This window comes from Somniosus microcephalus, chromosome 2 (genome assembly GCF_052327205.1).
Source record: "Somniosus microcephalus isolate GS21.2 chromosome 2, FLI_Smic_1.0, whole genome shotgun sequence".
Taxonomy (NCBI): Eukaryota; Metazoa; Chordata; class Chondrichthyes; order Squaliformes; family Somniosidae; genus Somniosus; species Somniosus microcephalus.
The window spans coordinates 172,236,119-172,454,203 of NC_140988.1; the positions used below are offsets into that span (position 1 = coordinate 172,236,119).

Genomic DNA, 218,085 nt, shown 5'->3' on the forward strand with positions numbered 1-218,085 from the left:
GACTGGTGGGGGGGGGGGGGGGGGTAAGGTGGCCCGATGGACCCCTGCGAAGGAAGAAGGTAAGCTCTCCCTCCCTGTCCCACCCCCTCACTCTTTCCCTCCCTGTCCCACCCCCTTCACTCTTACCCTCCCTCACCCTCTCTCTCCCTCCCCGTCTCTCCCTGCTTTACTCTCTCCCTCCCTCCCCCCCCTCCCTCCCCTCCTCGCTCCCCTCCCCCCCCACCCTCTCTCTGCCCACCCCCCACCCTCTCTCTGCCCTCCCCCACCCTCTCTCTCCCCACCCCCCCCACCCTCCCTTCCCTCCCCCTCCCCTCCCTCCCCCTCCCCCCACCCTCTCTCCCCTCCCCCCACCCTCCCTTCCCTCCCCCTCCCTCTCTCTCTCCCCTCCCCCCACCCCTCTCTCTCTCTCTCTCTCCCCTCCCCCCACCCTCTCTCTCTCTCCCCTCCCCCACCCTCTCTCTCTCTCTCCCCTCCCCCACCCTCTCTCTCTCTCCCCTCCCCCACCCTCTCCCCTCTCTCTCCCCTCCCCCACCCTCTCCCCTCCCCCCACCCTCCCTCCCCTCTCCCCTCCCCCCCCCCCACCCTCCCTCCCGCTCCCCTCCCCCCCACCCTCCCTCCCGCTCCCCTCCCCCCACCCTCCCTCCCGCTCCCCCTCCCCCCCACCCTCCCTCCCTCCCGCTCCCCTCCCCCCACCCTCCCTCTCTCGCTCCCCTCCCCCCACCCTCCCTCTCTCGCTCCCCTCCCCCCACCCTCCCTCTCTCGCTCCCCTCCCCCCACCCTCCCTCTCTCGCTCCCCTCCCCCCACCCTCCCTCTCTCGCTCCCCTCCCCCCACCCTCCCTCTCTCGCTCCCCTCCCCCACCCTCCCTCTCTCGCTCCCCTCCCCCCACCCTCCCTCTCTCGCTCCCCTCCCCCCACCCTCCCTCTCTCGCTCCCCTCCCCCCACCCTCCCTCTCTCGCTCCCCTCCCCCCACCCTCCCTCTCTCGCTCCCCTCCCCCACCCTCCCTCTCTCGCTCCCCTCCCCCCACCCTCCCTCTCTCGCTCCCCTCCCCCCACCCTCCCTCTCTCGCTCCCCTCCCCCACCCTCCCTCTCTCGCTCCCCTCCCCCCACCCTCCCTCCTCGCTCCCCTCCCCCCCACCCTCCCTCTCTCGCTCCCCTCCCCCCACCCTCCCTCTCTCGCTCCCCTCCCCCCACCCTCCCTCTCTCGCTCCCCTCCCCCCACCCTCCCTCTCTCGCTCCCCTCCCCCACCCTCCCTCTCTCGCCTCCCCTCACCCTCCCTCTCTCGCTCCCCTCCCCCTCCCTCTCTCGCTCCCCTCCCCCTCCCTCTCTCGCTCCCTCCCCCTCCCTCTCTCGCTCCCCTCCCCCTCCCTCTCTCGCTCCCCTCCCCCTCCCTCTCTCGCTCCCCTCCCCTCCCTCTCTCGCTCCCCTCCCCCTCCCTCTCTCGCTCCCCTCCCCCTCCCTCTCTCGCTCCCCTCCCCCCACCCTCCTCTCTCTCCCCTCCCCCCACTCTCCCTCTCTCTCCCCTCCCCCACCCTCCCTCTCTCTCTCCCCCCACCCTCCCTCTCTCTCTCCCCCCACCCTCCCTCTCTCTCTCCCCCCACCCTCCCTCTCTCTCTCTCCCCCCACCCTCCCTCTCTCTCCCCACCCTCCCTCTCTCTCTCCCCCCACCCTCCTCTCTCTCCCCCCACCCTCCCTCTCTCTCCCCCACCCTCCTCTCTCCCCCCACCCTCCCTCTCTCCCCCCACCCTCCCTCTCTCTCTCTCTCCCCTCCCCCCACCCTCCCTCTCTCCCCTCCCCCCACCCTCCCTCTCTCCCTCTCCCTCTCTCCCCTCCCCCACTCTCCCTCACCCTCCCTCTCTCCCTCACCCTCCCTCTCTCCCCTCCCCCCACCTCCCTCTCTCCCCTCCCCCCACCTCCCTCTCTCCCCTCCCCCCACCCTCCCCTCTCTCCCCCCCACCCTCCCTCTCTCCCCTCCCCCCCACCCTCCCTCTCTCCCCTCCCCCCACCCTCCCTCTCTCCCCTCCCCCCACCCTCCCTCTCTCTCCCCTCCCCCCCACCCTCCCTCCCTCTGTCTCCCCTCCCCCCCCACCCTCCCTCTCTCCCCTCCCCCCACACCCTCTCTCTCTCTCCCCTCCCCCACCCTCTCTCTCCCCTCCCCCACCCTCTCTCTCTCCCCTCCCCCCACCCTCTCTCTCCCCTCCCCCACCCTCTCTCTCTCCCCTCCCCCACCCTCTCTCTCTCTCCTCCTCCTCCTCTCCCCCTCTCTCTCTCCTCCTCCTCTCCCCCTCTCTCCTCCTCCTCTCCCCCTCCCTCTCACCACCTCCCTACCCCCTTCCTCCCTCTCCCTACCCCCTTCCTCCCTCTCCCTACCCCCTTCCTCCCTCTCCCCCTCCCTACCCCCTTCCTCCCTCTCCCTACCCCCTTCCTCCCTCTCCCTACCCCCCTTCCTCCCTCTCCCCCCTCCCTACCCCTTCCTCCCTCTCCCCCTCCCTACCCCCTTCCTCCCTCTCCCCTCCCTACCCCCTTCCTCCCTCTCCCCCTCCCTACCCCCTTCCTCCCTCTCCCCTCCCTACCCCCTTCCTCCCTCTCCCCCTCCCTACCCCCTTCCTCCCTCTCCCCCTCCTCCCCCCTCCCCTGCCCGAGCCCTCATCCCCCGCTCCAATCCCTCTTTCCGCCCCGGGGTCCGGGCCTCGGCACCTGGATGAACGCGTTCCCTCGGCCGTCACCCTGATGCCGTTGGCCGAGGCGAATACCCGCAAAGACATGGCCCAGCCGAGTCCAGCGCCCCGGTCAGCTCGAGATCCGCAGCCGCTGTTCGGCCGCAGGCCACAAAGCACCCGAGCCCAGCGCCGGCGATGGCTCCACGGAGCTCCATGCTGCCCCATGCACTGACATGGCCCCCGCCCTCCCGAGCTGGCTTGAAGAGCGCCGATTGCGGCTGTGAGAGACGGCCGGCGGGCCCGGTTGCCGGGGTAACCCTTCCCGCTCTCCAAGCCCCGCCCGAGATCAGCACTCCCGAGCCGAGCGGGGAACAGAGAGAGACGCCGCGTCTCAGCTGCTCCTGCTGCGCGCGCACCCTTTACTAAGGTAGCGGCGCTCGGCTGATGCCCGCCCCTCCAGCCTTCACAAAGATGGCGGCGATCGGGGGCCGCTTGTTGACTGGGGCCGGGAGGTGCCTAGCTCGGGCGTGGGTGCGGAGGAGAGGCCGAGGCTTCGAGGCCTACCTGGAAAAACGGGGAAAGGTAGGAAAATTAATGAGATCAGATAAAAGATTTAGAAAGTAATTAACTTTTTTAAAAAACACTATGTGTTTTAAAAGCAACTTTTTTTTGAAAGACGCAGAAAGCGGGAAAAAGGAAAAGTTTGGAATCAAGATTGCGGCGACTCACCTCGGTTCAGAACGATAAGGCCCGCCCACACACGCACCGATTGGTCGACCGTCAGGTCACCAAAGCGTAGGATTGGTCAATCGTCCCGTCACTCGACCGTAGGAGGGCCCGGCTGCACGCACCAGCAACCCGGCGTACGATTGGTCGGCCTCGAGGTCACTCTGTCGCTAATGAGCGGATAATGAGATGCTAATGAGCAGAATTTTGAACGTTTTTCGGATACCGCGGGCGCGATTTTCGTCCGGCCGAAACGTAAATACGCTTATGACCGTTTCGGAAAGGTCAGCTTTCTTTCGACGTAATGCACGCGTAGGTACGCTCTATAACTTTCGAGCGCATAGCCGGACAGACGCACACGTGAGGACAGACAGAAGGACAGACAGACAGAAGGACAGATAGACAGACAGAACTATCCGTTTATATATATAGATATAGATAGATGGAGACCAGAACTGTTCATAGTACTTCAAGTGTGGTCTTATCAAGGTTCGATACAAGTTTTACATAACTTCTCTCATGTCTCCAGTATAACTTACATGATCAATCTCTGCAGTTAAACTCTTTCTCAAGGTTTTTAGTACTTGCTCACTGGTATGCCATTTTGTCATAAGCCAGTGCAACAGCTACCTGATCACACAGTTGAGAGAGATTTCTGTAACATATTTGGACAACTTCAAATGCATCAGTGTAGCAGCTGGGGAAGATCAAATCCCAGGCTGATGCTTGTTCGCAAACGTTGTTAAATGGACAGAACCCATGAAACACTGACGGTCAGTGTGAAACGCTGGTGATTGGCACATTGATACAGTACTTTGAATGGAGTCTGTGCTGCTATTTATTTCAGAAGATGCATTTATAAAATTATTTTTAAAATCCAATCATTAGACACTTGTGACAATCTTTGAATGGTTGACCACTCAATAACTAAAGGACTATTACAGATCTAACAACAGCACACCGGAGCTGCTAACAATGATTATAAACTAACTGGCAAGCAGATTTCTTTGCATCACGATAGGGTTCCCCTTGTCCTCACCTTTCACCCCACCAGCCTCCACATTCAACGGATCATCCTCCGGCATTTCCGCTACCTCCAAAGTGATCCCACCACCAAACGTATCTTCCCCTCCCCTCCCCTTTCAGCATTCCGCAGGGACCGCTCTCTCCGAGACACCCTAGTCCACTCCTCTATCACCCCAAACAGCCCTTCCCCTTCGCCTGGCACCTTCCCGTGCAAGCGGAGGAGATGTAACACCTGCCCCTATACCTCCCCCCTCCCCACTGTCCAGGGCCCCAAACACCCCTTCAGGTGAAACAGCGATTTACTTGTACTTCTCGCAATCTAGTATACTGTATTCGCTGCTCACGATGCGGTCTCCTCTACATTGGGGAGACCAAACGCAGATTGGGTGACCGCTTTGCGGAACACCACCGTTCAGTCCGTAAGGGTGACCCCGAGCTTCCGGTCGCCTGTCATTTCAATTCACCGCTCCATTCCCACTCGGACCTCACCGTCCTTGGCCTCTTGTACTGTTCCACGGAAGCTCAACGTAAACTCGAGGAACAGCACCTCATCTTCCGATTAGGCAGTCTGCAGCCTTCCGGTCTCAATATCGAGTTCAACAATTTCAGATCATAACCTCGGCCCCTGTTTCATTTTCACTTATATTTTTCCACTCCTTTCCTTTCCCCCCCCCCCTTTCCTTTTGTTTCTCTCTCACACCTGGCAGCTATCTTTTGCCCTGCCAGTACACTTTACACCTAATCACAGCCTATTACCATCTCGTCTAGCTTCTAATCTCTTTTACTTCTTTTGGTTCTTTTATTCTTTTGTCCGATCGCAGCCCTGCCTTCGATCCAGTTCCTTTTCTCTCCAGTTTTGAAGAAGGGTCAAACCCGAAACGTCAACTCAAATTTCTCTCCACGGATGTTGCCTGACTTGCTGAGTTTTTCCAGCATTTTCTGTTGTTATTTCTGTCCTTATGATGAGACCACTTTAAAGCAACTCAATTGCAATCATTATTTTGGGGGAGTAAGCTAAAGTGCAGCAAACTTAACTGCCGCGGAGTTCCTTGATCATTAAGCCAGCACCAAAGTCACCTGATTTGCCCAGCCACACACACAAACATGTTGTGTGCACGTGCAGTAAGGATTTATGCTGTGTTCTGAGGCAATCTTCAAAAAGCAGCCTGCCAATGCAAAATCTGAATCCTGCACAGATTTCATCTACCAACACTGACAAGCAGACAGAACTCGAGAAACTCTGACGGTTGGCACATGCGTGAAGAATGTGTCAGATGCAAGAAGAAAAGGTTTAAAAAACCATTCCGGCAATGTGAAACCCAGACACCATCTTTTAATATGATCATTTGGGTAACAGATCACATGACCTGGAAAAATAATATAGGAAGGGGCAGGGGGCAGGGGGCAGATGAGAAAATGATGGGCACTAGAGCTGGACGTGCAGTGAGTTCGCATAGCATAGTCATCGCCAATAGCCGAGCTTGAAATCAAGCCCAGGCTTTTCTCCCTTTGTTGCCTCCCAGAGTCACATATAAAATCAGTTCCGGCAGTCGCATTCATGGCCAGAGGGACCACGGCCCCAAGCTACCAACAATTCAATGGTAATTATCAATCTCAGGCAGAATGACTACAAGGATAGCTGTGGTGGGAAACTGAAAAATTCAGGTCTTCTGAAATTGCAGGACAAATCACATTTTGAGATCGCTACTCTGAATCTGGCTGTGGTATGCCTGGTGTAACTGAAATTGTGCACCTGAAAATTAGAAAATATTCCATTTCCCAACACTGACACGCCTTAAAAATTACAATTAAGCCCACTCCCCTGCTCTATCCCCATTGCCCCGTAAATTTTTTCCCCTTCCAAGTATTTATCCAATTCTCTTTTGAATGTTACTATTGAATCCGCTTCCACCACCCTTTCAGGCAGTGCATTCCAGATCACAGCAACTCGCTGTGTAAAATAATGTTTCCTCGTATTGCCTCTGGTTGCTTTGCCAATCACCTTAAATCTGTGTCCTCTGATTACTGACACTTCTGCCTCATACAGTTTCTCTTTATTTACTCTGTTAAAACCATTCATGATTTTGAACAACTCTATCAAATCTCCTTTTAACCTTCTCTGTGCTAAGGAGAACAACGCCAGCTTCTCCACCTAACTGTCATGTATCTGCCAATTTTACCAGTCTGTCTATGTCCTCCTGAAATCTGCTACTATTCTGCTCATTGTTAACTACATTTCCGAGTTTCATATCATCCGCAAACTTTGAAATTATGCCCTGTGTGCCCAAGTCCAGGCTATTAATATATATGAAAAAGAGCAGTGGTCCTAATATCAACCCATGGGGAACACCACTGTATACTTCCCTCCAGTCTGAAAAACGACTCTCTGCTTTCTGTCCCTTAGCCAATTATGTATCCATGCTGCCACTGTCCCTTTAATCCCATGGGCTTTAGCTTTACTAACAAATCTATTATGTGGTACTTTGTCAAACACCTTTTGAAAGTCCATATACACAACAAACCCTCTTCGTTACTTCATCAAAAATCTCAATCAAGTTAGCCAAACAAAAGTTCTTAGCTTATACTTTTCCAAATGCCAATTAATTTTGTCCTGGATTATTGTCTTAAAGGTTTCCCCACCACCAACAACAGGCTGACTGGCCTGTAGTTGTTGTGTTTATCCCTCTCACCTTTTTTGAACAGGGCCACAACATTTGCAATCCTCCAGTCCTCTGGCACCATCCCCATATGCAAGGAGAATTGGAAGATTGTGGCCAGAGACTCCGCAATTTCCACCCTTACTTCCCTCAGTAACCTAGGATGCATCCCATTCAGACCGGGTGACTTTTTTACCTAGAGAACTGCCAACTTTTTAAGTACCTCCTCTTTATCTATTTTTATCCTATCAGGTATCACTTCTACCTTCTCCTTTACTGTTACATTGGCAGCATTGACACTCCTCTTTAGTGAAGACAGATGCAAAGTACTCAGTTAGCACTTCAGCCCTGCCCTCTGCCTCCACAAGAAGATCTCCTTTTTGGTCCTTAATCAGCCCTATCCTTCCTTTGACTACCCTTTTACTATTTCTGTGTTTATAAAAGACCTTTGGGTTCCCTTTTATATTAGCCATTAATCTATTCCCATACTCTCTCTTTGCCCCTCATTCCCTTTTTTATATCTCCTCTGTACTTTCTATAGTATTTTCTATAACTACATGTATTAAGCAAAAGTTATTTCTTGTCATACATGCTGTTCCTGTGACATAATACCCTCAAGGACATGTGTCTAAGAAGCCATGGTCTGTTTGTTTTCTATTGGGACTATTGTCCTTATCATTGGTGAGTTTCACAGTCCTAAATTCCAGGTGTGCTTTTGCCTCTTCCTGTACCACCTTGTTCCCTTTCCACTGCCTATTACTCTCTTTTCAAACATGGTTTTGTTCTATCTCTTCTGCTTGGGCTTGTGTTTTCAAGACAAGCTGCCTTACGTTCTGACGAAAGGTCTTCGACCCGAAACGTTAACTCTGTTTCTCTCTCCACGGATGCTGCCTGGCCTGCTGAGTTTTTCCAGCGTTTTCTGTTGTTATTTCGGATTTCCAGCATCCGCAGTATTTTGCTATTGCCTTACATTCTCAATCTGTTTGCTCATGTCCCCTCCTGGACTTGGTCTCCTTCTCCTCATCAGATTTTCTGTATCAGTGGATGTCTGCTTCTCATTATTAGATTTATTCCACATCTCATGAAAATGTATTCATGTTGTGCAATATAGTAAAGGATAAAGTAAAATTAATTAAGTAGAGAGGTTAAAAAGAAGGATTTAATGACCATCCAGTTTAGCTGAAGGCAATACAAGTCCCGACTTAGATAATGGCATGTGATGCAAGTCTTGATGTTTGTGGCTTGTTGCCATATTTTAATCATTTAAAGCAACTTTCTGCAAATGGGGAGGATTTTTTGTGATGGTTACGGCCCAGAAATTCGGGTCGGGTGCTTCCTGCGGGTGCAAGCCCCCGACCTGCACTTACCTTGCGCGCCGGCCATTGAGCTGTGAGCCCGCGTGGGATTCCAATCCTGGGCCTCCTCCAACTGCTGGCGCGCAGTGCTTGCGTATCCCAGGGGTGCAGTTAGTTCGATGCGTCCCCTGGGATCACATGGGCCATGGAGAGCCAATGGTAGCAGGGAATGCTTCATTCATAAATTTGACAGGAAGAGCTGTCAAACCTATAAATACTAAAAGTCCCAAAACATCATTAAAAAAAAATATATATTTGAAGTTTTAATCACATTTTTAAAATAACTATAAATTACATGAAATAACTATTTTAAAACAATCATTTAAATTTTTGAAAAAATTAATTACATTTTCTAACGGGGCTAAAAATAAACTTACCTTTCTTTAAAGTATTTAAAAATAATAAACCTGTGGAAAAAATGTTTTAATTTTAATTAATTCACCACTTACCTTGTTAAAAGCAGGCCTTGCGCCTGCTTTTTAAAAGTAACTGCTGGAGACTTACCCTCCCGGAGAAACCTGCAAAAAAACCTAAGTTCGATGCGCACGCGCTGCCTCTCCGGCACACGCGTTCCACCTGTCAACCCCTTCTTTCAGGGGAACGGAAGTGCCGGTTTCCCGCGCATGCGCAGTGCATGCACGAAACCGGCACTTTCGTTGGGCCTACGCGCGAGTACTCACGCGTTGGGACCCAAATTTCTGGGCCAACATCTTTTTAACATTAACGAAGAACGGCTCCAAGGTCTCCACTAATCCTGCAACAAAGCAACCACGGGAAGGTGCATGAAAATCCAGGCTTCACCAATCACCTCCCCTGAACAATGTGGTAAAGACTGGAAACTTGGGATCATGCACTCAAACCACCGCCCCATAATGCAAATGGAGTCTGCCTCAATAAATCAAGTCTCATTTGGTCAAAGCCTTCACCGTCGCTGGATCAAAATCCTGAGCTCCCTATCCAACGGCACAGTGGGAGTACTGTTAAGTCTGTGTGTTCTAGTTGTAATTAATAACACACAGACTACAAGATTAAAGTTCAACAGGTTTTTACTGGTTGGAGGTCAGGACTATACTAAATATACAATCTTACTACACAGTGCTTACCGGTATTACGTATACAGCAGCCAGAGAAAGTAGTACATCTCTTAAGGTGGAACAGACTTAAGTTCTCTTAAGGTGGAACAGGTTACATACACCACAATCCTCCCTTTTTAGCTTAATAGTCATATCCCCATTTAACATAACATCATAACATATATACATATATAACTTCAGGTATAAACAGTTCAAAGGTTCAGTCTCTCAGGAGGCCTTCTGATTCGGTCTGGATAACGCCTTTCAGTGGTCTCTGATTCTTGTTGCTGAGGTGACTCTTCTTGTTGGTTTCCTATGTATTGGACGTCATCATCAGGTACAGTCCCTGCCGAGGTAGATGCTTCAGGTTCATTAACGTCTTCCACAGTTGTCTCTGTCGCAACCATGGGTTCGACCCTTGCTCTTGATTCTACCAGTTGATCCGCATGACGCCTTATCACATTGTTACCAATATCTACTGTGTACATCAGAGGTCCTTGTCTGACCCGAATTGTTCCAGACTGCCATTTTTCGTTTCCATAGCCCCTTGCCAACACTGGTTGTCCTACTTCGAAACTTTGAGTGGACTTGTTATTAATATGCCGGAACTGTTTGTTTTCCACTTCCCTCCGCACATTTGGTTTTAACAAGTCCAACCTGGACCGCAACCTCCTGTTATAAAACATCATGGCAGGACTTTGGTTAGTCACTGCATGAGCGGCGTTTCGATACGCCATTAGGAAATTGTCCACCTTGTGCTGTAGCGGAATCTGATCATCGTTCATGGCCTTTATTGCCTTTTTGAATGTTTGGACAAATCTCTCGGCCAACCCGTTTGTCGCCGGATGATATGGGGCAGAGGTATAATGTTTCACCCCATTCTTCTTTAAGAATTTTTGGAATTCTTCCGACACGAACTGTGGTCCGTTGTCCGAACAGATCTGTTCTGGCAATCCGTTCCTTGCGAATATTGTTCTTAACACCGCAATTGTCTTTTCTGAAGTAGTGGTATTCATCTTGATCACTTCTGGCCATTTGGAATGTGCGTCCACCGCAATTAGGAACATGGAGTCCATGAATGGACCAGCAAAGTCAATATGTACGCGTTGCCATGGGGCTGAAGGCCATTCCCATGGGTGTAGTGGAGCGATCGGAGGTGCATTTTGCACTTTTTGGCACCCAGCGCAGCTTTTCGTCAACTCCTCTATCTGTTGGTCAATACCCGGCCACCATACATAAGCCCTAGCAAGACTTTTCATCTTAACTCCCCCCAGATGACCTTCATGCAGTTCTTTTAGAACTCTTTCCCTTAACTTGGGAGGAATAATCACTCTTGTCCCGTACATCAAAGTACCATGGCAGACGGACAGCTGGTCTCGCCTTGCCGAGAATGCCGGTAACAGAGGATCATCACGTGTTGGCCATCCTTTCACTGTCACCTCGTGGACTCTGGACAGTGTCGGGTCGTTCCTGGTTTCTCTTTCAATACTTGCATTGGTGACTGGTAAACACTCGATGATGGTCGAATGAAATAACTCAACAGGGTCAACTTTCGTCGTTTCTTCTTCTTCAGGTAGCGGCAGGCGCGACAGCCCATCAGCATTGCCATGCTGCTTCGTACCTTTGAATTCTATCTGATATTGATGTGCCCCTAGGAAAAGGGACCATCTCTGGAGACGCTGTGCTGTCATCACTGAAACACCCTTCTTAGGGTTAAAAATGGATACCAACGGCTGATGGTCTGTCAGAAGTGTGAATTTTTGGCCCTGCAGGTAATGATTAAACTTCTTCACTCCCCATACAAGGCTGAGAGCCTCCCTATCGATCTGCGCATAGTTGCGCTCAGCGGAGGTCAATGATCTGGATGCAAATGCGACTGGCCTTTCCGTGCCATTTGGCAACTTGTGTGAGAGTACTGCCCCAATACCATATGGAGAAGCATCACAAGCCAACCGAATAGGCAGTGTCGGGTTGAAGTGAGCCAACACTTCCTCTGAGGTGATCAATTCTTTGCTTTTGCGAAATGCCTTCTTACAGTTTTCGCTCCATTCCCATGGTACCCCCTTCTGTAAAAGAGCGTTTAGCGGGTGCAGTACCGTGGCTAGATTTTGTAGAAATTTATGGTAATAGTTAATCAATCCTAGAAACGACCTCAACTGAGAGACATTATCCGGAGCGGGAGCCTTTACAACTGCCTCTATCTTGTCAGGAGACTTATGAAGCCCCTCCCGGTCAATGACATGACCACAGTACGAGATCCGCTTCTGGAAGAACTCACATTTCTGACGATTAACTCTAAGTCCATACTCTTTCAGTCTGTTGAGCACCAGTTCCAAGTTTGCGAGGTGTTCTTCATCACCATCACCTGTAATCAGAATATCGTCCAGGTAACATTGTGTGCCTGGAATTCCCTGTAATACCTGCTCCATGGCCCTCTGCCAAATTGCTGGAGCCGATGCCACTCCAAAAACCAGCCTATTGTACCGGTACAAACCTCGATGCGTGTTGATCGTGAGGTATTGGCGTGACTCTTCTTCAACCTCCATCTGCAAGTACACCTGCGCCAGGTCTATCTTGGTGAAGTGTTTCCCGCCAGACAACGAAGCAAAAATATCCTCAATCCGCGGAAGCGGATACTGCACCGTGTGAAGCACCGGATTAACGGTGATCTTGAAATCTCCACAGATGCGAACCTTCCCTGGTTCTCCTGGCTTGTTGCTCGAAGGACGTTTCATAACGGGAACAATGGGCGTAGCCCACTCACTCCAATCTACCTTAGACAGTACACCTGAACGTTCTAGCGCTTCCAGTTCCGCTTCTACAGTAGGTCGTATTGCATAGGGTACCGGTCTGGCTTTAAAAAATTTTGGTTGTGCATGTTCATCAATCTTGATGTTTGCCGTAATTCCTCTCAGTGTTCCCAGTCCCTGCTGGAACACCTCTTTAGCATCATTCAATATTCTGGACAATCGTTTAGGTTTGACATCTGTTTCCCCGGAATCTACCGTTAGTGCCTTCAAGGAGTGCCAGTCCATATTCATTTTCCTAATCCACTCCCGTCCCAGTAGTGGTGGACCTCCTTCAGGTAGCACATATAAGTCCATTACTTGGCTTTCTTCGCCCTTGTGGACCACTTTTACCTCTATCTTTCCGATGGGGTACACTCTTTGCCCCGTGTATGTTTTCAATATAATCTCCGTATCCCGTAGGGGAATATGTTGGAATAACCTTTTGTAATCTTTCTTATTCATGACCGTCAATGCCGATCCAGTGTCCAATTCCATCTTTACTTGGACTCCTGCTATCTGAAGGGTGACCCAAATTGTCTGGAGATCTGCATCCTTACCAACGTTGTGTACTCTTAAGCTACCCAGTTCATTACTGCTAGCGTCTGAATCTGACTTCTGTTCGGTCGAACTGTTCTTTGTCACCTTGTGTACCTTTATGTATTTTCCTTGCGGTGACTTTTTGTTGCTGGTCTTCTTCCCTGACTGGCATACTTTAGCTATGTGGCCAAGCCTGCCACACGTTCTGCATTCTTGGTTTTTAAACCAACACTGGTTCTGATCGTGCGTTGTCTTTCCGCAACGATAACATTTTACAGTACTCAAACCCAATTTATTTGTACTGAGTTCCGGTGACCGTAGCTGCATTACTGCCGTGCCTCTCGCTGCGGCTTCGTGTGCTGCTGCCATAGTGACCGCTTTCTCAAGCGTCCGCTCATTCTCCTCGAGCAATCGCTTTTGTGTATCTTCTTTTAATAAACCACACACAAATTTATCTCGTAGCGCCTCTTTCAGTCTCGTTCCAAATTGACAGTACTTTGCTAGCTTACGCAATTCCATTAAATATTCAGCATTGCTTTCATCCTTCAGCTGCCTTCTGCTGTAAAATTTAAATCGTTCCGCTAGCATCAGCGGCGTGGGGTTTAGGTGATTTTTCAGGACAGTAACAATCTCCTCAAACGTCTTATCCGCCGGTTCATCTGGTGATAAAAGGTGTTTCAATTGCCCGTATGTCTTCGCACCCATTAAGTTTAATAATGTTAGTGCTTTCTCTTCATCTGGGATTTTATTTGCTTTACAATAATTTTGTATGCGTTCTACATACATAGCCCAATCTTCGATGTCGCTATCAAAGGTATTCATGTTCCCATGTTTAGGCATCGTTGCAATTTAATTTATTTTAATTTTTATCCAAGATGGCGGCTTCCGCGCTCTTGTCTTCGTCCTCCGCCTACAAAATGGCGGTTTTCCCGCGCTTGGTGGTCTTCACCCGTCCCCCGACGCTGTCTCCGCTTCACCGCGGCTCTCGCGCCTTCAGTTGCCCCCAGACGCGGCGCCTTTTTAGCCCGAATGCGGCCCGGCCCTTATCACCGGCCGCGATCGATGTCCCCGCGCTGCGCCTTTCGGCCCGAATGCGGCCCGGCCCTTATCTCCGGTCGCGATCGATCTCACCGCCCTTATTCCTCCGTCTTCCCTCCCCGTCTGTACAGCCAACGCGGCCGACTTTCTGGTCGCGTTGCTGCCCGGCTTACCCACTACCGAGGTAGAAAGAAGATAGCTGACAGCCGCTGATGGAGGCTTCGAGTTCAGGATGTCTTCTGCACTCTGGTTTCTCGATGTCTGCCGCGCGACGTGTCTTCCAGCAGGGTGATGAGGGTGGAAGCCTCTCTTCGACGTCCGTTCTGTGGACGAAGCCGCCGTGGATATAACTGCCGCAGGGTAAGAATCTGACTCGTCGCCACTGTTAAGTCTGTGTGTTCTAGTTGTAATTAATAACACACAGACTACAAGATTAAAGTTCAACAGGTTTTTACTGGTTGGAGGTCAGGACTATACTAAATACAATCTTACTACAGAGTGCTTATTTACCGGTGGTCACCACCGGTATTACGTATACAGCAGCCAGAGAAAGTAGTACATCTCTTAAGGTGGAACAGGCTTAAGTTCTCTTAAGGTGGAACAGGTTACATACACCACAAGTACCTTCACCACACGGACTGCAACGGTTCAAGAAGGCGGCTCACCACCATCTTCGCAAGGGCAACTAGGGATGGGCAATAAATGCTGGCCTTGTCAGCGATGTACATGCCCCAAGAATGATTTTTTTTTAAAACTTCCATTCCACTTAAACTCTGAGTTGTATAAAAGTATTTACAGAACTTTAGATTCAGGGATCTAATAATAATTAAAAAGAAAACACTTTTAGGCTTCATTGCTATTGGGAATGAAGCTTTGATAAAGACTAGTGGCCAGCAGAGGAAAACACACATGATTGGGAGTGATCAAAGATAGCGTGCTCGGAAAGATGAACTTGACTGGGGAAATGTGAAGAGACCCAGAGAAATGGAACTGGACCAGAAACACACGAGATCAAAGGCTACCAACAATCAAAAAGGATCTTACAGAGCAGGACTTCAATGCTGAATTTTCAGCTTCAAAATTCCATGAAAAATAATTGAAGCCACAGACCCCTCATTACACTTCTAACTATGTTCTATTGACTCATCTGTCAGTATATGTAGTCTAGCGTGTGATCACTGGACAAGCAATCCATTCATTTACTGGATCGAACAGTTAACATAATTTTGTGAAATCACATAAAACAGATGCAGACATTCATCACCAAGCCTCAGAGAATCATATTGTTCCAAAAAATGACAAGAAAATGAGCTTGTCTAAATGAATTAGAATTCCCACATTTTTGTCACGCTTCTTATTATCCTCCAACATATGTGCACAAACATAACACATACAGAACTAACAATGGTTAGAATTCAAAAGGGGAATTAACATCTGTGACCAATGTAATGTATATACCTTTAAGGGGGGAACTATGTTTTACAGCTCATGTATACTGCAGTACCGGCAGTGACCACACCTGTATATAGCACTGAGTAGTAATCTGTACAGATCAGTTGCAGTGTGAGCCACGTTGAGTAAACACCTGTTGCACCGTTCTCCGCAGTCTGTGTCTTATTATACACGGACGCAACAACCAATACTATTAAATAGGAAAAGACATATGATCATTTTCCTGTGGTACAATGTACCAAAATCAGCTGACAACTTGGACATTTTTACAAACTATTTACAGTATTTTCTTAGATGAAACCTTAGCACAATGTACTTTGACAAGATGAATACCAGAAACAGTACTGCTGAGGAGGTGTGACTGAAAGGGGGTAAAATTGGACACTAAGGGAGCTAAAGGGTTAACAACTTTGTGCTAATATGCACAAAATATGTAAGTATTGTCAGTAACACAGAACAAAGGGACTGTTGAATATAAGAGAACACGCTGTAAGACTCAACAGAAACGTGGTGATAAGAAAGTTGGCCGAAAGCCCGGAGATGTCAATCAAGGACTTGTTACACACCTGGCACAGGGGCATTGCACTCGGTACGAACTGTTTTGCACCCAAAACATAGGTTTTGCACACGGCACCACTATGCCACAGGCTGAACAAAATCTGAAGAGAAACTGTGTTCATAGAGCATTTGTCCCCGGATGAGTGTCTCCCCTGTTAACTTGTAATAAAAGCTATTTTACTCTAGTGAAACCCCGGACTCCGAGTGGTTAATTACCAGTGGGCGAACAGTTCCCCAATGACCAAATGTGCATCGAATGAGACAACATCAAATAGGTGGCTGACTGATTTTTCAGTTTAAAATGTCAAGGAGGAGATTCAGACTAAAACAGACAATCCAGAAGAACCCACTAGACAAAAAAAGGCACTATTAGATCCAAGTTCTATAAGCATGATACAAGAACAGTGAAGGGAACAAATCAAAGAACTGGACATATCTGTTCAAAGCACAATCCAACAATAACTTATATTTATATACTGTAGAGCCTTTCATGTAACGAATATCCCAAGGTACTTTACAGGGCAAAGTGGTAGATATCCAACAGAAAGTAGGGAAGAAAGATTCAGGAAGTGACCGGAGGCACAGAGGTAATTTGAGAAAGCTGTTGAAGGGAGAGAAGTGGCAAGGTGAACAGGTTTAAAAGGAGAATGAATTGGCTGTAAAGCACTTTTGAGGATGTGAAAGGCACGATATAAATGCAAGTTCTTCATTTGCTTCTTCAATTCCAGGGCGCAGGACGTAGAAGCTGAAGATTCTGCTATCATTTGAGGAGCCAATAAACTGTGGGGAAAGGGGGTAAGAGAGAAGCGAATTGACTGAAGTCAGAAAAGCAGGGGGTGTGTTCTGGGACATCAGTCCAGAGAAGATTGCAGAGATAAGGTGGAGAAAGGCCATGGAAGAATTTGAAGACAAAGATTTTTAAAGTCAATGTCCTGGGGATAGGAAGTCAGTTAAGATCGGTGAGAACAAGAGTGAAGAATGATGGGTGAATGGGGACTTTGTGAGGGATAGGATTCTGACCACAGAGCTGGTGAGAAAATGCTTGAGAAATCAATCCTTGAAGTGATGAAGGCCCTGATGAGGTTTTCAGTGACAGAGGAGGTTGAGGTAAGCAGGATAATATTCCAGAGTTGGAAGTAGGCAGTATTGATGCAAAGTTTCTAGCAGGAACCAAATAGGATGGCATTGGGGTACTGCTGATGTTGAGCTGAAGAAAATTCTGCCTCATTCAAGTCTTGATAACCAACAGGCAATTGGACAGCACAACAAGAGGTATGGAATCAAAATGAAGGCAGGAAGATAGTTTTTTGTGGCATCACCATACACATGGAAGCTGATTCCATGTTTGTAGATGATGTCACAGAGGGGCAGCATATAACTGAGGAATAGGAGAAGGCCAATGATGGAGCTTCAGTGCACTACCAATCCAGCCAGCCAACCCCCATAGAAAAATACATTTTGTTTTCAATATGGATTTAGGGTTTTAGATAATAGAGTAGTAATCAGATGCTAGGGGAGTAAAAGGAGGCAACTAGCAAATTCATAAGCACCAGATGAAACATGAGCCATCCTGGTAACTGCTGCAGAACTGGGCTCCCCAATGGCTCGGTTGGTAATGGCAACCTATAAGTAAGCCAAGTATATGAGAGTGTCCTAGCTTCTATTCCCGCTGTCTGGATTGGAGGCGACGGAGGTTGAAACGTTTCCCGTTTGTTCTGTAAATTAGCTCCACTCCAGTGGGGAGCTTACTGAGGGTGAGATGGAGCATTGCAGCAAGGAAGAGCGAGAAGAGCATTGGTGCGATGACACAGCCTTGTTTGACCCTGGTTCGTATCTGAATTGGGTGTCTGGTGGAACCGTTGGTCAGGATCACGGTTTGCATGTCGTCGTGAAGCAGGCGGAGGATGGTGACAAACTTTTGAGGGCAGCCTAATTTGAGGAGGACACTCCATAATCCCTCATGGCTGACAGTGTCGAAGGCCTTTGTGAGATCAAAGAAGTCCAGATCCAAGGTCGTGCCATCCTCTGTCGCCGAATTACAGTATGCAGACGATGCTTGCGTCTGCGCTCACTCGGAGGTCGAACTCCAAACCATCGTCAACACCATCACCGAAGCTTACGAGAGCATGGGCCTTACACTAAACATCCGTAAGACAATGGTCCTCTACCAACCTGCCCCCGCAACACAGTACTGCCCCCCGATTATCAAAATCCACGACAAGGCCTTGGACAACGTGGACCACTTTCCATACCTCGGGAGCCTACTGTCAACAAGGGCAGACGTCGACGACGAAGTCCAACACCGCCTTCAGTGTGCCAGTGCAGCCTTCGGTCGCCTGAGGAAGAGAGTGTTTTAAGACCAGGACCTCAAACCCGGCACCAAGCTCATGGTCTACAGAGCAGCAGTGAAACCCGCGCTGCTGTGTGCCTCAGAGACATGGACCATGTACAGCAGGCACCTCAAAGCACTGGAGGGGTACCACCAACGCTGCCTCCGCAAGATAGAAACATAGAAGATAGGAGCAGGAGTAGGCCATTCGGTCCTTCGAGCCTGCTCCGCCATTCAATGAGATCATGGCTGATCATTTAAATTCAGTACCCTGTCCCTGCCTTCTCCCCATATCCCTTGATCCCTTTAGCCTTAAGAAATATTTCCAACTCTTTCTTGAATATATTTAATGAACTGGCCTCCACCGCCCTCTGTGGCAGAGAATTCCACAGGTTCACCACTCTCTGGGTGAAGAAATTCCTCCTCATTTCAGTCCTAAATGTCCTACCCCTCATCCTTAGGCTATGACCCCTGTTCTGGACTCCCCAACCATCGGGAACATCCTTCCAGCATCCAGTCTGTCCAGGCCTGACAGAATTTTATACGTTTCGATGAGATCCCATCTCAATCTTCTAAACTCCAGTGAGTATAAGCCCAATCGACACAATCTCTCCTCATACGTCATTCCTGCCATCCCAGGTATCAGCCTGGTGAATCTTCGCTGCACTCCTTCCATGGCAAGAATGTCCTTCCTCAGACAAGGCGACCAAAACTGCACACAGTACTCAAGGTGCAGTCTCACCAAGGCCCTGTACAACTGTAGCAAGACATCCTTGTTCCTGTACTCGAACCCTCTTGCTACGAAGGCCAACATACCATTTGCCTTCTTAACCACCTGCTGCACCTGCATGCTTACCTTCAGCGACTGGTGCACAAGAACACCCAGGTCTCTTTGCACTTCCCCTTCTCCCAATCTATTGCCATTCAAATAATAATCTGCCTTCCTGTTTTTGCCACCAAAGTGGATAACCTCACATTTATCCACATTATAGGGCATTTGCCATGTTTCTGCCCAATCAGCTAACCTGTCCAAATCGTACTTGAGTTTCATGACATCCTCCTCACAGCATACCCTCCCACCCAGCTTTGTGTCATCTGTAAATTTGGAGATATTACATCCAATTCCCTCATCCAGATCATTAATATATATTGTGAACAGCTGGGGTCCTAGGACCGATCCTTGCGGTACCCCACTAGTCACTGCCTGCCACTCGGAAAACGACCCGTTTAGTCCAACTCTTTGCTTTCTGTCCGCCAACCAGTTCTCTATCCAAGTCAATACCTTGCCCCCAATCCCATGTGCCTTAATTTTGCACGCTAATCTCTTATGCGGGACCTTATCGAAAACCTTCTGAAAGTCCAAATACACCACATCCACTGGTTCGCCCTTATCTATTTTACCAGTTACATCCTCAAAAAATTCCAGTAGATTAGTCAAGCATGATTTACCTTTTGTAAATCCATGTTGACTTTGTCCGATCCTGTCACTGCTTTCCAAGTGCTCTGCTATTACATCTTTTATAATGGACTCCAGCATTTTTCCCACTACTGATGTCAGGCTTACCGGTCTATAATTCCCCGCTTTTTCTCTGCCACCTTTTTTGAATAGTGGGGTAACATTAGCTACCCTCCAATCCATGGGTACAGTTCCAGAGTCTATTGAGTTCTGGAAGATGAGCAGCAATGCATCTACTATTTCTAGGGCCACTTCCTTAAGTACCCTGGGATGTAGATTATCAGGCCCTGGGGATTTATCGGCCTTCAGTCCCATCAATTTTCCTAACACCATTTCCCTACAAATACTGATTTCTTTCAGTTCCACCCTTTCATCAGACCCTATGTTCCCCGGTATTTCTGGGAGGTTATTTGTGTCCTCCTTTGAGAAGGCAGAACCAAAATATGTATTTAGTTGGTCTGCCATTTCTTTGTTCCCCATTATAAATTCCCCCGATTCTGACTGCAAGGGACCTACGCTTGACTTCACCAATCTTTTTCTCTTCACATATCTATAAAAGCTTTTACAGTCAGTTTTTATGTTCCCTGCGAGCTTACTCTCATATTCTAGTTTCCCTTTCTTAATTAATCCCTTTGTCCTCCTTTGTTGAATCCTGAACTGCTCCCAATCCTCAGGATTATTGCTTTTTCTGGCCAATTTGTATGTCCTCTCCTTGGATCTTATGCTATCCCTAATTTCCCTTGTTAGCCACGGTTGAGTCACCTTTTTTGCTTTATTTTTATGCCAAGCTGGGATGAACAACTTCTGTAGTTCATCCATTCGGTCTTTGAATGTTTGCCATTGCCTATCCACCGTCAACCCTTTGAGTGCCATTCCCCACTCAATCCTACCCAACTCGCTCCTCAGACCATCGTAGTTTCCTTTATTTAAATTGAGGACCCTAGTTTCTGAGTCAACTACTTCATTCTCCATCTTAATGAAGAATTCGATCATATTATGATCGCTCCAACCCAAGGGGCCTCGTACAACAAGATTGCTAATTAATCCTTTCTCGTTACATAATACCCAGTCTAAGATGGCCTGATCTCTGGTTGGTTCCTCGACATATTGGTCCAGGAAACCATCCCGTAAACACTCCAGGAATTCCTCCTCCACAGTATTGTTACTAATTTGGTTAGCCCAATCTATATGTAGATTAAAGTCACCCATGATGACTGCTGTGCCCTTATTGCACGCTTCTTTAATTTCCCTTTTAATGCCATCCCCAACCTCCGCCTTACTGTTTGGAGGTCTATATACCACTCCCACGAATGTTTTTTTCCCCTTAGTATTTCTCAATTCTACCCATACAGATTCCACATCATCAGAGCTAATATCCTTCATTACCATTGTGTTAATCCCTTCTTTAACCAGTAATGCTACCCCCACCTCCCTTTCCTTTTTGCCTATCTTTCCTGAATATCGAATACCCCTGGATGTTGAGTTCCCAGTCTTGGCCATCCTTGAGTCACGTTTCCGTAATCCCAACCAAATCATATTCGTTTACCTCTATTTGCGCAGCCAATTCATCCACCTTATTACAAATGCTCCTCGCATTAAGACACAAAGCCTTCAGGCTTGTTTTTTTAACGCTCTTAGACCTATTAGAATTATTATTTACTGTGGCCACGTTTGATTTAAACCCTTGATTTCTCTGACTGCCACTTTTGTTTTTCTCCTTCCTATCTTTTGCTTTTATCCTCGTTTCCCTTTCCTCCGTCTCCCTGCTCAGGTTCCCAACCCCCTTCCATTTTAGTTTAAACCCTCCCCCACAGCACTGGCAAACAAACCCCCTAGGACATCGGTTCCAGCACTGCCCAGGTGCAAACCGTCCGGTTTGAACTGGTCCCACCTCCCCCAGAACCGGTTCCAATGTCCCAGGAACTTGAATCCCTCCCCCTGGCACCATTCCTCTAGCCAGGTATTCATCTGAAGTATCCTTCTATTTCTGCTCTGACTAGCAGGTGGCACTGGTAGCAATCCTGAGATTACTACCTTTGAGGTCGTGTTTTTTAATTTACCTCCTAACTCCCTATATTCCGCTTTTAGGACCTCATCCCGCTTTTTACCTACATCGTTGGTGCCGAAATGCACCACGACAACTGGCTGTTCACCCTCCCCTTCCAAGATGTTCTGCAGCCGCTCGGAGACATCCTTGACCCTTGCACAGGGAGGCAACACACCATCCTGGAGTCTCGTTTGCGGCCGCAGAAACGCCTATCTATTCCCCTTACAATTGAATCCCCTATTACTATAGCTCTACCACTCTTTTTCCTCCCATTCTGTGCAGCAGAGCCACCCCTGGTGCCAGGAAGTTGGCTGCTGCTGCCTTCCTCTGATAAGCCATCCCCCCCAACAGCACTCAAAAGTGGTGTATCTGTTGGAGAGGGGGATGGCCACAGGGGACCCCTGCACTACCTGCCTGCGCCTAGTACTCTGCCTGTTGGTCACCCATTCCCTTTCTTCCTGTCCAACCTCTACCTGTGGTGTGTCCAACTCCCTAAACGTGCTATTCACGATGTCCCGAGCATCCTGAGCACTCCAGTATGCATCCAATCACAGCTCCAGCGCCGCAATGCGGTCTGTCAGTAGCTGCAGCTGGTTCCCACATATCGCAGGAGGAGCAGATCACAGGGCCGGGCTGTCCTGCCATGATTTACCCTTTAATTAACTGAATTTAAATTAAATCAATCAATCCCACTAATTACACTACAGTTAAATAGTTTACCAACAGTGCCCGCTACACCAGAGAGACTTTAGAAACTATAAACCAGAGTTAAAGTTTAAAAAAGAGAGAAATACTCACCAACCAATCACTTACCTGCTTCCTGCTGACGTCACACTTTGATTACTTTTTACCTCTCTCCCCTGCTGCTGAATTGGTATGCCTCGCTCCTCGCTGCCGGTTTTATGTTTTATGCAAATCCATTGGCAAGATAGGCGCACCAACGTCAGTGTTCTTGCTCAGGCCAACATCCCCAGCATCGAAGCTCTGGCCACGCTCGATCAGCTCCGATGGACGGGTCACATTGTCCGCATGCCCGATACGAGACTCCCAAAACAAGCGCTCTACTCGGAGCTCCGGCACGGCAAGAGAGCCCCAGGTGGGCAGAGGAAACGCTTCAAGGATACCCTCAAAGCCTCCTTGAAAAAGTGTAACATCCCCATCGACACCTGGGAATCCCTGGCCCAAGACCGCACAAAGTGGAGGAGAAGCATCCGGGAAGGCGCCGAACACCTCGAGTCTCTTCGCCAGGAGCAAGCGGAAGCCAAGCGCAGGCAGCGCACGTCAACCCAAGTACCCCACCCACCCGCCCCTTCAACCACCGTCTGCCCCACCTGTAACAGAGACTGTAGGTCCCGCATTGGACTCATCAGTCACCTGCGAACTCATTTTTAATGTGGAAGCAAGTCATCCTCGGTTCCGAGGGACTGCCCAAGAGAGAAGAGATTCCCACTGTGTGCTGTCCAGGTGACAGTCGAGTCTCACTGTCTAGACTCACACATGAAGAATGGCTATCATTTGCTTTCTTAATAAGGAACCATAAAACACTGATCACTTTCCTCTTCCCGCCTCCCTCTTTCACTCCGTTCACCACATTATCTTTTTTCCCTCTTTTAAGGACAAAGATGATCTCATGCATGAAATACAGAAGCCAATGTGAAAATATATTTTAAAATTCAATAGCCTTTAAATCATACCGTAAGAGATTAGCATTTAACACAATCATATCAAATTCCTTGCTTCATTATTTTAATTATCGGATTTAAAATAAACAAGTAATTTCAAGGCCAGAGTTGAGAGAGTGTCACTATTGTTCCCTACACAGATTAGAGCAGAGGTCAACAGTACGTCTGTACAACAAAAGAACAGTATTCAAAGCCTTTTTTAAATATCTTTATTAATGCTGAAACATGCAAGGAAAAAAAACATTGTTAAAGCATTAAATTTAGAAAAGCCGAATACAGCTTTGAAAAATCCAGAGTGCTCAGTAAATTGAATCGCTGCTGTAGGAACTTGCTGATCATTTGCTTCACAAATTTTGAACATAAAATTCAATTTAAAATACAAAGGAATTTGAATAATTTTATTGCACAGATTTTTTGTCCTCAAGAAATAAAGCTTTTTTTTAAAAATGTAATGTTTAAAGTTAAAATTGTTAAAAAGAACAAAAGTTCCCTGCAGCATTTTTGCAATCCCAGCGAGCAATCATTAAACCTGATTTTAAAGCTGTGTTCTCACTTTGTGCAAAGTAATGATCAGAAAAGAACGTACAGCAGCATTCTGTTTTCATTTTCATATAAGTATGGTACGCAGTATACGCTGGAGCCTTTTAGCAATCAACATGCATCTCTTCAAATTGTCTCTTGGTTAAACCTTTTTTTTAAAATGGGTATTAAGGAGGTCATCATGGATTGGAAACGGCACTAGGTCACATTTCGCCACCGAGATGGAAGTCCTTTCATTTCATCAGTCTCTTAAACAGCCCATTAAATTAAGTGAATATTTGTTTCCAGCCCATGGCTTTCTGGAAAACTTTCAAAAATATCAAGTTCCATTTTCTATTAGACTAAATTAAACCTTCCCATTCCTTGTAAATTTAAGATATTTTTAAAGGTGCTACAGGCACAGAATATATTTGGGACAAATGAGGGGCTGGAAGTATATACATAATGCAAAGAATCATCAACAGATGATCAAAATGTATTAGCACCCAAAAATCAGACGTATGGAGTGCAGGTACAAAATAAAACAGGCCAAAATACAAATGAATAAAAACTGTTCTTCACATAAAACAAATTATTTAAGTTTTTGCGTCTTTATGCAGCTAAAGACTGCCTTTAAACTGCGGCTGCTGGTAACCAGAGAGTGCGATGCTCAGACAACTGGATCGCTGAGGATTACATTGTGGTCAGTCAGGAGCTCTTTGCGCATGCTCGGCAAATGCAGAGCGCTCTGGGCCCTGGGCAGCTGATTTTTAATATTAGGAGAAAGTTGGGAGGAATGTCCACTTTCACATAACATTAAAGACATTGGCCCGGAATTTGCGATTAGCGGCAAATTGATGGCACTCGTCACTGACCTCGAAGAAAGCGCTGGCGCTGTGTGTGGAGTGAATTTCAGCTCTCCCGACCTTTGTTTTAATCTGGCGCCAAATCAAGCGAATCTCCAGCGTCCAGCAACAAAGATGTCATCAAGCAGGTTAAGCAGCCAATCAAATTGAAGAATTCTCACAGACAGCAAACCAGGAAGTAAAATGCAGATTCTAATTTACTTTTTATAAATTTTACAGAGAGCGAAATAAAGATTTGGACTTACACATAAGATTAAGGCAGAAGCTGAAATATCAAAAACAAACTTTAGAAAAAAAAATATTTTAAAGCCATGTAATTCTTAAACATATTATTGTGACATTCCACAAATATAGAATTTGTTTTTCAGGGCCAGAACGGTTTTTCAGCAGTGAATATGCCACTAAAAACGCAGTTACACCTCATTCAGCAAGGCTCAACTGTTTCGGGGGTGTGAGGTGGTGTTTACAGCGATATTCCAGCGTAATAGGGGAAGTTTTCGTCCTTCAGTGTGATTTGAATTGATTGCCAGCTCTGGGGAGTTCCACAGCGCAACCTGTGGCGGAGCAGGAAATGACTGACCGCAACTTTAGGATTTCCGTGTTTATCTGCGCATGCGCTAAATCCTGAAGTTGCTGTCAGCTTCAGAGGGGTAATGACAGTGAACGCTGACAGTTTCGTCGTCATTACCACTGTGAAATCCAGGCCAATATAAAAAATCAGTTCTCAAAGTCCCCAGGAGGTACACCAGACTGCTTGAACTTTTTCCAAATACAACTTCTCACCAGGATGGAGTTATACCACACAGAGTGTGAAGTCAAACGAGCAGGAGACAGCCTTCTGGAAAGGGGATGCACGTAGCTTTAGTTTAGTATACTTAGGAATCAAATCAGGGCCCGACTCCCAAGTTATACTGCCACTTTTGGATCAATGCGCATTCAAACCACTGTTCATCAACATTAAAACAGCCATGTAATTGCACCCTTAATCACAAGTTTACAATAGCTCTTTATAACTCCAAGAGAGTAGGACCAGCAGTGAACAGAAATCATTAAATGTGACGACAGATCAAACAACAAATTGACAACTTGCATTTATGTAGCACCTTTAATATAGAAAGACATCCTAAGATGCTTAGAACAAATAAAAAGAAATGGACAGATGCACAGCTGTTGGTGAAAAGTTAGGAGCATCCCTAAGTTCTGGAATTCCCTCCCTAAACCTCTCCACCTCTCTCCTCCTTTAAGAGAGTTCTTAAAACCTATCTCTTCGACCAAACTTTTGGTCACCTGTCCCAATATCTCTTTATGTGGCTTGGTGTCAAATTTTTGTTTGATAACACACCTGTGAAGCGCCTTGTAACGTTTTACTACGTTAAAAGCGCATATAAATGCAAGTTGTTGTGACAAAAACTAGGTTGAAAAGATGAGTTTTAAGAAGGGTTTTAAAGGCTGGAGGGAGGTGAAGTTTAGGGAGGGAGTTCCAGGGAGTGGGGCTGATCCAGCTGAAGGTTATGTGATCAAGGGTAAGGCAAAGGGAGTGATAGGGATTCACAGGAGGCCAAAGAACTGAAGGGTGTGACAGGTTGCAAAGGTTAGGGTAGGATGAGGAAGTTGAAGATTTAAGGGGAGGACAAGGAATTTAAGTTCAATGAGTTGGGGGACGTGGAGCCAATGTAGATCATCAAGGAAAGGGATGAGAAGTGAAAGGGAGTTGGTGTGGGAAAGATATGGCTGGCTGAGTATAGAACTCATTGGAATTTATAGAGGGAGGAAGTTGGAAGGCTGGCAAGGAGGTCATTGGAGAACTCAAGCCTAGAAGTGACAAAGCGTGGATAAGGGTTTTGATGGCACTGGGTGGGCGAGGTAGAGGCAACAGACAATGTTTCAGAGGTAGATGTACGCAGTCTTGGTAATGGATAGAATCCAAAGTCTAAAACTTAATCCGGAACGGAACAGGATGCCAAAGTTTCACGTTGCCTGATTCAGCCTTAGCGAGTGGCTAGAGAGGAAAAGGAATCAGTGGCAAGGGAGTGGAGGTTATGGCAGGGGTCAAAAATGATTTATCTCAAGGAAATGTTCTGCTTTAACATAACATCAGCCAAGCAGTGTGACAGCACAGATATAGAGGCATGTGGTGCCGTGCTAGTGCTGGGTGTTATCGGGAGTCATGAAACTTGAACTATGCCTGCAAATAACGTCATCAAGAGGCCGCATGTCTAAGTCTAGAACCTTCATGGTAGAGGGAAAACTCTGCAGCTCTTTCTTAAATTAAAAATCAACAGTTCTTAACCACTGCCCAAAAATCAGTATCAGACCTTCTCATCGGTATTCTCCTCAAATGTTCACTTCAAAAAACATGAATTATTTGAGACCAAACCATTTGATAAATACATAATTTGACCTTTTTTCTAAAACACAATTTTTCTCTTAAGTTTACTGAACAATATTTATTAAACTAAAAGCTCATTGTAGATAAATGACAAAGGACAGGCATGTATTTTAATATTCTCTTGTCTTTAGCAGTTGTAGAGTTGCTAACACTGCAATGTTATCATCAATAGTACCCGTGCAAAAATATACTACAGAGGAAACAGATTTGTTACACTTTCTTCAGCCTTTTGTTCAAAACTTATTCGTTGCTGAACACAAGAATCTTTAAACTGTAATAGAACAAGCTGACTAGTACACCAAGGGAAAAAAATATTAGCTTCATATCGCCCGTGATCGTAGGTACTCATCTCCACAGCTGCTGGACATTTGAACATGCCTCTGGCAGTCGTGATGAATTTTATCTGTTTCCAGCTGTGGCCACTAGCTGGAGCAACACAGTCGATCAAGAGGCCTCATCGCTAATGCTCATACAAAAGTCTGTAGTCGACACAATCCTTAAGATTAAAGCATGGAGAGGATAGGCAATGGAAAATAAAATTTGCTGTACCTACTTCAGGGAGAAGGGAAGGGAAGGATAGTTATGATGAAAGGTTATCGACCTGAAACGTTAACTCTGTTTCTCTCTTCACAGATGTTGCCTGACCAGCTGAGTGTTTTCCAGCATTTTCTGTTTTTATTTTGTGAAAGGATTTCTGATGTTTTTAAACAGAATGGAATGCCAAGAACAGAATCAAAATTTCTCCTTCAGTAAAACTTATGACTGTATTTTTGGCTGGGCAAGTTTGTTCTTAACCTCCAGGATTATGGGGACAGTCTATTATAATGCATGTCAAACCTAATACAACAATCAGCCACTTGCTTAATCTCACTTGTGTTGGTTCAATCTATCCTTCTTACAATGCAACTGTAATACACAAACCATTCACAGAAAGCAACAGACTTCATCTTACCCCATATCTGGTTCACTGAAGGATGAAGGATATGCAGGGCTGAGGGACAAAGAGAGAAAAAAATTGTAACTTGATCAGAATTGATCTAATTCTAAATTTATAAGAATAAATATGCATATCTTTGTATTCTGGACATAACATAGCATGTCACTATCAGCTACTTAAAAATTAATAAAACTCTTACACATTTCTCTATGATTTGCAAATTTGCACCATTCTGATTCACAAAATTTGAATCATCAATAGCTGTTCTGCCAAAATCATTTTTCAATATTTAACTTAATGGCCCGGAATTTGCGGTCAGCAGCGATGCGAAGACATTCACCGCTGGCCCCGAAGTACGCTTCGCACAAGGATCTCGCGATCCCGCCGTCGAGAACTTCAGGTTTTCCGACCTTCAATTCAAATCAACGGAGTTTAGTGGGGAACCCCTTGTGAAAACTGCTGTGACGTCAACAGGCTGTCTAAGCAGCCAATCAAAACACAGCATTCTCACAGACCTGGAACCAGGAAGTGAGCAAGCTCTTAAAATTCTAACTTTTTTTTAAATGTTAGAGAGAGCAAAACAAACACTGTGGCTCTCACATGGGGGAAAGGCAAACCTGAAATAAAGATGGACAAACTTTTAAAAAAAGTTTTAAAATATTTTTGAAAAGTTTGTTAAAAATGTAAATTTTTGTTAAAATGGACAAATTTCACACTACAAACAATTAAAATTTGTTTTCCAGGCCCTTAACATTTGTTTAGCAGTAAAAACGCTGTCAAAACCCGTTACACCCAATCCCTTTGGGTCTAACTTTTAGTGGGAAATTGAACAGCGTACTTACTGCGGAAGAGCTGAAGTTTTCGTCAGTTTCCATGATTTACACAGATTGCTGGCTCTGTGTGGGGGGGGGGGGGGGGGGGGGGCACAGCGCAGCCTGTTTCAGAGCTGTCACTGACAGACCACAACTTCAAGATTTCCACATGTGCCAAATCCCAGAGTTGCGGTCAGTTTCAAAGGCGGAATGACGGCAAACGCTGCCAGTTCACCGTCATTCCGACCGCAAATTCCGGGCCAATATGTTACAAGAGATACATTGCCAAAAAATCTGCGTAGAGATATCTTAAGCAGGAAGTTAATCTGAGGTAAGTACAAACCATCCAGGCAGTGGATCTTTATAAATATATAATAGCGGCTCTACTATCTCTTCCCTAGCTACTTTTAGTATGCGTGATGTAATCCATCTGGACATGGGGTTTTATCCTCTCTAAGTTTAACTAGTTTATCAATTATCGCCCCCTTTTCTGTCTAATAACCATCAACATGCATTCACAAATCATTAAAAGTAGCAATGCAAGTTAACAAGGCCATAAAAAATGGAAACAAAGCACGGTGGTTCATTTCTAGAGGAATAGAATTCAAAGCAGGGAAGTTATTTTAAACTTATATAGCACCTTGGGTAGACCACACTTATAGTGCTGTGCAGTTCTGGTCTCCATATTACGAAAAGTATAAAGAGGCATTGGAGAAGGTGCAACAAGATTTACAAGGATGATACCAGAACGGAGAGGTTATAACTATCAGGAAAGACTGAACAGGCTGGGGCTCTTTTCTCTAGAAAAAAGGCTGACCTAATAGAGGTCTTTAAAATTATTAAATTATAATGGGGTTTGATAATGTAGATGGAGAGAAGATGTTTTCACTTGTGGGGGAGACCAAAGCAGGAGCCTAGGGGAAGCGAGATAAATAGATGAGGGAGAAAGGGATAGAGAGATATGCAGATAGGGTTAGATGAAGTAGGCTGGGAGGAGGCTTGTGTGGCACATAAACACCGGCATAGACCAGATGGGCCAACTGGCCTGTTACTGTGATGTTAATTCTATGTAATTGTAGTTTCATAGTGTTCTTGTATCTTATACTGTACTGAGATAGCCTTTAATATGATCATATTGCTGTAGCTATGAAAAGCTACAAAAAATAAATCACTATACTTGTTCAAAATTCAGATTTCATCAAACCAAACCCAACACAGCAAAAAGTGAAATCAAAATTCACTTTCAAAGAGTCAGTTTCTAAATTAGATAATAAATAGATAGGAAGAATGAAATGGATAGAGAGAGAAAGAAATCAAAAGATGACCCATGCTTCATATTTTCCTCCAATTCTATTCCTACAGTACAGCCATGGTTCAGTTGGTAACACTCTTGTCTCTGAGTCATGAGGCTCTGGGTTCAAGTCCCACTCCAGAGTCATAAGCACAATCCATGTTAACACTTCAGTGCAGTATTGAGGGAGTGTAGCAATATCAGAGGCACTGTCTTTTGGATGAGACGTTAAACCGAGATCCCATCTTCCTTCTCAGACGGATGGAAAAGATCCCATGGCACTATCTGAAGAAGAGCGGCAGAATTCTCCCCTTGTCCTGGCCAACATTTATCCCTCAACCAACTTCACTCAATGGCCCAGAGTTTGCTGTAGCAGAGCATCTAATAGCATCTGCCGTTAGTTAGACTTGCCCCTGCATGTTTAGGGGTTTACATTTTTTGCACAGCAAGTTGCTGAAAGTGCGAGCTGATAACATCACAGCGAGGGAAACTGGGCATCTGGGACTTGAGTGAACAGGGTAACCAACTGTGTATCTCCTTAACCAGTAAGATTGAAAGATTGAGAAATTAACAGTGCAATGACTGAGAAGGAAGTGGAAATTAGAGTGGGTGAATTCAATGTCAAATCAGGTACAGAAAGTGAAATAGAGAGGGAAAGAAAGATTGGATTAAGAGAGAGTGAAACAAAGAGACAGAAAGGAAAAGTTAAAAAATATATATATGATGTTTTTAAAATCTCCCACAATTAATACCTGAAGGAATGAGGCTCCACACTTGTAATAGTTAATTTTCAGTCCCAGAGAAATTGATTAGCAGTAATTAATAATTATTACATCATTAAATGGGTACTTGCTCTTGTAATGATGAGACCTCACTTTCTGCGGTGAGTTGAGTTTATATCTATCACGTAAAAATAGCAACTTCATTGCATTTCAATGGTGAGCCAAACAGCAAAAATGCCATTTTCACAAAGTTAACAGCAGAGCGGCACAACTCGGACAGCAACTTTTAGATATTTAAGTTTAACCGTGTATCTGGCATCCATTTCCCTTCCCTCTGAGAAAGTGCCTTGCTTCTACTCAACACTTCTGTAGTACAGTTCAAGTGAGTCAGCATCTAACCATATAAAGAAAATCTGGGTCATATTATTACATGGTGCACTGCCCAAGTACACCAATGGCATCCTCCAAATAAATGCAGATCATCACTTGATGACACGAAAGAAGGTTTAATATTACATCTTTACACCTGTGTTTAATCATAAAGCACCACTTCCAGAATAGTCTTTGTCCCAGAAATTACTGGAGCCTTTAAAGCAAACCAAACCAAGACTAAACAGCATATTACAAAAATATCACACTTACCCCATATCTCGATCCAACATAGTTCTGGAGCTGAATGAAAAAGGAATTGGGACAGTAGGTGGAAGTTCTTGTGGCGAGTACAGTTTGGAAGATTTCAAAGAATAGCAGCCTACAAAAACAAGACGACAGCATTGACAATTTTAAAGTGTTTGCAAACCTAGATGTCTGATCCAGCTTCACCAAGAGGCTCCCATTTAATATAAATCATAAGCTTTTGCATTCACTTCAATGCTAAGTAGCAGCAACCATTTTTCCACAGGAACAAATGAAACAGAACATGAATGACTTTAAGAGATGCAGAACTTATTGTAAATCTCTGTGACGAGGTCAAAATCCCACTGGCCTCGGCAGCTTATTTAGCATGGCCAATTCAAATCAAAAGTGCTAAGTTTAAAATGATAATCTTTTTGATACTGATGGAAAATAAACCACCTTTTAAAATGAAACTTCACAAATGGATCAGTTCCTTTTGTAAAGCAGCAAATTTATGTATTTGAAGCTAAAAGAGTGAATATTAAACTCTTGAATTATTGTTCTCTATTATTCTGCACAGGTTCTAACCATAGGTCAAAAGGGTGATGATTGCCGAGTTGATTGGGTAGAGATGTGAAAGGAAATCTTTGATTGCTGAAATAAATCCATGACTCAGTGCACAATGGGGCTTTTGACGCTAAATGGGAATTCGGTTTCATCTGTTCCCAAGACAGAAACAAGTTCAAATCAATTTGTGCTGAACCGACTGCACTTTGGAGGTGTGCATCACTGTACAACCCAATTTAAATGCATTACATGCTTCTGTATGTTAAAAGAAGTAAATCAATCAGGAAATACTTCAAAATCTTTAATGCCAATTTTTATGTCCCCAGACCACTGCCGCTTCAATTAAATGGCTAGTTTACAGGAGGGGCGATTCTGCGGTTTATGGTAAAGGAAGCAAAGGAACACAGGTTAATTCTTTTCACACTAATGCAACAGTGATATTTCACTTACAATCTCCAAGCTCTCAGTACTAAATATTCACAATTAGTTTTTATTAGAAATAATAATTTTAAAAAGCGCTGACCTCAGGACCTGTTAATACGAAGTGTTGCTCAGTCATTGGACTGTGCTGAACCCATTTGAAATGGACTTATTTATAAAGCGGTTTCACCCATTACATTTCTTGTCTGGCTGCATCCAATTTAGTTTGTGGTCAATGACTATGTGCACTCCTTGAAGACCAACCAAATACTGTTTCCAGTAGGACCTTTCAGGAGTAGAACAGTCATAAAAATGTAACACTACAGGGTTGACGCCGCCTAATTACTATTTCCTGATTAACTTGTTTTTTTTATTCTTTTGTTCAAACTTGGGCCATGGCCATTCACCTTGGCATCCTAGTTAAAAATATATTAAAAAGGTGATGAAACTGACTGGAAAAGGTTGTAGAGGCGATGCAGACCCGAGAACTTGAAGATAATCTGCTCAATCTTCTTCTTAGGCAGTCCCTCGGCACCGAGGATGACTTACTTCCACATTAAAAATGAGTTCTCAGGTGACTGATGAGTCCAATGCGGGACCTACAGTCTCTGTCACATGTGGGGTAGACGTTGGTTGAAGGGGCGGCTGGGTGGGGTGCTTGGGTTGACGTGCGCGGCTTGCGCTTGGCTTCCGCTTGCTCCCGGCAAAGAGACTCGAGGTGTTCGGCGCCTTCCCGGATGCTGCTCAATACCAGAAACTAGTGCCACCTTAAAGGTCGTGCAAGAAGAGGGGGTGTTTGTGCACAAATCTTTGAAGGTGGCAGGAGAGTTTAACAAAGCAGTTAATAAAGACTGACTGTTTGGAACACCAAAGTTCTGATTGGTCCCCTTGGAGGACAAGACACCGCCAGCAGTTTGTCTGGAATGTGTAATTAGATTCTGTCTCCCTGAGTAATCAAGTACTTTGCAATTTGTAATTTGATCCATTCATTCTGACTGCCAGGCTCCAGACACAGTACAGCTTTCAGAAAACAGGCTCATCCTCGCAGGATCGGGCCTTCTCCACCCACCTCCCAACAAGTTCCTGACCTTCCCCCCCACCCCCCGCCACAAGTTCCTGACCTTTTCCCTCCACGAGTTGCTGACATTCTCTTGCCCCCCACCCCCACCACAGAGTTCCTCACCTTCTCCCCCCCACCCCAACAACTTCCTGATCTTCTCCCTGCCCCATCCCATAGATGGGCCATTGTGTGTGGATCATGGATTGTTAGCAGGTTTATTGGGTATGAAGTAAATAGTGACAGTGTCATGACTTCCAGATTTTGTCCAGTCCAATGATGTCACTTGCCACACACGTGCCAGGCTTTCCGAGAAATCAACCAGGTCAAGGGGGAGGAGGGAGAGAACGTGGTGCGGGTGTAAAGGGGATGCAAGTGGGGTTGGAAAAACGTGATCCATCTTCCCATCCCACGCTCTCATTTCCGACCCCCCCACCCAGTTTTAGACCTGGATCACATTCTTCCCCCTTCCCCACTTTGCTCGCCATGCTCTTCCCCACCCCCAACCAAGTTCTTAACCTTCTCTTCGCGCCCCCCCCCCCCGAGCTCCTGATATCCTCTCCCCCCTCCGAGCTCCTCTCTCTTCTCTCCTTCGATCCTCTCACCCCCATCCCCCAGCCACAAATGGATCACGACCTTCTCCACACCGAGTGAAGCATGGCGGTGTAGGCCACTGCTGCCCGCACCGGTGGGCACTGCGCATGTGCGACGGGACCACGTGAACATGCGCAGTACCAAACGGGCGTGCACGCACACAGAGAGCCAAAAATGCAGTGCATATAACTCCGGTTAATAAGGTATATGGGATCTCGGGCTTTATAAATAGAGACATAGGATTCGAATTTCATCGGGCCGTTGAGGCGGGATTGGAGGCGTGTGGGGGGTTAAAATCGTGAAATCGGGGGGGGCACAAACCCATCCCGCCCCCCAACCCGCCTCCATGCCCGTTTCACAGGAGGCGGGTACCCGACCTGTGCTGGGAGCCGCCTCCTTGAGGTGGGAAGGGGATTAGTGCCAATTAACTGCCTGTTAACAGGTAGTTAACAGGCAGTTTTTTAATCCCTATTTTTATCCCTGAAGCGTGGGCTTCCCGACAGCTCCAAACCACGGCAAGTTAGCGAGGCGGACTGTCGGGTTGAAGGACTTGGAGGGTTCGAGATGTCCGGTGTTCATGTGAGTGATGGGTGCATGAGTGCAGAGGTAAGTGTGTTTGGTGTGTGTAAAGTGTTTAAATATGTTTCACTTACCTTTGCAGCCTTCCTTCCTTCAGGTCTCGGGAGTCCCTCATCTCACCGGCACAGAAAGCAGAATGGCCGCGAGCTGTCAAAATCTGCAGCATTCTGCTTTCTGTTCTGGAGAGATCTCTAAATCAGCCTGAGAGGAAGGAATTAACTTAAGAGTATAGATTGTCAGTGTTTGACAGCTTCAAAGAGCTGACATCGCCCGCGGCAGCCTCGCAGGGCGCAGCCGAATTTAAATAGAAACACAGAATGGTTACAGCACAGAAGGCGGCCATTCGGCCAATAGAGCCTGTGCCGACTCTCAGCTAGTCCCACTCCCCTGCCCTTTCCCCGTAGCCCTGCAAATTTTTTTCCTTCAGATATCTTTCAAAAGGGAGTTGGATAAGTAAGATTGAGTCTGCCTCCACCACCCTTTCAGGCAGTGCATTCCAGATCTTAACCACTCGCTGCGCAAAAAAGTTATTTCTTACGTCGCCTTTGGTTCTTTTGCCAATCACCTTAAATCTGTGTCCTCTGGTTCTCGACCCTTCTGCCAATGGGAACAATTTCTCTCTATCTGCTCTGTCCAGACCTCTCATGATTTTGAACACCTCTATCAAATCTCCTCTCAATCTTCTCTGCTCCAAGGAAAACAACCTCAGCTTCTCCAGTCATTCATTCCTGGAATCATTCTCGTAAATCTTTTCTGCAACCTCTCTAAGGCCTTCACATCATTCCTAAAGTGTAGTGCCCAGGATTGGACACAGTATTCCAGTTAGGACCGAACCAGGTTCATCATAATTTCCACACTTTTGTACTCTATACCTCTATTTATTAAGCCTAGGATCCCGTAAGCCTTTTTAACTGCTTTCTCAACCTGCCCTGCCATCTTCAATGATTTGTCCACATATACCCTCAGATCTCTCTGTTCATGCACCCCCTTTAGAATTGTACCTTTAGTTTATATTGCCTCTCCTCATTCATTCTACCAAAATGCATCACTTCACACTTTCCATCTGCCCATTTCACCAGTCTGTCTATGTCTTCCTGAAGTCTATCACTCTCCTCCTCATTGTTCACTATACTTCCAAGTTGTGTGCCATCTGCAAATTTTGAAATTGTGCCCTGTACACCCACGTCCAAGTTATTAATATACTAGCTGGAGTGCCCGGCGGTGCCGAGGGTTTTTTTGAGGGCATGTTGTTATGAAAAAAGTAGAAATAATTTTTATATATATATATATATATATATATATATATATATAAATAAATGAGTTTGTCTGCCTGTCTGTCTGTGTGGGAAGGAGAGAGAGAGAGGGAGAAGGCGAGAGAGAGAGAAAGGGGGAAGGAGAGTGAGAGGGGGAGAGAGAGAGAGAGAGAGAGCGAGAGGGGGAAGGAGAGAGAGACTGGGGAGAAGAGACAGACGGGGGGGAGAGAGAGGGAGAGAGAGAGAGAGAGAGAGAGAGAGAGAGAGAGAGAGAGAGAGAGAGAGAGACTGGGGGGAAGAGAGAGAGAGAGAGACTGGGGGAAGGAGCGCCTCAGGCCCGGCCGGATGGACCCCTGCCGCTCCGGTGAACCGGAGCCCCCGCGTGCAGCGTATCGTCTCAGGCCCGGCCCGAGTGAGCCCTGATGAGCTCCCGCTGCGAGCCTCCGACGCCACTCTGCTGCTGGACTTATTTCGGGATTAGCCTGGAGAGAGAGGGGGGGGAAGGAGCGCCTCGGGCACGGCCCTATGGACCCCTGCCACTCCGGTGAACCGGAGCCCCCGCGCGCAGCATATCGCCTCAGGCCCGGCCCGAGTGAGCCCTGATGAGCTCCCGCTGTGGGCCTCCGACGCCGCTCCGCTGCTGGATTTATTTCAGGATTAGCCTGGGGGGGGGGGGAAGGAGCGCCTCAGGCCCGGCCAGATGGACCCCTGATGAGCTCCCGCTGCGGGCCTCCGACGCCACTCCGCTGCTGGATTTATTTCGGTCGATGTTTTTCTGGCTGTTGTATGGTCGCAGTTTATCGCCGCATGGTTGTCTGTGGTTTTTTGCGCTCCCGCACAAATGGCAGTTTGAAAGATTAGGCCCCACCCACACACGCCATGAAATGCCCCCCGTCACGCAGCACGCTCCCCCCGTAGGATTGGTCAACCTTCACGTCACTCAATGCTAATGAGCGGATTCCCCCGTATGATTGGCCAACCGCTAATGAGCGGATTTTTGAACGTTTTTTGTATACTGCCCGAACAATTTTTGTCTGACCAAAAAGTAAATATGCCTATGACACTCCCCTAATCATAAGCTTTCTTTTGATATAATATGTGTAGGTACGCTCTATAACTTTTGAGTTAAGTCCGGACATACACACAGACAGACACCACGATCCTTTTAATAGATATCAAGAAATGCAGTGGTCCGAGAACCGACCCCTGGGGAACACCACTGTTTCCCTTCCTCCGGTCTGAAAAACAACCGTTCACCACTACCTCTGTTTCCGATCACTTAGCCAATTTCGTATCCATGCTGCCACTGTCCCTTTTATTCCATGGGCTTCAACTTTGCTGGCAAGCCTATTATGTGGCACTTTGTCGAACGCCTTTTGGAAATCCATGTACACTATGTCAACCGCATTACCCTCATCAACCCTCTCTGTTACCTCGTCAAAAAACTCGATCAAGTTGGTTAAACACGATTTGCCTTTAACAAATCCGTGCTGACTTTCCTTAATGAATCCACCCCTATCCAAGTGACTGTTAATTTTGTCCCTGATTACTGTTTCTAAAAGCTTCCTCACTACAAAGGTTAAACTGACTGGCCTATAGTTGCTGGGTTTATCTTTACACCCTTTTTTGATAAAATGATGTAACATTTGCAATTCTCCAGTCTTCTGGCACCATCCCCATATCTATGGAGGATTGGAATATTATGACCAATACCTCCACGATTTCCGCCCACAATTCCCTCAGCAACCTAGGATGCATCCCATCCGCTCCTGGTGATTTATCTACTTTAAGTGCAGCCAGCCTTTCTTATACCTCTTTATAATATTTTATACTATCAAGTGTCTCCGCTACCACCTCCTTCACTATGTCTCTTCACCTAGGCAGCATCCTCTTCCTTGGTGAAGACAAATGCAAAGTACTCATTTAGTACTTCAGCCATTCCCTCTGCCTCCATGCAAAGGTCTTCTTTTTGGTCCCTAATCGGCCCCATCCCTCCTCTTACTATCCTTTTACTATTTATATGCCTATAGAAGACTTTTGGATTATCTTTTATGTTGGCTGCCATTCTATTCTCATACCCTCTCTTTGCCCATCTTATTTTCTTTTTCACTTCTCCTCTGACCTTTCTATATATAGCCTGATTCTCAGATGTATTTGCAACCTGACATCTATCCTACGCGCTCTTATTCTGCTTAATCATATTGGCTATCTATTTCGTCATCCAGGGAGCACTGATTTTAGTTGCCCTACCTTTCCCCCTCGTGGAATGTACTCGACTGTACTCAAACTATTTCCTCTTCAAAGGCAGCCCACTGTTCCACTACTACAGTTTTGCATGCCAATCTTTGATTCCAGTTTACCGGGGCCAGATCCGTTCTCATCCCACTGAAATTGGCCTTACCCCAGCTAAACATTCTTACTCGAGATTGCTCCCTGTCCTTTTCCACAGCTAATCTAAACCTTTTAATACTAGGATCACTGTTCCCCAAAAGTTCACCTACTGACACTTGCTCCACTTGACCTACCTCATTCCCCAGAACCAGATCCAGCAATGCCTCCTCAGTCATCGGGCCGGAAACATACTGATCAAGTTCTCCTGAACACACACTTCAGAAATTCTTCCCCTTCTCTGCCCTTTACACTATTACTATCCCAGTCTATATTAGGATAGTTGAAGTCCCCCATTATTACTACTCTATAATTCTTGCGAGGCACAAGGCACAAATAAGGAGTGTGATGGAATACTCTCCACTTGCCTGGATGAGTGCAGCTCCAACAACACTCAAGAAGCTCAACACCATCCAAGACAAAGCAGCCCGCTTGATTTGCACCCCATCCACCACCTTAAACATTCACTCCCTCCACCACCGGCGTATCGCGGCTGCAGTGTGTACCATCTACAAGATGCACTGCAGCAACTCGCCAAGGCTTCTTCGGCAGCACCTCCCAAACCCACGACTTTGTCCACCTAGAAGGACAAGGGCAGCAGGCGCATGGGAACACCACCACCTCCAAGTTACACACCTTCCTGACTTGGAAGTATATCACCGTTCCTTCATCGTCGCTGGGTCAAAATCCTAGAATTCCCTCCCTAACAGCACTGTGGGAGTACCTTCACCACACAGACTCCAGCGGTTCAAGAAAGCGGCTCACCACCACCTTCTCGAGGGCAACTAGGGATGGGTAATAAATGCTGGCCTTGCCAGCGACGCTCACATCCCATGAACGAATATAAAAAAACCTCTGTAATTTCTCTGCAAATTTGCTCCTCCATATCTTTCCCACTATTTGGTGGCCTATAGAATACACCTAGTTGTGTAATGGCACCGCTATTATTTCTTAACTCTAGCCATACAGATTCTGTCCTTGACCCCTCCCAGACATCTTCCCTCTCCAGCAGTGTAACATTCTCCTTAACCAATACTGCCACACCACTTCCGACCTTTCCTTTCCTATCTTTCCTGAACACCTTATAACCAGGAATATTTAATACCCAAGCCTGCCCTTTTTTGAGCCAGGTCTCAGTTATTGCCACAACATCATATTCCCATGTGACTATTTCCGCCTGCAGCTCACTTACCTTGTTTACTACGCTTCGTGCATTCACATACATAAACTGTAAACCCATCTTAGACCATCTGTTTTCTCTCTTAGTTGGACCCCACCTAATTCCTTCATTTCTGCTGTGGGGCGGTAAGGGGCAAGTGGAGCACTAAAGGATGATGTCATCACTGGCGACACAGCGGTCTGGGCGCTACCGGTGGCTGCGCGGCACTATCGGGTAGCGCCTCAGCAACGCTCCACCAAATTTATCGGGAGGCGCTTTTTTTGGCTCCTGGGCGATAAGCCCTTTGAGCTCAGTTAGCACCGCCCCCCTACCCCCTGCCCCAGCCCCGCCCCCCTGCACCCCATAACCATTATCTTGCAAAAATCTGTCTACCTCCACCTTAAATGTATTTAATGACCCAGCCTCCACAGCTCTCTGGGGCAGAGAATTCCACAGATTTACGACCCTCTGAGAGAAGAAATTCCTCCTCATCTCAGTTCTAAAAGGGTGACTCTTTATTCTAAAACTGTGCCCCCGAGTTCTAGATTTCCCCACGATGGGAAACATCCTCTCTGCATCTACCTTGTCGAGCCCCCTCAGTATCTAATATGTTTCAATAAGATCACCTCTCATTCTTCTAAATTCCAATGAGTATAGGCCCAACCTGCTCAACCTTTCCTCATAAGTCACCCCCTCATCTCTGGAATTAACCTAGTGAATCGTCTCTGAACTGCCTCCAATGCAAGTATATCCTTCCTTAAATAAGGAGACCAAAACTGTACGCAGTACTCAAGGTGTGGTCTCACCAATGCCCTGTACAGTTGTAGCAGGACTTCCCTGCTTTTATACTCCAACCCCTTTGAAATAAAGGCCAACATTCCATTTGCCTTTTTGATTACTTGCTGTACCTGCATGCTAACTTTTTGTGTTTCATGCACAAGGACCCCCAGGTCCCTCTGAACTGTAGCATTTGGTAATCTCTCTCCATTTAAATAATAATTTGCTTTTCTATTTTTCCTGCCAAAGTGTATAACCTTGCACTTTCCCATGTTATACTCCATCTGCCAAATGTTTGCCCACTCACTTAGCCTATCTATGTCCCTTTGCAGATTCTTTGAGTCCTCTGCACAACTTGCTTTCCCACCCACCTTTGTATCATCCGCAAACTTGGCTACATTACACTCGGTCCCTTCATCCAAGTCATTAATGTAGATTGTAAATAGTTGAGGCACCAGCACCGACCGATCCCTCTGGCACCCCACTAGTTACCGCTTGCCAACCGGAAAATTACCCATTTATCCCAACTCTCTGCTTTCTGTTAATTAGCCAATTCTCTATCCATGCTAATATATTACCCCCAATTCTGTGAGCTCTTATCTTATGCAGTAACCTTTTATGTGGCACCTTATTGAATGCCTTCTGGAAATCCAAATACACCACATCCACTGGTCCACCTTTGTCCAACCTGCTCGCTACCTCCTCAAAGAACTCCAGCAAATTTGTTAAACATGATTTCCCTTTCATAAAACCATGCTGACTCTGCTTGACTGCATGAACAAGAAAAACTTTTTCATGCAACAAGTGGTTTCAATTTGGAATGCACTGCCTGATAGGGTGGTGGATGCAGATTCAACAGCAGCTTTCAAAAGGGTATTGGATAAATACTTAAAGAAAAAAATTGCAGGGATATGGGGAGATAATAGGGGAGTGGGACTAACTGAACTGCTCTTCGAAAGAGCCGGCACAGAATGGATGAGCCGAATGGCCTCCTTCCGTGCTGAACTATTCTATGATTCTATGGCCCCGATTTCCCCCACCTCGGCGGGTCCAGTGAGGCTGAGGTCGGTAGCGGGGTGCGACCCCACTGCTGGCTCCAGCCCGCTGTCCAAAGTGATCTTACGCTGATTGGGCTCGTTAAGCTTGCCCAGCGTGTTTCCCAGCCAATTGAAGGAAGCGGGTCTGATGACGTCACTTGATGACTTGCTGACCCCCCCCGAAAAACTCCCCCCTGTGATTCTACCTCAGAGATAAGCCCAAGCCATTACTCCTCCACAAGACTGTGACTGGAGCAGCACCACACAAGTTGCTGATACTTTAGCCAGACTTCCATGCACAAGCCATGAACACAAGAGCTGCTACAGCTACAACTCAACATTATCAATCACTCAGAACACCAGCAGTAAAGCGTTACACACTGCTGATCCTGCTTGCAAGACTCTTCCAGTGCTATCACCTGGAGTTCTGTCCCCATGTGCAGAAGGTTAAACACAGAGTTAATTATTATCAAGGCTGCTGCATTAAGCTGTGGGAAATCTGTTGCTCAACAGTACCCCAGAACAATCTCCCCAGGTCCTTCCCAGCAATCCATTATCTGAGACATCTTCACTTGTTGCAACAGCACATTTTTCTTTTGCAACCTAAAAGACACTGGCCCAGATATTCCAATCCCTACGGGTGAGTACGCGCTGTGTACCCACTCGTAGGGACATCGGGAATGCCAGTTTCAGGCATGCACAGCGCTTGTGCTGAAAACCGGCATTTCCGATCTGTCTAGAATGCTCTTGACAGATCCTCCGGCTGCCTTGGAGAAGGGCCTCTGCGGGCGGAGAGTTCCGCTTTTTGGAGACCCTCCGCCCGCAGAAAACACTTACAATTCTTACTCCTGGTAAAAGCAGGCATTACACTCTGGAGAAGAGTTGAAAAAAAGTTTTTTTTTAAATTTCACTCATTTATCATTTAAAAAAAGTTAAGTTTATTTTAGCCTCGTAAAAAACTTCAATTATTTTTTTCAAAAATTTAAAATTTTTGCTAAAAATATTTAATTTATTGTAACTTCAAGTCATTTTAAAAATGTCATTTTTTTAAAATGTATTTAAAGTTTTACTATGTTTTTGGGGTGATCTCCATTCATATATTTGACAGGTCTTCCTGTCAAATGTATGAAGGGAGATTCCCTTCTTTCATTGGCTCCCCATGGCCCACGTGATCCCAGGGACGCTGCAAACTACCTGCACCTCTGGAATACATGGGTCCTGCGCACTTGCAGTTTGGAGAGGCCCAGGATCGGAAGTGTGCGCGTCCCGGGAGCCCTCGGGTAAGGGCGTAGATTTTTCCAGATCGCAGGCCTCCGCACGCAGGAGGCCTGCAATCGGAAAATACGGGCCATTATTTTTTTAATCTATTTATCAAAGGACAAGTTATCAATAGAGTATTTCTAGGCTTACCTGTAAAATTGTACTGAAACATTATATCAGAGGTAGCAATCTGTTATTTTGCCTGAAAGTTTGATTTCCTGTGGCCTAGTAAAGAGATCTGGTTCCATTACCAGAGTTACCTTCTCCAATCCCATCAGCCTGTTCTTTTTCGGTTTCCCTTAATAATTTTATTCTTTCCATGTGTATCTAATTGTTTCATAAATACTGCATCTGGAGACACTGTTAACTGTCCCAGACGCAAGAGCCTATTTTTTTCCACTGGGCTATACCATTGACACAAAGACAGGCCCTTCACCTTGGCTGAATGTCTGAGGTCAGGGTTAATAGAATAATGTTGATGAGCACCCGGCTTTTGCCTGGAGAGGCACGGAGATTGGCTGTGGCAGTGCCTCTCAGATCTGCCGCAGCAATGCTGGTATTTATTTTTAAAGTTCAACATTTTTGTAAAAAGGCATGTAGACCTATACTATCGATCGCTCTGCAAATGTCTGCAAAGGTGCTTTGCTCTTTTAAACTTTAATCACCAGTCCACCACACATCATTGCTGGATGCCAAAGTTTCCTGCACCCAGCGTTGCTAAGACACAAATGATATATGATGTTCCATTGCGTATACAATACGCCCACCCAAACATAGGTGATTGTGCAGTACAATCACTTCCAGCAGGAAATCGGGCAGCCGTAAAAATGGGCAGGGACCTTGTAGAATAGGCTCTGACCCATTTCCTGTTCTGCCCACCCCAATTCCAATATGAGAGGGAAAAAAAATCAGTGGAGTTTTGGGTGGGAAATTCAGGCTAATGCAATCAACATCACTAAAAAACAGATTATCTGGTCATTACTGTATCACATTTCTGTTTGTGGGAGCTTGCTGTGCGCAAATTGGCTGCTGTGTTTCCTACATTACAACAGTGAATACAATTCAAAAGTACTTCACTGACTGTATAGCGCTTTGGGATGCCCCTAGGTCGTGAAGAGTGCTTTTTTTATTTACCACAATTTACCTATTTATGGAAGCGAGCCTTTGGTTTAGTGGTAACATTCCCGCCTCCGAGTCAGAAGGTGTAAGGTTTGTACCCCTCTCCAGAGAGTAAGTGGAGACCGCAGCTCTGGCTCTGAATTCTGGGTTCACATCCAGTGTGATCCTCACACCTGGTGGGTGTGGGTGGAGTTTTCGCTCCCCCCGCCACATTGCATGGGTTGTGGAAGCCCATAAAACCCACCCACTATATAGGACTACCCATCATGCTGACTGATATAAAAATGGTTACGGCCATGGAAGGAGCGTTCACGTTGCAGCCCGTCAGACTGTTGAAGAGCTGGTGAACCCTTCCGCTATTTCACACTATTCTCCAAGGGAAGAGCATAAAGGTAGGATAACAACAACCTATTTATGACTTTTAAAAACTTATATGGTATATGCCTTTTAATTGTTGTTTTTCTGCTTGAAAAAAAATATGAATTATCCAACAATTCAAGTTACAGCACAAAGAGCACTTTTTTTCTTGGGAAAATTAACAAAAAATTTGATGCGCTATCAATTACTCATAAAAGACGGCAAGTTAGGAGAGTAACTAAAAGGCTTTTATTAACAAAGAACAGAGCATGCCTCTCGTGGTTGACTGGTTTCCAAGAAGGCAGGGGGCTGCAGAGCAGTCACCTTTATACCTGGGCATGTGGGTGGAGCCAGGGGCGGAGCCAGCTGAGGCATGCATAGATACAACAGTGTGCAACAACAACAACAACGGTGAACAACAATAACAGTGGTTTACCACATTCACCCCTTGTTTAAAATTGAGTCCGGCGGGGTGAAGTGTACTAAAGGTTCGTGTAAGTAAGTCTATCAGGTGGCCTTGTATGCCGTCCTGATCGTCGTGGTGGCGGCGGTGATGGTGCAGCATCCAACGTTGAATCTGGCGTCTCGAGTGGTTGGGTGGTCAATGCCGGGTCCTGGGGCTGCGGCATGCCGTCTACAGGGGTTGGGTTGTGAGTAGTGGTGGATGGCAATGGTAGTGTTTCAGGGGCACCTGAAGGTGCGAGGTCTCGTATGGAGACTGTGTCCTCCCGCCCGTCCGGGTACACCACGTCAGCATACTGGGGGTTGGCGTGGAGGAGGCTCACCCTCTCGACCAGGGGGTCCGTTTTATGGGACCTCACGTGCTTCCGCGGTAGGACGGGTCCTGGAGACGTCAGCCATGTCGGTAGCGAGGTCCCCGATGTGGACTTCCTGGGGAAAGTGAACATTTTTTCATGGGGGGTGGCATTGGTGGCCGTACAAAGCAGTGACCGAATACCTCCTGCCAGCGAGAGGTCGGAAGGCCCTTAGATTTTAAGTTTAAGAGGACGGCCTTCCAAACCGTCGCGTTCTCTCTTTCCACCTGGCCGTTCCCCCGGGGGTTGTAGCTGGTGGTTCTGCTTGTAGCAATACCTCTCGTGAGCAGTTACTGACAGAGTTCGTCGCTCATACAGGATGAGCCCCGGTCGCTATGGATATAGCTAGGGAAGCCGAACAAGGCGAAAAGGTCATTCAGACCTTTAATGACCGTGGTACTGGTCATGTCTGGGCAAGGGATGGCAAACGGGAAACGGGAGTACTCATCAATTATGTTGAGGAAGTACACGTTGCGGTCAGAGGAGGGGAGGGGCCCTTTAAAATCGACGCTCAGGCGCTCGAAGGGGCGAGTGGCCTTGATCAGGCTTGCTCTGTCTGGCCTATAAAAATGCGGTTTGCACTCGGCACAGATTTGGCAGTTCCTGGTCATGGTCCTGACCTCCTCGATGGAGTAGGGCAGGTTACGGGATTTGATGAAATGGAAGAACCTGGTGACCCCCGGGTGGCAGAGGTCATTGTGGAGGGTCTGCAGTCTATCAACCTGCGCGTTGGCGCATGTACCACGTGATAGGGCATCTGGGGGCTCATTGAGTTTCCCGGGCCGGTACAAGATATCGTAATTGTAGGTGGAGAGTTCAATTCTCCACCTCAAGATCTTGTCGTTCTTGATTTTGCCCCTCTGCTTATTGTTAAACATAAAAGCTACTGAACGCTGGTCAGTGAGCAGGGTAAATCATTTTCCAGCCAGGTAATGCCTCCAATGTCGCACCGCTTCCACAATGGCCTGGGCCTCCTTTTCGACAGAGGAGTGTCGAATCTCGGGGCCCTGGAGGGTCCTTGAGAAAAAGGCCACGGGTCTCCCCGCCTGGTTAAGGGTTGCAGCTAGGGCGAAGTCGGATGCGTCGCTCTCCACTTGGAAAGGGATGGACTCATCCACTGCGTGCATTGTGGCCTTCGCAATCTCTCTTTTTATGAGAGTGAAGGCTGCACATGCCTCTGCTGTCAGGGGGAAGGAGGTGGACTTGATGAGGGGTCTGGCTTTGTCCGCATAGTTGAGCACCCACTGAGCATAGTAAGAGAAGAACCCTAGGCATCTCTTCAGTGCTTTTTGGCAGTGGGGGAGGGGGAGCTCCATAAGGGGGCGCATTCTGTCGGGGTCAGGGCCGATGACTCCGTTCTCCACTACGCAGCCAAGAATGGCGAGGCGCGTGGTGCGAAACATACATGTGTCCTTGTTGTATGTTAGATTCGGCCGCTGGGCCGTATGGAGGAATTTCTCTAGGTTAACGTCATGGTCCTGCTGGTCGTGGCCGCAGATGGTGACGTTGTCTAGATAGGGGAAGGTGGCCTGCAGCGCGTTCTGGTCAACCATTCGGTCCATCTCCCTTTGGAAGACCGAAACCCCGTTGGTGACGCCGAAGGGGACTCGGAGGAAGTGGTAGAGACGGCCGTCAGCTTCAAAAGCTGTGTACTGGCGGTCCTCAGCCCTGATGGGGAGCTGGTGGTATGCCGACTTCAGATCAATCGTCGAGAACACCCGGTATTGTGCTATCGGATTGACCATGTCAGATATGCGGGGGAGTGGGTATGCATCTAACTGGGTGTAGCGATTGATCGTCTGGCTGTAGTCAATAACTAGGCGCTGTTTTTCGCCAGTCTTCACTACCACCACTTGTGCTCGCCATGGGCTAGTGCTACCCTCAATAATCCCTTCCTTCAGGAGTCTTGCTACATCGGATTTAATGAAGCTCCTATCCCCGGCACTGTACCGCCTGCTTTTGGTAGCGATGGGCTTACAGTCGCGGGTGAGGTTAGCGAACAAGGGGCGGGGGGGGGGGGGGGGGAGACTTTAAGCGTGGAGAGGCTGCAAATGGTACGCGGCAGGCGATTTAAAAGCTGCTGGCTGCAGACTGTGAGTGGGGGGAGGGGTCCGCCGTACGCTAATGTGACACTTTTAAGGTGGCACTGAAAATCCAACCCCAGTAGAACGGCAGCGCAGAGATGGGGCAGGACAATAAGTTTAAAATGTTCGTATTCTGTGCCCCTTACTGAAAGGGTCACTACACAGTAGCCACCGACATCTGCTGAATGGGATTTGGAAGCCATAGAGATCCGATGGCGCGTTGGCAGGACCGGGAGAGAGTAACCGCGCACCGTGTCGGGGTGGATAAAGCTCTCCGTGCTCCCACTGTCGAAAAGGCAGGTAGTGGCGCGGCCGTTTACCGTAATGTCCATCATGGACCTGGACAGTTGTTGAGGGAGAGATTGGTCCAGCGTCACGGAGGCCAGCGTATGGTCGAGCGAGTCGCTGTGGTCGTCAGACGAGGCGGTGGTTGAGTCCGGGTCACCCGCGATTGGAGTTGGAGGCGTCCAAGATGGCGGACAAAATGGCTGCGCCCATGATCCCGATCCCCACGCGGCTGGAGGTGTCCAAGATGGCAGACAAGATGGCTGCCCCCACGGTTCACACGCGGCGCTGCTGGCGTTAGCGGTTTTACCTTTGCAGGCGCTGACGTAGTGTCCTTTCTTCCCGCAGCCAGAGCAGGTAGCGTTTTTCGCCGAGCAGCGTGCTCTGGGGTGTTTTGCCTGGCCCCAAAAGTAACATTTCGGGCCCTTGGACATCGCTGCAGCAGTTGGTGCCGGGGGTGGCGGTCCCATGACCCAAGGTTGCGGCGTCCACGGTGCGGAGCGGTTAGGGGAGAATGCGTCCATATTCCGGTGGGCCGCGTCTAGCAAGAGCGCGAGGGACACTGCCTTCTTCAGGTCGATTTCGCCCTTCTCCAGCAGTCTCTGCCGGGAGTAGTCGGACTTGAGGCCCGCGACGAAAGCATCTCGGATAAGTCCCTGTGTGTGTGTCGCGGCCGATACCTCTTTACAATCGCAGGCTCGGCCGAGTATCTGTAGTGCCTGTAGGAATGCCTCCACCGATTCCCTGGACTGCTGTTTGCGGGATCTCAGGAGGTGTCTGGCATAAACCATATTTACCGGGCGTGTGTATTGTCCTTTTAGCAGATCGATAGCCGCCGCGTAGGTAGTCGCGTCCTGGATGAGCGTGTAGACTTGGTGGCCCATCTTGGAGGCCAGGATTTTTAGTTTGTTTCCATCTAGTGTCACGGCTGAGGCTTCCAGGTAGGCTTCGAAGCAACGCAGCCATTGTGTGAACTTGGTAGACGAACCCGCCTCTTGAGGGTCTAGGTCCAGGCATGTTGGTCTGAGGGCATGCAGCAGCACCTGCTGCTCAGCATTTGGTGCCGTCATTTGCTGCAGCGCCTGCTGCTCAGCGTTTGGTGCCGACATTTTGTTTTTGTTAATAAAATTGATGCGCTATCAATTACTCATAAAAGACGGAGAGTTAGGAGAGTAACTAAAAGGCTTTTATTAACAAAGAACAGAGCATGCCTCTCGTGGTTGACTGGTTTCCAAGAAGGCAGGGGGCTGCAGAGCAGTCACCTTTATACCTGGGCATGTGGGTGGAGCCAGGGGCGGAGCCAGCTGAGGCATGCATAGATACAAGTGTGCAACAACAACAACAACGGTGAACAACAATAACCGTGGTTTACCACAAAATTCAAATTAAAACAGTTTTGAATATGGAATATTTGTTTCACATTCATCCTCTTAAAATGTTACCACAAGGTGGCATTGTTGCAATACAGAGCAACTGGATTTGTAAGGGGAAAAACATCAAAAACGATGGAATATCTGCCGAATACAAACAGGCTTCTTTAGACAAAAAGTGAAAATATACATCAGTGTGTGGGGAAAAAGGTTCATCAAAACAGTACAGCTATAAAATGAGTGGATGTGGCAACAGAATAGGACAAGGTTGAAACAGACAGAACTGAGATAATAAGAATGGAAAATTATTAAATCGGTCACTGCTATAGAAGCCCAGCACAGACCAACAACAACAACTTGCATTTATATAACACCTTTAATGTAGTAAAAGGTCCCACGGCGCTTCAAAGGAGCGTAGTCAGACAAAGATTGACACCAAGCCAAAGAAGGAGACACTAGGACAGGTGACCAATAGTTTGGTCAAAGAAGTAGGTTTTATGGAGTGTCTTAAAGAAGGAGAGACAGGTGGAGAGGTTTGGGGGCGGTGGGGGGAGGAATTCCAGAGCTTCGCCAAAGCATGTTGTGGACTAGTGAGCTTGATAGGCTAAATTACCTTTCCTTGCTCGAATTTTCTAATGTTTTATACTCAAGCAATCCCTTCCCTTGCATTGCACCCTGCAGCTCACTGATTAAGGGCAGAAGACAAGAAGTTATTTCCCAAAGACATTTTTATTTAGCATTATTTTTATTTCATTAGAGAAGGATGATTTGGTAAAAAAAATATATTGCAGTATATTTTCAGGGTTGACCAATTTCGTTTTTTGGCGGAATTTCCCCTGCTAATCCAGGGGTGCTGAGGTCAAATAAAGCTCCCCTATTAACATCATCAGCCCAATGAGGTTAACGAGTGAAGAAAACAAATAGAATGCTGTGCTGCATAGCAAAGTGTATAATCATATAAATCAAAAGAAATAATTTCAAAACGATGCCTTGTAACCTTGGTGGGACCATAATTGGAATGCTGTGGTCCCCCCACCACCTGCATTTCAAAGAAAGCGTCATTGGAGAAGTTCGAAGATTATTCTTAAACAACATGCATTTATATGGTGGCTTTAATATAAAACAAACACCCAAAGAAGCTCCTTGCATAGGTGTATAGAAAACAGATGCCCTGCCAGGAAGGGAGAGATTAGGAGGTGTAACTGAAAACTGACAAAGAAAAAAAAAGAAAAACAGGAAGATAATGAGAAAGCAATAAAGAAAAAAGATAGAGAAAAACAGAAAGAGGGAAAGAAAATGGGAGAGGGAATGAGAGAAAAAAAGTAAAAAAGCACAAAAATGAAACACTGGAATTTGGACCCAGTTTGCTGAAAGCTCTGCCACCAATGGTGAGACAAAGAAATTCAGGATACAGGATGGGCCAGAGTCAGAAGGGTGTTCTGGAGAGGGGAGGGAAAGGGAAGGGTCTATTCAGGGCTGCAAGAGATTGCAGAGATAGGAAGCCAGCAGAATCCTTCTTCAAATTTGCAGATCAGGGTCCGATGACATCATTTGCGGACAATTGCTGATTGTACCTGAGGCCCGTGCAGGCCAAAGCAGCCGGGAGCTGCATCGAAGTCCAGCAGAGGACTCTAAAAATAAGTTTTTTAATTAATTTGAAGTTTCCTCGTGGCCGAGGAGGAGCAGTGCTCCTCTAGGCCTCACAAGGAAATACTTGCGCCTTCCCAGCTCGGGTTTCCTCCCCCCACCCAAGAGCGATATCCATGTCGATCCCATAAGGTTCATTCACCTTGTGCCAGGGTCCGTTCCCGCTAGTCCCCAGAGGCGACACCCGAGCAGCCTGATATTAACAACCGGGCAGCCACTTCTCGTCAACCTAACAGTTGTTTAGGTCCGCAAGGCAACGAGCGGCATTTTAATAAGGACCAGCCGTTAAAATCGTCCGAGTCTCCCTGCTAATGCCCCTGGACAGGCCAGCAGTTCACTTGGCCGCCTTCGCCCCTGGGAGCAAGAATTGACCCCAGAATGTCTATAAACTATGTGACGCCTCCGTTCACTCCGCAAAAACTCCATGGAAAAAGCGATCCAACCGTGGCTAACTAAAGAAGTTAAGGATAGCATTAAATTGAAAGAAGAAGCTTATAATGTTGCAAAGAATAATAGTAAGCCTGAGGATTGGGAGAGTTTCAGAAACCAGCAAAGGTTGACCAAAAAATTGATAAAAAGGGGAAAAAATAGATTAAGAGAAAACAAGCAAGAAATATAAAAGCAGATTGTAAGAGTTTCTACAAGTATGTAAAAAGGAAAAGAGTAGCAAAAGTAAACGTTGGTCCCTTAGGGGCTGAGACAGGGGAAATTATTATGGGGAATAAGGAAATGGCAGAAGCGTTAAACAAATATTTTGTATCTGTCTTCACAGTAGAAGATACAAAAAGCATACCAAAAACAGTGGGGAACCAAGGGTCTAATGGAGGGTGACGAACTTAACGTAATTAATATAAGTAGAGAAAAAGTACTAGCGAAATGAATGGGACTAAATGCCAACAAATCCCCTGGACCTGACGGCCTACATCCTAGGGTTCTAAAAGAGGTGGGTGAAGAGATAGTGGATGTATTGTTTTGATCTTCCAAAATTCCCTAGATTCTAGAATGGTCCTAGAGGATTGGAAGGTCGCAAATGTAACACTGCTATTCAAGAAAGGAGGGAGAGAAAAACAGGGAACTACAGGCCAGTTAGCCTGACATCAGTCGTCAGGAAAATGCTGGAATCCATTGTTAAGGAAGTGGTATCAAGTCACTTAGAAAATCATAACATGATTAGGCAGAGTCAACATTGTTTTATGAAAGGGAAATTGTGCTTAACAAATTAATTAGAGTTTTTTGAGGATGTAACTAGCAGGGTCGATAAAGGGGAACCAGTGGATGCAGTATATTTGGATTCCCAAAAGGCATTCGATAAGGTGCCACATAAAAGGTTATTACACAAGATTAGGGTTCATGGGCTTGGGGATAGGATTGGTTAACGGACAGAAAACAGAGAGTAGGGATAAACGGATCTTTTTCAGGTTGGCAGGCTATAACTAGTGGGGTGCCGCAAGGATCAGTGTTGGGGTCCAAGCTATTTACAATCTATATTAATGACCTAGATGAAGGGACCGAGTGTAATGTATCCAAGTTTGCGGATGATACAAAGCTAGGTGGGACAGTAAGCTGTGAGGAGAACACAGTCTATCTATATCCCTTTGCAGACTCTAAGTGAGTGAGCAGTAAGGTGGCAGATGGTGTATAATGTAGGGAAATGTGAGGTTATTCACTTTGGTGGGAAGAATAGAAAAACAGAACATTTTTTAAATGGTGAGAAACTTTCAAATGTTGGTGTTCAGAGAGATTTGGGTGTCCTCATGCAAGAAACACAGAAAACTAGCATGCAAGTACAGCAAATAATAAGGAAGGCAAATGGCATGTTGGCCTTTATTGCAAGGGGGTTGAAGTATAAGAGTAAGGAAGTTTTGCTACAATTGTACAGGGCCTTGGTGAGACCACACCTGGAGTACTGGGCATGGTTTTGGTCTCCTTATCTAAGGAAGGATATACTTGCCTTGGAGGCGGTGCAACAAAGGTTCCCTAGATTGATTCCTGGGATGACCTATGATGAGAGATTGTGTAGAATGGGCCTATACTCTGGAGTTTAGAAGAATGAGAGGTGATCTCATTGAAACATACAAGATTCTGAAGGGGATTGACAGGGTAGATGCTGAGAGGTTGTTTCCCCTGGCTGGAGTGTCGAGAACTAGGGCGCATAGTCTCAGGATAAGGGCTAGGCCATTTAAGACCGAGATGAGGAGGAATTTCTTCAAAGGGTTGTGACTTTTTGGAATTCTCTGCCCCAGAGGGCTATGAATGCTGAGTCTTTGAGTATATTCAAGGCTGAGATCGACAGATTTTTGGACTCTAGGGGAAATCAAAGAATATGGAGATCGGGCCGGAAAGTGGAGTTGAGGTTGATGATCAGCCATGATCTTATTGAATAGCAGAACAGGCTCGAGGGGCCGTATGGCCTACTCCTGCTCTTACTTCTTATGTTATGTTCTTATGTTCTTAAATGTGACATTGAGCTTCCATTTGCTTGCCATTTTCATTGTCCATCCCACTTCCACTCTGATCTCTCGGCCTCCAACACTGTTCCAATGAAGCTCAAAGGAAGCTCAGGTGCTGGTAATGGTGGTGTTCTTTCCTTCCCCCATCTTTTTTCCCTGGCTCTTTAATTGATTATAAACTGTTAAATTTTTAACTTCTTCCAGTCCTGACGCGTAGACTATTTCTCTCTCCACAGATGCTGCCTGACCTGCTGAGTGTTTCCAGCTTTTTCTGCCAGTATATTATGTCGTTTTAGAATAAGCCTTCACGTACTACCTATCAATAGGCTGCACAGCCCAAATGTAAATGTCCAGGAACGGGCTGCTTGCCCAGCTCGTTAGCCAGGGAACACTACGCTGTGCAGGAAAAGTGAAGAAAAATAATTGTCACCAATTCTTCTCCAGGTGGAACACATCACTAAACAACATCCCTGTAAGCAGATGTTATATCCTCTAGTCATAGAAAGTGGGCACAGCAACATTATAAACAACATTATCCTCATGTGTAAATTTGTATTTTCTGCTGCTCCAGCAAAGCTCCCTTCATCCTTCTCCCACAATCTCTCCACTCAAATTAAAAAAATTCTAGATCTCAGGCAGGTGGAATTTTTGACACTCATTCCTTGTATAAGATAAAATTATGTGGTGATACATAATGCAGAATTGCAGTTTCCAGCAACTCCATATACCCCACATATTTTGCAGTAAGTTGCAGAGCCAATATATTAAAATAGAATTTATTCTGATAAATAAAATGATTTGAACCAAGATTTTCTTTTTATACACTGCTTGCACCCAGGGTCTCTCAGGAAAAGGATTTCATTTAAAACCACATCCATTTTCATAATTGCTCTGCAATCTTGTCTGGTGAAGGTGTGCACCTGTCATTCACCAAATAAATGCAAGAATTAGCAAGAGCACAGTGCATAAAAACAATACTCTGCTGGTATTGATATATTCCACCCGTCATTCAGGATCAAAAACAATGTCAGACAATATAGCTGAAGCACTAAAACTACATTTTAAGTGCTGCAGAAGACAGCAGAGGAGGAATTAGCTCATACTAAGTGTTACCCTGAAACTGAGAAGATGAAGGTGAAAATGAATCTGAGTTACCTTAGCCTGTTCTTATTTTCAATGCAGTATTTTACCACTAAAATCACTACTATTAATGTTCTGGATATCGGCAGCTCCAATGAACTGAGCAGTGAGCAAATAACTCAAAGGAGACATTTTACAGACCCAGGCAGAAATCAGCACTTGCGAACAAGCATTCCACTTAAGTAAAATTATTTTTTTCCCAATTTTATACAATTCCACTGGAAAGATAGGTTCAATCAAAACTTACTACTGGAAACTATATTACAATATTTAGAATATAAATTTGATGTGAATATGTATTACACACAATTAAACGATTTAAATTGTTATAGACTTCAGCAACGCTCAAGTGGATTACAGTATTAAAGTAATTTGAATGCAGAGAAAATATGCACTACAGTCCCACACCACAAGCATTTATGATTTTGTATTATAAATCTTTTTCAAATATAATGAGATCTCTGGCCAGCAGATTTTAAAGTCAAATACCCCATTTTGAGGTTTGCATCAGGCAACATAAAATAAGCTGATAGATATTTTGATGGTGAAACTGAATGATGTGACAATAAACGTTAGAAATACATTCATAGTATGCTGACAGAGTATTATAGAAACATAGAAAAATATGAGTAGGCTATTCAGCCCTTCGAGCCTGCTCCGCCATTCAATATCATTGGCTGATCCTCCATCTCAATACCATATTCCTACTCTCTCCCCATACCCCTTGATGCCTTTTGTGTCTAGAAATCTATCTATCTCCTTCTTGTATTCATTACCTTGCATGTATCAAACTTGAAGTAGAAAAGTAAACTTAAACTACATCAGTCTAGACCACTGCATTACTCTGCAGTCTTGTTCACATCCGAGCAGATATTTTGGCCATCTCTCTCCCACTCGGTCGGTTTCTCGTTCTCACGTACAAACGCACACACATATGTGCCATCGGTTCATGCCCACTGGGAAATGGGTTGAGAATTCTCAAACTTATTTCACACAGGACCATTAGACAGCCAACAAACAGAGGAGACCTTTCATGGCATCAGTTAGGACTGCATTCAAACCTGGTAATTCTCATTTCCAAGCGTTCAAAATTGGATTCCAATAATCACGATTTCTTCCTTTTTCACTTAAATGAAACAAGTATTTTCTTGAACACAAAACCCCAATCTAACCTCAATGGAATAGGAGCTGTAGTAAAGAAAATTTAGCATTTTATTTACAGAAGAAGAAAATATTGTCCCTAAATCATCCCTAAATTAGAAGTAATTTCATTCTTTTCTGAGTTACTTAGTCTTCTCTCCAGCCAACACATTGATTGAGGCTCAGGGGACCAGCAGATAGACCATTCCCAAAACCACCACCAATGGCGGTCTGCAGAGTTGTCGACTGGATGCAAGAGTGTGGCCGAATTTTCTGGGTCTGGACTGGAGCTACAGAACTCCGGCCTCGGGTGACTGTCTGTGTGGAGTTTGCACATTCTCCCCGTGTTTGCGTGGGTTTCCTCCGGGTGCTCCGGTTTCCTCCCACAGTCCAAAGATGTGCGGGTTAGGATGATTGGCTATGATAAATTGACCCTTAGTGTTAGGGGGATTAAATACGTGGGGTTACGGGGATCGGGTGGGATGTGTGTTGGTGCAGGCTCGATGGGCCGAAATGGCCTCTATCTGCACTGTGGGGTTTCTGTGATTCTGTGAACTCAGAACACAGCGCAGACGTGACAGGGAATAAGCACCATCAGACAAAGAGAACAAATCAGGTCTACGGCAAGAACTTCCCAAGGATAAAATAATCAAACTGCGAATGTGTGACAGTTGAAAAGTTAATTCGAAAAAGGAATCAATTAATTAATCACAACATAAATACATATGACAAAGATCTTTCTCAACTCAAAATAAATCTTAGGCCCAACATCACATCATCCAACTGGATGAATCTAAGATTTCTGCCTCCATCATGGAATGCATTCGAGACAATTTTCTAGAACAATACGTCATGGAACCAACCAAGGAACAGGCCATTTTAGATCTTGTATTGTGCAAAGAGACAGGGTTAATTAGTAATCTCATAGTAAAGGATCCTCTGGAGAAGAGTGACCATAATATGATAACATTTCACATTGAGATTGAGGGTGAAATACTTTAGTCAGAAATGAGAGTCTAAAACTTAAAGCCAATTGCAGGAAACTCTCGTTTAAACAGCACCTAAATATCCGGAATTCTCTATTAACCGGCAAAATTCTCACTCCGAAAACAACACCTCAATAACCGGCAATGTTGCCGAGTTCGAGTCTCCCGCGGTGGCCGAGTTAGTCAGTGGGGGTAGTTCTCCAAACTGCCACTACTCGGCTTCTTGGCGCTGTCAGAAGTCGGAACACCTCAATACCCCTGTAACAGGAGTCTGACTCTCCCGCGTTGCCGGTAGTCTCTTCTGATCCGCCATTTCACAGGGGTACTGTGTGTCTCCCATCGCTGCTGGTAGTCATTGCATTGCATTACCCTCAACTGGCAGTACGGTACTTAATCAAGCATCTTCCACCATCCATTTAACACAACATTCTGTAGGTGAGTACCCAATTACTGCATACTGCACATTTCTTGATTTTTTTATTTTTCTTTGTTAAAAATAGCCTCAGTAGATAACCCTCTCCATCATCCGGAATTTTTGATCAACCGGCAACACGCCGGTCCCAGATACCAAAGAGTTTCCTGTACATAGGTATGAGGGGCGAGTTAGCTAAGGTAGATTGGGAAATTAGATTAAAAGGTATGATGGTAGATAAGCAGTGGCAAACATTTAAAGAAATATTCCAAAATTCTCAACGAATATACATTCCATTGAGAAATAAAAACTTCATGGGAAAGGTGAGCCATCCATGGCTAACTAAAGAAGTTAAGGATAGTATTAGATTAAAAGAAGAGATTTATAATGCTGTGAAGAATAGTTGTAAGCCTGAGGATTGCACGAGGGCTTTAGAAACCAGCAAAGGATGACCAAAAAGTTGATGAACAGGGAGAAAATAGAATATGAAAGTAAACTAACAAGAAATATAAAAACAAATTGTAAGAGCTTCAACAAGTATGTAAAAAGGAAGGGAGCAGCAAAAGTAAGTGTCAGTCCCTTAGAGGCTGAAACAGGTGAAATTATAATGGGGAATAAGGAAATGGCAGAAACGTTAAACAAATATTTTATATCTCTCTTCACAGTAGAAGGCACAAAAAGCAATTAATATCATTGGAGAAAAAGTACTTGAGAAACTAAAGGGACTAAAAGCCGACAAATCCACTGGACCTGATGGCCTACATCCTAGGGTTCTAAAAAAAGTCTAGACAGAGTAGATAGAGAGAACATAAGAAATAGGAGCAGGAGTAGGCCAATCGGCCCCTCGAGCCTGCTCCACCATTCAATAAGATCATGGTTGATCTGATCCTAACCTCAAATATACTATCACTCTCCATCCCACCCGAACACATGTGATCTCCCGGGACAGGCGAAAAACCAGATTAAAAAAAACCCAATGGCCAATTTGGGAGAAAAAATCTGGGAAATTCCTCTCCAACCCATCTAGGCGATCGAAACTCGTCCAGGAGATCACTCTGTCCCTATATTTTCTACAGTACTTACCTTCTGTAAAGGCGATCTCCACCCCAGCCAAGAACAGCAATAAAACCATCTCCTGAAATCTAACAGAATTAGAACACAAGAAGTAGGAGCAGAACCAGGCTACAAGGCCCCTGGGCCCGCTCCACTACCCACAGGGCCACGACCATTCCGAACCTAGACTCATGTCCAATTTCCTGCCCGCTCCCCGTAACCCTTAATTCCCTTTACTTCTAGGAAGGTATCTATTTCTGTTTTAAATTTATTTAATGATGTAGCTTCCGCAGCTTTCTGGGGCAGCAAATTCCACAAACCTACCACCCTCTGAGTGAAGAAGTTTCTCATCTCAGTTTTGAAAGAGCAGCCCCTTATTCTAAGATTATGCCCCCTAGTTCTAGTTTCACCCATCATTGGGAACATCCTCACCGCATCCACCCGATCAAGCCCCTTCACAATCTTATATGTTTCAATAAGATCGCCTCTCATTCTTCTGAACTCCAATGAGTAGAGTCCCAATCTACTCAACCTCTCATCATATGTCCACCCCCTCATCCCCGGAATTAACCGAGTGAACCTTCTTTGTACTGACTCGAGCGCAAGTATGTCTTTTCTTAAGTATGGACACCAAAACTGTATGCAGTATTCCAGGTGCGGTCTCACCAATACCTTGTACAACTGCAGCAATACCTCCCTGTTTTTATATTCTATCCCCCTAGCAATAAAAGCCAACATTCCATTGGCCTTCTTGATCACTTGCTGCACCTGCATACTAACTTCTTGAGTTTCGTGCACCAGGACCCCCAGATCCCTTTGTACTTCAGTACTTTCCAGTTTCTTGCCATTAAGATAATAACTTGTTCTATGATTTTTCCTGCCAAAGTGCATAACCTCACACTTTCCAGTATTGTATTCCATCTGCCAAATCTCTGCCCACTTACTTAGCCTGTCTATGTCCCTTTGCAGGTTTTTTATGTCCTCCTCACTCACTACTTTCCCTCCCATCTTTGGATCATCTGCAAACTTTGATATGTTACACTCGGTCCCCTCCTCCAAATCGTTAATATAGATTGTAAAGAGTTGGGGACCCAGCACTGACCCCTGCGGAACACCACTAGTTACTGATTGCCAGTCTGAGAATGAACCATTTATCCCAACTCTCTGCCTTCTGTTAGACAGCCAATCCTCTATCCATGCCAGAATATTACCCCCAATCCCGTGATTTTTTTATCTTGAGCAATAATCTTTTGTGTGGCACCTTGTCAAATGCCTTTTGGAAGTCTAAATACACCACGTCCATTGGTTCCCCTTTATCCACCCTGTATGTTACTTCCTCAAAGAACTCCAGCAAATTTGTCAAACATGACTTCCCCTTCATGAAACCATGCTGAGTTTGTCCTATTAAATTATGTTTATCCAAATGTCCCGTTACTGTCTCCTTAATAATGGACTCTAAAATTTTACCAACCACAGATGTTAGGCTAACAGGTCTATAGTTTCCAGCCTTCTGCCTACTACCCTTTTTAAATAAGGGTGTTACATTAGCAGTTTTCCAATCTGCCGGGACCTTTGCTGAGTCCAGGGAGTTTTGGAAAATTATTACCAATGCATCCACAATCCCTACCGCCACTTCCCTCAAGACCCTAGGATGTAAGCCATCAGGTCCAGGGGATTTATCCGCCTTGAGTCCCATTATTTTACCAAGTACCACTTCCTTACTGATTTTAATCGTATTTAGCTCCTCCCCTCCTAGAGCCCCCGGTTTGTCCAGTGTTGGGATATTCTTAGTGCCCTCTACCGTAAAAACTGATACAAAATATTTGTTCAGCGTTTTTGCCATCTCCATGTTTCCCACCATTAATTTCCCAGTCTCATCCTCTAAGGGACCAACATTTACTTTAAGCCACCCTTTTTCTTTTTATATAACTATAGAAACTTTTGCTGTCTGTTTTTATATTTTTTGCTAATTTACTTTCATAATCTATCTTCCCTTTCTTAATCAATCTTTTAGTTATTTTTTGCTGTCTTTTAAAGACTTCCCAATCTTCTATCCTCCCACTAGATTTGGCTACCTTATATGCCCTTGTTTTTAGTCGGATACTATCCTTAATTACTTTACTTAGCCACGGATGGCTATCTTTTCTTTTACACCCTTTTTTCCTCAGTGGAATATATTTTTTTTGGAAGTTGTAAAGTAACTTCTTAAATGTACACCACTGATCATGTACCGTCTTACCCTTTAATCTATTTTCCCAATCCACTCTACTCAATTCCGCTCTCATACCTTCATAGTCTCCTTTATTCAAGCTCAGCACACTTGTTTGAGATCCAATCTTCTCACCCTCTAATTGAATGTGGAATTCAACCATGTTATGGTCACTCATTCCAAGGGGATCCTTTACTAGGACATTTTTAATTAATCCTGTCTCATTACACAGGACCAGATCTAAGGTTGCTTGCCCCCTGGTCGGTTCAGTTACATACTGCTCAAGAAACCCATCCCTAATACACTCAATGAACTCATCCTCAAGGCTGCCCTGCCCAATTTGATTTGTCCAGTTAATATGATAGTTAAAATCCCCCATAATTATAGCTGTTCCCTTATTACAAGCCTCAACTATTTCCTGATTAATACTCCGTCCAACAGATTTGCAACTGTTCGGAGGCCTATAGACTACGCCCACTAGTGTTTTTTTCCCCTTATTATTCCTTATCTCCACCCAAACTGTTTCACTCTCCTGCTCCTTTGACCCAATATCATTTCTCTGTATTATAGTGATTCCTTCCTTTATTAACATAGCCACCCCACCTCCCCTTCCTTCCTGCCTGTCCTTCCTGATTGTTAAATAACCTGGTATGTTTAATTCCCAGTCATGGTCACCCTGCAGCCATGTTTCTGTAATGGCCACAAGATCATACCCATATGTAGTTATTTGTGCCGTTAACTCATCCATTTTGTTACGAATGCTACGTGCATTCAGATAAAGAACTTTCAAATATGTTTTGTGACACTTAGTTCCTATTTTTTCCCCTTTTACTACTTTACCTTTTACTCCATACCTTCTGTCCCTTCCTGACATGTTCTGTTTTTTAATTCCCCCACTGCTACCTAAGTCCGTGACCTTCTCCGTTGTCATTTTTATTATTTGCTCTCTAGGAACCTCCCCCCCACTAATTAGTTTAAAGCCCTCTCTACAGCCCTAGTTATATGATTCGCCAGGACTCTAGTCCCAGCACTGGCCAAGTGAAGTCCGTCCCAACGGAACAGTTCCCTCCTGTTCCAGGACTGATGCCAGTGTCCCAAGAAGCAAAACACATTTTTCCCACACCAGTCTTTGAGCCACGCATTTAACTCTCTAATTTTATTTATCCTAGCCAAATTCGCTCGTGGCTCAGGTAATAATCCAGAGATTATTACCCTTGAGGTTCTGTTTTTTAATTTGACCCCTAGCTGCTCATACTCCTTTAACAGAACCTTCTTCCTTGTCCTATCTACGTCGTTTGTACCAACATGGACCACGACAACTGGATCCTCCCCCTCCCACTCCAAGTTTCTTTCCAGCCCAGAAGAGATGTCCTTAACCCTGGCACCGGGCAGGCAACACAGCCTTTGGGACTCCCGCTCTCGACTGCAGAGAACCCTATCTATCCCCCACCACTACAACATTTCTTTTTACTCCCTCCACTTGAATGGCCCCCTGTTCCACGGTGCCGTGGCCAGGTTGCTCACCCTACCTGCAGTCCCCGCTCCCGCCCTCACAGGGAGTAAGAACCTCGAACCTGCTTGACAAGAGCAAGGGCTGCGTCTCCGTCAATACTACCTCCTGGATCCCTGTACCTGCCTCACTCGTAGTCACACTGTCCTGTCCCTGACCACGGACTACATCTGCATTAATTAATTTCATAGGTGTGACTACCTCCTGAAACAGAGTCCAGGAACTTCTCCCCCTCCCTGATGTGTCGCAGTGTCTGAAGCTCGGTCTCAAGCTCTTTAACGCGGAGCCTGAGTTCCTCTAGCAGCAAACACTTATCGCAAATGTAATCACCGTGAGCCTCAATGGGGTCCACCAGCTCCCACATTTCGCAACAGTAACACATCACCTGTTCACCCAAATCTATGTAATTAATTAAATTTCTTATTATTAGTTATGAAGGCCCTCTGCCCCGAAATAGATGATTGTGTGGAGTTTGCACATTCTCCCCGTGTTTGCGTGGGTTTCCTCCGGGTGCTCCGGTTTCCTCCCACAGTCCAAAGATGTGCGGGTTAGGTTGATTGGCTATGATAAATTGACCCTTAGTGTTAGGGGGATTAAATACGTGGGGTTACGGGGATAGGGTGGGATATGTGTTGGTGTAGGGGTTACGGGGATCGGGTGGGATATGTGTCGGTGCAGGCTCGATGGGCCGAAATGGCCTCTATCTGCACTGTGGGGTTTCTGTGATTTCTGTGATAATATTACACCACTATTTAATAGGGCTTACCAACTTAAAGGTATAGAAGAGAAGGAAAAGGACCTACCAACCAGCTGTCTGAATGCTGTCTGTGTGGCCTGTCCGGTTGAATTGTCTCGCTGCTCGCTTCCGCAATGCTGGATTAGCCTGAGAGTGGGAAGCAAAACAGAGCAAAAACTCCCCCTCACCTCCCACTTGCCCGAACTCTCCCACTTACCAAGCTCTGCTTACACTCAATGCACCGCACTCAGTGCAGCCGCACTAAGCCCGCCCCTTTTTATACCCGGATTCTACTTCCAGTTTAAACTCCCCAACAGCTTAATTTACTCTAAAAAAAAATTAAACTTACTTGAAATAATTAACTTTTTCACTCACTAAAATTTAGTAAATACACTTAAATGACTTTTTCTCCCACTTACCAAACTCTGCTTATACTCAATGCACCGCACTCAGAGAAACTGTTCCAATTGGCGGAAGGGTCAGGAACCAGAGGACACAGATTTAAGGTGATTGGCAGAAGAACCAAAGGCGACATTTTTACACAGCGAGTGCTTAGGATCTGGAATGCACTACCTGAAAGGGTGGTGGAGGCAGATTCAATTGTGGCTTTCAAAAGGGAAGTGGATAAGTACCTGAAGGAAAAAGATTTGCAGGGGTATGGAGTAACGCCGGGGGAGTGGGACTAGCTGAAGTGCTCTTGCAGAGAGCCAGCACGGGCTCAATGAGTCGAATGGCCTCCTTCTGTGCTGTAACTAGTCTATGATTCTATGAGGTGGCAGCAGAGATAGGGATGTATTGGTTATGATCTTCCAAAATTCCCTCAATTCTACAATGGTCCCAGTGGATTGGAAGGCAGCAAATGTAACTCCTCTATTCAAGAAAGATGGGAGAGAGAAAACAGGGAACTACAGGCCACTTAGCCTGACATAAGTCATCGGGAAAATGCTGGAATCCATTATTAAGGAAGAGGTAACAGAGTATTTAAAAAATCGAAGTATAATTAGGCAGAGTCAACATGGTATTATGCAAGGGAAATCGTGTTTGACAAATTTATTCAAGTTTTTTGAGGATGTAACTTGCAGGGTAGATAAAGGGGAACCAGTGGATACAGTATATTTGGATTTACAAAAGGCACGTAAAAGGTTGCTACACAAGATAAGGGCTCATGGGGTTGGGGTAATATATTAGTATGGATAGAGGATTGGTTAATGGACAGAAAACAGAGAGTAGGGATAAACGGGTCATTTTCCAGTTGGCAGGCTGTAACTAGTGGGGTGCTGCAAGGATCAGTGCTTGGGCCTCAGCTGTTTACATTAATGGCTTAGATGAAGCGACTGAGTGCAATGTATCCAAGTTTGCTGCTGATACAAAGCTAGGCGGGGGGAAAGTAAGCTGTGAGGAGGACACAAAGAGTCTGCAAAGGGATATAGACAGGTTAAGTGAGTGGGCAATAAGGTGACAGATGGAGTATAATGTGGGGAAATGTGAGGTTATTCACTTTGGTAGGAAGAATAGAAAAACAGAATTTTTTTAAATGGTGAGAAACTATTAAATGTTGGTGTTCAGAGAGATTTAGGTGTCCTCATACACGAAACACAGAAAGTTAGCATGCAGGTACAGTAAGCAATTAGGAAATCAAATGGCATATTGACATTTATTGCAAGGGGGTTGGAGTACAAGAGTAAGGAAGTCTTACTACAATTGTACAGGGCATTGGTGAGACCACACCTGGAGTACTGTGCACAGTTGTGGTCTCCTTATCTGAGAAAGGATATACATGCCTTAGAGGCGGTACAATGAAGTTTCTCTGGATTGATCCCTGGGATGAGAGGGTTGTCCTAGGAGTAGAGATTGAGTAGATTCGGCCTATATCATTCTGGAGTTTGAAACATATAAGATTCTGAGGAGGATTGACAGGATAGATGCAGAGAGGTTGTTTCCTGGCTGGAGAGTCTAGAATTGCGGGTATAGTCTCAGGATAAGGGATCAGCCACTTAAGGCTGAGATGAGGAGGAATTTCTTCACTCAGAGGGTTGTGAATCTTTGGAATTCTCTGCCCCAGAGGGCTGTGAATGGCAAGTCATTGAGTATATTCAAGACCAGGATAAATAGATTTTTGGACTCCAGGGGTATCAAGGGATATGGGGATCGGGTGGCGTTATGCTCCAAGCGATAACGAATATGAGGTGTTGTGTAATCAGAAGTGAGCATTGGTGCAGGCGTCTTCCAGCCATTAAAGGGGAGGGTCACTGGAGTCTGCACACCAGCCCCCAATGAATCGGGGAGTGCAGAATGGCGATATGCAGTGAGATGAAATGCAAAGTGCTTTGACGACCCACAACACTCTGGGGTCGAAGCAGCCTTTATTTGGCTGCAGATACATCCTGCGCTCTGTCACTCACAACTGACCTTTGGAACGGAAGTTCCTTGACAGCTGGGGCGCATCCCTTTGAGTAGTGCCCCACCAGCCAGCTGGTTCATGTCTCTGCTCCCTGGCGCTGTTGGTGCGAGGCGGTAAGGCAGGGGGCGCTACTGAAGTTTGCAGACCGGGTGCCCAGCGAGCGTTGCACACTCACTGTTGTCACGATTTGCATGACAAAAGGGACCGAGGCACTAACTGTTATCACCGGCGCTACGGGGCTGGCAAATTTGCCGTGCGGCACGGAATTCACCCTGCTACGATGCTACTGCCTGAGTGCCCCGCCAGGTACCAACTGGGGGCGCTAACCTACTGAATTTCGCCACCCTAATGTTTGGAGATAACTACCGTAAAAACAAGACTACTGAAATTATTCAGAGTACTTGCTTGATTATTTATTTATTTGCACTGTGTTCACTCAGTTAAGGTTAATTGGGCCTGATAAGGATTTACTTTTTAAATGGCTTATTAATGTGAAGCTGGGAATTTCGTATTGATTGAATCCACTTGATGTTTAATTGATGAAGTCACTGTTTATTTACATATATTTATGGAGTTAGTAAAAACATAATTTGTATGGTTTAGTTTTGTTTATATATAGTTAGTTTTGTTTATATATAGTTATTATTAAGAGCCCATAAGGAATAACGAGAATTTATCCAGAACCAATCAGCACTTAGGTATTTATCAAATCACATTACAGGAAACTTTGTGCTATCCGGAGGTGAGCTATCCGGCAATCTGGAGCCACCGGCAAAAATCAGCAGCCGTTTTTTATTCTTTTTGTTTGTTTTTTCTGCTTTGTTTGAACAGTCAAAGCAACAGCTTCAGCTACAGAGCTTTAGGGCCACACCCGAGTGTTTAGAAGCTGTTGCTAAGCAACAGTGTTTGTTGTCAAATACGGAGATAAGAATCTCCGTATCTCTCAACATTAACTCTGGAGAGTAAGGCACTTTTTAGGCAATGGCAGCAGCTCGGTCCTGTGGGTGCCGGATAGCACAAAGTTTCCTGTATATACTTTAAAAACACCACTAAAACAGATTCCTGGTCATTCATCTCTCTGCTGTTTATAGGGCCTTGCTCTGTGTAAATTAGCTGTTGTGCTTGCCTACATAACACTGACAGTGCTTTAAAAAATAATTCATTGATAGTGAAGTGCTTTGGGACATACTGGGGATATGAGAGGTACTATATAAATGCAAGTATTATTCCTGTGAGAAAGCACCTGGTCTCTCCTAGTTGCCTCCCCACAATGATTGGGAACTCAGTACTTAAGGAGGAATGGACATGAACCCTTGTTCATTGCAGATCTCTACCATCATGGTATCCCCTTTTCCACACTCCTTCCCCCCACCCTCACCCCCATGAGAAAAGGTTTTAATCTAATGGTCGTATGAAGATGTGTATTGGGATAATGAAGCTCTATGCTGTAAGTTAGCTTTGTAAACATTATGGCCCAGTGTCAAAATTTCAATCTGGTTTAAACCTATTTTCCAGCAGCAAGATCCAGCCTGAGCTTGTTAAGAACCTGAGATTTATGAGATATCCTTGCAATTTGAATTTTTATTCATTGTCAGGAATTCTTAGTGAGAGAAGATTCAAACACCACCTGGCAAATTTGTTCTGACAACTTATACATCAAGGTGTACAGATGTAAACACACACAGGCTTCGACTGGGCTTCAGCGATAGCAAATGGGCAACCCGTTTTACACCGTCCACAAGTCAATGGAAAATAAAATCAGGCGCGGTGTTAAACAGGCTCCTGATTCCCTAGTGCTCGTTTCGCGCTATCGCCAAAAAACAATTTCACCCCACAAACCCTGAAAACAGAAGTGTACCGCTACGATTGCCAAGATAGTGAGACTCCTGTGTGAACGGACAATGCCAAATGGCAGCATTTCTATTTGGTATTACCATAGCCATCTTAAAATGTTAATATCTTCAGCGGCCATCCCTGATAGTTATACAAAACAATTTTGTTTTTGCTTCTTTTTTCTGCCACTTTTCACCCCCTTACCCTTCCTGAAGGCATTATCCGGATTTTGCTCTAGAAATATGGTGAGGCTAACAGCGCTCACCATTATTGAGTAAATTGGACAACAACATCCAGCGTCCACACATGCGCAGTTAAACACGGAAATCAGGAGGTTGCTGTCCGTTTTGCCCTGCTCCTCCACAAGCTGAGCTACACCGCAACCTCGCCAAGAGACTCTGCATTGAAATATATGCAAGGGTGTGAAGTTGGGGTACTTCCCTACTAAACATGCCAGAAATATTAGGGCTGGTGCATTCAGGTGTAAGTAAATTTTTAACGGCGTGGCAAGTCTTAATTACTGCCAAACAACTTCTGTAGCAGTGAAAATGTACTTTTACAAGTGTGGAGTCTCATTCCTTCAGATTTTAATTATTGTTGGAGATTTTTTTTAATTTTTAAATTAAAATTAAAACATTTTTTATACTTTTCTTTCTGTCTCTTTTATCTCTCTCTCTCTCTTACTCACATCTTTCTTTCGCTTTCTGTACATGATTTTACATTGAATTAAATATTCTAATTTATACTTCCTGGTTTAGACTCTGCTTGTCTCAGTGAGGATTCTTCAATCTGATTGGTTGTAAAGACATGCTGTTGCTTGCTTGGCTCACACACGCCACAGATCCCCTGTACAGGGCGCCTCACTGAAAAGGATCGCAAGGAACCATTAGTTGCCGCTCAAAAGCCCATGAAAAGTCTGTGGGCAGCTGTAAGCGTAATGAACAGCGAGCACCGTTCCTTTGCCACTGACCGCAAAATCCAGGCCATTGACTTCTTACTGGAAATAACAACAGAAAATGGTGGAAAACCTCAGCAGGCCAGGCAACATCCGTGGAAAGAGAAATAGAGTCAACGTTTCGGGTCGAAACCCTTCTACAGAACTGAGAAAAAAGGCAGGAAATGAAACAAAAGGCAGTTTGGGGGCTGGGAAATGGGGGAGGGGATGAAAGAAGAGACATTAAGAGATATTCAAGTTGAGACGAGATAGTAATAGGACAGGTAAAGAAACAGACAATGGCTCTAAATGAAGTGTGAAATGCGCTGGCAGAGTGAAAGACAGCTGCCATGTGGGAGAGAGGGAGAAAAAAAAGGAAAAGTCACAAACCAAAAGTGTGGATAAAAAAATATAAAAATATAATAGGGGCCGAGGTTATGATCTGAAGTTGTTGAACTCAATAGTGAGTCCGGAAGGCTGTGAAGTGCCTAATCGGAAGATGAGGTGCTGTTCCTCGAGTTTACGGTGAGCTTCCGTGAAACAATGCAAGAGGCCGCAGACAGTGAGGTCTGAGTGGGAATGGAACGGTGAATTGAAATGACAGGCGACCGGAAGCTCGGGGGTCACCCTTACAGACTGAACGGAGGTGTTCCGCAAAGCAGTCACCCAATCTGCGTTGGTCTCCCCAATGTAGAGGAGACCACATCGTGAGCAGCGAATACAGTATACTAGATTGCAAGAAGTACAAGTAAATCGCTGTTTTACCTGGAAGGGGTGTTTGGGGCACTGGACAGTGAGAAGGGGGGAGGTATATGGGCAGGTGTTGCATCTCCTGTGCTTGCACGGGAAGGTGCCGGGTGAAGGGGAAGGGGTGCTACGGGTGATAGAGGAGTGGACTAGGGTGTCTCGGAGGGAGCGGTCCCTGCGGAATGCTGAAAGGGGAGGGGAGGGGAAGATGCGTTTGGTGGTGGGATCACGTTGGAGGTGGCGGAAATGACGGAAGATGATCCGTTGAATGTGGAGGCTGGTGGGGTGAAAGGCGAGGACAAGGGGAACCCTATCGTGGTTCCGGGAGGGAGGGGCAGGGGTGAGGGCTGAAGTGCGGGAGATAGAACGGACCCGGTCGAGGGCCGTGTCAACCACGGTAGAGGGGAATCCTCGGTTGAGGAAAAAGGAAACATGTCGGAAGCACTGGTGTGGAAGGTGGCATCGTCGGAGCAGATGCGGCGGAGGCGGAGAAACTAGGAGAATGGAATAGAGTCCTTACAGGAGGCAGGGTGGGAGGAAGTATAGTCCAGGTAGCTGTGGGAGTCAGTGGGCTTGTAGTGAATGTTGGTCAATAACCTATCCCCAGAGATGGAGACGGAGAAGTCGAGGAAGGGAAGGGAAGAGTCGGAGATGGACCATGTGAAGGTGAGGGAAGGGTGAAAATTGGAAGCAAAGTGAATGAAATTGTCTTGTTCAAGGCGATAGCAGGAAACGGCACCGATAGTCATCAATGTACCGGAAAAAGAGGTGAGGGAGGGGACCCGAGTAGGACTGGAACAAAGCATGTTCCACATATCCCACGAAAAGGCAGGCATAGCTAGGACCCATGCGGGTACCCATAGCAACACCTTTAATTTGGAGGAAATGAGTGGAGTCAAAGGAGAAGTTGTTCAATGTGAGAACAAGTTCAGCCAGGCAGAGGAGGGTGGTGGTGGATGGGGACTGGTTGGGCCTCTGTTCAAGGAAGAAGCAGAGCGCCCTCAGGCCATCCTGGTGGGGGATGGAGGTGTAGAGGGATTGTGCGTCCATGGTGAAAAGGAGGCGGTTAGGGCCAGGAAACTGGAAACTGTTAAAGTGGCGGAGGGCGTCAGAAGAGTCGCGGATGTAGGTGGGAAGAGACTCGACAAGGGGAGCAAAGATAGAGTGGAGATAGGAAGAGATAAGTTCCGTGGGGCAAGAACAGGCTGAAACGATGGGTCTACCAGGGCAGTCCTGTTTGTGGATCTTGGGAAGGAGGTAGAAGTGGGCTGTGCGGGGTTGGGGGACTATGAGGCTGGTGGCCGTGGGGGGAAGATCTCCAGAGGAGATGAGGTCAGTGACAGTCTTGGAAATGGTGGTTTGATGTTCGGTAGTGGGGTCATGGTCCAGGTGGAGATAGGAGGAGGTGTCGGAGAGTTGGCGTTCAGCTTCCGCTAGGTAAAGGTCGGTTCTCCAAACAACAGCACCACCCTTGTCAGCAGGTTTAATGACAATGTCGGGGTTGGATCTGAGAGAATGGAGTGCTGCAAGTTCAGAGGGAGGTAGGTTGGAGTGAGTGTGGGGAGCAGAGAAATGGAGACGGCTGATGTCGCGCCGGCAGTTAGCAATGTAAAGATCTAGAGAGGGTAAGAGGCCAGAGGTAGGGGTCCAGGTAGAACGAGAATTCTGAAAGCGGGAGAAAGGGTCAGCCGTGCGAGGGAAGACTCCTGGCCAAAGAAGTGGGCACGGAGACCAAGGCGGCGGAAAATTCATTGAGGTGGGGGCGTAAGGGGATGAAGCTCAGGCCTTTGCTGAGGACTGATCATTCGGGGTCAGAGAGGGGAAGGTCAGAGGGGATAGTGAAAATGCGGCAGGAGGCGAGATTGGGAGAAGGGGGGGTCACAGGAAAGTGAAGGGGAAGGAGGTTCCGGAGGGGCGTTGGTGTTCAAGAGTTGATGAAGTTTGCGATCCTTGACATCGGAAAGGAAGAAAAAAAGTTTTTTGTTGAAGCGTCGGATGAGTCGAAGGATGAAATGGAACTGTGGACCCGGACAGCTTCGAGATAGAATGCATCGGTGCTGCTGAAGAGAGAGGTCGAGAATGTTCATGTGGCGCTGCATGGCGTTGAGCGTGGATCTCAAGATGCGGCAAGAGCAGTAGTTCGAGGAACGATGAATATCTTGTACTTCTTGCAATTTAGTATACTGTATTCGTTGCTCACGATGTGGTCTCTTCTACATTGGGGAGACCAAACGCAGGTTGGGTGACCGCTTTGCGGAGCACCTCCGTTCAGTCCGTAAGGGTGACCCCGAGCTTCCGGTCGCCTGTCATTTCAATTCACCGTTCCATTCCCACTCTGACCTCACCGTCCTCGGCCTCTTGCATTGTTCCACGGAAACTCACCGTAACCTCAAGGAACAGCACCTCATCTTCCGATTAGGCACTTTACAGCCTTCCGGACTATCGAGTTCAACAACTTCAGATCTTAACCTCGGCCCCTATTATATTTTTATATTTTTTTATCCACACTTTTGGTTTGTGACTTTTCCTTTTTTTTCTCTCTCCCACATGGCAGCTGTCTTTCACTCTGCCAGCACATTTCACACTTCATTTAGAGTCATTGTCTGTTTCTTTACCTATCCTATTACTATCTCGTCTCACCTTGAATATCTCTTAATGTCTCTTCTTTCATCCCCTCCCCCATTTCCCAGCCCCCAAACTGCCTTTTGTTTCATTTCCTGCCTTTTTTCTCAGTTCTGTAGAAGGGTTTCGACCCGAAACATTGACTCAATTTCTCTCTCCACGGATGTTGCCTGGCCTGCTGAGTTTTTCCACCATTTTCTGTTGTTATTTCGGATTTCCAGCATCCACAGTATCTTGCTATTAACTTCTTACTGGTATGGTTTCACAGGCACGTGATGCTCTCTGGTACCTTACCCAAGTGGCAAAACTTCTTATGAAAGCCTAGACAGCTAGTGTTGGCAGACCATTCAATCACAGGGCATCTTCAGCATGCTCACTTTCCAACAGAGTTACTGGATAGCAATCAGGGTTGATTTTCCCCTCCTTAACCTTAAGATGCGGAGGGAAATTGTGGCTCCCTTAATGTTGTGCCAGCTGAGATCGGCAGAGACTGGTCACCGAACCTGTTCTGTATGATTCTACTACTCACTGTTTCTGTCAGTGACAAGTGGCACAGCTCTCTCTCTGCAATTCACTCCAACTTGGCATTTCTAGACAGCCCTGGTCCTATTGTCTGGACTTACCTGTAAACCAAAAGAATTTTAAATGCCCAAATTAGAATGATGGGGAAAAAGCTTTTAAGACATTCATTTTTAATTGGATGCACCATTTCAGCTAAAAGTAATTCAATCAAGGTCTACTTTCAGTTGTTGAGTGGAGATACACTTACACAAGTGCTTTGCAGTAAAACGATAAAATATTCATAACTGCTTTAAGCAAATGACATTGAAAGCTTCGCCGACATTCTTCTCTTCAGGTTATAATAACTAAATACTGTAAAGGTGCTGATGGCTGTCACCATTAGAGAAAGAGTCTTGCTGGTAAAAACATTCATATCATGTGTTGTAAATTATGGATCAGACCAAGTACATGCTGGCCATTCTATTGTTTTAAACTCATCTGTATTTCGCACAGATTACCTGATGAGACCAAGTTCATTTTTCCTTTTTTACAAAGCTATCAGCTTCATTTTTTTAAATGTACATTACATAACAGGAAAGACACACTGCCAAGAAATGTTAAATGCTCAGAGGTGGGTACCACTGTTCTTCATACTTCAAAAAATGATTACTACTAAGAAAATCTGCACTTATGTATCAAACATAAAAAGACTAAAATTAGGATGAGGGCCTCTCAGAGCCAAAGAAACAACAAATTACTTGCACAAAATCAAGAGCAAGGGTCCAAACTGAAACATATGGCCCTGAATTTGTGGTTAGTATGACAGAGTACGCCGTCATACTGCCTTTGAAACTGACCGCAAGTTCGGAATTTACGCTTGCACATTGCAAGTTCGGGATTTACGTTTGCGCTTGCACATGCGCTAAATCCCGAACTTGCAATCTGTCAAGTTCCGACTCCGTATCAGCTTCGCTGCATGTTTCGCCTACCCACTGAAATCAACGTGCTGGAGAAAAGTTGGGTTAAGTTGCTCACCTACTGCGCAGTAATTACCCAGAAAATCTTTACGGCTGGCGTAAGGTGCAGGGGGATAAGAAAATTGTATTAATTTTAAGCTAGGTTTATGCTACAGCCTATAAAAGCATTCTAATTGAGTTTTATGGTTGCTATCCAGAGGCCAAAACTATCTGCTAAAGTGCACTAAAGTATTAATAATTACTTTAATATCTATGCATTTAGGTTAAACTGTGCAAATCAAAATAACTTCAATTTACTATGTCAGGTAAAACTTCAGACTTGTTTATCTTACCAGTCCTCTTTATTTAAAATTAGTTTTTTTTAAATAGTCAGCAATTTAAAAGCAGAAGCTGAACATCAAATCGTTTATCAAAACATATGCAAATTGAAGAAAAATGCTTCAGCAATCTTTTGGAAAGTGCAGTGGAACAGTAAAAATTAAAAAAGGTCAGCTGCTTAGATGGACTTTCTGCAAAGCTTAATGCTGTCCCATCGAAGAATTCTATGTTTCCTGATTGGCTAAGAGACAGGAAGTAAAAGGAGCACAACGGTGCGCCCCTGGGAGCCGTGGGCCACGACGCTGCTCACAATTCCGCAGCGTTTCAAAGCAACTTTTCGAAAGGGGCTTCGCACAAGCTAAGTGCAGATTTCGTTTGGATGTCGGCGGAGTACTGACTAACCAAAAGTAAAATGTTGAAGCTTAAACCTAACGTTAAAGGGCTGATTATGAAAGAACTTTACACTATAATAAAAACTAATACGACTGGGCCTGACTAGAAATAAACTCCTCAAAATAAATTCACTGTTAAGGAAACTGACAAATTGTTAACCCTCGGACACTGGAAAGGTCTTGCAGTAGCTGGAAACTAAGAAAACAAATTATCCTGAAGTTACCAGTTCTAAATTTACAGGTCCAGCAATAAGTTTTGTACTGATTCTGGGTTGTTTACTGTGATTGTAAAGCATCTTGTACAATAAACATGCAGCTAAAGAGAGCAGCACCATCAGTCACTGAAGTTTACCTGATATGTTGGTCTGCGACACCCAGAGGAATGAAGGAACACCACACACACACCAACCTGCACAAGACGCAGCAATAACAGCTCACGACATTATCCACTGCAAGTTCTAGTGATTTTTGAACAATCAGCTATGAAATCTCTTTCCAGTTAGACAAAGTATTTCAATAAATGTAAATTAGTTACATAATGCAACTGTCGTCCTTTCATATTTCAGAGCACGCTACCTGAATCGGTCAGACTAAGTCCGGAGCAGCAATTCATGATCATAATGTCTTCCATCTCCAGATGCAAGTGACCTCAGAAGGACGGACCTTGACCTGTAGTGCACACAATGTTGAGTGTGTAACAGAGGACTGTACAATGTCAGGAGAGTCACTCAAGCTCCCTGAGCTGGATCATACTGTGGCACTCGTGAGGGGTTAGAATGGCAGAGAGATAAAAATCTCTTCCCATAAATGAAAGAACAAAGTGTCTCTCAAGGGGCAGCCTCCTTTACACAGCATAACCCAGAACCACAACAGTTTATCAAGCTCCACTCGACAGCCATTTATGAAGACAATGGCAGTGCATTTCCTCACTTTGTGCTCAATTAAGCCTATCTGCTGCTCTGAATTTGTGCCTAACATATTGATTTCTCCATTGTACGCGTGACCTACGAAGCCACACTGTGCACTAAAGCTGTAGAACACCAAATGGGTCCACAATACAATATGTACAATCCAAAAAACAACATGTAATAAATGTCCTCTGAATAGGTTTTAAAAAGCATACTGCAAATAACTTATTTAATGTCAATTAAACTATCTGAACACAATGCCTTGAATTACCCTTCTCTCTTTCAAACACAGAGTCTGTGAAGATGTATGGCCTGGGGCTCCACAGTGTCTATAATTACTGCTGTACAGAAAATGACAGCCAACAACCTATGATTCTCTGTGTGTAGGTGTTGGAATGATAGGATTACATTGACCTTTACTAAACTGTACATGTCAGGAGTGAATTCAGTTTTATTGTTCTCATTTGCTTCAATTAGCACATGACTCTCAAAGGACAACCAGACAACCAAAAAGTCAGAACATTTCAATCTGTTTTTGTCTCTCTGTTAAAAGGGAGATTTTGTTTCCAAGATAAGGTTTGTTAAAAAGGGGCTCAGTCGAAGCCACTGAAACACTCAAAAGTATATTGCAGACAACGGGGTCATTGTTAATGAGATCCAGGCTACCCTATGGCTTTCAAACAAATTATCTTCAATAACAACTATTATGTCCATGTATAATTGAGACACGGGCTGCAGGAGTTGGTTATAACAGGTCTTTACTGAACGGAGGCAACCTGGAACTACTTTGCAAATGTTACTACACAGGCTTATATACAGGGGTGGTCACTACTGGTACTGCAGTATACAGGGGCTGCAGAATATAGTTCCTTCTACAAAGTACATACACTACAATTCCTCCCCTTTTAGCTAAGCAGTACATAACATTCGATGAACAATGAAATAACATATTTACAATTACAGTTGCTGGATACATTAGTTGAAGTTAAGCAATTATAAGTTCAGTCTTTGAGGAGGCTTCCTGATTCTGTCTGGATAACACCTCTTTGGGGTATCAGGTTCTTCTGGCAAAGTTGAGTCGGGATCAATGTTGTTGTTTGGTTCGTCTGCTTCCAATATCACCGATTCTGAGGTAGATGCAATTGGTACTTCGGTTTCATCGCCAGGTGTATCAGATCGTGGTGTGGGGTTGACGTTTCCCAGTGACTCTAGAATCTGGTCAGCATGGCGTCTTACAATGCTCTCTCCAACGTCCACGGTATACATGAGAGGTCCTTGCCGTGTACAGATCGTTCCTGGCTGCCATTTCTCCGTGCAGTAGTCCCGGGCCAAAACTGGTTGACCTATCTTAAAACTCCTGGTCGGCCTTTCATTCATATTCTGAAACTGCCTGTTCTCCACATCTCTTCTGATGTTTGGCTTAACCAAATCCAAGCGGCATCATAGTCTTCGATTGAAGAACATCATGGCTGGAGTTTGGTTGGTCACCGCATGTGTCGCATTCCGGTAGGCAAACAAGAAGTTATCCACCTTGTGTTGTAGGGGTATGTCTTCATGACACATTGCCTTGATAGCCTTCTTGGATGTTTGAACGAACCTCTCGGCCAATCCATTAGTGGCTGGATGATATGGGGCGGATGTGTAATGCTTAACACCATTGTTCTTTAAGAACCTCCGGAACTCTTCAGACACAAACTGTGGTCCATTGTCGGAGCAAATCTGTTCAGGCAGCCCATTCCTGGCGAATATGGTTCGTAAGACTGTGATAGTTTTTTCTGTGGTGGTTGAGGACATTTTTATTACCTCTGGCCACTTTGAATGTGCATCCACTGCAATTAAAAACATCGAGTCCATAAATGGACCAGCAAAATCAATGTGCACCCTTTGCCATGGAGATGAGGGCCACTCCCATGGATGTAGAGGGGCTTGTGGTGGGGCGTTTTGGACCTTCTGGCATCCTGTACAGCTCTTGGTCATCTCTTCGATTTCTCTATCGATTCCCGGCCACCACACAAATGCTCTGGCTAAGTTCTTCATTTTTACCCCTCCCAGATGACCCTCATGAAGCTCATTGAGCACTCTATCCTTCAATTTGGGTGGATTTACTACTCTGGATCCACACATCAAGGTTCCTCTGCACACTGACAGCTGTTCTCTTCTGGGCGAGAATGCTGGCAGCAGTGGTTCGCCATGTGCTGGCCATCCCTTCACCATTAAATCATAGACCCAGGAGAGTGTCGGGTCATTTCGTGTTTCCTTTTCTACGTTTGCATTCGTCACAGGGAGACATTCAACTATGGTCGAGTGGAGTATCGCCACTGGATCCACTGCAAGTTCTTCTTCCACCGTCGGCAACGATAGGCGCGACAATCCATCAGCATTCCCATGCTGTTTAGTTCCTTTGTACTCGATGTCATATTGGTGTGCCCCTAGGAAAAGGGACCACCTCTGTAGCCGTTGTGCTGTCATTATCAGTACGCCCTTCTGAGGGTTGAAAATGGAGACAAGAGGTTGATGACCAGTAAGTAGAGCAAATTTCTGACCGTGCAGGTAGTGATTGAACTTCTTCACCCCCCACACCAGGCTGAGGGCCTCTCTGTCAATCTGGGCGTAGTTACGCTTGGCTGAAGTTAACGAGCGTGACGCAAAAGCTATCGGCCTCTCAGAACCATCAAGGAATTTATGTGACAGTACCGCCCCAATGCCGTAGGGAGACGCATCACACGCCAGTCTTATCGGTAGTGATGGGTTGTAGTGAGCCAATACTACTCTTGAAGTGATTAGGTCCTTACTCTTCTGAAAGGCCCGCTTACATTCATCGCTCCATTTCCATGCTACTCCCGTTTGTAGTAGGGCGTTCAGTGGGTGCAGAATTGTGGACAAATTCGGCAAAAACTTATGGTAGTAATTCACCAATCCGAGGAATGACCTCAGTTGCGACACTTTTTCAGGCGCTGGAGCCTTAACTACCGCTTCAATTTTGTCAGGGGACTTATGTAACCCCTCTTCATCAATCACGTGGCCACAATACGTTATCTGTTTCTTAAAAAACTCGCACTTGGGGCGATTGGCTCGTAGCCCATGTTCACGTAGTCTAGTGAGCACCTGCTCTAGGTTGGCAAGGTGTTCACTGTCATCTTCACCTGTCACTAGGATGTCGTCCAAGTAACACTGAGTCCCCGGAATTCCTTGCAGGACTTGTTCCATCGCTCTTTGCCATATCGCCGGAGCGGATGCTACTCCGAATACCAGTCGATTATACTGGTAAAGACCTTTGTGAGTGTTTATCGCAAGATACTTCCTAGAGGATTCTTCAACCTCCATCTGCAAATATGCTTGTGCTAGGTCAATTTTTGTAAAACGCTTCCCTCCAGATAGTGAGGCGAAGATATCTTCTATCCTTGAAAGAGGATATTGTACTGTGTGAAGGACTGGGTTCACCGTCACCTTGAAGTCCCCACAGATGCAAACCTTCCTTGACTCCTCAGACTTATTGTTTAACGTTTTCTTCATGACAGGAACGATGGGTGTCGCCCACTCGCTCCAGTCTACCTTAGATAACACGCCTGCATTCTCCAGATTCTCCAGCTTTGCCTCGACGGCTGGGCGAATTGCAAATGGTACCGGTCTTGCTTTGAAAAACTTGGGAATTGCATTCTCTTCTATTTTTATCGAGGTGGTTACGCCTTTAAGAGTTCCCAGTTCTTGTTGAAAAACTCTTTGGCGTTAGCTAAGATTGTTGACAATCGTCCAGGAGTGTCGTCGTCATCCTTTTTACCAGCCACCGTCAGTGCCTGAATGGAGTGCCAGTCTAAACTTATCTTTCTGATCCATTCACGTCCCAATAACAGTGGTCCACCATCTTGCAGTATGTACAGATACAATTTCTGTATTTCCTTGCCGTTGTATTCGACAGGCACCCTTATTTTTCCTCTGGGGTATACTTTATGCCCCGTATACATCTTCAAGACAATGGATGTCTCTTTCAAGGGTATGTGTGAGAATAGCCGCTCGTAGTCTCGTCGATTCATGACGGTTAGAGCTGATCCTGTATCCAATTCCATTTTGACTTAGGACCCTGCTATCGTGAGGGTGACCCAAATGGTTCGGTGATCCTCTTTTGCGATTACGTTGTGAAGTTTGAGACAGCTTAGTCTCTTGTTCCCGGATTCACTATCGCTCATCTGGTCTTCGGAACTACTGCCCGTCATCTTTTGTACTTTCCTGTACGGTTCCTTAGTAGCCTTTTTGTTGTCATTGGTCTTCTTCCCAGACCTGCAAACTCGTGCAATGTGTCCCATCTTTCCGCATTGCCTGCATATTTTGTCCTTGGACCAGCAGTCCTTCTGGTCATGGGTTGTTCTGCCGCAGCGATAACATTTTGCAAATCCCCGTGTCATTTCGTGGGTGACGTATTCTTGTGGCTTTTGCTGTATTTCCGCAGCTCCCCTTGCTGCTGCTTCGTACGAGACTGCCACGCTGAAAGCCTTATCTAGCGTCAGCTCTTTCTCTGAGAGTAACCTCTTCTGGGTTCCTTCACTCAGGAGTCCACAGACAAATTTGTCCCGTAAGGTATCTGCCAGTCCTGCTCCGAACTGGCAGTGCTTTGATAGCTTGCGTAGTTCCATAAGGTAATCAGCATTGCTCTCATCTTTATGCTGATTTCTCCTGTGGAATTTAAATCTTTCTGCTATCAGCAGCGGTGTAGGATTTAGGTGTTCCTGTAGGATAGCAACAATTTCGTTAAAACTCTTCACCTTCGGTTTGGCTGGAGTAATCAGGTCCCGCAATAGGCCGTACGTTCTTGCGCCCATTAAGTTTAGCAGTACCGATGCCTTTTTCTCATCGGCTACTTCGTTTGCCTCGCAATATACCTCGACTCTTTCCACATATGTGGTCCAGTCTTCTATTGCATTATCGAAGGCAGTGATATTGCCAGTCTTCGGCATCTTGAAAATCTAAGATGGCGCCTCCCGCGCTTTGCCTTCTTCCCCGATTTAACAAAATGGCTCCTCCCGCGCTTTGCCTTCTTCCCCGCTGGATTAAGATGGCGCCTCCCGCGCTGTCTTCTCCGCTGTTGCTAGCGCTGTTGCTGGCGTTTTATGCCTTGATGGCAACGCCCTACAGTCTTCGAGCACTTCCCCCCGCACTGCTGCTAACGCCGCTCTCCGCGGTTCCCGTGGCAACTGCAGCTCCTCACGGCTTTCTGCGCGTTTAATTTTTATTATTTCCCCGTCGTCGGAACAACCCTGCGGGACTCTTGCCTCCCTCTTCTCGGGTCTGTACACTGCCCGGCTTCGTAGCGCCGACCGCGCCCTGTGTGCTCCACCCTCTCTCTCTCTCTCTCTCTCTCCTCTTCCCGACAACGCTGCTCGGCCCCGTTGCAAAGCCACCCACTCGAGCTCTAGACCGCCGCAGCCCAGGAAGGATCAGTGTACTACCTGCCACCAGCCCGATTAGCTGAAGCACCATCGACAGGACAACCAAGCCCCGCTCTCGACAGCCTCTCCTGCAAATCTTCAACTCCGCTGACTCAGAGGCGGATGCCCACGGTCGACGCCCGTTTCTTTCTTCCTTCTGGCCTCGACCTCTGATAACTTCACTTCAGGGATGGATCCCCATGAGGTGGTGCAGACTGTAGGTAAGTTCGTATCTGCTCGTCGCCAGTATTATGTCCGTGCATAATTGAGACACGGACTGCAGGAGTTGGTTATAACAGGTCTTTACTGAACGGAGGCAACCTGGAACTACTATGCAAATGTTACTACACAGGCTTATATACAGGGGTGGTCACTACTGGTACTGCAGTATACAGGGGCTGCAGAATATAGTTCCTTCTGCAAAGTACATACACTACAACAACAGCCTGCATTTATACAACAACAGCCTGCATTTATACAACAGCCTGCATTTATACAACAACAGCCTGCATTTATACTACAGTCTGCATTTATACAACAACTTGCATTTATACGTCTTAGACGTAGCAAAATGTCCCAAGGCACTTCACAGGAGTAGAAGACAAAAATTTGACATCAAGCTACATAAGAAGAAATTATGGCAGGTGACCAAAAACTTGGTCAGAGGTAGGTTTTAAGGAGTGTCTTCAAGGAGGAAAGAGAGGTGGAGAAAGTTAAGGGAGGAAATTCCAGAGCTTAGGGCCTAGGCAGCTGAAGGCACGGCCACCGATGCGATCGGGCGATGTTACGGAGGTGGAAGTAGGCGGTCTTGGTGATGGAGTGGATATAGAAACACAGAAGATAGGAGCAGGAGTAGGCCATTCGGCCCCTCGAGGCTGCTCCGCCATTTAATGAGATCATGGCTGATCATCCAAATTCAGTACCCTGTCCCTGCTTTCTCCCCATATCATTTCATCCCTTTAGCCTTAAGAAAGATATCTAACTCCTTCTTGAATATATTTAATGAATTGACCTCAACTGCCTGCTGTGGTAGAGAATTCCACAGGTTCACCACTCTCTGGGTGAAGAAATTCCTCCTCATCTCTGTCCTAAATGGCTTACCCCTTATCCTTAGACTGTGACCTCTATGGACTCCCCTGTCATCGGGAACATCCTTCCTGCATCTCGTCTGTCTAGTCCTGTTAGAATTTTATAAATTTCAATGAGATCCCCTCTCATTCTTCTAAACTCTAGTGAATATAAGCCTAATCGACCCAATCTCTCTTCATACGTCATTCCTGCCACCCCAGGTATCAGTCTGGTGAATCTTTGCTGCACTCCCTCCATGGCAAGAACATCCTTCCTCACATAAGGCGACCAAAACTGCATACAATATTCAAGGTGTAGTCTCACCAAGGCCCTGTACAACTGCAGCAAGACATCCTTGCTCCTGTACTCGAATCCTCTCGCTATGAAGGCCAACATACCATTTGCCTTCTTAACCGCCTGCTGCACCTGCATGCTTACCTTCAGCGACTGGTGCACAAGGACACCCAGGTCTCGTTGCACTTCCCCTTTTCCCAATCTATTACCGTTCAGATAATAATCTGTCTTCCTGTTTTTGCCACCAAAGTGGATAACCTCACATTTATCCACATTATACTGCATCTGCCATGCATCTGCCCAATAACCCAACCTGTCCAAATAATACTGGAGTTTCTCTGCAGCCTCCTCACAGCACACACGCCCACCCAGCTTTGTGTCGTCTGCAAGCTTGGAGATATTACATCTAGCTCCCTCATCTAGATCATTAATATATATTGTGAATAGCTGGGGTCCTAGCACCGATCCCTGCGGTACCCCACTAGTCACTGCCTGCCACTCAGAAAAAGACCCATTTATTCCAACTCTTCGCTGCCTGTCTGCCAACCAGTTCTCTATCCAAGTCAATACCTTAACCCCAATCCCATGTGCTTTAAATTTGCATGCCAATCTCTTATGCGGGACCTTACCGAAAAGCTTCTGAAAGTCCAAATACACCACATCCACTGGTTCTCCCTTATCTATTCTACCAGTAACATCCTCAAAAAATTCCAAATTAGTCAAGCTTGATTTACCTTTTGTAAATCCATGTTGACTTTGTCCGATCCTGTCACTGTTTTCCAAGTGCTCTGCTATTACATCTTTTATAATGGACTCTAGCATTTTCCCCACTACCGATGTCAGGCTTACCAGTCTATAATTCCTCATTTTCTCTCTACCACCTTTTTTAAATAGTGGGGTTACATTAGCTATCCTCCAATCCATGGGAACTGTTCCAGAGTCTATAGAATTATGGAAGATGACCAGCAATGCATGTACTATTTCTAGGGCCACTTCCTTAAGTGTAGAATGTAGATTATCAGGCCCTGGGGATTTATCGGCCTTCAATCCCGTCAATTTCCCCAACACCATTTCCCAGAAATACTGATTTCATTTAGTTCCTCCCTCTCATTAGACCCTATGTTCCCCGACATCTCTGGTTGGTTATTTGTGTCCTCCTTTGTGAAAAGTATGTATTTAATTGGTCAGCCATTTCTTTGTTCCCCATTATAAATTCCCCTGATTCTGACTGCAAGGGACCTACGCTTCACTTCACCAATCTTTTTCTCTTCACATATCTATAGAAGCTTTTAGTCAGTTTTTATGTTCCCTGCAAGCTTACTCTCATACTCTATTTTCCCCCTCTTAATTAATCCCTTGGTCCTGCTTTACTGAATCCTAAACTGCTCCCAATCCTCAGGTTTGCTGCTTTTTCTGGCCAATTTATATGTCCTCTCCTTGGATCTTATGCTATCCCTAATTTCCCTTGTTAGCCACAGTTGAGTCACCTTTTTTGTTTTATTTTTATGCCAAACAGGGATGAACAAATTCTGTAGTTCATCCATGCGATCTTTAAATGTTTGCCATTGCCTATCCACCGTCAACCCTTTAAGTAACGCTCCCCAATCTATCCTAGCCTCATACCATCATAGTTTCCTTTATTTAAATTCAGGACCCTAGTCTCTGAGTCAACTACTTCGCTCTCCATCTTAATGAAGAATTCTGTCATATTATGATCGCTCCTCCCCAAGGGGCCTCGCACAACAAGATTGCTAATTAATCCTTTTTCATTACATAATACCCAGCCTAAGATGGCCTGATCTCTAGTTGGTTCCTCGACATATTGGTCCAGGAAACCATCTTGTATACATTCTAGGAATTCCTCCTCCACAGTATTGTTACTAACTTGGTTAGCCCAATCTATATGTAGATTAAAGTCACCCATGATAACTGCTGTGCCCTTATTGCACGCGTCTCTAATTTCCCATTTAATGCCATCCCCAATCTCAGCATTACTGTTTGGGGGTTTGTATGCAACTCCCTCTAACGTTTTCTGCCCCTTGGTATTTCTCAGCTCTACCCATACAGATTCCACATCATCAGAGCTGATACCTTCGTTACTATTGTGTTAATCTCCTCTTTAACCAGCAATGCTACCCCACCTCCTTTTCCTTTTTGCCTGTCCTTCCTGAATATTGAATACCCCTGGATGTTGAATTCCCAGCCTTGGTCACCCTGGAGCCATGTCTCCATAATCCCAATTATATCATATCCATTTACATCCATTTGTGCAGCTAATTCATTCACCTTATTACGAATGCTCCTCACAATAAGACACAAAGCCTTCAGGCTTGTTTTTTTTTAACACTCTTACTCCTTTTAGAATTATTATTTACTGTGGCCCTGTTTGATTTACACCCTTGATTTCTCTGACTGCCACTTTTGCTTTTCTCCTTCCTGTCTTGCTTCTATCCTTGCTTCCCTTTCCTCCCTGCACAGGTTCCCAACCCCTTGCCATTTTAGTTTAAACCCTCCCCAACAGCACTAGCAAACACTCCCCCTAGGACATCGGTCCCGGTCCTGCCCAGGTGCAAACCGTCCAGTTGGTACTGGTCCCACCTCCCCCAGAACCGGTTCCAATGTCCCAGGAATTGGAATCCCTCCCCCTTGCACCATTCCTCAAGCCACATATTCATCTGAAATATCCTATTTCTACTCTGACTCACACGTAGCACTGGTAGCAATCCTGAGATCCTATATTTTAATTTACCTCTTAACTCCCTATATTCAGCTTTTAGGACCTCATCCCGTTTTTTACCTATATCGTTAGTACCTATATGCACCACGACAACTGGCTGTTCACCCTCCCCCTCCAGAACCCTATAGAGTCATCTCAGGGTCTTATCTTCAATAAGGGTTTTTTTTTTTAATTCATGCTCTATTAATTTTTCCACAAAGTTTGCATCTTTCATTTCCCCCCCAGTATTTACAGTTATCAATATAATTTCACCACAAGGTATAGGCCCGTAATTTGTGGTCAATGGTGAAGTAAAGGTGTTAGCCACTGACCCCAAAAAAAGCTGCCTACAAAGACCTTGCGATTTCTGTCGTGAGATTTTTGGCTTTTTCAACGTGCAACTGAGAACAGTGTAATGTAGTGGGAATCCCATAACGCGATCTGTTGTGACGTCAACAAGCTGTCTAAGCAACCAATCACAATACAGAATTCTCAGAGAGGGAACCAGAAAGTGAAGAAGTTTCTTTTATTCAGACTTTTTAAAAATGTTGCAGAGAGCAAAACAAAGATTGGTGCTCTCACATGGGGAAAAGGTAAACCTGATAGAAATATGAACAAACTTTTAAAAAATATAATTTTTTTTAAAGTTTCTTAAAAATTGTAATTTTTATTATAATGGCGAAATCTGACACTCCACAAAAGAAAAATAGATTTTCAGGGCCATAACATTTGTTTAGCGGTCAATACAGTGTTAAAACCCCAGTTACGCCTAATCCAACAAGGTCTATCTTTTAATGGAGTATTTAACAGCAATATTATCACGGAAAAGCACAAGTTTTCATCAGTTTCACCGATTTCACTGATTGCCAGCTGTGGGATGGGGGAGGGGGCCACAGCGCAGCCAGTGTCAGAGCAGTAAATGACTGACCGCAACTTCAGGATTTCCACATTAGGATGCACATGCGCTAAATCCTGAAGTTGCGATCAGTTTCAAAGGGATAATGACGGCAAAGCCATTATTACCCACCCCAAATTCCGAGCCAATATCTTCTGGGATCAAAGGAGCGCACAAAATAATTAATTTCACAGAACTATTATGCAACTTTATATAGTAAAGCAATAAATGTTTGGAGAAGCCACATTTATTTAAAATACCAGTTTTCAAGAAACTGTTATGACTTCCCATGGTACAATACAGTAAGTGGAGTTAGCGAAAGAGGATGATACTATGGTGCTGTGGTTTTTTTAAAACCAAAAAAGGTTATTTTCTACTTTTTCCACCCATTACATAGAGTCATAGAGTCATAGAGTCATAGAGTAATACAGCACAGATAGAGGCCCTTCGGCCCATCGTGTCCATGCCGGCCATCAAGCCCTGTCTAATCTAATCCCATATTCCAGCATTTGGCCCGTAGCCTTGTATGCTATGGCATTTCAAATGCTCATCCAAATGCTTCTTAAATGTTGTGAGGGTTTCTGCCTCCACAACCCTTTCAGGCAGTGAGTTCCAGACTCCAACCACCCTCTGGGTGAAAAAGTTCTTTCTCAAATCCCCTCTAAACCTCCCTCCCTTTACCTTGAATCTATGCCCCCTAGTTATTGACCCCTCTACTAAGGGGAAAAGCTCCTCAGCATCCATCCTATCTATGCCCCTCACAATTTTGTACACCTCAATCATGTCCCCCCTCAGCCTCCTCTGCTCCAAGGAAAACAAACCCAATCTGCCCAGTCTCTCTTCATAGCTGAAGCGCTCCAGCCCTGGTAACATCCTGGTGAACCTCCTCTGCACCCTCTCTAACGCGATCACATCTTTCCTGTAGTGTGGCGACCAGAACTGCACACAGTATTCCAGCTGTGGCCTAACCAGTGTTTTATACAGCTCCATCATAACCTCCTTGCTCTTATATTCTATGCCTCGGCTAATGAAGGCAAGTATCCCATATGCCTTTTTTACCACCTTATCCACCTGTTCCGCCGCCTTCAGGGATCTGTGTACCTGCACACCCAGATCCCTCTGACCCTCCGTCTTGCCTAGGGTCTTACCATTCATTGTGTATTCCCTTGCCTTGTTAGACCCCCCAAAGTGCATCACCTCGCACTTTTCCGGGTTAAATTCCATTTGCCACTGTTCCGCCCATCTGACCAACCCATCTATATCGTTCTGCAGACTGAGGCTACCCTCCTCGCTATTTACCACCCTACCAATTTTAGTATCATCCGCGAATTTACTGATCATACCCTTTACATTCATATCCAAGTCATTAATGTAGACCACAAACAGCAAGGGACCCAGCAGCGATCCCTGTGGTACCCCACTGGCCACAGGTTTCCAGTCACAAAAACAACCTTCGACCATCACCCTCTGCCTTCTGCCACTAAGCCAGTTTTGTATCCAATGTGCCAAGGCACCCTGGATTCCATGGGCTCTTACCTTCTTGACCAGTCTCCTGTGCGGGACTTTATCGAAGGCCTTACTGAAATCCATGTATACCACATCCACTGCGTTACCCTCATCCACACACCTAGTCACCCCCTCAAAAAATTCAATCAAATTAGTCAGACATGATCTTCCCTTGACAAAGCCATGTTGACTATCCCTGATTAATCCTTGCCTCTCCAAGTGGAGACAAATTTTGTCCCTCAGGATTTTTTCCAGTAATTTTCCTACCACTGATGTTAGGCTCACTGGCCTGTAGTTCCCCGGTTTTTCCCTACTACCCTTCTTGAATAATGGTACTACATTAGCGGTTCTCCAGTCCTCTGGCACATCCCCTGTGGCCAGAGAGGTCCTGAATATATGTGTTAGAGCCCCCGCAATCTCCTCCTTTGCCTCACACAGCAGCCTGGGGTACATTTCATCGGGGCCTGGGGATTTATCCATTTTTAGGCCAGCTAAAACCGCCAATACCTCCTCCCTCTCGATGTTAATATGTTCGAGCATATCACAGTCCCCCCGCCCTATTTCTATGTCTACATCGTCCTTCTCCATAGTGAAAACAGATGCAAAAAATTCATTTAGAACCCCTCCTACATCTTCCGGCTCCACACACAGATTGCCACTTTTGTCCCTAATGGGCCCTATTTTTTCCCTAGTTATCCTTTTACCCTTAATATACTTATAAAACATCTTCGGATTTTCCTTTATTTTGCTCGCCAGTGTTATTTCATGGCCCCTCCTTGATCTCCTAATTTCTTTTTTAAGTATCCCCCTGCACTTTTTGTACTCCTCTAGGGCTTCCTCCGTCTTTAGCCTTTTGTATCTACCAAAAGCCCTCCTTTTTTTCCTAATCCATTCCCGTATATCCCCTGACATCCACGGTTCCCTGTGGTTTTTGGAACCACTCTTGACCTTTATGGGAACATGTTGCCCTTGTATGATCTCAATCTCCCTTCTGAAAGCCTCCCATTGCTCCGATGCGGATTTTCCTACAAGTAGCTGATCCCAGTCCATTTTGGCCAGATCCTGCCTTATCCTATTAAAATCGGCCTTCCCCCAATTTAGAACCTTTATTTCCGGCCCATCCCTGTCCTTTTCCATGACCACCTTAAATCTTACCATATTATGGTCACTATCACCAAAGTGCTCACCTACTAGCACTTTTTCCACTTGGCCGGCCACATTCCCTAGAATTAGGTCCAGTACCGCCCCCTCTCTTGTAGGACTTTCTACATGCTGGCTCAAAAAGCTCTCCTGGATGCACTTTAAGAATTCTACACCCTCTGAGCCTTTCACACTTTGACTATCCCAGTTAATATTGGGGAAGTTGAAATCCCCCATTATTATTACCCTATTATTTGCACATTTCTCTGAGATTTGCCTACATATCTGTTCCTCTATCTCCCCCTGACTGTTTGGAGGCCTATAGTACACTCCCAGCAAAGTGCTTGCCCCCTTTTTGTTTTTAAGCTCCACCCATATGGCCTCATTAGAGGACCCAGCTAATATATCATCCCTCCTTACTGCAGTAATTGACTCCTTAATTAATATTGCGACACCCCCTCCTCTTATACCTCCCCCTCTGTCTCGCCTGAAGATTCTGTACCCCGGAATATTGAGCTGCCAGTCTTGCCCCTCCCTCAACCATGTCTCAGTGATAGCAACAATATCATACTCCCATGTGTTTATCAACACCTTCAGTTCATCCACCTTATTTGCAAGGCTCCTTGCATTAAAATAGATGCCATCCAGCCTTGCCCTTATATATTTGCCCTGCCTACCAAGCTGACTTGTTTTTTCCTCCATAATATTGTGCATGATTGCTTCATGACCCAGTGCGTCAGGGAAGCCACAAGAGGAAATTCTCAGCTCAACTTTATATGAAAGAAAAGAAAAAAAGACTTGCATTTATATAGTGCCTTTCACGACCACCGGACATCTCAAAGCGCTTTACAGCCAATGGAACTACTTTTGGTAAGTGAACCCAGCACCATACAGAAAATAGAAGTCATAGCATCACTGGCAATAGCAAACCACAATATGATTAAAATCAGCATTGCTGAGGTACAACAACCACATACATCATTTTAAAAAGACCACTACAAAGTTATGATGGAAGCACTAAACAGGTTGACTGGGTGAAATTATTTGTTAACGCTTCAGTACAGGGCAAGTGCTATAAAGCAAACTGAGGAAAATGCAGGACAAATAAATATCCACAGTTAGAAAATGTAGCCTTTAAAAATGACTTAAATGGCTCATCAACATGATCAGAAATGAAAGAAAAAAGGAAAATGAGTTTCACAAGGCTTCCGAAAAGATTTCCCTATTCCTCTAGTCCTTTTAAAATTTTACCCTTTAGTCTATATTTCACTCCTTATTCTTCCTCCCAAAATGGATGGCCTCAAATTTCTCAACATTAAATGTCATTTGACATTTATCTGTCCAGTCTGTCCTTCTGAAGTAGCTTACAGTCCTCTTAACAGTTAACTACACTCCCTATTTTTGTGATTTACAATTATTGTGCCTCCTATACACAAGTCCAGATCATTCATAAATATTGAGAAAGGCAATAGTCTGATCACTGACCCATGGGGGATACCACAGCAGACATTTGCAGGATCTCGCAGTCGGCCTCCCACAAATGCATCACCCAGGTGACTGATGACATGTTTCACAAGTCAGCCAATTATGTGAACTTTGCCACTGATGAAGCCAGTGTGACTGAGTGAGCGCTCGCCTTTGCGGCTCTGGCTGGCTTCCCACAGGTGCAGGGCGTCATCGATTGAACACATATGGCCATCAAGGCACCCCCAGATCACCCAGGAGTGTTCATGAACCGGAAGGGCTTCCACTCCCTCAATAGGCAGCTCGTCTGCAACCATAAAAAGATGATCATGCATGTGTGTGCCAGATTCCCAGGGAGCCGTCATGACTCTCGTCCTGTGCCAGTCCACCCTCCTTCAGCTCTTCGCACCTCCGAAGAGACTGAACAGCTGGCTGCTTGGAGACAAGGGCTATCCACTGAAGACAAGCTTGGTGACACCCTTGAGGAGGCCAAGCAATGAGGTCGAGGAGTGCTATAATGAAAGCCACATGACAACCAGATGTGTGATAGAGCAAGCAATCAGCATGCTGAAGATGGACTTCAGATGCCTCGACAGATCTGGAGGAGCTCTTCAGTACACACCAGCAAGGGTCTCCAGAAAGATCATTTTATGTTCCAGGGTACTTGACCTTTTGAAAGGACAGGCAGAATGGAAAAGGAGGTGGGGCAGCCCTGATAATAAAGGATGACATAAGGACAGTAGCGAGAAAGGATCTCGGCTCAGAAGATCAGGAAGTAGAATCAGTATGGGTGGAGATAAGGAATAGCAAGTGGCAGAAATCACTGGTAGGAGTAGTATATAGGCCCCCTAACAGTAACTATACCGTTGGACAGAATATTAATCAAGAAATAGTAGAAGCTTGCAACAAAGGTATTTGAATAATCTTGGGGGACTTCAATCTTCAAATAGACTGGACAAATCAAATTGGCAAAGGTAGTCTGGAGGACGAATTCATGGAATGCATTCGGGACAGTTTCCTACAACAATATGTCATGGAACCAACCAGGGAACAGGCGATTTTAGATCTTGTATTGTGTAATGAGACAGGGTTAATTAGCAATCTCATTGTAAAGGATCCTCTGGGGCAGAGTGATCATATGATAGAATTTCACTTTAATTTTGAGAGTGACTTGCCTAAGTCTGAAGCTAGAGTCTTAAAACTTAAATAAAGCCAATTACATGGGTATGAGGGGCGAGTTGGCTAAGGTAGATTGGAAAAATAGATTAAAAGGTATGGCAGTAGATAAGCAGTGGCTAGCATTTAAAGAAATATTTCTAATTCTCAACAAAAATACATTCCATTGAGAAACAAAAATTCCACGGGAAAAGTGATCCAACCGTGGCTAACTAAAGAAGTTAAGGATAGCATTAGATTGAAAGAAGAAGCTTATAATGTTGCAAAGAATAATAGTAAGCCTGAGGATTGGGAGAGTTTCAGAAACCAGCAAAGGCTGACCAAAAAAGCATACCAAAAATGGTGGGGAACCAAGGGTCTAATGAGGGTGAGGAACTTAACATAATTAATATAAGTAGAGAAAAAGTAAGAGAGAAACTAATGGGACTAAAAGCCGACAAATAGCCTGGACCTGACGGCCTACATCCTAGGGTTCTAAAAGAGGTGACTGAAGCGATAGTGGACGCATTGGTTTTGATCTTCCAAAATTCCCTCGATTCTAGAATGGTCCCAGCGGATTGGAAGGTCGTAAACGTAACACCGTTATTCAAGAAGGGAGGGAGAGAAAAAACAGGGAACTACAGGCCAGTTAGCCTGACATCAGTCGTCGAGAAAATGCTGGAATCCATTGTTAAGGAAGTGGTATCAGGGCACTTGGAAAATTATAACATGATTAGGCAGAGTCAACATGGTTTTATGAAAGGGAAATCAGGTTTGACAAATTTATTTGAGTTTTTTGAGGATGTAACTAGCAGGGTCGATAAAGGGGAACCAGTGGATGTAGTATATTTGGATTTTCAAAAGGCATTCAATAAGGTGCCACATAAAAGGTTATTACACAAGATTATGGCTCACGGGGTTGGGAGTAATATAGTAACATGGAGAGAGGATTGGTTAACGGACAGAAAAGAGAGTAGGGATAAACGGATCTTTATCAGGTTGGCAGGCTGTAACTAGTGGGGTGCTGCAAGGATCAGTGTTGGGGCCTCAGCTATTTACAATCTATATTAGTGAACTAGATGAAGGGACCGAGTGTAATGTATCCAAATTTGCTAACGATACAAAGTTAGGTGGGACAGTAAGCTGTGAGAACACAAAGAGTCTGCAAAGGGATATAGATAGACTAAGTGAGTGGGCAGTAAGGTGGCAGATGGAATATAATGTAGGGAAATGTGAGGTTATTCACTTTGGTAGTAAGAATAAAAAAACAGAATATTTTTTAAATGGTGAGAAACTTTCAAATGTTGGTGTTCAGAGAGATTTGGGTGTCCTTGTGCAAGAAACACAGAAAGCTAGTATGCAGGTACAGCAAGCAATATGGAAGGCAAATGGCATGTTGGCCTTTATTGCAAGGGGGTTGGAGTATAAGAGTAAGGAAGTCTTGCTACAATTGGACAGGGCTTTGGTGAGACCACACCTGGAGTACTGTGCACGGTTTTAGTCTCCTTATCTAAGGAAGGATATACCTACCTTGGAGGCAGTGCAACAAAGGTTCACTAGATTGATTCCTATGATGAGAGATTTTGTAGAATGGGCCTATACTCTCTGGAGTTTAGAAGAATGAGAGGTGATCTCATTGAAACATACAAGATTCTGAAGGGGATTGACAGGGTTGATGCTAAGAGGTTTCCCCTGGCTGGAGTGTCTAGAACTCGGGGGCATAGTCTCAGGATAGGGCTAGGCCATTTAAGACTGAGATGAGGAGGAATTTCTTCACTCAGAGGGTTGCGAATCTTTGGAATTCTCTGCCCCAGAGGGCTGTGAATGCTGAGTCTTTGAGTATATTCAAGGTTGAGATCGATAGATTTTTGGGGAATCAAGGGATATGGAGATTGGGCGGTAAAGTTGTGTCGAGGTTGAAGATCAGCCATGACCTTATTGAATGGCGGAGCAGGCTCGAAGGGCCATATGGCCTACACTTGCTCCTAATTCTTATGTTCTTTACAAATCCATGTTATCGGTCCTTAATTAACCCATGTTTTTCTAGATGGAGTTTTATCTCATGTTATGGCCTCTAGAAGCTTACCCTCTACCAATGGTAGGCAAACTGGTCTTGGTTCATTCCTTTCTCCCTTATTGAACACAGATGTTGCATTGTCAATCCTCCAACCCACTGACATAAGTTCCATATCTAAGGATGTTTGCAAGACAGAGGCGAGAACATTTATTTTCATTCTGACGTCTCAACATTCCAGATGCATTTTACAATTCCACCATTTTCAGTACTACCCCATTATCAACAGTAATCCAATCTAATTGCTCCTCTTGTGCCCTTTCATTTCTACAATCACACCCTTTGTGAAAACCAATACACAGTACTCATTTAGTATCTCCACAAATCCTTCATCCTCCATAAAAATATTTATTTTTCATCTCTAATTGGCCTCAACCTTGCTTTAACTATCCAATTACTTTTTCTGTTCATAAAACCCTTTACAATTTCCCTTTGTTATCCCCGGTGTCCTGGCCAATATTTATCCCTCAACCAACAGAACAAAAACAGATTATCTGGACATTATCACATTGCTGTTTGTGGGAGTTTGTTGTGCGCAAATTAGCTGCCACATTTCCCACAATACAACAGTGACTTCATTCAAAAGTACTTCATTGGTTGTAAAGCACTTTGAGACATCCGGTGGTCGTGAAAGGCGCTATGTAAATGCAAGTCTTTCTTTCTTTTGATACTTGCTGATCTTTCTTCATACCCTCTAGTCTTTACTTTTTTTTGCTTCCCTTATACGTTTTCTATGCTCTCCTTGATTTTCTTTTGTGTTCATAGCCCTAGAATTATCATGTAACCCTTTATTAACATATACATTTAAATTTGAATTTCTTTACTCATCTAAAGGAGTCATTATGGTGCAGAAGGAGGCCATTCGGCCCATCGAGTCCATGCCGGCTCTCTGCAGATCAATCCAGTCAGTCCCATTCCCACACTCTATCTCCGTAGCCCTGCAAGTTTATACCCAATTTCCTTTTGAAATCATTGATCGTCTCTGCTTCTACACCCTTGTCAGCAGTGAGTTCCAGGTCATTACCACTCGCTGCGTAAAAAAGTTCTTCCTCACATCCCCCCTGTATCTCTTGCCCAAAACCTTAAAGCTGGTCCCCTAGTCCTTGTACCATCAGCTAATGGGAACAGCCTTTCTCTGTCTATCTTATCCAAACCCGTCATAATCTTGTACACCTCCATGCTGTCTTTATGCTTTTGTAAACAGTTTTAATGTTGTTTACAATGCTAAATAATTAAAGGTAGCTTTGATTAACATACTTTCTTTAGCTGAGTACTGTCCATGTGTCACTGGAATATCTATATCCTTACACTTCTTGATTGGTATTTTTCATTCCCACTTAGTCATTAGTACATTCTAAACCTCTTCAGTTCTGATTTATTGGTATGCTACGAAAATAATATATGAGGTGAAAATGTGATACACATTTTCAAGTCTGACAGTTTGAGGTGCGACAGATGATACATGCTGGACACAAGAGGCTTGAAATTCCTGGAAGGACCAGAAGTGCAGTGGGATAGGACTGCCCAAGCTCTGATCCTGTCCCAAATCCCAAGGAAGGAATTATTTGCAAAGAGAAAAGAGGCGAAGGCAACAGAAGAGGCAAGAAGAAAAGGCGGTGCTAGTTATTTCAGGGCATAACATAACACCCCTTTCTATGTTGCAAAATGTTAACATGTAAAATGTTTCTGAAGGATATTTAGTAAAATTAGAATGCTGAAAAAATGAAGTTGTCAAGTATTTTCCTAATGAATAACACTCTACAAAAATTCTTCAACATAAAATAAACTTTTAACTTAGTGTTATTTACTGCCTTTACTTTTTTGGAGGTACATCAGTTTTCATACTAACATTTTACTGATTAAGTACAGGTGATCTTCTTATATGCCACATATAAGCACTAGAACAACAAGAGGAAAGTAATTATTTCAACAAAGAATAAATTGGGCTTCTTAAACATAAGAACATAAGAAATGGGAGCAGGAGTAGGCCGATCGGCCCCTCGAGCCTGCTCCGCCATTCAATAAGATCATGGCTGATCTGATCCTAACCGCCAATCCACTATCACAGAACCATCTCCTGAATCTAACAGAATTAGACACATGAAATAGGAGCAGGATCAGGCTACACAGCCCCTGGGCCCGCTCCGCTACCCACAGGGCCATGACCGATCCGGACCTAGACTCATGTCCAAATTCCTGCCTGCTCCCCGTAACCCTTAATTCCCTTTACTTCTAGGAAACTGTCTATTTCTGTTTTAAATTTATGTAATGATGTAGCTTCTACAGCTTTTTGGGGCAGCATATTCCATGGACCTACCACCCTCTGAGTGAAGTAGTTCCTCCTCATCTCAGTTTTGAAAGAGCAGCCCCTTATTCTAAGACTATGCCCCCTAGTTCTAGTTTCACCCATCATCGGGAACATTTTCCCCACATCCACCCGATCCAACCCCTTCACAATCTTATATGTTTCAATAAGATTGCCTCTCATTCTTCTGAACTCCAATGAGTAGAGTCCCAATCTACTCAACCTCTCCTCATATGTCCACCCCCTCATCCCCGGGATTAACCGAGTGAACCTTCTTTGTACTGACTCGAGAGCAAGTATGTCCTTTCTTAAGTATGGACACCAAAACTGTACGCAGTATTCCAGGTGCGGTCTCACCAATACCTTGTACAACTGAAGCAATACCTCCCTATTTTTATATTCTATCCCCCTAGCAATGAAAGCCAACATTCCATTGGCCTTCTTAATCACTTGCTGCCCCTGCATACTAACCTTTTGAGTTTCGTGCACCAGGACCCACAGATCCCTTTGTACTTCAGCACTTCCCAGTTTCTTGCCATTAAGATAATAACTTGCTCTACGATTTTTCCTGCCAAAGTGCATAACCTCACACTTTCCAGTATTGTATTCCATCTGCCAAATCTCTGCCCACTTACTTAGCCTGTCTATGTCCCCTTGCAGGTTTTTTATGTCCTCCTCACTCACTACTTTCCCTCCCATCTTAGTATCATCTGCAAACTTTGATATGTTACACTCGGTCCCCTCCTCCAAATCGTTAATATAGATTGTAAAGAGTTGGGGACCCAGCACTGACCCCTGCGGAACACCACTAGTTACTGATTGCCAGTCTGAGAATGAACCATTTATCCCAACTCTCTGCCTTCTGTTAGATAGCCAATCCTCTATCCATGCCAGAATATTACCCCCAATCCCGTGATTTTTTATCTTAAGCAATAATCTTTTGTGTGGCACCTTGTCAAATGCCTTTTGGAAGTCTAAATACACTACGTCCACTGGTTCCCCTTTATCCACCCTATATGTTACTTCCTCAAAGAACTCCAGCAAATTTGTCAAACATGACTTCCCCTTCATAAAACCATGCTGACTTTGTCCTATTAAATTATGATTATCCAAATGTCCTGTTACTGTCTCCTTAATAATGGACTCCAAAATTTTACCTACCGCAGATGTTAGGCTAACCGGTCTATAGTTTCCAGCCTTCTGTCTACTGCCCTTTTTAAATAAGGGTGTTACATTAGCAGTTTTCCAGTCTGCCGGGACCATTGCCGAGTCCAGGGAGTTTTGGAAAATTATTACCAATGCATCCACAATCCCTACCGCCACTTCCCTCAAGACCCTAGGATGTAAGCCATCAGGTCCAGGTGATTTATCCACCTTGAGTCCCATTATTTTACCAAGTACCACTTCCTTAGTGATTTTGATCGTGTTTAGCTCCTCCACCCCCCCCCCCCCCCCATAGCCCCCTGTTTGTCCAGTGTTGGGATATTCTTAGTGTCTTCTACTGTGAAGACTGATACAAAATATTCATTCAGTGTTTTTGCCATCTCCATATTTCCCACCATTAATTTCCCGGTCTCATCCTCTAAGGGACCAACATTTACTTTAGCCACCCTTTTTCTTTTTATATAACTATAAAAACTCTTACTATCTGTTTTTATATTTTTTGCTAATTTACTTTCATAATCTATCTTCCCTTTCTTAATCAATCTTTTTGTTATTTTTTGCTGTCTTTTAAAGTTTTCCCAATCCTCTATCCTCCCACTAGATTTGGCTACCTTATATGCCCTTGTTTTTAGTCGAATACTATCCTTAATTTCTTTACTTAGCCACGGATGGCTGTCTTTTCTTTTACACCCTTTTCTTCTCCGTGGAATATATATTTTTTGGAAGTTGTAAAATAACTCCTTAAATGTACACCACTGATCATGTATCGTCTTACCCTTTAATCTATTTTCCCAATCCACTCTACTCAATTCCGCTCTCATACCTTCATAGTCTCCTTTATTCAAGCTTAGCACGCTTGTTTGAGATCCAACCTTCTCACCCTCTAATTGAATATGGAATTCAACCATGTTATGGTCACTCATTCCAAGGGGATCCCTTACTAGGACATTTTTAATTAATCCTGTCTCGTTACACAGGACCAGATCTAAGGTTGCTTGCCCCCTGGTCGGTTCAGTTACATACTGCTCAAGAAACCCATCCCTAATACACTCAATGAACTCATCCTCAAGGCAGCCCTGCCCAATTTGATTTGTCCAATTAATATTGGACAGATAAAGGGAGCGAGGAAAACATTACAAGGAAATTTTCAATGTGAGAAAAATAGGGGTATCCAGCATGAAAACTGAGAGATAATCATCAGTGCTCCATACCGAGTCTGATACAGTAACTTAGATTCTGATTGATCTATTTAGATGACCAAATCAAGTTTCCAGCATGTGAAAATAATGCATATTTTGCCATTTAAAAAACTGAGCTGCATTCTTGGAAAAAAAATGCTGACAATCTAATTCTTCCTGGTCTCCAGATTCAAAGATAAATATCAGTATTGCATAGATGTTAAATTCTGCAAGAGAAAGGACATCCAGATAATAACTACTCATCCTGCTGCATCAGGAACCCAGAGTCTGTGGAGAGAAAAATCTACTTAAAAACACCCAATTGCACTTTAGCTAGTGAATGCAAAACAAAGCCCCGACTCCCAGTGCCAGGAGGAATATAGAATTGTTGCGTTTCATTAAGGACAGCAATTGGAATTGGAAAATTATTAAAATTGCTCCACATTTTAAAATGTCAAACATAACCCTGGAAATTATAGGCCTGTCTGTTCGACATCTATAGTAAGGGAATCTAAGGTAATTCTAGACCATTTAACAGGAGTAAATGCAATGATTCACAGTAACATGGATTTATGAAGAACAGGTCACCAACAAATTTAGAGGGATTCTTGAATAATTGGTGAATCATGGTAATACAGTGGCTGTTACATACCTTGAATTTTAGAAAGAAATAATGAGCCGTACAGGAGAACCATATCTGAAGTCAACGCTTTGGTGATAAAGGCAACAGTAGTAAAATGGATTATAAATTAGCTAATGTGGGTCAGAGAGAAAAGTGGTCAATAGTAGCAACTGTGGACAGCTGACCCCTGTAGAGTAGCTTATAAACCAGTCCTGTGACTTCTGATACATAGTCCTATTTTTAAGTGATCGTGATTAACATTTTATAGTAGAATACCTAAGTCTGAAGATAATAAGTTGTTTGGGGAAACTTGATGCTTTGGGGAAAGTCAAAATAAAAATTTGGGCAAATGACTCAAAAATGAAATTTAGTGCATTATGAAGAAATGCAGTATATTATAAATGAGTACTAAAACAGGAAAAAAATCATTCAAAAATGAACAACATATCATTAAAAACTTGTGGTATAAAAAAGATTTAGACATAGACGTTGATCAAATATGTTCAGTGTTAGGAGACTCACAGTAATACTGACACTTTATAAAAGGATCAGTGACTGAGGCAGTGTACAGTAATGTGTTCAGCTGTTCTCAGCACACTCACTGAAGAAGAAAGGCAGTGGAAAGGAATGAAAAGGACAAGAAGGAGATTCTCAGTTTTACATCATGGACAGGCTATGGAAGCTAAACCTATGTTCTTTGGGGGGAAAAGACTGACCCCAGGACCAAAATAAGGGCGATGATGTGAACACAGAGGGTATTTTGTGCTAACCAAAACAGGGGAACAACTGAACATGATTATTATGAACTGAAAACATTACGAGCTGAAGTAAAGCTTAGCCGTCCAGCTACAGAAGAGATTACAACCAGTGCAGTGAATATTAGGCGAGTTGAAGCATTCGAAAGGGAGCTGGATCAATTCCTGATTCAGCAGAGAGTAGAAGCATATAAATTTAGACAGCTTAAAAAAAGTGGAAATAGGCAGAGCAGACACCAAATTAGGACTTGGATACTGGTGGATCTTGTTTCCCAAAGGGTGGGAAGAAAAAATCAAAGGCAGAGTCACCCTGGATTACTTTCAGATACCTCCTAGCAGTCTTTTTCAGAGAAACACAGCAAAAGTCTTTGAGCAAGCCACCTGCCTACCATCTTATATAAATGCAAGTCTTTCTTATCAACGACACTGCATAGTGTGCAAAGACTCAAAGAGGAAGTGAAGCAATAGAAACATAGAAGATAGGAGCAGGAGTAGGCCATTCGGCCCCTCGAGCCTGCTCCACCATTTAATGAGATCATGGCTGATCATTCAAACTCAGTACCCTGTCCCTGCCTTCTCCCCATATCCCTTGATCCCTTTAGCCTTAAGAAATATATCTAACTCCTTCTTGAATATATTTAATGAATTGGCCTCAACTGCCTTCTGTGGTAGAGAGTTCCACAGGTTCACCACTCTCTGGGTGAAGAAATTCCTCCTCATCCCTGTCCTAAATGGCTTACCCCTTATCTTTAGACTGTGACCCCTGGTTCTGGACTCCCCCGCCATCGGGAACATCCTTCCTGCATCTAGTCTGTCTAGTCCTGGTAGAATTTTGTAAGTTTCAATGAGATCCCCTCTCATTCTTCGAAACTCCAGCGAGTATAAGCCCAATCAACCCAATCTCTCCTCATACGTCATTCCTGCCATCCCAGGTATCAGTCTGGTGAATCTTCGCTGCACTCCCTCCATGGCAAGAACATGCTTCCTCAGATAAGGCGACCAAAACTGCACACAATACTCAAGGTGTGCTCTCACCAAGGCTCTGTACAACTGCAGCAAGACATCCTTGTTCCTGTACTCAAACCCTCTCGCTACGAAGGCCAACATACCATTTGCCTTCTTAACCACCTGCTGCACCTGCATGCTTGCCTTCAGCGACTGGTGCACAAGGACACCCAGGTCTCGTTGCACTTCCCCTTCTCCCAATCTATTGCCGTTCAGATAATAATCTGCCTTCCTGTTTTTGCCACCAAAGTGGATAACCTCGCATTTATCCACGTTATATTGCATCTGCCATACATCTGCCCAATCACCCAACCTGTCCAAATCATACTGGAGTTTCTCGGCATCCTCCTCACAGCACACACACCCACCTAGCTTTGTGTCGTCTGCAAACTTGGAGATATTACATCTAGTTCCCTCGTCTAGATCATTAATATATACTGTGAATAGCTGGAGTCCTCGCACCGATCCCTGCGGTACCCCACTCGTCACTGCCTGCCACTCAGAAAAAGACCCGTTTATTCCAACTCTTTGCTTCCTGTCTGCCAACCAGTTCTCTATCCAAGTCAGTACCTTGCCCACAATCCCATGTGCCTTAACTTTACACGCTAATCTCTCATGCGGGACCTTATCGAAAGCCTTCTGAAAGTCCAAATGCACCACATCCACTGGTTCTCCCTCATCTATTCTACCAGTTACATCCTCAAAAAGTTCCAGTAGATTAGTCAAGCACGATTTACCTTTTGTAAATCCATGTTGACTTTGTCCGATCCTGTCACTGTTTTCCAAGTGCTCTGCTATTACATCTTTTATAATGGACTCTAGCATTTTCCCCACTCCCGATGTCAGGCTTACCGGTCTATAATTCCCCATTTTCTCTCCACCACCTTTTTTGAATAGTGGGGTAACATTAGCTACCCTCCAATCCATGGGAACTGTTCCAGAATCTATAGAATTTTGGAAGATGACCAGCAATGCAACTACTATTTCTAGGGCCACTTCCTTAAGTACCCTAGGATGCAGATGTCAGCAAGCTGGTCAAATAGGTAGGAAAGTGTAGGCATGGACCACTGTCCATGGTCAGTTAAGAAGCAGTGAGGCTGCAGTGTTTGATGTACCAGGCTACACAAATCTGCCCAGGATGAGTGCGTTCCTTGCATTCCGCCCAGCAATGTCCTCGCGCACTGGTGCCGCTGGCTGGCTGGCCGGCCTCTGCAGGATACTCGTTTCCGTCCCCCTCCTCCTCCGCCTCCTCCTCAGCATCATCCTCATCCGAGGCGGCTCTGTGAGGAGCCTCTTGGTTCTGCGGAATCGGCAAGCCACAACGCTGTGCCATGTTGTGAAGCACACAGCATACCATGACGATTTTGGAGACCCTGGCTGATGAGTACTGTAGGGCTCCACCTGATCTATCGAGGCATCTGAAGCGCATCTTCAACAATCCGATGGTTTGCTCGATAATGCATCTGGTGGTGATGTGGCTGAAGTTGTAGCGCTCCTCAGCTTCGCTGGCTGGTCTCCTCAACGGCATCATTAGTCAAGAGCGCAGGGGATATCCCTTGTCTCCAAGTAGCCATCCTTGAAGTTCGCTTGGCGGACTGAATAGCAGAGGCACAGTAGACTGGTGCAGTATGAAGGAGTCATGGCAGCTACCAGGGTGCTTGGCACAAACATGCAAAATCACCTTCTTGTGGTCACACACCAGCTGAACGTTAAGGGAGTGGAAGCCCTTGCGGTTGACAAAAACTCCTGGATTGCGGTGGGGTGCCCTAAGGGCCACATGTGTGCAGTCAATGACGCCCTGCACCCTTGTAAAGTCTGCCAGCTGAGCTTATCCAAGCGCTCGCGCCGTCACACTTGCGCGATCCCTGGTGAAATGGATGTGATTGTGCGCGAGGGCAAAGAGGGCATCGGTTACCTGCGTGATGCAAGTGTGTGCGGCCGCCTGGGAGATGCCGCTGATGTCTGCTGCTGATCCCTGGAAGCAGCCCGAGGCATAAAAGTTGAGTGCGGTGGTGACTTTGATGGCCACTGGTGACTTTGATGGCCACTGGTAAGTAGTGTGGAGCTGGTGCTCTGGGCTCCAGGTCTTGCTGCAGCATTGCGCAGATGTCAGTCACAACCTCTCGCGAAAGTCGGAGCCGCCTCTGGCACTGCTGCTCAGTCATGTTGAGGTAGCTGACCCTGTGTCTGTAGACCCTGTTTGGGGGGTATCTCTTGCGCCGACGGCCTTCCATGCACTGGCCCCTTCTGGCCTGTGCTGCCGCAGGTCGCTGAGCCGCAGCCTGCCGCTCCTGCTGGTGCTGCTGTTGTTGTTGGTGATGCTGTTGCTGGAGTTGCTCCAGCCTCCTCTGCTGTTGGAGATCCTCTAATGCCAAGAAGGGAAGGAACAAAAGGCCTCCCATGCTTCTGGCAGATGCCTCCGTTGAGGAGGCGCTGAGTTAGGGTGGTGAGAGGGGCTTCCCAGGAGCTCACACTGGAGAAGTGTGTGAGGCTCCAACCTTCCACAGCTGTGCCTAAGCCTTCAAAAAGTTGCCCCAAGCCTTCAGCAACAAGGTCCTGCAGCCTGCAAATGCTGCCTGTTTAAATCTCTTCAGTCCTGATTGACCTGCAGCTGAAAGCAAGCAAGCCAACTCTGTTCACGCCAGGTTTCATCAGCGGTGTTCCCACCAGGCGTGTTTTACATGGGGAAAGCCAGAAAATTGCAAGGGCCCTTGAAAATAGGATTAAACATGCTAATAATTGATCATTAGGCTCCCGCCGACCATTCCTGCCTGCGGCGGGCGAGACTGATTCGGGTCCTGCTGAAACACGGGGGCGAAAGTCGGGCGGGGCAGGGGGGCCGCGACCCCCTATTTTTGCGATTTTCGGCCCCCGCCCGCCTGAAAACCCGCCCGACGGCTGGGAGAAAATCGGGGCCTATGTGTCTGGATTAATAAGGATTTTTAATTAAGTGATGCCAAACAGCAATTCAATTGAAATTCTTCATTAAATTAGACACATGGCTGAGAATACATATTTCAAATACTGCTATTTGAGCTGGGTGGTTTTTAAAGCTGAATTTGCTTAAGAGCTCTAATGGGCACTGCATTAAACATAAAAGAAAGTGAGGATTATCATGAAATTAAGGAGTTCATGTGGCATCCTATAAAAAAACCTAGATACAGAGGACAGGTTACAACTTTGAAAAAAACTCCCTCTATTGGTTATTAGTAGCAATTTATCCTGGTCATTTTTGTTTGTTATTAAATGCATTGGTTACAAGAAAAAGAACTTCCATTTATATAGCCCCTTTCACATTCTCATGACATCACTGTTGTATTGTTGGCAAACACGGCTGGCAATTTGCGCACATCAAGGTTCCACAAACAACAATTAAATCTAAAGGGATCAAGGGATATGGGGAGAAAGCAGGGACAGGGTACTGAATTTGGATGATCAGCCATGATCTCATTAAATGGCGGAACAGGCTCGAGTAACCGAATGGCCCACTCCTATCTTCTATGTCTATGTTTCTATGAAATAAATGGCCAGATAATCTGTTTTGGTGCTGTTGGATCAGGGATAAAAGTTGGCCTGGACCACCAAAAGAACTCCCCTGTTCTTTTTCAAATCGTGCCAAGGACACTTTTGCATCCACCCGAGAGGGCAGACAGGGTCGCAGCTCCAACAGTGCAGCACTCCCTCAGTACTGCACTATACACTGTCAAAAACAGCAAAAAAGCAATGACTCATTAAAAGTAGAGGGAGTTTTTTTTGGAAGGGGGAGGGAAGAGAAAGAAATAACATGCTTTCTAAACTACCAATTTCGATTTCTTACAGAATTTGAGATACAAAGATATGAGACAATTGACAAAGAATAATTACTTAGGAATTGTACGTCCAATATGCATCTTAAATTATGATAATTCATTGCAGATTCTGGGCTTTCCAACCATTGCAGAAATAAAAGAAATCAAGATATTTGAATTCTGGTGGATCGAACAGCACTATACAGTACTATTACAGTGCACCGCTTCTGGAGAGATCAGATTTTCTCTGCTGCCTGTAGCAGGTCTACTATATTTGTCATAAGAACATAAGAAATAGGAGCAGTAGTCGGCCATTTGGCCCTTTGAGCCTGCTCCGCCATTCAATAAGATCATGGCTGATCTTCTACCTCATCTCCACTTTCCTGCACTATCCCCATATCCCTTGATTCCCTAATATTCAAAAATCTATTGATCTCTGTCTTGAATATACTCAACGACTGAGCCTCCACAGCCCTCTGGGGTAGAGAATTCCAAAGATTCACCATCCTCTGAGTGAAGAAATTTCTCATCTCAGTCCAAAATGGCCGACCCCTTATTCTGAGACTGTGACCCCTGGTTCTAGAATCCCCAGCCAGGGGAAACATTCTCCCTGCATCTACCCTGTCAAGCCCTGTAATAATTTTGTATGTTTCAATGAGATCACCTCTCATTCTTCTAAACTCTCGAGAATACAGGCCTAGTCTACTCAATTTGTCTTCATAGGACAACACCCCCCATCCCAGGAACCAGTCTGGTGAACCTTTGTTGCACTCCCTCTATGGCAGATATAACCTTCTTGAGGTAAGGGGACCAAAACTGTACATACTACTCCAGGTGTGGTCTCACCAGGGCCCTATATAATTGCAGTAATACATCTTTACTCTTATATTCAAATTCTCTTGTAATAAAGGCCTTGTTGACTCTGCTCAATCCTATTATTATTTTCTAAGTGTCCTGTTACCACGTCCTTAATAATAGATTCGAGCATTTTCCCTACTACTGATGTCAGGCTAACTGATCTGCAGTTCCCCGTTTTCTCTCTCCCTCCTTTCTTAAATAGTGGGGTTACATTTGCCACCTTCCAATCCGCAGGAACCGTCCTAGAATCTATGGAATTTTGGAAAATGACAACCAATGCATCCATTATCTCTATAGCCACCCTTTTCAAAACCCTAGGATGCAGGCCATCAGGTCCAGGGGATTTATCGGCTTTCAGTCCCATTAATTTCTCCAGTAGTATTTTTTTACTAATACAGGAAACTTTGGTTTATCCGGAGGTTAACTGTCCGGAATGCTCAATCCACCGGCAAAATTCAGGCGTCAGTTCAGAACGTTTTTTTTCTTTTCGTTGCTTTTTTTCCCACCAGTCAGGCTCTGCAAGGTCTAGCTAAAGCTGTTGCTTAGCTACAGAGACGCTTGCAAGCTGCGGCCGACTGTTTAGAAGCTGTTGCTAAGCAACAGGGTTTGTTGCTAGATACGGAGCTCAAAAGCTCCGTATGTTTTAACATTAGCACTGGTTTGTCCGGCAGTTTTGATGGGACGGCAACAGCTCTGTCCCGGATATCACAACGTTTCCTGCACTCATTTCTTTCAGTTCCTCATTCCCAATAGAGCCTTGGTTCTCCACTATATCCGGGAAGTTTTTTGCGTCTTCTTCCGTGAAGACAGACACAAAGTATTTGTTTAATTTCTCTGCTATTTCCTTGTTCCCCATTATAATTTCTCCTGTCTCAGCCTGTAAGGGACTCTCATAATGCAGGCACTAAGACTACAATTTTCATTATATAATTTTCAAAATGAGGACAGACCACCTGTTCAGGATATGGTACCTTACTACAATGAACAGAACATAATATTTGGCGCAAAAGTACTACTGAATCTCTTAGAAATGGACAAGTTTGTGTTTGCACTGGACAACTTTACACACCATACTGTTGGGTTAAACAGATCATTACATCAACAACAATCACCTCACAATTTACCGACAAGAAACTTGCCATAATATAACTGCAGACTGAAACACTTATTTATATAAAAAATAAACTATAAAAACAAAAACATTTTTTCCCCCCAAAAAATAAAGAAATGTAGTGTGGCCGGTTTACAATAAAGCAAATGCCTTTTTGAAACCCTGTACTCTAATTTGCAGCTTTTTCTCCAATGCACTTCTGAAATGAGCCCGCAAGAATAAAATGCTAATGTACTCTGCGCTACCACCGAGAATGCATTTTGCTCAAAACTATTTATAACCATGTGTGCTGATGAAGACAGTAAATTCATCTACTTGTACCCAAAATGCAAAGAGGCCTTCAAATACTCCTTGCAGGAGGCCACACAAATCCTAATGCCCACACAGTTATTTTATTTACTTTCCTTCCAGTAGAAGAACTGTTTTCCACACAGGATTTAGAACACTGTTAATAAATAGATTGAGAACTAGAACTGAAAATAAAATGCAAAACTAGTTACTTAACAAAACTGACTAAAGAAAATTGTGTCCGCACTGTCGGAGGTGCCGTCTTTCAGATGAGACGTTAAACCGAGGCCCCGTCTGCTCTCTCAGGTGGACGTAAATGATCCCATGGGACTATTTCGAAGAAGAGCAGGGGAGTTATCCCTGGTGTCCTGGTCAATATTTATCCCTCAATTAACATAACAAAAACAGATCTGGTCATTATCACATTGCTGTTTGTGGGAGCTTGCTGTGCGCAAATTGGCTACCGCGTTTCCCACATTACAATAGTGACTACACTTCAACAAAGTACTTCATTGGCTGTAAAGCACTTTGAGACGTCCGGTGGTCGTGAAAGGCGCTATATAAATGTAAGTCTTTCTTTCTTGTAAGAATTGTAGACCGCCTTGCAGCAGTTTTGTGCCAGTGCCAATATCTTTGCCTAGGTCTTAATCAAACCATAGCGAATGGCAGAACAATTACAGAACAGTACTTTCTTTAAAACCATTAATTACATAATTAAAACTCATATGCAAATAATGTTAGTTTTGCTTGCCTTTCTCAATGTGAGCATGCATCAAGGGCAGTTCATCACTCAAAACGACTGTACTAAATACTTAAATTTCTTCCAACTAAATAATCATGTTGAAAACATAGATTATACTTTTGAAATTGAGGGTTCTTAAAGCACAATAAATCAATGAACTATTCCCATTACAAAGCACATGTTTTTCCCTTAATGTTACAACTTTGATTATGCAGCATATAATATCTTAAACATATTGCCATAGGATACTTGAAGTCAATATGACTTTTGGTCTTATGGGGCACGAGGCTATTTTTACATCTACTTGTAATTCCTCAAGAAGCATGAAATAAATATTTTTAACAGCACTTCCAGTATTTTGCAATCACCGACAACACTAAATTGCAGTCTAAATTAGATTAGCAAATCTACTTGTTCCCATATAAGCCTGGGGGGAAAATACACAGCACGCACCTTGCCTTAGTGCATGCATTTTATAGACTTGATGTGCTCCTAAACTCTGCATAGAGTGTCATAACCTATAGTCCAGAAAACTAAAAAGCATTATTGCAACAACATAAGTTTTGATATTGCTATGTTTAGAAGCGGTAGCACTCAATATTTTAAGAAATCCAAGTATTCCAAGGTTAATGAGAATTAGTCACTGCAGTTTTACAAAGAAAAGTATATATGGATCGCAAAAGTTACTGTGCACTATTTTAAACAATTAACAGAAGTACAGTATACTTGTGGCAATGAGAACTAGTCTTCTTGCAGCAGAAAAATAAAAGCTACATGTCAATTATTTTCCTAAAGAAAGCCCAGAGTTATCTTGTTTATACAAGTATTATGTACACTATCCTACATACCAGCCTTTTCCCAACAGTTACTCAGTTAAATTTGAATAGTCAGGTATATTAATTAATAACAATCTAATACTGTTCTGGTTAAGTGTGAGTTCAGTGATGTGCTAACATGAAGAACAAATGTCAGCTAACCAGGACTATTATTTTCAGTCCATGTCAATTATCCTTGTAATGAACTAAAGGCCAAAAGCAGGTTTCAGTGTTTCATTATTGATACAATCCCAGAAAAATCACTGCAGAGCTGGAAGGTCGAATCCAACAGTACTATTGTAAAAACACACAAAGTTAATTAAATTATAAATTTGTTTTTGGTTAATCAGCACAACCTCAATCTACCAGCCGCGCGCGCGCGCACGCACGCACACACACACACACACACACACAAGTTTTTCAAAAGTGATATTTATCACTCAACTTTTCCCATAGGATTTCCCTGCAAAAAAAATGGATTAAGCAGAAATTAAATTTTTCTGTATGATAATACTGCAACTTTAACATCAGGTTTTGCTTTGCACCAAGACTTAAAAGTTGTTTTTGGTTAGCTAGGTATCTGACACGTGAGGAAATCCATCATCAAGTTTAAAAGGCTCCAATTCAGGCTACTGATAGCTGGCATGGTTTTTGTTGCCCAACACTCTCTCCCTTTTACCAAAGCCCAGGGAACTTAAGTACAAGTTGGCATAGACAAGACTTGGAGATTCCAAGTGTGCACAGGGGATCTGCTGCAGTTTGATCAGTTAAAAATGTGAAGCTTATCAAAGCTGCTTCCCACTACTTGTCCAGAAAGAACCACCCTACCCATTGGAACATTGGCTTGCAGGATTATGTGGAACCAAGTGAGAAGAAACCTAGCACCCAGTGCAAGGTCTACACCTTCAGTTTCCATTCATGAGCCAGATGACTGGTCAATAATCAACAGTGCCCTAGAGTTTCTGCTGACCTGCTTGGGTCAGGTATTGGTTTGCCACCATGAGTATTTGACTTGCTTCCAAACCTCAATCCCAAAGAGATGCTACTTATCTCCCCCAAAGAAGATCGTCACTAGCTGCTTGTTAAACAATTAACAAGCATGGGTTATGTGCCCTCGCTCGCTGGGCAGCAGCATGATAAGCAGTACAATTCACCAAAAAATTCTTGACTGTGTGGCTATCATCCTCCAAACTACAGCATAGATACACACCATATTCCACTGAATGCTGGTTCCACTAGTTGGAGGTACAAAGATTAGGCAGAAGCTGCTTGCCTCTCTGTAGCCCAATCGGGATAGGTACTGAGCCCTGGATAAACGTGTGTGGGTTCTCCTACCCAGCCTCCACCTAATGTCTTCCAGCAGGCGTTGTCCCAAGTCTCAAAGTGTCCTTATCAGTTGTATGATAAGCATCTACTTTGAGCAGGCATCATGCCAGCCACCTTGCTGTTCCAGATGTCCAATTCCAATGCTGCATATTAGGCTTACTCATAGAAACATAGAAAAACAGGAGTCGATCATTCGGCCCTTCGAGCCTGCTCCGCCATTCAATATGATCATGGCTGATCCTCTATCTTAATACCATAATCCCGCTCTCTCCCCATACCCCTTGATGCATTTTGTGTCTAGAAATCTATCTATCTCCTTCTTAAATATATTCAGTGACTTGGCCTCCACAGCATTCTGTGGTAGAGAATTCCACAGGTTCACCACCCTCTGAGTGAAGACATTGCTCCTCATCTCAGTCCTAAATGTCCTACCCCATATCCAGCAGTTTAATCCAGGCCCTTATGTGAGGAGCTTCAGCAAAGAAACATGCCTGTCATAAGCTGACTCCCACCTCAAGATACTCAGTGATAGGTGGGTATATGCCACAACCCTCTCTCCCTGCAGCTGCTTCCCCTTTTTGCCACAATTGGACGTCACACCTGGATCTCATACATGGGTGAGAGGAATCACTTCCGCTGCATGTCTAGGAATTCTAAACCACAAGCTATTTAGACATATCTTATGCAAGCATTACCTGCAATAGGATCTTGCTGTTACTATTGTTGTACAGATAGTGTAGTCATTATGTTCCTGGACTAATAATCCATGGCCCTCAATCCAGAGAACAAGTTCAAATACCACCACAGCAAATGGAGAAATTGAATTTAATAAAAAGCAGGTATCAGTAAGAGTGACCATAAAGTTGTCTGATCGTCCCCAACTGGTTCACTTCTCTCCTTTAGTGAACGAAACCTGCCGTCCTTAGGCGGTGTGCCTATATTTGACTCCAGTCCCACACCAAAATAGTTGACTCTTAGCTGCCCTCTGAAGTGGCCTAGCAAGCCATAAATGGGGCCATTAACTCTGTTTCTCTCTCCACAGATGTTGTCTGACCTGCTGAGTACTTACAGCATTTCCTGTTTTTATTTCAGATTTCCAGCATCCACAGTATTATGCTTTTGTTTCAGGTTTAGAAAGTGTTCGGTGGCAGCAGCTCCCTGGTACTCTTTAAATTTTTAACATCCCAGGGGAGGAGCTCTGTGCACTGTTGCTTATCCCCATACACTGAGCTCTCTCCTGGGTAGAATTGCAGGTTCAGCCAGGCAGTGAAAGGGAGCTTTAAGTCGAGTACCTGTGAACTCATTTTTAATGTGGAAGCAAGTCATCCTCGGTTCCGAGGGACTGCCGAAAAGAGACAGTAACACTACACGTGAAAATCAAAGCACATTACAACGGTCATATTTTTATATTTTCATATAAACGAAGTGCACGTAATTATATGAAGCAGTTATAAAAAATTAATAAAAAGATATACAAAGGTTGAAATGTGCATCCAAATAATGGAAACATTTAAACTGAGCTCCAATGCTTCCAATCACTAGAGCTGCGATTAGTTCTGCACTTTGAGTCGTTAACTCTGGCATTAAATTGAAAACTTTAACTTCTCAGTATGTGGTTACACACCAGACGGTTCACCAGTAGTAGGAGGTTAATGCACCGATTTAAAAGCAAGGAACAAAATCAAATGCAGACACACACACACACACAGATAGCTGGACAGGTAGATGACATGAGCCCGGTTTCCGATAGAAATTTGGCCAGCCTCCCCCTCACTGTGCACTGGAAGTTGCTGAGGGTTTTGGAACCTTCCCCAAATCCGTCTGTCGATCACAGGGAGGCCGTGCCCGGCACCGAGCAACCTGGAGGCTGGGGGGCCGGTTCACCTCACCCCCCCACCCCCTCCCCCTGGGGCTGGGGGCCTGGCTCATTCCTCCTCCCCCTGGGGCTGGGGGCCTGGCTCATCCCTCCTCCCCCCTGGGGCTGGGCTCATCCCTCCTCCCCCCTGGGGCTGGCGGTCTGGCTCATCCCTCCTCCCCCTGGGTTGGGGGCCTGGCTCATCCCTCCTCCCCCTGGGCTGGGGGGCCCGGCTCATCCCCCCTGGGCTGGGGGGCCCGGCTCATCCCCCCCTGGGCTGGGGGGCCCGGCTCATCCCCCCCTGGGCTGGGGGGCCCGGCTCATCCCCCCCTGGGCTGGGGGGCCCGGCTCATCCCCCCCTCCCCCTGGGGCTGGGGGCCGGCTCATCCCCCCCTCCCCCTGGGGCTGGGGGCCGGCTCATCCCCCCTCCCCCTGGGGCTGGGGGCCGGCTCATCCCCCTCCCCCTGGGGCTGGGGGCCCGGCTCATCCCCCTCCCCCTGGGGCTGGGGGCCCGGCTCATCCCCCTCCCCCTGGGGCTGGGGGCCCGGCTCATCCCCCTCCCCCCTGGGGCTGGGGGCCCGGCTCATCCCCCTCCCCCTGGGGCTGGGGGCCCGGCACTTTCCCTCCCCCTCCCCCTGGGGCTGGGGGCCCGGCACTTTCCCTCCCCCTCCCCCTGGGGCTGGGGGCCCGGCACTTTCCCTCCCCCTCCCCCTGGGGCTGGGGGCCCGGCACTTTCCCTCCCCCTCCCTGGGCTGGGGGCCCGGCTCATCCCCCCTGGGCTGGGGGGCCCGGCACTTTCGCTCCCCACACCGGCTCCCGGCTCCTCCCCCGGTGGCTGCAAAGTAAACATTCATTTGTTTCTCAGAAGGCGGGCGGCGGGGAGGGGGTTGTGAATACATCGGTGCCAGGCCCGAGGATAAGCCTGGGCGTGGATTTAATCTGCTGACCGTATGAGATGCCGGGCTAACCCCCTCCCCCAAGTTGGAGCCAGTTCCCGGGCTGACCTCCGGGCCTCAGCGTCAAACCCGGAGGCGGAGAGCGCGCGTTTGCACCTTTACCCACAGCTGCAGCTTACCGAGGCCGGGCCACCAGGGCAGATCATCGGCCGCTTCTTTCTCTCTTTGCTCCTTCTCCCGGTGCCTTGCTCAGTGACAGGCTGGGATTGATCACCTGGCGCCCGGGGATCAGCCGAGTGACAGAACGGCCGGGGGCGCGCCAGAGAGGAGGAGAAGCACAAGAAGGGGCACCCAGGGCGAGCGCGCAGCCACTGCACACCAATACCACTTAATCCACAGATAAACACACAAACATACATAATGCATGTATGGGTTAATGTTCAATATATAAGCAATGTTCACACGCCGGCCCCTACTTACACACAAACTAAGGAACCCACAAAGATACAATATGCGCTCGCTCTAATAGACTAACATACAGAAACATACATAATGCATGTATATATCTACTAATAATATGTAGGAATTGCTAGATGAAAACAGACCACGGTCAATCTAATTTGCCTTCTACCATCCTGGTAGTCCCAGGATTAACACACAATCACATGATGCACAAATGCACACAGCGAGATAATCTGTATATACTAAAACATTGGTACATAATCCACTTATTCAACCACACAAAATATGTAACATACACATATATTAACATAGCTACATAAACACAGAAAGCTACATGTTGATAACCACACGTACACATACAGTATAAACATAGACTCATGCAAATGCACACTGTGCTACAGAACAGGCACACCATTAATATAAAGGACATTAAAACCATAGAGTGAACAGCATTGATTCACCGGGATAATGCTAGGGATGAGAAGATATAGTTATGCGCAGAGACTTGAGATATGAGGACTATTTCCACTGAAGCAGAGAAGACTAAGAGGAGATTTAATAAAAGTTTTTAAAATAATAAAGTGTTTTGATAGGCTGAATAGGAACAGACTATTTTCCCTGGTTGGGGAAGTCAGTGGTGAGGGTCACCAATTTACATAGGATATACGGCACAGAAACAGGCCATTCGGCCCAACCAGTCCATGCCGGCGTTTATGATCCACTCGCGCCTCCTCCCATCTTTCCTCATCTAAATCTGTCAGCATAACCCTCTATTCCCTTCTCCCTCATGCTTGTCTAGCCTCCCCTAAATGCATCTGTACTATTTGCTTCAGCCACTCCCTGTGGTAGCAAGTTCCACATTCTCACCACTCTTTGGGTAAAGAAGTTTCTTCTGAATTCCCTGTTGGATTTCTTGGTGACTATCTTATATTGATGGCCTCTAGTTATGCTCTTCCTCACAAGTGGAAACATTTTCTCTGTACCCACTCTATCAAAACCTTTCATAATTTTAAAGATCTTTATTAGGTCACCCCTCAGCCTTCTTTTTTCAAGAGAAGAGACCCAGCCTGTTCATCCTTTCCTGATATGTATACCCTCGCATTTCTCGCATAATCCTTGTAAATCTTCTCTGCACCCTCTCTATTGCCTCTATATCCTTTTCATAATATGGCGACCAGAATTGTACGCAGTACTCTAACTAAGGTTTGATACAGGTTTAGCATAACTTTCCTACTTTTCAATTATATCCCTCTAGAAATAAACCCTAGTGCGGGTGCTTGTTTTTTTATGGCCTTGCTAACCTGTGTCGCAACTTTTAGTGATTTGTGTATTTGTACTTTGAGATCCCTTTGTTCCTCTACCCCACCTAGACTCGCACCCTCCAAGTAATAAGTGACCTCCCTATTCTTCCTACCAAAATGTAATACCTCACATTTATCTGTGTTGAACTTCATTTGCCAATTTTATGCCCATTCTGCAAGTTTATTAATGCCCTTCTGTAATTTGTTGCAGTCCTCCTCAGTATTGACTATCCCCCCCAATTTGGTGTCATCCACAAATTTAGAAATTGTGTTTTTGATTCCAAAGTCTAAATCGTTAATGTAAATTGTGAACAACAGTGGTCCCAGCACTTATCCCTGTGGAACACCACTACCCACCTTCTGCCACTGTGAATAGCTACCCTTTACCCCTACTCTCTGCTTTCTGTCTTGAAGCCAGCCAGCTATCCATTCTGCTACTTGTCCCATGACTCCGCATTCTCTGACCTTGTTCATCAGTCTATTATGGGGTACCTTATCAAAGGCCTTTGAAAATCCAGATAAATTACATCTATTGCATTACCATTGTTTACTCTCTCTGTTACCTCTTCAAAAAATTCAGTGAGGTTGGTCAAGCAGGACTTTCCATTTTGAAATCCATGCTGACTATTCCTTATTATATTTTTGGTTTCTAGATGTTTTTCTATTTTCTCCTTTAGTAGGGATTCCATTATTTTTCCTACCACCAATGTTAAGCTGACTGGTCTATAATTCCCTGGACATGTTCTATCCCCCTTCTTGAATATAGGTATTCAATTTAAACTTGTCACCAGGAGAGAAGTTAGGAGAAATTTCTTAATGCAGAAAGTTGTTGGAGCATGGAATGCCTTTCCACAGAGAAAGGTTGTGGCAGAGACCATTGTATATTTTAAGGGAAGATACAAATCTATGGGAAGTGTCAGTTCATGGAATTAGTTTTGGATTGTTCTAACAAAGAGCCGGCACAGACACGATGGACCAAATGGGCTCCTTCTGTGCAATAAACTTCAATGGTTTTAATGCAAATATATAGAGTTATAAAATACACACGAATAAACACAAACCTTGCTGCGACTACAACCTGCCTATTTTATTTTTCCACCTTTAATACTCTAGTCTTCCTCAAATCAGTTTGGTGTAATCTTTTTAGTTGGGTGGTTAAACAAATAGACTGTAACTTAAAAAAACATTAAATAATGTTGGTACAAATGACGTAGATAGGACTAGGAAGCTGGTTCTGTTAAAGGAGTATGAGCAGCTAGGGGTCAAATTAAAAAACAGAACCTCAAGGGTAATAATCTCTGGATTATTACCTGAGCCACGAGCGAATTTGGCTAGGACAAATAAAATTAGAGAGTTAAATGCGTGGCTCAAAGACTGGTGTGGGAGAAATGGGTTTTGCTTCCTGGGACACTGGCACCAGTACTGGGGCAGGAGGGAGCTGTTCCGTTGGGACGGGCTTCACTTGGCCAGTGCTGGGACTAGAGTCCTGGCGGATCATATAACTAGGGCTGTAGAGAGGGCTTTAAACTAACTAGTGGGGGGGAGGTTCCTAGAGAGCAAATAATAAAAATGACAACAGAGAAGGTCATAGACATAGGTAGCAGTGGGGAAATTAAAAACCAGAGCGTGTCAGGAAGGGGCAGAAGGTATGGAGTAAAAGGTAAAGTAATAAAAAGGGGAAAAGCAGGAACTAAGTGTCACAAAACACCTTTGAAAGTTCTCTATCTGAATGCACGTAGCATTCGTAACAAAATAGACGTGTTAATGGCACAAATAACTACATATGGGTATGATCTTGTGGCCATTACAGAAACATGGCTGCAAGGTGACAATACCTGGGAATTAAACATACCAGGTTATTTACCGATCAGGAAGGACAGGCAGGAAGGAAGGGGAGGTGGGGTGGCTATGTTAATAAAGGAAGGAATCACTGTAATACAGAGAAATGATATTGGGTCAAAACATCAGGATAATGAAACAGTTTGGGTGGAGGTAAGGAATAATAAGGGGAAAAAAACACTAGTGGGCGTAGTCTATAGGCCTCCGAACAGTGGCAACTCTGTTGGATGGAGTATCAATCAGGAAATAGTTGAGGCTTGTAATAAGGGAACATCTATAATTATGGGGGATTTTAACTATCATATTAATTGGACAAATCAAATTGGGCAGGGCTGCCTTGAGGATGAGTTCATTGAGTGTATTAGGGATGGGTTTCTTGAACAGTATGTAACTGAACCGACCAGGGGGCAAGCAACCTTAGATCTGGTCCTGTGTAACGAGACAGGATTAATTAAAAATGTCCTAGTAAAGGATCCCCTTGGAATGAGTTGAATTCCATATTCAATTAGAGGGTGAGAAGGTTGGATCTCAAACAAGCGTGCTAAGCTTGAATAAAGGAGACTATGAAGGTATGAGAGCGGAATTGAGTAGAGTGGATTGGGAAAATAGATTAAAGGGTAAGACGATACATGATCAGTGGTGTACATTTAAGGAGTTATTTTACAACTTCCAAAAAATATATATTCCACTGAGAAGAAAAGGGTGTAAAAGAAAAGACAGCCATCCGTGGCTAAGTAAAGAAATTAAGGATAGTATTCGACTAAAAACAAGGGCATACAAGGTAGCCAAATCTAGTGGGAGGATAGAGGATTGGGAAAACTTTAAAAGACAGCAAAAATAACAAAAAGATTGATTAAGAAAGGGAAGATAGATTATGAAAGTAAATTAGCAAAAAATATAAAAACAGACAGTAAGAGTTTTTATAGTTATATAAAAAGAAAAAGGGTGGCTAAAGTAAATGTTGGTCCCTTAGAGGATGAGACCGGGAAATTAATGGTGGGAAATATGGAGATGGCAAGAACACTGAATGAATATTTTGTATCAGTCTTTATAGCAGAAGACACTAAGATTATCCGAACACTGGACAAACAGGGGGGCTATAGGGGGGGGAGGAGCTAAACACGATCAAAATCACTAAGGAAGTGGTACTCGGTAAAATAATGGGACTCAAGGCGGATAAATCACCTGGACCTGATGGCTTACATCCTAGGGTCTTGAGGGAAGTGGCGGTAGGGATTGTGGATGCATTGGTAATAATTTTCCAAAACTCCCTGGACTCAGCAAAGGTCCCGGCAGACTGGAAAACTGCTAATGTAACACCCTTATTTAAAAAGGGCAGTAGACAGAAGGCTGGAAACTATAGACCGGTTAGCCTAACATCTGTGGTAGGTAAAATTTTGGAGTCCATTATTAAGGAGACAGTAACAGGACATTTCGATAATCATAATTTAATAGGACAAAGTCAGCATGGTTTTATGAAAGGGAAGTCCTGTTTGACAAATTTGCTGGAGTTCTTTGAGGAAGTAACATACAGGGTGGATAAAGGGGAACCAGTGGACGTAGTGTATTTAGACTTCTAAAAGGCATTTGACAAGGTGCCACACAAAAGATTATTGCTTAAGATAAAAAATCACGGGATTGGGGGTAATATTCTGGCATGGATAGAGGATTGGCTATCTAACAGAAGGCAGAGAGTTGGGATAAATGGTTCATTCTCAGACTGGCAATCAGTAACTAGTGGTGTTCCGCAGGGGTCAGTGCTGGGTCCACAACTCTTTACAATCTATATTAACGATTTGGAGGAGGGGACCGAGTGTAACATATCAAAGTTTGCAGATGATACTAAGATGGGAGGGAAAGTAGTGAGTGAGGAGGACATAAAAAACCTGCAAGGGGACATAGACAGGCTAAGTAAGTGGGCAGAGATTTGGCAGATGGAATACAATACTGGAAAGTGTGAGGTTATGCACTTTGGCAGGAAAAATCGTAGAGCAAGTTATTATCTTAATGGCAAGAAACTGGAAAGTACTGAAGTACAAAGGGATCTGGGGGTCCTGGTGCACGAAACTCAAAAGGTTAGTATGCAGGTGCAGCAAGTGATTAAGAAGGCCAATGGAATGTTGGCTTTCATTGCTAGGGGGATAGAATATAAAAATAGGGAGGTATTGCTTCAGTTGTACAAGGTATTGGTGAGACCGCACCTGGAATGCTGCATACAGTTTTGGTGTCCATACTTAAGAAAAGACATACTTGCTCTCGAGTCAGTACAAAGAAGGTTCACTCGGTTAATCCCGGGGATGAGGGGATGGACATATGAGGAGAGGTTGAGTAGATTGGGACTCTACTCATTGGAGTTCAGAAGAATGAGAGGCGATCTTATTGAAACATATAAGATTGTGAAGGGGTTGGATCGGGTGGATGCGGGGAGGATGTTCCTGATGATGGGTGAAACTAGAACTAGGGGGCATAGTCTTAGAATAAGGGGCTGCTCTTTCAAAACTGAGATGAGGAGGAACTACTTCACTCAGAGGGTGGTAGGTCCATGGAATATGCTGCCCCAAAAAGCTGTAGAAGCTACATCATTACATCAATTTAAAACAGAAAGAGACAGTTTCCAAGAAGTAAAGGGAATTAAGGGTTACGGGGAGCGGGCAGGAATTTGGACATGCGTCTAGGTTCGGATCGGACATGGCCCTGTGGGTAGCGGAGCGGGCCCAGGGGCCGTGTAGCCTGATCCTGCTCCTATTTCGTGTGTCTAATTCTGTTAGATTCAGGAGATGGTTCTGTGATAGTAGATTGGCGATTAGGATCAGATCAGCCATGATCTTATTGAATGGCGGAGCAGGCTCGAGGGGCCGATTGGCCTACTCTTGCTCCTATTTCTTATGTTCTTATGTTCTTAAAACTTAACAAATTAAATTAAAATTTGATTGGTCAGGTTGATGATGCAGTCCAGTCCCCGCAGCGCCCACCGGTCGCGGAAGGCCTCAAGCGTGCCAGCGGACACCGCGTGCTCTATCTCCAGGGACATCCAGGCGCGAACATGACCGCGGAAGAAAGGCAGGCAATCGGGCTGAACGACCCCATCAGTTTAGTGTAACTCTCAGTCGTCAATATTTTTTGAATCCTTAATAGTTTTTATTAATCTTTAGATAACACATAACTCTTATTTGGCCACTTGCATAGCTATGTGTTGGTATGATTTTCATTTGTCTCAGTGATATATTTATTTTCTGTCACTCTTAAAATACTTCTTAAAAATTCCATTGTTTTTACATTTTCTTGTCCTGCCCTTTGTCAGTCTTTTCTCCAATGAAAATAAGTTCACCTCTCACAGTTTATGACATTACCTGAAATATTCAAAAAGATTACTATAATAATTCACTTAGTTGGCAAAATTCCCTTTTTAGTAAAAAAACAGGAAAATGCATTATTCTCTGAAATTAATGGCCAACCAAAAAAATCACTTTCTCCCAAATCACATTTCAAAGCCATTTATTTCTATGATGATTGTATTGACGGGTTGCTAAATTAGGCATTCTTCTGTTTTTTGTTGAGAGAAATTTTACTCCTTAGAAATATTCATCATGCGTTGTATTGTATACACGTGTGTGCAGTTGCATACCCACACATTTACATATATGCACCAACATATATAACAGTAGATAGCTATAGATATAGCTATAAGCATGTAACACAGTTGAGAGGTTGTACTTACAAACTTGGACTGCACAGTGAATGGTTTGTATGCCGCTATATGTTATATGTGTATCCTTACCACCGGGATATTCTTTTAAATAATATGTCCAAATTTAAGCTGTTACATTATAGCTATATTGGTTAAGAAAGGGAGGATCCAGTAGAATGGACTTATAAGCTCCAATTTCAGAGCCACCAAATTTTGGAATCACCTACAAATGAGCAATCCCCAATGCTATCACTACGACGCCCTGAAATGCCAAGAGCTGACCATAAAGAAGAATACCCTCAGTCAACTAGTCCTGGGACTCAGTGAAGTAACTACTAACAATACTAACAATAACCAGCCCCAGGACAGTGACAGGGTAACACAAAGAATTCGACCCAACACAATTGTCGCTAAGCAAAAGGAAAAATATCTGACATATTGGGCAGAAACAACAAAAACCCAAAGCAAACTCAATTGCTACTTGGCCCTAAACAGACAATACAACATAGCTGATTACCTGACCATGGTAAAGGATAACAAACTGAGAAGAACCTTGACAAGGTACAGACTTAGCGAACATAGCCTAGCGATCGAAAAAGGCAGACACAGGCAGACCAGGCTGCCAAGAGAAGACAGGATATGCTCTCACTGCAGTCAGGGAGTAGTGGAGACAGAGATGCACTTCCTCACAGCCTGCGGAAAATATCAGGGCATCAGGGAGAATTTCTACCAAAAATTCTCACAAATATGCCCTGATTTCAGAAATCTGAATGACAACCAAAAACTCCCATTCCTACTGGGAGAGGAGAGAAGCTGTGTAACACTGGCGGCACACTATGTTACAGCTTGCCATGAACAGAGGGACAACCAGTAAACTAAGAAAAGAATATATATAAACAATGCGAATGTATATTTATACACTCAGGGATATGCCTGTTTATACACTGTATGAATAGAACTGCGTTTATGTGCTAAACCATAAATGTATTTTGATGCTTTGGCAACATAAGATGTAACTTATCATGCCAATAAAGCGATTTGAATTGTGAATTGTGAATTGGAAGTCATGTGGGTGGCGACAGAGGTGGACAGGAAACCATTTGGCTCTCTGCAGCATGAAGCCCGGGAGATTTTAACTCTGGAGCCTCATCTGAATGGACCCTGTCAGGCTTCCTCTCGAACATGGCGGGAAGCACTAGCTGGCCAGCGGATGGGAATGGGATCTTGGGCATCAGGAGGCTGTCGCCGGAAACCTGAATAATGGTCCCGGAATTCAGGTAAGTAGTTAGAAGAGAGGATGGGAGGGCATCGTGTTTGCAGGAAGGGAGGCCCATGGTTTCCTTGTGGGACCCAGAGGAACACTCCTGTTCCTCCTGGCCCACAAGGAAAGAAATTAAAAATAACCTATCTTTCTTAGCTTCTTTTGGCCACAGATCTGCTGGCCTGACGAGGAAGCCACAATGCAGTCGGACCCCGATGATGTAATCAGAGCCAAATCTGCATATTTAAAGAAGGACTTGCTGCTTTCCAGCAGGTGCCCTCTCACAAGCTGAAAAGAGTGGGTTAAAATTGCAACCCACAACTAGGCAGCGGGATCGGTGCGGGTAAGTCACACGGGCCATTTTTCACTGGGCTGGCAGCGTTAAAATCAGCCCCATACAGTCTGATCCATACTACTGTACTCTGTATTCAGGGAAAGCAGAGCTCTGCTAATGTTTCCAGCCAGATCCCACATGCTTCCTTGTGGCAGCCCATCCAGTGAGGCAATAGGTACATTTTGTACTGTTAGGAAAAACAAATTGTTTCTAATTTTCCTTTGATTATCTATTGTAGATTATCTAATATAGAGCTGTATAGTAAGAGCAGGTAAAATCTAACAAAATTGAATGCCCTAATGCTCTGTGTCCTGGGGTATATGGCAAAATTAGGCAGTATTTTGGCAGTACAATAATGATCATAAAACTATACTTCAGTATATATTATAGTGACATAATGTACAAATCAACAGAAGCTTCTTGGCAATAAAAACAGAAAATGCTGAAAATACAGTTCTGAAGAAGGATCCGCACATGAAACCTTAACTTGTCTGTTCTCTCCACGGATACCGACTGTTTCCAGCATTTTCTGTTTTCAGTTCAGTTTTCCAGTATCTGTAGTATTTTGTTTTTTACTCGCAGCTTCTTAGTGGTTGATTAATAGGCAGCCTGTAGGATGGAAGGGAAGGGTAAAAAGTGTCTTCTCATTTCACTTTGCATAAACAAAACACCCTGCTCTTACCAGAAATTTTGTGATATAAAGATAAACAGAATAAACTGCCTATCTGCTGCCATGAACAGGATACCCTTCTGAATGTATTTGCAAGTTACAGTGAAGCATTAGGTTTGGAATCTCCCTTTGTATTACAAAAAACACATTTTATGGCAAACTGATCACCCTAACAAGCATTTTTTCCTTGTTATCTTCCCATTCTCCCCTTCACGATTTGGTTTCCTAAGTATATGGAGTGCTCCAAGTTCCATTAATACCATATTGCAATTGGCCATGGTGAATACTGTATGTTTATCATGTTCTGTGAAGGGGTAATAGCATTCCCTGCCTCTCTGCTCAGGTGAATGTAAAAGATCCCATGGCACTGTTCAAAAAGCTGCAAATTCTTCTGGTATCCTGGCCTACATTCCTCCCTCAATTATAATTGCCAGAAACAGATTATCGTCTCGGTCATCCATCTGCTGTTTATGGGATGTTGAATTTTCCTACGTAACAGTGATTACACTTCAAAAGTAATCCATTGATTGTAAAGCGCTTTGGGACATCCTGAGAAAGTGATAAGGCACTATACAAATGCAACTTCTTTCTTTCCTCTCTTTGGTGTCTTATGCTGCAGCTACAGAAGACTATAAATTTACTTCAGTTGCCTAAGTGCTAAGCTCTGGAATTCCCTCCCTAAACCCCTCTGCTTCTCTTGCTCTCTCCTCCTCCTTTAACATGATATACGGAATTTCATGTTCTAGTACATCTTCCAGTGGCCAGTTCACATGTGGCACTGACAGAAATTGGCAGTAAAACTCCCAATGGGAGCACAATCCACTCTCTGTTCCTTGGAGCCTCTGCATCAAAGTGGCAGGAAGTGGGTGTGCTCCCTTTAATACCCACCTGATGAATTCCCAATCTCAGCATCATGTGGGGAGCTACACACTTCTGCTCTTCCCTCACACCTATTTGGGCTTCCTATCCAATAAAATGCACAAGATCGGTTTTCTTTACCATAAAAATGGTATTGAAGTTGTAATTTCTTGGCTGGAGATTCACTGCTCTCATGTGCCTTCCAGTGGACAGACTAGAAATGGCACTGGCAGAGGCCTGCGAACAGGTCACCTGTCTGTCTTCTGAGCCAGAGATGGCACTTAGGGCAGGAAATCCCAAGAAAGAGGAAAGTGAAAGGGAAGAAAATGCCACAAAAATAGTCTCACCCTTACAAAATGGCTGTAAAGAGCCCAAAATAACAAGGCAAGGGTGGGATAGTCAACAAACATGGAATTAGACTGCCTTTCTTTGCATGTACTGTCAACCATTAGAAATTGTACATGCAACACCACACGGACTGCAGCGGTTCAACAGGGCAGCTCACCACCACCTTCTCAAGGGCAATTAGGAATGGGTAATGAATGCTGGCATTGCCAGCGACGCCCACATGCCAGGAACAAATTTTTAAAAATACTACTTTTATAGTATGGAAAATGTTACATCTCTAATTTTATAGGGCAGGAAGCACCAATAGAGCAGATAATATTTAAAGTATCATCTTTGGGGCTGGCAGTTCTGTTGAACTAGTGCAGTGGTCTCCAATATTTCTCACAAAACAAAATCACCTTTGACACATCGAAAAGAGAATCAACAAGGAAATACATATTTGTTTTATTGATGGCAGGACTACAAGGCTCAAGTACAGATATCAACAATCCTAATATCTCCATTTTACACAATATATCGACATTAAGGTTCAAGGTGCACATGGCAACAAGGTTCAAAAATACATTTGTGTAAAGCAGTATAATGTTAGCATTGGTACTGTGTCATACATAGAAGCACTCATGGTATAGTTATACAGGCAAACAAAACTAGAAATCTCTAAGAATTTTAAAGAGAAAATGTATCAATGACTGACATATGGACTGGATTGTAAAATAGTTAGAATGAAAAAAGTTCCCTTTTTATTTTCGCAGCCAGTGATACTCCGTAAGTTTTAAAATAAATGTAACATTTTAAAAATAATTTTGCCATGTAGTTAGAATGGATTCATCCTCACAGTTTTCCACACAAGTTCCTCACCTCAACTTGTTGGTCTGGGGCACCAAGAAGGAATGGGAGGCATTTCCCCAGAAAGAGGAAACAATTAGAGGGCAGCTTGACTAAAGCATCTGTCCCCCAACCTCAGGTGACCAATTCTAGAGTGGTAATGGCAGATACATGGAAACAAATGACTTTCCTGGCCTCTTATTTGGAAAACAGCACTAGGGAATGGATGAACAAAAAATAGAATACACTTCTTATGTTTTACTGCCATTCAAGTCATTTACAAATACATACATAAATGTCCCTGATACATAAATCAAAAGATTTTAAATTAGATTAATTATGTGACCTTATTGAAAATTTTGAATCACATCAAAAAAAACTCCTTAAAATGTACAATATTTCTCATATTCCTGCTCAGAAGTATGGAATAAACAAATTACAATCTGCATCTATGAACAAGATCAATCCGGGTGCTCCGGTTTCCTCCCACAGTCCAAAGATGTGCGGGTTAGGTTGATTGGCTATGATAAATTGACCCTTAGCGTTAGGGGGATTAAATACGTGGGGTTACGGGGATAGGGTGGCATATGTGTTGGTGTAGGGGTTACGGGGATCGGGTGGGATATGTGTTGGTGCAGGCTCGATGGGCCGAAATGGCCTCTATCTGCACTGTGGGGTTTCTGTGATTCTGTGAAATACATCTGTAAATTAAGTGAAATTGTAGGGATTAACTGATAGCATTTTTTTCCAATATACAGGAAACTTTGGTTTATCCGGAGGTTGTATGTCCGGAAACCTCGATCTAACGGCAGAAATCAGCAGCCATTTTGGTTAGGTTTTTTTTCTTCTCCTAGCATTTTTTTTTTTTTTAACAGTCAGGCTCTGGAAAGCGTCTCTGTAGCTTAGCAACAGCTTCAGAGACGCTTCCAAGGTATGGGCCGAGTGTTTACAAGCTGTTGCTAAGCAACAGTGTTTGTTGTCAGATATGGAGATGAAAACCTCCGTATCCTTCAACATTAGCGCTGGTCTATCCGGAAGTTTTGATAGATCGGCAGCAGCTCGGTCCCGTCGGTGCCGGATATCACGAAGTTTCCTGTATTTGAATATTGGTACTTTCTATCTTGGAATTAATGTTAAGTACAGCGACTTAAAGAACACTAAAGCTGATTCTAGTGTCTCCCTGTTTCAGGGACAAGAACAATTACTGAGATGTGGGAGGGTGAAGGCAGTGAGGTAGTGGTAGAGATCAGTACAGTCAGTATCTGTGGCTGCTCTGTTCATTGAAAGATTTTGGTTATGTCTTTTTGTTACAATGACATGGATCTTCCCTTTATTCTTATATATATATATTTAAATTTTATTTTATATTCCTTCTTTCTTTCTTTCATGCTTTGGCGATCTTGAAAGACTCGGGGTGTTCTGTATTGCCCTCCATTAATACTTCAGTTACACTCAGGGGTAAAATTGCATTTCTGATGGATTCAACTGAATCAAGTGCATTTATCCCTTGCATTATGCTTCTACTCAAAATAACTCATGTGTTGTGCTGCATTAAATCAAAATCATTCATATCTACCACCAGGTTGTGAGCAGAGGTTCTGGTCAAGCTGTTCATCCTACTTCGAATTCTGAAATGTTGTTAAAACTTGTTGGAGGTGCGAGCATGTACCATCAGTTTTAGTCTTGTTAAAAAGAGTTTAAATCAATTTGTAGGTTTAAAATGGTGCATTTGATGCTGAATGGGGTTTATTTCAGAAAAGTACTCATGATCTAGTTAAACTGTATATGTATATCACAAGTAAACAGGACATTAGAAACACTAGGACAGGGCAGTGGCGGTTGACTTGCATTCTCCAAACTATATTCTGATTTCAAATAACTGTGGAAACATTGTGCAATAAAAGGAGATAAAGTCACAGCATTAAGAAAAAAATAAAAGGAAGAAAAAAGTGGCAAAGGGGAGGCCAAATGTCAGTCAACAGTAAAATAGAAATGTTGCAATCAAGTATTTGATTCTTCCCCCACCCACCAAATTGATACTGGTACCAATCAACACCTACTAGACATGCTAAATGGCACTTCACAAGAAAACTAAACTGATCTGCATGTTGGTGCTGTTACAATAGTAATTCCATCTTAAAGTTGAGCAGGAATCAGTTCAGTTTTGCTTCCAGTCGTAATAAGCTGAATAAGACTTCCTGAGATAGGTCTCTTTGCTTTATCGGTCCAGTTAAAGACAGTTCTGGAAAAGATATACAAAAATCCTCATTATGTAAAACAATAAAAAGGGAGCTATGCAGATTTGCCAAGCTTCAAAATGAATTTTGGTGAGTTTTAAAACAAGCCTGACTGCACCTTACCATCAACTTTTCTTCTGAGATTATTGCTAAATTTCTGAGTAAGACAGTGAGAGAACTATCCCAAAATTGATTCATAAAATGTAAATTCAGTGAATCAGGGACATTTGAGATTGACCCAGGGCTACTGAATTTAATCCCTAACTCAAGAGAGTTGACAGTCCCAGCCTCAACTGATAACCTGGCTGGTCTGCTTTGACCGGGGAAGTTCAGGCAGTTCTCAGTTGGGCTATTTGACAGATCACTGTAGCTGTAGAACACTTCATCTTGAGAAGAAGGAGAAACATTGTCTTTCCCTCAGAAGAGCAGCTTTCTTTTCGCCAAACAAAAAACTACTGTGACTAGAAGAGTCCCATACACAGCTCATACTATCCCATCCTCCAGATGAAAGGGAATGTGGTGGTGGGAGGCAGCAACTGGAGATCAAAGCAAGTGGGAAAAGGATAATGCACAGGGCATGTACACACCTATTAAAAAGCACAAAAGGGAAAGGGCAGGGAAATGGGATTTGAACAGTCAGTTCCTGTGGCGATGCTAGCAGCGAGCACTGCCACAGGCACAACGGCCCAACCAACAACGTTATTATTCTATGTAATTCCACACACAACAGTTCAGAAGTTCTGTGAGGGAAATCATAAAAGTTATAACGAGATAGTGTCTTCAAATTCACACTATTAACAGCATGAGCATGCCGGAAGATCCTACTATTGCTACTGAAATCCACTCCAATTAAAATTAATGGACAGAAAATTGTAGGTAGAGCGTCTGTGGTTTTCCAATATGCATGACTGGTGGAGGAGGCTTCCCACCAGTAGGATGCATTCATAAAGTGGGCCCTGTTGTCTTCCATTTGTTAAACTTATAATTTTATATATTTTTCTTTTTTTTAAAACCAGCCAGCTTGTGTGCATTTTATCCGGTAAAACACATGATAAGCAAGTGGCCCAATTAGGCCAAAATTTATTAGGCCAGTTTCTGCACTGATGGATTCATATTCAGTTTGTTGAACATTGCTGTATACAAACTAGCTGCCACAAGTTTGCCTGCATATCAGTGACTGTACCTCAAGAGTAATCCACTGGTTGTAAAGTGCTTTGGGACGTACTATGAGCCTGATGAGGTGCTATATAAATACAAAGGTCTTTCTATGTTTGCACAGAGCTTTGCTTTGTATGAGTGCAAACTCCTGTGGAGCCCACAATGGAACTCAGCACTGCTAGCTCATACTGCTCTAAAGGAAGTACCAAAGTCAAGCGTAAGGGCAGGATATATAGCCAGGATAACTGAGCAGTACTTAATGTCAAGCACACTCTGTTTTAAGTGTGGAACTGAATTATACTTGGGATACATGTACTGGAGCTTCCCTTTGTAGGGTACACGCAAAACTGCATTCCGACTTCAATAACATAGGAGCAATTTCCTCGGGGCTTCTCCCGCTCCTCTGCGCGTAAACAGGGTTTCTGCCGAAGTTACACCGAAGTTACAGTGGCGGAGCGGGAGAAGCCCTGAGGAAATTCGCCTAGAAAGTGTAATGGAGATTCAATATAATACTTACACACTCAATTTGCACAGCTCACTCTCAGCACACAGCACAGCTATACGTACATGTCGTGTACGAGGATTCAAATAGAGAAAAGGTGCGACCTGTATACACTGCTGTGTCCACTACAGATAGCACCACCTTCTACCCACAAGGCACTACGGGATACCAGGTGACTTAAATAAGCCAGTGCTGAATCCCCCATGGGGTACTAAGTAACATTAGTTATAAATAAATGTAGAGGAAATCCAGGTGGGTATGCAGAAATATTTCTCTATTTCTACCAATGCATTCCTGTGCCAAAACTAAGGAATGTGAATGTGGAATATGGCCATACCCCTGTGGGGAAGTGCTTCTCCTCCCTTTGGAACTGGCTAGGATGAAGAGTGGTGGGAGGGTTGAATCAACAGCATGAATCTACACCACACACCTCGACAGCACTGCAACATGGCAAATTCAGTGTCTATTGTGGAACTGAGCCAAATAGACCAGGAAGGTCCTAGATTTCATTCCTGGTCTGTGTTGAGTTCACTGATCTCAGCTCGGGCAACGGTAAGGGCACAACAATTGTGCTCAGTGTCCTGGGCTAAGGAAGGCAAAAAACAGCATCAGTGAGCCCTGGTGGGAAGTGTACACCAGGTAGATAGGATCAAACTTGGCTTTGATGCCCCTGTGCTCAAATAACCATCCAGCAGTCACTGTTTAGGCTCACACATGAAGAAGGATGATGCTTTGTATTTGCAATTTACTTTTTAAATGACAGAATTTGAAAGGAATACCTTATTTTTATTTAAAAAAGGATGTTTACCAAAAAACTTATCCAAGTATTTATTATAAATAGTTATATCCTAATTACATTTTCAAGTAAAGAGTGTAGTTACTGTAAGATTCTGCTGTGGGTAGAAGATGTTGATTTTTACCATGCAACATGTTTTTAAAGAGCAAGATCGCAACTTGTGCAACAAAGCACCTAACAGTTTTATTTGATTTTTCCCCACTTGCTGTCATTGGTGCAAAATTATTAATTTCCGGAGTCAGTCCGGCATCTTAAATGGGTCACCAGACAGGGAATTGTCCTTCAGAAAGGTCAGCTGTCCTCGATAATATTGTGTACAATATATGGCCCTTGCTAAACTAGACAAATAAACCTCTCAACTGGAGCCTGGAGATTGGGACAGACAGAAACAAAAATCAGACAGTAGCAAACAGACATGAAATGATTACAGACAATTGATCTAGCTCGATACTCACTCAGCAACAAATTCTAATGGTGTCCAGGAGCTGAAATCTGCATTTGGCATCGATTTCCTGTTCATTGGTGTATCCAAGGTAACACTACAAAAGAAATTAAATTGAGCTGAAAGCCCTTTGTGTCATATGTATGTTACGTTGCCATGGTGAAGGCCTGATAACACCAGATTGCCCAGAAATTGGCAATTTAAAAGTAAACTCACACTTCTGTCTTCCATTGACCCATTTCAAATTGAAAATGAATTCAATTCGATTTTCCCTGCACTGCTGTTTTAGTCTGAATTATAAGCACGTCATCAAGTACTATAAACTTCTTTATTTTTGCCTGCTCCACTTACACCACTTGGAAAGCAGGATGAAAGCAGATTGTGATCAATCAGTTTCTCTAACAAGACTACCTAGATATAACAGATTGAAATCCTCACTGATCCCAAACAATAAGTAAAGCTACTCAGGAAGTTACAATATTGCCAAGATTAATTTAGCAAATGTGCTGGTCTCAACAACAACTTGCCTTTCACATAGAAAACAATTAAGATGTTTAGAAATAGGCGGAATGAAAATGGACATAGAGCTAGGAATAAAGAGATTAGGAGATGTAACTATGCCAAAGAGATGGATTTTGAGGAAGTTCTTAAATGTGGATAGAAAGGCATGGAGGTGGAAATATTTAGAGAAGGGGTTCCAGAGAGTAGGACCAAGGCAGCTGAAGACTCTGCCTGCCACCAACAGTGGGGCGAAAGGAAGGAAAGAATGCACAAAAGGACGGAGCCAGAGGAATGGGAGGGGATACAGGGTTGTAGAAGATTGCAGAGATAGGGTTGGACAAAGCCATGGAAGCATTTATATATGAGAAAAAGGATTTTGAAGTGAATGTATTGGGAATTGGGAAGTCAGTATAGGACAACAAGGATGGAGGTGATGGAAAAGTGCCACTTATTGTGGTCAGGATACATGGAGCAGTTTTAAACAAGTTGGAGCTTATGGACAGTGCAAGATGGCAAGCGATACATGAGAGCATTGGAGTCGTCGAGTACGGAAGTGACAAAATCATTCCCAAAGATTGTGTGACAGAAAGGCTGAGGTAAGGGTGGAGAAGGAGCAATGTTGCAGAGGTAGAACTAAGCTGTCTTGCTGATGGATGGGATATGGAGTTTAAAGCTCAGCTCAGGATCTAACAGGGCACCAGGATTATGAATGGTCTTATTCAGCCTAAGAGACTGGCAGCACGGTGGCATAGTGGTTAGCACTGTTGCCTCACAACGCCAGAGACCCGGGTTCGAATCCGGCCTCGGGCGACTGTCTGTGTGGAGTTTGCACATTCTCCCCGTGTTTGCGTGGGTTTTCTCCGGGTGCTCCGGTTTCCTCCCACAGTCCAAAGATGTGCGGGTTAGGTTGATTGGCTATGATAAATTGACCCTTAGTGTTAGGGGGATTAAATACGTGGGGTTACAGGGATAGGGTGGGATATGTGTTGGTGTAGGGGTTATGGGGATCGGGTGGGATATGTGTCGGTGCAGGCTCGATGGGCCGAAATGGCCTCTATCTGCACTGTGGGGTTTCTGTGTGTTCTGTGTGTGAGAATGGAATCAACATCAAGGGAGTGAAATTTGTGGTGGGGGCCGAAGAAAATGCTTTTCTTGATATAAACTAAAGGAAGTGGTGACTCATCCAGGATATGATGTGGAACAAGCAGTCTGACAGCACAGAAGCAGCTGAGATGTCAACAAAAGTGCAAAGGTAGAGCTGGGTATCATTAGCATACGTGTGAAAGCTGACCCTGTGCCTGCAGATTGTGTCACTGAGGGGCAATAAATGGATAAGGAACAGGAGGAGCCCAAACATAGATCCTTGGAAGGCACCTGAAGGTGATGGTACAGGGGAGGCAAGAGAAGCCATTGATGAATATGTGCTAGCTGCATTTGGATAGGCAGCACCGTAACCATGGAACTACTGTAACTGGACACCGGAGTCGCAACGGTTTCCCCTCACTTCTTGGATTGCATCAAAAATGGCCCAAATGTGCTGCCAATTTAACAAATTGAATAGAAGGGGAAATAGTTTATTTACTTAATAAAATTATGCACTAAAATTATACATGACTAAAATCTATACTGCACAATATAAAACTCAAAAGAAACAAACAAAAGAGAACAAACCTTCAAAAAACACAGAAAAGTGAAACTATTGACTGCTGCCATAAACAACAGTCATTCTGTTCCCTGTTAAAACTAAGGGTAAGCTGCCGGTGGCATCATGATTCCACACATAAGATACAGATTATTCCCATTCCTGGTTAAAGAATTAGAAATTAGGCAACATAAAGCCAGGAACCCACTGTATCCTGAGATGGAGTTGTTAAGATCCAGTGAAGCCTATTTTCAAATCATGGGAGAAATGGAAATCCACAGCATTACTTATTTTTCGACAGCTCGATCAGAGAGCAGTACACAGAACAAGAACAATGTGGAACGTCAGATCTGTTCAGTCATTCTTCTGTAGTGTGTGTTTGCTCTCACTATCTCATCATGTGCTATTTAGAATGGACTTCACCTTTAACCCCCTTCCTGAAACATTTTGTGCTGATTTTTTTTTAAAAGATTGTGACATGGTATTTTTTTTTAAATCAGCCCATCAAAAATGTGGTTAAGAGATACAAAATATTCGCCTTATAAGGTATAAGTGGAAAAGAGTAAAATGAACTTTGTTCTTTTAAGATACTTGTATCAATAAAAGTGATTGCAGGATAGTAATTAAAGTCAAAGTATCAGAGGGTTTATACAGCGAACAATCAATACCTGTGACAAACAACAGGATAATAATCAAATTAATGGCTTCAGATAATGTCACACACAGGAACAACATTAACAGTCCAAGTGCTTTAACAACAATAACCTGCCTTTAATGTAGACAAATGTCTCAAAGTGCTTCACAGATGTAATCAGACAAAAGTGAACACTGAGCCGAAGAAAAGAGCGATTAGGAGTGATGTTTAAAACCCTGGTCAAACTAGTAGGTTTTAAGGAGGGTCTTAAAAGAGAGAGAGAGAGATGGAGGGACAGAGAGGTTCAAGGAGGAAATTCTAGAGTTCAGGGCCTAGACGGTTGAAAGGACAGACACCTATGGTGGGGGCAAAGAGAGTGGGGGATGCAAAATAGATCAAAGTTGGAGGAACGCAGAGATCTGAGAGGGTTGAAGGGCTGGAGAAGGTCACAGAGATAGCGAAGGGCAAGGCCAATCAGTGATTTGAAAGCAACAACAACTTGCATTTATATAGCACCTAACATAGTTAAACGTCCCAAGACACCTCACAGGAGCGATTATCAACACAAGGCTGAGAACTTTAAATCCGAGGTATTGGGGGACCGGGAGCCAACGTAGGTCAGCGAACACGAGGTGATGGGTGAGCAGGACTTTGTGCGGGATAGGTTACAGATAGCAGAGTTTCGGATAAAGAGAGAAAGATTCTAGATGGGCCAAGCGAAAAAAGTAGAAGTAATGGGCTCAGGTTGAGAGCAGCAGCCAAAATGCTCACAAGAATGGACAAAGAGGGAATGCAGTTTACATAGGCATGACAGAGATTAAAAGAGACATGTTCTGATCATAAACAGAGGACCAGAAGGAGATGATATGAGAGAAACAAGCAGTTAAATCCCAGTACATACATAACAAAAGTACATCATTGGCACTTTGGCAAGTCCCGAGGATGTAATAAGGCATGAAATAAATACAAGTTTGTTCTTTTTTTTTAATACATACATACAAACACACAAAAAAAAGTCTTATCGGAGAACTGTTTGGAATAACACAATTAACACATTGAAAAGATGTGTTTAAACAGCACTAAAATCTTTGACTTAACCATTTTTCAAACTTTAAAAAAGCACTAATAGCACACGGCCTGCTGTCATTTTATGCCAGATGCTGTTATGAAAACCACCAGCAATTCTCTCCTCCAATGGGACAGTGAACATTATCGAGTCTATTATAGTCCAGAGAACTGTAATTACTGATACTTACGGCAGAATTGCTAGAGCAGAAGCTCCAGATGGCAACCCACTCTTCTCTCCAGCTAGACTCAGACAGAGCTGATGAACAGCCGCCTTTGCCATGCCGTAGCCCACCATCCCTAATGGAAAACAGGAGGGTTTACAAACAAAACCTTACTACAGTCAAATACACTTCAAACAGGAAGGGAGCACCATCGTGAATCATTTCTTTAAAACACCCATATACTAAAATAACAATTAGTGTTGGCTTTTCAAACAAATTTTGTATGAAATATTTTATTTCAAATAAAATGATGAATGATTTCAACATAAACAATGAACTATATTTTAAAACTGCACATGTATATAGATTTTCCTCTTTTTGTTTTTTTCCTCTGTTGAAGGCAACGACTCATACAATTTGAAACTTTACTAACCCACCAATAGCACACAATACATCAGTTTCATGGCACTGGCAGTTTTTGATACCTTGCCCACATGGCCATTCTTCATGTGTGAGACTGAACAGTAAACATCAGCTGGCGATTCAACAACAGGCAGCATCACGGGCAAACATTATGCCGTCTTTACCAGACGTCCTCACTTTCCAGCAAGAGTCACTGGGTAATAACTGGGGAGCAGAAAGCCTAACTGACTTTTCCTTTCCTTAGCTCAGGGTGCCAATTGCAGCACCCCTCATACCACCCCAAACGAGGGGGGCTAATTTAGCACAAAGCGGGTATCAAACCTAGGACCTTTTTAGTTTGTATGTTTCATTGCACCAAACAGTACATTTACCCAAAGAGCTATCAGCAGAATCCACAACTTCTTTTTAAATCTAAGTATTTTATTGAATTTTCTCTCCATTTCTTTCCATGGAATCTCTGTCTGGTGCACATCTTCCCCAGTCAAGAGGATAGGCTGGAGACTGCAAGGTCTTTGCCAATGCTTCTCTAACTGGCTGCTAGGGAATGCTCAGATGCCATTCTGATTCTGTCCCCACAGTGGCACCGTTAAGATTGCAAACTCACTGTTCCAGAATATCACTGTTGTGAACTGACATATTTAATTATGTGATCCAGCACACTGGAGCTAAAAGCAAATCACCACCAGCTGAGTGCCACAATCTATATATTTTTCACCAGGAGTAACTGTTACAATAATTAGCTCCCAAAACAAAACAGAACAAAAAGTTGGTAGTTTTGAAAATATGTGCTAAAATACAAAATCATTACATTTTATTCAAGGTTTATTTGACACATAGATATAAAAAGTCAAGAATTTGCATTTATATAAGCACTTCTAACGTTAATTAAAAAAATTCAGAGCACATGACAAAGCAGAGGGGTAAGGAACGTAGGAACAGGTGCAGGCCATTCAGCGTCTTGAGTCTGTTCCGCCATTCAATTGGATCATGGCTGATCTGGCCATGAAGTGGAGGAGCTATCAAGAAAATAAATTAGGCTGGGAGAGAAGAGGAAAGAGACCAATGATACTATTAAAGGGAAGGTTTTGGGAGCCTTTTGAAGGCCTGCAGTAAGTAACAGATTAGCCCTCACTTTACATCAAGTGCAAAGGAGAGAGTGGATTCAGCAATGAAATACCAGTTTTGAGCTAAATTTACAACTGAACACACAAGGATTTTGTCTCTGCTAATCCCCAATCTGTTCTCTTATACATGTTCCCATTCAATTTCACTTTATTGCATTCATTCAAGAGAGGGAAGGTCAATCAAATTGTTTTTTTTACATTTTTAGATCTTAATATTTCAAAACCATCCTGAATATAGTTTTCTTTTTTGACACATTACTTTAGTGAATGCTCCTGAAATCAAGAACAAAAATTGGAAGGTAAGTTTTAAATATTGAGAATAATCACAGAATTCAAGAATGAGTATTAACATTTACTGGTGAACTGAAGCTGAATGCTAAAGAAATTATTAACCAAGTTTTTTCCTTTTTTTTCCATTCATTCCTCCACCCAAGAGGGACAGGGTGAGGTAAATGACCCAGCTCCAGGCCTCTGCTAATTTTATTCTTGGTTAGCTATCAGGAATGTGTGCAAGACCACCCACCCCATGAGGAAACATTCAGCCTTCAGTTGACCATCCTTATACGTTACGTTCAATGGCCTGACCGAGACAAGCAACCCACTACACAGAGAATCACCGAACATATTTAAATCCTTTTACAAGTTCACATTATTTGATCAGTCTCAATAAATTTGTTGTAAAACATTACAAGGTTAAAACCCAGCTGTTTATTCACACAATACTATTGATGAAATATAGTGAGCATAAACTGGATATGTATTTTATGTAGTATACAATATTTTGTACACCATACTATTTTTCAGGGGCTCGGAGATCTTTTCCAGAGACAACATGCCTGTTAACCAGAAAATCCATTGCGTTATAACACTTTTATCATCAAGAGAGATTTTCAAGCTTCTGAATAGAGATGCAAGTCATTTCATTAATGGCCAACATAGAGGCTTCACCTGACAAGAAAATATCCAACATGTTTACAACAACAATAACTTGTATTTATATAGCGCCTTTAATGTAGTAAAACATCCCAAAGCACTTCACAAAAGTCTTAGCAAACAAAATTTGACACCGAGCCCACACAAGGAGATATTCGGACAAATGGCCAAAACCTTGGTCAAAGAGTTAGGTTTTAAAAAGCATCTTAAAGGAGGAGAGAGAAGTAGAGGTGGAGGGGTTTAGGGAGGGACTTCCAGAGCTTAGGGCCTAGGCAGCTGAAAGCACAGCCACCGATGGTGAAGTGATTAAAACCAGGGATGCGCAAGAGGCCAGAATTGGAGCAGCACAGAGATTTCGGAGGGTTGTAGGGCCGGAGAAGGTTACAGAGATAGGGAGGGACGAGGCCATGAAGGGATTAGAAAACAAAGAGGAAAATTTTAAAATTTAGTGCTTTTATTCTCACTCCCTTTTAAAAATAATGCTATCCTGAAACAAAATTGGTGTATTTCAGAAAAGGAAATTCAATACTTAAACTTGATCATACCAACAGTACTCTCTGTAGTGAGGAGAGATACAAATGTTCCCACCCATCACTTGGTTGCAGCTTAAATTTTGGAATTTCCTCAATCAGAACTGTCCATCAGACTCCCAATCGGGTATTTCGTTCATAGAATCATAGAATGTTATTGCAGAGAAACAGACCATTTGGTCCATCACAGCTGTCCAGTATTTTTCACCATGCGTCATCTAGTTTTATCATACAATCCTCACACCCTGATCATTCCCCATACTCTTTAATACTCCATTTTTTGAAGCAACTATCAAATTCTCTTTCCAGAGAATTTATGAACACTGCTTCAACAATGGATTTGGAGCAGGGAGTTACAAATTCTAACCACCCTCTGTATAAAGATTTTTTTTCTAACTTCTGTTTCTATTAATTTTGTGTTATCTTAAATTTGTTCTCCCTAGTTTCCATCTCACCAACCACTAGAAACGATCTATCGCTCTTTACCTTATCATAACCCTTCATAATCTTAAAGGCCTCCATCAGGTCACCCCTTAACCTTCTCAGCTCTTGTGAAATAAAGCCCTAACTTCTCAGATCTCTCCTCATTACTGTAACCCATCATCCCTGAAAATCATTGACAGATCTTAAAACATTCATGTACAACTGTAGCCTAAAACAACAGGCAGGAAACCTATAATTTTGATTTGAAATATCCAACAAGATTGCTGCAATTGTGGTACTAACTGACTTAAGTATTTGGATTCAAATTAACCAATCGGATGATTGAGTTTTTAGACACTTACTGTCAAACTAAAATATTACAGCGTAGAAGTAAATATCAAAAGAAACACCTTGTTGTAGCACTGCATAATGTTTAGCAAATTATTTTTTAAAAGTTAACTATGATGGACATTTACTTTTCAGGCTTCTTTCTTAAATCGAAAAGGGATAAGGAAAGAACATTGGTAGTGAAATCTGGAGGAAATGAAATTGTATAAGGTAACAGTGATGGATGGTCCCTATCCAGTTGACTCCTTACCCCCGGTACATATTGTTACTATTCAGAGAAATAAGCACAAAAATCAATCAAATCATTTTTAAGTGAAGTATATTATTCACCATTATAAGGAAATGACTAAGAAATTTGTTTTGAAACCAAGACGAATGAAATGTAAGTTTTAATGTTTTCCTAAAAATGTAATAATCCTTGCGGAGTTCCAATGGAACAGTGATCAGTTTCCATACTCCCCTGTCAAAACAGCAAACTCTCAAGTCCCAACACCATTAAAGGTAGTGACAAACTGCCTTGAAAATATTCAACTTTTAAGCAGAAAGTTTAAATTGTTGACATTGTGCAAGTCACAGTTCATTGGTCCCAACAGTGCTCTTCATTCTGCAGATTAGAGACAAGGTCAAACCTCTCAACTATAAATCTGCTGAATCATTCTCAATTAAATTCAGCCCCCCAAAAATGTTTGCACTAATGCACTGGCTGGAACTTCCAATTAAACTATTTGCTAACATAGTAAACTGACTTCCTAAATATTGTCATAACTGTAACAAACATGAAAAAAGAATTTTAAAGCCTTTTCAACCCACAAAGGTTTGCTTAATGATTTTAAGAATCTGCACATTCTCTATCATGTAATCAGTAAAATGGTTTTCTATAAAAATATAATGCTGATTATAATCAAAGAAATATGGAGCTATAGAGTTAGGCTTCATTTAATTTTTTAATGTAGAAATCCTACTGCAGTCTACAAGGTTTAAACAATGACAATTAGCATTGTAATCGTCAGTTTTAAACAATTAGCCTTTAAACAAAACATTCTTCAAATGAGATGTTAAACCAAAGCCCCTTCTTTCTGTTCCAGCGTTCGGGTGGACTTTAAAAATCCCAAAGCACTATTCAATGAACAGCAGGGAGTCCTCCCAGTATCCGGGCCATCATTCCTCCCTCAACCAACACCAGCAACAACAGTTCAACTGGTCATTCAGTCCATTGTTGTATGTGGCATCTTGCTGTGTAAATATTGGTTACCATCTCTGCCAACATACCAGTCACTGCAATTCAAAGTAATTCATTGTATGTGAAGGACTTTGGGATATTTCTGAAAGACAATGATAAGGCGCTACATAATTGCGAGTTTTATTATGTGAATGACTATATAATCAAATAAATATTAAAAATGGACAATTAGTACCTCTCTAGGATTTAAAAAATTAAGCAGAGATAAACATTTATGTCTTTTTCTCTTACCCATTGAGAATATTAGGAGAACTATTCAAATTAGACATTTTAATTACTAACCTTGCGCTTTTACTTTCTTCTCTCCCTTACTAATACCACTCCACTCTCTAGTTGGAAGAGCAGGAAAACAAAATGCTTCCAGGTATGTCAATTATTTTCTAAAGGCAACCATTAGGAGGGTCTGAGAGTAGCCAAGGGCTGACCACAGCTCTACCTGTTCCATTACCCTCATTGTGGCGAATCATGACACAACCTCACTGTGATAGATGTATCATGGTATTAACTTCTTTCTTTCCATCACAGTACGTACAAGATTAAAAACCAGGCCCACTCACAGAAATGGCTGAGCTTACTTTGATGTACATAGCTCTTGAATAGATGTTCTGTCCAGTCAGGTAACCGAGGGCAACGCCAGGCCACTCAATTAAAATAGAAATATTTTGTGGGTTTTGCTTTAACATATGTTTTATTGGCAGCTCTATGAGTTCAAGAAACACATATTTACATTTCTTTGGTCCAGATTTTTTATTTAAAACAACCATTTCTCAGCCTATTGTTAATTTGGTTAGTCCATCTGAAGTCATTAAAGAGAGATAGTAAGGCCAGAGAAAGACTCCATGAATAGCCAGCAGCAAACTGTCACATAAAGATTAATATTCAGAGACTCTGGGCTGGATTTTCATTGAGAAGGCGGGACTACAACTTTCGGGGTTGCAGTCCCACCTCCATCGAGTTCTAGCCAACCCACGCGATTTTGACTTGATTGACCCTGCTGAGCCCGCCCAGCGGCCTCAGCAGGCCAATTGAGGGCCACCCGGCAACAGGTGATGTCACATATTGATATTTATTCTGTCAAGACCTTTTGACAGATGAAATATCAGCGTTTCACAGCTGTTTGAAGCTGTCAAACACCGACAATCTGTACTCCAGGTTAATTCCTTCCTCTCAGGGTGATTTAGAGATCTCCCCGGAACAGAAAGCTGAATGCTGGAACTTTTGACAGCTCGCGGCCATTCTGCTTTCTGTGCCGGTGAGATGAGGGACTCCCGAGACCTGAAGGAAGGAAGGCTGTAAAGGTAAGTACATGTAAGTAAAACTTCTTTAAACACTTTACACACACCAAACACACTTACCTTTGCACTCATGCGCCCATCACTCACCTGAACACCGGACATCTCGACCCCTCCAAGCCCTTCATCCCGACGGCCCGCCTCACTAACTTGCCGTGGTTTGGAGCCGTCGGGAATCCCACATTTCACCAATGAAAATAGGGATTAGGCTAAAAACTGCCTGTTAACAGGCAGTTAATTGGCACTAATTCCCTTCCTGCCTCAGAGAGGCGGGTCCCAGTGCGGGTCGGGTACCCGCCTCCTTTGAAACTGGCATGGAGGCGGGTTGGTGGGCGGGATGGGTTCATGCCCCCCGATTTCGGGATTTTAATCCCCCACACGCCTCCAATCCCGCCTCCGCGGCCCAATGAAAATCCTGCCCTCTGTATCCAGCCCAGTCTACATTGTGGGTTAGTGTGATTGTTATTTTTTTTTACCTTCCAGGATAGTTCAGCCAGAAATTACAGTAAGTCTATAGCATCACTGGGGGTAACTTTAACCCAAAAACTGGTGGGTTTGGGTTGGGCGGGATGTTGAAATTTTAAAAATCTCAAACCTGAACCAACCCACCGTGAACCCACCCACTTCTGGTTTCAACAGAATCGGGATGGAGGGTAGGCAGCCAACCCATTCCCAGGAGGCGGGACCCTCATATATTAATGATGAATCTGCGTGCCTCAGATTTTATCTCTCTTCCAGCTTTAACATTGGCTGGCTGGGTTTCCCGGGCCTCAGGAAACCCGGCAGCTAAAGGGAGGCGAGGACTGCTGCATGAAAGAGGCAAGTGCTTTTCTAGCACTGCATGTGGACCAGGAGTATTTCCCCCGGCCCCCCAAGCTAACTTGCTTCCCACTCCATATAACTGGACCCCCAGCCCACCACGATCGTACCACCACCCCACCCCCCCCCGCGCAATCACTGTCCCACCCCTGCAATCACCCACCCCCCCATCTCTCTCCCCAATCCCCCGCAAATCGCCACACGACCCTCCTAAACCATGCTCTACCCACCACTCCCCACGTGATCTCTATCCCAAGGAGTAGTAAACCTACTTGCTCCTGAGCTGCAGCCTCTTCTGCACCATTCCACGCCCGATAGGGAGCCACGCCTGTCAATCAGGCTGGCTTCCGGTCGGGAAACCTGTTAAAAAGAAACACACATAGCGATCGGGGAAATCCGGACTTCTGGGATTCCCGACCAGGACTCCTCCCTGCGCTTCCCCCCTACCCCAGCTTGGAAATCCCGCCGCAGCGAATATCAGAGCCATTATTTCTGTTCACTTATCCATTTACTGTTTACAAAGTGCTTACCCAGTGAAATGTTTATTTTACCATCTGCCTCAATGGCTCAATACCTCAAACAACCTTAATGGTCTTTTACAATTATTTAGAGTTGAAATAAAATTTGAAAAAGCACAAATCCACATTATCTTACTTTTGTCCCAAAGTGGAAATTGTATCTACATTTTTAATGAATGAATTGAGACTAATTCCACCCTGATGTCAAATCGGGACCGTTATATAAATGTGAATGCACACCAGAAACATTAAAGATGACCCAGTTGCTATATACGACAGAATAAACCAGCTGATTCAATATATTGACACACAGTCAATAGGTGTGGGTGCTGACACTAACGATAATAGAATTCAGCTAATATTTTCAAAGGGTAATAGGGGACGCTCTACTCACCGGCTGTCCCTTGCAAGGCAGCACTTGCTCCTGTCAGTGTCAACAAGCCATCATCTTTGAGATGTTTTGTAGCTAAATGACTGGAGATTGTTGATGTCCACATGCTCTGCTTCCACATCAAGTCAGCATTTTTATAAAGAGCTTTGAGAAATAAACAACAAAAGTCACTGCCCGATTCTACTTTACATCAGACACCGAGTGGCTATATTAAAAAATGTAAGCAGAGGAAAAACTGCAGCAAAAAAAAAATCAAACGAAAGGGGCATCATGTTTTTGAAGTATCTTAAAATCATTACAAGATTATTTTTTACTTAGTAGTATATCACAAATAAGTAAAGATACAGCTAAGAGAATCCAAATATTTTTACAGCATAAAATGTTTTCTTTAACACAAGATTGTGTGGCCAAGGTTCAGAATGTACTTGAGCCCTTCAATCCTTCGCCACGGTGCAGGACTGACATGTTCAGAGCTATATTATTTTCTGTTTATATCTGTCTGTAATTAATTTAAACCTTCTAAAAATTATTTTTTGAAATGTATTTACTATAATTTTCCATGCTAAAGTGCAGAGGCTGGTCATTTCTAAGAACATAAAATTAACTGGGCATATCATAATCAAAGAGATATATCAGTGTAAATTCAGGCTGATGTAAACTAGAGACCAATAAATACAACAGAGCAGGATTTGGACTTGAACAGAGTGTTTTATTTGGGAATTTGGAAAGAGTGAGAATTCGGAGAAAAGGGGGAAAGAGTTGCTGCTTTTTGCCGACACTATTTGTAGTAATTTGTGTTACAGGTAGATATATAATTTCAGTACCCTTAACTTAATCTAGATCAAGTAATTAGTCAAGAAACTACACTGTAAACTAAGTTACCAAATTACAAATTTAATTAAATAAAACAAGGTCATATAGGGATGGCAGTGCAGGTGGTGTGCCGCAACTGCAGCATGTGGGAGTTTGTGGGGAGCATTGCATCTTGAGGAACTTCAGCTCAAAGTTTTTGAGCTGAAGTCTGAGGTGCAGACATTACGGGGCATCAGGGATGGGGAGAGTTACATGGACACTTTGATCCAAGAGGCAGTCACACCCCTTAGGTTAGGTAGTGAAACAGGTCTGGTTAGTGGTCAGGGACAGGAGGGTGTGACTACAACTCAGGCAGGTAAGGGGACCCCAAGTACAGTGCTGGAGGAGCCTCAGCCTTTGCCCTTGTCCAACAGGTATGAGGTTCTTGCTGCCTGTGTGGATGAGGGAAAAGCCTGCAGGATGGATGAGCAAGCTGACCAAAACACCATGGTGCAGGAGGCCATTCAAATGGAGGGGCGTGAAAGGGAATATAGTTGTGGTAGGGGACAGTATTGTCAGGAGGATAGATACTGTTCTTTGCAGCCGCGACTGAGAGATCTGAAGGTTGTGCTGCCTGCCCGGTTAAAGGTGCCAGGGTTAAAGACATCTCCTCATGGCTGGAGAAGAACTTGGAGTGGGAGGGGGAGGATCCAGGTTGTTGTGGTCCATGTAGGAACCAACAACATAGGTAGAACTAGGAATGAGGTTCTGCTGAGGGAGTTTGAGGAGCTAGGATCCAAATTAAAAAGCAGAACCTCAAAGATAATAATCTCTTCATTGTTCCCTGAGCCACGCACAAATTGGTATAGGGACAAACAGATTAGAGGTTTAAATGCATGGCTCAAAGAGTGATGTGGTAGGAAGGGGCTTCAATTCATGGGGCACTGGCACTAGTATTGAGGAAAGAGGGAGCTGTTCCGTTGGGACGGGCTGGGATCAGTGTCCTGGTGAACCGAATAATTAGGGCAGTAGACAGGGCTTTAAACTAATGAAGGGGTGAGTGGGAGGATTCAGGAAAGAGTAAATTTAAAAGCAGCGAGAGAAATGTCAAGGCTCTAGAGCAGAGTAGAGTTTTGGGTAAAAATAAGCAGAGTGGGTCAGGAAGGGACAGAGAGAGTAACAAAGGTAATAAGGCATCAGTGACTAAGGTGACATCAGGGAAAAATAGAAATAAGTCAAAGCTAAAGGCACTATATCTAAATGCACGAAGCATTCACAACAAAATAGATGAATTAATAGCGCAGATAGAAATTAACAGGTTTGATCTAATAGCCAGTACAGAGACGTGGTTCTAAAGTGGCCGTGGTTGGGAACTAAATATTCTCGGATACATAACTTTTAGAAGAGATAGGCAAAATGGAAAAGGAGGGGTAGCCCTGATAATAAAGGATGGGATAAAGACAGTAGAGAGAAAGGATCTTAGCTCTGAAAATCAAGAGGTAGAATCAGTTTGGGTGGAGCTAAGAAACAGCAAGGTGCAGAAAACATTGGTGGGAGTTGTTTATAGGTCCCCAAACAGTAGTTGCAATGTAGGGCAGAGTATAAATCAGGAAATTAGAGGTGCATGTAACAAGGGTAATACAGTGATCCTGGGGGAGTTTAATCTACATATAGACTGGACAAACCAAATTTGCAGTAATAGTGTGGAGGACGAATGTATGTAAGAGAGTTTTCTAGATCAGTATGTTGAGGAACCAACGAGGGAACAGGCTATTTTAGATCTAGTATTGTGCAATGAGAAAGAGTTAATTAATAACCTTGTTGTAAAGGGACCTTTAGGGAAGAGTGACAATATGATAAAATTTTATATTGAGTTTGAAAGTGATTTAGTTAAATCCGAAACTAGGGTCTTACATCTAAACAAAGCAAACTACATAGGTATGAGGGGCGAGTTGGCTATGGTAGATTGGGAAACTACTTGAAAGGTATGATGGCAGACAAGCAATGGCTAGCATTTAAAGACTTAATACATAATTTACAACAAATATACATTCCTTTAAGGCACAAAAACCCCACAGGAAAAGTGGGCCAACTGTGCCTAACAAGAGAAGTTGAAGATAGTATTAGATCAAAGGAAGAGGCTTATAATGTTGCCAAAAAGAGTAGTAAGCCTGACGATTGGGAGGATTTTAGAATTCAGCAAAGGAGGACCAAGAAATTCACAGAATCACAGAAACCCCACAGTGCAGATAGAGGCCATTTCGGCCCATCGAGCCTGCACTGACGCATATCCCACCCGATCCCCGTAACCCCTACACCAACACATATCCCACCCTATCCCTGTAACCCCACGTATTTAATCCCCCTAACACTAAGGGTCAATTTATCATTGCCAATCAACCTAACCCGCACATCTTTGGACTGTGGGAGGAAACCGGAGCACCCAGAGAAAACCCACGCAAACACGGGGAGAATGTGCAAACTCCACACAGACAGTCGTCCGAGGCCGGATTCGAACCCGGGTCCCTGGCGCTGTGAGGCAACAGTGCTAACCACTATGCCACCGTGCTGCCCACAATGATAAAGAAAGGGAAAATAGAATATGAGAATAAAGCAGTGAGAGACATAAAAACAGACTGTAAAAGCTTCGAAAGGTATGTAAAAAGGAAAAGATAAGCGAAAGTAAATGTGGGTCCCTTACAGGCTGAGACAGGAGAAATTATACTGGGGAATAAAGAAATGGCAGAGAAATTAAACAAATACTTTCTGTCTGCCTTTACGGAAAAAGACGCAAAAAACTTCCCGTAAATAGTGGAGAACCAAGGCTCCAGCGAGAATGAGGAACTGAAAGAAATTTGCATTAGTAAAAAAATAATACTGGAGAAATTAATGGGACTGAAAGCTGATAAATCCCCTGGACCTGATGACCTACATCCTCGGGTTTTGAAAGAGGTGGCTATAGAGATAGTGGATACATTGGTTGTCATTTTCCCAAATTCCGTATATTCTGGAATGGTTCCCACGGATTGGAAGGTAGCAAATGTAACCACACTATTTAAGAAAGGAGGGAAGAGAGAAAACGGGGAACTACGGACCAGTTAGCCTGACATCAGTAGTAGGGAAAATGCTAGAATCTATTATTAAGGATGTGGTAACAGGGCACTTAGAAAATAATAATAGGATTGGGCAGAGTCAACACAGATTTATGAAAGGGAAATCGTGTTTGACAAATCTGTTAACGTTTTTTGAGGTTGTAACTAGCAAAATAGAGGGGGAACCAGCGGTTGTGGTATATTTGGATTTTCAGAAGGTATTCGATAAGGTGCCACACAAGAGGTTATTAAACAAAATTAGGGCTCATGGGATTGGGGGTAATATACTAACATGGATTGAGGATTGGTTAACCCACAGAAAACAGAAAGTAGGAATAAATGGGTCATTTTCGGGTTGGCAGGCTGTAACTAGTGGGGTACTGCAAGGATCAGTGCTTGGGCCTCAGCTATTCACAATCTGTATCAATGATTTGGATGAGGGGACCAAATGTAATATATCCAAGTTTGCCGATGATACAACGCTGGGTGGCAATGTAAGTTGTGAGAAGGATGCAAGGAGGCTTCAAGGGGATATAGATTGGCTAAGTGAGTGGGCAAGAACATGGCAAATGGAATATAATATGGAGTAATGTGAAGTTATCCACTTTGGTAGAAAAATAGAAAAGCAGTGTATTTTTTAAATGGTGAGAGATTGGGAAATGTTGGTGTTCAGAGGGTCCTGGGTGTCCTTGTACACGAATCACTGAAAGTTAGCATGCAGGTACAGCAGGCAATTAGGAAAGCAAATGGTATGTTGGGCTTTATTACAAGAGGATTTCAGTATAAGAGTAAAGACATCTTACTGCAATTATATAGGGCCCTGGTGAGACCAGACCTGGAGTATTGTGTAAAGTTTTGGTCTCCTTACCTAAGGAAGGATATACTTGCCATAGAGGGAGTGCAACGAAGGTTCACCAGACTAATTCCTGGGATGGGGGAATTGGCCTTTGAGGAGAAATTGAGTAGACTGGGCCTATATTCTCCAGAGTTTAAAAGAATGAGGGTGATCTCATTGAAACATACAAAATTCTTACAGGGCTTGACAGGGTAAATGCAGCGAGGATGTTTCCCCTGGCTGGGGAGTCTAGAACCAGGGGTCACAGTCTCAGAATAAGGGGTCGGCCATTTAGGACTGAGATGAGGAGAAATTTCTTCACTCAGAGGGTGGTGAATCTTTGGAATTCTCTACCCCAGAGGGCTGTGGAGGCTCAGGCATTGAGTATATTCAAAACCGAGATCAATAGATTTTTGAATATTAAGGGAATCAAGGGATATGGGGATAGTGCAGGAAAGTGGAGATGAGGTAGAAGATCAGCCATGATCTTATTGAATGGCAGAGCAGGCTCGAAAGGCCGACTCCTGCTCCTATTTCTTATGTTCTTATTAGAAATGGGATATTTTTAGATGAATTCATGTCACTGAGTGAAGGCATGTGTCACAATGTTTTAGAATGTGTCGTTGATTGACAAAATTAGAACTCACCATCATTCATTCATGCAACATCATGAAACATCTGGATAACATATGGAATTTGCTTAAAATATTTTTCCTTGTTCATAAAATATAAAATGTGAATCAAAGTTGAAACTCTATAAAAGACGGACACTTACATTTTGCCTTTGCACTGCCACCTGCCCATCCCCCTGCTACACAGATAATGGCATCCACCTTCTGTTCCCCAAGAAGACTGGCAACATCTGTGGTAACCTATAGAAATGAGAGTGGCATGCTAGAATTAATAACATTTTATTTATGATTTCAGGTTCAATCGCTGAATATCTAATTCACTACGTACAAGCATCTACAGTATAACCTATAAAAAGTAGTGTATGTGTTGCTCCACCTGTATGTGTCAGTAAGTTACTGTAACATTTATTACCTGCTCCGCCTGCTCAGTGAAGGACTCGCTCATCTTCACAATGATATTCGCATTTGCTTCTTCATTAGGTGTGAGATCAATGGAGGCAACCCACTGCAACCGAGAAAAGTTATTAAACAGTAAAGAGATAGTGAAATAGCTTCTGACGAAACTCCACCACAATCTGCAAGACATGGACGATTTGTTAATCCACTCATAGTTTCACTTGTCACTAACCGGAATGTATTTAGTGCGGTGGCGAGTCACACGTGTATCGTTTAATTATTACAAATGGAAAGTGACAAGTTGTGACACGAAACTATAAGGTGCATTGTTTTCACTGTCTCAATAAATTCTTCCCCGCCCTGCCGTATGGTTCCTGTTTTTGCTACATACCCAGTGCTTGGATTTAAAGAACTCGACACATTTGGTTCCCAGAGTGCCCTTTCCTCCGTACACGATCACTTTATGAGCTGCTGCCATTGTCGTTTCTCTCTCTCGCACTCAAAGCAGATCAGCTCCTGCTCACAACAACCTGCACAGTCAGGCCACAAATATCCAAACGTCACCAAAAACCCTTCAATAAAACACGCAGTCCAAGCACAGTCTGCAAGAAGAGCCGAGTCTTAGCACCACCCTGCCTCTGGAGGACTCACTGCACACTCTACAATGTAAATCGAAAAAAGCTGGAAACACACAGCAGTGTCAAGTACTGACGAAGAGCAGGAGAGTCAAACGCCCGCTGTCTGTTTGCGTGTCCCGAGCTTTTTCTGTGTTGTTTCGGATTTCCACCAATTTGCAGCATTTTTGCTTTTTACGCCACAAGATTTGGCAGCCCTATGTTTCGTTGCCACCCAAAATGGACAAGTCATTATTTGTTTTCTCTCTCTTTCTATCTGTTCCTTGCTCTCTCAGCCTTTCTGTAAAGTAAAAATAAATACAAGGCACAAACATTATTTATCTTTCCAGCAAATTACCGTTAATAGTCTGATTGCATGTTAGATTTTTTTTGTTATTTGGCCTCGATTCCCCATAACTTTCACCAAAATCTGTCACTGTGCAACTTCGTGTATTATCCACCAAAGAAACAAAAAAAGTTCTAATGGCAAACGTTCTAACAGCATCTTTTTCATTACAAAAACTATTATTATTGCAGTTTTATTTAAATAAATTGCATTTAACTTGTGAACCAATTGGGTTTTTACAACAATCTTGCAGCTTTCAGGATAATTTTTGCCCATAAATGGCCAGAATTATTGAATTCAATTTCACAACTTTCCATGGTGTGATTTGAACTCATGGGCCTAGAAATTGGGTATAGCCCGCTTGAGGCGTTAGAACTGGCGCTGCGCAAAGTTTATAGCCAGACGCAACTTATCACCGCCTGGCGCGATATTGGGTTGCATCGCCCCCAAAGGTGATTGAGGCGCGAATTCAGACGTTGCACGGGCCTCCTAAGGCGCAAAACTTCCGGCGCTACCCAATATCGGCGCGGACGGGCGCAGCGCAGGTGATCTCAATTACCGATAACCACGAGACTTCCAGGCACCGACCGGCTCTTAAAGGGGTGGATCAGTCAGCCTCAGCTTCCACACTCATCGCCCTGTAGGCCTCAGAATCGGCGCACGCCCTTCTCTGGCGCAAAAAACTTGGTCAAGATGGAGAAGGTGAGACAGAGAGCAGAGCGCTTCAGCACTGAGGCTCTGGAGCAGTTGGTGGCCGCAGTGGAGCGCCGTCGAGATGTTCTCTATCCTGACAATGGCAGGAGGCCGAATCAAAAGGACTACCACCGAGCTTGGAGGGATGTTTGTCAGAGGGTCAACTCCAGCAGCATGGCGACCAGGAGCCCTGTTCAGTGCAGGAAGAAATTCAACGACCTCACTCGGGTCGTGAGGGTGAGTGGTGTTTATGCAAACTTCTGATTCCCTCCATCTGCACCTAACTTCATGGCTACAGGGTGCGCGATGCCCCAATGGCCATGTGTCAGCAAGCACCCATGGCCCTTTCTGGGCACACACATGCACATTTGACTCAAGGCGTCATGTAAGGGCTCTTGCACCATGGGGGGCATGAAATGATCACTCAGGGCATCATGTAAGGGCTCTTGCACCATGGGGGGCATGAGATGATCACTCAGGGCGTCATGTAAGGGCTCTTGCACCATGGGGGGCATGAGATGATCACTCAGGGCATCATGTAAGGGCTCTTGCACCATGGGGGGCATGAGATAATCACTCAGGGCATCATGTAACAGAACTTCCCCTTCTTTCCCCTGCAGTCCAAGCTGGCGACGATTCGCAAGGACCAGCTTCGAACCGGTGGAGGACCTCCACAAGTGGTCACTCTGACGGATCTCGAGGAGAGAGTGCACCAGATTCTTGGAGGACGTCTGAGTGGTCCTGTTACCACTGCAGCTGCCGACCCCATTGTCGACAGCGATGGTAAGGATCTCACCTTTTTCAGCTGTCTCCTTCCACTTGGTCCCCCCGCCAGCATGCTTTCTCACTGTGGAGCCATGTCATAGCCTTGCCGCAATCTGGCATGCCTTGCTGCCAAACTGCCCTTTTGCTAAAGCCACTCTTCCACCTCCCTGCTTTCAGATGCTGCATCACCAGCTCAGGATCCGGGCCCTGAAGCTGCCAGTGCCTCCAGAGGCGAGGATCAGGAGGAAGCCGCACCATCCGTTCCAGCTGCAGGGGAGCCAACACATCTGCAGACTGGGGATAGTAGCTCCCTGGAGGGGAGTGGGGGGGGGGCTCTGATGAGGAGCCAGTTGCCGGAACAAGCGGCCTGCATCAACGCGAGGGGGGTAGGCAAGTTTTGGCACCGGCTCCCCGGAGGGCGAGGCAGGGAGCGATGACTGCTGCACAGAGTGCAGAGGAGGTGCGTAGCCTGGCTGAAATGAGCACCCAGGCCCGGCTCAGGCACACTGAGCTTATGGCTGCAGTGGGGAGGATGCCTCAGTCGATAGAAACACTGGCAAAGAGTGTGCTGGACTTTGGCGCTGCAATGGAGAGGACTGTCCAGGGCTTCGGGGCAGCAATGGAGAGGACTGTCCAGGGCTTCGAGGCCGCTATGGAAAGGACTGTTCAGAGCTTCGGACAATCCCTGGAAAGGTCTGACCAGGGCTTGTCCGAGGCAGTGGAACGGACTGCTCCGGCCTTGTCCGAAGCAATGGAGAGAACTGTCCAGGGCTTCTCTGAAGCACTGGCACCTGCCACACAGGTCCTCACTGCTGCCACGCAGTCACTTGCTGGCCTCGTCTAGACCCAGATTGAGGCAACGTGAACTCTCACTGCTGCCACCCTATCTGCATCAGCTAGGATCACCCCGGGCCCTTCCAGTACCACACGAGGCCAGGAATCAGTGGAGCAGTCGCTTGTGGCGGTAGAGTCGAGCCGGTCCCCTCCGAGAGCCAGTGTGTCGTCCGACCATGGTGCAGGTGTCCTCTCTTGGCAGGTGACCATTGCTCATGCCACCGCTGGAATGTCTGCAGTGCAGCTGCCACCACCTGCAGTGCACACTGCTTCCAGCCATGGCCAGATCAAGCAGCCACCCTCCAAGCCCAGAGCTCGTCCAGGCCATCCCTCAGGGGCTTCTGCGCTTGCAGACAGTCACCAGGCGTCCCCCATCCTTGATGCCGCCACTGGGGTTCAACTACGGAGGAGCAGCAGGGAGGGAAGGGGCCGAGCGCGAAAGAGAAGTCGGTCTCCGTCAAGGGGCCAGCAGTAGAGGGAGGTGCTGAGACGTTTCTTTCCCCAAATTCAAGGACGCCCTCACCTGTTCTGATTGTTGGTGATGGTTTGTTTAGTTTTGCGGCTTTGCCAAAGAGTTAACTGTTATTTTGTGAGTTATGGTTTCTGTTGACATGACGTTGTTATGCTGGAAGGAAGCACTTCAGAATCACAGAATCACATTGTTTGAAAATAAAGATTTTTTAAATTTACAATGGTACTCGTAACTATTTACACTCATGGTGGCCTTCATAGGCTTTGTACGATCAGAAGTGCGCAGGACGAATGAGACCCATCATTCCGTCAGAGGGTCCTCGAACCGAGTCCTTATGAGCCTCTGACGGACGGCCCTTCCAGTTTCAGGAGCCCTCCCATCTTCCTCCTCCTCCTCGTCCGCATGCTCCTCCTCCTCCTCCTCGTCCGCCTGCTCTTCCTCCTCCTCCTCCTCGTCCGCCTGCTCTGCTGGACCTTGAGGGGCAGCTGGCATTGGCTGGGTTCGTCGAATGGCCAAGTTGTGGAGCATGCAGCAGACGACGACGATGCGACCCACTTGCTCCGGCGAGTACTGTAGGGCTCCCCCCGAATGGTCTAGACAGCGGAAACGCTGTTTGAGCACACCAATAGTGTGCTCCACAATGTTCCTGGTCGCCTGATGGCTGCTATTGTAAAGCTCTTCTGCCGGGGTGGCGGGCAAACGGAGTGGGGTCATGAGCCATGGGCAGAGAGGATAGCCCTTGTCGCCAAGAAGCCAGCCTCGTGGGTGAGCCGGCCCCTCAAAAAGGTCAGAAACTGAGGTCTGCCGCAGGATGAACGCATCGTGGCTGCTCCCAGGGAATTGCGCGTTGACTGCCATGATCATCTGGCGGTGGTCACAGACCAGCTGGACATTGAGGGAGTGGAACCCCTTGCAGTTGTGGAACTCCTCAGGATTCAGTAATGGCGCCCGCAAAGCCACATGTGTGCAATCAATGGCCCCCTGCACCATGGGGAAGTCCGCAATAGCAGCGAAGCCCTGCGCGCGCTCCGCCTGCTTCTCCAGGGTCAGAGGGAAGGTGATTAATTGACACCTTCTTCTATAGAGGGCAGCTGTCACTTGCCGGATGCAACAATGCACTGCAAATTGAGATATATTCACTATGTCCCCAGTGGCTGACTGAAAGGATCCGGTGGCGTAAAAGTTGAGGGCAACAGTCACTTTGATGGCCACCGACAGAGAGGTCCTGCACCGTAGATGCAGCTGCAGATCCTCAGCAAGCAGGTGGCACAGCTCAGTCACAACCTCCTTACCAAATCGGAGCCTTCGCAGACACTGCTCCTCCGACATGGTAAGGTATGACACCTGCTGCCTGAAAACCCTCGCAGCATATCTTCGGAGTGGCCGATCTCCATTGCCCCTCCTCCTTCTGGCCAATCCCGGCCCTCTCTCCCGCCGTCTCTGTGCCCCTTCAAAGTGTCCGGCCATGAGGACGTTCCCCTCCAAAGCAGCTCCCATTGCTATGCCAGATGGGCAACACGCTGTAATGTCTAGTGCTCCAACTGCTCCGGACAGGGCTGAAGGTCCCAAGTATTCGAAGGCTAAATCCGATAAATCCCGTGCAACAGTAGCTCACCAACTCTCTCCAGCAACGATCAGAATGAACAGGCCAAGTGGCTGCAGCTTTTATACTAGAGCTGTCCCCTTTAAATAGCGCCCCCCGACTCCGAGAAGGGCCTGGGAACGTTCCATCGAGCTGTCACTAATAGCGCCAGGCGGAAAGGTTCCGGGCGCTACCGAATATCCGGTCAGGGGCGCCAAAAGGGCGTTGCACACTGAAATGACATCATGATCTGCCTGCGCACGCGGGCGCGCGCTAACAGTTAATGGATACTCAATATAGGAGTTGTCGCTATCCTCATTGTGCCCGCCCGAACAATGGGTAGCGCCCCAAATCTCGGGCTCATTAGGCGCTAATCGCTAGCGCAACCAACCGAATTTCTAGGCCATGATCTCTGGTTGCTAGTCCAATGCCATAATCACAGCCCTATTATACCCAAAATGTGTGCAATCATTCCATTTTCTTAACATGAATTATATTTAGATTTCACACAACACCAGGTTATAGTCCAACAGCTTTATTTGAAATCACAAGCTTTCGGAGCGCTGCTCCTTCTTCAGGTGAAGTGGAGAAATGCATAAAGACACAGCTTATATAGTCAGAGAATCATGTCAGATGTTTACAGGTAACCTTTCCAACTGCCATTTATCACACCTCGGCAGAGAGATAATCACAGCAGTCAAAGGTGTGAATGGTGTCCAAACAGGTCAGTCAGGGAAACATTACATCAAAGAACAATGAGGTGGGGTCACAAGGGGTCAAATATTGCAGATGCTGGGGTCTGTGTGAAAAACAAAAAAACAGACAAAAAACATTTTTTTTGGCTGGAAATCACAGCAGGTCCGGCCGCATCTGTGTAGAGAGAACAAGCCAATGTCGACTCGAGTCTGGATGACCCTGCGTCAGGTGGGGTTACACGTAGCGTGACATGAACCCAAGATCTCGGTTGAGGCCGTCCTCATGGGTGCAGAACTTGGCTATCAGTTTCTGCTCGACGATTTTGCGTTGTCGTGTGTCTCGAAGGCCGCCTTGGAGAATGCTTACCCGAAGATCGGAGGCTGAATGTCCTTGACTGCTGAAGTGTTCCCCGACTGGGAGGTGTGATAAATGGCAGTTGGAAAGGTTACCTGTAAACATCTGACATGATTCTCTGACTATATAAGCTGTGTCTTTATGCATTTCTCCACTTCACCTGAAGAAGGAGCAGCTCTCCGAAAGCTTGTGATTTCAAATAAAGCTATTGGACTATAACCTGGTGTTGTGTGACTTCTTACATTTGTCCACCCCAGTCCAACTCCGGCATCTCCACACCATGGCTACTATCGACACCACAAACTGTCGGCTCAAAGTGGAGAGGATCTCCAAGAAGATCGCGCATATTGACACAGACATCAAGTTTCTACAGAGATGCAAGAAAGCAGACAAGATCCCGAAAGGACTACAGATCACTAACCCACTCAAGCTGACCTACAACACAGACTACGCTGAGAGACTCTGCCGTCGTACCTCTCGCACACTCCTCAACCATCTCGTACACCAGCTCTACAGCAGACGCCGCAACCTCGAAACCGAGATGGAGTCCATATTCTCAGCCTGTGCTCAGGACGCAGCAGACCAGCTACAAGACACCGCCAAACAAACAAGGCAACGGAACTACGCTACCTACATGCACACCAAGAACAGGAAGCTTGAGAAACTTGGCATCACCAGCAGCAGCAACCAAGCCTCCCCCGGTACCACGGTTGAAACCACAGAGAAATCCATCGTCAACCTGTCCGACCACACCCTTCAACCAGACGAAATTGAAGTTCTCAGCCGAGGGCTCAATTTCTGCCCCACCACCAAAATGGACCCCATCGGTCTCGTGGCAGACACAGAGGAATTCATCAGGAGAATGAGGCTCCGGGAATTTTTCCACAAATCCCAAGATGTCAGCAGCGAACCCAATGAGACAATCAATGATCCGGAACAGCAGACAGAGGGATCCGCAGTGCAGCAACCGAAGAAGAAAGAGTCAAATTGGACCCCTCCGGAGGGTCGCTGCCCTAAGCTTGACATGTATGCTCAAGCTGTCAGGAGATGCATCAACGCCAGATTCACCAGCCGCACTCACAAGACAGTCCAGAATGTCACCCGAGCACAACGCAACGCCATCCACGCTCTCAAGACCAACCGCAACATCGTCATCAAACCAGCAGACAAAGGAGGTGCCATCGTCATACAGAACAGAACGGACTATTGCAAAGAAGTATACCGACAACTGGACAACCAGGAACACTACAGACAGTTACCCGCAGATCCGACCAAAGAACACACCCACCAACTCAACAGACTGATCAAAACCTTCGATCCAGACCTTCAAAGCATCCTACATGCTCTCATCCCACGTACTCCCCGCATGGGAGACTTCTACTGCCTCCCAAAGATACACAAAGCCAACACACCTGGACGTCCTATCGCATCAGGCAACGGAACCCTGTGTGAGAACCTCTCTGGATATGTCGAGGGCATCCTGAAACCCATCGTACAGGGAACCCCCAGCTTCTGTCGCGACACTACAGACTTCTTACAGAAACTCAGCACCCACGGACCAGTTGAACCAGGAACACTCCTCGCCACGATGGACGTCTCGGCACTCTACACCAGTATCCCCCACGATGACGGCGTCGCTGCGACAGCCTCAGTACTCAACACCAACAACAGCCAATCTCCAGACGCCATCCTACAACTCATCCGCTTCATCCTTGACCACAATGTCTTCACCTTCGACAACCAGTTCTTTACCCCAACACACGGAACAGCCATGGGGACCAAATTCGCACCCCAATACGCAAACATCTTCATGCACAAGTTCGAGCAAGACTTCTTCGCTGCACAGGATCTCCAACCAACGCTATACACCAGATACATCGACGACATTTTCTTCCTATGGACCCACGGCGAAGAATCACTGAAAAGACTACACGATAACATCAACAAGTTCCATCCCACCATCAAACTCACCATGGACTACTCCTCAGAATCGGTCTCATTCCTGGACACACGAATCTCCATCAAAGACGGACACCTCAGCACTTCACTCTACCGCAAGCCCACGGACAACCTCACGATGCTTCACTTCTCCAGCTTCCACCCTAACCACGTTAAAGAAGCCATCCCCTATGGACAAGCCCTGCGAATACACAGGATCTGCTCAGACGAGGAGGAACGCGATGGACACCTACAGACACTGAAAGACGCCCTTGTAAGAACGGGATATGACGCTCGACTCGTCGATCGACAGTTCCGACGGGCCACAGCGAAAAATCGCATAGACCTCCTCAGAAGACAAACACGGGACACAACCAACAGAGTACCCTTCATCGTCCAGTACTTCCCCGGAGCGGAGAAACTACGCCATGTTCTTCGCAGCCTTCAACATGTCATCGATGACGACGAACACCTCGCTAAGGCCATCCCCACGCCTCCACTACTCGCTTTCAAACAGCCGCCTAACCTCAAACAGACCATCATTCGCAGCAAATTACCCAGCTTTCAGGAGAACAGCGACCACGACACCACACAACCCTGCCACAGCAACCTCTGCAAGACATGCCAGATCATCAACACAGATACCATCATCACACGTGAGGACACCACCCACCAGGTACATGGTACATACTCATGTGACTCGGCCAACGTTGTCTACCTCATACGTTGCAGGAAAGGATGCCCCGGAGCATGGTACATCGGCGAGACCATGCAGACACTGCGACAACGGATGAACGGACACCACGCAACAATCACCAGGCAGGAGTGTTCCCTCCCAGTCGGGGAACACTTCAGCAGTCAAGGACATTCAGCCTCCGATCTTCGGGTAAGCATTCTCCAAGGCGGCCTTCGAGACACACGACAACGCAAAATCGTCGAGCAGAAACTGATAGCCAAGTTCCGCACCCATGAGGACGGCCTCAACCGAGATCTTGGGTTCATGTCACGCTACGTGTAACCCCACCTGACGCAGGGTCATCCAGACTCGAGTCGACATTGGCTTGTTCTCTCTACACAGATGCGGCCGGACCTGCTGTGATTTCCAGCCAAAAAAAATGTTTTTTGTCTGTTTTTTTGTTTTTCATACAGACCCCAGCATCTGCAATATTTGCCCCCTTGTGACCCCACCTCATTGTTCTTTGATGTAATGTTTCCCTGACTGACCTGTTTGGACACCATTCACACCTTTGACTGCTGTGATTATCTCTCTGCCGAGGTGTGATAAATGGCAGTTGGAAAGGTTACCTGTAAACATCTAACATGATTCTCTGACTATATAAACTGTGTCTTTATGCATTTCTCCACTTCACCTGAAGAAGGAGCAGCGCTCCGAAAGCTTGTGATTTCAAATAAAGCTGTTGGACTATAACCTGGTGTTGTGTGACTTATTACATTTGTCCACCCCAGTCCAACTCCGGCATCTCCACACTATATTTAGATTGATTACATATACTTATTCTAAAAGAACTCTTACTGGCAAGCAAGGCATTCCAGTTCTCTTCTGCTGTACACAAAGGCTCTTTATTCTTTGCTTTCAGTACCAAGCAGCTCATCCAGAAAGAGGTCTGTCCAGTTCAAGCCCAAACAGGTGGCTATTTTAGCTGGAAATCTCACATCAAAACTGAAAATGCTGGAAATGCACAGGTTCATCACCATCTAAAAGATAAAAGATATGTTACAATAGCAAAATACTGTGGATGCTGGAAATCTGAAACAACAACAGAAAATGCTAGAAACACTCAGCAGGTCAGGCAGCATTGTGGAGAGAGAAACAGAGTTAACGTTTCAGGTCGATGACCCTTCGTCAGAACTGGAAAAAGTTGGAGAAGTAACAGAATTTTAAGCAAGTGTGGGGCAGGGAAAGGGAGGAGGGGAGGAAAGAACAAAGAGAAGGTCTGTGATAGGATGGAAGGCAGGAGAGATTGACTGACAAAAGGGATGATGGTGCAAGGCAAAAGGAGATGGTAATAGGACAAGTTAAGAAACAAAAGATGGCTCTCGATGAGGTGTAAATGGAATTGGCAGAATCAGCAACAGCTGTCATGTGAGAGAAAAAGAAACATAGGGGCAGAGGTTATGATCTGAAATTGTTGAACTCGATGTTGAGTCCAGAAGGCTGTAATGTGCCTAATCAAAAGATGAAAGTTCCTCGAGCTAACATTGAGCTTTGTTGGAACAATGTAAGAGGCCGAGGACGGCGAGATCAGAGTGGGAGTGGAGCGGAAAATTAAAGTGACAGGCGACCGGAAACTCAGGGTCACGTTTACGGACTGAACGGAGTTGTTCCGCAAAGCGATCACCCAATCTGCGTTTGGTCTCCCCATTGTAGAGGAGACTGCATCCTGAGCAGTGAATACAGTATACTAAATTGCAAGAAGTACAAGTAAATCGCTGTTTCACCTGGAAGAAGTGTTTGGAGCCCTGGACAGTGAGAAGGGAGGAGGGGTGTTGGGGGTGATAGAGGAGTGCACCAGGGTGTTGCGGAGGGAGGAGGGCAGGTGTTGCATCTCCTGCGCTTGCACAGGAAGGTGCCATGAGAAGGGGAAGGGGTGTTGGGGGTGATAGAGGAGTGGACCAGGGTGTCGTGGAGGGAGCGGTCCCTTCGGAATGCTGAAAGGAGGAGAGGAGGGGAAGATGTGTTTGGTGGTGAGATCACGCTGGAGGTGGCGGAAATGGCGGAGGATGATCCGTTGAATGTGGAGGCTGGTGGGGTGAAACGTGAGGACAAGGGGAACCCTATCGTGGTTCTGGGAGGGAGGGGAAGGGGTGAGAGCAGAAGTGCGGAAACTGGAACGGATATAGTCGAGGGCCATGTCAACCATGGTAGAGGGGAATCCTCAGTTGAGGAAAAAGGAAGACATATCGGAAGCACTAGTATGGAAGGTGGCATCATCAGAACAAATGTGGCAGGGACAGAGAAACTGGAAGAATTGAATAGAGTCCTTACAGGAAGTGAGGTGGGCGGAAGTGTAGTCCAGGTAGCTGTGGGAGTCAGTGGACTTATAGTGGATGTTTGTTGATAGCCTATCCCTAGAAATGAAGACAGAGAAGTCGAGGAAGGGAAGGGAAGAGTCGGAGATGGATCATGTGAAGGTGAGGGAAGGGTGGAAATTGGAAGCAAAGTGAATTAAATTTTCTAGTTTAGGGCGAGAGCAGGAAACGGCACCGATACAGTCATCAATGTACCGGAAAAAGAGGTGAGGGAGGGGACGTGAGTAGGATTGGAACAAAGAATGTTCCACATGTCCCACGAAAAGGCAGGCATAGCTAGGGCCCATGCGGGTTCCCATAGCAACACCTTTCATTTGGAGGACGTGATTGGAGTTAAAGGAGAAGTTCAGCCAGGCAGTGGAGGGTGGTGGTGGATGGGGACTGGTTGGGCCTCTGTTCAAGGAAGAAGCGGAGTGCTCTCAGATTGTCCTGGTGGGGGATGGAGGTGTAGAGGGATTGGACTTCCATAGTGAAAAGGAGATGGTTGGGGCCAGGAAGCTGGAAACTGTTAAAGTGGCGGAGGGAATCGGAAGAGTCACGAACATAGGTGGGAAGAGACTGGACAAGGGGAGAAAAAATAGAGTTGAGAAAGGAAGAAATCAGTTCCGTGGGGCAAGAACAGGCTGAAACGATGTGTCTACCAAGGCAGCCCTGTTTGTGGATCTTGGGAAGGAGGTAGAAGCGGGCTATGTGGGGTTGGGGGACTATGAGGTTGACAGCCATGGAGGGAAGATCTCCAGAGGAGATGAGGTCAGTGACAGTCTTGGAAACAATGGCTTGATGTTTGGTAGTGGGGTCATGGTCCAGAGGGAGGTAGGAGGAGATGTCAGAGAATTGACGTTCAGCCTCCACATGGTAGAGGTCGGTTCGCCAAACAACAACAGCACATTTAAAGGCAATGTTAGGGTTGGATCGGAGAGAACGGAGTGCTGCAAGTTCAGAAGGAGGTAGGTTGGAGTGAGTGAGGGGAGCAGAGAAATTGAGACAGCTGATGTCATGCCAGCAGTTTGCAATGAAAAGATCTAGAGAGTGTAAGAGGCCAGAGGGAGGGGTCCAGGTACAACGCAAATTCTAAAAGCGGGAGAAAGAGTCCGCTGTGTGGGAGGAAGACTCCTGGTCAAAGAAGTTGGCACAGAGACAAAGGCGACAGAAAAAGAACTCGGCGTCGTGCTGAGCTCGAAATTCATTGAGATAGGGGTGCAAGGGGATGAAGCTCAGGCCTTTGCTGAGGACTGATCATTTGGGGTCAGAGAGGGAAAGATCAGAGGGGATAGTGAAAACACGACAGGGAGTGAGATTGGAAGAAGGGATGGGGTCAGAGGAAAGTGATGGGGAAGAAGGTTCCGGAGGGGCATTGGTGTCCAAGAGTTGTTGAAGCTTGCGATCCTTGACATCTGAAAGGAAGAAAAAAAGTATTTTGCTGAAGCATTGGATGAGGCGAAGGATGAAAGGGAACTGTGGACCAGGACAGCTTTGAGATAGAGTGCGTCGGTGCTGCTGAAGAGAGAGGTCGAGAGTGTTCATGTGGCATGTGAATGTGTTGGGGGATGGCCCTTCATCAGAAGTGTAGGCAAGTAGGAGAGCCCCTTTATGGGACTGATCAAAACAAAGAGGTAGGGAGAACAATAGATAAGGTTAAGAATACAGACATGCTAAGTATTATTACAGAGAGGCAGCTGGTGGGTTGAATAACCTGCAAACTGTTGTTACAATGCTAGAAAAAGATGAAAAGTGCTGGATGGCACATAGAGATCATCTCAGACAAGCAGTGAAAAGGCAAAATAAAGACAAAAGGTGAGTAAAACGGCTCCAAGGTGGTGGAGGACGCAGCAGAATGTGAATGGGGGAGACCAGAAGGAAGGTCTGGGAGACAAGTTGAAGTCTGCAAGTCAATGTTGAGAGTAGAGAATTGAATGACGCCCAGCAGATAGCTGAAATACTGTTTCTGCTGGATTCCTGCCAGACTTACAATTCACGTTCCACTACATTATGTCCTGCAACACTGTATTGGGTAGATCGCACTGAACTGCTATCCTATCCTCTGTATTCATATAAACAATAGAGCTTTTGTATAGGACACGCGCTGGGTCATAACTAATTAAATTTTCTCATGTTTAGTTCATTTCTCACTGACAAAACACAATAGTTCCCTGCTTGCAAGATATAAAAAGCAAAGTCCAACTTCATTAACCAGATATATTCTTCAAATGTACAAATCTACAGCATGCTTGTGATTCATCAGATTAATTTACACCATGATTGGTCAACCGTGTTAGAGTGTTTGGATTGGTTACATAACTTTAATGTGGTCAGTCTAGAAAGATGACTTTCTATAGTTAGACCATTTTGCTAAAGTTATTATATCGAGAATCTACCTTTCACAAAACAGGGATCAAAAGGTGAGTTGTAGAATTTGATAGCTTTTGCCCTCCTTTAAAGACAAAAGAGTACTGTAATATCGGAGATAATTTTATTCTGAATTTGACACAGTGCCTATCTTGTTGCAGAAGTTTCATTATTTATACATCTCTTGATAATCATAGGATAGTAAGGCAATGAGAACTAAGCAGCACAGTAACCTAGGAGATGGTCACATGTACTGCTTTAAGACTCCTACCCTAATGAATCACTTACAGTCAGATTACAGATTCACTTACTGTGTTCCTTTGATGAGAATTAACTTCTTGAAGAAAAATGCCTTTGGCTACCACAGACCCAGAGTGTTGGATTTTCTTTACCGTAGCGTATTTTACAAGGATACTGCAGCTACAATGAAGATGGACTGTATTCACTGAGAAAGGAAAACAGTTCAGAATGATCAATTTGAATACAATGGATTTTGGATTACATAAGCAGTGAAAGGTAAATGCTGAAATAGATAAGCATGCTAATTGTTTTATTTTTAAAAGAATTATTCATTAAATTTCCAATGTTTCTATTTATTTTAATGTCCCTATGGGAGGTAGTTCTTGCCTTGCGGGCTGGAGAATAGAATGGTCTGGACTTCAGACGTCTCCCTGATAAACAATTCTGCTTCCTGATTGTCTGACAGGAGGTGGGCGCATTGTAAGACAATGAAAAGGCTGTGTGTGGCTTGTTCAAACAACTGTAAAACTGTGATGGCTAGATTTATTTTTGAATTCCAATGTCTACTAATAAATATTTTAGTACAATCTGTATCATTTGTAATTCTGTACATATCAAAGTCAGGAGCAAATTTGATATCCATATAGAAAGCTTTACTCAGAATGTGACATTTTGTTACCCCGCTGTTAAACAGCACACGCATTAATATAAACTCATGGGGACTGGCAAAGTCTTTACATTTTTTTCCTACTTTTTTATGAATTTCGTGCTGATCAAGTCGAGTGATGCTGGTCCTGGGGAATGGAAAACGTTCATATCAGGCAACAACAGTATCAGCATCAAGAATAGCAGATTAAAGTTCTCCCAACTCTATTCCAATGTGTGTTACAGCCTCAATTGAAGAAGAGTTCCTTACTCTGCAAACTGAAGTTAGTGAGTGATGTATGATGCCAGTCATGAGGATATAAGCACATCTGAGAAGTGCATTCTTCTGATAGATAAATATTTTCATCTATTCTGATTTTCCTTTTTCTTTTACAGTCATGCTGATATTCACTCTGTTGTTGTGCATAGCATATTCTGGCCTGGTGATACTGCGTTTACTAAACTAAACTGGAATCGTCGATGAGGTGACAACTGACAAGTGATCATATCAGACAGCGATGTTTAGAACTTTTTATATTATTTGCAACTCTGAGGAGATACCGTGATGATTATTAGATCTTCTATTTTGGAGAACTGCACCAAGTATTTAGAAGAAAATTTAGAAGAAAGTGTAAACAACGACAATTGAACAACAATAATATGACTGATGGAACATTGAATAAACTACTACAATAGCAAAATACTGCGGATGCTGGAAATCTGAAATAACAACAGAAAATGCTGGAAACACTCAGCAGGTCAGCATCGAGGAGAGAGAAACGGAGGTAACGTTTCGGGTCGAGGACCCTTCATCAGTTTATTGAATAAACTACATCTGAGTTGGTTCAGTTTGAATTATTATACTATTTCAGTCGTGAATGTTAAAACATCAAAATGGGGTTGGAAGCTGGCTAGGAAGAGAATTTGTACAGAAGCAGCTTTTCTTCAATTACGCCTGGATGATCTCACTGAGCCATTCACTTATTAAGAAATTCACAGAGGCGGGTAGTTGAAGTTACATTTGATGTGATGCCCAATCGCCTGAAGAAAGCTTTCTTTTCCATAGCTGCTATTGTAAGTTTTGTTTCTGTAATCCTGCTGACTGTAGCACTGGGGACAACACGATGGGTGACTGGTACTATTCTGTGCAAAACTGGGGCTGATATTGTAAATGCCACTGATCCAGAAATGGCAAAGTTTATGGGACACCTTTACTATGGACTATTCCAGGGACGAAAAATACGACAATGTGGTCTTGGAGGACGGTGCTCTAAAATCACAAGTAATTATGGCAGATTTGCAGAAAATGATTTTGTTGCTTTTAACTTGTTATTTAGGTGGAGTTGGCACACTCACCTTTCACCTCTGGAGCTCAAGATTCCAGCCTAGAATGATGGGATGAAAGTTTACTTTATCTCCAAAAGGTTAAGGCCTTACGTGAAATGTGTGTTTGAACAGTCTGAACTCATTTCCTAGTGGGCATTGGCCCACAGCACTAAGCTTCCCACAATTTAGCACAAATTGGCAATCTCACCCAGTTGGCAGTCTTAATCCAGTTGCTGGCTGGATTGTGTTTACAATGTAAAACATATCTATATCTGGCCATGCTATACCTAGATTGGGGATACTTAATGCCTCACCCCGAAGAGCACAAATAAAAACAAAAACAAAAGTTATAGTGCACTTCAGATTAGAAATGACCTTTCCACAATAGTTTATCTCTTGCATGGTCAATATATAATGAGAATTATGCAATGGATCAAGTTTTTATTAATATTTCAGTTGAAGGAAAGCTCAGAATTAAATTAAATTGTAGAAGGTTACTTTTCATTCTTCAATGTGTTTATTTTTTAGAACTGTAGGTTAAGACTTAATCAAGTGAAAAATAGCCGAAGTGGTCACTGTTTAAAATCAGATCAATTTTGGATTCTTCCATTTGACATTTAGTTTCATTGGGCCTAAAAGGGAAAAATGTCATCATTAAATGTCAGTGGAATATATAACCTGGCAAAACTGCATTATCTTTGCTGTATGCAAATGACAGTTAATTTGCATAAGAAATTAAGTTGACTTGAAGAGGAAATTGCTTTTTTGATGATAGACACTGCATGTATCACATCAAATATACTGAGCAACCTAAATCCAGCAAAGCCTGTAAAAGTACTAGTTACGTATGGAAGAGTATCTTAAAAAATATATATAATTTTAAACATTTTATTGCACAGTTAAGGCCAGAAAAATTGTGAAACTGAAAAAATAAATATCATGGGGTAATGTTTTTGTCTTTACTACCTGAGTGGTAATCAGGTGGAGTGGGTTCTACAACGGGTGGGCAATCCACTCTGCCAGACTACCACCCAGGCAGTGAAGATGAAAATTTACCCCCATATCTCTTATTGTTAAAGTAGTTATATATGGTACAAATATTTTTGTTTTTAAACTCAAAATTGCTTAATACCGCAGTATCCCCCCATGTTGACTGATGCGTTAACGATAAGAATCAACCAACCTGATTTATCAAATTGGGCTGACAAGTGACAGATGTTACTTAGTGGGGACAATACATAGTGATGAGACTCACAGAATCTGGGAAACTCCTTGGAGCTGCTTCCATTCTGCTGGCGTTACATCGCCAAAAGTGTGGTGGAAACCCTGTTAGGCACGTAAATGGGTTTCCGCCGTGTGTTTGGTGAAGTAATGCTGGTGGAGCAGGAGCAGCTCTGAGGAATTTCCTGGCCATAGAATTTATAACACAGAGGGAGCCATTTGGTCCATTGTACCTGTGCCAGTGCAAGTGTTTCAACTACACTCTAATCCTATTTCATTGGCCCTGAATTTGCGGTCGGTATGACGGCAACCTGGCACAGTACGCCCGTCATACCGCCTTTGAAACTGACTGCAACTTTGGAATTTGGCGCAAGTGCATGTGGAAATCCTGAAGTTGCGGTCTGTCAACGACAGCTCCGAAACTGACTGCACTGTGCCCCCACCCCACAGAGCCGGCAATCACTGAAATATCGTAAATCATTGAAACTGACGAAAACCTCGACTCTTCTATCGTAAGTACGCTGTTCAATTCCCCATTAAAAGTTAGACCCAAAGGGATGAGGTGTAACTGGGGTTTTAACAGCGTATTGACTGCTTAACAAAGGTTAAAGGCCTGGAAAACTCATTTTAATTTTGGGGAGTATCAAATTTCTCCATTATAATAAAAATTACAATTTTTAAGAAACTTAAAAAAAAACTTTGTTTTTTAAAAGTTTGTTCATATTGGCCCAGAACTTGGTGTCGGGGGCTTGCCGCGCGTGCAAGCCCCCGATCTGCACTCACCCTGCGCGCTGACATCTGAAGCCCGGGCCTACTTGCATTTCCTGTCACAGGCCCGGTTCAGATGTCAGCGCGCTGTGCTAACCTGATCCAGCGGCGTAGTTAGTGCGATGTGCCGGCTGGGATCAGGTGAGCACTGTACAACCAATCAGGGGAGGGGAAGGTTCATTCATGAGTTTGAGAGTAAGAACTGTCAAACTTATGAAAACTACGGGGGCCCAAACACTATTTAAACTTTAAATAAAAATTTAAAAACATCCCAATCATTAAATTAAGTATAAATAAGTTTAAAAAAATAATTTAAACAATAATTTTTTTTAGAAAAAAATAAATTTTTAATAAAAAGGGTCTAAAACTAAACTTACCTTATTGTAGATTCTTTAAAATAATAAACCTGTGGGAAAAAAAATTCTAAATTACACTAAAACACCACTTACCTGTAAAAATAAATACTTACGTGTGCTTTTTACAAGCGTAAAGACCGGAGGCCTTTACACATGCGCAAATCCCCCAAAACAGAGGAAATCCAAGACGCACGCGCTGCCCCCTACAGCGCACGTGCTAGCCTCTTCACCTCTTGGGTTAGAGGAGAGGAAATGCCGGTTTTCAGCGCATGCGCTGTGCATGCTGAAAACCGGCATTTCCTCCGGCCAGACGCGTGAGTACCCCTTCCGTACTCACGCGTTTGGGGAGGAATTACTGCCCCATTTATTTTCCCCATGTGAGAGCCCCATCTTTGTTTTGCTCTCTCTACATTTTTAAAAAGCTAGAATTTTAAGAGCTTACCCACTTCCTTGTTCGCTGTCTCTGAGAATTATGCCTTTTGATTGGCTGCTTAGACAGCCTGTTGACATCACAGCAGTTGGCACAAGGGGACCTCCCCCGCCTTATTAAGTTCCACTGAATTGAGTTCAAAGTCTGAAAACCTGAAGTTTTCAACACAGGGATTGCAAGATTCTTGCGGGGAGCGCAGTTTGGGGCCAACAGCGAATGCCTTCGCTTCACTGCTGACCACAAGTTCAGCGCCATTGGGCCATTGCCTTTTCCCCATATCCCTTCTTACTGTTATAGGTGAATAAGAAATGGGAATATAAATTGAATGGGAATAGACTGTGGGATGCAACACAGGAGAGGGTATGGGAGTCCTGCTGGATACCTTGCTGAGACCATAAGAGCAGTGTGTGACAGCAGGAAAGAGGCAAACAAGAGTGTATAGCCAGAGGAATGTAGCTTAAGTCCTGGTGGTAATTGTGAGATTGTATAGGGCACAGGTTCAGATTGATCTGGAGTACTTTGTACAGTTCTGGTCACTGTACTATATTGGAAACATCCTGAGGTAACAAAGAGGGTATAGAGGGGGACAACTAAACTGATAGTGGGAATGTGGCACTTGAGCTGTGAGGAGAAAGGCAAGAAGATGGAAATTTTCACACTGGAATAAAGAAGGCTCAGGGGAGACATTGTCAAAGTTTTTGAAAGTTATAATAAAAATAAACCCTAATATAGTGTTAGGCATAACAAGAAACTCTGGTGGACCAGGGGGACATGGACTCACACTGCAAAAAGGGAAAATAATGGACAGAAGAATGTCATACAAGGGCGTCTAACATCGGCTACAGAAATTTCTTGGCTATAGTGTACATTTTTTGATCTTTGGAACCAGCCAGATGGACCGCAATGGTCTTTTCACGTCCTGTTTACCGCTTTATTTCTAAATAAAATGTCTGGCTGTCAAAAACTACAAAGGTGATGTGAAACCGGTTTGGTGCAGATCTGTGTGTATGAGTTGTGTAGCTCTGAGTGCAAATACAGACTCACGATGGTCAAAACAGCGCAGCAGTGAGTGACTGACAGTAACTTCAGGACTTCTGCGTAAGGATGCACAAGTGCTAAATCCTGAAGCTGTGGTCAGCTTCAAAGGGGTAATATCAGCGGACGCAGTTCGTTCGCCGTTATTACCCACTGCAAATTCCGGGCCTTAGTCTGCTTTTTCTCCTTTTCCTGTCTTTGTGCAGTAATCCATTCATACTCCAGTCAGGAACTGGTAAAAGAGGTTACTGTCAGCTCTTTTTTTATGCCACCTATGTTACAGCAGTTGCACAGAATTTATACAAAAAATGTCTTTAGGAGTGGGAATCCTGGCCAATTTTTTTCACAATCTATGGCAGTGAGCCCTCTAGTGTGAAGATCTCTAGTGCTGCTCCAGCTCAGAGCAGCTAACTCAGCATCGATGACAGATCAAACCTGGTACCTTCTTGTTCTAGTTTATCTTTCACAATTTATTGGCTAAACTCACTAAGCCATTGGAGGCAGTTTGTGAAAAAAAATTGAAAATAATGAAATAAATAGTTCTACCGTTAACCTAAATATGAAAGAAAAATGGAGATGGTAAAGAAATTTAACTTTTAATGCCATAGGCAACTATATTCACTTTGAATATTCAGACTAGCATGGCAGACTCCACATACACGTTAATATAAATGTTTTTGCAGGAACAAGCTTGCATAAGCTACTTCCACTTTTGTTTTTACTATAATGTTTTCTAATCCATATTTTCAGTTTTTCCACAGTTGCTGAAATCGCTGAATACAGCTGTTCATGTTTTGGTTATATTTTTTATCTGCCTAGCGATTGCATTTGCTTTGGTCAGTTTTGGGTTTTGTATTTACAATGCAGTGAAAATCCCTTACCAAGCCATAAAAGGACCAATGGGCATCTACCTCTGGAACTTGATTGCAAGTAAGTGTGTAGAACCTAAAATTTTTATAGTGTTCCTTTCCTGTTATATCCTGTTTTTAATGTGACTAAACCCCATTAACACTAAGGCCAGAATTTTGCTGGTGCTCAGGGGGCGGGTTTAGAGGCGGGACATCTGGCAAAATCACAAAGATTGACAGCGGAACCTGCTGTCAACCCACCTCCAATCAATCTTCCCAAGTGTCGGGTCCCCGATTTGCGCATGGACCCGACACCTAGTGGCGGGAAGAGGATTATAGCCACTTAACTGCTTGTTAACAGGTTGTTAATCAGCAGTTAACAGGCTTTTTCCAATTTTGACACTTCTACTGCGGGCTTCCCGACATCCGGACACCATGCCAGGTAAGTGTGGCGTGTTGTGAGTCTGCTGTTATGTTTATGCATTGATGACAGCTGCAGAAGTGGTATGAAGGATCCAATGGTGCACTGGTGAGTTTCAGAGGTAAGAAAATGTTGGGAAATTCATTTTTAATACATTTAGACTTTTATGTAGGTAACAAGTTTTGAATTATATGTGTAGTCCCACCTCATTGGGAGAACCTCTCTCACCAGCGACAGATCACTTCTGTAACCTCACCTGCAGCTGCCATCTGTTCTAGCCTTAGGAGGGAGTCACTGGTGAGCCTAGGTGCAAGAGCTCACCTTTGTACAGTGATTGTCAGTGTTTGCAGCACCTCAATGCTGTCAAACACTGAAAAATCAGCTGTCACAAAAAAAATGTGCGTGGCCCCTTTAAAACCGGCAGATGATGCGTCATCAACTGACGTCATCTGACACCGGCTTCCTCTTAATTGGCTGGCAAGCCCGCAGGGCGGGTTTAACAAGGTCAAATGATGCAAAATCATGTTTGTGCGTCTGATGTCATTGGGGGCAGGACTGGAACCTGGAAGGCAGCTGTCCCGCACCCAAGACGCCTCGAACAGAAAAATCGCGGCCTCAGTGTTTAATTTATATTCATTTAAAAATAAATCATTTAAATAATCTTTGAAATTGAAGGTTTGTAACAAAATATTCTATAAACCGAAGTGCATAAATAATTTTAAAAATCCATCCTTAAATGAAGTAGTTTTAATATTTCAATCTATAATTGCATATATCAAAGAAACTCTTTCAGAGATTGACATTTTCCTGATATAGTGCAGTATTTACATCTTCACTGTACTAGTTCATGACATTGTGATTGGGATAAGTTGCTAGTGTCACCGTAATCTGAATATTTTGCAGAAAAAATATATTTCCCATTATAAATAGTTATTAAGTTGTAGAATTTTTTTTTAACTTTAACTGTTTAATAGTGCAGACCTCCATTTAATGGCAGATTTTATTTTTTAAGTTAAGAAACAAAATGATTTAGCAAAGATTAACTGTTTAACCTATACAAGAAATATTTTAAATGTTAAAAAACATTTCAGAAGCTTTGTATCATCATGCCTTAAACATATATATCACCGTTCCTTTATTGTTGCTGGGTCAATATGTGAGAGCACAACCATCACAAGGACTACAGGGGGTTAAGGACAAGGCCCACTCCCACCTTCTCAGGGTAACTGGGGCTGGGCAATAAATGTGGGCTTGCCAGTGTTGTCTAGATCCTGAGAACAAAAACATTCTAAGTATTTTAAACTCTGTTTAATATTTTTTGAGGTTGCAGACTCAGTCTTGATAACCAGTGGGATTTCCCTTAGATCACTCCATATTATTTTGCTGTAAGGTGGAAGAGGATGAGGATCAGAAAGACCACTGCAGATGCCAGGCTGACTAGGCACCATAGGCAGCATCTGGTCCCTGCCAGCTGGGACCCATGACTCCCTATCTACAGATCCACATGGAACTATTTCACCAAGACCTTTTAGCAATACTTCAGAAAGCTGCATCTCCCTCACACATCAGTAACTGAGGTGTGCCAGCTGGCAGGCAGTTATGGATGCAATTTAAACTCATGCCGGCATCCATCTATTACTGGATATTATACATACACACAGCTAGGTAGAAGCAAACATTTTCAACTAGCAGCAAAATAAATTATTATTGAATATGCTCACCCTAGCCCAGCAGAGGGAAAAACATGTTGAGGTTCTTATGATTCAAACAATTCTGTGCCTGTAGTGAACTCGAATCTGCCTCTTTTCCCTTGATTGGATTCCTTCTGTCTCCTGACTTAACATGACACCGCCCCACTTTCGTAATCTTCCCATGGTGTCCATTTTGAATCAAAACTCAAGCCAAGCCCCATGTCATGTAGCTTTCCTTACCTCATCTGTCCTCAGAACATTATCTGTTTGCTTTTCTGTGTGAAAAGCAGCTGCATTTAATAACTCCTTTGTCTTTCAAACTTTTACAGCCAAAATGCCTTCATCTGGCAGGCATTCAGGTTCCAAGCATAATGCTTTATTTCAATTAATGATGCACACACACACTACCCTGCAATAATGTTTCCTATTCACTATGGTAAGCTAGCTGTTAGTTTTCCCACCATCTTTCTACCAAGCTAATATCCTAACGTTTCAGTTACCTAATTTTATTTTGTATGCTAAGCTAACTTTAAATTTTCCAGCAAGCTCTCTGCCAGTTTGTTCATTTGGCTCACAAGTTTATTGTAATTACCTCTGTAATTTTATGAAGAAAATACGTGTTAATAAACAAATGCGCACTATCTTGTGGTGTTTGCTTCCTACACTGTATGCCAAGCTAGCCTTAATATCCCATCAAGCTCTCTGTCTCTTCCTTCTCCATGTTTCAACATGTCCCCTGTTCCAACAAATATGCTCAGCCTAGCCGAGCCGAGAGAAAAACATGTTGAGGTTCTTATGATTCAAACAAGACTGATCTTCAATTCCCTCCTTTTTTCCTGAAGGCATTGACTCCATGCTGGCCTTTAGTGCCATAGATGCTGCTCGCCCTCTGATATCGTTCCCAAGTGGCCAGTCCTATTGTGTGAACCCAGCTGGTAGACTATTCAACTGTACAGACATCTTAGCCAAGTCTAAGTACTGATATTCACACATGCACACCTCTAGCAGGGGTTATTGGATAGTGGACAGATGCAGAGCACTGACTGAATTCATCACCCTAATCCGTGGGGTGCTGAGGTCCATTGTAGCACACCTAACATCCATCCAGCTAAGATTTTCTAAATCAGCACATACAGCATATTGAATCTGGGACATTCCTGGTCTATGTGGCTCATCTACTCATTGGCTTAACTGGCAGAGCCAAACAAAAGGTTTAAATGTTTATACTGCAAACCAAACAATTAGAATAACAGATCCGTGCACTATTAAAGCGGTCTGAGCAAAACATGATCCAATCTTTGATGCTCCATTCTGACTAATCTTATTAGATCATATTAATGTTATATGTTATACTTGGTTTTCAGAATACAAGTAGCAGATCTATGGAGAGGGAGATATTCTATATCAGCCAAATCTTTTAATTCTATGTTGCAATTACACTGGTTTCCTTTTGCAGGTATATGTGGACTGTTTGCAATAGTTTGCTTTATTGCTGCTGTGAAGCTTCATCACCATACAGAACGAATTGCCAATTTTCACGAACATGTTTTTAAGTTCATTATCCTTCAGGAATACTTTGACTTCTCCTTCTGGCTGTGTGTGGCAAGTGCTGTTGTGCATGTAGTAAACATGTTAGTGGTCCGCATCAGCGGAGTACGTTTCCCCACATTAAAGACCAAAACAGAGGAAGCAAATGTCACACCTGAAGACTTAATGTATTAGTCAACAGATGTTATAGTTAGATCACACAGAAGCACATTATTGGAGACCTTACCAAGATTAAACAGCTTCTGAGAGCCATTTGCACCTTGTTTACATTGTGACAAAGAGTTATACTTGGTATAAAAATGGAGGTGGTATTGTTCCAATAATGTTTAAAGCAAGCATTTACCCTATTTTTGATACTGAGGTGAAGTGTTTTCAGTATGTCATTACTGTATAAATGTTAAATACTTAGTATCATCATATAAAATTCAGTTAGTATTCAAATAATTTATTTGCTAGGGTATGTATTTTTAAAAATTTATTTTCATATGATAGTGTTATGTCCTTGCTGAAATATATGTAATTGCAGACTGTGATATAGAATTTTAAGAGTCACAAATGAGACATTTGATGTTTAGAATTCTCAGTGTCTGCTTGTGTTGAGTAAGAGATCAGCATTGTAGTGTTTCAGGACAAAGTTCTACCTAAATAAAGTCTGTGCCATTAAACGTTTTATATTTTTCATTGTAACTTAGCAAACACTGCCCACCGTTAGTGAAACCGAACCAGGTCAGTTCTGCTAATGAGCAATTGATATTTGTATTGCACCATTCGCAAAGAAAAGGGTCCAATCTGAATCCTCAAATCGAATCAAACAAAATGCAGTATTGTTTTATACTTTGCATTAGGTCAAAAGTTACAGCTCCATCCCAATGCAACTCCTCACTCAATATCAACCAGTGGATGCACAAACTCAATATCCTGGAGAACCGCAGTGGAGAATTAGCTTTACTGAGAATTGAGCATTCATCCAGGGTATACTAAGCTAAGTCACTAAAGGCCTTTAAGATTTAATTAATTGAGAGCAGCAGTTAAATTTTTTGGGCAGTTCACTGTGGCAGGGAAACTGTGGATTTATTAAGCACAACTGAGGGTACAATTTATTTAGGACCTAAATAATTATTATGCTTGGGAGGAGAAAAGGCAAGAAATATCTGAGTTTCTGAGGATTTAGGAATTTGTCAAGTTCAGCTTTTGGGACAATTATTGAAATAATTCATTAAGTTATTTAGTGCAGCTCAGGGAAAGAATCATTGAAAGAATTAGAAACACAGAATCATAAAATCATTACAACACAGAACGAGGCAATTTGGCCCGTCAAGCCTGTGCCGGCTCTCTGCAAGAGCACTTCAGCTGGTCTAGGCAAATATATACAAAATAAAATGCTCTACAAGGAAATATTAACAAATCCCTGGGTTCCGTGATCCAATAGAGGTTACACTGAACTGGAAAAACAGAAGTCAACAGAGCTTGAAAGCCTGCTGAATGCAAAATGCTCTGCTTTCGGCCTCGTCCTTTCAATGCGCCGCTCTCGACCTCGCCCTCGCCCTTTTCAATGCTCCACTCTTCGGCTTCGCTCTTTTCAATGCTCCGCTCTCAGCCTCGTCCTAGAATAGAATCATAGAATGGTTACAGCAGAGAAGGAGGCCATTTGGTCTGTCAAGCCCATGCTGGCTCTCTGCAAGAACACTTCAGCTAGTCCCACTCCCCTGCCCTTTCCCCGTACCCCTGCAATTTTTTTCCTTCAGGTAATTATCCAATTTCCTTTTGAAAGCCGTGATTGAATCTGCCTCCACTACCCTTTGTAAGGGGTGGTGTGTGTGGTCAGCTTCACCTCTGGCTCCCTGAGCAGTTCGAATCGCTCGCACTCCCTTGGTTCTAGACTTTAGACTTATTTGGGGGTTGTAATGAAATTGCAACAGACACCTGAGTTGGTCAAAAGAATTTAGATTTTTATTTTGAGACAGGAAAATATACAGTACAATAAAACTTATACTCTAAAAGGGGGAACACTTTGGAATATGCAAGGGAGAATGACAATAGACAAAATACCTTACCCCTCCCAATCCCACTATCCTAACTAGGTTGAATTCCAGAGGACCAGGAAATGCTCACCAAACGACTTTCTTGACAGATTGTAGAGGTTCGTGATTTCGGGGTTCTCTTTAGTTGTGGCGGTTGGGGCCTGCCGTACCCCACACGTGGTGGGAGACTGCACCTGCGTTGGGTTTTCAGTCTTCGCCTGTCCGCTGATGCGGTTGGATGCGTAGTTGGATTTATCGGGTAAGTACCCAACTTCCTTTCGTTAGGTATAGTTTTTAGAGTCTTTTGTGTCAAATCTTACCGAGGGATAAGTCAGACTAGCTTGTAGAGTGGAAACAAGTTTGCGAATTTTTGACTTCTTGTTGGTTGGTTTCCTGTTGGTTGCGGTGGCCCAATATTACCTAGTTGGTGGTAATATTGTTAGTTGTTGGTTTTTTAAGGCCTTTGGTTGCCGCGATTCCTTCCTTTCATTTCGTTCTTCTTTCCTCAAGTCTCCGATCCTCCGACTATGTACGGTGATGATGATAATGAGTAGTACTCTTTCTGAACCGTACTTTCTCTCTCCTGTACTGAACTTGAACCTTCTTGAGCTGTGTCCTCAACTGACTCTCCATTGAACTGTCCATTTTTACTGAACAAGCAGATCTCAATTATACTGTGTTGAGGCCTGGCTTCTCTGACCACCAAATCTCCTCTGGTCCATTGTTAATTTTGGTGGGCTCGTTAATTTTAATAGGTTTAAATTCTCATTGAGTTTTGGGGCTGGTCCCATCTATTTTTAATTGGCCTTTAACTGGTTTCAGGATTGCTTCGAAAATCAGTTTAAGTGTGCAAAGTGGTTTTGGAAATTTTTCTGAGTGGTTTAAACTGTTGTTTGATTGTCTTTCTCCTGCTGGGGCCAGGGTCTCTTTTGTTGGTTGTTGGCATGTATTGTATTATTCATGTACTTGATGGCCCTGTAGGTTTTTGGCGGGAACAGTCCTTCCGTGGGCTTATTGTCCTTATGTAGAAGGGCTGGGATGGCCCAGAACATTCTCAGACAATCTGGCCTTTCCAATACTCAAACTGTCTGTCCCACAGTGTCCAACCCATTCCCTTTGTTGCAGCTTTTCCACAGGCCTGAACATGCTTTTTAAACTAGCAGAAATCCTGGGGTTTTGATTTTAAGCCCCTTTTGGCCCAATATTCCTTCAAACAGTCCAATATCTCTTCTTTTCTTACTTTGGGGGAATCTGTATAATTTTGCGAGCCTTACACCTTTCAGGCAGTGCATTTCAGATCATAACCACTAGCTGCGTAAAAATGTTTTTCCTCATGTCGCCTTTGGTTCTTCTGCCAATCATCTTAAATCTGTGTCCTCTGGTTCTCGACCCTTCCGTCAATGGGAGCAGTTTCTCTCTATCTACTCTGTCTAGACCCCTCATGAAGGAGAGCAACCACAGCTTCTCCAGTCTATCCATGTAACTGAAGTCCCTCATCCCTGGAACCATGCTTGCAAATCTTTGCACCCTTTCTAAGGCCTTCACATCCTTCCTAAAGTGTGGTGCCCAGAATTGGACACAATACTCCACCTGAGGCCGAACCAGCATTTTATAAAGGTTCATCATAACTTCCTTGCTTTTGTACTCTATGGGGGCGATTTTCCCACTGGAGGCGGGATGGAGGCGGGTTTCGGTTTGGGTGGGTTTGAAACCCGCCTCCACTGATAGGGGAAAATCACAATTGTTTGAAAACTAATTGGCCAGTTGATTTCCGAGGTGTGGGTTGCCCTTGGTCAATTAGTGTTTTGGGACTGAAACTCGCCTCTGCTGACATCACTTTTCCAGCCTCATTTAAGGGCTGCTTGCTGCCTTGGATCATTCCACTGGATTTCTGTCGATGCTGCGCCACCTGCAACATATTTTGAGCAACCACTATGTCCAATTCCAAGGCAAGGGCCTCCCCGAGGTTCTCGGATGAAGCGCTGCAAATGTTGGTTGAGGAGGTGACAGCTAGCAGGGAGGTGCTCTTCCCCTCATCTGGGAGGAAGAGGCCTCCCAAAGAAACCAAGGCTGTGTGGGTCCAGCTGGCAAGGGATATAATCTCCAGATCTGTGTACAGGTTGGGTGAATGTTTATGTGTATTGATGAAATGCCATCCCTGTTGGAAAGCATTAAAATGATTTGATGGCAAAATGTTGGCGTGATGGCATCTGTTCTTTCGTCTTAGGCAGCTCCACATTGCGGGCTCCACGACACTTGCATTGCCAGGTTGGTGGCCAGAGTGAAAGGAGGCCAGAGAGTCATGTCCATTGTCAATGATGTCTTAAGATGGAGCCAAGAACATGTGCCAACATGGGCAACCTATGCAAATCTGGCCAGGGTAGGTTCATCCCTTGCATCACGGGCAGCCATGTGCTCGCGTGCTGCTGGTCAACAGACCGGTGCTCGGTCCTCCTCCTGCTGCTCCTCCTCATCTGAGGAGGCCTGGAACTGAGCCACTTGCTCATCAGGAAGCTGCAAGCCATGACGCTGTGCCATGTTGTGCAGTGCGTAGCAGACCACGAACATTCTGGAGACCCTGTATGGTGTATACTGCAGGGCTCCACTTGATCGGTCAAGGCATCGGAAGCGCATCTTCAGCAAGCCAATGGTTTGCTCGATGATGGACCTGGTTGAAGTGTGCCTGGCGTTGTAGCGCTCTTCAGCCTCATTAGCTGGCCTCCTGATCGGTGTCATTAGCCACTTCTTCAGGGGGTAGCCTTTGTCACCAAGGAGCCATCCATTAAGTTGGTTTGGCGGATTGAAAAGCGGAGGAACACTAGAGTGCCGCAGTATGAAAGTGTCATGGCAACTACCACAGAACTTGATGCAAACATGCAAAAACTCCTTCTTGTGGTTACACACCAGCTGTACATTGAGGGAGTGGAAGCCGACAAAGATAGTTGAGTTGTGATGGGGTGCCCTAAGGGCCACATGTGTGCAGTCTATGACACCCTGCACCATTGGCATGCCTGCCATATTTGCAAAGCCAACTGAACGCGCGGTTATACTTGCTTGATCCCTTGAGAACTGGATGTAATTTTGCGCCTTTGTGAAAAGGGCATCGGTAACCTGCGTGATGCAACTGTGGGCTGCCGACTGGGAGATGCCACTGATGTCTGCTGATGATCCCTGGAAGGAGCCCGAGGCAAAAAAGTTGAGTGCAGTGGTGACTTTGACAGCCACTGGTAAGGGGTGTCCAGCATATGGGATCCTGGGCACCAGGTCTTGCTGCAGCAGTCCGCAGATCTCTCAGACAACCTCTCGCGAAAGTCTCAGCCTCCTTTGGCATGGCTGCTCACTCATGTTGAAGTAGCTCATCCTCTGTCTGTAAACCCTCTGTTGCGGGTATCTCCTGCGGCGAGGTGACTCGATGCACTGGCGCCTTCTGCCCTGTGCCGCATCAGGTGGGTGAGCAGGAGGTTGGGGCTCCTGCTGCTGTTGCTGCTGAGCTGCCTGGTTCTGCTGCTGCCGTGGATGCTCCTCATCCGAATCGGAGGTCCATGATGAAAGGAAATAGATGGTTCCCATGCTGCTGGCAGATGCTTCCGCTGTGGAAGCGCTCATTCCAAGCTGGGAGAGGGTCTTCCAAGGAGGTCCCACCATTGATGGGAGGCCTGTTAAAAGTGCTGAAAGACCTTTTAAAGCAAAGTTCTGCCACCTGCAACTAATCCCTGATGAAAGCTCCATTTTAATGGTGAAGCTGCAGCCGTGAGGAGGCCACCCACTTGTCAACCCGCCAGGTTTAGCTGGCGTGGTTTAGATGGGTCGTGGAACACACTGAAAATGTCAAAAAATAACGAGGGCCTCTCAAAACAGGATTAGAGAGGCCCTTAACGAACATTAAAGGCTATTAACTGTTGTGTCGGTACATTTCTACCTAGACACAATTAGAACTCAGAACCCAGAGATTCAAACATGAAGTGCTTTATTCAGGAAGGAAAGGAAAGTTCTGGAGAGTTCCGAACAAAGAGAGCTAAACTTAACCAAGAGAACACCCAACCATTTATCTGCTGTGACAGCGCCACCACAGGTGGGAGGAGAACACACAATACATAACATATTCCTCCCCTCTTAAATGAAAGGTCCACATTATTCTTCAACAGGTAAGTTACTTTCAATGCACTCAACTAACCAAGGGTAGAGGTAGACTGCCTCAAACCCTGACTTTACCCTGGGGTTTATTCTGCCCCAGTCTTGTGGGTAAGTCACTAAGCCTACAGATCCAAGCGTCTTGGAGGCCACCGCTCTCTGACAGGATACCGGCAGTCATCGCTGGCTTCCACAGCAGTAGGCATTGACACAGGCCTGGATGGAGAAGGTGCCTGTGTCAGTTGAAAGTCAGGAGTTTGCACAGGTGGAACAGTCTCTATGACTTCCTGTGTTGGAGAAGAGCACTGTGGCAAAGGATGCTGGTTTGCGGTATCATCCGGAAACAGTTCAGGCCAACCAGCCGTTGGAGCCTCTGTGGCTGTCTCTGCTCCTAGCAACAGTTGATCTGTGTGTCTTCTCCAGACGACATCCTCGGCAGTTTCAACCGTGTAAGACACAGGGCCCGTATGCGCGATCACCATAGCAGGAACCCATTTCGGTCCAGTGTTATAGTTTCGAGCGAGGATGTGCTCTCCAGGGTGAAACCGTCTCTCCTTGGCTCTTTTCTCTCTCTTTTCAACTTGAGCTTGTTGTTGACAATGGACGTGTTCTGCCCTTGGAGGTTTGAGTAAGTCAAAACTTGTCCGCAACTGCCTCTTCATCATGAGCGAAGCGGGGGAAGTTTTGGTTGTGGCATGCGGCTCGTTCCTGTAGGACAACAGGAAGCTGTTCAGACGTTGGTGGATTGAGCCCTGACCTTGCGATGCCTTCAAGGTATGCTTCAATGTTTGCACGAACCTTTCTGCCAGGCCGTTAGTAGAGGGATGATAGGGCGCAGACCTGATGTGTTGGACACCATTCACATGCAGGAAGGTTGCAAACTCCTGTGATACAAATTGTGGACCGTTGTCACTTACGAGTTGTTCCGGTGAGCCATAACGGCTGAACATCTCACCAAGTTTCTCAATTGTTTTCTCTGCCGTGGTAGACCTCATCACAGTGACCTCCGGCCACTTGCTACGAGCGTCTACAACCACCATAAACATCTTCTCTTCGAAAGGACCGGCGAAGTCCACATGTACTCGCTGCCACACCTCTGCAGGCCAATCCCAGGGGTGTAGGGTTGCCAGCTGTGGAACATTCCGGACCCTTTGACATGGGGAACATGTTTTGGCTTTCTCCTCAATATTTCCATCGAGATCTGGCCACCAGAAGTAGCTTCTTCATCCGAACTATCCCACTGTGGCCTGTATGAAGTTGTTGCAGTATAGGTTCCCTCAGAGGTGGCGGAATGATGACACGGCGTCCCCAAAGAAGACAACCTGCCTGGACGGAGAGCTCATTTCTTTTTGAAACGTAAGGTTTCAAACTAGAAGAATCTCCTATAGCTCTCCCTCGAATGACATCGTCCATTACCTCAGACAGGGCTGGATCGTTGCGGGTGTACCTTTGCACCTGAACTGCCGTGACAGGTGCTCCCTCCACTTGTCTAAAGTAGAAGATGTCTATCTGATGAGGCTCTGGGGGAGTAACAGGCAAGGGTAGCCTCGAGAGACCGTCTGCGTTGCCGTGCAAGTCTGATTTGCGATATTTGATGTCGTATGTGTGTCCTGACAACAGTAAAGCCCACCTTTGCATCCTGCTTGCAGCAAGAGACAGAATTCTGGTGTGGGGCCCAAAGATTGAAGTCAATGGATGGTGGTCCGTCAGGAGTGTGAACATTCTCCCAAACAAGTACTGATGACATTTTCGAATTCCAAAAACTATTCCCAAGGCCTCACGCTCAATCTGTGCATAGTTACTCTTGGCCTTGTTCAAGGTGCGTGATGCGAAGGCGATAGGTTTCTCTTCACCAGAAGGCATGATGTGGGATATGACTGCTCCCACACCATATGGTGACTGTTAAATCCGTGAATCTTAAGGTATGGTGTTCTTCAATAAATAGACGGAGACTGCAGATTAACAATCAACAGGTGTTTACTGGATGAGGGTAGTCTAAAAACTAACAGTACAAATCCCTACTCAGGGTTTTATACAGGTGTGGTCACTGCTGGTACTACAGTATACAGGAGCTGTAAAAGTAGTTCTCCTCTTAAAGGTACATACACTACAGTGACGCATCACATGCTAGCTGCACGGGTAGCTTTGGGTCGAAGTGTGTCAGGACCTCTGATTTCAGCAATGCTTTCTTTGCTTGGGCGAAAGCTTCGTTGCACAGTTCAGTCCATTTCCATGTTTTGCCTTGACATAGCAACTGATGTAACGGCTTCAGCAATGTTGCTAAGTCTGGAATAAACTTCCCATAGTAGTTAAGTAGCCCCAGAAATGAATGTAACTGGCTCACATTCTGGGGTGCTGGGGCCTCCACGATCGCCTTGACCTTTGACGGTGCCTTATGCAGGCCAGTAGCGTCAATCACATGCCCCAGGTACTCAACTGAAGACTGAAAGAATTCACATTTGTCTTTACGAACTCTGAGTCCGTACTCTTTCAGTCGTTGTAGTGTCGCATCCAAGTTCAGAAGATGATCCTCCTCATTTGTCCCAGTGACAAGGATGTCGTCCAGGTAGCACTGGACTCCTGGCAGTCCACTCAAAATCTGATCCATTGCCCTTTGGAATAGAGCAGGGGCCGACGTAATTCCAAACGGAAGGCGGCAGTACCTGTATAGCCCCAAGTGTGTCACAATTGTCAGCAGCTCCTTTGATTTGTCATCGACATGCATTTGTAGATAAGCCTGGCATAAGTCTATTTTGCTGAACTTTTGCCCTCCGGCCAGGCCCGTAAAAAAATCACCAATGAGGGGAAGAGGGTACTGTTCCGCAGACAGCACCGGGTTAATAGTCACTTTAAAATCCCCGCAGATTCGAATAGATCCATCCTTTTTCAGGACAGGAACAATGGGTGTGGCCCATTTGCTCACGCTCACAGGCTCCAGGACTCCATTCTCGACGAAGGCCTCCAAGTTAGCCTCGACTTTTGGCCTAATTGCATAGGGTACAGGTCGGGCTTTGTGAAACTTTGGCTTGCTGTCAGGTTTAATGTCCAGTCTCACGCTGATCTTTTTCATGCTCCCAAGTTCCCCATTGAAGAGTTCTGCATGTTTGTTTAACACTGCAGTCAGACCTGACTCCCCTTTTGACATCATGCGGACTGCAGGCCAGTCCAGCGTGATTTTCTCTAGCCACGCACGTCCCAGTAGTGATGGTTATTTTCCCTTTACCACATATAGTGGCAATTTTGCAGTCTGTCCATTCAATTTAACTGTCACCTCAATGGCGCCTCTCATGGCCACAGGTTCGCCGGTATACGTCTTTAGCACAATGTTTGTTGGCTGAAGGGTAAGATGCTTTAGCATTTTGTTGTAGACAGTGTCTGAAACAAGGGACACAGCCGCGCCTGTGTCCACCTCCATCCGCACTAATTGTCCCTCCACCAGTGGTGACACCCAGTAGCCATTTGAACCACCTGCAACCGTCAGTATATGCACCTCTTCCTCCTCAGAGGTGTCACTCCCCTCGGTTTAGCTTGTTCCATCATACTGCACTGAATGAACACTCTTTTTCCTCTCTTGTCCAAATACAGACATTATGCTTTCATGCTTCCCAGCTCTGTCTGTTCTTTTTTTTATCTCTACAGGCGCGTTCAATGTGACCCTTTTTACCACAATTTCGGCATTCCAGCTCCGTACACCAGCAGTCATTAGCGTGATGGCCCGTTTTCCCACAACGGTAACATGTGCTGTTCCGCGCACCTTTAGGCTCAGACGACACCTTGTGAACTCTCCCTGTTGAACTCAACTGGTGAGCCTCCTTTTCCACCATCTCCATGGAGACACTAACTTCAATGGCTTTTTCAAGAGTAAGGTTGTCCTCAGTAAGAAGGCGCTTCTGTGTGGCTGCACTTTGCAGACCACACACAAATCTGTCTCTAATGGTGTCATTCAGCACCTCCTTGAACTCGCAGTGTTCTGACAACCTTTTTAAAGCAGCAATAAACATCGTCACTGATTCCCCCTCCTCTTGATTCCGTTTGTGAAATCTAAATCTCTCAGCAATAACCAGAGGTTTTGGTGAAAAATGTGCTCCAAGAATTTCCACTAGTTGCTTACATGTTTTAGTTCCTGGCTTATCTGGCTGCACAAGGCTGCAAAGTAAATTGAATGTCTTCGGCCCCATTACACTCAAAAAGGTAGGCACGACCTTTTCGTTTGCCACCGCATTAGGCAATACAAAATAGTCAAAACGTTACGTATAAGCGCTCCATTGCTCCACATTTTCATCAAAATCACTGATGTTTCCTAATATAGTAGCCATCTCACGTTTCAAACTAAAATTTCTGTTTACTCACTGCACCCGTAACGTTAATGTGATGCTGCAATCTCTGTTCCGAGTGTTTTGTAGTCGAAAACAAGAAAGTTCCCACAACGCAGATTCATCCGATCCTCGTTGCCACTTTGTTGTGTCGGTACCTTTCTACCTAGACACAATTAGAACTCAGAACCCAGAGATTCAAACATGAAGTGCTTTATTCAGGAAAGAAAGGAAAGTTCTGGAGAGTTCCGAACAAAGAGAGCTAAACTTAACCAAGAGAACACCCAACCATTTATCTGCTGTGACAGTGCCACCACAGGTGGGAGGAGAACACACAATACATAACATTAACAACCTCTCTGGCCTGCTGGAGGCGGGACTGTTTCCCACCCTGCAAAACCGGCACCGGCAAAATTGCGCGGAGGCGGGTTCCGAACCCGCACTCATTTTTTGCAATTTTCCCGCCCTTCCCGCCTCCAAACCCACCTCCTCGGGGCTGAGAAAATCGCCCCCTATGCCTCTATTTATAAAGCCCAAGATCCCATATGCTTTTTTAACCGCTTTTTCAACCTGCCCTGCCACCTTCAACGATTTGTGCACATATACCCCTGGGTATCTCTGTTCATGCACCCCCTTTAGGATTGTACCCTTTTGTTTATATTGCCACCACCCACCGTATTCAAGGAGAATTGGAAGATTATGGCGAGTACAGCCAGCCTTTCTAGTACCTACTCTGTCAATTTTTATCCCATCCAGTATCTCCACTGCCTACTCTTTCACTATGACTTTGGCAGCATCTTCTTCCTTGGTGAAGACAGATGCAAAGTACTCATTTAGTACCTCAGCTATGCCCTCTGCCTCCATGTGTAGGTCTCCATTTTGGTCCCAAATCAGCCCCACCCCTCCTCTTACTGCCCGTTCACTATTTACATGCCTATAGAAGACTTTTGGATTACCTTTTATGTTAGAATTCATGAATTTATCAAACACGGCTCTGGGGATAATTTATTGAAGGGATTAATTCCCTTTAATATTGAAGGGATTAATTCCCATTAATTTATTAAAGGGTGGACGTAAAAGATCCCATGGCCCGATTTTGAAGAAGAGCAGGGAGTTATCCCTGGTGTCCTGCCCAATATTTGTCCCTGACCCAACATAACAAAAACAGATTATCTGGTCATTATTACACTGCTGTTTGTGGGAGCTTGCTGTGTGCAAATTGGCTGCCGCGTTTCCCACATTACAACAGTGACTCCACTTCAAAAGTACTTCTTTGGTTGTAAAGCGCTTTGAGACGCACCACCCCAATATCCAAAGAGGATTTCAAGACTGTAGCCAGAGCCTCCACAATTTCCACCCCTACTTCTCTCAGTAACCTAAGATGCATTCCATCCGGACCAGATGACTTTTCTACTTTTGAGTACTTCCAACCTTTTAAGTTCCTCCTCTTTATCTGTCAGCTGTGGCTCAGTTGGTAGCACACTCACCTCTGAGTCAGAAGGTTGTGGGTTCCACATAAAGCTAGGTTGACACTCCCAGTGCAGTGCTGAGGGAGTGCTGCACTGTCGGAGGTGCCGTCTTTCAGATAAGACGTTAAAACGAGGCCCCGTCTGCTCTCTCGGGTGGACGTAAAAGATCCCATGGCACTATTTCGAAGAAGAGCAGGGGAGTTATCCCCAGTGTCCTGGCCAATATTTATCCCTCAACCAACATAACGAAAACAGATTATCTGGTCATTATCACATTGCTGTTTGTGGGAGCTTGCTGTGTGCAAATTGGCTGCCGCGTTTCCCACATTACAACAGTGACTCCACTTCAAAAGTACTTCTTTGGTTGTAAAGCGCTTTGAGACGTCCGGTCATCGTGAAAGGAGCTAAATAAATGCAAGTTTTTCTTTTTTAATTATCCTATTTACTACAGTTCAGGAAGGGAGAGTATTTATAGTGAAACTCTGAAGTTATCAGGGAAAGTTGCAGGAATTACTTATTAATTACATTTCTTGGAATTCATCACTGCAAGTAATTTATTTGAGCTTAGCTCTGAGAAAAATGCCAGAATATAGTTCTGGAAGTAACTGGTGGGAGCAAGATCTAGATAAACAAAGCAAAATTCTGGGAATAACAACAGAAAATGCTGGAAAAACTCAGCAGGCCAGGCAACAAACCCTTCGCGTTTTCAGTCTTGACGAAGGGTTTCGACCTGAAACGTTGACTCTATTTCTCTCTCCACGGATGTTGCCTAGCCTGCTGAATTTTTCCAGCATTTTCTGTTGTTATTTCGGATTTCCAGCATCTGCAGTATTTTGCTATCGCCATCAGGGGTCCGGGGAGCCGGGAGCCTGCAGCATCGCAGTCAGCTGGCCATCAGGGGCGCTGTCCGAGCCGGGAGCCTGCAGCATCACTGTCTGCTCGGCATCAGGGGCGCTGTCCGGGGAGCCGGGAGCCTGCAGCATCGCAGTCTGCTCGCCATCAGGGGCGGTGTCCGGGAGCCTGCAGCATCACAGTCTGCTCGCCATCAGGGGCGGTGTCCGGGAGCCTGCAGCATCACAGTCTGCTCGCCATTAGGGGCGCTGTCCGAGGAGCCGGGAGCCGACACCGCTGAGATCGCCCGAGAGGCCGGCGGCGGTCGGAACCCCTCCTTCGGTGTCAGACATGTCGCTCGGTGTGTGTGGCAAGTCGCCGCTGCGGTCCCTCCTGAGGGCGTATTTGGGTCCTCGCTTCTCCCCGCTGTCCCGGCCCAGCAGCGGCTCCAAGGTCCAGTTAACATTGACGGTCACTGTTGTAGGGCTCGGAGTTTACTGTTAATATTTATTATTCTCTGAGCATTTGTTTAACCTGTTCGGCATTAAAGAGGCGCGGGTGTATTTTCCTCTGGGCCGACAGCTTGTTGCTTCTACCGTCAATCTCCAAATCATAGAAATTTACGGCACAGAACGAGGCCATTTGGCCCATCTTGTTCGTGCCGACCGAGAGAGCTCTCCACCCTAATCCCACTTTCCAGCTCTTCTCATGCACATCAAGTGCATTTCCAAGTCCTTTTTAAATGTGGTGAGGGTTTCTGCCTTTACCACCCTTTCAGGCAGTGAGTTCCAGACCCCAAGACCCTCTGTGGAAAAACATTCTTCTCAAATACCCTCTGATCCTTTTCCAATTACTTTAAATTTATGCCCCCTGGTTATTGACTGTTCTGCTAAGGGAAACAGGTGCTTCCTACCCACTCCAAGCTCCTCATAATTTTATACACCTCAATCAGGTCTCTCTTCAGCCTTCTCTGTTGCAAAGGAAACAACCCCAGCCTATTCAATCTTTCCTCATAGCTAAAATTCCCCAGCCCAGGCACCATCCTCGTAAATCTCCTCTGCACCCTCACTAGTGCAATCATATCCTTCCTGTAATGTGACCAGAACTGCATGCAGTATTCTAGCTGCGGCCTAACTAGTGTTTATACAGTTCAGGCATAACCTCCCTGCTCTTACACAAAAGCAAAATACTGCAGATGCTGGAAATCTGAAATAAAAACAGAAAATGCTGGAAATACTCAGGTCGGGCAGCATCTGTGGAGAGAGAAACAGAATTAACGTTTCAGGTGGATGACTCTCCTTGCTCTTATATTCTATGCCTTGGCTAATAAAGGCGAGTATCCCGTATGCCTTCTTAACCACCTTATCTACCTGTCCTGCTACCTTCAGGGAGCTGTGGACATGCACTCCAAGGTCCCTCTGATCACAGAATCACAGAAACCCCACAGTGTAGATAGAGGCCATTTCGGCCCATCGAGCCTGCACCGACACATGTCCCACCCGATCACCGTAACCTCTGCACCGACGCATATCCCACCCTATCCCCGTAACCCCACGTATTTAATCCCCCTAACACTAAGGGTCAATTTATCATAGCCAATCAACCTAACCTGCACATCTTTGGACTGTGGGAGGAAACCGGAGCACCCGGAGGAAACCCACGCAAACACGGGGAGAATGTGCAAACTCCACACAGACAGTCACCCGAGGCCGGATTCGAACCCGGGTCCCTGGCGCTGTGAGGCTACAGTGCTAACCACTATGCCACCGTGCTGCCCGATCTTCTGCATTTCTCAGTGTCCCTACCATTTATAGTGTTTTCTCTTGCCTTGTTAGCTTTCCCCAAATGCATTACCTCACACTTCTCCAGATTGAATTCCATTTGCCACTGTTCTGCCCACCTGACCAGTCCATTGATATATTCCTGCAGTCTGCAGCTTTCTTCTTCATTATCAGCCACACGGCCAATTTTTATATCATCTGCAAACTTCTTAATCATACTTCCTACATTCAAGTCCAAATTATTGATATATACCACAAAAAGCAAAGGACTCAGTACTGAGCCCTGTGGAACCCCACTGGAAACAGCCTTCCAATCACAAAACCACCCTTAGACCATTACCTGTTGTTTCTTGCCTCTGAGCCAATTTTGGATCCAATTTGCCAATTTGCTTTGGATACCATGGGCTTTTACTTTCATGACCAGTCTGCCATGCAGGACCTTATCAAAAACCTTGCTAAAATCCATATACACTACATCAAATGCACTACCATCGACACTCCTTGTAACCTCCTCAAAAAATTCAATCAAGTTAGTCAGACACGACCTTCCCTTAAATGCATGCTGATTGTCCCTGATTAATCTGTGCCTTTCTAAATGAAGATTTATCCTGTCCCTCAGAATTTTTTCCAATATTTTTCCCACCACCGAGGTTTGGCTGACTGGCCTGTAATTACTCGGTCTATCCCTTTCTCCCCTTTTAAACAACGGTACCACATTAGCAGTCCTCTGGCACATCATCTGTAGCCAGAGAGGATTGGAAAATGATGGTCAGAGCCTCTGCTATTTCCTATCTTACTTCTCTTAACAGTCTGGGATACATTTCATGTGGGCCTGGCGATTAATCCACTTTCAAAGATGCTAAACCCCTTAATACGTCCTCTTTCACGATGGTTACTGACCCATCTGCCACTGGAAACAGTTTCTCCTTATTTACTCTGTCAAAAAACTGTTCCCTTAACCTTTTCTGCTCCAAGGAGAAAAATCCCAGCTTCTCCAGTCTCTCTCCAAATAACTGAAGTCCCTCATCCCTGGTACCATTGTAGTAAATCTCTTCTGCACCCTCTCCAAGGTCTTGACATCCTTCCTAAAGTGTGATACCCAGAACTGAACACAATACTCTAGCTGAGGCCTAACCATTGTTTTATAAATGTTTAGCATAACTTCTTTGTTTTTGTACTCTATTTCTCTTTTAATAAAGCCATTGATCTCATGCATTTTTAACAGCCAGCCACCTTCAAAGATTTGTGTACATAGACCCCTGTGAAAATAGTGCCATTTAGTTCATATTGCCTCTCCTCATGCTTCCTACCAAAGTGTATCACTTCACACTTCTGTGTGTTAAATTTCATCTGCCATGTGTTTGTCCATTTCACCAGTCTGTCTATGTCCTCCTGAAGTCTGTTATTATCCTCCTCATTGTTTACTATATTTCCAAGTTTTGTGTTATCTGCAAAGTTTGAAATTATGCCCAAATCCAGGTCATTAACATATATCAAAATGAGCAGTGGCCCCCAACACTGACCCTTGGGGAACACACTGTATACTTCCCTCCAGTCTGAAAAATATCCATTCATCACCACTCTCTGCTTTCTGTCCCTCAGTCAATTTTGAACCCATGCTGCTCCTTCCCCCCGCCTGGTTTGAGTCCCTGACTGACCTCTCCTTTCCCAAAGTTGAAAGTTCACAGTTGGGTGCAGTCACATGGGAGGTCTCTCTCAGAACCATCTCATCCAACTTTCGGTCTAATTCTGATATATAAGGTAATCTCTTCCAACTGGCCAGTGCCATCTCACACATGGAAATCCTGTTGGGTAGAGTGGGACAGAAAATGTATTGATCTACAATATGTGTACTGTTAAAATGTCTCCTCGTTGGTGGCTATACTGGTACCTTGAGGGTATCACAAATCAGAGAAGTAGCGGTAGGGATTGTGGATGCATTAGTGGTAATTTTCCAAAACTCCCTGGATTCAGGAAAGGTCCCAGCAGATTGGAGAACTGCTAATGTAACACCCTTATTTAAAAAGGGAAGTAGACAAAAGGCTGGAAACTATAGACCAGTTAGCCTAACATCTGTGGTTGGTAAAATGTTGGAGTCCATTATTAAGGAAGCAGTAACAGGACATTTGGATAAGCATAATTTAATCGGACAGAGTCAGCATGGTTTTATGAAGGGGAAGTCATGTTTGACAAATTTGCTCGAATTCTTTGAGGACGTAACAAACAGGGTGGATAAAGGGGAACCAGTGGATGTGGTGTATTTGGACTTCCAAAAGGCATTTGACAAGGTGCCACACAAAAGATTACTGCACAAGATAAAAAATCACGGGATTGGGGGTAATATACTGGCATGGGTAGAAGATTGGCAATCTAACAGAAAACAGAGTTGTGATAAATGGTTCATTCTCGGGTTGGCAATCAGTGACTAGTGATGTTCCGCAGGGGTCAGTGCTGGGACCCCAACTCTTTACAATCTATATTAACAATTTGGAGAAAGGGAACGAGTGCAACATATCCAAGTTTGCTGACGATACAAAGATGGGAGGGAAAGCAAAGCAGTGAGTGAGGAGGACATAAAAAACCTGCAAAAGGACATAGACAGGCTAAGTGAGTGGGCAGAAATTTGGCAGATGGAATATAATGTTGGAAAGTGTGAGGTTTTGCACTTTGGCAGAAAAAATCAAAGAGCAAGTTATTATCTAAATGGAGAGAAACTGCAAAGTGCTACAGTACAAAGGGATCTGGGGGTCCTGGTGCATGAAACACAGAAGGTTAGTATGCAGGTGCAGCAGGTGATCAGGAAGGCCAATGGAATCTTGGCTTTTATTGCAGGGGGGATGGAGTATAAAAGCAGGGAAGTCTTGCTTCAGTTATACAGGGTACTGGTGAGGCCACACCTGGAATACTGCGTACAGTTTTGGTTTCCATATTTAAGAAAAGCTATACAGGAAACTTTGTGTTATCCGGAGGCTAAGTGTCCGGCAAGCTCGAGCCACCGGCAAAAATCAGGAGCCGTTTTGTTAGGTTTTTTTTTCTTCTCATGGCTTTTTTTTCCAACAGTCAGGCTCTGGAAAGTCTCTCTGAAGCTGTTGCTAAGCTACAGAGACGCTTCCAAGGTACGGGCCGACTGTTTAGAAGCTGTTGCTAAGCAACAGTGTTTGTTGTCAGATACGGAGATGAAAAGCTCCGTATTCTTCAACATTAACGCTGGTGTGTCCGGCAGTTTTGAGGGAACGGCAACAGGTCGGTGCCGGATAGCACAAAGTTTCCTGTACTTGCTCTCGAGGCAGTTCAGAGAAGGTTCACTCGGTTGATTCCGGAGATGAGGGGGTTGACTTATGAGGAAAGGTTGAGTAGGTTGGGCCTCTAATCATTGGAATTCAGAAGAATGAGAGGTGATCTTATCGAAACATATAAGATTGTGAGGGGGATTGATCGGGTGGATGCGGTGAGGATGTTTCCACTGATGGGTGAGACTAGAACTAGGGGGCATAATCTTAGAATAAGGGGCTGCCCTTTCAAAACTGAGATGAGGAGAAACTTCTTCACTCAGAGGGTCGTAAATCTATGGAATTTGCTACCTCAGAGAGCTGTGGAAGCTGCGACATTAAATAAATTTAAAACGGAGATAGACAGTTTCCTAGCTAATAAGGGAATTAGGGGTTACGGGGAGCGGGCAGGGAAGTGGACGTGAGTCTAGGTTCGGATCAGCCATGATCCTATTGAATGGCGGAGCAGGCCCGAGGGGCCGTATGGCCTACTCCTGCTCCTACTTCTTATGTTAGTCTGATCCTCACCTCATCATCCAAGTATAAACAGTGGTTATTAGATAGTGGTAGCAGCAGGAACTCGTCTTTCGGATGAGGCGTAAAACCAAGGCCCCGTCTGTTCTCTAAGGTGGACGTAAAAGATCCTATGGCACTATTTGAAGAAAAGTGGGGAGTTCTTCTGGTGTCCTGGCCAATACTTATCTCTCAATCAACACCTAAAACAGATGATCTAGTTATTTCATTGCTGTTTGTTGGACCTTGCTGTGTGCAGTGTTGGCTGCTGTGTTCCCTACATCACAATAGTGATTAAACTGTTTTGAAGCAAAGCACTGTGGGACGTCCAGATGTTGTGAATGGTGCTATATAAATGATAGCCTTTCTCTTGCTATTTTGTCCTTTCCTTGCTCAGACGCCGATTGTAGTGTCCTCACTGCCACCTTAGCTGAGATCAGCTCACTTGGCATAGAATCTGTGATCTTTCTGTTTTATAAGACTGTACCACAGGTGTATGTACCTACTGAAACATCAGGGAAACTCGTAGAAAATGTTTAACTTAAAAAAAATCAACCAGGGAACAACAATCAAAGTAAAAAAATATATATTTCAGCAGCTTGTTACACAATCTCTTTTGGAAATCCCTTGTGATGCAAACATTCAATTGTGGGATTATAAAAACTAGCTTGAAGTGGGCTGTTCGTGCTCCATATTGAGGAGATGTCCAATTAAAATGACAACTAGCTGGGAGCACTGAAGAACACTGTGTTGTGGCATCATTTGATTGTCATCCTCGTGTTCAAATCCCTCCATGACCCTATGTCTGTAACCTCCTCCAAACCTACAGCCCTCCAAGAACTCTTGTGTCCCTCCAACTCTGGCCTCTTGTGCATCCCCCATTTCCTTCCACCATTGGCCGCTGTACCTTCAGCTGCCTAGGCCCTAAGCTGTCGAATTCTCTCCCTAAAACTTCCTGCCTCTCCTTTTCTCTCGTTTAAGACGCTCCTTAAAACCTATCTCTTGACCAAGCCTTTGATCGCCTGTCCTAATGTCTCCGTCTTTGGCCCTGTGTCAGTTTTTGTCTGATAGCTCTCCTGTGAAGCACCTTGGGACGTTTTATATGTTAAAGGTGCTATATAAATGTAAGTTGTTATTTTTGTGATTAATGCAGTTTTTAGAATTACAGTATGTTTTTAATCTTTTGTCCTGACTAACATTATTTCTCTGTAGGGTCTTGTCCTAGGTGTGTATGAAGGAGGGAAAGTGGATGATGCGTTTCAGTTCACAAAGGCAGGGGAAGTTTTTGACAGTTCTGTATCTGGAAGACTTAAAGAACTTCTGACCATGTAAGTACAGTACCTAAAAATTACATGGAGGCAACAGATTATTGAGAAGAATGTTAGATTCATTTATTCTTTCGAAGTATATGAAAGGGTTTTCAAATGTTTTTGGAACACTTTAAAAACGGTTCTTTTTTTTAAACTGCAAATTGATTTGTTTACACTTAAAAAGTAATTTCAGTGTTTTTTATTTTGAGAAAAATGTTAAATTTGTTATATGGAATGTGTTGTGCATGCTTTCTGTATTTGTGTCTACACATTGCCACATTAATATACATACATACAGGTAAGATAAAATGCACAGGTTGTTTTGTTTTAGATTGCGACATAGTGGGGTCAGTTTTAACCCTACCCGCCCAGCAGCAACTCGACAGCAGGACAGTTAAAAATGAGCAGGTTACTTACCCGCTCAGATTTCGACTGTTTCTGACAGTTTGCAATGTCACCTGCTGGGTTTTGCAGGTGGAAGAGGCCTAAAGCAGACAGGAGCCTCGTTGATTTATGCAATTTCAACCTGGGCCTGAGTGGGGAAGCTGCTGGGCCTTTCCTGTGAGGTGGAAGCATGTCTGCAGCCAATCTGAAGGTGGAAGAGGCCTATCTGGTGAGTCTAAAACTTTCCTTTGTGGGGCCAGGAGCCGGAGTGCTCCTCTGGGCCCTACAAGAAAAGTCGCAGTCTCCCCTGCTCCGGACTTTCCTCACCTTCCTTCCCATGAGACCGTCCCAACACTCATTCCCCACCACTTACTTGGAAGTTGATGGTGGCCTTTGGCTGTCTGCTCTTTGCCTGCTAGCAACAGCTCTGTGCCAGTTCACACCTGCTGTGGGTGGGAGGTGGACCGGTGGCATTTAAACGAAGCCCAGTGGTTAGAATCGTTATACCCTTCTGCCTGTCAGGTAGGAAATTAACTCACTTAACATCTGCCCTGGCATATAAAAACTGATAGTTAAGATTGGCATTTCAAAATGCACAACCTTCAAATAAGAAAAGAAAATCCTGTACTTCTATTGCCCCTTGGCACTCTCCAACATATTTAAGTTCTTCACGTGCAATGAATTACTTTGAAGTGCAGTGACTTGTCATATGGGCACATGAGGCAGGTATTATGCACACAGCAAGATCCTATAAACAGTAATGAGACGAATGACCAGTTAATTTGGTCATTCATCTAATTTTTGGGAAGACTGAAGCTATCGTCTTCGGCCCCTGCAACAAACTCCATACCGATGCCACTGATTGCATCTCCCTCCCTGACCACTGACTCAGGCTGGGCCAGACTGTTTGCAATCTCATCCTGTTTGACCCTGACCAGAGCTTCCACACCAAAATCTGCTTCATTATAAAGACTGCCTACTTCCACTGCTGTAAAATCACCCATCTCCACCCTGCCCTCAACCCATTTGCTACTAAAACCCTAATACATGCCTCTATCACCTCCAGACTCGACTGTTCAAATTCTCCACTGTCCAATCTCCCATCCTCCATCCCTGTAAACTTCAGCTCACCCAAAACTCCCGTCCCACGCCAATTCCTGGTTGTCTGTCAACAGGGCTTTAAACTAATGAAGGGGGGCGGGAGGATTCAGGAAAGAGTAAATTTAAAAGCAGCGAGAGAAATGTCAAGGCTCTAGAGTAGAGTTTTGGGTAAAAATAAGCAGAGTGGGTCAGGAAGGGACAGAGAGAGTAACAAAGGTAAGAAGGCATCAGTGACTAAGGTGACATCAGGGAAAAATAGAAATAAGTCAAAGCTGAAGGCACTATATCTGAATACACGGAGTATTCGCAAAATAGATGAATTAACCACGCAGATAATTGGGACGTGGTTGCAAAGTGGCCAAGCATACATAACCTTTAGAAGGGATAGACAAAATGGAAAAGGAAAAGGAGGGGTAGCCCTGATAATAAAGGATGTGATAAAGATAGTAGAGAGAAAGGATCTTGGCTCCGAAAATCAAGAAGTAGAATCAGTTTGGGTAGAGCTAAAAAACAGCAAGGGGCAGCAAACATTGGTGGGAGTTGTTTATAGGCCCCCAAACAGTAGTTGAAATGTAGGGCAGAGTATAAATCAGGAAATTAGAGGTGCATGTAACAAGGGTAATACAGTGATCATGGGGGACTTTAATCTACATATAGACTGGACAAACCAAATTTGCCATAATAGTGTGGAGGACGAATTAATGGAATGTATGCAAGATAGTTTTCTAGATCAGTATGCTGAGGAACCAATGAGGGAACAGGCTATTTTAGATCTAGTATTGTGCACTGAGAGGGGGTTAATTAATAATCTTGTTGTAAAGGGGCCTTTAGGGAAGAGTGACCATAATATGATAGAATTTTATATTGAGTTTTAAAGTGACTTAAATCCAAAACTAGGGTCTTAAATCTAAACAAAGCAACTACATAGGTTTGAGGGGTGAGTTGGCTACGGTAGATTGGGAAACTACATTAAAAGGTAAGTGGACGAGCAGTGGCTAGCATTCAAAGAATTAAGACATCATTTACAACAATTAAACATTCCTTTAAGGCACAAAAACCCCACAGGAAAAGTGGTTCAACCGTGGCTAACGAGGAGTTAAAGATAGTATTAGATCAAAGGAAGAGGCTTATAATGTTGCCAAAAAGAGTAGTAAACCTGAGGATTGGGAGGATTTTAGAATTCAGCAAAAGGGGTCCAAGAAATTGATAAAGAAAGGGAAAATAGAATATGAGAGTAAACTAGCAAGAGACATAAAAACAGACTGTAAAAGCTTCGAAAGGTATGTAAAAAGAAAAGATTAGCGAAAGTAAATGTGGGTCCCTTAAAGGCTGAGACAGGAGAAATTATAATGAGGAATAAGGAAATGGCAGAGAAATTAAACAAATACCTTGTGTCTGTCTTCACGGAAGAAGGCACAAAAAACTTCCCAGAAATAGTGGAGAATCAAGGGTCTAACGAGAATGAGGAACTGAAAGAAATTAGTATTAGTAAAAAAGTACTACTGGAAATATTAATGGGACTGAAAGCTGATAAATCCCCTGGACCTGATGGCCTACATCCTAGAGTTTTGAAAGAGGTGGCTATGGAGATAGTGGATGCATTGGTTGTCATTTTCCAAAATTCCATAGATTCTAGAACAGTTCCTGTGGATTGGAAGGTAGCAAATGTAACCCCACTATTTAAGAAAGGAGGGAGAGAGAAAACGGGGAACTACAGACCAGTTAGCCTGACATCAGTAGTAGGGAAAATGCTAGAATCTATTATTAAGGACGTGGTAACAGGGCACTTAGAAAATAATAATAGGATTGGGCAGAGCCAACACGGATTTATGAAAGGGAAATCGTGCTTGACAAATCTATTAGAATTTTTTGAGGTTGTAACTAGCAGAATAGATGAGGGAGAACCAGTGGATGTGGTGTATTTGGATTTTCAGAAGGTATTCGATAAGGTGCCACACAAGAGGTTATTAAACAAAATTATGGCTCATGGGATTGGGGGTAATATACTAGCATAGACTGAAGTTTGGTTAACGGACAGAAAACAGAGAGTAGGAATAAACGGGTAATTTTCGGGTTGGCAGGTTGTAACTAGTGGGGTATTGCAAGGATCAGTGCTTGGGCCTCTGCTATTCACAATCTACATCAATGATTTGGATGAAGGGACCAAATGTAATATATCCAAGTTTGCTGATGATACAAAGCTGGGTGGGAATGTAAGTTGTGAGGAGGATGCAAGGAGGCCTCAAGGGGATATAGACAGGCTAAGTGAGTGGGCAAGAACATGGCAAATGGAATATAATGTGGAGAAATGTGAAGTTATCCACTTTGGTAGGAAAAATAGAAAAGCAGAGTATTTTTTAAATGGTGAGAGATTGGGAAATGTTGGTGTCCTTGTACACGAATCACTGAAAGTTAACATGCAGGTACAGCAAGCAATTAGGAAAGCAAATGGTATGTTGGCCTTTATTATAAGAGGATTTGAGTATAAGAGTAAAGACATCTTATTGCAATTATATAGGGCCCTGGTGAGACCACACCTGGAGTATTGTGTTCAGTTTTGGTCGCCTTACCTAAGGAAGGATATACTTGCCATACAGGGAGTGCAACGAAGGTTCACCAGACTAATTCCTGGGATGGGGGGATTATCCTATGAGGAGAGATTGAGTAGACTAGGCCTATATTCTCTAGTTTAGAAGAATGAGAGGTGATCTCATTGAAACATACAAAATTCTTACAGGGCTTGACAGGATAGATGCAGGGAGGATGTTTCCCTGGCTGGGAAGTCTAGAACCAGGGGTCTCAGTCTCAGAATAAGGGGTCGGCCATTTAGGACTGAGATGAGGAGAAATTCCTTCACTCAGAGGGTGGTGAATCTTTGGAATTCTCTATCCCAGAGGGCTGTGGAGGCTCAGTCGTTGAGTATATTCAAGACAGAGATCGATAGATTTTTGACTATTAAGGGAATCAAGGGATATGGGGATAGTGCAGGAAAGTGGAGATGAGGTAGAAGATCAGCCATGATCTTATTGAATGGAGGAGCAGGCTCGAAGGGCCTAATGGCCGACTACTGCTCCTATTTCTTATGTTCTTATGTTCCTTGCTTACCTACATTGGCTTCTGGTCCTGCAAAGCCTTAAATTTAAAATTCTCATCATCGCGTTTAAATCTTTTCATGGCATTATCACACCATATCTCTATAACCTCCTAAAGCCACCCCCCACCCCGTGCTTTTGGATGTTTTTCTACGTTAAAGGTGCTATATAATTACAGGTGGTTTGTTGTAATGTGTTTTGAATGGTTTTGTTTGGGGGAGGAATGTTAGCCAGGGCACTAGGGGAGTTGCCTGCTTCTCCTCACATAGTGCCATGGAATCTGCTGGATACAGGCAGACGGGACCTCTGTTTAACTTTTCACCCAAACAATAGCAACTCCAGCAATGCAGCAGTCCCTCATCACTACTAGAGTGTTAACCAGGATTATGTGCTGAAGTCCTGCAATGAGGCTTGAATTCCTTTCTTCTGAAGTGAGTCAAGGTGAAATGTGGAATGTATTGATTTAGCTGTTTAATATTTCATGACAGTCTGTTCAGAATTGTCGTTTCAAGAAACCAACAAAAGAGTGTATTTGGTAAGAGGGTGCGAGTAACAGAAGTGTGGTGATGTTGCAGGGAGCTTATATTTTTAAGCTCCCTGACATTAGGTTCTGGTCTTAATGCCCTGGATTTTGCGGTGGTAATGACAGCGCAACTGTCTGCATTCGCCATCATTACTCCTCTGAAAGTGACAGCAACTTTTGGAGCACGGTGGCATAGTGGTTAGCACTGTTGCCTCACAGCGCCAGGGACCCGGGTTCGAATCCGGCCTCGGGTGACTGTCTGTGTGGAGTTTGCACATTCTCCCCGTGTTTGCGTGGGTTTCCTCCGGGTGCTCTGGTTTCCTCCCACAGTCCAAAGATGTGCGGGTTAGGTTGATTGGCTATGATAAATTGACCCTTAGTGTTAGGGGGATTAAATACGTGGGGTTACGGGGATAGGGTGGGATATGTGTTGGTGTAGGGGTTACGGGGATCGGGTGGGATATGTGTCGGTGCAGGCTCGATGGGCCGAAATGGCCTCTATCTGCACTGTGCGGTTTCTGTGATTCTGTGAAGTGCATGCACAGATAAACGCGGAAATTCAGAAGTTGCAGTCAGTGAGTCTACACTTCTTCACAAGTTGCAATGTGGAACTTCCCGAATTCGGCAACCAATCACACTGAAATGTAGTTCCTGATGAAAACTTCCCCTATTACGCTGTTAAAAAACCCTGAAAAAGCTAAACCTTGTTGAAAGAGGTGCAACTGGGTTTTTAACAGTGTATTGACTGCTGAACAACTGCTCTGGCCCTATAAACTAATTTTATATTTGTGGAATGTTGAATTTTTCCATTAATATGATGAGAATTGCATTGTTTCTAATATAATTTTTTTTTTAAGTTTGTTTGATATTTCAGCCTCTACCTTAATCCTATGTGTATGTCCCAATCTTTATTTCACTCTGTAAAATTTTTAAAAAGTAAATTATTATCTGTGCATTTTACTTCCTGGTTTGCTGTCTGTGTGATTGGCTGCTTAGCCTGCTTGATGTTATTACTGTTGCTGGACACTGGAGAGTCGCTTGATTTAGCGCCAGATTCAAACTAACGGCGGGTGGGCAACTTTCTTCGAGGTCAGCGATGAGTGCTGTCGCCTTGCCGCTGACCGCAACTTCTCGGCCAGTATTTTCCTTAGAACCCAGTGCAACAATTGGCACGTTCATTGCACCTTTAGCACAGCAAAACCCCACAAGGTGCTTCATGGGGATGATTGGATACTGAACAGGATTAGGGAGAAGAGTTGGGTAAGGTGGCCAAAGGTGAGGTTGAAGAGGTGGATTTTGCAGAAGCTTTTGAAGGTGTGGACTGATGGAGCAAGGTGGATGGGTTTTAGGGAGAGAGTAGGAATGTATAATGGCTGACAGTGCAACCGATTGTGCAGAAGAACGGTGGGTGGTGGACAGGGGAATGCATAGTAGGCCAGTGAGAGGAAGACAGGCTGCAAACTGGAATATGGGGCTGGTAGGTGATCCAGTGGTAAGATGGAGCAAGGCTATGGAGGGATTTATAAGGGCAAACGTCTACTTTTTTGTACTCCAGTTTTCTAATTAAGATTATTGCTCTTTTTTTAGATCTGGACCTACGCTTAAAAAAGGCAGAAGCCGCATATTTTATGGGCTGCATCAGGTATAATTTCAGATTAAACATATTTAATACTTTCTTCAAGTCAATATATGAATGTTAACATTCTAATATTACTGGTGTTAGTATAAGGTTGGGATAGATAAACAGCATATATTGGAAATGATTATATGATAATTCTAATGAGGAATTGTAGTCAGAATTTCAAATACTATCGGTGCATTTGGTCATATCTGCAAAATACACAGCTTCCAAACATCCAGAACCAAATCAATAATGTATTACTCCATAATCTAATTATCAAATTACTAAAGGCCTAGAAATTACATAATTTTAGACAGAGTAATTACAGTACTGCAATCTGACAACTGGTATGAAATTGAATACTGGTCAAAAACTGAACTAATGAATACAATGGAATTATTCTAGACTTGTGTTGCACAGTTGAGGTAAAGCTTGATTTTGATTGCATAATTTCTGTAATCTCTCAGTAAACTTGCTTTATGTTGAAAAACAAAATGGTTATGCATTTGAATAGTCCCCTAACTCATGGTTGGCAAACTCCTTGAGATCTATTTTCCAGTTCACACCTTTTGCTCCTTCAATTCTGGCCTGTTGTACATCACTCCTGGCCCCACCTTTGAATCCACTTACTTAATCCTCTGCTTTGGCTACCTCACTCCCCTCCTCAAAACCTGCCCCTCTGACCACACTTCTTAGAGTTGTAGGTTTGTATCCCTGTACTGATATTTCAATTCAGTTTCCCTTGTTACATATCGACCCAGCCACTAGATGGAGCACTGTATTGCTCTACAACGCTCTGAGAACAATGGGCCAAAAATTGTGGTCGGCGGTGTAGCTGCGGATATGCCGCCGACCTGCGAAAGAATACGAATTTAACTTGAGTGAGGCCCGGAACGGAGACTTCCTCTTCAGCGCTGCAAAGTTCTGCGCAGCATATGACATCAGAAAGGCCAGGAGCGCAACGCACAGCCTGTGTGTAAGGGAGACAGGCCCACAAAAGCTGTCAAAACTAAGCCACGCCCACAAAAACTTCTTTCAGTCTTTTACATTGAAATTACATTTTAAAACCTTCTAAAAACCTATAAAACCTTATATAAAAAAAAACTTAATTAAACTGGTACTTGGACTTATTTCATATCAGCATTTTGGGTTTTTTCTGCATTTTAACTTGCAATTTATGAATCCCTGTTTAGATACTCAGTAAAGGTCTAACACTCCTACAAGTAATGTTGAATGTCAGAAAGAGATTCCCAACAATATATTCAATGGCCCAGAAATTCGGGTCGGGGGCTTCCCGCGGGTGTAAGACCCGACCTGCACTTCAAATCAAAAATCAAATCAAATCAACTTTTATTGTCATTGTTAGTGCACAAGTGCAGTACAACGAAATGTAGGCTTGCGGCTCCCGAGAGTGTACATTTAGATTAAGACATTTAAACATTCAACATACATTTGGCTTGTAATACATTAACATAAACATAACCATAATAAAGTGCATTGGCAGATGTGCAGGCTTTAGAGTTTATTTGTCGAGTTCAGTAGGATGACAGCCCTGGGAAAGAAGCTGTCCCTAAATCTGGTCGTACGGGTGCGAATGCATCTGTAGCGTCTCCCAGATGGCAGGAGGGCGAACAGACTGTGGCTGGGATGGGTAGGGTCTTTGATGATGGACCGTGACCTCCGTAAACAGCGTTTCTGGTATATGTGCTCTATGGTCGGTAGCCGGGTGCCGGTAATGCGTTGGGCAGTTTTGACTACCCGCTGCAGGGCTTTCCGGTCATAGTAGCTACAGCTGCCATACCATACTGTGATACAGTTCGTCAGGATGCTCTCTATAGTGCAGCGGTAAAAGTTAGAGAGGATCAGGGGTGACAGGTTACATCCCTTCAGCCTCCTTAGGAAATATAGGCGCTGCTGGGCCTTCTTCACCAGAGAGGAGGTATTGAGGGACCAGGAGAGATCTTCCGTGATGTGGACTCCGAGGAACTTAAAGCTTTCCACCACAGCCCCATTGATGTGGATGGGGGTGTGACTTCCGCCTTTAGACTTCCTGAAGTCCACAATGATTTCTTTGGTTTTCTTGATGTTAAGGGCCAGGTTGTTATCGGCGCACCACTTCACGAGATGCTGGACCTCCTCCCTGTAGGCTGACTCATCGTTGTTGGTGACCTGGCCTACTACTGTGGTATCATCCGCAAACTTGATGATGGTGTTGGAACCATGAACAGCCACACAGTCGTGGGTGAAGAGGGAGTAGAGGAGGGGGCTCAGCACACATCCTTGTGGGGCCCCCGTGTTCAGGGTCAGGGGGGGGGAGGTGTGGTTACCTAATTTGACAGACTGGGGTCTGTTTGTTAGGAAGTCCAGGGTCCAGTTGCAGAGGGAAGTGTTCAGGCCAAGAGTTTGGAGTTTGGTGGCCAGCTTGTTGGGGACGATAGTGTTGAATGCTGAGCTGTAGTCTATGAACAGCATTCTGATCTAGGTCTCCTTACCATCTAAGTGATTCAGTGCCGAGTGTAGAGCAGTTGTGATTGCATCCTCCATTGATCTGTTTGCACGATAGGCAAACTGGTGTTGGTCAAGAGAGGCGGGAACACTGGCTTTGATGTGAGCCAGGACCAGTCTCTCTCAACACTTCATTATGATGGGTGTGAGTGTGACAGGTCGATAGTCGTTCAGGCACATCACAGCCGTTTGTTTTGGCACAGGAATAATGGTAGTGGTCTTGAAGCATGTAGGGACTACTGCCTGGGCCAATGACAGATTGAAGATGGCGGTGAAGACATCAGCCAGCTGATCAGCACATTCCTTGAGTACCCGTCCAGGGATGCTATCCGGTCCAGCAGCCTTTCGTGTGTTCACTCCGCGTAGAACACCCCTTACGTCGGAGGTCGACAGAGTGAGCACCTGGTCTTCCGGGGGTGGCAAGGCTTTGGTAGCCGGCTCCTTGTTGTCCCTGTCGAAGCGAGTGTAGAAGTTAAGCTCCTCCGGAAGGGAGGCATCGCTAACCGGGGGGCTGGTGTTTTTGCCCTTGTAGTCAGTGATGGACTGGATGCCTTGCCACATGCGCCGGGGGTCCGAGTTGTTGTGGAAATGATCCTCTATCCGCAGTGTCTGTTTCCTTTTGGCAGTCCTGATGCCCTTTTTTAGCTTGGTCCTAGCTTCACTGTAAGCCGCCGCGTCGCCAGATTTAAATGCTGCGTCGCGTGCTTTCAACAGTGAGCGGACCTCTCCGTTCATCCAGGGTTTCTGGTTGGGGTATGTCCTGATATTTTTATGGGTCGTGACTACCTCGACGCAGCTGTTAATGTCGAATAGCACTGTGGATGCGTATTCCTCGATGTCATTATGGGCAAACATGCCCCAATCAGTGCGTTCGAAGCAATCCTGAAGCTCCGATACTGCCCCCTCTGGCCATACTTTCACTGATCTCACTGATGTTCTCCCTCTTTTGATGAGCGGTTTGTATGCTGGGGCTAGAAACAGGGAGAGGTGGTCAGACTTCCCAAGGTGGGGGCAGGGAATGGCCTTATAAGCGTCTACAATGCTCGTGTAGACTTGATCCAGTGTGTTCTCCCCTCTTGTGGGGCAGGAAACATTCTGGTGGAATTTCGTTAGTACAGTTTTTAGGTTTATGTGATTGAAGTCCCCCGCGATGATAATAGCTCCGTCTGGGTGCGCAGTTTGTTGTTCGCTGATGGCCCTGTAGAGGTCCTTCAGTGCTAGTTTGGCATTAGCGTGTGGTGGGATGTAGACTGCAGTGATGATAACAGCCGTGAATTCCCGAGGCAGGTAGAAGGGTCTGCACCTTACCATGAGGAATTCCAAATCAGCCAAGCAGGATCTATCGATTATGTCACTGTTGGTGCACCAGGCATTGTTAGTGTAAATGCACAAACCGCCTCCCTTGCTCTGTCGGCGCGGAAGACCGTGCGTCCTTCTAGTTGGATGGTGGTGTCAGGGATGCCGTTGTTCAAATGTTATTTTAAAAAATCACTTTTTAAATAAACTATAAATTACATGAAATAACTATTTTAAACAATAATTTAAATTTTTGAAAAAAATAATTTTATTTTCTAACGGGGCTAAAAATAAACTTACCTTGCTTTAAAGTATTTAAAAATAATAAACCTATGGAAAAACTGTTTTAATTTTAATTAATTCACCACTTACCTTGTAAAAAGCAGGCCTTATGCCTGCTTTTTAAATGTGTAACTTCTGCAGACTTACCCTCCCGGGAAAACCTGTAAAGAAAAAACCTAAGTTCGATGCGCATGCGCAGCCTCTCCCGCGCACGCGTTCGAACTCTGAACCCCTTTCAGGGGAACGGAAGTGCCGGTTTCCCGCGCATGCGCAGTGCATGCAGGAAACTGGCACTTCCGTTGGGCCTACGGGTGAGTACCCCGTGCGTACTCACCCATGGAGACCCGAATTTCTGGGCCAGGATTAAATATATTATTCAGACCTCATTTAGACTGGTAATAGATAAATCTATTTTCCTTGTTATAGATGCATTACATAGTTTATGTTCATTTTTAAGTTGAAAGGACAGAATTTGTCTCACAAAACGAAAAGCTTTATTCATCACACAGATACCTCTGTATATATCCATAAAATCAATTCAAACAGTTCTACAGGCGGTTCCTGTTAAGCAAGTAGTCTGTTTTCTCTTACTTATGCATTGACAGTGTGTTTTAACGTGACAATTCTGCAGGTGTAATGTGTTCATGCCGTTAGTGATCATTTGATTTCCACAAGTTCAGTGAAGATAGTTTTGGTACACATTTTAAAACAAAGAGTTTCAGAATTATATAATTTGTTCGGGCTGTCCCCTATCATACTGCAGCAAAAGACAAGGGCCAAACATATTGCAAGTTTAATTATAAGGTTTCTCTTTACAAAGATATATTTGCCAGTATTTCTTGGGAAAATGTATGTAAACGGCCAAAATATATATACTCCTAAAAATGCAAAGTAGTGATTTTTCAACTGCAGATCTTCTTTTACGGTATGTTTTGAGCATTAAAAAATAATGTTGGCAGATTTCTTTTGCCTATCACCAAACCCCCAAAAGAGCTGCCACCATTTGCTTTTGGCATGTGTCTACGAAATAAATAAGTCCATTGTGGCTCTAACCATGGCTGCATTTGGGATTAATAATTAATGAAGCGAAAGACAGCGGAAATGAGCTAGGTATCTGGAAAGGCAGCTGCTGGATTTTAATGGTTTTAGCAGCTGGTATTAAACTGTGATGTGATTTACCTTATTGCAACTTTTATTTCACTAAATTTACAAGGCCCTTGTGCATAATTCCATGAGTTACTCCAGCTGGTCCAGCTACGGTAAAAGTACTAATAGGGTTGTAGTCATTTCTTAAGTGAACAGAAAATTAGGCTCCTATGCTTGCTTTCAGCAACTGTCTGTAATTGCTGGGCAGTTGGTGGGCAAATAGCCCAACTCTGTGCCAGCGATTGTGTGTTCCTCAGTGGTGCGGCTGATCTGTCATGGCATACCCTGACAGATCGCACGTTTGGGATTCAGTGCGTACGGAAATCTCGAACTTGTGGTGTATTTCACAGGCGCTATGATGGTGTACTCTGAGTATGCTGTCATACCCATCTCAAAATCCGGGTGTGTATTACAGAATGTGCTTCTTGGTTAGGTGATCATTGAATTATATATATTAGTAATAAATACCATGTAGCAATCCATGGTCAACCTAGACTGACTTGTTTTCTCAACTTAAGGCAAAAGCATGATGGTTGAAGAAGAACAAGAGAAACTGATAGTTAATGGGGAAAATGAAGGGCTGTAATATGCAATTATATGAATTGTAATACAAGATCATAATGTCCGTGTTCTTAATCATTAAAAAGATGTTTTGCTTTAATAGGATTTCCCTCATATTGTAGTTGTTGGACTTGGTGACAAAAGTGCTGGAGTTAATAATTTGGAACAATATGATGAAGGCAAAGAAAATATTCGAGCTGCTATAGCAGGTAAAGTGTGCTCTTGTTACTGCAAATGTAATGAGATCAGTGACATGTTAAAATGAAACTTTTTTGAAGTGTGGGGATATGTTTAAGTCTATAAAGGGACCTAGTCCAGAGAAGTCTGATATGTACTGGGTTATTACCACTCCTTGTGGAGTTACCACCATTTGCCAAGGCCAAAAGTGGATAGATGTTGGCATGAGGCTGGGTAAGGGTTGGCCTCATGCCTTAAGTTGATATTTGCTGTTGTTTAAAATTCATCAAACCTCAATAACTAATGGCTCCACATCACAAGACACAGGAAGAAGTAAAACATAGACTTTAAAAAATATATATAATATATATAGATCCCACCACCATACGCATCTTCTCCCCTCCCCTTTCAGCATTCCGTGGGGACCGCTCCCTCCAAGACACCCTAGTCCACTCCTCTATCACCCACAGCACCCCTTCCCCTTTGCCCGGCACCTACCCGTGCAAGCGCAGAAGATGCAACACCTGCCCATATACCTCCCTCCTTCCCACTGTCCAGGGCCTCAAACACCCCTTCCAGGTGAAACAGCGATTTACTTGTACTTCTCGCAAATTAGTATACTGTATTCGCTGCTCACGATGTGGTTTCCTCTACATTGGGGAGACCAAACGCAGATTGGGTGACCGCTTTGCGGAACACCTCCGTTCAGTCTGTAAGGGTGACCCCGAGCTTCTGGTCGCCTGTCATTTTAATTCACCGCTCCATTCCCACTCAAACCTCACCGTCTGCAGCCTCTTGCATTGTTCCACGGAAGCTCACCGTAAACTTGAGGAACAGCACCTCATCTTCCGATTAGGCACTTTACAGCCTTCCGGACTCAAGATTGAGTTCAACAACTTCAGATCTTAACCTCGGCCCCTATTATATTTTTATATTTTTTATCCACACTTTTGGTTTGTGCCTTTTCCTTCTTTCTCTCCCACATGGCAGCTTTCACTCTGCCAGCGCATTTCACACTTCATTTAGAGCCATTGTCTGTTTCTTTACCTGTCCTATTACTATCTCGTCTCACCTTGAATATCTCTTGTCTCTTCTTTCATCCCCTCCCCCATTTCCCAGACCCCCAAACTGCCTTTTGTTTCATTTCCTGCCTTTTCTCTCAGTTCTGTGGAAGGGTTTCGACCCGAAACGTTGACTCTATTTCTCTCTCCACGGATGTTGCCTGGCCTGCTGAGTTTTTCCAGCATTTTCTGTTGTTATTTTAGACTTTCATTATGTTTGATCTCTGAAAAATTTCTGGACAGCCCACTTAAAAACCAGACTTTCTCGTCCAAAACTGGACAGGTGGCAACTTCAACCCTAAAGAACTTGTAGGTCTCAGCTGCTGAGGTGTATTCAACTCAGTTTTAAATAAAAATTGTCTGTGAACAAAAGCACAGGACTGATATCAGGAAATTCTTCTCCACAAACAAGTGACCTACTTATGGAAGAGATTTCCAGATAGCGTAATGGAGGCAAAAACCAGGGAACCATTTACAAAACATGGGTATTGGGTTCTTTCTGAATGTGTGGATTTAGATGGGCTGAATGGCCTTCTTCATTTGTAGTTATCCGGTGAAATACAAATACAAAAAATAACAATGGAAAATAATTGTGGCTGTGTTAACATCACAACCGCTGCACTAAGACTTGACAAACACTTCCTGGGTGTTTGGAACATTTAGGAATTACTATTTAAAAACTACTAAAATCTAAAATGATAGTTTGAGGCCAAGTTTCTCATTATACAATTCCACATGGCTTTCCACTTCAACAGAGTAATGATTTTAAAATCTCATGTGTAGCATTTGATTATAATGAGTAACAGTTCAACGAAATATTATTTGAATGTTTTGTGGATCTATTGCACTAAAAAAAGAAAGCATATGCACAGTGCTTTAATGATAGAAAATTTAGTATCTGAATTTCTTTTAGTTGGATGCAGGCAGTTACAAGACCTAGAGGTTCCTCTGGTGGAAATTGATCCATGTGGGGATGCCCAGTGTGCAGCGGAAGGATCCGTTTTGGGTTTGTTTGAGTATAATGAGCTGAAGAAGAAAAAGAAATCAGTGGTCACTGTGAAACCATATGGAAGGTATCGAGATATTACTTATTTACAGAAAACATGCTCTCAAATTTATAAAGGATATTCTATGTATTCAGTTATATTTTGGGAAATCTGCACTTCACCAAAGCACTGAATTGCTAAGCACCTGCTGTCATTATCATTCTGTAGCTTTCTGTTCTTGGCAAGTTAGTTGTGACTCTATTTGAATTCAACCATAATTTAACAAAATACTGTAGTGGCAGGATTTTTAATTTGTGCAAGCCTGTGCTGCTAATCCTATATGTTATCTTCTGATTTCAGTTGCAACGCTGGTCAGTATAGTACTTTTATTTTTAGACCCTTTTTTGACGTGTCTACACCTGAAACGTCTGCTCTCTCCACAGATGGTGACTGGCCTGCTGAGTGTTTCCGCTTTTGTTTTTGTTGCAGATTTCCAGCATTTGCAGTTTTTCCTTTTTTTGTACTTTTATTTAACTGACTTAATTACTTTAAAAAAAAGATGGAATCTAATTAAACCTGTTCACTTACCTACAATATAACCACTTTTGTGATATTCAATATTGTAAATAATTAGGCTTTAAAGTAAAACTAATCTTTTTGGTTGATTTCTGTAGTTTGGTCCAAGAACTCTTTAAAGAAAAAAGGCTACAGTTTTGAAACTACATAAATTGCTCACAGAAATAAGTACTGAAAATTCCAGATTCAATTTTTTTTAATGGGTTAGTCTGTCAGATTAGGTTATTTAGATCTGATAGCTAAATATCTTTGCTTCATTAAATTGCATTGAATTTAACATGCACATTTAAAAAAACCTGTATTTCTTTTTGCAAGTTTGGAAAGTGAAACGTGGCAGAAAGGAGTTCTGTATGCGGAAGGACAGAATTTAGCACGGCATTTGATGGAAGCACCAGCTAATTATTTAACTCCAACCAGTTTTGCGGAGACCATTCAACAAGCACTGCATTCAACAGGTGATAAAGTCAAAGTACACATAAGGTAATTCTGACATCCTGTTCTGAGAATGGTAACATTAAATGTGGAGTTGCAGTATTTGTGAGATAAAGGCTGGAGTGGCAGAGTGCAAATGGTTCACGGTCCGCTTTTATTAATTTATTAAAATGTGGCAAAGGAAAACTCCAGACTATGAACAGTATAGTTAATACACAGAATGCTTCTCTACTATCTATTATGTTATTTTTAATATATTGTATTTATGCTGTAAAAATAAATGAAGACTTTTTTTCCCCTTTGAGACAGACTGTTGGCTGTCTTATTACTAGCTGGTGTAACTTAGCTGATGGCTAAAAGAGTTCTGTGTTCATTTTTTAAATTGCTTTACCAAAGTGCGGAATAACAGTAACTCAGGATTTTTTTGTATTTCATCGTTGCTGATCAAAATCTTGCTCCCCTATCCCAATGAGTTGAAGTAATGAATAGCTGAGCCATGCAGACTAGAAAGCTGAGAGGCTGGATTCCCTTATCCCTGCTGAATTAGCTGGCAATGCCCCTCGTCAAGTTCAGAATGATCACTTGGATGTGGTACCAGAGGGCACCTATCACTTGTGAAACCATACCCAGCAAAGGGAGAGAACCTGATAAATTTGTAGGAAGGGGGATAAAGCTCCAAAGGAAAAGGTCGCAACCTACACCTACTATGTTCAACTCGAGGTCTGCAGTAGAAGAATCAAATGTATCTTGGCAGAGCTTTAACCAATGTTGTTGTACAACTGTCTAATCAGATTCATCATCCAGCACCTAGTTTCAAATATGTGTACAAGAGTGTTGTGTGCATCCAAGAGCTAATTCTATTTACATGATTCACTACGTGGGATTGTGGGGAAATATGCATTCATTTTACACTGAGGAAGTCCTTAACTGATTTCCAAAAATCACACAAAAAGCTGGCTGTAATTAATGAGACCTTTTGTAGCTGAGTTTTCAGACCTAGTTCAGCTGTTAGTATTATCCTCAGTTGTATTACGGTAGCCTAGTGCTTATGTTACTGGACTAGTAATCCAGAGGCCTGGACTAATGATCCAGAGAATGTGAGTTTGAATCCCACCATGGCAGTTTGAGAATTTGAATTCAGTTACCAAAAAAATCTGGTAGCAGTAAAAAGTCACCATTAAAGTCCCGAATTGCTGTAAAACCCTAACTGGTTCATTAATGTCCTTCAGAGAAGGAAATCTGCTGTCCTTACCCAGCCTGGCCTATATGTGACTCCAGTTCCACGGCAATGTGGTTGATTCTTAACTGCCTGCTCTAATGGCCTAACAAGGCACTCAGGGCAACTAGGGATAGGCAGTCACTGCCAGTATTGCCAACGACGAGTGAATTAAAAAGAATGGTAATTATGTCAGATATTGTTTTATTGAAGGCAGTTTACAATAATGTTTGTTTTTCATATATTTCTTACATTACTCATAGACCCAAATCCTGGATTGAGAAGCAACAGATGGGAGCTTTCCTCAGTGTGGCTAAAGGCTCAGATGAAGAGCCAGTTTTCTTAGAGGTTCACTATAACGGTTCCACTATTGGTGAATCACCATTAGTCTTTGTAGGAAAAGGTATAACATTTGACAGGTAAGTTCTGAGTGGTTTTATTGTTTTATATTTAAAAAAATTAAAATTCCATATGTCATATTGGCTTTCCAACCTGAAAGTTTGAGATTGAATCATAGTCTTTATTAAAGTTCCCATCTGACTCGTTTTGAATCACAGGTGTTTGTGGAGTGTGCTGTTCAGAAATTCTTCCAACGCAAACTCCCATGACAAAAGTCATTTTTTTTTCGAAATCAGAAGTCATTTTTTTCCACTGTGAAGGCATTACTTACTAAGGCTTTCATTCAATTTTCATCAACAGCAAAGTAAACCTCAGCTTGAGCCATGATCCCACCCCGTCACACCTTTATCCTACCCTGATCCAGCTTTCGACTTAGTAGAGGTGGAACCCTGATACCCTGGGACCTTGGTGTACATGTACATAGATCCCTGAAGGCAGCAGAGCAGGTAGATAAGGTGGTTAAAAAGGCATATGGGATACTTGCCTTCATTAGCCGAGGCATAGAATATAAGAGCAGGGAGGTTATGATGGAGCTGTACAAAACGCTGGTGAGGCCACAGCTGGAGTACTGTGTGCAGTTCTGGTCGCCTCACTATAGGAAGGATGTGATTGCTTTGGAGAGGGTGCAGAGAAGATTCACCAGGATGTTACCTGGGATGGAGCGCCTCAGCTATGAAGAGAGGCTGGACAGGCTGGAGTTGTTTTCCTTGGAGCAGAGAAGGCTGAGGGGGGACCTGATTGAGGTGTACAAAATAATGAGGGGCACAGATAGGGTAGATAAAGAGGAACTTTTCCCCTTAGTGGGGGGGTCAATAACAAGGGGGCATAGATTCAGGGTAAGGGGCAGGAGATTTAGAGGGGATTTGAGGAGGAACTTTTTCACCCAGAGGGTGGTTGGAATGTGGAACTCAATGCCTGAAAGGGTGGTGGAGGCAGGAACCCTCACAACATTCAAGAAGCATTTGGATGAGCACTTGAAATGCCATTGCATACAAGGCTATGGACCAAATGCTGGAAAATGGGATTAGACTGGACAGGGATGGATGGGCGGCGCAGACACGATGGGCCGAAGGGCCTCTTTCTGTGCTGTAAAACTCTATGACTCAACTGGCATTTAAACTCAAACTCTCATTGGTTGAGTTTTCCAGATTTTGGTTCAGTTGCTACATAGTATTGGAAAGATAACTGGAAAATCCTGCCTGAGAACACTATGGCCACAGCAATTCACTTAGGTTCCTAGCAAATTCATTCTAACTGGATTCTATACGATGGGAGCAACAATAACATTGTTTTAAGAACAAACTTTGAGATTGTAGCACAGAATAGCATTTTGTATTCATGCTTGTGGAGTTGTGTTTTAGCTAACTGCATCTCCACCATCTCTTTTGGCAGTGGTGGAATTTCAATTAAACCCGCGTCAGGTATGGATGCAATGAGAGCTGACATGGGAGGAGCAGCAACAATCTGTTCTGCCATCATCACCGCAGCATCTTTGAAACTTCCCCTTAACATTATAGGTAAAACATTGGGATATGATTCTCTTGTAAGGCTGAAAATTTGGAGGTGTTACCAAAATGAGGATCTAAGCATGTTTAGTTTGCTTTAGTTGCACAATTTATTCGTTTCAGAAGATTTCATCATGAACCCTTTGAGTACTAAATGTCATTTCTTGCATTTAACATGTGGGAGCGCCTGTATCTACACAATTTATCTGCCATTTTAAAGGGAGTATTGTGTAAAGTCACAATTTAATTTACATTCTTGGAATAAATTGTATTTTTGTGCGTGTGAATATTTTGATGTTCATACTTCCTTTAGCTTAAAGGGTTAAAAATCCACATTTCTGGAAGGCAGCACTGGAAATTCATTTGTTATAAAATTAGTTTATTCAAACATTTTAATATTTACCTCAATTTTTTTTTCATTCTCCCAGTTCCAAGAATGGTATTGTTCTATCCATCATTTGTTAACTGAACAGTTTAGATGGGGAAGGGGAGAGGTTTTAAGTGCCCTGTTCCCTTGCCTCCAAAAAGAAGTGGGTTAGGTCCAATCAGCACTTCCCCAGATAGTCCTCGTATAAACTATTCTTACTTCTCTGAGGTAACCCCTCATTCTACAGAAAATCACCACTTTACTAGCACTGCATTGAAGAGTGTTTTTAAATCCTGTCAATAGTGTGTAATGTCTCTAAATTGTGAAAGAATGAGCAGAATCAGGTACTGAACCAAAGATTTCACTTTTCTGAATAGGAGGTGCATATAATTCTTACCACCTCCATTTGGGGATGCTAGAAGATGGGAGGCACACACTTAGTTTTGGTGGTAAAGCTTTATTACTAATGGCTAATGCATCTTTTAGGCCTGGCTCCTTTGTGTGAAAATATGCTGAATGGCAGAGCAAATAAACCTGGTGATGTAGTCAAAGCAAAGAATGGGAAAACAATACAGGTAAAATAATGTTTAATTTTTTTAATATTTTTAAGGACAGGGATGGTCGTTTTTTACTTGGCGCTACATGTGAATGGATCTGTCTGTGCTGCAGTAAATGTTGTGATGCAGTCAATAAGATAAGTGGTTTGATGGGATACATTCCCTTTAACCCTACTCTGTCACCTACTTCCCAACCAAGCCGACCCATGTCACAAGCTTACCATCAATTCCGTGTGCTTTTAATTTTGCTAATCTTTTGTGTGGAACCTTATCAAATGTTTTCTGGACATCCATATGGACAACATTCATAGACACTCAATGTTAGTGACCTCAAAAAAGTCAGACAGGATCTACTTATCAAAAATCCATTCTGACTCTTTGGCCAGCTCATACTTGTCCAAGTGCTCTGTCTCTGATGATAGATTCCAGTAACTTCCCCACAACTAATACTAAACTGATAGGCTTCTCCCTCCCTCCCTCCCTCTCTTAAATAATGGTGTGCCAGTTGCAATTTTCCACAGCATAATTCCCACATCTAAAGAGCTTCAGAAAATTATGGCAAATGCATCTGCAGTTTCCTCATCTAATCTAATTGAGGTGTTTAAAATAATAAAGGAATTCAATATGGTCGATACAGAGAAACTATTTCCTCTGGTGGGAGAATACAGAACAAGAGGGCAATCTTAAAATTAGAGTTAGGCCATTCAGGAGTAAAATCAGAAAGCACTTTTTCACACCAAGGGTGGTGGAAATTTGCAAAACCATCAGGTCCTGGAGATTATTATTACCATTATTTCTTCCATTGCCATTTTTTACTTGCATTAAATCCAGTAAGTTCCTCCCATGACTTATTTTTTGGTATTCTTGTACCGCTGCTCAATGTTCCCACTAATATTTTTTGGGTGCATGGCCCCTTTAACGGGCTCTGTGGCCCATGCAAATTTCCGCGCTTGCGCAGTTTTTCCATTTATAAGCCGCTGAGCGGCATGCCTGGGACCTCCAGACTACTGGACGACTGCCAGCTAAACAGGAACATTGCTGCTAGTATTTTGTCGTCTTCCTCTACTGTGAAAATGGATGCAAAAAATTATTTAACTGGTCTGCCATTTCTTTATTGCCTGTTATAGTCTCGTCCTCAGCTATGTTTAATAGGCCAACATTCCCCATTTTGACAAAAATCATTGGCCCATATTTTCCGATCCGTACGGGTGTGTACGAGCTGTGTACCCACCCGTAGGGACCTCGCAAGTGCCGGTTTCAGGCATGCGAAGTGCATGTGCTGAAAACCGGCACTTCCGATCTGTCAAGAATCCTCTTGACAGATCGCACGCCTGCCCTGGAGAAGGGCCTCGGCGGGTGGAGAGTTCCGCTTTCTGCAGAACCTCCGCCTGCTGGAATCCCTTAAAAAATCTTAAGCCTGGTAAAAGCAGGCATAAGGCCTGCTTTTACCAGCATAAGAGTTTAAAAATAGTTTTTTAAAAATTTCACTCATTTATAATTTAAAAAATACTTTTAAAAAAGGTAAGTTTATTTTTAGCCCTGTAAAAAAACTTAAATTTTTTAAATTTTTTGTTTAAAATAATTAATTTTATGTAATTTTAACTAATTTTAAAAACGTGATTTAATTTTTTTTTTTAATGTTTTGATGTGTTTTTGTCAAAAGTATGAAGGGCGATTCCCTTTCATTGGTTCCCCATGGCCCACATGATCCCAGGGACGCATGCGCCCCTGGGATACGTGGGCCCTGCGCATTTCATAGAGCAGAGGCCCAGGAGCGGAAATGGCCGGACCTCTGGAGCCCTCGGGTAAGGGCGTAGATTTTTTCCAGATCGGAGGCCTCCGCGCGCAGGAAGCCTCCGATCGGAAAATATGGGCCATTGAAGCTCAGACGATGTCAGCACCCATTGTAGATGCAACCTCTGTGGTGGATCTTTTTAAATGATATTTGAATACCATTTCAAAAATGTTATGGTGTTACATTAGGGCAGATCATGGAACACCAATATGCTGTGCCATAGAACAATTAGATGTGAAACTGCACCTGTATTTCCCATTAATGTCAATCATAATTTTATCTGTGCTGTCATAGGCACTGAGCAGAGAGCAGGCACTATAGAAAATTAAATGCTAAATACTGTAAACTGTTGTGCATCTTTTAATGACTGCCCATAGAACAGAATTGGTGGAGGCGTATGACTATGTCTGCAGCTTGTCATCCTGAAAGGAGAAGAGGCAGAGTGCCAAAGTTGATTTCTCTTCCTAGTGGTGGGAGGGACTGTAGTGGATAATAGTGGGCCTGCAGTGATGGGGAGGGGATTTTGGCAAGGGCCAAAAGGCTGGTCAGTAGCAGCAAATTGTTAAGCATGGCAGGGCTGAAAGCTGCTCAGTGTGTGGGGAGGTCATTTGGGGGAGTGAAATCACTGTGGAGGGGTGGGGGATACAGGGGAGAGGTCAGTTAGGGGAGTGAAATGATTCTAAATGAGACCGAGAGGAAAATTCCTGCCCAGTGGGGAGGGGCAAGATGTTGCTCTGTTGCTGAGAGCAAAAATTCTGATTGGGGTGGGGTGGGGGAAGGGACTTGCAGGGCCTGGATTTTGGCGCTTGCCTAAAAACACAGGTGTTTGACAGAACAGTGACTGAGCAAGCGAGAAAAACAGTTACCGGACAGGGCAGGGAGTGTGAGGCAGATCCAGTAGACAAGGAAACAAGAAGTTTATACATGGGCGGCCCGGGGAGGTCACAGACGAAGCTGATGGGAACAGGTTACCAGGCGATTGCTCGCTGACAATGAGCTTTGGGATTACTGATTGGCAGAGTGGAGAACAAGCACCATGCAGAGGATTTAGTCATTGGATGAGGTGAAAGGCTGTGATTTTGGTAAGAAAAATAGGGAGGCCACATATTACTTGGGAAATAAGAATCTTGTACAAGGTATTGGTGAGACCGCACCTGGAATACTGCGTACAGTTTTGGTGTCCATACTTAAGAAAGGACATACTTGCTCTCGAGTCAGTACAAAGAAGGTTCACTCGGTTAATCCCGGGGATGAGGGGATGGACATATGAGGAGAGGTTGAGTAGATTGGGACTCTACTCATTGGAGTTCAGAAGAATGAGAGGTGATCTTATTGAAACATATAAGGTTGTGAAGGGGTTGGATCGGGTGGATGCGGGAAAGATGTTCCCGATGATGGGTGAAACTAGAACTAGGGGGCATAGTCTTAGAATAAGGGGCTGCTCTTTCAAAACTGAGATGAGGAGGAACTACTTCACTCAGAGGGTGGTAGGTCCATGGAATATGCTGCCCCAAAAAGCTGTAGAAGCTACATCATTACATAAATTTAAAACAGAAAGAGACAGTTTCCTAGAAGTAAAGGGAATTAAGGGTTACGGGGAGCGGGCAGGAATTTGGACATGAGTCTAGGTTCGGATCGGTCATGGCCCTGTGGGTAGCGGAGCGGGCCCAGGGGCCGTGTAGCCTGATCCTGCTCCTATTTCGTGTGTCTAATTCTGTTAGATTCAGGAGATGGTTCTGTGATAGTGGATTGGCGGTTAGGATCAGATCAGCCATGATCTTATTGAATGGCGGAGCAGGCTCGAGGGGCCGATTGGCCTACTACTGCTCCTATTTCTTATGTTCTAAAAGTAGCGACACAGGTCAATAAGGCCATAAAAAAAACAAGCACTAGGGTTTATTTCTAGAGGGATAGAATTGAAAAGTAAAGATTTTATGCTGCACTTGTATAGAACCTTGGTTAGACCAAACTTGGAGTACTGTGTACAATTCTGGTTGCCATATTATAAAAAGGATATAGAGGAAGTGGAGAGGTTGCAAAAAATATTTATAAAGATGATACCTGAACTGCGAGGTTATACCTATCAGGAAAGGATGAACAGACTTGGGTCTCTTTTTTTCTCTTGAAAAGAGAAGGCTGAGGGGTGACCTAATAGAGGTCTTTAAAATTATGAAAGGGTTTGATAGAGTGGATACAGAGAGAATGTTTCCACTTGTGGGGAAGAGCAAAACTAGAGGCCATCAATATAAGATAGTCACCAAGAAATCAAATAGGGAATTCAGAAGAAACTTCTTTATCCAGAGAGTGGTGAGAATGTGGAACTCGCTTCAACGGGGAGTGGTTGAAGCGAATAGTTTAGATGCATTTAAGGGGAGGCGAAATAAGCATATGAGGGAGAAGGGAATAGAGGGTTATGCTGATAGATTTAGATGAGGAAAGACGGGAGGAGACCCGAGTGGAGCATAAACACTGGCATGGATTGGTTGGGCTGAATGGCCTATTTCTGTGCTGTATATCCTATGTAATTTAATTAGAGCTTTTAATTTACTATTGCTAATACTTCTACTGACATGTTTGCTTGCTCAGACACAAGACTGCATCGCATTGACACTTGGTGGCCAGAACCCGCAAGTAGGCTCCACCCATGTTTTGAACTCTGTTGTTTTAGGAGGTAACTTTTATTTTTGGGATGTAGGCAACACTGGCAAAGCAGAACTTATTTCCCATCCCTGGTTGCTCTGAGTTAACCACGTAGACCATTGTAAGAATGGCAGGTTCTGTTCTTTTGAAGCACATTAGTGAATCACTTGAGTTTTTATGACAACAGCTTTTATGCTCATATGCACAAATTACCAGGTTTATTGAATTGAGTTTTACAGCTTGCCACGCTTGGAGTTAAGTTCACAACCGCTGGGTTGCTAGTCCAGTACCTTAACCACTAGGCTACCATTCTCTGTTATATTGTGACATTTAATATTGTAAAAGCCCAATCACAGTGCCATCTACAGGCATAACCGGTACTGCAAGTAACTATTGACAGTTTTATAATGGGTTTTGCCATAGACCGGTGTTGTCCAATACATTAGCAACGAGCGACATGTGGCTAATTGGGAATCCAGATGAGGCTAATCACATTTCTGCTTAGTAAATAAAAAGAGAGTATTAATCACTGTTGTTGGACATGTGATCTCAATACTTATTTACACATGTATGCATGTACACTTTAACCTTTTTGTGTTTGTTAGTAAAAAAGTAAGATGAATAGTAGAGTGCAAGTGTTTTTTGATTAATTGTGAGTGCCTTACTTCCTTGGTTGCTGAATGGTGGTAGATGTTTGTTAAATAAATATACACATGTGAAGTACATTTACCTGTATTGTGTGAGTGTATATAAGGCATTTAGGGAATGTGGTGGGACTAAAAATTATTCAGACCCCTGGAATTGAATTTCATTTTAACTTTTTAAATATGTGACGACGAAACCTGAGCTATGTTATCAATTGAAGTTGTTGAGGGAAGGTTCAGCATTTTGCACAGAAGGAAAAAGAATTGCTTAAAAGTGTCACTCTGGTGTTTTTTTATTCATTAGATGTGGGTGTCGCTGGCAAGGCCAGCATTTATTGCCCACCCCTAATTGGCGGTGGTGAGTCGCCATTTCAGAGGGTAGCTAAGAGTCTACCACCGGGTAAGGACGGCAGATTTCCTTCCCTTCGTGAGCCAGAACAATCTGGTAGTTTCCTCCTGGTCACCATTACTTGCAAATTTAAATTCCCCCGTTGCCATGGTGGGATTTGAACTCATGTCTCTGGATCATTAGTTCAGGCTCTGACTTACTAGTCCAATGACCACTATGCTACCACTACTGGAGCTGGTAACTGATGGGATTGAAGATTGAAACTTGACCTTGGGAGTGAGGGTGGGGGGGGCGTTGTGTTTTCAAACTGATTATTTGTGAAACCATCAGAAGTAATTGACTTAAACCAGAATCTTGAATGTTCGCGCCATCCATTATTTTACTTGTTGGAATTCTGGTTACGGATCTTATTTCAGTGAAGTTTTCTTAGTCCTCACTGCTTGAATTATCCTATATTTTTAAGGTGGATAACACCGATGCTGAGGGTCGTTTGATACTAGCTGATGCCCTGTGCTATGCACACAACTTTAACCCCAAAGCAGTTGTAAATGCAGCAACTTTAACAGGTATTGCAATGCTAACTTTCTTTGATCCTGTACAAGGTCAGTAAGTGCATGCAATGACAACAATGCAATGTCTGCCAATTTCTTTAGGAATGAGAGTGCTGAGAAAGTCATTCCAACTACAACTGCATCGTTGTGTCATTTTGACATTGGAACTCCTTTGCTTGACAACTTTTGAAATGTGTTCAAAGCAAAACTTTTAATTCAGAATTTTAAAACGTTGTTGGGATGTGGGCATTGCTGACAAGGCCGGCATTTATTGCCCATACCCTAGTTGCACCAAGAAGGTGGTGGTGGGCCTTTTTGAACTGCTGCAGTCCGGGTGATATTCTTTGTAGCGGTTTGATGCAACTGAGTGGCTTGCTCGGCCACTTCAGGGTCAGTTGAGTCAATCACGTGGGACTGGAATGTAGGCCAAACCAGGTCGACAAGTTTCCTTCCCTAAAGGACATTAATGAACCAGTTGGGTTTTTACAACAATTCGACAGCATCATGGTCTTTCACTGAAACCAGTTTTTATTTCTAGATTTTAAAAACTAAATTCAAATTCAAATGCCATGGTTGGATTTGAACTCTCATACTCTGGATCATTAATCCAGACCTCTGTCAAGTCCAGTAACATAACCACTACCCTATTATAATACTCGCTGAAGTGCCCGGCGGTGCCGAGGGTCTTTTGAGGGCATGTTGTTGTTGGAAGAGAGAGAGAGAGCGACTGGGGGGAAGAGAGAGAGAGCGACTGAGGGGAAGAGAGAGAGAGCGACTGGGGGGAAGAGAGAGAGAGCGATTGGGGGGGAAGAGAGAGAGAGCGACTGGGGGAAGGAGAGAGAGAGAGGGAAGGAGAGAGAGAGAGGGAAGGAGAGAGAGAGGGGGGGAAGGAAAGAGAGAGATGGAAGGAAAGAGAGAGATGGAAGGAAAGAGAGAGATGGAAGGAGAGAGAGAGGGAAGGAGCGAGAGGGAAGGAGAGAGAAAGAGAGAGGGAAGGAGAGAGAGACAGAGAGAGGGAAGGAGAGAGGGAAGGAAGGAGAGAGAGGGCAGGAGAGAGAGAGATTGGGAGTGTGAGAGAGAGATTGGGAGTGTGAGAGAGAGAGATTGGGAGTGAGAGAGAGACTGGGAGTGTGAGAGAGAGAGATTGGGAGTGTGAGAGATTGGGAGTGTGAGAGAGAGAGATTGGGAGTGTGAGAGAGATTGGGAGTGTGAGAGAGAGAGAGATTGGGAGTGTGAGAGAGAGAGATTGGGAGTGTGAGAGAGAGACTGGGAGTGTGTGAGAGAGAGAGACTGGGAGTTTGAGAGAGAGATTGGGAGCGTGAGAGAGAGAGAGATTGAGAGCGTGAGAGAGAGAGATTGGGAGCGTGAGAGAGAGAGAGATTGGGAGTGTGAGAGATTGGAGTGTCAGAGAGAGAGATTGGGAGTGTGAGAGAGAGAGAGATTGGGTGTGTCAGAGAGAGAGATTGGGAGTGTGAGAGAGAGATTGGGAGTGAGAGAGAGAGAGAGATTGGGAGTGTGAGAGAGAGAGATTGGGAGTGTGAGAGAGAGACTGGGGGGGAGAGAGGAGAGAGACTGGGGAGAGAGAGAGAATGGGAGATAGAGAGAGAGACTGAGGGGGGAGAGAGAGAGCGACTGAGGGGTGAGAGAGAGATGTGGAGAGAGAGAGAGGGAGAGACTGGGGAGATAGAGAGAGAGAGCGACTGAGGGGGAGAGAGGGAGACTGGGGGAGAGAGAGATGGGGGAGAGAAAGAGAGAGAGTAGAGAGACGGGGGGAGAGAGGAGAGAGACTGGGGAAAAAGAGAGAGAGAATGGGGAGAGAGAGAGAGACTGAGGGGGAGAGAGAGAGAGACTGGGGAGAGACGGGGAGAGAGAGAGAGAGACTGGGGGAGAGAGAGAGAGATGGGCGAAGGGAGAGAGATGGGCGAAGGGAGAGAGAGACTGGGGAGAGAGAGAGAGACTGGGGAGATAGAGAGAGAGCGAGAGAGTGACAGGGGGAGAGAGAGAGACCGGGGGTGGGGGGGAGAGAGAGAGAGAGACTGAGGGGAGAGAGAGAGAGAGAGATGGGGAGAGAGAGACTTGGGGGGAGAGGTAGAGAGTGGAGGGAGAGGGGGAGAGAGTTGGGGAGAGAGAGAGAGAGACTGGGGGGAGAGAGAGACTGGGGGAGAGAGAGACTGGGGGAGAGAAAGACTGGAGGGGAGAGAGAGAGAGACTGGGGGGAGAGAGAGAGACTGGGGGGAGAGAGAGACTGGGGAGAGAGAGACTGGAGGAGAGAGAGAGACTGGGGGAGAGAGAGAGACTGGGGGAGAGAGAGAGACTGGGGGAGAGAGAGACTGGGAGAGAGAGACTGGGGGAGAGAGAGAGAGACGGGGGGGGGAGAGAGAGACTGGGGGGGAGAGAGAGAGACTGGGGGGGAGAGAGAGAGACTCGGGGGAGAGAGAGAGACTGGGGGGGAGAGAGAGACTGGCGGGGAGAGAGAGAGATTGGGGGGAGAGAGAGATTGGGGAGAGAGAGACTGGGGGGGAGAGAGAGAGACTGGAGAGAGAGAGAGAAACTGGGGGGAGAGGGTGCGACTGAGGGGGGAGAGAGAGAGACGGGAGAGAGAGAGAGAGACTGAGGGGGAGAGAGAGAGACTGGGGAGAGAGAGAGTGACTGGGGAGAGAGTGACTGGGGGAGAGAGAGACTGGGAGAGAGAGACTGGGGAGAGAGAGAGAGACTGGGGAGAGAGAGAGAGACTGGGGGAGAGAGAGAGAGACTGGGGAGAGAGAGAGACTGGGGAGAGAGAGACTGGGGGAGAGAGGGACTGGGGGAGAGAGAGAGAGGGACTGGGGAGAGAGAGAGAGAGACTGGGGGAGAGAGAGAGAGAGAGACTGGGGGAGAGAGAGAGAGAGAGACTGGGAGAGAGAGAGAGAGACTGGGGGAGAGAGAGAGACTGGGGGAGAGAGAGAGACTGGGGGAGAGAGAGAGAGACTGGGGAGAGAGAGAGAGACTGGGGGAGAGAGAGAGAGAGACTGGGGGAGAGAGAGAGAGAGACGGGGAGAGAGAGAGAGAGAGACTGGGGAGAGAGAGAGAGGGACTGGGGAGAGAGAGAGAGGGACTGGGGGAGAGAGAGACTGGGGGAGAGAGAGACACGGGAGAGAGAGAGAGAGAGAGAGAGAGACTGGGGGAGAGAGAGGAGAGACGGGGAGAGGAGAGAGAGGAGAGAGACGGGGAGAGAGAGAGAGAGACTGGGGGGAGAGAGAGAGAGACGGGGAGAGAGAGGAGAGAGACGGGGAGAGAGAGAGAGAGAATGGGAGAGAGACAGGGGGAGAGAGAGAGAGAGCGAGAGAGGGAGAGAGAGAGAGACTGGGAGAGAGAGAGACTGGGGGAGAGAGAGAGAGACTGGGGGAGAGAGAGAGAGACTGGGGGGAGAGAGAGAGACGGGAGAGAGAGAGAGAGAGACTGGGGGAGAGAGAGGAGAGAGACGGGAGAGAGAGAGAGAATGGGGAGAGAGAGAGAGAATGGGAGAGAGAGAGAGAGAGACTGAGGGGAGAGAGAGAGAGACTGCCCCCAGATTTCAAGGAATTGGATGATCTGTCAAAATTGAGATTAGTACTAGGAGAAGGAGACAGACCATACCTTGGGGCCAAATATGTAACAACATGTCACAACCTGAGGACTGTTTAAAATTAATATTGAACGTACCAAATGAAGTACAAAGACTGTTTAAAATTAATATTGTTTAAAAGTAATATTGTATGTACCCAACAAATGTCAAATCGATTGACACCTACAGAATGTTGGAAAACTGTACCTTTTTGCTATGTAAGCTTTGGCAATATGGTTCTCTGTAAACTTTCATGCCAATAAAGCATTTTAATTGGAATTGGAATTGGAATTGGACTGGGGAGAGAGAGAGAGACTGGGAGAGAGAGGGAAGAGAGGGAAATTTTTTC

General features: G+C 44.5%; 3 protein-coding genes and 1 long non-coding RNA gene across 6 annotated transcripts in view; 2 read left to right on the forward strand and 2 right to left on the reverse strand.

The window, feature by feature from the left end:
* Positions 1–27,445: 27,445 nt before the first annotated feature.
* Positions 27,446–110,629, reverse strand: LOC147123104 (uncharacterized). Of its 2 annotated transcripts, XR_015073502.1 has the most exons (4): positions 110,194–110,629; positions 71,008–71,101; positions 31,565–31,673; positions 27,446–28,151 (listed from the first exon to the last, which is right to left on the reverse strand). It is a non-coding gene; the product is annotated as an uncharacterized LOC147123104 (long non-coding RNA). The 2 variants fall into 2 exon arrangements; XR_015073501.1 differs by lacking the exon at positions 71,008–71,101 and having other exon boundaries at positions 27,451–28,151; positions 110,194–110,609.
* Positions 110,630–121,203: 10,574 nt separating this feature from the next.
* Positions 121,204–145,151, reverse strand: LOC147123105 (dihydropteridine reductase-like). Of its 2 annotated transcripts, XM_085966731.1 has the most exons (7): positions 144,921–145,145; positions 144,546–144,638; positions 144,277–144,373; positions 138,786–138,926; positions 130,769–130,877; positions 126,749–126,832; positions 121,204–123,842 (listed from the first exon to the last, which is right to left on the reverse strand). In XM_085966731.1, the coding sequence occupies exons 1-7, from the start codon at positions 145,005–145,007 to the stop codon at positions 123,737–123,739; spliced, it is 717 nt and encodes a 238-aa protein (XP_085822857.1). In that variant the 5' UTR covers positions 145,008–145,145; the 3' UTR covers positions 121,204–123,736. The 2 variants fall into 2 exon arrangements, with proteins under 2 accessions (XP_085822857.1, XP_085822862.1); XM_085966736.1 differs by lacking the exon at positions 144,546–144,638 and having other exon boundaries at positions 144,921–145,151.
* Positions 145,152–158,540: 13,389 nt separating this feature from the next.
* Positions 158,541–169,400, forward strand: clrn2 (clarin 2). Its single transcript, XM_086004139.1, has 4 exons — positions 158,541–158,736; positions 159,502–160,387; positions 164,992–165,171; positions 168,658–169,400. The coding sequence occupies exons 2-4, from the start codon at positions 160,135–160,137 to the stop codon at positions 168,921–168,923; spliced, it is 699 nt and encodes a 232-aa protein (XP_085860265.1). The 5' UTR covers positions 158,541–158,736; positions 159,502–160,134; the 3' UTR covers positions 168,924–169,400.
* Positions 169,401–181,785: 12,385 nt separating this feature from the next.
* Positions 181,786–218,085, forward strand: part of lap3 (leucine aminopeptidase 3) — a 45,965-nt gene continuing 9,665 nt past the window's right edge. The window contains exons 1-10 of the mRNA XM_085966737.1: positions 181,786–181,967; positions 188,290–188,405; positions 195,075–195,129; positions 201,002–201,107; positions 203,050–203,209; positions 204,014–204,178; positions 205,610–205,765; positions 207,138–207,262; positions 208,104–208,192; positions 214,066–214,168. Coding sequence (XP_085822863.1) covers positions 181,866–181,967; positions 188,290–188,405; positions 195,075–195,129; positions 201,002–201,107; positions 203,050–203,209; positions 204,014–204,178; positions 205,610–205,765; positions 207,138–207,262; positions 208,104–208,192; positions 214,066–214,168 — 1,177 coding nt within the window. The 5' untranslated portion in view covers positions 181,786–181,865. The remainder of the gene's footprint in view (positions 181,968–188,289; positions 188,406–195,074; positions 195,130–201,001; positions 201,108–203,049; positions 203,210–204,013; positions 204,179–205,609; positions 205,766–207,137; positions 207,263–208,103; positions 208,193–214,065; positions 214,169–218,085) is intronic.

What these genes read in the sequence shown, in the direction of transcription:
- LOC147123105 (XM_085966731.1), bottom strand. Translation starts at nt 145,007, where the DNA reads ATGGCAGCAGCTCATAAAGTGATCGTGTACGGAGGAAAGGGCACTCTG. An exon ending in TCTTTAAATCCAAGCACTGG is followed by an intron (nt 144,639 to 144,920) that starts GTATGTAGCAAA and finishes TCTCGGTTGCAG; the next exon opens with TGGGTTGCCTCCATTGATCT. An exon ending in TGGCAGTGCAAAGGCAAAAT is followed by an intron (nt 138,927 to 144,276) that starts GTAAGTGTCCGT and finishes TATTTCTCAAAG; the next exon opens with CTCTTTATAAAAATGCTGAC.
- clrn2 (XM_086004139.1), top strand. Translation starts at nt 160,135, where the DNA reads ATGCCCAATCGCCTGAAGAAAGCTTTCTTTTCCATAGCTGCTATTGTA. An exon ending in ACGGTGCTCTAAAATCACAA is followed by an intron (nt 160,388 to 164,991) that starts GTAATTATGGCA and finishes CCATATTTTCAG; the next exon opens with TTTTTCCACAGTTGCTGAAA. An exon ending in CCTCTGGAACTTGATTGCAA is followed by an intron (nt 165,172 to 168,657) that starts GTAAGTGTGTAG and finishes TTCCTTTTGCAG; the next exon opens with GTATATGTGGACTGTTTGCA.